At 35.7% G+C, this 262,140-nt stretch overlaps 8 protein-coding genes across 9 annotated transcripts; 4 read left to right on the forward strand and 4 right to left on the reverse strand.

Annotated features, from left to right (window-relative positions):
* Positions 1-6,010: 6,010 nt before the first annotated feature.
* LOC133333314 (uncharacterized) lies at positions 6,011-7,307 on the reverse strand. The gene is made up of 3 exons (XM_061541629.1): positions 6,625-7,307; positions 6,350-6,563; positions 6,011-6,286 (listed from the first exon to the last, which is right to left on the reverse strand). The coding sequence occupies exons 1-3, from the start codon at positions 7,305-7,307 to the stop codon at positions 6,011-6,013; spliced, it is 1,173 nt and encodes a 390-aa protein (XP_061397613.1).
* A 2,075-nt stretch (positions 7,308-9,382) lies between these two features.
* Positions 9,383-182,895, reverse strand: LOC133333316 (titin). Its single transcript, XM_061541630.1, has 34 exons — positions 181,936-182,895; positions 135,913-135,974; positions 126,631-126,903; positions 124,997-125,160; positions 124,660-124,936; positions 121,983-124,589; positions 121,878-121,892; positions 120,544-121,773; positions 108,036-108,189; positions 107,807-107,967; positions 106,596-107,738; positions 105,209-105,391; positions 104,736-104,973; positions 101,808-104,590; positions 93,192-93,497; positions 84,882-85,033; positions 71,661-72,630; positions 71,350-71,562; positions 70,963-71,223; positions 60,229-67,570; positions 59,711-60,156; positions 57,016-59,593; positions 56,720-56,955; positions 32,570-56,353; positions 29,151-29,261; positions 28,645-28,809; positions 21,119-28,507; positions 18,921-19,226; positions 17,107-17,364; positions 12,884-15,891; positions 11,699-12,325; positions 10,414-10,555; positions 10,051-10,127; positions 9,383-9,658 (listed from the first exon to the last, which is right to left on the reverse strand). Exons 1-34 carry the CDS (start codon positions 182,828-182,830, stop codon positions 9,418-9,420), a joined length of 58,797 nt encoding a protein of 19,598 aa, XP_061397614.1. The 5' UTR covers positions 182,831-182,895; the 3' UTR covers positions 9,383-9,417.
* A 9,142-nt stretch (positions 182,896-192,037) lies between these two features.
* LOC133333317 (E3 ubiquitin-protein ligase msl-2) lies at positions 192,038-194,878 on the forward strand. The gene is made up of 3 exons (XM_061541631.1): positions 192,038-193,420; positions 193,484-194,126; positions 194,193-194,878. Exons 1-3 carry the CDS (start codon positions 192,038-192,040, stop codon positions 194,876-194,878), a joined length of 2,712 nt encoding a protein of 903 aa, XP_061397615.1.
* A 1,759-nt stretch (positions 194,879-196,637) lies between these two features.
* Positions 196,638-198,933, forward strand: LOC133333318 (uncharacterized). The gene is made up of 4 exons (XM_061541632.1): positions 196,638-196,716; positions 196,779-197,089; positions 197,866-197,983; positions 198,059-198,933. The coding sequence occupies exons 1-4, from the start codon at positions 196,638-196,640 to the stop codon at positions 198,931-198,933; spliced, it is 1,383 nt and encodes a 460-aa protein (XP_061397616.1).
* Positions 198,934-199,164: 231 nt separating this feature from the next.
* On the reverse strand, positions 199,165-202,450 carry LOC133333329 (exocyst complex component 2). The gene is made up of 10 exons (XM_061541644.1): positions 202,342-202,450; positions 201,660-202,280; positions 201,393-201,607; positions 201,037-201,319; positions 200,818-200,981; positions 200,316-200,755; positions 199,942-200,256; positions 199,785-199,882; positions 199,389-199,707; positions 199,165-199,327 (listed from the first exon to the last, which is right to left on the reverse strand). The coding sequence occupies exons 1-10, from the start codon at positions 202,448-202,450 to the stop codon at positions 199,189-199,191; spliced, it is 2,703 nt and encodes a 900-aa protein (XP_061397628.1). The 3' UTR covers positions 199,165-199,188.
* Positions 202,451-204,551: 2,101 nt separating this feature from the next.
* LOC133333326 (AN1-type zinc finger protein 2A) lies at positions 204,552-205,804 on the forward strand. Its single transcript, XM_061541640.1, has 3 exons — positions 204,552-204,997; positions 205,413-205,542; positions 205,619-205,804. The coding sequence occupies exons 1-3, from the start codon at positions 204,561-204,563 to the stop codon at positions 205,802-205,804; spliced, it is 753 nt and encodes a 250-aa protein (XP_061397624.1). The 5' UTR covers positions 204,552-204,560.
* Positions 205,805-206,212: 408 nt separating this feature from the next.
* LOC133333319 (conserved oligomeric Golgi complex subunit 3) lies at positions 206,213-209,458 on the reverse strand. Its single transcript, XM_061541634.1, has 9 exons — positions 209,294-209,458; positions 208,701-209,222; positions 208,141-208,634; positions 207,942-208,081; positions 207,728-207,888; positions 207,538-207,670; positions 207,295-207,470; positions 206,644-207,231; positions 206,213-206,587 (listed from the first exon to the last, which is right to left on the reverse strand). The coding sequence occupies exons 1-9, from the start codon at positions 209,447-209,449 to the stop codon at positions 206,213-206,215; spliced, it is 2,745 nt and encodes a 914-aa protein (XP_061397618.1). The 5' UTR covers positions 209,450-209,458.
* A 4,066-nt stretch (positions 209,459-213,524) lies between these two features.
* On the forward strand, positions 213,525-231,322 carry LOC133333328 (lethal(2) giant larvae protein). 2 transcript variants are annotated; one of them, XR_009754447.1, is made up of 11 exons: positions 213,531-213,651; positions 225,764-226,542; positions 226,621-227,169; positions 227,240-227,754; positions 227,820-227,947; positions 228,085-228,193; positions 228,274-228,925; positions 228,999-229,459; positions 230,732-230,862; positions 230,955-231,063; positions 231,124-231,153. XR_009754447.1 is itself a non-coding variant. In XM_061541642.1 (10 exons), exons 1-10 carry the CDS (start codon positions 213,568-213,570, stop codon positions 231,254-231,256), a joined length of 3,519 nt encoding a protein of 1,172 aa, XP_061397626.1. In that variant the 5' UTR covers positions 213,525-213,567; the 3' UTR covers positions 231,257-231,322. The 2 variants fall into 2 exon arrangements, 1 of the variants encoding a protein (XP_061397626.1); XM_061541642.1 differs by lacking the exon at positions 230,732-230,862 and having other exon boundaries at positions 213,525-213,651; positions 231,124-231,322.
* Positions 231,323-262,140: the final 30,818 nt, after the last annotated feature.

Below are 262,140 nucleotides of genomic sequence, written 5' to 3' on the forward strand. Positions count from 1 at the left end.
TCGAAGGCTCTATTTATTTTCCATCAACAAAACTAAAGTGTGTGTTTTTTGTTTTTGGTTTGTTATAGCAGGTTGTTATGGAAATACGAATGGTTTTTAATTTTTGAGTGTCGTAACGCAAAACTCACATCCATGCAGTGGCGCCATCTCTATGCTGTTTCAAGTGATTGCTTAAGAAGGTGTGTTCAGTGAGCATAAAAGGAACACAGAATGCGGTTCCATGTAATTGTACTGCATAACAAATGTCGTTTTTACATAGACTGATGAATATACAAACGTTTCGTCTACACAGATGTCGCTAAAACCGTCTGTATGGTTACCATTTAATTTAAATTTATACAACGCAATAATATAGTACATGCAAAAACGGTTTCTACAAAAATAATTTTATTGTGCAAGAAGTGTCAGCAAGTGATATTATACCTTAGCCTTGTGGCTAACGAAATATTGGATTTAGACCCCACGTATATTTGGACCAAATCCGTTTCAGACAATTTGGAGTCGATTTACAAATGTCCGTCTGTCTAGTCGCACGATAACTCTCGAAGGCAGTAGTCGATTCCATTCAAACTTTGCACATCGTAATATTTATTTCAAACCTAGATTGATTTCGAAGATGAAGAATATCGGTCCACTCCTTCTGGTACTACCCACACAAAATGGTCAACATTTTGCTGAATATAATTTTGTAATATCATGCGAACGAACTATTCGAATTGCACCAAACTTATCGGCGCATACCCTTTAGTACCACCCCAACGAAAGGTCAAAATGTTGAAAATGTTTTTATCCAACAACAGTCATATGAAATGTCCGATTTGATATCGGATAAGAAACTCAAAAAAAGCTGGAGTTTTATTTTTTGTATGCGTTCTTTCTTATATGGAATTATCGGATAAAAGAAAGAAAGTACCAGTTAGTAAACATTAATATAAATTGCCATAACTTCCAATGGAAATCATGCAATTCAATGGAATTCTTATTATTCATTTTCAGGATTCCAGCACTATCGGTTAACTTTTAATCCAATCTGTACCAAATTTAGTGCCATTTAGTACACATTAGTATACATTTCCAAAACATCCAACATAGCCCAATCCCACACACCAACAGTAATCTTAACTTCAAAATTCAAGATTCTAGCTCTATCGGTTCACTCAAATCCACATTTGGTACTATTTTGTACACATTAGTACAAATTTCCAAAACTTCCTACATAGACCAATCCTACCCCCCAACTGTAACCCTAACTCCAAAATTTCAAGATTCCAGCTCTATCGGTTCACCCAAATCCAAATTTGGTACCAATTAGTACACATTAGTACAAATTTCCAAAACTTTTTACATAACTCAATCTTAAATCCAATTGTATCAAATTTAGTACAAATTTCCCTTATTACCTACATCATGCAATCCAATGGAAATCTTATTAATCAATTTCAGGATTCCAGCTCTATCGATTAACTTTTCATCCAAATTGTACCAAATTTACAGTCATTTAGTAGACATTTCCAAAACTTTCTACATACCCCAATGCAACACATTAGTACGAATTTCCAAAACTTAATACGTACCTGAATCCTACATCCCAACAGTGATCCTAACTTCAAATTTCAAGATTCTAGCTCCATCGGTACACTCAAATACTTATTTGGTACCATTTTGTACACATTGGTACAATTTTCCAAAACTTTCTACATATCCCAATCCTATACCCTAACAGTAACCCTATCTCCAAATTTCAGGATTCCAGCTGTATTGGTTCGCCCAAAATTTAAATTGTACAAAATTATTTTCCAGAACTTCCTACAAAGACCAATCCTACACTCCAACAGAGATTCTAACATCAAATTTAAAGATTCCAGCTCTATCGGTTCACCCAAATATAAGATTTGGTACCATTTAGTACACATTGTTAGTACGAATTTCCAAAACTGTGTACATAGCTCAATACTACATACCAACAAAGGTCGTAACTCCAAATTGCAGGATTCCAGCTCTAACGGTTCACCCAAGTCTACATTGTACCAATTATAGTACGATTTAGTACTTTTCGTACACATAAGTAAAAAAATTCCAAAACTACGTATATATCCCAAACATACACTTCGACGGTAATGTTAATTCAAATTTTTAGGATTCCAACTCGATGTGTACCTCCAAATTAAATTTGTATCGAATATAGTACCATATAGTACTTTTCGTATACATAAGTACACGCTTCCAAAGCCAGTTCCTTATATCGACCCTGCTTCTCAACCATAATTTGCATTCCAAATTTCAAGATTTTAACTCTATCCATCCATGCTACGAAATTGTACTAAATTTAGTACTTTTCGCATACTTATAGTTCGAATGTCCAAAAAACCCGTTGCTATATCTATTCTACACTCCATCAGTGACCCTCGGTTCGCCAAATACAAATTGTATCACATTTAGTACTTTTCGTACCGTTCTAGTAGGGATTTCCTAAAACCAAGCCTTACCTGTCACCTTTGGACCAAGAATGACCCTCACCCAAAATTTCAAGATTCTATCTTCTGCCGTTACGTCTGGGCGTTGATGAATCCTTAAATCAGTCAGTCAATCACTTTAATCATTTATTTAATGCTTATATATATTTTTAATTTGTCTTTTATTTTTCATTTCAGGTTTTTATGAATTATATATGCTCGAATTTCACAATCGAAAGCAATATACAAATTATTTGAAAATATGGCAGGCCCGCCAATATCGATCAATATATATTTTGGAATTATCCTCATCTCTCAATCATAAAATTCCACAAGGAAGGATTGCAATAGAATATAGTCCAAATAAGTGGGCTAAGTTGTTAAGAAAATTATTTCTAAAATTTTATATTTAATATATTTTTAAATGTATGCATATATTTTTTACAAAGAATATTGAATAAAAAATAAAGAATAATAAATTTACTAAAAATACTATTTGTTTTAATTTACGGATACAACATAATTTGTGTGATGACGTCACAATTTTTCATTCACCTGGTTATGTATTTTTTGCGCAAATTTCACAAAAATACCAGGCGCCCAGAAGAAAATAGAAAGTAGCCTGCCAAAAATATTAAAAAATTGCATCTGGCAATGCCGTACAAAGAAATTACTAAATTTGTAGCATACTTTTTTTTAAATTCATTGGGAACCATTATTGTGACATTGGGCGTCATTGTTACTAAGAAACTAATATTGTGAACCCCCACTAAGAGATTTTTTAGACGTCCATAAATAGACACACAATTTTAGTATTTTTTTAAATCTGTTTATTTGTTTTATTTCAATAAACGTAGATGGTACATAAAGAAATAACTCAACTACATACACAATTTACTTAATAGTACATAATACAATGGTAGTGTAGAGGAACAAATTGATGAACGATGTCAGTTTCAGCTGGATATTTTCTTTCAGAAATTGCTCAAACCTACCAGGCATCCAACTGCTGGCTTCTAGCTCCGTAACATGTACCAGCTTTGATAGTAGGAACAACATTTTTGGGCTCATATCAGGAAAAAGATTTCAAAAAATTCAACATAACTGATTTGGTAGTCCTTAAAGAATGATGGCTGCTATAAAAGTACACTAAGACTGTTTATTTAATATTTAAAGAAATGTAAAAAAGGGTGATGGTTCCCATTTTCAACGATAATCTTACCTCGGTTCAATGTTTATTGAACAAAAACATTAAAAAACCACAATTGTACATTAAAAAACACACATTTTTTTAGGAAGCTTTCAAAAGACTTATTTTGTTAAAAATATTATTTTCGGGAATTACATTTAGATTTTAGATAAAAATATATTTTTTAAAGAAATATTTTTTCGAGTAACACATAAAGTCGTAAGTTTTTAAACATGTTTGTTTTTTGGGGACTAGATATGGGCCTGGATTCATTAAAAACTACCAGGAACCACAAATGTACCTATAAGGTATGATAATGAAGTAAAAATTGGTTATCGGTAGGGAAACGGCAAATTTTATTTCGAAAACTTAGTTAAGGTTCTAAATAATTTTTCACATAAAACATTTCATATATTTTTTTTTAAATTTTAATTATAATTAAATCACGAAATAGCCAGACTTCCTTTTATATGGCACAATTTTTTTACAATATCTGCAGTAAAAAAAACACGACATTAAATTTTTCATTTATGATTTTTTCAACTACTGCATCAATAGATGACGCTGTGGTCGCTACATTACCAGGTCGTTAAGGAAATTTAAATCTGTATATATCCATATAAATAAAAGAGTAAGGAATAACCGCTTAAATGGGCATTGAAGAAACGGACTGTGAACCATTTTAACAGAGCACGCATTTTTATAAAAAAAAATCATTGATTTAAAAGGGTTGTTTGTATGACTATTCATCGTTAAATATAGCTCGAACTGAAGATGTTTGGCGGTGGAACAACACACGAAATATATGTAAACTGTTAAAAACAGTGTTTGACAGTGCGTAATAAAACTTCAGAATTTCCTCTAACCATATTTGCAAACTTTGTAAAAATCGGATTAGTAGTTGTCGAGATATTTGTATTTCAATTCAACGATGGTCCGAAATACACCTCCTGCTCGATTCTGGTCGCCTATTACCTGAAAATGAAAAACCACACAAAAATCGATCTTTTAAAAAAGGCAAAAATTGCTTTCATAATATCTGCTGTTGTATGAAAATTATAGCATACTTGTAGGGGCAAAGGGCAGTTCGAGGTGCTATTTCTTGTTGCTTAATATGTAGGTGTGATTGTATGTGATTTATACACATATGCAACGTAAAATATATTTACTTACACATACACACACTGTGGCTATATGAAGAAAAAATTTCCATTTTTGCAAGATCGATTTTTGTGGTGTTTTTCATTTTTTGGTAATAGGCGCCCAGCATCGAACAGAAAGTATATTTCGGAGCATGGTAGAATTGAAATTCGAATAACTCCTGAAATACTTAACCGATTTTTATGAATTTTGCAGCAATGGTTAGAGGGAATTCTGCAGTTTTAGCTTTTATCTTTTTGACAACACTGTTTTTAACAGTTTACACACATCTCGTGTTTTGTTTTTCTGTCATACATCTTCAGTTTGGTCCATAATTTAACGATGAATCGTCATACAAACGATCAACGCTTTCAAATCATTGAATTTCATAACTAAAATGCGTGCTTTGTTAAGAAAGTTCATTGCGCGTTTCTTCAATTTTATGACTGTATAATCGATCCATTGACTGTGGCTATGGCTTATAATCGGCTATTTTTTACTCCATTTCATATAGATATATACCTATTTCAATTTCCTTTACGACCATACAATTTGGCGAACGGAGCGCCATACATAGATGCAGTAACTAGAAATTTCATAAATGTAGAATGCTGAATGTTTTTATGCACAAATATAATGTAACATAGATTTACATACATACACAGCAGCGATTATAAAAAAATATATATATTCGAATTTTGCGTGATTTCGGAATTTTAATTCAAAGGCAAATAACTCAGCGACATTTATAAACTTATTCTATATATCAATTTTTTTGTTAAATCGGTCATGAATGTAGGTACATATCGCTCATTTGCTGCAAGACCGGCATAAATCATAAATCGCGATTTTTGAGTTAATAATGCAGAATTGTTCCCTATATCAGACTTCATATTGTGTAAAAAATTCAGATGATTATATCATACACACTCTAATTGAGAAGCTGTGGAATTGTATGAGGTCCTGTACAATGGGGAGAAGATACAGCTAAGAAAGATATAAATAGATATAATGCTGACAGCTAAAAAAATATTTAGTAGTGTTGGCGGTTTATTTGGTTTATTTTTTATAAAAACAACAAACTGGGATTCAGCCTGACTATTTTGCAAAAACAAAAAAAAATATTATAAATAACAAGTAAAATTATTATTAAATACATATACACGAAATATAAAGATTGATTATAGTATAAAATAAATTACTACTTAAGAACTAACAAAGCGGACTGTTATGGATTGTGATTGATTGGATATTGGCCTACATTGGAACAATCTACACCCATGTCCATGTCGAAAGTACAAATACATGGTTCAACATCTGAGCCAATATTAGCGACGTCAGAATCAATAGAATCCGATTCTTCCAGGGTGACACACCTTACTCTCGGCGGGCATTTAACAACAACCAAAGCATTGCCATCGTCGTCATAAGATGGATCCAATTCGCAGTAACTAGGCACTCGACTATGTAGCATTAAATACTTTGTGAGACAACACATTAATATCTAAAATAAAAATGGAACAAGTCAAATAGGTTGTCGTTTCGACATATACATTTGGTATCTCACGTCAATTAGTACAGCGAGTGAAACCAAAATCAGCAGAACATTTACAGCACACAACAAATATTCTTTGAAAAGAGGCAGACATGCTTTTGTGTTGATTTCTGTGATATTCAATTGGGAAATACTGCCTACACCATCACCGGTTCGTGGTAGATAGTTTTGATAACAGGACAAGCTGTTATATTTACAGCAGGCATAAGGGGCCAAAATTTGGGAACTAAAAACGCAAATTATCAATATCGTGGAATTTTAAGACATATACTCAACCATGTACCAACCCGATATCATCATTATTCAGACTTGCATCGCTCGGATTGACAAATGCAATTGATATGTCCGTAGTTACTTGTGGTACCTTCTGAATGCAGTTGGTTATTACCCTATGCTCTTTGGGGTTATGCTTAAAACGAGGTCTATATTGTGTCCTAGTTTGTCTCGATTCTTTAACATAGCTTTGGGGCATCCATGATGCATGCATCCAATCATCATATCCATTAACTCCACAACATTCATTAGTATACTGTAGTTCATCCCAGAAAAACTTCCATGATGGATTTGAGTAGTACACCTCAATGCCGCGGAACAACATCATCGATACATTAGCAATTAGGAATTGTGGGGTATTAAGTAAGTGCCATATCGTGGCACAACCACCAACAACAATAATAAAACAAAATACCGACCATACAATCACAAGTAATTGAATGCTGCGAGAATATTTACGTGCCCATATATTTCGCCACATCGAAAAGCTGCACAGGTACGTCGCGATCAGTTGGAATCCCATTATATACAAATTGATGAATGTCGATGTTAACAATCGCCTCTCTTGTGGTAACATAAATAAATTCAGAACATGTTGATAGGCCGCGGTGACAGTTATAATTGCAATACCAAGTTTGATTTCAAGAATTAATAAAATATTGAAAATAATGCGGTAATTTCGAAAAGGTTCACGCATTTGTTCATTGTCTCCTTTTTCAAATATATTTTCTATTTAGTATTCGAATTGTGAATGTCGGGTAAAAACAATATCGGAAATTGTAAATAGTTTTTTTACAATAGGTGGAGTCGAAGAATTTTTGCTGCCTAAGGAACAATGCTACTCTTTCAATACCAACATCATATTAAAATGAACTTTTAGTGGTTGACTCATTGTTTGATAGAAGTCTGATCTTCATTCCCTATTCCTAACATCTTTTCTTTGGGATGAAAAAAAAACATATGCAATTATATTTATTTATATATTTTTAATTTTTTATTGCAATTTTTAGAAAATGTGATTATAATTTCTGTATGTTAATTCATGTTTTGTTTTTAATATATATATATGTAGAATATATATTTTAAATAATATAATTGTATTATTAGTTTTATAATTTAGTTGCATATTTCTTATACACTTGTTTCTGTATAAGGAAACTTAAAATGTAATGTTAGATTGTTTTATTTTTATTTGTCATTAAATGATATATAATTATAACAGTAATAATAATAATTATAAGTATAATATTAATTACAAATACAAATAATAAAAGCAATAATAAGGATTGATAGTTTACTATTTAATATATGTTTTCTGTAGTATAGGTACAAGAGTAAGAATAAGACAATCGAGCAAAATGTGATGCAAATTATTAACAAAAAATAGAGAATACAAATGGAAAAAAACGCTTAATATATAAACAAATAAAGTACAAACATTAGTTTGAAGGTAATATAATCAGACAACACAAACTTATAAATGTCGAAAACTAAATAAAATACAGCAAGATGTGTTTTTTGTTTAACTTCAAATGCTTAAAGCAAAAAATAACAACTTAAATATTAAAAAAAATACATTAACAAATAAATCAAAATTTAAAAATAATAATGGAGGGAGTGTTGTTAGTTTATACAAAACTCTTCTTGAGTTTAATTTTTTGCTTAGTTTTCTTTGCATTTACACTTAGTAACATGTTTTTTTCGATTTCATTTTTTTCTTTAATTTTAGAGAACAAATTTTTTATAAATTTTGTTTAATGGTTTAGCACCGGCATAGGACACTTGCTGCTTCGTTTTTTAGGTATATGTGTTTTTCTTGTTTCCAAAGCAATACAAACAGCAGTGGGAAGCAAACGTATTCTATATATAAAATATCACTAAAACGTTTGGTTTTTAAGCAAAAATATAAGGGAATGTTTTTTTTCTTGTGTTGAACAACATTGGTATGTTTTGAGATTTAAAAAATTAATGAAACCTCATGGAGCAGTGTCAATAAATACGGGGAGAGATATGGTATTCATGTGCTCGATGTCTCAATAATTTTTAAATTCCAAAACAAATTTCAATGTTGTTGGAATTTCTGGTGGCCACTTTCATTAGGAATAGATGGCAAAACCTTTGAGAACATTAATATTTGGGAGAGTGTTTAAGGTCTTGTTTTTATTCCCAAAAGAACAGTAGCCAATTCGGGTCATGTGATGTTTGCATTTGGAAATCTGGAGAGAATTTCGAAAAGTTGATTAACTACTTCGGTTGCTTCCCACCAAGATAGACAGAGAAAGTAGGATACAACTGTTTGTATTGCAAAGGAGGTTTTTTTAAGAAATTAACATATCACATATTTCATTTGAAATACACAAATGTTCCACGATAAGTGTATTCAAGTGAAATAGGATTGGATTTTAATAATTCGTTAAATATCAAAAATGTTAATATTTTCCCGTTTTTATGTCGTTTTATGTGCGTTTCGTACATTAAATTTAAATTTCTTATAAAATATTTAACTTTTAAAGTATTTGTTTGTTTGTTTTTTGTTTTTGTTCTGTTAAGGAATTAGAGGAGGGGGACTTGGTTTTGTTCTTACAAAAATTTACAAAATATTGATTCTTCTCAAATACACAGATTCACACAATAATACAGAAATATACTTTTTTTGTCAACATACCGTACAATTAATTACAATTTGATTTTATTTTAATGTTTAACATTGTTCTTCTCTTTGTTGCTTATACGTAAGGGATTTTTATAAAGACATACTAATAGGAAGAGGGACAAGAGTTAAGGGATTGTTAGTTTATATTATTATCTTATGTTGGTGGCGGTCCATGTGGATAGGAGAGCATTGGCTCTAGGCTACGGGCAAATGTGTTTGAGAACATGCAGGTATAATCTTCACCGTGGGGCACAAGTGTGGCAACACCCAACAACAGTAACATGAGCGCTTGTATGGGGAGCGAGGCACGTGCAACACGGCCGAGGAATCTGGCGCCTCTGGCAAGTACGGTGGTATTTATGACATCTCCATCGGCAGCATCGCCATCGGCTTGGCTGTTGAATTTAATTAAATATGAAAAATCCAAAATTAATAAAAATTATAAACAAAAATGTCTGACCAAAACTTAATATAACTCAAAAAATATATGCAGAGTATTTTAATTAGCAATCCGATAAATTTTGCACTCAGATATTAAGTGCATTTTCATACAGCTCATCTATCTCATTCTGCATATATTTCTTTTCTCTTAACAAGCCTTTCTTCTATACATTCGACTTAAAGAATGGGTGTAGTACAGCGTGCGTTTCTAAATTTTTAAAATATTCTACAAAATGTTTTCTTTTTGAATTTCAAAACTTGAATAGTTCTTTTTAAAAAGATACACATTAAATAATAAAAATTAAACAAATTTCTACTCTACAACTACAAAGACAACAATATTTACTTTGCATTTTCAGTGTTTGGTGCGGCAGCCTGCATAGAAGAGGAAGAAGGTAATGTCGTTACAGATTGATCCAAAAGCTGTTATAAGAAAAAAATCATAAAAAAGAAATAAAAATCAAATTAACAACAAATTGAAAATAATAAAAAACAAATACAAATAAAAAATCAATACTGGTTTCATCAACAGTTCAATTTGTTGAACAAAACATTGTTACCAATTTCACTTATTTTCTTTGAATTGATTAAATACAAAAATAAATTTTCTCAAAGTGCTTAAAATTATAGTCGATAAGATATTTCACGTTTGGTTTAATGAAATAAAATTAAAAAAAACAAAAATAAGTATACAAATATGAAGACTTACCTCATTTGATAGCATATGTAACGATACACCCAAGTTGTCACCATCAACGCCGAGAACAGCACCCAATTTTACAATGTAAATGCCGGATAAACGACGCAATGATTGTAGTCTCAGTCTCAGATCGGTCAATCTAGAAAGGGTTCTTTAATTTAGTGTATGAGTTTGAAAGCTCTCGAGGGTTAAGGATAATGAGGGGTTAGCATGGGCGGACGAAAAAATTTCGAGTTCAAACAAAAAATTGCAAATCAAATGAATAACATCGCCGAAAATTTTGGTTGGTTGGTTTTGTTGGTGGGTTGAGGTTGGAGAACAGGGTGAATACAACGTAACGAGCCATGAAGAGTATTAATAAAATTTAATTTTGATAATAAAAAGCATTCCAAATAGAGTTATGAAAGGTTTAGAATTAAAATGGTTTGGATAATTTTGTTTTCGAGCGTTTGGTTTCATGAGAAGCAGTTGAAAGTCAATAGGTTTGGAATTCAACCTAAGATTTTCTATAGGTTTGTGTTAAATTCAAAATGGTAGAAGAATTTCAATGATCTCAGTTCTAAATAAATATAAATAAAGTCAACGATCTCAGTTCTAAACTAGATTTAATCTCAAACATGCACAAGCTGTCAATTTGCCTACAGTGCCCTATTGTGTCTACTTCACGTTTGTACATGGGAAATTTTAAACACTATAAGAGAGTTCAATGTCAACGTATTGTATTTTGTTGACTATTAAAATATGAATTGAAACACTGTCGATTGGTGTGGTAACGGATATCCCCTATTTGGCGCATATAAGGGACAATGGTCAGGGTCAAATAGTGTACAACATAAAAACATGATAAAAAGACAATCACTTGTTATACAGACGTATTACGACATAATTTCGTATTGCAGAAGAAGAAGAATAATAAACCTAAAATTACAAAATAAAATTCGAAAAAATTAGCAGGAAATATCTCGAAATTCTCTCTGGTATCCCATATTTTAGTCATGGAAACAAATTAATTTCAAATCACTACAATATAAACTACAACTACTAACGTGACAGGTGTACGGAATGAAATTAATATGACCCATTGCAAAATCCCAATATTGGACATTGGGTCTAGGCAAATTTCATCACCACACCTGCCCGTACATGAATCTATTTTTACGTAGGTACTCTACAAAGTTCTACGACACATTCACACAAGTAGAACGAAACACAAACATTTACAATTTCTATGCTGAATCCCATTTAGAAAATTTTCATCGTGCCGCCCTAAGGCTCCGGCATATAGATAACTTACCTTGCATACGTATGGCTGGACTCTTGTTCAGAACCTTCAACGGATTTGAGTAATTGATCGGCTGCGTCTTGTAGACTAACCACTCGTGGCTCACAACGTTCCAATTCACCACGTAAATCTTTGAATTTTTCAAATTTGGCTTGCAGAATGGCACGATCTTCGGTTAGGTCGACAGGTTCCGAGGCTTTTATATTGGCTTCGGTTTGCTGCAACCAAGCACAAAGTTCGTCTATGATCGAATGGAATTCACTGTTACCCATTAGAGCCGTTTGTAATTGGCCCTGCCATTTTGTGGCATTGATGCACACATTATTCCAACGTTCGTTATCCTGCTGCAGGCGATCTCTCAACTGACGGGCCTTTTCTGTGTCCAAAGTGTGTGTGGCCAAATGGTCTCCAACCACATTAAGGGAATTCACAATTGATTTGTGACTTTCCAGGTCAAGCAGGAATTCACGATGGTCTTGTACGACATCCTCCAGCAGTTCAATATTGGATGGAGGAGCGGATTGGGCCTTTTGAGTGCCTTCGGCGAATTGCAGCCATTGTTCGAGACGCCAGAGATCGTTGTCGATTTGTTGCCAGTTACGTTGTGTGCAGAGCGGACATGTTAGTCGCCCGATCTCGCTATAATTGCAAAAAATTGGATATTAATAAAACGTTCTATGATAGCTATTTGGGAATTTCTATAAACATATGTATGTATGTCATAAACCAAAAACCAGGACACGAACAAATTAAGCAGACATTTAGTGCCACTAACGATCGATGTTTTGATCCGTTAGTGGCTTAAATGAAATGCCATTTGGACGGATGAATGGATGATTGGTTAGGTGAGTGCTTAAACATGTTGGATAACTTACTGTGTACATTGGTATTTATAAGCAATTGGCAATTTGCTGCAGGTTATTTTATTGAGGCCGTAAAGCATTTGTAAAAGGCATAGATGATGACAATAGATGGTGTTTTTATACAACATATAGACAAGAGGTGGACGAAGGCATTGTGTTGGTGTTGGTCGTGTTATGTTATAATGATTTGTTATTAACAAAAGTGTGTAGTTTATGGAATGATAGGCATTGTTTGAAAAAGAGAACGCAAAGAAGTTAAAGTTAATTTTTTTATTCTAAGTACCAAAACCAATTCTAATTGCAATTTGTCCTTACTGGACTTGAAAGATCTTACCTTGAATTTTGATCGTTTTGCTGTCGCGCCTTCCATTGAGACTGTAGAGTAGCGTAACGTAACATCAACTCTGCCACTGTTTCGGTTTGGGCGTCTTCCTTGCTGGCATTGCATTCACTCAACAGCAGTTGGCTCAAATGTTTGACCAATTCCGTTGACGACTGGGCATTGCCCAATAGTTTAGACATCTTTTGCGGGCCTGGTTTTCTGGTACGATCGCATATTGTCTTCTGCAGATCATTGAGGTTAGTTTGACATTCCACAATGGCAGTTTCCAGTTCCATAATGTAGGCATCTTTGGCAGTAATTGAAGTTTCTCGTGCCATAGGGGCTTTGCGCAGTTTACGTTTGGATAAGGTATCTACTTGGACACCTGCATCTGACTCACCAACTTTTGTGGCAGTTATGGCAGCTTCAGCAGCGGCTGTACCCAGTGAGGCAGCTTTTGTTACCCATTCCATTTTTATGGTAGTTACCTTAGTTTGAATCTCACGCCATAAAGTCGTCAACTGTGTTAGCAATGTTATCATTGTCGTCAGATCTTCTTGCTTCTTTAGTTTACCCTTAGCTTCGGAAGCAAATTTATCAGCATTTTGAATTTGAGCTTCAACTTTTTGCAGTTTTCGCTCAAAGCTATCGATTTTACGCAGGGCTTCCTTGGCTTCTTCGGGAGTGGTTGGAGGCGATTCCATTAATTTTGCAATATCACCTTGAATTACACTCAAACTCTGTACAGCCTCGTCCTGGGCCTTTTTAAAGTCTCGATACAGAGCCAGCTCCTTATTGATGGTATCGGTTATGCCATGACATCTGCTGCTCAATTGTTTCCACTTAGTCAGCATCACTTTAGTTGGCATTGTCAATTTTTGAATGTTTTCAGGATCCACACCCGAACTGGAGGTCAATTTTGCGTATATATGTTCCAATTGCTTTAGGTTCGGTTCTTGACTTTCCAATTGCTTAAGTTTTTGTTCCACCGCCTGCTGTCTTTCCTGTACTTGTTCCTTGGACAATTTACTTAGATCACGTTCCAAGGCGGCAATTTCTGTCTCCTGATTTTGCAGCCAGGCTTTGTGTTCAGTGGTCAATTTGATTAGTTGTTGCAGCATATTCCAAACGGTGAGAATACGTTGTTTTCTCTCGGCCGATTGACTACAAACATGTTTCCAGCGGGTTTCTAGATTTTGTGCGGCTAAGGCAAGGTTGGCTGTATTGAGATGTGCTCTCCAGGTATCTGCATCGTTAAGAAGCATTTCCACCAGATTCAAGACTTCTCCCACATTGCTACTCTTCTGTTCCACAGACCGTTGGATTTTCTCGTGCTCTTTCAATTTGGCTTCAATGACGGGTGGAGTATATGAATCAAATGTCAAAGGTTTACCCAATTCCGATTCAACTTCGAACATCCATGATCGCAGAAGGGCAATGCGTTCCTCGAGACGTTGCAAGGTCATTTTGAGGTCGTTGATCTTGTTTGTACGCTGTTTACACAAGTACTTGATGCGATCCCATCTGTCAATCAATGTGTCAGATTTCTCTTGAACTTCCGAGCGTACTGCTTCGCCATGATGTGTTTGGTCAGCATACAATTGCATTATTTCTCGAGCCGACGACAGAAGCCATTCACGGTCCCTTTCACGAAGAGTTAGTTCGGTATTAATTTGTTTCTCCAATTGTTTGGCAAACTCTTCAGGATTGGCCACAGCCGAAATATCGGATGTGCGTTCCAATCGTTCTTCCAATTTGTCCAACCATTTGGATAGGCGCTCATATCGGTTCTTAAAGTTAGCCAAAAGCATGAGGCGTTCTTCAATCGTAGTGATTAGCGTCGATAGTTCATAGTCAATATCGGAGTGTTGCTGCCACAAAATCCAAATAGATTGGCGTATGGATTTCATATCATGAGGGCTGACGCACTCCTTGAGCTCCTCTTGCAGAACATTGAGACCTTCCAAGGTTGGGGTCAATTGCGACAAGACAACACGTTGATTTCTCAGTTGGCCTAAACAGTCTTGAATGGCTTCTTGGGAGATTGGCAGGTTAACTTCAGTCTTGGTTACCAGTTCCTGAGCGGTGCCCAGTTGATTTTGTACGTCGGCCACCTTTTGCTCATATTGCTTTTCCAAATCCTTAATTTTTGTCAGGAATCCAGACCAGGTCTCCAATGCAGCTTTAAGATTGTTGACCCTCTGCACTACAGATGCTTGCTCCATGCGCACTGACGTGGCCAAAGCATCGTCACAGAATTTTGTAAGTTCCTGTTGTTCATTTTTCAGCTTGGCACATAATTGCTCGCCAACTGGCATTTGATTTATTAAAATCTCCATGCGCTGTTGCAAGCGGTTGAGACGTTTTAGGTGTATATATCTGAGTTGGAGCGCACTTCGTTCTTTTTCCCGTTCCTTTAGCCATTCGAGTAGAACTTGCAAATCCTGTCGGTAACTGTTCCAAACATCCATTCGTCGTTCTAATTCTATATTGCGTTGCATAATACGCGACAAGGTCTCATTGTGCATATTTGTCAGCTGTTTGAACTGTTCACTAACTTCGGGTTCCTGTTGCTGTTCAGCCTCAGTGTGCGAAGCTAGAACATTTTGTTGCGAAACCAACAGATTCTGATGAATTTCACACAGGTGCTGTTGCTCCTTCAGAGCGGTGTAATCTTCTGGTATGGAGCACGACAGGAAGGACTGAACATGTTGTAAATACTGACGCCATAATCGGAAAGCCTCTGTTGAGTTCTGTGATCGCACTAGTCGGGAGGACAGACGATGATATTCCTGGAAGGTATCCTGAAATACCTTTTGCCATAATTCCAGAACCTCAATAATTGAAGTCTGATCACGCAATTGGCCACCATTCTCCAACAAGGGTAACGTATTATCTAGTTCGCGTTCCCTTAATTGTTTTAATTGCTCTTCGGTACGGGCCAATGTTTGCAAATGATTTCTTAAAATATTAAGTTGGTCCTCACTCTCTTTGGGTGTTCGAGATTCTTGACTGATATCCTATATAAGAAAAAATAAGGAAAAGAGTTGTTTTTATTCCACAATTATATTAATCAAACGATACAACTATGTCGGTGCATCAAATACGTTTGGAAATCTAAAAACTTGGGATTTGATTTCGTTGCACGCGTCTTATTGCCCTTCTATGGCTAGGCTACCACCACCACCACTAACATTCTGATAATGACCTCATCCATAATTTTGCACAAAAATCAATAGTGGAACAAACAACTACTTTACACATTCCACACAACATAGTAGGAATTGTGAGAACGTGGCTTGGCCATGTGCGTGTTAGACACCAAAGTTGAAGCGAACGAACATAGCAAAAAATTCATTTGATGTCCTCAGTTAGGAGTGTAGGCTATATACACACGGTCATAATGAGCGATGACCACGCAGCAAACTAAATGACTAACACAGCTAGGGGCTTGGTGGTGTATTTCGCATATTTCGTAATCGCTAGACCAGAAAATATCAAAGTGGATGTTACTGTTTAGGACATTAAGGATTTATTTCATTGAGGATTTACGTGATATACAAAGAATATTTTATCTTCCCACAATTTATTGTTATAACCCTACAAATACACACCTCAATCCGCTCCCACTCCTACAATTATCGATTCTTTTTCATTAAACTGTTAAGAGAATTTTCACGTTTGTTGTTGTTCTTTTCTAATATTTTCGAAATGGAAGTCTATAATAATTAACGAAAATTTGGCCAGGGTTTGCAAACAACCAGATGGCACGCACTAAAAACTAATAATACCTTCTGTTTTAGTTTATGGTCTGCACTGAACATATTCGTTTGTGCTTGAGAGAGAATGAGAATCAGATATGAATCTACAAAAACAAGCGAAACTTCGATAAAATCGATTTAAGATTTATTTCATTTTAAGATTCAATGACGCGTTAGAAGGAAATCTGCTTAGATATTCGATTCGCCTATTTATGTTCATTAGAAATTGTACACTTATATAACAACCATTGTAAGTGTGTAGCCGAACACTGGAAAAGTTCTACTGCGAAAACCTTTGTCGAAAAAACGAAGCCAATTACCGCCATAAAACACGTTTTGAACACTTAAATAATTGGTGTTTGGTTAATCGTTTGGCCTAAACATAGTTAGTTTATTTCCCAGTATATGCCCATTTATTGATAATTAAGACACAGACAATATGATAAATGGTGTATAACGTAGAAACACACATACCTGGCGCACATTGTCGAAGTATTCCTTGGCATCTGTACAATTCTTTTCAATTTCTTTTCGTTCACGCTCCTGGGCCTCGGCAACATTTGCTAATGTTGTAATGGCCTCCTTGCAGTTCTCTAGACGCTGGCCAAGCTCTTCCAATTCACCATGCATAAAGTTCGAGGCGTCCAAACCAATATCCGCTGCTATTTTCGAAACCATTTCGCGCAACTCTAACAGTTTGTCATCCTGGTTGTTTAGGTTGTCTTGACAGGCCTTAAAATAGAAATAGGTAAAAGAAAGTTGAAATAAATGCAAATAAAAATCCAAATCAAATAAGCAAGTGTGTCTTATGGCTATATTTAACAATGCAATCGCATTGCCATAGGGTCTATTTGGGGAACAGCGTTCCTCTTCACATAAGAAGCTATAAATACTTTATTTGCCGAATTTCACAGACAGTGAAAGTGACCGATATTTTGGCATCGCATTTGCAGGCTGATGCAAGTTCTTTTGCTTTATTTAGATTCATGTCATTCACTTGACTTACAATTCCATTGTTGTTGGTTGGTTAGTTGGCCGTTGTCATTTCACTAATATTTAATTCAAATATTATCGATTTTATTTTTACGTGAGTACGCTTATGTGGTCATACCAACTGACCATCTCTTATAAGTCAGTCACCTAACTTAAAACTCAACGCGACAACAGCCAATCGGTGCGGTGTGAATGGAGTAGAATGTTGTTTGGTTTCCGTTCGTCATACATGACATTTTGTAGGTATTTACACATGGGTTATATATTAGTATAAATATACACATGTATGTGTGTGCTTGTATCCTATATATCAATGACCATTTGTTTATAATATATTAATGTGTACGTGTATTTTTGTACTTTTATTATTAATTCTTCATAACATTTTAGATTAATGAATATTAAACACAAAATAAGAGAGATTTGAAAATGTTCAAACACTGAGAATACTCAGATTATTATTTGGATAAACGAAATTGGTTCCAATAAACCAAAAAATATATATTGAACAATACCAAAAGGCGAATTTGTTTTTTTATCGTTTTTTTCTTCTTCAGTGTATTGTGTATTTATGCATTATTGATTACAAAAAATTAAAGAAGGATATAATCAAACAACAATCACTAGCCCAAAAATATCTGACACACTTTTCGAAAATTGGTATTTTCATCGATTAATTGCAGGAATTATGTAAAGATACATAAGGGAAACGCTTAGCATTAAACCAGAAAAAGTGTATTGCAGAAAATCTAGTATAACGAACATGGAGTGTTACAAATCGAAGACGAAATTAACAAAGACCGAAGTTTAATATTTGGAAAATGCTGTTCGTTTGTTCGTATTGTAATCAACTATACTAAATTAACATAAAAGTTCGATATTTCCATATCAATTAGACGGGAAATCTAAAAATTGTATGTATAGTCATCCCTAACATTAATTTCACTTTCAACAGAATTAGATTTAAGAACTTTTATCTTTTTTTAAGAAAATCACTATTTCACTTTCGCTGACTTCGAAATGAGCTAAGAACAAAAAAAATGTAAATGATAAGGCATTTGTTTTACTAGCAGCAAGTGACGGAATTCTTTAAGATTAAAACAATAATTATTTTCTCAACTACAGTGGCAGGCTGGTTGGCTGATAAGAACTCTCTTGAGCTCAAAATAACAACAAAATTCTATGTGTTTTTAACCATTTAACCAAACATTCCTACACCCCTTGTTGTGGTCTGGGAAGTTTGTTGGCATTTTTGTGTTAAAAGTTTTTTTTTTTTTTTGTTTTGTGGAACTTACCTTGGCATGTTGCATTGATTCCATGGGTTGTTTGAAGGTCTTCACCGTATCCATTTGTTGTTCAATATATTCCTTGACTTGAGCTGAGGCGTTATGATATTTATGCCAAAGTTCTACAGCACGCTGGTAACGTGTACATAAGCTCTGTAGGTTATCGGATGTATCATTCCAGGCTACGACAGCTTCTTGGACGGCTGATTCGATTTGCTCAACTATCTGAACATCACAAGTTTCGATTAGAGGTTTTGCCGATGTCTGTAAATCATCTAACAAAGTCTCGCGATTTTGTAAATCACCAGCGAGTCCCTTAATTAGAAATAAATGAAATATTTAGTTATTCAATTTGTTAAAAAACTTTCGATTTCGATCAAAATTTCTCAACATAATAATTTAAATTCGTTTTTAATACACTGCTTTTTCCAACGTTCTTTCGTCGTTTGAGTTACAATATTCGTATCATTTTTGTAGCAACCGATTTATACAATCCGGCCACAACCGAACACGTCTTTATTGTCTTCTAGTTTTGCATTAACTAAACGACGTACAAATACACTAGTCAGCCAGTCAGTCTCTTGAAAAAATGAACACTTATTTTGGTTTGTCACACTCACTCTCCCAGTGGCTTTGGCGCTTTTTTCCCCGAGACAGTTGTAAACGAATTATGTAGCCGGTGGCACTGTTATCAAATTCCCCACAACTGGTGGACGAGTTAAACGTAATAATGATGATGATGTTTTGTTTGTTGTTGTTTTTTCTTGCTGTTTGAGTGTATTTGGATAATCTTTACTAATTTATTATAAATAATTTTAAAGAAAATTGAAGCAAGTGCGTTTGGTGTAACTCCATCTACCGCTGACAACTAATTACTTCATGTTTCTATTTGGTCATAGTAACTTATAGGTCTTCCAACTAACTGACTACCATAACGGCCAATGACCAAACTAAAGTGAATGGTCACTCTGACTACCTAAGTCACATTGTTGTTGTTGTTGTTATATATTTACTGAGTCTCATTCTATTTTCCACCTATGGCCAGGCAGGCGTACATACATATTCCGTCCCAATAGACAGACACTGTGTCTGTCCGGATACGCACATCAACGACATACGAACATATGCCAAAATCCTACAGAAAAACACAGATAGTAGATGTTTATGTTTTACATTATGACGATTTTTCATATTTCGAGTTGGACTTATCGCCACTATTCAATGTGTTTATTACAGTAATATTTGATTTTCCAAATGCAGTAAGTATTTGGAAAAGCACAGTGGGTAGGAAACAAAAAGATTTGTTTTAAATCCTGGGGTTACATTTCCAGGTTTATTTTAAATTTTATAAATTTCCAGAAAATTAGTGTCCATGTGATAATAATACCAAATCAATATTGGACTATTGAAGAGCAGTTGACTGGCTGAAATTTGTCCACATGTGGATAATATTCGTATCATTTGTCAAGGAAATGCTTTTTTGTATGTTACCACTAACTTCAAAGGAGGTAAAGCTCTTCAAATTAATAAAGGAAAAAATTTCGATTAATAAAATATTCTTGCAGGATTTTCCCATAAAACTTCATTACGAATTGCAGTTCTAGGATGCTTAATTTGTATTTATTGGTATTATGAAATATGAATGTAAGTCATGTATTAAATAATTTAAATTTTTTCGATTCGTTACAGTCCAGAATGTATTTGTTGTTTAGAAATAAATGACGCTTATTTTCATACATTCCCGGAACACTGTGACTTATTTTAACTCTTAACCTATGACATGTTTATTTTCAAAATAAATACATATGTGTGTCACTTGTGATACCCATATGGTAATGTTTTTTTGAGTGTGAAAAACAAAAATAAGGTCATTAACAATATTGACACAACAAAACAACAACAAAAGCAAGTAGGCAGGTACCGGATATTATAGGGAAATATTGTTGAGGGTCAAAAGAGTGTGTCTGTCTTTTCGCGAACCATTTCGCCCACATTGTGGATAACTGATAAACACAAACGGAAGTAGGTAAAAATGGTAATCATAACAACCCGAATATATGGAAAATATATTTGTCTTAGGTCAAGTAATTGATTAGAAATACGACGATAAGAACGCTTATTATCGTTGACATCAAATGATGGAATAGTCTATAAATTTCACATATTCATAAAATATAAAAAGTTGGTTAATATTCTCTTCCACTTACCTCTAGACGTTCAGTGGCTTTACGCAAGCGCTCGTAATCGACTTGTCCATGGACCTTCAACAACTCCATCATAAAATCGGTCTCCTGCACAGAATTGTGCACCAGTTCCAATTGCCGTTCGTAACGCATCCACAGAGCTAAGCGATTACGCAATATTGTCATAATATTGGTACATTTGCTCTCAAGGAATGCGTGATCGTCCTGTAATTGTGATATATCACGTTCCAATTTAACCGGCGACACCGACATTTTCAAGCGCATTGGTAGCGTGTGCAACATTTGACGTATACGCATAATTTCCTGCCAGGCTCCAATTAGGTCATCGCCTACCGATTGGCAATCGACAACGGCCTTTTCAATGGCATCGCTTCCCAACTTTTCGGCACTCTCACATTCATCAAGAATAACGGAAAGTTTTGCATGGTGTTTGCGAAGATTTGAGATGCCCTCTTGAATAGCTTGTAGCTGTTGTTTAAGTACTCCAGCGCCCTCTAGTTCCTCTGCAATTTGGGTGGTGATCTTGTGAGAGAGAGCAAATAGTTCGCCCACCTTTTCTGGCTCTATGGCGGGCTCCTGCAGACCAATTCTACCCAATTCGTTGCCTATGAAACCTACACGTGTGCGTAGCACCTGCAAGCGTTCGATGTAAAGGCTCAGTTCTTCGTCATTTTTGATGACTCCCTTCATGCTGGTCATGGTCAAGTAGATTTCTTGCAATTCTCTCTCCACCAATTTCAGTTTATCTTCGGGAGCTACGTCTTCCGAGGACAGAGAGCGGACAATTTGATTTTGTATACGTTCAATGTCTTGGGCGAGAGCATTGCATCTATCCTCCAATTGAGCATGGAACTGTCTCTGTAGCATTTCATCGGCTAGTGGTATAACTTGCAGTGATTTTTCGAAGCTATTGCCGGCCTCCGTGCGAATGTTGTTGTGCATTTCGAATTGAGCCTTGATTTCCCAGAATTGGCGCATATGTTCGATCGGTTGCTCCAATGGATATTCGGGAATTTGTATTTGTTTCAATTCTTTTTCACTGTCGCGCACAAATGTCTCCATTTTATCTGTTTGGTTGACATACTGTGTCCAGATATCCTTGAACACAAGCAAACGATGCAAGTACACTGAGACTTCTTCCCGCAACTTAAGGAGGACTATCAACGCCTCATTGGTTTCCTCTACCAAGTTAGGGGCCTGTATTAAGTCTTGTAACTTATTGGCAATATTTGAAATGTGGGTCATCTTGACGTAGTGGTGTGAAATATCCTGGCTCAACGATTGGTAGAGGGTGGTGTATTGGTCATAGTCGGCGGATGTAACAGCCGACAGGTCGGGTACTCTTTGCTGAGCCACTTGCAACCATTGTAATTCTTCCTTCATGCCTTTCTCCAGGACGGTCCATTTCGAGGCAGCTTGTACTAATTTCGAGGACCTTTCCGATGCCTTCTCCAATAGGATGGTGGCTCTGTTGTACAATTCCTTGTGCAGTTCGGAGTGCTTATCTCTGGTCTCACTATCAATATTCTCTTCAAGGGATTCAAGCATAGCTCGACAGTGACTGAGGTTGACAAAGAATTTACGATGTTTCTGTACCTCATTATTCAGTTGCTCCAAACTATTCGTTACAATCGGACCATCGACCATTTTGTCGGCCAAAACGGTGATATTGGTGAACTCTTTCAATGTTTGCTCATATTCGTCGGCTAAGGCCTGCAATTGCAGGAGGCGATCTCTTTCGGCAATGATGTTGTTGTTAATGTTGCGACAAGCCTCGTGTGCAGTGTATATATCTTGTGGCACCTTTTTGCCAGGGAAATCTCTTTGGAATGCGCGAGCATTCAACATAAGCTGGGCAATTTGGCTTAGGGTAGAGTTATTTTGGGTTTCCAATTCATCCAAGGATGACAATTTTTGTTTCAGAGTTCCGTCTTGGTTAACAATCGTCTCATAGCGTTCCTGCAAATCTTCCAAAAGTCCTGATATGCGATTAACCAACACAACAAAGTTATTCCATTTTTCAAGGTCCTTAATATCTTGATCTTGGTTGTCGTGCGTCTTTTCCTGAACAGCACTGACGTGCATCTTCAACGCATCCACGCACTGCTGAACTTCGGGTTGTTTCAGAGTATCCGATTTGCAGAGTTGACCTTCCAATTGGTCTACACTCTGGCCAATGATACTCAACTCATCATTGAGTTCGTTGTAGTTCTTGACTTTTTCCTCCGAAGGGCCGTCATTGGTCTGTTGGCGTATCAAATACACACGATATTCAATTGTCTCCAACCAGGTGGAAATTTTTTCAATTACTGTAATAACGGTTGTTTGTATTACTTTCTCATTTCCGCCCTCCAAAGCCTTCTCCAAATCAGTCAAGCTATCATTAACCTCTTGAACTCTTTGGTCCAAGGGTACTTCCTTTATTTGCTGCGAGAGTGTGGCCAAATGCAAAACATTGCTTAAAGGAGTTTGCTGAGTTTCAGCGTCTTTTAAGTGTTTCATCCGACCTCCGATCGACTGTTTAGCCTCTTTCCAAGGATCTTGGCGCTCTATAATAATTGTCTGCTGTCCGGGATAATGCAAAAGACTTTCAGACAAAATGAGAGCTTGAGATGCATCCTTAGCGACTGGCTGTTCTTTGGGAATATTTGCAGCCGCATTAATCCATAAACTCTCCTCGTGTCGAATGGTTTCGTCATCGTTATCTGGTCCAGGTGTTATGGGCACAGCAATTTCTTCCATTGGAGAAGTAACTTCTTCAATGGTCACCGTAGATGTGGGTCTGGAACGTGGTTTAGATGTTTGTTGGCCTGCAATACTGACTTTGTTTTGCTCGCTAACATGGACCGGTAAATCGGGAAATTGTTCAATGACTGTGGTTTTGGTGATTTGCAATTGCACCGTCTGCGGCCTCTTGGCATCGCCGGGTTGAACAGAAATCTTGGGTTCAGTATCATGGGCATCATCGAATTCTACATGTACATTTATTTCGGAAACGTCATCACTTGAAGGCACGCCTTCTTCTTCCTTCTGAGATTTCTTATCTTTCTTGGGCAATTCAATAGTTTCGGTGTGTTCGAATACCACAGGTTGAACATCAGAGACATCCGAATCAGGTGGTAAAGTGACTGTGGTTTGTATTTCCAAATTGTATGGTTCGCTTGATGAGAGTGATGAATCTTCCGAGGTTGATCCAACTTCGACCGCCAGAGATGGTTCTTCACGAGGAGATGTTTGACTCTGGCTAGTTGATGTTAGGACAAGCTCCAATGTCGACGTTTGTTGTTCTCTTTGTTGAATAGGAACATTTTCAACCTCTTGAGATTCAGGTGTCAATGTCTGAACATATGACTCATTCATTGGTTTTTGTTCGGTAGCAGTAAATTGTTCACAGGTTTCCATTCTCGGTTCGGGCAGTTCAATAGCGACATCATCAATTAACTCTCTAACCAATGGGTTTATAACATCAGCCGTGGAAACTTCAGGTTGTTGTGGAGAATCTCTGGGTGTTGTTTGCAATTCCTTTTCCAGGGTAGATATAACTACAGTTTGACTGAAAGTATGGCTCGTTTCTGGTTTCATTTCCTGTTCAGTTTGAACTTGCTCTGAGGCAGTTTCAGTCGGCATTTGATCATCTGTTGGTATTATTTTCTCATCATGTTGCTGCATTGTTTCGGTTTGCACCTCTGTTTCGTTGACATCAACAATAAGGGTTTGAGATTCCATTTCTTTGTTTTCCGGCAAAACTTCCAAGCTAGTTTGTTGGGCCATATCTTCCACTGCTGGACGTGGTGAAGTCTGGATTTCTTTAACATCTTTCTCAGTTTCAATTGGTTCCTTTACATGCGGTAGTTCCTCGCGAGGTGTGGTCTGTTGTTGCTCATCTTGGACATATGTCAATTCAACGACATCCACTGGAACTACAATTTCCTTAATGGGCTCACGTGGTGTATCAGATTCGGATGTTATAACGGCTTCTTCAACAACACGCACCGTTGTCTCTGCAGTAATACTGGAAGCTTCACTATCTGGGCTAAGTTCCAAAACGGCCTCTTGATGAATTTTGCCCTCCGATTCCAAACTTTCTGAAGGCAGACTTGTATCATATTCCAATGATGAAAGAGGTACATGGCTATCATCATCAGCTGGGGCTTTGATGGGTTGTTTCTTCTTATTAAACTTTTTCTTTTTATCGTCATCACTTTCTTCGTCGATTGTTGTGGTATCGGGTTCATAGCCAATTTCTGAGACGGTAGATACTTCTTCAGTCTCTGGTACAATTGGTTCTTCAGTTGCGATTTCGGCTACTGGAGATTCTACATTTTCTAATTTTGGTTCTTCCACTTCCGACATCGGCTTCGGCTTCTTCTTTTTCTTTTTACTTCGTTTGGTGTCAGCTTCATCATAATCATCGGAGTCTATTGGGACTTTTCCGGTTTCAATTATGGTCATGGTTACCTTTGGTTGACCAGAAGCTGTTGGGCGTGTGTCTTCAGATTCGGTCATTACAACCTTCAGAACACTAGAACCATTATGTTCAATAGATGGAGCCGTCATGGTGATAGGAGAAGCAGTGGCTTCCCCAGTAATGAATAATTGTGTTGTGGATTTTATATCTAGTTTTGGCTTTTCTTCATTTGGTTTCACCATGAATTGATCTTCGGTAGATATTTCGGATTCTACAATGCTTTCAGTTGATAGAACATCCTCAGTTGGCGCCTGTCCTTCGCGAGTAATAATGTGCGAGATTTCTTCAGCTTCGGAAATGGGTTTCGATACACCAGGCAACGTGGTTTCCACCGTAGTCTTTACAATTGTAATAGTTGCTTTACCCGGCGCGGGCTCGATTTCTTGTGGAATAGAATCTTCTGGGAGAGCTTCAGGCTCTTTAAGTGACATTGGTTGCGGCTTTTCACTTTCAAGGAATTGAGCTGTCACTTCTTGCGGAGTTTCCTTTGCGTCAGTCAATTTATCTGGAATTACATCCATCAATTCCTGTTTTTCGCTCATAAGGAATTTGTCCGTGGCTTCCATAGGTGCATCGGGACTTAATTGCTCATATGCTGCTGTGTGTGGTAGAGAAGTCTGATCTGTTGTAGACATAGGTTCAGTGGGCATTGTTTCCTTTACATCGACTGGAACAGCTGGCGTTGTAGTTGCCTGTGTCTCAATAACATCAATTGGATGACTGTCGATATTTTCTTCAGTTGTGGTGACGGTAGTTGTTACTGTTATTGGCTGAACATGAATTTCCTCGGGCTGAACAGTTCTTTCAAATGCATATCTTTCCAATGACACTGGGTAACCAGTTTCATCATTTAGAGGCCAAATAGGTTCAATGTTTGTGGTAACCTTTGGTGGGCTTACTGGCGTTTCAGTGTGTTGAGAGAATTCAATATCTGTGGGCTGTAGATGGTGTTTAACAGGCCATATGTCATGGATATCTTCCACAACGGGCACCTCCTCGTCCTGCTGCTGCACTAATTGTACTGAAACATTGGAACTAATTGTTGGTTCGACTTCTTTTCGATCTGGTTGTTCTACTATGGTGTCTCTGACAACTTTCTCAACTACTACATTAGGTGCAGGCAAGTCAACAATTTCTACTGGTGCTTCATGGATTGGACTTTCAGGAGTTTCTGTTGTTTTGTTTGTTCTTTCTGTAGTTTCAGCAATGGGCTGTTGTTGTTGTTGTTGTGTTTCGTGTTTTGTGGTTGGAGTCGTTTGGGTGGTTGTGGTGGTAATAGTAGTGGAATCAATATCAAATACCTGTTGTGGTGTAGATGCAGATCCTGCATCAGTCATGTCGGTGGAGATTTCCTGAATAACTACTCCAGGTTCTTGGGTCAAGCGGATGAATTCTTCCTCGGTAACCACTTTGCCATTAACAGTGCGTATAATGTTAACATTTACTTCTGGTGGGATTTCCTCTTCGGTTACCTCAACCTCTTCAGGCTCTTCAACCACTTCCTCGGTAACATGCTCCACACCATCAATGATAACTATACGCTTGATGATCTTTCGCGTCTTACGAACAATTTTCCGTGTAACCTGTTGGACAATGGCTTGAATTGTGCTTTGGTTTACACCTTCCGCCGTAACCAGCTCAATTTGTTTAGGGTCGATTGTCATAGGCGACTCAGTACCTTCACGAACTTCTTCGTATTTCACGATTTCTGGCGGAGTTTCAAATTCTTTAACAACTACAGCCTCGGGATTGGATCCATCAACCAGAGTACCACGGGTTTGTTGGGTAACAACAGTGCTATAGCCCTTCTTATCGTCGCCGCTTGTATCAATAGTTTGTATATTTTCCAAATTGATCTGGTCGGTTGATTGGACTTGAATATTACCATCAGCGTCGGTTACTGTGGCAATGGTACTAACCTGTTGCTGTTGTACAATTTCTTGACGACTGCGGGTGACCTTTTTGAGCAGAAAGTGTTTGGTGCCATCGGGTGCAACCACCACTACGGTGGTGGTTTCATCTGGCTCAACAAATGTTGTTTCAAATGTCGAGGGTACATTTTTCAATACCAATTCAGTAGATCTTTCGATATCACCTTGTGGTTTTTGGTGATAACGAGCTTCAATTTCAACATTTTCCTGTTGCTCGGGAACCTCGACATTCGGTACGGTATCGATTTTAATTGTTTCTTGACCAAATTGTTTTATTTGAGTAATTGTAATATTTTCAGTTGGTTTCACCTCCTTGTGGGTTTGCATTGCCATTTCGGCAGTTTCCACTTCTTTTGGCAGTTCTACCAAAGGCAAACTAGTTTGAGCCTCAACCGTGACACTTTCTTTCAACACCGGCTGGGGTTTCTCCAGACTGGCTGATGTTTGAGTTTCAACATTGTGAACCACAGGTATTACCTCTTCCTCTGGCATGGGACTTGAGCCAACTGTGCTATCATTGGAGGCGAGAGATTCATCAACTTTGCTCACAGGTGGTTGTATGGCCTGATCTTCTAGAATTCTCTTGCGACGTTCATCCTCTTCTTTGGCCCTTCTTAGTTCAACAATCCTGTTTTCAATTGTAAATATGCGTTTGGTGGCAACAGAAATCTGTTCTCTCAAGATTGTAATGACATATTGCAATTGCTCAATGAGACTATTGGCCATGGGCGCTACATCCTCGTGAGCCAATAACAGCTTGGTTCTACCTGTTAAGTCTTCCAATGATTGTTGCCTTTCCTTCAAGGTTCGCAAGAGATTTTGACTCTTTTCAACGTGTAACTTCAATGTGGGTTCATCGGTTGGACTATCAGCGGTCAATTCAAAATCTTTGAGTTCTTGGGTAACTTCACGTATCCAACTTTCGATTGTTGTCAAATCCTGTTGATATTCTTCAAGTTCTTGGGTGCGTTTCTTTTGACCGTGTACTGCGGCCTGTAGATAAAACAAAAACAGAACGAATTAAGTGGCGTCAACTATTAGAATACTTTCTTGAATATGTATGTATATTTAAATTTTGTACAACAGTGATGTAATGTAATTTTAGGCGTTTTTTGTTTAGTTTATCTTACCGCTATCATGGTAATGCCTTGCTGTGTGCGTCTCAATAGCAGGTCAATACGATCGGTTATGTCGTTCAATAAACGTTCAGTGCCAGGATCGGTTGGTAAGGTTTGACTGACTGTTTTCAATCGTTGCGCTTCTTGTTCTTGATATTCCAGATTTTCCTGAATTATCTGCGGAAATATTATATTATTATATTGAAATAAATTATTAAAAAAAAAAATATGTATATATCTCAATTGAACTACATCATTGGAAGATAAAGATAGTCAGAAAAAGTCTTTTTAGGGAAACCCTAAGGGAAAGTGAATACTCCCAAACGGCTTTAAACATGAAATGAAGGTATATGCAAATAAGTGATGTTGATTTTTATCTGCGAATAAGAACAATGCGGTTAATCACTTTGTGTGTTTGCCTTAATAAACACTTTGTATTTGCTCCAGTGAGCTAATCTTCATTTTGTTAGTAAAAATAAAACAATAATATTTCAAAATAGAATAGACGTTGGACTTACCTTTAGACCCTGTAGCATACCATCCAAACTATCCTGTGGTAAATATGCAATGGCGCCCTCTACAGTGGTTAGCGATTGAAGCAATTCATCAACTTCTTGATTTATAACATCCTGTAGTGGTGATTTGATGATTTCATAATTCAATTTGGGCGAGATTGTGTATGGATATTAACAAAACAAACACAAGTTGGAATGTTAAAAAAATTGCAAAGGAATAAACAAGAATTAATATTTTTGCATTTATAATCGAAATAATAATAAAACAATTATGATAACAATTGTAAAACAAAAGCGATTTTTCCAATTGGATATGCAGGACAGAATAACAGTATTTATAAATAAAGAAAAGCTATAAACAGTATATTAATAATTATAGGTATATTATAGGATAGGTAATAAAAAATATCAGCATATATACATTATACAGAATACACCTAAAGGTAGGTATATACATAGGAATAGTTAGTTTCCCACATGCTTCAAGGGAAGAGGTAAAATAACGCTTAAATATAAACATTTGTGAAAACATCATGCTCATAGTTTATATATACATATTATATATATTTATTGACGTAGAGAGAAGCATGGGTTTTCCATTAAACTTCTTAACGCCTAAATGTTCAATAATGTACATCACTCGTTAAAATATTTGGAAAGAGTATTTTTTTATATCCCAATGATCACAATAGCAATTGTTGCTTTTTGATTCTGATAGCAATTCCATAGGAATATTGATACTAAATGTCGAGTTTTAAACGGGTGGATCGGAACAAAATTATTTCCAGCCATGTTCTATTACATATACACATTGGAAATTGAATATTTAAGCAGTATGCTTAAATATGAAAAAGGTGTTTCAACATTTTTACTGATTTTTTTTTACAATGTGCTTTCACGTATAAAATACATTTTCGAACTTTTCAGAAGGAAGTAAAAAATTATTTACTTCAAGTTTCCGGAACCAAACCAAAACTATTTTCCAATTAAAATCTTCTGACGAATAATCGTCTTGGCTTCCTTTCTTAATTTCAATTTCGTTGTAATTTTTATTTGTCTCCAAAAATGTATTAATACTAAAAATTGTTTTGCAGAAAACACTAAAACGAATCCTTACACTTCATCATATGTTCACTTTTGTCACAAAATAAAACAAACTTGACTTGCAAAAATTTATTTTGCAATAAAATTTGTCGCCAGAAATTCGTGCAACAAAAATGATGTAGAAGGAATAGAGACTAAAAACCTCCTAGATGTGGAGCTGTAAAATTCTGCTGCAAGACTGAAAATTAAAAATAACACCACACAATGTCTTATAGTTGTCCGATGCAGCTACAGAGCCAGTGAGCACCGTCACAAATCAAGGCGATGAGAATTCATTCCTTTTTTCTTTCCTCTTTTGGCTATTTTTAAAATAACTACTTGGAGCACATTAAATGCAATTGAATACAAACAACATAATCATTTAATTTGTATCTCGACCGTGGTATCGAAGAAGGAAACTAATTCTTATTTTCTTTCAAAACTGAAAGATAAGGCAATTGCCTTTTTGGCCCTCTTCTAGCCTTCTCTAGAGGTATATCCATATGAGTTCAATAAACTTGTTCATATTTTGTCGGAATATTAAATTTGGCGAAACTAAATGAATACAAACTATTTGGGCAGTTGTGGATTATGGCTAAAATTAAAAAAAAGATAAATTTTAGAAAATAAGAAAAATGTATCATTTGGAATGCAAGAGACATGTTGTTATGTCTATTGGATTGGGTTTTTTTAATAAAAATTTAATTGGTAGAAAAATTTTGAAATTGATATATTTGTTGCAAATCGAATGAAATATAGCTTAAGTGGAAAAATACATTTTTCACTAAAAAGAAAAGTATTTCTTTCCTTCTTCAAAAATTTAATTTGCCATATACCAGATGTTGCTTCTACAAATATATGTTTAATATGTTCTGATTAAAAAAATACCTGTATAACAAATAGACCCTAACATCGCGTTCAATTTTTATTTAATATACAAAAAACATCAGTCCAAAAAGACCAGTATTCAATTTAGAATCACCTCCAAACTAATTCTTGCAAACATCAGCCTTACTAAACCCTACATTATACATAACAGTATAATAAGTATATTTTGATATTTGATCTCGTTGTATCAAAATATTTACCCGCAATAATACCCTAATATTGTGTTTTGGTATTTAGATAAAGTGCTAAAATTGTTGGTGGACAAGTGCTGTGTAGGATATACAGGTTTACTGGTTAGACATATCATGGGTGTTGTGAACATTTGAAGTGTATTTTAAATTCTGTTGTTGTGTTTGGTTATCAACGGTGTACTTGGTTCCTGGTCTTAGTTTCTAGATCACCAAGAATAATACTGTTACGTTACAACAGCTACGGGAATGGATTAATTAAACATGCGTTTATTTTGGTTTTTGGGTTAAATATAATTGTTTAATATATTTTGTTAGTTATTTTTATTAATAAATGTTGTTGTTTTTTTATATTCTACGAACACTAAAACTAATTAAGGAAGTTTTGTTTAATAAAACGTTAAATATTACTCATTGTCATTCCAAAGGTTAATTTCGAGTTAAATTAAAAAACAAACAAATAATAATAGTAAACGAAAATAAGAAAAATAAAATAATGTAAAAAAACTTAAAAGCGAATTAACGAAAAGGCAAAATTAATAAATGAACATAAAAACGATATATGTACTAAAAATAAAAATATATATTCATGTAAATATAAGTAGTGCAAAAAAAAAAACATGATAAGGACAACAATAAGGACGACAATAACATTTAAAATGTTGTCTAATGGCATTTTGATTTAAAATATGTTAAGGAAAAACAACTAAAGCTATTTTCTTATTGCTCTTCGAGAAAGGAAAAAATGCATTAAGGGAATTCATCTGAAATGTCCATGGAGAGATATGGTACATTTCTTTTACCCTTTACCGCCAATTGGTCGTTTTCTTTATAGCACTTTTTCATTTCTCGAATTACACAAGCATACACATTTTGGGCACCGATCACATTTCTGGCAAATCAAATGTGCCATTCAATTCAGTTCGTTGGAAAACATTACGTTGCCAAAATCGTTATACTTGTGTTGTATGTAAGGAAAAATTGATTGATTTTATAGGGAAAACAAAACAATAAATAATATTTATAAATGCAACGATTCAAGTGATATATAAAAAAATATTTTCATCATATTCGTTTCGTTTTGATTTGAAATTTAGCTTAGGAATTAATTGTTGGCAAATACAGTTAGGATTCAAAATGGGCAATCAATCATTCGTTACACCAATCAAAACCGTTTAAAAGCCATAAACATAGACCAAAACCACATATAAAAGCGGTTATTAATAAAATTAGCAGAGTACGTATTCTCAACGTTATTATCACCTTCGCCTGTTGTTGCTGCTGTTGTTGTTGTTGGATGCTGTCTAGACCCAAACCGGTAACTGTGGTTGTGGTCGTGGTTGTTGTGCGCCGAATAACATTGCTGGGATCACTGACAACGATGGGATTGTAAACTTCCTCTGTAACGGTTGTGGTTGTTGTGGTGGTTTGTGTTGTTGTAATGGGTGTTTGAATTGTGGTTAGTGGTGGTAATTGAGTGGACGGTGTTGTTGCTGCAACAATATCTTGTCCGTCAGTTTCCTTTGCAATTTCGGTTCTGGTGACTGTTGTAACGGTGCCGGGTGTGACAACTTGGGCAACATTTGGAGATGATGTTGTCGACTTTTCTTCGGTGAATATTGTTGTTGCTGTTTTCACTTCTGGAACTGCATTGTCTTCTGTGACAACTGCATTTGTTTGATCTGACGATGTTGCAGACTGAGGTTCTAGTTCTCCACTTGTTGTTGTCACAATGATTTCTTCCGTAATGGGTGTTTTGATCTCCTCAGAGGTGTTGGTTACAACCCGTTCCTCTACTGTTGTTGATGGTTGTTGTTCTTGTGATTGGGTTACTGCCGCCACAACGGATGGCGCCAAGGCACCAACCACTTGGGGCAGTAATGATGCTGCTTGTGTCTTAGCAGTTTGGACCGCCATCGTTGCTTGTGCCGCCGCATTTAGTATTGTGGTAGTAGTAGCTTTAGCTAATGGGGTTAGTTTACTAGCAAGACTTACATTTTGTGTGGAATCAGTATGGGTAAGGGTTATGGGGGATATAAGGGATTCAGATTGGAAAGTGGGAGTTGTTACATTAATTTCAGCAGGGCCAGCAGGAATGCTTATTGGCTGAGGAGCAGTAGCAGTCGTTTGTGTTTCTCCCACTTTACTAGTCGAACTGGCATCTACCTTAACCTCTTCTTCTTGTCCATCTAAGGCTAAATAAGTACTCTGGTCACGCCAATGGCCAATACCACCTGGCAAGTCAGTCGACATGTATTGGGACGAGCAGGAGCCATAGCTGCCTCCCTTGCTCATGTCATGTTCGGGTGTGGGGGTTACGTGTCCACTACTATCACTACCAGGTCCACCTCTATGATCGTCGTCGTCCTTGGGTTTACGTATTTCTGGTATGGCATTACCATCACCACCCTCTTCGTCATCGTCGTCGTCATCATCATCTTCGTTATCGCTGTCACCTGCGTCTGCCTTGGATTCGGTCTTCTTTTGTACATGAGCGATATCGTCGTTTTTGTCTGTTTGCGATAGGTCGTCGGATTTCTCCAATTTGTCAGTAGTTTCCACGGTTACACTAGCCAATAAACTGTCAACAGAGTCTGTCTTTAGATCATTGGACACCCAAGAATCCTTAGACAAATTCAAGAGCAGAGTATCGGGGTCGGTAGCTGTGAGTGAAGGTATACCAACATCTTTGAGGGGAATGCTAACGTCGGAGTTTGTTGTAGTCATAACAACAATCTCACTATCAGTCTTATCAGTTGTGTCAGAGGTCAAAGTGGGTTCTTCATCAGTCTTTTGGACAGAATCTGCAAGGGATTCATGTGGTTCAACTAGTTGGACCAAAGAGCCTTCATGCCTGAGTATTTTATAGTAATCTGTAACGATCTTAGAGAAGTTATCGTTGAACAAATTGTTCAATAAGGATTCTTCGCTAATTGGAGCTTCTTCTATTTCTACCGGAGCCTCTGGACAGACACAAATAATAGGCTTAAACGTTTCGGAAGTTGTAGTGGATGTTTCAATTGTAATAACCTGACTTGGCTCCTGACTTTCTTGAACTGGGGCACTTTCCTGGCTAATGGACTTAAACGTTTCGGAAGTTGTAGTGGATTTTTCAATTGTAATAACCTGACTTCCTGTTACCTGACTTGGCTCCTGACTTTCTTGAATTGGAGCACTTTCTTGGGCTTGACTTAATACCCACTTGGTTTCAAACACGTTAAACGAAGGCAATACCTTCGATTGTAAATCAGTGCTTAAATGCACTAACAGTTTATCTGTTGGGGTATCTTCTTCAATTGTTACACCTGGCTGAACACTATCGTCGATAGGAGCAGAATCACAAATGTTAAATTGTTGCCGCTCTGGAGAACTTTCATCTTGTTTTGGATCTTCGATTGGGACAGCATCGTTCTCAGGTTCTTGCGAAGTATGTTTCACTTTGAGAGCATTTTCGAATATTTCATATTTAGTGGTCCAGTACTTATTTATTTCTTGATACAAATTGTAACGCAATTCGTCTTCGTGAATGCGTTTCAATTCATCGGAATCGACCACAGTGCAGAGTTCGGCTTCGGGAACAGCATTCGATTCGGTATGACTTGTAACCACAGTGGAGACATATGTAGCAACTTCTTTCTCACCCTCGGTGGGTGGTGGTGTATGGGTGGTAACAGTTGTGGCAACATAGGAAGAAGGCGATTCTTCTTCGGTTTCTATCGGTAGATCCTTGTGAGTGGTAACAGTAGTCGTCAAATAAATTTGAGATTCATCGGCTTCAACAATTGGTTGAGGTTTAGGATCTTGGTAGTCGGTAGTTTTACTAACCACTACTGAAGACCATGCTACAGGTTCTTCTGCAACAGACTCAATATTTTCTACAGCTGGTTGTTGTTCCTGTGTGAATACCTTTTCTTCAGTCTGTATAATTGCCGCCCAAGACTTGGGTGTTTCTGTTGGTGACTGGACTGGGATTTCAGGTATTTCGATTTCTTCGGTTGCAGGAATTACGATTGAACTTGGTTTAAGAGTTGCAGACCAATAACTAGTCTGGGATACAAATCCTTCCGCAGTTTCATGTTGTTGTTCCGCTTCAATTAATTGTTGGGTCAAAGAGCCACTTGTTGGGGTTTCCATTTTACTTGAATCAGGCTTTGTTTCAACAACGGACACTGTTTCAGTTGGATATGCTACCGGTACCTCAACAGCATCAAGAGCGGGTCCTGATGCATTGTCTGGAACTTCTTCAACTGTAGAATCAGCTTGAGGCTGATCACCGGCTTCTGGAACTTCAATATTCTCCACAATTGTTTCAACGGTTTCAAAAGTTGATAGATTTTTCTTTGTTTCCTCAGAAACCACATCGCTTGTGGCGACTTCTTCCAAATTCGTGTGTTCACTTGTTGTTGTTACAGTAACAATTTCTTCAAGTGTTTCGACTGAAGTTGTCTTCTCCTTGGCAACATCTGCTGCCACCATTGTCGGTTCATTAAATACCTTTTCATCAGTCTTGACAATAGCAGCCCACGATGTAGGAGTTTCAGTGGGAGATTGCACAGGTACTTCAGATGTAGTTTCCGGAATAATGATTTTCTCTGGTTTCAAGGTTGCTGACCAGTAGTGAGTCTGTGCGACGAATGTATCTGGATCTGGAAGAACACAAGTTTGTGATACATCATCCGTTTCTTTATGCTCAATTTCGGCAGGCTTGTCATCACTGACATTTTCTTCCTCTACTCTAGGTTGATCGACTGACTCGCTTGTGGTAACCGTTACATTTTCAGTTGTCGGTTCAACAAACACTTTCTGGTCGGTCTTGACAATAGCAGCCCATGATTTCGGAGTTTCAGTTGGTGACTGCACGGGCACTTCCACAGCCACTTCGCTTGTTTGAGATACATTAATCTTCTCTGGTGTTTTAGATCTGTGTTCCGGTTTCAATGTAGCCGACCAATAATGTGTTTGCGAAACAAAGGTATCAGCCTCAGGTGCGTTTTCGACAGGTGTCGATTGTTTTTCAGTCTGTTCGCCCTTGGGTTTCTTATCCTTCTTCTTCTTTTGGGGTTTCGACGTTTCACCAGATTGCCTTTCGATTTCCAGGAATTGTTCTACCGTAGAAGTGGGTTTATCTGGTTGAGGAATTTCAGTCGAACTTTCAACTTCCAGGAATTGTTCTACCGTAGAAGTGTGTTTATCAGGTTGAGGAATTTCAGTCGAAGTTGGTTTACAAACACCTTGGGTTTCAGCAACAGTTTCGGTTGGTTCTTTGGTCAATGGAATTGGTTCATCGAACACCTTCTCCTCTGTTTTGATTATGGCAGCCCAAGACTTAGGGGTTTCTGTTGGCGATTCGACGGGAACCACGACATCTTCCGCCTTGTCTGGTATTGTTATCTGGCCAGGTTTCAAAGTGGCTGTCCAATATGTGGTTTGTGAAACAAACGTATCAGATTCTGGAGTAGTTTCAATTGTTTCCTTGACTATTTCCGTTACTTGCTTCGTAACCCGTCCGCTGGGTGACACGCTCTTAGACTCAGACTTCTTCTTGGTCTTCTGTTTAGGTTTCTTCTCCTTCTTTTCGGGTTCCAATTTCACACTAATAATTGTCTTAGGAGATTCTGTATCGATAGCGCTCGCTGTTGTCTGTGCAACTGCTTTTTCACTTTCAGTAATAACACGAATCTTTTGAACGGGTTGTGGCACATTCTGAGCGGCAATAGCAGCCCAAGACATTCCAGTTGTTACGGGTACAGGAGCTGGTGTAGCCTGGTCCACAATAACATCGTGAGCACTAACAACTGGCTCAATAAGACTTGATTCCAGCTGTGGTTCGGGTTCCTGTATGGACATAGGTGCAACATCGACATGTGTGATCGCCGTCTGGGCGACTTGTTCCGTGGGTTCTGAGCTACGTGAGGGTCGTGTTTTCTTTGACTTTTTGGTTGATTTTCGTGATTGATTCGAATGTGATCTAGAGCGCGATCTTGGTCTGACTGTCAACCATTCCGATGTAGAATCTGTCTGCACATCATCTTTTGGAACATCGCTAACTTTAATTGTGGGACGTTCCTGTTTACGAGATTTCCTTGTGGTGATTACTGTAGTATGCATTTCTTGACTTTCCACCGTTGTTGTCCATGGTGTTATGGGCACCGGTTGTTCAACTGCCGGGTGCGGTTCAGATTCTGTTTCACGCCAAGTCATTGACGTTGGTTCTTCAGACCAACTGGATTCCTCCAAATCGGTTACGATTCTTTCTATAGCCGCCACCATTTCTGTGGATTCTGATGCGGGCTGAGCGGGTTCAGAATGCATAACATCGTCTTGTGCAGCCAATATGTCTTGAGTTGTTGAACTTTGAGGCAGATGTTCTATTGGTGTATCGGTTCGTCTTATTGGCTGGGGTGAATAACGCACCTTGCCTGGTTCAATCAGACCAGATTTTCTTACAACCTCGGCGTATGTTTCAGATAGTGACCATACAGATTGTTGAGGGACAGATTGCTGAGGTAGGGGTACAATAATATCCGTAACTTCTGCAGTTTTACTTTCTTCTTCAGCGATTTTCGATTTATTGTCCACTGATTTGACATCTAGTCCATGTTCGTGAACTAAAGGAACGTTCACAACTGAATCCTCAACGGTGGGGGTTCCTGTACTTTTAGGCACAGTGTTTTCGGTGGAAGGAAGAGTTTTAACATCATCTTCGGAAACAATCACCCAACTATCTTCATGGACCTCTTCGACGACCTCATCATACCACGAGGCTTCCTTTGCATCGACATTTATTTCACCAACCTCTTCTACACTTGGAACATATTCAGTCTGACTTGGCTTGGCTACTGGTTCTTTTTCAGGTTGTGTCTGTGTGTTTTCCGTTTCCTCTGGGTATTTTTCTTCCAAAATCTCAGAAGACTCCTGAGTTTCTTCGATATGAATAGCTTCCTTAACTATAACCTCGGGCTTTCGCTCCTGTTGAATAAATGTGGACGAAGCTTGTTTCACTGTTTGGGCCTGTGTAGGAATATTCTCCTTTAATACCGCAGACCATGATTTCAGTAGCGGTGGTGGTTGAGGAGATACCGCTCTTTCATTCTTAGGAGTAATTTCAATACTTGGCTTAGTGTCAGGTAGTACCACATTTTCTGATTTATCTTTTGTTTTCATTTCCTTTTTCTCCTTCTTCTTCTTTGAACGCGTTTCAGATGTTACATTAACATCAACAGAAGCTTCAACAGGCATAGTTTCTCTAATGTACTCTGCTTTCTCTACTATCGGATTTTGTTCTGCTTGACCCTCTTGTTCCAAGAAATCGGCCACTGTTTGTTTTACATCCATGGTAATTGCTAACTGCTGGACAACAGTTTCTGTGGGTTTCTCGGGTTGAGAAACCGACAAAGTGGTAACGTCAACAGTGGCTGTATCAGTTGGACTAACTGGATTTACTTCTTCTGATTTCGTTTCAGACACAGATTTATTTTCCTTCAGCAAATCAGACCAAGATTTTGGTGTAGGAGCAACAATTTCTGTGGTAGTTCTAGGTTCTTCGACGACATTTGGAGTTTCAACCTCGGGAGATGTTTTAATTGATTCAACAATAGTTTCTTCAATCGAGGTTACAACAGTATCTACAACTTCAGATTCAACAGGTGTGACGGGTGTAATTGCCTTCTGTTTTTTGTCCTTCTTCTTTTTCGATTTCTTCTCTTTCAGAGCACATTCCTCATCTACTTTTTCTGATTTGTGTTCCGCCTCTGTCAATGGCTTGACGTCTTCAACAATAACTTCAGAAATAGCGGTATTATCAGCCTCATCAATAACAGTGGTTGGATCGATTGGATTAACTGGAGTGACCTCTTCTGGTTTAGTTTCAGATACATGTTTATTATCTTTCAGCAAATCAGACCAAGATTTTGGTGTAGGAGCAACAATCTCTGATGTAGTTCTAAATTCTTCAACGACAACCTTGGGAGATGTTTTAATTGTTTCAATAATAGTTTCTTCAATCGAGGTTACTGCAGTATCAACAACTGTTTTAGGCTTAGCCGAAATTTCCTCAGTAGATGGAACAATTTCAGATTCAACGGGTGTGGCGGAAGTAATTGCCTTTGGTTTTTTGTCATTCTTCTTGGATTCTGATTTGGGTTCTTCCTCTGTCAATGGGTTGACGTCTTCGGGAATAGCTTCAGAAATGTCAACAACAGTGGTTGGATCAGTTGAGCCAACTGGAGTGACTTCTTCTGGTTTCGTTTCAGGTACAGGTTTATTATCCTTCAGCAAATCAGCCCATGATTTTGGTGTAGGAGCAACAATCTCTGATGTAGTTCTGGTTTCTTCAACGACATGTGAAGTTTCAACCTCAGAAGATGTTTTAATTGTTTCAACAATAGATTCTTCAATCGAGGTTACAACAGTATCAACAACTGTTTTAGATTCAACCGAAATTTCCTCAGTAGATGGAACAACTTCAGATTCAACGGGTGTAGCGGGAGTAATTGCCTTCTGTTTTTTGTCCTTCTTCTTTTTCGATTTCTTATCTTTCAGGGCACATTCCTCATCTAACTTTTCGGTTTGGATTTCTGATTTGGGTTCTTCCTCTGTCAATGGCTTGACGTCTTCAACATTAACTTCAGAAATGTCGGTATTAGCAGCCTCGTCAACAACAGTGGTTGAAACAGTTGGGTTAACTGGAGTGACTTCTTCTGGTTTCGTTTCAGGTACAGGTTTATTATCCTTCAGCAAATCAGACCAAGATTTTGGTGTTGAAGGAACAGTCGTTGATATAGTTTTAGGTTCTTCAACGACGTTTGAAGTTTCAACCTCGGAAGATGTTTTAACTGTTTCAACAATTGATTCTTCAATCGAGGTTACAACAGTATCAACAACTGTTTTAGATTCAACCGAAATTTCCTCAGTAGATGGAACAACTTCAGATTCAACGGGTGTAGCGGGAGTAATTGCCTTCTGTTTTTTGTCCTTCTTCTTTTTCGATTTATTCTCCTTTAGAGCACATTCCTCATCTACTTTTTCTGATTTGGGTTCTATTTCTGCCAACGGTTTAACGTCTTCAACAATAACTTCAGAAATCTCAGTATTATCAGCCTCATCAGTAACAGTGGTTGGATCGATTGGACTAATTGGAGTGATTTCTTCAGATACAGGTTTATTATCCTTCAGCAAATCAGACCAAGATTTTGGTGTAGGAGCAAGAATCTCTGATGTAGTTCTAGATTCTTCAACGACAACCTCGGGAGAAGTTTTAATTGTTTCAATAATAGTTTCTTCAATCGAAATTACAGCAGTATCAACAACTGTTTCTGGCTTAGCCGAAATTTTCTCAGTAGATGGAACAATGTCAGATTCAACAGGTGTGGCGGGAGTAATTGCCTTCTGTTTTTTGTCCTTCTTCTTTTTCGATTTCGTCTCTTTCGGTACACATTCCTCATCTACTTTTTCTGATTTGGGTTCTACCTCTGCCGATGGTTTAACGACTTCAACAATAACTTCAGAAATTTCGGTATTAGCAGCCTCGTCAAAAATTGTGGTTGGAACTGTTGGACTAACTGGAGTAAATTCTACTGGTTTCGTTTCAGATACAGGTTTATTATCCTTCAGCAAATCAGCCCATGATTTTGGTGTAGGAGCAACAATCTCTGATGTAGTTCTAGTTTCTTCAACGACATTTGAAGCTTCAACCTCGGAAGATGTTTTAATTGTTTCAACAACAGATTCTTCAATCGAGGTTACTACAGTATCAACAACTGTTTTAGATTCAATCAAAATTTCCTCAGTAGATGGAACAACTTCAGATTCAACGGGTGTGGCGGGAGTAATTGCCTTTTGTTTTTTGTCCTTCTTCTTTTTCGATTTCTTATCTTTCAGGGCACATTCCTCATCTAACTTTTCGGTTTGGATTTCTGATTTGGGTTCTTCCTCTGTCAATGGCTTGACGTCTTCAACATTAACTTCAGAAATGTCGGTATTAGCAGCCTCGTCAACAACAGTGGTTGAAACAGTTGGGTTAACTGGAGTGACTTCTTCTGGTTTCGTTTCAGGTACAGGTTTATTATCCTTCAGCAAATCAGACCAAGATTTTGGTGTTGAAGGAACAGTCGTTGATATAGTTTTAGGTTCTTCAACGACGTTTGAAGTTTCAACCTCGGAAGATGTTTTAACTGTTTCAACAATTGATTCTTCAATCGAGGTTACAACAGTATCAACAACTGTTTTAGATTCAACAGAAATTTCCTCAGTAGATGGAACAACTCCAGATTCAACGGGTGTGGCGGGAGTAATTGGCTTCTGCTTTTTGTCCTTCTTCTTTTTCGATTTCTTATCTTTCAGGGCACATTCCTCATCTACCTTTTCGGTTTGGATTTCTGATTTGGCTTCTTCCTCTGCCAATGGCTTGTCGTCTTCAACAATAAGTTCAGAAATCTCAGTATTTACAGTTTCAATAATTGAAACTTCTTCAGGTGAATCTTTCTTCGTGTCTTTTGTAAGTACAATCTCGGAAGATGTTGGAGCGGTAGTTTCAGAGGCTTTCTCCGATTTAGGCAGTGAACCGGGTTTATCTTCTTTCAACAAATCTGCCCATGATTTTGTCTTCTGATTGTCTTCCTCCAAAATTACACTTTCGGATTTGACATCATCTGTGAATTGTCCAGTAGCCTCCGCAATTACATCTGGCACATTTTCAACAGTTGCAGGTATCACTTCAACCTTTTCTACAATTGGAGTTACTTCGACGTTAGGCTCGGTATTAACTTCAGGTATAGTTTCAATCACTGTATTTGAATCCACTTCTTGCACATTGTCTTCAGATGGTTTATCTGCCTTGTATGTTGGTGCTTCTTCTGTATCGAAATTGTCCGAAGGTTTAACATCTTCAGCAAATTTGAGCTCTTCGACAACAGCAGTTGGTTTCTCTGCTTGAATAGAAGACTCAATTACTTCAACCATTGGAGTTTCTACAATTTCTGTAACGATGGTTTCTACCACAGTCGAAGATTTGTCTAAGACTTCAGAGGTTGGAAGATCATTTGCAGTTGGTTTCTCATCTACAATTTCTAGACCAGGTTGGACTTCCTCAATGTCTTGTTTCTCTGCCTGTACTTCAGTTTCTAAAGATTCTTCGGTAACATGTGAATCGACAACTTGGGACTCTGCTACTGTGGTGGTAACAGTTTCAAATACAACTGTTCCCTGTTCAACATAGACTTCAGTTGGTTTTAAGAGCTCTGAAACTGTTTCAGATTCTCCCTTTTCGTCATCGACTTCTAAATGAGTTTGTCTTTCTTCTTCGATGAAGTCCGTAACTGTTTGTTTTATGTTAAGTGTTTGAGAGAGTTCTTCCACGACATCATATTTAGGCTGTTCCTCCCTTAATATATCTTCGGGGGTTTCTTCAACAAGAGATTCCTTTGCTTCAGTACCTACTTCAAGGACCATATCTCTATCTGGGGTTGATGGAATTATTTCTTTTTGGGCGGTCGATTTGTAATCATCCGCAGTTGTTTGTAAACATACTGGTGAAGCTTCTTTATCAAATTGAGGAGTTTGGATTTGTTGGGCCGGGAACCAGGAGTCTTCAATTTCTTCGACTGGAGTCCAAGGCTTGCTCGTAGAGTCTTTCATTTCAGCGGTCGTTGTAGTATGAGTTTTCGTCTCAGTAAGTGTGGTAATTTCTGATACGATTTCCACTGTCTCGGGAAGAGTGTCAACTGATTCGTTAAGTTCTGCCTGAGCCGGAACATGTTCGGCGACTGTATGCTCAGGTTTGTCGATCACTGTTTCTTCAATCTCTTCAACTGGTGTCCAAGGCTTGTTTATAATTTCCTTTACTTCTTCGGTTGTTGTTGTATCGGCTCTCATCTCAGTGAGAGCGGTGATTTCCGATACAATTTCCACGGTCTCAGGAATTATATCTACTGGTTCGTCGTAATCTACTTGGGTCTGAAGGGGTTCTGTAATATGGTGTTCAGATTTAATTTTCTTTGATTTCTTTTCATTCTTTGCCTTCTTTGTTGTTGACGGTTCAGCATCCAGTGGTGTAATTGGATGTGTCACCTCTGTTACCGGCAATGTCTTTACGTCGTGGGGTTTCTTTTCCTTGGATTTTCTTTCAGGTAGTCTCGAATGCATTTCTTGTTGAATGAACTCCTGGGTCTTCTTCTTCGAGTCAAAGGAAGCCTTCTTTGCGGTATCAAGGAACGGCTGGCTAATATTTTCCTTCAAAATATCTGACCATGACTTCATATGACCACTGGAAGTGTCTGTCTTTGGTTCTGGTTCAGCCTCATCTTCACTTGCGGGAAGAGACCACGAAGTAGTTTGAGGTTCCTTGCATATACTCTTGATTTCAGGAACAACTGTAGTAGTCACAGTCTGAGTAAAATCTGTAGTGGCCGCTGTATGGACAGTAGACGACCAGGATGAATCTTCGATTTGTTCAACTTTATCGACAAACTCCATAACATTTTCCTCGGTTTCAGCCTTTGGAATATGTTCGCTTATTAATTGCTTGTGTTTTGGTCTTCTTGGTTTTGGTGACACTGTTGGACTTTCCTTCTTTGATGTCTTTGGTTCAGAAGTTTCTTCTTCTGCAACGGGTTGACTGACAATAGCAGACCAAGACAATCCTGATGGCTTCGTAACATCCTGCACAACTGATGGAATATGTTCCATGATAACGGACTCCTCGTCCTTATTATCAGCTTGCAGAACTTCTGAAGGAACTTGTGTTGGTTTTATTGTTTCCCTTTTCGGTTGTTTCTCCGTCTTTTTCTTCTTTGTCTTTTCTCGTTTCGACACTTTCACTTCAGATTTTTCGTCAACTGTATCCGAATCGGAGGATGATTTAATCGCTGCCTTCTTTTGAGGAACATCTGTTTGAGGGTGAGCCACTATATCGTCCTTAGGTGGTTCTGGAGCCTTCCTTAGTATTTCGGACCAGGATATTACGCCGCTTGGCTGAGATGTAGGCATTCTAAACGTTTCCTCTTCATTCTCAACAATTGTGTTTATTTCCTTTACCTCCACAACTGTTGTGTCAATTTTGGAAACATCTTCCTGTTCGTTAACAATGTTTTCAGAAATGGGTTTTCTCGTAGCGGGCTTCTTTTCCTTCTTTTCACGTCTTCTCACTGGTTCCACTTTTGTTTTCTCAGATTCGAGGAAGGAAGCAGTTTTTTGTGCAACAGAAGGTTGCTTCTTTACTTCCTCTTTTTGTTGGGGTTTCTTTACTTCCTCTGGTGCAGGTTCTGGAGCTTTTTGAAGTATGGACGACCATGACATAACCGGAGGAGTTGTTACAGACGTTGCTTCCGAAGTTTCTGGGGAAACAATGGTTGTATCCGGTACGATAACATCTTTTTGTTCAGCAATAACAGCCACCTCAATAGGTTCTGTGGTCTTCTCTCGTTTGGGTTCGTCAATAACTTCTGCCTTTTGAGGACTGGCTTTACGGCTGGCGTGTTTCTTGTCCTTCTTTTCACGTTTCTTATGGGGTTCAGCCTTTGCTTTTTCGGTTTCGAGGAAAGTAGCGGTAGCAGCAGAAAGTTTTTTGGTGTCTTCCTTTGGTTCTGGTCTTTTTACTTCCTCGGGAATTGGTTCTGGGGCTTGTTGAAGTATGGACGACCATGACATTGTTGAAGATGTGCCAGTAGTTACCACTGTCTCAGCAGTAGTGGTAATTGTATCAGTAATGGCAATAACCTTTTGCTCAGTAACCACAGTTTCAGAAGATATCTCATCTGTTGGTACGACTATTTCTGATGTTTTCTCTACTTTAGATACCTCTGGAATTTCAGCCTTTTCTGGACTAGTCTTACGAACAGGCTGTTTCTTTTCCTTCTTCTCACGCTTCTTTTGAGGTTCGGCATTTACCTTTTCAATTTCGAGGAAAGTTGCGGTTTTTTGAGCCACAGAAGGTTTCTTGACCACCTCCCTCTCTTCGTGCTTTTTAGCTTCATCTTGAACTGGTTCTGGAGCCTTTTGGAGAACGGATGACCATGACATTTTCGGCGTAGTGGTAGTAGTCTCCAAGGTGTCGGTGGTAGTTCTAAGATTGTCAGTAACCACAATTACATTTTCTTCAGTTGTTACCGTTTCAGTTATTCTGTCTTCCGTTGATGTAACAGCTTCTGATATCTCCTGTTGTTTGGGTTCTTCAACAACTTCAGTCTTTTCTGAGCTAGACTTACGAGCCTTGTATTTCTTATCCTTCTTTTCGCGTTTCTTTTGAGGTTCAGTCTTTATTTTTTCACTTTCGATGTGAGTTGTTGTTTTAGTAGGCACCGTAGATTTCTTGCACTCTTCCATTAATTCTGATTTCTTCAGATCCTCTGGTACGGGCTCAGGAGCTTGTTGAAGTATAGAAGACCATGACATTATTGGAGAAGATACGGTACTATTTAGCGTCTCAGGACTAGTTGGAATTGTCTCAGTACCCCTAATAATTTGTTCTTCGGTTTCAACCGCTTCCACAGTTGTATCCTCCGTGTGAATAACTGGTTCTGGCTTCTTCTCTTGCTTAGGTTCGTCTACAATGTCCATCTTTTCTGGACTACTCTTGCGAGAAGTTTGTTTCTTGTCTTTCTTTTCACGTTTCTTTTGAGACTCACTCTTCACTTTTTCAGTTTCGAGGAAGGTAGCTGTTTTGTGTGCCACAGAAGGTTTCTTTATTTCCTCCTTTGGTTCGGTTTTCTTTGCTTCCTCCGACACTGGTTCTGGAGCTTGTTGGAGTATGGAAGACCATGACATTGTTGACGAAGTTACGACAGAAGATGTTGTTTCCAATGTCTCAGAATTAGTGGTAGTTGTGTCTGCTTTGTCGATGACATCATGTTCAGTAATCGCAGTTTCAGGAGTTGTACCTATGAGAATTTCCTGTTCAGTGACAGGAATTTCTACTTGTTTGGGTTCTACAACAACTTCACACTTTTCTGGGCTTGGTTTACGAGTGGCATTCTTTTTGTCCTTCTTTTCGCGTTTTTTGGTTCTTTCTATCATAACTGTTTCAGTTTCTCTTGGTTCCGGTTTCTTTAGTTCTTCTTTCATTACATCCTCGCCTATTGGTTCAGGAGCTTGTTGAAGTATGGAAGACCATGACATAGTCGGTGCCGTAGTATTAACGGAAGTTGGTTCCATCGTCTCAGGCATAGAAGAAGTTGCAGCAGTAACGTCCACGACTTCTTGTTCAATAGTCACAGTTTCATCTTGTTTGTGCTCTACAATTAGTTCGGTCTTTTCTGGGCTGGCCTTGCGTGGACTTTGTTTTTTGTCCTTCTTCTCACGTTTCTTCTTAGGTTCCGTTTTAGCCTTTTCGGTTTCGATGAACACAGTCGTTTGTTGAGCCAGTGATGGTTTCGGTTGAGATTCATCGCTAGGTTCAGTGGTAATTTTATCCTGCGGAACAGGAGCTTCTGGGACTAGTTGAACAATTGAAGACCACGACAATTTGTTTGTTTGTGAGGGTAATTCAACTGTTGTTGTGCCTGTGAATTCTTCCGCAGGCTGTTCTTCAACAGTTGGTTCTTCAACGATGGCTGATTTAGATTGTTCTTCAGCTTCACGTTGTTTGTCGGCAACGTCAACGGTTACCTTTGATTTCTTGTCCTTCTTTTCGTGCTTCGCCTTAAGATCTTCTTTAGGTTTATCTGATTTAGGCTGTTCGGGAATAATTTCAGGCAACGTCGATTTTTCAGGGGTTGATTCTGGAACTTGTTGTACTATCGATGACCATGACATTTTGTTAGTTGTAGTAGTATCCACAGTGGTGGTTCCACATTCCACAATTTCTTCGGATTGAACAATATTCGATTCCTGTGGTGCTTCCTGAATGTTCTCAACCGCAACTGGCTTCAAATCATCAACGGTTTTAACCTTCTTTTCCTTCTTACGTTTTTCAGCCTTCTTTGGTTTTTCCTCCTTGACAACAGGTACATCCGTATCCTCCTTAGTTTCTGCAGGCTTTACTATTGCTGGATGTTTGTGAATGTGTTTCTTCTCCAAGTCAATGAATTCTGTAGTTTGTTTCAACATATCGGCATAAGTGGAAGACGGCTTAATTTCTTTTATATCCGGAGTCTCTGTAGCTTCTTCGGCTTCTTCGATCAATCCAACCTTGGTATCATCCTTCCATGAAACATCCAATTGTGGCAAATCAAATACATTACTGATTGGAGCAGGCTCGGTTGTTGTTTTCATCTCGATGATTTCTTCGACTTCAGTTGCATTTTCTTCCTTAGGGTCCTGGGAAATTACTTCAGTTGTATCTATATTTTCTTTGACAGTGTCAACGCTCTTGTTTTTGGAAAATGGCTGCAATGGGGCCGTGAATGGTTTTTCAGATACTTCGACCTCATCGTCAGAGAATTGCATGGGTTCATCCATTACACTCATCCAAGCATTTGACGTATCATCGACTGGCAAACCAGCATAAGCAGGCTTCTTGATTTCTTCTGATACCTTAGATGGCTTTTCGGCAGAGGGTTTAGCTTCTTCTGGAACTTGTTGTGTTTCTGGAAGGACTGGCTTAGATTCTTCGGTATTCGATTCTATGTATTCAGGTTTCTGTATAGCTTCCTCCTGAACATGTTCTCCGATCTTCTTTAATACATCTGTATCCTTAGCAACTTCATCGGATGAACTCTCCTCTATCAACTTCTGTGCAACATCTGTCATAATGACCTCTGTCGAAGTTTGTTGCACATCTTCAGTAACAGTCTGGACCACAGTTTCGCATGATCTTTCAACTTCAGTAAATTCTTCCGTTTTCTGTATTTCTTCTGACACCTTAACGATTTCATCTTCCTCGTCAGAGAATGTCATTGGTTCATCTAGAACTTCCATCCAAATATTTGTAGAATCGTCTACTGGCAAACCAGCATAAGCGGGTTTATTAGGCTTCTCTTCGACATGTATAGGTTCTGGCTTAGTTTTCTCAGATACTTCTTGCTTATGATCTTCCACATGTTCATCGATTGACTTCACCACTGTAACCTCAGTCTCGGTAATAATTTCTTTAATATCCACAGACATTTGCTTGAGTTCCTCGCCAACAGACTGGGGATCTTCACTGTCTGTAATCTCAGTGGTGTCCTTTACTACGATAGTAGTACTCTCTTCAATTTGTTCCAAAGGAGCAACATATGGTGGTGTCTGAATTTCGACCTCCTCGTCATCAGATAATGTCATTGGTTCATCCAGTACTTCCATCCAAGTATTTGTAGAATCATCTACTGGTAAACCAGCATAAGCAGGCTTATTAGGCTCCTTTTCCATTGACTTGACTTCTGTAACTACAGTTTCAGTAGATGTTTCTATAATATCCACAGACACTTGCTTGAGTTCCTCGACAGTGGACTGAGGTTGTTCAATGGTTTCAGTGGCCTCAATAGGTTCCGAAGGAGCAACATATGGCGTCTCGATTTCCACCTCCTCGTCATCAGAGAATGTCATTGGTTCATCCAGTACATCCATCCAAGTATTTGTAGAGTCATCGACGGGTAAACCAGCATAAGCAGGCTTTGTTGGTTCAACTGCCACTTTAACGGGTTCTTCAACAGATGGCTTCGGTTCTTCGGGAAGTTTGTGTACTATTTCCGTAACCATGTCCATGCCATTAACATCTTCTGGAACGGTTTCAGACAAATCTGTTGTTTTTGCAAATTGTGATGCTTGTTCAGTAATGCTTGTTTCGATCGAAGTTTCATCGTCATTTTCAGCCATTTGAATTGGTTCTAAAGGCGCTGCGAATGGAGTATCGCTTTCGTTTTCATCTTCAGAGAATGTCATTGGTTCATCCATAACATCCATCCAAGCGTTGGTAGAGTCATCAACAGGTAAACCAGCATAGGCTGCCTTTTTGGGTTCCTCGACAACCGTTGCTGGCGCTTCTGATATTTTTGGTTCAGCAGGCTGTTCGTTTGGTTTCTCAGCAACTTGTTGCTTGGACTCTTCCACGGTTTGTGAATCCTCTGATATTTTTTCAGATGCGATGATTTCAGTTGTTAATTCTCCACTCACAGGCTGATCTACGGTTGGACTTGGTTGTACATTATCATCCTCTTCGTCAGAGAATGTCATTGGTTCATCTAAAACATTCATCCAAGTATTTGTAGAATCATCAACCGGCAAACCAGCATATGCAGGCTTATTTGCTTGTGCCGTTGTAATTTCTTCTGGCTCTTTAGCTTCGTCAGGAACTTGTTGCTTGGGCTCTTCTGTGACTTTTGGAGCTTCTGTTATCGTTTCGGTGACAATAGTTTCAACATTAACTTCTACAGTTGCAGCAGTAGCTTCTTGTTGGTCATCTTCATCATCGGAGAATGCCACTGGTTCGTCCATAACATTCATCCAAGCATTGCTTGATTCATCAACTGGCAATCCAGCATATGCCGGTTTAGTAGGTTCAACCGGGACATCAATTTGTTCTTCAACTATATCCTTAGGTTCATCAAGAACTGTCTCAACTATTTCCGTATCTTGTTTGGTTTCATCGATAGCTTGCTTAGGTTCTTCAACAGACTTGATGTCAGGTTGGACGGTTGTTTCTTTTAACTGGTCTGTTACTGTTTCCACCACAGTTTGGATCGGCTCCAATGGAGCCTTGTAAGGTGTTTCGCCTTCTGTTTCATCGTCGGAGAATGTCATTGGTTCATCCATAACATCCATCCAAGTATTTGTGGAGTCATCAACTGGTAAACCAGCATACACTGATTTCTTTGGCTCTTCCACACTTTTAGATGAATCCTCAACAGTGTGCTTTGGCTTTTCAACATCAATGGGAATTATTTCAGGTTCTTCTGTGGCTACCAATGCTTCTTCAATGATTTCAACATCTTTGGGAACTTCTTTAGGTTCAGCGACATTTTGTTTAGATTCTTCTGTAGTTTTCTTGGATTCAACTGTAACCTCTGAAGTGATCTCTACTATTTCTGTAGTTTCTTCAGTAGACTTCTCGGTAACCACGGTTTCATTCACATTCGCCTCTATCACAGTTTGTTCAATTTCTTCTAATGGTGATGTGAATGGTTTTTCACTATCGTCTTCGTCGTCCGAAAGAGTCATTGGTTCATCCATAACATTCATCCAAGCATTTGTAGATTCGTCAACTGGTAAGCCAGCATATGCGGGTTTCGTGGAGTGTTCCGTTACTTTAGTTGGTTCTTTCGACACCTTAGGTTTTTGTTCAGGTTCTTTAAGAGCCTGCTTGATTTTTTCAGGCATTTCTTTCACTCCATCGTCAGGTTTAGTCACTTGAGAAAGTTCTTCTGTCTTGGTTTCTTCCTCAATAACCGTTTCTATCGATGTTTCCTTCGTGTCTTTGGTAACTACAGGTTTATTGGGCTCTTCTGTCGTTTCAGGGGATTCTTGACGAACATCTTTAAGCTCTTCAGTAACTGTCTCAGATTCTTCGACAATTTGTTGAGTCTCTTCAATGACCACACTGGATTCTTTCACCCAAATTTGAGATCGTTCATCAATTACTGTTTTCGTAAGTTCGGTTTCGGTCGAAATGTCTTCTGTCGTTTCAGGGGATTCTTGACGAACATATTTGAGCTCTTCAGTAACTGTCTCAGATTCTTCGACCATTTCTTGAGACTCTTCAATGACCACACTGGATTCTTCCACCCAACTTTGAGATCGTTCATCAATTACTGTTTTTATAAGTTCGGTTTCGGTCGAAATGTCTTCAACAGTATCTGCAGGTACCTCGTCATTGGCGACATCTTGGGGTAATTCGCTAACCTCTTCAGTTACTGGTTCTTCCACCGGTTGCAATGGCGCTGTAAATGGCGTTGCTTCTTCCACCTTGCTTGTTTGAGATTCATCAATACGTGGTTGGCTAGTGGACACTACATTATCCACCTGCTGCTCTTCGCTCACTTCATCTTCGAACATTGCCGTCCACGAGGTGGTGTCAATCTTTTTCTTACCAACAGTTGTATGTTTCTCTTCGACAACTTCATCTTCGAACATTGCCGTCCAGGAGGTGGTGTCAATATTTTTCTTTCCTGAAGTTGCTAGTTTCTCGGCTTCAAGGAAACTGGTGGTGCTTTCGCTTACAATGTTAGCCCATGAGGGAGCAGTGGCTGCAAACGGATCGTCGGAGAATGTCATTGGTTCATCCATAACATCCATCCAAGTATTTGTGGAGTCATCAACTGGTAAACCAGCATACACTGATTTCTTTGGCTCTTCCACACTTTTAGATGAATCCTCAACAGTGTGCTTTGGCTTTTCAACATCAATGGGAATTATTTCAGGTTCTTCTGTGGCTACCAATGCTTCTTCAATGATTTCAACATCTTTGGGAACTTCTTTAGGTTCAGCGACATTTTGTTTAGATTCTTCTGTAGTTTTCTTGGATTCAACTGTAACCTCTGAAGTGATCTCTACTATTTCTGTAGTTTCTTCAGTAGACTTCTCGGTAACCACGGTTTCATTCACATTCGCCTCTATCACAGTTTGTTCAATTTCTTCTAATGGTGATGTGAATGGTTTTTCACTATCGTCTTCGTCGTCCGAAAGAGTCATTGGTTCATCCATAACATTCATCCAAGCATTTGTAGATTCGTCAACTGGTAAGCCAGCATATGCGGGTTTCGTGGAGTGTTCCGTTACTTTAGTTGGTTCTTTCGACACCTTAGGTTTTTGTTCAGGTTCTTTAAGAGCCTGCTTGATTTTTTCAGGCATTTCTTTCACTCCATCGTCAGGTTTAGTCACTTGAGAAAGTTCTTCTGTCTTGGTTTCTTCCTCAATAACCGTTTCTATCGATGTTTCCTTCGTGTCTTTGGTAACTACAGGTTTATTGGGCTCTTCTGTCGTTTCAGGGGATTCTTGACGAACATCTTTAAGCTCTTCAGTAACTGTCTCAGATTCTTCGACAATTTGTTGAGTCTCTTCAATGACCACACTGGATTCTTTCACCCAAATTTGAGATCGTTCATCAATTACTGTTTTCGTAAGTTCGGTTTCGGTCGAAATGTCTTCTGTCGTTTCAGGGGATTCTTGACGAACATATTTGAACTCTTCAGTAACTGTCTCAGATTCTTCGACCATTTGTTGAGACTCTTCAATGACCACACTGGATTCTTCCACCCAACTTTGAGATCGTTCATCAATTACTGTTTTTATAAGTTCGGTTTCGGTCGAAATGTCTTCAACAGTATCTGCAGGTACCTCGTCATTGGCGACATCTTGGGGTAATTCGCTAACCTCTTCAGTTACTGGTTCTTCCACCGGTTGCAATGGCGCTGTAAATGGCGTTGCTTCTTCCACCTTGCTTGTTTGAGATTCATCAATACGTGGTTGGCTAGTGGACACTACATTATCCACCTGCTGCTCTTCGCTCACTTCATCTTCGAACATTGCCGTCCACGAGGTGGTGTCAATCTTTTTCTTACCAACAGTTGTATGTTTCTCTTCGACAACTTCATCTTCGAACATTGCCGTCCAGGAGGTGGTGTCAATATTTTTCTTTCCTGAAGTTGCTAGTTTCTCGGCTTCAAGGAAACTGGTGGTGCTTTCGCTTACAATGTTAGCCCATGAGGGAGCAGTGGCTGCAAACGGATCACTCTGAGGAACGGATTTTTCTAGTTCTTCGACACGAAGCGGTACCTGTTCTTTCTTGGGCGTATCTTTTTTGTTCTTCTTTTTGGGAGTTTCCACGGGTTCCGGTTTAACCAGTTTTATTTCTTTGACAGGTTTGGGTTTGGGAATATCTTCCATACGATCAATTTGACTGGCAATCTTGGCCCAGGTGATGGTGCTGGTATTTTGGGTTGGTTCGACTGTTTGGACTTCCATGACAGTTTCTTCTAGAACCTTTGAAGGTGATTCGGGATGTTGTGGAATTTCGACATAGTCATCATCGTTGAAACGAACTGGTTTATCTTGTTTCCGCTTTGGTTCAGTTTTAACTTTCGGAGCTTTCTCCGGTTTCTTTGGCATTTGAACCTTTGGCATATCAGATTGGCGGACAGGTGACTTCTTGCGTTGACTGATGTCATCAATCCATTCGCCAGGTTTTTTAACCAATGACGCCCAAGAGAAGCCATTATTTTGTGGTTCAGGTTGTTGCTGTGGAATATGCTCTTGTTCATCTACTGCCATAACTTCCTCAACAGCCTTGGCTTCTACCAATGACTCTTTCTCTGCCGGTTTAACTAAGGGTTCTTCTTTCTTCGGTTTCTTATCCTTACGCTTTCTTGATGATTTATCGCTGTCGTCTGAATCAGTTTGCTTCGACTTCGATTGATCACGCTTCTGTTTTGATTTCTTGTCCTTCACCTTTGACGGTTCTTCTTTCTTTTCGGATACTGGTTCTTCAGACTTCTTTGACTTGGATGTAATTGTGTCGATCCATTCACCAGGGCGCTTCACTAAAGCCGCCCATGTGGAGGTGTTCTCCTGAACGTCCTTTTGTTCCGTGATGACTTGCTCTTCTTGTACTTTTACAACACATTCGGATTCTTCAGATGACAGTGGCTGTTGTTGGAATTCCTCAGCTGGTTTAGGGACCTCGACAACTTCATCTTCTTCTGATGTAGTTTGGGCAGGAGTGGAAACAGGCGTTCGTTTGTCTTCCTTGCGAGATTTAGGCTTCTTGGTTTTATCTTTCTTTGCTTTAGGCGACTCTTTAGGCTTCTCGACAGCTGCTGGCTCAGGCTTTTGTTTTTTGTTCAGAGTGTCATCAATCCATTCGCCTGGTTTTTGAACCAAAGCGGCCCATGAGAACTCTGACTTAGTTGTGGTGGTTGTACTTTCAACATTTTCCTCCACGAAAGGCACTGCTGCTTGGGGCTTATCGGTATCCGATTCAGATGATGTCGGTGGTTCCGATTTAACAGTGGATTCTTCAACTGATTGTGTTTGCGGTGATTTCTTTGTCTTTTTGTCCTTTCGCTCCTTCTTTGGTTTCTCTTTCTTCTGTTTCTCTGTATTATCTTTTGTTTGAGGTTTGGTGACCACTTCAGTTTGTTCTACATGTTGTTTAGATGCTTCTTGAGGCAATGATTGCGATATACCTGATTTCGATTCCAACAGAATGTCAGCGTAAGTTTTTCCATTGGCGGCAGACTGTTGCCAGACATTAGGCGTTTGTTCTGGAACATTCTCGGCAACCAAAGGTTCAAACACTTCCACAGTCTTTTGTTGTTGCTGTGTTTGGATGGATTGGAAGACATCCGAGAATTTTTCAACTTTTTCGGGTTTGGGTACCTTGTCTTGACGTTTTGGCGATTTCGGGTGCTTCTTAGACGTTTTTCCAGGAGTCTGAGGTTTCTCTTGAGGTCTGCGTGATTGCCTATTTCTTGGTACAAACTCATTATAAATTCTCTCGTTGGCCAAGAACGTGTGTGTCTGATCGGAGTAGGCATGTCGCAAATAAGAGGGTTTGAATTCTGGAGCATCTGCGGACAGCTTCGATGTCATAGCTATAGATGCAATGTTAGGTGTAGTGTCTTCCAGAACGCTAGACCAAGTATCAATAATTGCCTTTTCGTCCTGCTGCACAATAGGTTCATCGGGAGTGTCCGTCCACTGTTGTTGGGGTAGATCTGTGCCGAGTTCGACAAACACAGGATGCATTTGCTCCGACGATGGTCTCGGAACAAATTCTTTGATTTCGCTTATGTCTTGAGGTATAGGAAGATTTCCAATTGTTGTGGGCTGGGGTGATGCCGCAACTATTGGAGAAGATTCTTCAGATGTCAATGAATCAGTTACAATCTCACTGACTTCCTCAGTTGTCGTTGTAATTGAAATTTCCTTAATTTCTTCAGTTTCAGTGATTGTGAGGGGTTCCAATGGTGCTTTGAATGACTTTTCTGTCACGGAGTCAACAGAAACATTTTCTTCAACAGGTATCACATCATCTACGGTGGATGCAACCTTAGCTTCCTTCGAGGTGGATTTCTCTTGAGCAGATGGAAGTGTTGACGTCTCTTCAGTTGTTTGCTCATCATCAGAAAGTACAATAGGCTCATCAATGACATCCATCCAAATGTTGGTGGAATCGTCGATTGGCAAACCAGCATAAACAGGTTTCATGGGTTCTTCCGATTTCTTTTCGATTTCGGTTGCTTCAACCGTTACAATGGTAGTGGTTTCCGTAGTTGTAGAAACAATTTGTTCAGACTTCTGTTCGACAAGAGGTTCAATTGGTGTTTCAAAAGGTTTTTCAGACACAATTTCCTCTTCTTTGGCTATTTCTTGGTCCAATGTTTCTTCAAGTAACACTGTTTGCGGTTCCTTTGGTGCAACGGGTTCGGTTTGCTTCTGCACTGAAGTTGTCTCTGGTTCATCATCGTCAGAAAATACCATAGGCTCGTCAATGACATCCATCCACGTGTTGGTGGATTCATCGATTGGCAAACCGGCATAGGCTGGTTTCTTAGGTTCCTCTGATTTATTCTCGGCTTGAGTTGTTTCAACACTGGTCGTGGTTTCAGTAATTGAGGAAACAATTTCTTCAACCTTATGTTCGACAAGAGGTTCAATTGGAGTTTCAAAAGGTTTTTCGGAAACAATTTCCTCTTGTTTGGATAATTCTTTGTCCAATGTTTCGATTTCGGTTGCTTCAACCGTTACAATGGTAGTGGTTTCCGTAGTTGTAGAAACAATTTGTTCAGACTTCTGTTCGACAAGAGGTTCAATTGGTGTTTCAAAAGGTTTTTTAGAAACAATTTCCTCTTCTTTGTCTACTTCTTGGCCCAATGTTTCTTCAAGTAACACTGTTTGCGGTTCCTTTGTTGCAGCTGGTTCGGCTTGCTTCTGCACTGAAGTTGTCTCTGGTTCATCATCATCAGAGAATACCATAGGCTCATCAATGACATCCATCCAAGTGTTGGTGGATTCATCGATTGGCAAACCGGCATACGCAGATTTCTTGGGCTCTTCAGGTTTCTTTTCAACCTCCGATGTTTCAACAGTGACTGTGATAGTCGTTTCTGTAGTTGTGGAAACACTTTCTTCGGTTTTGTGTTCGACTAGTGGTTCAATTGGGGCTTCAAATGGTTTTTCTGGCACTATCTCCTCTTGCTTAGGAGTTTCGGGAATCAATGTTTCTTCAACGGTATCTTGTTTCTTTGGCATTGTCCTGTCAGTTTGTTCTTGTACCGAAGTATTCTCTGGTTCGTCTTCATCAGAAAGCACTATAGGTTCATCAATGACATTCATCCAGGTATTAGTGGATTCATCGATTGGCAAACCGGCATAAGCAGGCTTCTTAGATTCCTCTGATTGCTTCTCGATTTCAGTTGTTTCAACGTTGACTATGGTAGATGTTTCTGTGGCTATTGTGGTAATAATACCATCAGTCTTCTGTTCGACATGTGGTTCAATTTGTTTTTCGTTCCCAATTTCCTTTACATTGGATGTTTCTTGAACTAGGATTTCATCAGTTGCCACTGTTTCAGTTTGTCCCTTTACTGGTGTAGACTCCGATTCGTCATCATCTGAAAGTACAATCGGCTCATCAATGACATCCATCCATGTGTTGGTGGACTCATCGATTGGTAAACCGGCATAAGCTGGTTTTTTGGGTTCCTCCAATTTACTTTCGATTTCAATTGTCTCAACAGCCACTGATTCAGATGTCTCTGTTGAAACAATTTCTTCGGCCTTTTGCTCGACAAGTGGTGCTTCAAATGGTTTTTCACATAATTCAACCTTGTCCTTGGAAGTTTCATGAACCAATGTACCTTCGTCAACTGTAATCGTTTCTGGTTCGTTTGGTACTACTGTTTCAATTTGTTCTCTTACTGGAGTTACCTCCGGTTCCTCGTCATCGGAAAGCACCATAGGCTCATCAATGACATCCATCCATGTGGTGGTGGTCTCATCGATTGGCAAACCGGCATAGGCGGGTTTCTTGGGTTCCTCTGATTTCTTCTCGGGTTGAGTTGTTTCAACACTGGTCGTGGTTTCAATAATTGTGGAAACAATTTCGTCGACCTTATGTTCGACGAGTGGTTCAATTGGTGTTTCAAATGGTTTTTCGGGAACGATTTCCTTTTCTGTTGGTGTTTCTTGGGATAATGTAATGGGTTCGTTTTGTTTCTGCACTGGAGATGTTTCTTGTTCAACATCATCGTCAGAAAGCACCATAGGCTCATCCATCACATCCATCCAAGTGTTAGAGGATTCATCAATTGGCAAACCGGCATAAGCTGGTTTCTTAGGCTCCAGCGGAATATTACCGCTCGATTCATCGACCGGAGTAGTTGCAGGTGTTTTTGGTTCCTCGTGTTTTATGGTTTCTCCAACTACGAGTTCGATCTTTTCTATTTGGGCTTCATTAACCGTTGATGTTGTTTCGGTTACTTGAGTAATGTCAGATTTAGCTTCTTCTTGTTTAACTGGTTCATGTGGCTCTTCAACAGAAATGTCCTTGATAGATTCCTCTGCCTCGGGTTTATTAAAGCTTTGTGCCAATTTAGATTCGGCATCATTGAAATCTGCCACGTTGTATTTAGGAATTTCAAAGTTAACATAGTTCACTTCATTTGATTCTGAAATTTGTTCAGCAAATGGCTGCAGTGGGGCTGAGAATGGTTTTTCAGCAATTGTTTCATCGGCATGCTTCCTTTCAGGTTCTTTTTCCTCCGCTGGTTCAACTTCAACTTGTTCTGCGATATCTTCGGATTTCTCCTTTACTAACGTTGTAAGTACCAATTGTTTTTCAGCAACATTGAAGACACTAACATTAAATCTGGGGACTTCGAAGTTGTAGAAATTCGGCTCAGCTTCAGGTTGTACTTCAGCCACAACTAATGTCTCCTTTTCTACAACAGACTCCTGTATTTTTTCATCTGTTATTTTGTCCGAACTTTCGATTTGTTGAATTGCAGATGTAACCTGCTTCTCTTCAATCTCCGAAGTCTTATCTGTTTTCGCAATTGCCATTTGTTTTTCTGCAACATTAAAAGCTCCCAAATTATATTTGGGAATTTCAAAGTTGTAGATATTCTCTGTTTCGGAAATGTGCGATTCAGTTGCCGTTTCGCTCTCACATGCTTCTGTTGCTGGCTTTTCGGGCACAACAGCCATATCCACGACCTTTTTAGTCGTTTCTACTGTAGTTGTTGTTACTTGCTCCTGTACTATTTGGTTTTCAGAAGTTATTGCTACTTCGGATTCCTTCAGATCTTTGGTCTCTGCTGTGATATCTTCTGATTCTGGTTTGGTTAGTTGAGCAGTTAATACCATTTGTTTTTCAGCAACATTGAATGCCCCGAAATTATATTTCGGAATCTCAAAGTTATAGAAATTGTCTTGTTTAGTATTAATCTCAGGCTCTGATTGGACTGATGTAATCTCCTGTTCGACGACACTTTGTTGTTCCACTGTTTCAGTAGATGACTCGGTAATTTCATGCTGCTGCGATTCTGTAGTTTTCAACGTAGTAATTAACATTTGTGATTCTGCTACATTCAAAGCTCCAACATTATATTTGGGAATTTCAAAGTTCTGATAGTTCTCGGGTTGAGATTCAGTTGATTCAGGGACAACTTGAACCTCTGATTTTTCAACTATTGTTTCCGTGCGTGGGAATGGTTGCAAAGGTGCCTCAAATGGTTTTTCCATCGATGATTCCTTTTCAACCTTACCTGTTACCTGTTCATCAATTGTTGTTGTTTCTGTTGTTGCACTTTGCTCCTCATCCGTGTTAACCTGTTGTTGTTGTTCACTTGATCTTAATAGATAATAGCTGCTTTCAGCCAAGAGCATTTGCGGCAAATAGTATTTGGGAATTTCAAAGAGTAAAGCGGACGGACTTACGATGCTATGTAGGTTAGTTGCAAGCTCAGTAGCTTTCAGTGTGGTGCTTACCAGACTAGTAGTATTTTTAGCAATTGTATCGTCTGCTTTAGAAACATCAACAACAACAAGATTAGTATTAGAAACGAGTGTAGTTTGCTCTTCTTCTTTGGGACTAATGGTGGTGGTTGAAATTTCATCGACCACATTAACATCTGGAGTTAGTTCAGCCAATTTAGTGGGCTCGGGTGATTCCCTAACACTTTCGGACTTTATGAATTCTTCGGGTAGAGCGGGACGCTTCTTCTTATCTTTCTTAGCTAATTGTCTTTGAATTTCCTTGAATAGACTTTCTTCTTCAGGGGTCATTTCCGACAATTCGGGTATGCTATCCTGTTCCCTAACCTGAGTATCCTTGACAACCTCTACGTTTTCAACTATCTGAGAGACGTCGACTATTTCTGGTTGTGATTTGTCAACCACATCTTCTAAAACTTCCTGAACAACTTGGGTCAATACCTCTGTCTTGCCTACAACAACCTCAGCGGGTATTTCGACATCATCGTCGATTTCATGAATGAATTCCTTGTTGTCCACCAGAGGTTGCGATACCTGTTCTGGTAGTTTCTCAATTACCTGTTCCTTCTCTTCGCTAACATTAAGACCTGCCTCTAAGTTTTCGGTTACAGTTTCGGTGACTCGAAGGCTGACTTCGGGGAAATCTAAATGCATCTTAACTATGGGTGTCTTGTGTTTCTCCTCATGCGTGATGAGGGAAATTTTCTGTACGCTACCGGGTGGATACTTGCCATCGATGCCATCACCTACATAGACTACATTTTTACCATCTTCTGATTCAAAGCTACATCTTTGAGCCATTGAAAGAGCGGTGTGTTTCGAGGTAATTTTGGTGGTGGTGGTTGTGGTAGTGATAGTGGACCTGTCTTGACTGTCTGTGTTTAGTGATTGATGTGTTTGAGTTGTGGTTGAGGTCGGTTTGGATGTCATGGGCAAAGCTACTGTCTCTATTCCTACAACGCGTACACCAGTGGCAGAGTTGTCGGAAGACTTGGCGACTTCCTCTAAGCCACTTAGAACTATTTCCTGCGGTTGGGTACTGGTTGCTTCTAACAACTTAGTATTGCTACTAATACTGCTACTGCGTGAAATAGACGTTGATGAGGATACTGTCTTGTCAGTCTCGGTGCTGGTGGCACTAATGTCGGGCATTTCAATGGTCGACTTGACAACTACGTTATCTTCGGGAGTTTCGTCCGTTTCTTCCATAACAACACGACCGTCCTGTGAAATTTTCTTGACAATACGCATCGTACGTATTGTGGTGGTTTTGATAATCGCACCATCCAACTGATTGGTGGTTACGCTCATTGTTTCACTTGGTTCTTCTATAATGGTAGGGGCGGTGGTTTCAGACTCTTGAGAGGAAACTGACATGTCTTCTGAAGTCTCTGTGTCTTGTGATTTACGTTTGACAATCTTGGTTGTGCGGATAGTTGTAGTTTTGACCACACCACCAGCTTCCTCCGGTTGCAAGGCTTGAACAGATTCAAGGGCCGTTTTAGTTGGTTCTTGCTCCGTTCCGGTTACTACAACTGGGAATTCGTTGCTGCCTGATACATTATCCTCAAAGGATGCCAACTCGCTTTCCGAATTCTGTGTAATCTTCTTAACTATCTTCGTAGTGCGTACAATTGTTTTCTTAATGACTTCGCCATCAACGTCCAGTGGCTCGCCGGGAACTTCTTGACTGGGCTCAGTTTCCACCAATTTTTCAACAACGCTTTCCGGTTCATTCTCAGTTGCAACTTCAGACTTCGGTGCCTCAACTACGTCAACTGGAGTAACTACAGCAGATTGAGCTGTTGTGGTGACATCCTCTGTTTCGCGATTTTCGTCGTTCTTAATTTTCTTGATCTTTTTGGTGGTGCGGATAATTGTGGTCTTTACCACACCGCCTTCATTTTGGGGTTCGTCCGTGGTTGGGAATATTGCACTTGTTTCGGTCAGGGGCTCTGTTACTTTTGGTGGTTGTTCTTCAACATCCGTCTGCTCAGACAGGGGTTGCAGAGGTGCTTCGAAGAGCTTTTCGGCCATTGGTTCTTCTGCCTTATCGGTGATACGCTTAGTAATACGTTTCGTGGTTGTTTTGGTGGTTTTAGTCACGGTCTGATCTCCGGTCACGGGGCTATCTTCCTCCACTTCTTTGGGGGAATCAGTTGCAGGTTTTGTTATCACTGTTGTTTCCGTCTTAGTTGGCAACTCAGTGACTTCCTGTTTAACTATGGGTTCTTCATCGACAACTTCTTCGGTTATTTCTTCACCATGTTCATTGATTCTCTTGATTATGCGCTTGGTGATGGTGGTCAATGTTCTGGTTATTGTTCCACCTTGAATTTTCTGTGAAGTAGTAGTGGTAACAGGCTCTGACATTATTGTCGTAGTAGTCTGGTGCTCCGGTTCTTCCGATGGGTCCTCATAAACGATTGTGGTTTGAGTGGTAGTTGGCAGTTCTGAAACTTCTTGGGTAACTACAGGCTCCTCATCAAACACTTCTTCAACAACTTCCTCGCCATTTTCATTGATGCGCTTAACAATGCGTTTCGTAATGGTTGTAAGTGTTCGAGTTATGGTACCACCTTGCACAATCTGGGCTGTAGCGCCAGTGGGTGGAGTCTGTTTATCATGAATATCCACCTTCGGTTTGTTGTTGTCTTCTGAAGGTTCGGAAGACGAGACATACATTTCAGTTTTTGTAGGCAATTCCATTACTTCTTGCTTGACCACTGGCTCCTCATCGAAAATTTCCTCGATGATTTCTTCACCATTTTCATTGATGCGCTTAACAATACGTTTGGTGATTGTGGTTAGGGTTCGCGTAACGGAACCACCGCGTATAATTTGGGATGTCATTGTGGAAGTCGAGTCCGAATCAGCGACCTGTTCAAATGGAACTGGCGACACTGAAGTTTGAACAGTAACGGGCAACTCAGTTACATCTTGTACCACTTGTGGTTCATCGTCGGAAACTTCTTCGATAATTTCTTCACCATCTTCAGTAATACGTTTGATGACGCGTTTGGTAATGGTTGTCAAGGTTCTAGTAATGGTGCCACCTTGTACCACCTGTGTAACAGTGGTGGTAGTAGGTACATCGATAGTCTCCAAAGTAACAGGCTGTGTAGCTCTTTGTTCCGCTAGATGCTCAGATGCAATGCTGATTTCTTGAGGTTCAGTGACAACACGAGAATCTACTTGAATTTGCGTTCCTTCGTTGGCAGGTTGCGGTTGTTGAGGGAATTCTGTGGATTGTTCCATAGCAGCCTCCAGTGTTCTCTTGAGTGTATCAACAATGACTTCTGTTGATACAACTTCTGGTTCCGAAATTATTTCTACAACTTGTATAATTTGAGCGGAATCATCAATTGGTTGCAATGGAACAGAGTAAGGCGATTTTGGAATATCTGATGTTTGTTTTGATTCCAAATTGCATTCTCTTGTTTCCGGCAGTGAGGTTTCTTGAGGCTCAATTGGAGTTGTATCACTTTCCGTGACGTGTTCGTCTACAGATTGCTCTATAATATCTGAAATTTGAGCCACAGTCGTTTCATCCGATTCAATAGTAGTCGTATTAGTAGTTAGTATCGTTTCAGATACAACTTCCTTCTTTGTAACGGTCTCGTCCACAATCGATTTGCTAACAGTTTCCCTTAGGGGTTCTTCCACGAGTTCTACTTTGTTCTCATCAGCAGTTTCCGAAACTAGCTTTTCTTCATAAGTAGTGGTAATGGTGGTTGAAGTTATTTCTGATACACTTTCATTGGTTTCGATCTGATGATCGACGAAATCTGTTTCCTTTGTCACTTCTACAGAAACTTCTTCCTTTGGTGTAAGAGGTTCCTCTGTGATCAATTCTTGAATTTCTGGTTGCTGTTTGTCTTCGATAGATGGCATGGGCTGCAGAGGAACAGAATATATGTCTTGAGGTTTGTCCTGCGACTCAACAACTGTAGGTGTTTCACTTTCAGTGGGTTTCTGAGAATCAACAACATTCTGTTGTTCATCTGGAATCGTAACATTTCCAGCTACGGTTTGCCTTTCTGTGGTTTCTTTGGATTTCTTTTTATCCTTCCTAGACTTTTTCTGCTTTACGTCATCTTGATCTGTGAGAGTTACAACAAATGCTGGTTCCTTTGTTTCGGAAATATTGATTTCTTCAATATCGGTTGTTGTTGTTCTCTCCTCTACGAATTCAGCAGTTTGAGATTCTGTGGATATTTCAGATTTCTCTTCAGTAGGTTCGGAACGTTCCTTCTCCGTTATTTCGTTATTCGAAGTAAATGTAGTCGTTACAGTGGTCACGACTTCAGTAGCTGCAGTAGAGCTAACCGATTCTTTAACATTTGTTTCAACAGAGGACTTTTTGTCTTTCTTTGATTTCTTGTTCTTTGACTTCGATGATTTTGTTTCTTCAGCTACGGGAATATCATTGACCTTCTCCTGTGTTTGTACATCGGCCACACTCGTAATGACAGTTTCCTCTATTTTTGGTTTTATTTCACTTTCGGGAACGTCTTTAACTGGTTCTGAGACTTTAGGTTCTTCTAAGATTTTCTTATCCTTCTTGGATTTTTTACCCTTCGGCTTTTCGAGTGTTTCCATCTTATCTGAATTACCAATTGTTTCCTCGGATTTTATATTCGTCTCAGTTTCTTTTCCTACTAATTCCGACTGGATCTCCACTATGGCTTCCTGAACAGTTTCAATCTTTTCTTTTTGGTCGAATGGTTGTAGCGGTGCCTCAAAAGGTTTTTCCGTTGTCCTACTCTGCTTTGTAACAATTGTGGTTTCCTCAGTGCTGGGCAATTGTACAACTTCCCGATGAATTTCTGGTTCATCCTCATCGATTTCCTGAACCAATTCTTCGCCGTTCTCCGTTATAGTCTTAACGATTCTCTTGGTTTTCTTGATGACGGTCTTGGTAACAGTGCCATCCGTTTTCAAGGTGGTCTTTGAAACATCAAAATTGGGAAGATTTTCACCGTGGCTTGGCAAGTCGATCTGTTCGACAACTATATTTTCCTGTGGAGCCTCATCTACAACTTCTTCTTCTACTATTTGTTCTTTGCCATCCACAATTATTTTAACAATTCTCTTAGTAATGCATTTGGTTACAGTTGTGGTTGTGAGAATGCCTCCGGATTCCAGAGTGGTTGTCTTTGAGGTCACATTCTCGGTAATCTGAGGTTCGCTTTCGTAGGTTGCAATTTGTGGCGCAGCAACTTCCATAGTTTCTGTCGTGGTTGTATCTACGGTTTCTGTGGAAGTTTTGGATTGCTCGGAAGATTTCTTTCCCTTCTTCGATTTCTTGGAAAGCTGTTCTTTAACCTGATGTTTCTCTTCTTCGGGTTTATCCTTTACTGGTTCAGCTTTCACTTCTTCTTTAAGCTCTGCTTCCTTTGGCTCCTGTACACTTGGCTTCTTCTTCGGTTTTTTGTCTTTTTTGTTGTTGCTTACGTTGTGCTTTTGTTCGGAATCAATAAATTGGACATTTGTGTTTGAAGTTTCGATCACCTCAACAATTGGGGGTTTCTTATTGCCGTCTTCCGGCTTTTTCGGTTCCTGCGACTTAACGGGTTTGTCTTTCTGTGCTGGAAGTTCTTTCTCGTGCTTTACTTCAGATACTTCCTTCTTAGTTTTTATGTCTTTTGCCGGTTTTTGTTCTCTAACAATGTCAGCCAATAGTGGCTTCTTCTCACTGGGGGGAGATTTTTCTTCTTTGGATTTCTTCTTGGTGGGGAGTACTTCCTTTTTGTCTTTTTTGGGTTCTGAGTTAGGTTTCGTCGTTGTCGTCGTACTCGTCGAGTGTTGTTTCTCAAAATTGATAAAGTCTTGCAAGGAGACGGGTTTTTCTTCTCGAGATCTTCTTGTTTTCCTCACAGGCTGTTGTTTGGGTGCATCAAATGTTTCCACACTGGCTGGAGCTGCAGCATGACGCTGCGTAGTCTTTTGTGGCTTGAGACTAGCTTCAGCTGTTGTGGTCTCTCCGTAAACATTTACTGCCCCGATCTGTGGTTCTTCCATTAGTTTTTGTCTCTTGGTGCGACTTTCGTCGCGTGGAGACTTGAATCTCTGATCTTTGAATTTGTTTGCTTGCGGTTTCGTTAGAGTCGTCGTCTTTGTCGTTGTTGTCGTCGTAGTTTCCGTTTTGGTTGTCTGATTATTTACAGGGGTTTGTACGCTTACACTGGATGGTGCAGCGGTAACTTTGACATGGGCGGGTTGATGACTGGATGGCTGGAAATTCTGACCATGTCTTAGGCCGAATAAAACTTCGGCATATGTGGTTCCGGCCACTTGCGGTTTTGTTGCTTCCACAACTTGAGCTTGTTGTTGTTGTGGCAATGTTGTCTCATGGACATATGTGATGTACTCTTCACGGCGAGTAGTAGCCGTTGGCAATTGCGCTGCTGGAGCAGCTGTTTCATGGCTGATCTCTTCAGCTGGCTGAGCAGTCTCAGCTACTGGTGTTGGCGGCTGTGCGGGTATACTTTCTTGCGGTATACTTTCAATTTCATTTATATCGAACTGACCGAAAGTCAGGTCGGGTATGGGTTCTTCAACCTGAATTTCTTGAGGTTCCAACAGTGTGGGTGCCGTTTGTTCCGGCTGTTGGTTAGTTTGTATGGTTGTGGTTTGTATTGTTGTGGTGGAGGTAACAGTGGTCTGTTGTTGCTGCTGTATCATTGAGGCTAGTGTGGTAGCGACACTGGACAGGGTGTCCATCGTGCTGTATTGGACAGTTTGTTGCTGTTGTTGAGGCTGGCTTTGTTGGGGTTCTGACAGTTGCTGGGCAACTGGTGCTTCATACATGTATTGCTGGTAGTCCTGTGTGCCCGGCTGTTGGTAGTAGAGCTGTTCACTGGTATTGTACAAGTTCTGATAGGTCTGGTCAGATGGTTGTTGTGCTGGCTGATAATAGCCGGCAGTAACCAACTGATATTGTGTGGCCTGTGTGGGGTATTGGTAGCCGGTGTAGGCTGTCTGTATGGTTGCAGGTTGGGTATATTGCACTTGCATCATTTGTTCGTAGAAGGCATCTGTGGTTGATGGCTGTTGCACTGGCGCGGTTTGGGCCACATATCCCCATTGTTCGCTGTCCTGTAGGTTTTCATACATGGACTGATATAGTTGGGGATCCGGTTGTAAATATGTAGCCTGAATCTCCTCAGCCGTCATGGGAATGTTGGCGTTGTAAGTACTTACGTAGCTAACAGAGTTTGTGGTTTGTTGCGGCTCGGGTTGCGTAGCTACAGCCTCCTGAGTGTGGGCGTAATTAGATGTTTCGTTGATATTCTCTGTGTAATATGTGTTGTCCGGAGCAACAACCTCGCTAACCTGTTGAATTGGGGGTTGCGTTTCTTGAGGTGGCGCCTGCACCACTTCCGGAACCGCTTGAATAGGAACCATGATGGTTTCCGAGGTTGTTGTGGTCGTGGTAGTAGTGGCGTGATTTTGATCACTAGTCTGGGAAACCGTCTGACTTTGCTCGTTCACTCTGTTCAATTTTCTTTGCTGCTGAGCTGCCTTCAGAGATGCCTGTCTTTGTCTTTCCAATTCAATGCCCCGTAGTACCTCTGCATATGATGTTGAGCCTGGTGTCCACATGGGACTTTTTGAACGAGTTCTATCTTCGGCCGGGGGCAAGGTCAATTGAGCAGTGGTCATAGTGGTGGTGGTGGTAGTCGAATGGAAAGTTCGGTGTTCCTCAGGGGTTTCTTGGTGTTGCAATTGTGGTTCAACACCACTTGTTTCTGAGGCATGCTGTTGTCTTCTTCTAGGAGAACGCCCTCTTCGTTGTTCTCTGGGTGGACGCAGTTGTGGCTTACCGACCTGCGGTTGAGTTCTACTACGTTCGTGGTGCAAAAATTCCTCAGACTTTACAGAAGTGGTGGTGCTAGGAACTGTTTCAGTTACCGATAACTCAACCTGCTCTTCAGGTTCTCTAATCGCAACTGTTTGAGGTTGTGGCACATTGTCGGTTGTATCGGTGGTGGTGATTGTAGTTAAAGCGTTATGTTTACCTCTATTATCACGAGCCTTTTTTCGATCTTGTCTTGATGAGGATAAGCTGGTGGTCGTTCTAGTGGTCTTCGTCGTGGTGGTGGTTATTCTATGCTTAATGCCCTGTTCGTCGACATATTCTTCCGTTGTGGTGTCCACATTTGTCTCGGGTGTTTCTCTTACAATTTGTACGGGCGTTTTTGACAGGGACACAGGGCTAATATGACTTTTATCTGATTCGGGCGAAGATTGACCGGTAAGTACCTCGGCATAAGTCAGACCTATCTTTGAGGGTTTCAACATCATGGAAACGGACGATGATGTTGCGACCACCGAATGTGGGTCCAGTTTATATGACAAAGCGGCAACCCCATCATATCTTTCTTGCATATCTTCAATGGATGCACGTAGAGCCTGGTCAGTTGCAATAAAAAACAATATGGGAGAAATTTGCCAAAAACGTTAGGTTTTGTGGAAAATAGTTATGTTGGGGTATACAAAGAAACCTAACCTAACAAAAACATAAATGCCTACAAAGACACCTTGCGACACGTCTGCAGAATATTTGGGTTTGTGAAAGAAAACTATTTTATTAAAAATTAAAATTCTTTTTTTATTTTTTATGATTTGTTTTGCTTCTTAGATTTTCTGAGGGTCATGTTCCTTTTAATAAATTATATATAAACTATAATAAATAAGCTATATAAGGTATAGAGGGAGCGGGGAGAGGGCAATCAATGGAATGTTTTTGTTGTAAATAAATGTATGGGAGAAAAGTACAAAAACACTCAACACTTTTTGCCCTTCTCACGGCTCCTCTCTAGTGTGGCGGTGGCTGCTTAATCATATGAGTGACTTAAACCTATGTTGCGGATAAGGGTAGGACAAGGTAAACAATTACAAAATTTTATAATTCTAAGAGGGTCTCATCTGGAGTACCGCGATGTATCATTAGTTTAATACGCTCATTTCGGGAGGTTATTTTCGAGTGGAGATTTTTGACACGTTCTCGACACGCCTATTCGGTGGGACAAGAGTTTCGAGACAAGTGGGGTTGTGTGTAAATGCATGTGTGTGTATGTTTATGTGTTATGGATGTGTGTGTATGTTTGATATTTATATAGGAGAATAAAAGCAAATATTCAAAAGGTATACCCGACAAAGAAGAAGGCAATCATTTCAGTAATATTATTTTTTGAAATACACAAGTTATATATGAGAGTGGAGGAGAGCATTAGAGAGTTAAAATAAAGCACAAAAATGTTGAAAATGAGCGGGACGGGTTATGTTAGAAGTTAAGAAGTCCACAAGATCAGACAGATTATTAGCAAAATTAAGTTGTGTAATTTGTAATTAGTGAGCGACAGAGTGTGTGACAATATATCATGTAAGAGAGCGCGAGCAAGAGCAAAAATATTATGTTGTTTATACCAATACCGTTTAAGAGCAGAGTAGAGCAACAACACCGGAATTTGTTTAAATGTGGATGGAATTTGATTTTGGAATGTAGTTTTTTGTTTGTTTTTTTTATGATAATGTCGATAAAAGAAAAAAGAGAAAATTTTTATGTCAAATAAAAACCAAATACCAACAAAAATAATGTACAATTTTAAAACAAGAGATAGAGATAGATAGAGTAACCATAAAACCCATACAAATGACAAATAAAATAAAAGAGAGACATTGTGAAATCATATTATTATGTATTATTATAATACCATATTTCCAAAATAATAAACAAATTAAGCTAATGATAAATGTTATTGTAGTGGAATGTGACTATGTGTCCGTTCATTGCAGATGACAAACTACCAACAATTCGAATAATTACCAAAGCCACGAGTAATGATATGGAACGGTGAGAAGGTGAGATACATATGCGAAAGAAAGACCCGGACTCGAATCCCAGAACAACAACCAAAAAATAGGTTAATAGTTGTCATACTGAAATGCCGGCAATCCAAGACCTTCTTTGAAAACAAATATTATATGATAGACAAATCAGTTCTAATACGAAATGGTGATTTGTGTGTATGATTTTTGCTGGGTAACGGGGTGACGGGGTGAAATGTTTGTGGGTGAGCGTTTTTCTTTTTATTCTCGAAATTTATTTTCCTTTCTTCTTCTTTCAAATCTAATCATATTGATTCTTTTTAAAATTACTAGAGTTAATTATTTTGTCATAAGAAACAAAAAAAAAAAACAACTGGAAATGACTTACCCTTCAATTGCAAAATTCTTGCAATAATAGTATATATAAATACAAATATAACTTAAACTAATATTTTAAATAGAATAACTAAAAATACTGTAGGCAGTTGAACATGGTTATAGTGTATTTAATGAGATCATTTATTTATTATTATTATTTTTTTAATTTTGAATATGTTATATATTGTAATATTTGTTTTCCAATATTACAATATATACAACTGTACGTATTACGAAATTTCGCTATTCATTATAACCAGGTTCAACTGTAAAATACAATAAATACAAATACAAGTCATTTCATAGATTTTCTTTCATAGCAAATCAGAAAATGGTTCCTCATTTCGATTTTTTCTAACTCAACCTAAATAAAGTTAAATGTACATATCTATATCTATATATATGTATGTAGTCGGACTGAGTGTTTGTATAAAAATATACACAAATTGTATTTCTGGCACTATGGCTATTAAAAATATGTATGTGTGTATACACATATACACATTTGTGTACATGTAGTTTTGTTGGAGGTTAAATTATATTTTTAAACTAAACAAAAAGGCACACTCATCAATAAGAAATCCTAAATATTACTTCATGGCCTTACAAGAACAACAAAAAACTTGCAACTTGTTGTCACGGGATATTTCTGGATACACATGAGGAAAATGGTCTAGTTTTCTTAAAGACGAATTGTGCCACGTGACAACAACATTTTTGAAGGTATATCAATTCCAGTCAATTCTAAAGTTTTTTTCTTTCTTTTTTGTTTCAAATGTATGGAGGTAGTTGTGAACATTGTGTGAGTGAATGAGTGTGTGTGTGTTTTCGATGACAATGATTCTGGATGATTTGTTAGATATTCACATGAAAAATGTTGTAATATATTATGACAATGATCGCATATGTATGTATGAATGCTTATGAGTCTGAGTTTTTGTTGCTGTGAATAGCAAAAGAGATGTTTAGGTTCATGACCATGATCGGGGCGCACAAAATCTTTTGTCATGATTTTAAATGACAAAATATTAGTGAAATTATGAATACGAAGGCTGCTGATGAAGACGCAACTCAACAAAACAAAAAAAAAAAACTAACACATAGCAAACTCAAAATTGAAACTAAAATTAAAATTAAAGGAAAAAAAAGAAAACGAAAAATATTTTTTTATTAACGAACAAAATCTAACAAATTGTTCTTCTGCTTCATTTCAAGGCAGCCACCGTGCAACGAACTGTTCTCTTTTAGGTGTCACTTTAGTATTCGTTGTTATAACTGTAATACTGTTTGCTGGGTTATTTAGATTTCTGAGCGTTTCATCATTAAATGTTAGTTTAGTAACAAAGAGCCATAACTCATTGCCATTAGGGTTGAGAGCTCCAAACTAAACTAAAACATTAAATGCAAATGTAACACAGATGGATGTCTGTTGATAAATTGTAATGAGTATGATGATTATCCCTAAATACCTAGGAGATTTTTAACTTTTTTTGTGGTTTCATTTGTTTCCTTTTCATGGGGGAAATTGCGCCTAAATTTGCCTAACTTTCTTCTAATACAAAAGGAAAAATGGTAGCAAATAAAACGGTACGTACCTGTTGCTCGGCCAGTGCACGCTCACGATCATGTGGCAGATATGTGGGTGCCATGACCAGCCTCAACTGTTGTTCCTCTTGAATGATCTTTTGCCTCAATGTTTGCATTTGTTGTTGATATACATCGATTTGTTGCAGGGTTTCTTCCAAGCCAGAACTGGTGGTTTTCACCAGACCAGCCAAGCTATCCAGAACCTTTAACAAATCATCAACATTTTCGCTCAGACGTGGATCTCCACCCATACCGTTTTTAAAGTGGACCTAAAAGAAATCAGACAAGCAAAGAAAAGACAGGCAAAGGGAAAACGGGGAAGATTTTGAGATGAGTCAAATGTTACATTTCCAAATACGTGGTAGCTGTTCGAGGATCATTTGTCCACAACCTACCTCCAATTTTTCAATAGACAGTCTTAATTTCGTCTTCTGTACATTAATATCGGCCATTGTCTTCTCGCAATAGCCCAACTGATCCCTAAGGGGTTTCTTTTTGTGTTGTGGCGATTCCAAAGACTGTTTGGTTTTTTCTATCCAGCTGCGTATATCCTTAATTTTACGTTCACATTGATCCCATTCTTCGCAGGCTTCTTGTAGCAATGAGTTCTGCAATGAAATATGAAAAAGACGTTGTTGACGTTAAATTATCCCGCCAATAGGTTGAACCAAGTTTGTGTGTGTGTGTGTTTGTTGCAACAGCCTACCCTCTCTAGCAATACTGCTTCCACAGCAACCTTCGCATCCTCGGCTTCTTGCAGTTTATCCTTGAGATCGCCAACTGTTGTCACCTGACCAATGTGTTCCAATTCCTTGTCCATTTCACTTAAATGTTTGACAATGGGTTTAATACTCTTCACAGCCGTCACATAATCGTTGAGTTTACTACGAGCCTCCGACAGGGTCTTCAGTTCAATACTTTGTTCCAGGAATACACGTTTTTCGGCCACCCAGGCCATAACTATCTGATACAGATTCATAAAGCGGGTCCAGGCATCTAAACTATCACCAACTTGTTGTTTCTTTTCATCCAACCAGGAACGGACTTGTCCCAGCTGTTGGGCCAGCTGATCGATTGTGGTCTGTACCAGCAATTTTTCATCACTGCTGCGACAGTTGTCGATGATCAATTGGCCGTTGGTCTTTACCATTGTGAAGCGTTCGTAAATGCCGGTGATTTCTTGATTAATGCGATGCAACAATTCCTTCATTTGTGCCGGTGCCAGGGTGCGGTCTTGCACCTCTATTTCCGCCTGCATTAGCCATTTCTGTATTTCGTCGACACCGGCCAGATAGTCTGTGCGTACGGTTTTGGCACGTTTGAATTCCTTCTGTTTCGACTCCATGTTGCCTTGAACTCGTTCCGATAGCAGTTCGAGGGCGGTAAACTCTTGATCGATATCACTGGGTACGAGATTTTGTTTCTTCAAGTACAACTCCTTTGTTGTACTGACTAGGTCCTGGCTTTCTTTAACGGTCTTCTTGACTTCACTATCCAAATTCTCCAATTGTTTTTCGATTTTGGCAATATTCTCGTCAAATGCATGAACACCCTGGATTTCCTCCAACAAGGTATTGAATTTGTCTTGTAGTGTAGAGATTTTATGGAAGATGGTCTCGATTTCTTCTAAGTCACGACCAACCTGACGATCCTTATCGTGCAAAGAGTCGTTCAATCTGAAAATTAGTTAACAAAAAATATTGAAATAAATGCAAATATTAAATGACACAATTGATAGAATTTCTATTTTGCTTGGCTGTAGTATCCAAGCACGCGGTTCTGCTATACTCAAAGCAAGAACAACAACGACAACAAATATAATGGTATTTCCAAATGGCTTCCAAATCTATATTCTTTTTGTAGTCAATGACGTAGTCATCACCGCTGCCCGTTTGGTGAAGAATATCAGCTTGGCGGTTTTTTGTTCCTACTTTGTAGACAACTCGTCGATGAGGAGGGGCGGAGGTGGCTGGTGTGGCGGTTATATTATTTTAGCCGCAGCACACTATAGGCCCAAGCAATGTGGTGTTCTTATTGTTTGGTTTATTTCTTGAACTGTTGAAATTTTGACGTGTTTATTTCGTTCGGCTGTTGTATTATTAAGTATTATTCGCTGTTTGCTACACATATATGTGTATACTATATATTGCATATATGTAAAACAATTGCTATTGCTTGTTTTTGTTATTATTTATTATTATTGTATTTTTTTTTTTTTTTGGTTTTCAATAAAATTCTGTTTTTCTTTTGTATCCACACAAGAGAGCTCTCAAAAAGGCTGGGAAGATTGCCGTGGAAAAAGTAAATGCGGCTGTTTAGCTACAAGTTTTTACTCAAAGTGAACAACGCAATATTTCGCACACAAGGGCCAAGCAGCAGGCCGCCAGCCATCAGATCATCATCCACAAAAAGAATATTCGAATTCGAAAATTCGAACATTGAATTGATTCATTCATCACGGTCAATAGAGAAGAGAGGGAGAGAGCACGACAGACACATGCGCCAATGGCTAACGTTGTTGGCCATGTTAGGGCGAACAAATGAATGGTGGTGGCATGGCATATGATGTTCGGTCGGAACTCTTATACCGAATTAATTCGAAGAGCCTTCAATGTCTTTTGTTTTGCCAATGGCGCACCGATAGATCGGTCTCTTGATCATGTGGAGGAGGGAGATCAGCCTTCGAATTGTTGAATGTATTTCGGGTAGAATAATAATTCATAAATATTCCATGAAAAGCGTATTCTCTTCTTTATCATTGAATCGTGGAGAATAGAGATGAGAATATCTTAACAGGTTGACACTAATGTGGAACAATTAGTCTGTTTATTTTAATTTCCAAATGGATTAGGTGAGAGGAATGTTGTTTGCGAATCACAAGGGTATTCGAAAATGTAGATGTGGTTTACAAATCAAATTATAATTGTTTACTAATATGAAGTAGCGGAAGTGATTATTGTTTATATTTTTGTACGATATTATTTGATTTTAAATTTGGCGACGGAGGATACTTCGCCATAAACGCATCGTCTTTCTCTTAGTAGCTGCTATACAGAGTATATTTGACAACGGGAAATGTGTTTGAGAAAATGTTTCTCATCTGATATTCTCTTAAGTTTTCCGAAGAAATATTCAGCGGTTGAGAAAACAGCCTTTTTTTGTATAAAAGAGATTCCCATTTCTGTGACTGACAAGGTGTTTTGAAATCTCTTGTTGCTTTGATATTCATTTGTTTCTATTGGGAAAATGCTTGAATGAAAACAACAACAAAATTATAGCAACAAAAATGCCGGCCTCATTTTCTAACGCCATGCCCCAACATAATTGTGTGTGCGTGTGTGTATGTGTTTAAATGTGTAGTGTGCTTTTACGATTATTTTTAGATAATTTCGGTATTTTTTTATTTTAATTTGTTTCACTGTTGTGTTTTTATTTTGATATGCGTTTTATGAGAATTGTTAAATTTGAAAACGTACCAAAAAAACGAACATACACACTCTACATAGTTTTAAAAAAATGTTTTTTTTTTTAATTTTAGGAGTGACGTCACTGCCAAAAATGTCTTAAAGGCGTTATGAATAAAATAAAAAAGGTTACTTTGCAAATGATAAATGAAACAAAAAATGCAAATTTGGCAAACATTGTTTTCTGCTATGAATCAATGGGTTCGAAAAACCAAATAAAATTTGAATATTGGAATTTTTGAAAGGCAAGAATCATCATCATTTAATGTCATTCTATTTTGAGTTTCAGTTGATTTGCTGCCTTTTTAATTGACTAGCTGACACACCTTGTTTGGACAAGTTAGCAAAAAAAAATAAATAAATGAATAAACAAAATTGTATATAAAAAAAATATCAGAAGAAAGTGAAATTAATTTCGTAGTATTTATATACAGTGGTAGCTGAATGATGCATATACAAATACGTATATATATTTTTAAGATGAAAATATTAATGTCACGTTGCCTCGCCGATGATGATGTCTTGTGACGTGTGTTTGTCCTGAGGCCAGGCACCATGATGAAATTAGCCAAATATGAAACAAAATTTAGTTATGAAGAAATTTTCCAATTGGAAAGAAGCCAAAAATCTATTGTTATTGTATTTTTTTTAATTCTCATAATACAAATACAAATCAAAAACAAAAACACACAACTCAATCTAGATTAATAACAATAAAACAGCGTAATATGTCTGCACACATGATTTCGTTGAGAAGAAAAATTTGGAAACCAGAAAGGATTAGCACTATTGAATATTTGTGTTAATTTAGTGTGAAGAGAATTTATGACAATTGTTTTTGTTTGAGTGTTTTACTGGTTCCCCTTTGAATATTTAAAAATAAATGTTTGGAATTTCAAACCTTGAAAGGGGAAACTAAACAAAAACATTTTCCTCTGGTGAAAAGTGATCTTTTGGCTGTCATTATTTGTCAAGCAATTTGATAAATTATTTTTCTGCATTCAAAAGAAATAGTTTTGGTAAAAATTTTTACAGTAAGCACAACTATAATTTATGGTGCAATCAATTATGTATACATTTCTATACATTGCATATTAACATTTCAAAAAAAAAATGACTAATATTTTACAAAGTTTTGATTTTTTCTGTCATTTTTATAATCATAAAGAAAATTAAATTTTAATTTAACTTTCACAAGCGGCCATTAACATGTCGTTCATGTTAGAAAATTAAAAGATTTATTAGCATGTTGCTTGCAAACATTTTAGCCATGGTTGGTTTTTTGAAGTCTTCAAGACTATTAACCAAAAAAAAAAAACGAAAGGTTCATTTTAAATATTTGATAAATTGCATTATTGCAAACAGATTATTAGCAATGAAAGTTTCTTTAGTTGGGTTTCGAAACTCAACGAATTTTGGGCTACTTCGTTTGACTCCTTCATTCACAAACCGGCAGGCGGCAGACATCATTTTTTTCACATTTTGTTTGATTTTATGACTTTTGCGCAGTTTGCATATAGCCAACCAGACAGCCATTTCGATAGGCAACTACACAAGAAAGCAATGCCAGGCAACCAAATCTGTAGTCGTTGTTTTTATTTTGTAAGTGAATGGCACCTAAATGGCAAAAAAAAAAAAGAAATGCCGAAAAGAAATATATCTGCGGCAACAAATTTAGGTCAATTGTTGTGTTATTTGACTTACGACTAGGCGACAACCAGCCAGCCAAACCGCTTCGAACGAAACTACACAAAACTCTTTTGAGAAGGAAAACTCTTGAAGGGGGGACGGACTTGGGATTTAAGAATTTTCTTAAACCAAAATAACAACAACTGAAAATGCAAAGGCAAAACAGCTACAGCCAAAGTCAGGCGAATTGACTTCGTTTCATTTAGCATTAATGCTTAAAATATTTTTTCTTTTTTTTGGCATTGCCAGAAAGTAAATGACCGACCGACCGACCTCCTCTCAAATAAATAGTCAGGCATACATATTCAGTTGTTGTAGAGTTATTTTGTCTTGTTTTTGCATTTAGTTTTCAACTCGTTTTTATAATTTTGTTAATCACTTGCTGTTAACATAGCCGCCGCGGCCGCTATTGTTTTGTGTGACGCCGCTTGTGCTTCTTGCGAACGAATTATAAATATTAAATGAAGTCAGACCCGATATTCACAAAACGAGCGAGCGTAGAAAATAAAAGATGACTTAATGCGATTTTCTAGAAAGCCAGCTTCGCAGCTGGTCTCTCTACGGTTCTGCGACATTACGCAGTGGAACCCACCTTTTTCTATAGACGTCTTTTGGCTTAATAAATTCCTTGCGACAAGGATTTTACAATAAAAAACGTAGGTTGTATGTGTGGTTGAAATGGAGACGCCTGAGTTTGGTTTAGCTCAGCTTCGGCACAACTACTCAACCTTCTTTTGAATGAATAAAAGGCTGGAGTGTGCTCTGGGATTATAGCCAACAAAAATGCTACAAGTATGCCTCTAAACGTAAGACAGTAGTTCCGCTTGTTCCGCCTTGAATAATAGAACAAATCAATCATACGCCTTGGTAATCCACAAAGCAGGCGAGTATGATTGATATCACAGCCGTTGTTCTAAGGATTTAAAAATCCCAACTTTCTTCTGTTCCGTCTCGTTTGTTTTTCTCCTTTGGTTTGGTTCTCTGTGTCGATGGTGGTAAAAGAAAGTTATGTGAAAAGATTAGCAAGACAAAAGGTCAAAGATTTTATACTTGTTGTTTTCGTAACAAAAATGTTTCCAAAAATAAGGCAAGCAAGCGTCTCCTTGCTTGCCTGGTGTCCGCTGCTGCTTCTTATCACGCACAAAAATCTATAGTTTTTTTATCTTTCTGGTATTATTTTTTCACACAAAAATTCTTTTAGAAAATTCCTCCTTCTTTTTTCAACAAAATAAAAAATTATTCAATCTCTTTTATTTTCTTTCTTTGCTATGCGTGCGCGTTGTATGAATTTTTGCTTGCTTGCTTTCAATTTCCAGCCATCCAGTAAAAACACGTCTGCTTATCTCTAAGACTATATTAACACTGAATGCGGCAGCCAGCAAAAAGTACGGAAATAACGATCGCATACATTTTTTGGCAAAAAAATAACTTGAAATGTGTTAAGCCAACAGCAACAATAACAACGAGACGTTAAGAAACGAAGAAATTCACCACACTCAACGGAGCAAAAAGAGCTTTTGGTTTAATGTCTTGCAGAGAATTAATGCCAATAGCATGGGCAAACACACACACGCACACTAAACTATTCTCTCACTCTCAATTTCAATTAGAATGCGATATGAATGAGTGTTACCCTCACAACAATGGCTTATTACATTTCGACGATTTTCTATTTGTAAAAAAATCTTTAGATTTGAATACAAGAATATTTATTATGAAATCTGACATATTTGTACATATGATGTACATGTACTTAAGTTAAATCTCATACGCCAAAAAATCGTGAACATGCAGGGTTTTAAAGATATTTATAATTCATATGTCAGAAGAAATGCAACATGTTATTATATTTTTATGCAGGTTTTAGTAAATCTCAGAAAAAGATTTCCTACAAAAGTTGTAAAATGAATCAGTTATTATAAATGAATTTGAAAATGTTTGTTTAAACAATAATTACTAATAATATAATAATTTACTTAGAAAAAAGCTATGGCCTACCACTACTTAAAACGTCATTGATTGATGACATATTTTTTGGGGGGTTTAATTCTTCTTCGCAGTACTATTTTTATTATTTAAAAAATTAAAAAAACGAAAAAGATCTGAACATCTCTAATATAAAAACTACTAAAAATACAATTTAGGAATTATTACAGAACAATTTATTTATTTATTTTAATTTTGGCGATTTCTAATTTTTTTTGTTATTTTTTTTTTTATTTTAATTTCTCTGTTTTGCTCTTTATTTAGTTGTGCTCTCACATATTTGTATCAATTACATTGGTGTGTGCGTATATGGATATCTAGAAATCGGTAAATAGTGTATATTTCGAATAGATTTGTCATTTTGTTCACGAAAAACGTGTTGCCGTCCATGAAGTCCACTAACATTTATCATTTCTTGAGATAAGAATGCAATTTATTAAAGCGATAACATGCAAAAAAAAGCCGGCAATTTTTTTATAAACCGGAGAGAATTGCTTGGGGATCAAGAGAATTCGAAAAGCTTTGTGGTGAGTTTTTCCAACCGGTCTCTATAATGGCAAAATGCTCACTCTCAATATCTGAACTGCTACATCATCATCATCAGTGATGTCAATATTATGATTCATTGTAAAAAAAGTGAAACTATCTCCAATTAAAAACAAACAAAAAAGAAACAATTAATCTTAAATATTCACAGCACGTCGAATGGACACGAGGGTGTTCAAATATGGTACACCCACTAATTAATCTGCAATAAAATTGTTTGGTTGCATTTGGTTTCGCAATTATACATTTTGTGGAAACTAACTATTTTTGTTCGTTAATTATGAGCAAGATAATCAATAAAAATTATTTTATATAAATATTTACACATTCATATTTGTATATTTTTTATTTATTTTTTTTTTTATTAATTTATTATTGCTATCGAGAATACAATTTTTGCGTCGTATGAGTAACAATCACCTGCATTAATCATACGCCTCTCTTAAGTCAGAGAATAAATGCATAACAAAAATGCAAATAATTATATTTTTGTTGACAAATTATTTTTCTTTTTCTAGAAATGTTTTAGAAATTCGAAATTCGTCTTCTTAATTCGTCCCTTTAAATCGCCAAGTTGATGCACTGTTCCGAATTGGTGAGTGACAAATACAATACAAGTCTATCTCCCAAATACATTCCCCCTCTTTCTCTCTTAGAGTACTGACAAGTGAAACCAGAAGTAGTAGTAATAACAACAAAAACAATAACAAATAATAACAAAAACAAAACTCTTTTTTGATGCTAGAGAACAAATTGTTTAAAAATAATTTATAATTATGTGATTACCTCATTGCCTTTAATAGAAAAAAATACACAGAAACCAAAAACATTGAATTTTTTTGCTTGCGTTTGTTTTTTTTTCTTTCGTTTGCCTCCTCGTTCGTTCGAATACAAAATAACGTGAGAATATCCCCACACAATAAATACAATAACAACAAATACATAGCAACGAATCGAAATGCAAACCAAACATGTGTTTGATTTGTTAGCTAAGGGAATGTCGGCAAATCGTAAAATGGGGTGGGTCAGGGGGGGTGGGGGATGTTGTGGATAGACAATAGGCTCCAACTCGACCACAAAAAACTTAGTACCGTACAACTGTTCAATGCTAGTCGTAAACAAATATCTACATGTATGTCTATTAGTCGTCTAAGAACTTTTGCACACACACACACACTCACACCCATACATGGAGGGTTTGTGTGTGTATAAATGTGTTTTCTGTTTCGCTCACTGCAGATAAAATATTGAATGATGAATTGTATATACATACATACATCCATATATTGTATATTTGTTTCTATTTTTTTATTATTGTTTTTGTTGTTATTATTATTGTTTACAATATGCACCTCTCGTAGAAACCCCAATACACATACTTATACAAATCGCATTCATGCCATAGTATGCGAATAATAATTGTATTTTGCCGGCAAATGTGAATGAATTTCTACGAAAATGATTTCACACTTTCTGCTGCTGTTAATAAAATGTGATTGTGGTGGCGCTGTCATAATGTTTATGATGAAGGTGATCATGACAGCCACCTTTCGTTTAAGAGGGCATATGCAGAATATTTAATTCGCCTCCCATCTTTTATAGTTAAGATTTTTTTTCTTTTGGTGGGTCAAGGGAAATTGTGAAATATACAAAATTAGATAAGATTCCTAATGTAATACAGGAGAAACTGTAAGGCAAAAAAAAAATAATTTATAGAGTGGTAACGAACAACCGTTAGTCTTACAGAGTTAAATTCTTATTTCAGACAAAACCCCTTTGTAGTTTTGGTTGGTATACCTCTTCCCCACTTTAGTATACCGCCATCAAAACTTAGTATTTTTTCTGTTAACCTTGTTAACCCGTCGTTCACAACAAAAGTCGTGATCTTAACTTAAACAATAACCTAGACAGTTGTATTGACTTTAATTAATAACTCAATACATATATAAATTTGAGAAATAAATCAAATTGAAATACAATTTAAATATGCAAACCCGCAAACATCGAATATGCGGAAAAGATGTTCGATCGAATGCAATACAAAAACGAAAAAACTTGTTAGCTTGGAGCAAAAACTACAAACACAAGCAGACACACATTTCAATGTCAATAATAAACTTAAGGCAGCACAATAAACAATTAACTCAAGAATCGAGAAAATAGAGTTGTTGAAATATAATTCTAAACTAAACTTAACAAAAAATTGATTAAATGACATTTAAATAAAAAAAAAAACAATTATTTGACAATAATTAAAAAAACAATTATTATCATTAGCTGAGATCACAGAGTCGCAATATTCTGAACAAGCATATTTTGAATGTAGCAATTTATATAAATAGTATTATAACATTGCCAGAGGCTGACCGGGTAGGCTATGGCTAAAAGATGACATCATATCCATCAACGGAATCTGTTTGTATATTTATTTATTTATCTGGCATGGCTGTGTGCATACAAAACGCAAATGAAAAATACACAAAATATAGCAGCTACAACAAATTAAACAAATAATGAAAAAAAAAAATGGGGAGACACAGTTGCCGAAAAAATAAAACAATAAAGATCAGATCGAAGTAATCACGTACTTAAAAGATCTGTTTTAAATTTTGTCGAGATATTTCAAGTTTTACACTTCAAACCCAAAAATGCAATCTGACCTAGAAACGTTGTGTGTAATTTTTATCAGTTATGGCCTTTGTAAAGAGCATTTCTAAAAATGACACCAAACCAACTTGAATTTCCATTTGTGCTGACAGTTCTGACAATCACAATGATAATATTTATTTTCCATTAGGAGAATGTTAAAAACAAACATCTGTTTTTTGAATACAACAGCACATTGTATCGATCCGAAATGCAATTGTCTTCAGTCTGGCGGGTATTCCCCATTCTGACTTCTTGAATATCAGCCAGGCATTCGAAACAAAAATGACTTTCATATGTTTTTGTAATTTCAACACACAGGCTCCCATTAAAGAGATTCTGTACTTCAGACATATGCATGCAGACACGCGTGACTGAAAAATAAATGGCTTGTAGTTGGAAATGATTGAATTGGTCGCAGAACTTTTATTCCACACAAATGCAATATAAGTGACTCAAGCGTGATTCACTCATCATCTAGTTTATGTATTCAAATCAGGCAGAATTCAGAATTGTAACTATGTATAAATAATTACACAAGTTCTCAAGTTTGCGCCATCTGTCGGATGAACTTCAAACTACACAGAAACACTCCTCACGCCCCATAGTGCCAGTACATACAACTTGGTCAAAATCGGTGCAATAGTTTTTGAGTTTAGCGAACACGAACATACACGTATTTTTATATATATAGAGATTCAATCAATACATTTCAAGACAGACAGAAGACAATTTTCTACAAAGACATATAAAGACATTCCTGAGATATATGACATTGCTAACCGATCGGTCAATTTTCTTCATAGACTGCATGCTAAACTATGCATTTCCCAACGGATATTAATATATTAGGATGGAGAAAAATAAATCCAGTAGGCCGGTCGTTGAAAATGTCGATAAAATCGGAGAAATGATCGAAGTTGACCGGCATGGTAGCAGTCGTAACATCACCCAGGAGCTAAAAGCGACCATAAAACTGTATTAAATCATTTACACAAAGCAGGATTCAAAAAGAAACTCGATGTTTGGGTGCCACACCAATTAACAGAAAAAAAATAGGATGGATCGAATTACCATCTGCGAAGCCTTGGCCAAACGGAATAAGGTATACCCATTTCTTAAACAGATGGTGACTGGAGATGAGAAATTAATCACATAAGATAACCCTGTGCGAAAACGAGCGTGGTCAAAGAGCGGTGAAACACCTCAAACGGTGTCCAAACCAGGACTAACGGCCGGGAAGGTTCTGCTATGCATTTGGGACTAGAATGAGATTATTTATCATGAGTTGCTTCCATATGGCCAACCGCTAAATTCCCATCACTACTGGCAACAATTGGCTAATAGGAAAGGTGTCGTGTTCCACCAGGACAACGCTAGGTCATACACAGCTGCAGTGACTCACCAGAAACTTCGGGAGCTTGGTTGGGAAGTTTTAAGGCATCCACCGTACATTCTGGAATATCATATTTTTCTTGCATTTCAAAATTTCTATAATGATAAAAAAATTGGTATCTAGGGAGTTTTTTTGCAAATAGAAAGCAGGACTTCTATGAGAGAGGGATTGTGAAGTAACCTTTAAAATGGCAACAAATCATACAAAAAAAGGAAACATAATTGGCCCAAATCGAACATTCCGAAGCATGTTATATAAAGTCCTATAGTTCATATAAAAATAATGGATTTCTTTTTCCCCAACCTAATACCATTTTTGCGCTACGTGTTCCGAAATTTGTAGATTCTCTCAAAGCAAATTAGATGCTTTGAGAGAATATAGCAGATTTATGGATGGATTATAAGCCCCCTGCTAAAAAATTAAACACAAACGCACAACGCTTTTGGGGTCTAATACATTAAACACATTCTCCAGAGCAGATTTGACTAAAGGAATTTGAAATCAAGTAAAACGAACTGTTTTGGATTTGGAGCGAAACATACTAAAAAAATGTAGTACAACTTTTTAACAATCTTTTTTATTTAGTTTAATTATTTTAATGTGTTAAAAAATAATGCAGATATATTTTTATGTTTTCCACAAGGTCACTGATCCGTTGCTTTCAAACGCATTGTTAACTGAGAATGTTTCCGCCACATGATCTTGTTGGGGGCTTTCATGAAGTCATATTAACATTACGAGTGAGTGCACAATGCTTGGATGCACTACGAGAAGGTAAAACACTTTATAACGGTGATAATCTTAATGACTGGCAATAAAGTGATTTCTTTTGTATGCACCAACACAGAGAGAGAAGGAAATTAACAGTAAACAGGGTGTTCGGTAAATGGTGGCGAAAAAGAAATTATTTCGTTTTAAATAGTAATGTATATTTAAATTACAACAATTACATACAGCTTATGTAAAATCCAAGAAAAAATAAATATAAAAATTTCGGAATCTTTATTTCTAAAAATTTTGAAATTTGTTCGAAATTGGACATAAACAGAAGAAAAAAACATTTAATTATCGGTAAAATCCTATATTTTCTACTAGATGCTGAAGTCAAATTATAACGAAGTACTGCCAGTCATTATAACAAGACCTTTTTTAATAAATCCGATCCGTTCGTCTTTTTGTACAGCAGACACTGGATATAAATAAGTAGTATAGCCTACTGCCACCAAACGTAAAAAACACATTCAACGTTTAATGCCAACCTTGTCGTTGAAAAAAATACGCGCCTGGCTTCTTTCTTGCAATTGCTTTCAACAGTAAAATTCGAATACAGAAAATGCAATTAAACACAAAAGAAAATTAACAACAATGACGACGATGAGCAATGAATTTTCAGTGTAAAGCAAAATAAAAAAAAACTCAAAGACGAAAAATCAGTCAGACGAACGAATGAACAAAATGACAGACATATGAAAATTAAAACGCTTGTAAATGGTTAAAACCACATGTGTGCTCATATTACAAAATCTGTTCCAGAAAAAATGACACAAACTATTTCCGGAAATTTCAGAAAGTAACTGAATGTCTACATGGCAATAAAACGGCCACACAGACCGAACAACAAACAAAGCGCACATCTAGCGTCTAGCCGGTATAAAGACAAATCTCCGGATGGTAATTCAAGTATTTGAATTTCTATTTTTAATTAGACCATTGCAGTGGCCAATTGTTGTGGCATTCAGTGGCCAGCTAGCTAGCCAAACCAATCTGGGCAATAATCAGCCTGCAGATGACACTGTCAACACACATAGCCATGGGCCAATGGCGGGACAATGTACTTTACAAATTCTTTAATTAAACTCCATTTTGGCAAAAATCAATTTCCGGTACATAAAAATAATTACCCAAAGAACAAAAATCAATTGTAAAATCGAATGTAAACTATTTGTTGAGCATGAAAATGTTATGCCCAGTTAAGAATAACAATACAAAAAGATGTTGTTGATAGTTTCCAAAAAAAACAAAAACTTCACCACGCACAGAATTTCAATCAACCAAAAAACACACCAGACATTGATAACCATTGTCATTGACTCGTCGATTTTGTTCAATGTAAACCATTTCAATTATATCACCATATCATGAATACAATTACAACAATTTATAGCATAGATAAAATGTAATTTATTGTAGTTGTACTCACTCTTGCTGCTGCTTCACTAAGTTATCCAATTTGGCCTGTAGGGCCTCTGCCGAGGGTTTGTGTACTTCCCCAAGGAATGTGACGATTGATTTTGAGAGCGCCTCAATATCTTTATGTGATGATTTAAGTTCTTCCGATTCGCTGAGTATTTCCTGTTTACAGAAATTAAAAAAATAAAATTAGAAACTTATCAAAGGCATCGAAATAGACATTAATTTAAAATTTGTTGTTATCATAAAACCACAAATGATAACAGTCATACCTTTCACAAAACCACAGCAAAGATATTTTGTTCTTTGGTGGTGTGAATTTTGATTTTCTATACATTATTCATAACGTGACGTTATTTGTTTGTATATATAAAAACCAGTTGTAGCTGAAATTGTTCTATTGAAATTTAAAAATAACAACTATACAGAAATATATTTGAATATTTTTTATAAAATATAAACTAATTGAGATAAATGCGAAAATGAAAAAAAAACTTCAAAAATAAATAGAAAATATTTTAAACTAAAACTTCGAATCTGAAAACTACATTTATTTTGGACTAGGAATTGACAAATGGATTATTTGCAATAAAAAAATATTTCTCTCACTTCCAATACGAAAGATAATCAATTTTAGTTTACATAAATACCCTTTTTAGGCAATATGCTTCGAATGAAAACGTAACCGTACATATACTTTTTCTTTAGAAGTTGGGTTTGTCCATGACGAAAGAACGAAAATATGTAATTCCCTCGTTCACTTATGGATACGAAAAGCACTAAATGGTACTAAATATGGTACAATTAGTTTTTTGTGTGTGGAATCCTAAAATCTGAAATTAAAATTACTGTTGGAGTGTAGGATTGAGACATGAAGGTAGTTTTGAAAGTTCATAACTATGTGTACTAAATGGTACTAATTTGTTTACAATTTGGATTTTAGTGAATGGGTAAAGATGAAGAACTTATATAGAACATTACTGTTAGAGTACAGGATTGAGGTAGTGTTGGTTTTTGGTGAACAGACAGATCTGGAATTCTTAAATTTGTGCTTACGAGTACTAATTGAACGCATGATTGAGGTTCTTTTGGAATGTGTTCGAAAAGTTCTGAATGAAACTAAATGTGGAACCTGTATTTGCTAAAATCTATAATTGGAAATAAATGGCAATAAACTAGATATTAGGTGTATGAATAGAGGTGGAATTCAGAATTATAGTACAACAAATTATATGGGATTCACGATTTCCATATGAAATATTTATTTGTTTTGTATGAATATAATCACTAACCCCATTATTACGAATACATTTAACATTTGAACTTTTCCAATATGATTTCCATTACACCCTAATAACGGTTTCTGTACATATTTACGTACGCCTGTATTTCTACCCAAATATGTCACCAAGAAGAGCACTAAAATAACAACAACAACAACAAAATCTGACAACTACTAAATATTCTCGACCAGACTTTCGAAGGTCAACAACGAAAAATGTGTGTATAATTTTAGTGCGATCATTGATCGCCATCAACACCGCCCAAAGAGCGCCACATTCGTAACAGAAAAAAAAAAATAAAACACAAAAAAAAACTACAAAAACAAATTAATTGAAAAAAAAACAAACGAACTAACAACAACAAACATTTTATAAAAGCTTAGCTTAGCACTGACAAAACCTCTCAATTTGAATTCAATAGAATTCAACATGAGCACAACAAAAACAGAGACGCAATTGGGGAGCGTACAAAGAGGGTGGTAGGCTATAGCACATTTATAACTTGATGAGACTGGTGTATATTCACCATATATGTAGATGTATGGAGAGGTAGGACAACAGTCCGCGATGATGGTGTCATAACAAAAATCAAGAAAGAAAAAAGCTCAGTAAATATTTTTGTGATTATTTGTTATTGTCATTTTGTCATTGCTATTGTAAGTTTGTATCTTTTTTCCCCCCTATTCCCCATACAAGCCAGTTTGACAGTTTAGTTCATTTGTTTGTTGTTTATGACCATTGGAATTTAAAATTGAAAAAAGCAAACAACAACATTGAAAAAGAGAACCAACGAACGTACGAACGAATCGTTTTATTTAAAGTATGACACCATCCAAGAAGAAACCAAAAGAAAAAAAAACAGCAACAACAATACTAATGATAACAACAACAACATATACGTTGTAGTGGTAACAACAAAAATCACATTGCTGTAATATCTAGCAATTGAGCAGTAGAGAGAATTGTTAAGAATAATATGCGGGAATGCCGCTTGAAATGGTAGCTGGTCTAGGCCACAAAAGCGGTCAATGTCTTAAGAGTGTTGTTTACGCTAATTATTAATAACACAAATTGTGAATGAAAAAAATGTGTAAATAACAGAACAGTATATGTATGTATATTCGTATGTATTTGTAAACCAGTGATGATAACTTAAATTTTTATTTAATATAGTCTTAACCTTTTTAACATATCTATTTTAAAATTTGTATGAAACTCTACTGTAATTCAATACCGTACTAGAGTTTCTGTTCTTAATACATTCCTAACATGGTCGGAATCGCGATCATAACAGGATACCAATTGTATCCTACAAAATTAAAATAAATCACCCTGTTCCAATGTATCAAATTTTCAACCAAAATGCTTAATTTTTTTTATAACATTTAATTTTATATATTTATTTATTAAAAAAAAAAAAACAGCAATAATTTAGGGAATTACAAATAAATGTTCTTGATAAACCGAACACAAATACACACACGCACACAAAATGCAATGTATTAATTTGCATTATCGAAAGTGAGTTAATTACATTGGAATGTTGAAAACAAAATATTTGCTGCTGATATTACGATACGAAAAATGTTGTTAATTATTTCAAAACATAGAACGAGCACGATCAACTCGCAGCCATCAGTTTCAAAATGAAGTCATACTAATATATAGACACACATTTGTACATACGAAAATATGCATATCATTACGGTTTTGTGTAAACAACCGGTTGAAATAAAAAAATATATTTATAACCACAAAATACCGGATAAAATATTTTGTATACAAAAATTCTACCGAAATGTTGATAATCAACTCAAAATAAAAAAAAATGAAATAAAAACAAAAGTAAAAAAGAACGATATTGATAATTATTCAAAAAAAAACATAAAAGATAAAAGTTAAATAAAGCTTCAGATAAAAAGAACATTAACTTGAGAAGTAAGATGTTGTCATTTTAGAAAAAAACTAATATTTTTATTGTAAATAAAAATATTATTGTATATAAAAATATGTCTTTGGACCTCCCATACAGATGTTTGTTCCCCACTTTCAATAAACATTTCCACTGGCATCTCTAATCTCCTCTTTAACGCATGCGTAGTTCATAACTATTGTAAAAAACATAACTAATATTATATCCACTCTCAAAAACAAAACAAACAAAAAATGAGAGAGCCATGACGACAACAAAAACAATCAAGTTCACGGTCAAACATTGTACTCATACTCATATTCATCAAAGAGGTCGTCGTAAACAAATTCGTACGGCACGAAGGGAATTTAAAAACAAAATGTTCGTAATTTTATTCAACTAACATTTTGTTATGAAAACTTAAATGCGTTTAAATATATTTCATAAAAAAATACGAGGCACAAAACGATAATGTTGGTCCAATGCAACAGATATATATACATACTTATTTATATGGTCAAATAAGATAAAAATATTATTTTGGGTCAGGGGATGGGTTTAATTTTATAAAAAAGGCTTTTTAGCTAACGATTTTAGCTAAATGTGAATGTGAATCAATTGTAATTTGATTCACTGATTCAAATAACTATTGCTTCAATTTCAAGAGCTTTGAGGTCTCTGATTTCCCTTCAAAAACCAACCAAACTAACAGCAAGGTGGAAATGGGATTCTCTTATTAATCGGTTCAACAAATAATTGTAATTTCCTAAGAGACGACTCCATACCATCAATTATAAAATACTATTTTGTATAGAAATACTGTATAATTGAACAAAATATAAGTGAATACTGTATAATTTGTTGTACTATAATTCTGAATTCCAGTTTATTACCATTTAGTACTCTTCATACACATAAACTACCTAAACACTAAAAAATACCTCCATACAATAATCTCAGTTTCAAATTTCAGGGTCTCAGCCTTACAGTTATTTTAATTCCAAAATTCTAGAGTCCAGCTCTATCCCCGTTCATACATAATCAAGATGTACCAAATATAGTACCATTTAGTACACATAACCATCATACTTCCATATCTCTATTCTACACTCCAACTGCAGCCATTATTCCAAAATTTATGTTTCCAGCTCTCTCTCTGTCTCTCTCTGTTCACCCAAATCCAAATTGTACCTAATCTAGTGCCGTTTGGTACTTTTCGTACACGAATAAATACGAATTTCCAGATCTGCCTCTATAGCTCAATCCTCAACAGTAATCTTAATTTCAAGCTTTCAGCTCTATCCGTTCACCCAAAAATTCAAGTTGTACTAATTTTAGTACAATTTAATACTTTTCGTACCCATAAGAACGAATTTCGTAAATTACCTCAATCATACGCCCCAACAGTCATTTTAATTTCAATTTTAACTCCCAATTTCAAGACTCCAGCTCTATCTGTTCCCCAAAATCCAATTTGTACAAAATGTTGTACCATTTAGTACTTTTCATACACATAAGTACCAATTTCTAAAACTATTTCCATTTACGTTTAGTAATAATTTTAAATACGTCATCTACCTCACAAAAGTCCATATATAATGATCTCGCCCATTATCACCGTTCAATACATCCCAGTGTTGTTGAAAAGTTAGTTGAAAAAAATATCGCTACTTTAGAAATTTTGCTGGCCAATGGGTTACATCCTTGCAAAGCATTGTCGACAAACTACCACTTAATTGTTTTATTCCTTAAATAAATATCCCTCTCGTTTTAAAGTACATTTGTTGGGAATCTGCCCAACCCCTTCGATATGAATTCGAGATGGATCTTATCGACCTCGATAAATAAATAATCGATGAGGTCCCATCAATACAAAAAATGCTACTCTTTTTCTTGGTGTTGAAAAAAGTGGATCGCCTGATCAAGAAATTAAAAATTCAATGTAATATTTCAACAATAAAAAAGTCCGACAGAGTCAGATTTTTGAATTAAATTGTTTTGAAGTGTGTTTAATTTGCTGACAACAAAAGGTAAGTACCGTCTGAATACTCCTTGTATTGTTGTAGTTTGCAAATTTTCAACAATAAATAATTTAAATTTGTTCAACAATAAATTTCGGCTCTATAGATTTAGAACCCATACAAGTCCTTTCGACTATATCGGAACTTGTACAACATTGAACGTTTCACCCCTCTTTCCCAAATTATTGAACTTCATTTCAAGCCCCTGTCAGTACACCTATGATGGAGGATGTAAAAAGTTTGGCCCAGCCGAACATAACGCATTTTTTTAATTTCTAATATTAACATTGTAACATCCACAGGAAATAAATCCACCTCCTATGTAATTTCCATAATGAAATAAAATAAGAAAATAAAAATTAAAAAAAAACTACAATTTGTTGAATTCTCGATACGCAAATTAGAACAGCCACCACTTGACAAATTAACCTAATTAGACGTTTATAGATAATGGTCATCATAATACTGCTTCTAATTAATATAGACATATCAATTCAGTTTAGTTTACTTTTTTTAGTTTTGGGCTATTTTATGAGTCACTTCATCATGATGTTTGCTTATCAGTTTATTTTCTATTTTTTAAAGAGGCATGCTTGAGGCATAACTATACTTGTAGTATATTTGTGAAGGCAGTAGTCACTGGGCTTGTCGATCAGTGGAACATTAGTTTCAGTTGTATTTTCCATTTGGTTGTTACGATGATCACGTTTAATTGAAAGCTTAATTATCTGAAATGATTAAGAAAATTTATAGCTGTGGCGGTAGCTATGGCCAGTAGAGTAAGCTAAATTGTTCGTTATTTTGTTTTATTTTTCTTCTTCTTCTTACGCTCACTTCTATTTGAATCAATGAATGTTGGCGTTTCATGCTTTCATTATTTATTTGCTAAAAATAGCCTAATCGCTTTTATAATTGAAATTTGTTAACAAAAAAAAACAATCGGAATGGGGAATTTCATACAATTTTTGTAGTTAATAAATATTATTATATAATAATTTTTCAATTACAAAAGCTAACCATGCAACCAACTGCCGGCATGCATCTATTAGCCGTTTATTTTATTTAATTAAGTTTTTTTTTGTTTTCAAACCTTCGCGTCTGTCTATACGGCGACCGACCATGAGCCACAATGACTTTTTTATGAAAATGAAATGTAGAATTTATAAAAAATAAAATGAAACATTTAGTACAATGACAGCTACATATTATTTTTAGAATAATGTCTATTCGCACAAATCACGAGAATAAAATTTGCATAACAAATTGCTAAAGTCAATTATTGAGTTATATGGAAGTAATATTAGGTTGGGGAAAAAGAAATCCATTATTTTTTCGGCAGATGGCTGTAATGATAGATTTCTCGTAAAGTATCGATGAAACAATTTCAGATTTATGCTCGTTGGAAGTAAAAAACATTATGTACAATTTTTGTTTCGTAGATTTCGTTCAGGCATTTTAGATCTTAAAGATAAACCTCGCACAGGTAGGCCGGTCGTCGAAAATGTCGATAAAATCAGAGAAATGATCGAGGAATACCTTTAAAATAGCAACAAATCATACAACAAAATGGTGCATATTTGGCTCAAATCGGAAATTCCGAAGCCTGTTACATAAAGTCCTATAGTTCATATCAAAATAAAATACGAGGGCAGTTCGGAAAGTTCTTAGCCTAGCATAAAAATCGTGGAATAAAATGTTAAGTGTTTTGGACACTTCCATCTCTTTTATGAACACATATTAAATATTTTCGATCTGGCAACTTCTTCATATAGAAACATGTGTCCAAAAAAGACGCATCCGCAAATTTTACAATGGAAAAATTGGAAATGCGTGATTTCATTGCAGATGCATCTTTTTTGAACATCTGTTTCTAGTTTCTATATGAAGGAGTTGCCAGATCGAAACAAAATTCAACATGAGTTCATAACAGAGATGGAAGTTTCCAAAAAACTTAACTTTTTCCTGTTTAACCGGGCTTTTTGTGCTAGGCTAAGAACTTTCCGAACTGCCCTCATACGTACACCTTTGTTTCTTATGTTTGATGAAAATATAACTAAAGAATGGAACTAAATGAACTAAATCGACATTCGATATAAGTAATAAGGTGTGTAAAAATCGGATTCTTTTGTTGATTTTTAACGTTGAACTTTGTCAGGGAGGTACGTGGACCGATAGACAACATCTTCGGACTTTATGCAGGTTTGTTAATAATATTACGATATGAAACATTTATATAAAAATTATATAAAAATGGATCGAATCACTTTGTATCGTGAAGGAAGTACTAGAAGTAATGTCCAGATAGACTTCACAAATTACCGTTTATCCACAAAAAGTTTTACATTTCGTGGTGAAAGTTATCAAAAGGAGTGCACCAATGAGCTCCATCATCGAACTTTATATAAGCGTGGACCACGTCGGTTAAAATTTAAGTAACTGACCGATCAGTGGGCATTTCTATTTTACAAAATTTAAAGACTTCTAATTTTTTTATTTTCAAATCATTTATTTTTTACGAAAATTGAAATCATATTATTTCCAATCTGACCTAAGTAATACCTGAAAATATTGATTTACTGTAATATTTGATTTTACATTTCCACAATGATACTTCAATGAACCTTTACAACAAGAATGCTGTTGTTTCTACCAAACCAGTTGCTTTTCTATATAAAAAACAAGTCGAGCGGAAGTAATTCAAAAACACCCATTCTGTTCGGCCTCCCAATACTATGTGTTTAACTCAAAAAAAAACAATATCTTGGTTTGTGTGTAGTCGAACCAACATTAGCTACAACAACAAGGAACCACCAAAATTTATGGTTTGGCAGTTTTGCAAAGACGAAACTTGATTGTTGCTGCCCACGCTATTTAGGCTGTTAAAATTACTTCTTTGGTGTTAGGTTAAGCCTAAAAACCTGATTGGAATTGATAAACTGTGAATAAATGCCCAAAATAGATGACGAAGGGCGTTTGTCCGTCGTCGCAAGGGTTTCAACTGGTTTTATTGTACACAAACAACAAATCACGTTACACACATTGAAATTGCATTTTGTAATATAATTTTTAAAAAAAAATAGTAGTGAATTAAAAACTGAACTTACCTGGATGGCATGCTTTGTATCTTCCAAGTGACGACGAGATCTTACCACTGGGTCGACATTGCGGAATTTATCCGTCAAACGTCCAATGGCTTTTTCCCAGCTTAATAGACGATTCTCGAATTCGTCCCACTTATCGGCGACAGATTGCAAATTATCACGTCTCTTCTCCAATGAGGCGATAAGGTCTTGCCACAAACGATTCAATTCTAAATTGTCCTGCTCAATCAGCTGGCGATTGCGAGCATCAGCTTGACGCAAAAGTCCTTGGGCTTGTTGATTTGCTAGAGTGATGTCACTTGTTTGACTCTGTGGGAGGGTAGAAAAAAAAAACAACAGAGAAAGAGAGAATAAAATTAGACACAATAAATACATGTAATAGAATATTTAACATCTCAACCCTCATACAACTTAAGAGATAAACAGAAAGAGAAATCCATTTCAAAAGGATGAGTTGCTGTGAACATACATACACATACATATGTATATTTTTCGGATTCCGTTATATGGCCTAATCAGAAGCAATCCAAATGAGAAATTCGATGTTCTTATAAGACGGTAACACCATATCTATGATAACCCCCCAAAAACAAAGAGCATCAATGAGATGTTCTCTCCCTTTTGCTCTTTTTAGCATATCCTATTTTTCTCCAATTTTTTTTTTTTTTTTTTTGTATTTTTTTCTTTAAGGGATAATTCAAGGGTAAAAGAGGTCATCATCTATTTCACAATTCAAGTAAATGTCTCTTCTCCGCTCACTTCACACCTCGCTTGCTCACCTTTACAAAATTACGTTGGACAAATTCTTATATTCAAATTAAACTAAAAAAAATGACGTCGTTTTGTGTTTTGTTATTTTATTTTCTTTTGTTTGTTAAACAAACAACTTAAAGTTGTTTTATTTTTAATTTTTCCACGATTTGTCAATTCTTCTTGTTTTTTTCTTATCTGACACGACTAGGCCTATATTTTTTACAATATGTTTTTTTATTTCCTCTTTTCAATCATCGATAATTCACTTTGCTGTTGTTGTTGTGTGTCGTGGTGTTGTTAATAGTATTATATACAAAAATAAAATTCACACAATTTGTTTCTTTTAAATTGATACACTTTGAAATGAAAAAAATATATTTCTTTTTCACACCAAATAGAAAATAACACCGGATTCTGATTGATTTAAAAACAACGTGGACTCATGTCTCGTAACAAAATTTCACACAAATGCGACGTCCATTAAAGCTCACTTTGAAATGAAACCTAAACTCTGGCCATGCCAAAGCAAAAGCTGCTGCTGCTTCTGCTATTGCTGATGTTGTTGTTGTTGTTGTTGTCACAGAATACCCACAGATACTCACAGTAATATAGTTTGTGTTCACACTACACCACTAACATGTGAACAAGTGTTTCCACTCTTTACGAAAAAGAGAGTTAGTTATTTTCGTCGTCTCGTTCGACTACATGTGCCGGCTGGCTGTAGCATAAAAACAAAACAACGACAATCGCCAGCAGCAGCAATTAGAGCTGCCATCATGTTTTTGGAATGGATGGGTTAGCTTGACCCAAAAATCTGTAATGGTGCGTTTATTTATCGTGATAGTATGCATTATCTCGATTAAATTGCTCGATCGAGCTGAATTTACCTCGATTTACCAACACAAAAATATATCTAATTAATATTTATTTTGCTACATCGAGATAATTTCAAATACAACCCTGCGTTTGCACCAAACATAAAGTATTACTTCTCCTTCAAATGTCATCAAGCCTTACGCTTCAAAATATGTATATAGCTGACAGCAGCGAAAAAATTAAAAATGTGTGTTCAATTTATTATGAGTATAACTACAATTTGAAACAACATATATTTTTAAGTATTTTTGAACTTGTGGAGAGAAATTCCTATTAGAATTATAAGAAAATATATAAATTGTCGATTGGAGAGTCGATGGTAGTTTGGGGTCATATGACATTATTAACAGGAAAAAATTTTACATCGATTTTAAAAATATAACCACATCACTAAAATAAAGGGTCATTAATTTCGTGATTGTATGGGACATCGAATTCGACATCAGTCAAACTAAGTTCTTAAACCATTTTTTTTTCTTTTCAGTTAAAAAATTTGACCTTGGCGAAAAAGGATCGGTTAACTATTTCACAACGCATACAAATTTTCAAAAACTAATACAAAAATTATGATTAGTGCTTTAACAGGATATTAAACAACATTATCATAGGGGAGAGTGGGGGCACCTTTGGTAATGGCGTTTTCGATATGAAGCTCTCATTGTACGTCACTAAATTTAATCCATAGGTATCGGATATCAAAATAAATAGCTGTCGCAAAGTTTGTAATCTCAAGCTAATAAGCTTATTTAGATGCACGATTTTTTTACTTTTACAGCTGTTTTTGTAATATCTCCATTCCACTGAGTCGCATATTAAAACAAAATATAACTTTTAAAGGATTTGAATTCCAATCAGACTGATAGCAATGATAATACCAGTCTATACTTATGGGTGCCGAATGTGCCCCATCAAATGTCGATAGGGGCACCTTCGACCAATTTGATTTTTTTATTATATGTTTTTGGTACTTGTTTTTAAAATTAAGTATCAGAGGATATAACCAGCCATAAAATTGTTATATCTGTTGAATAAGTACTAAGATAAAGAACTCTAAACAAAAGTGCAAAAGGGATTCTGAGAATCATCAAGCAATTGAAGAGAGGTCATTACATCCGGAAGAAGTCACTGTGTGGTGACCTCTTTGCACCCAAGGTTTTTGGACCTCAATTCTTCGAAAACAACGATGGCCTTATTTGTCTGCTATTGAAGAATACTACTTGAAGAATATATGGTTTCAACAAGACGGTGTCACATGTCACACAACACGAACGAATATGGCTTTATTGCAAAATATATGATGTATTTGTATACTGTGTTTTTCCAATCGGCATTTGAAATCCAAACCTTTAACTCTCCCAATTTAATTTTTACTCAAGTTAAGAACTCCATTACAAATGGCAACCCTTAACACTACTCAATCTCCAATTTCTGCGAGAGTAAAAATATGAAGAGAAACTGAAAACTCGAATAGACACACACACAAAAGCAGTATCTCAATAAATGTTCGACCGACCTTTTATGGGGGGTAACCATGAAAAACACGTTTTACTTGATGTTCTCAATTGTTGTGTTGCTGTGCTACGCTAACGTCATCAACAGGGCTGCCAGATTTGACGATTTATCGTCATTTTGACGATTTTTTGGTCAAAAATTGAAAAATGACGATTTGACGATTTTTGCCCAAAAAATGACGATTTTTGGTCATTTTAGTAATATTGCAATATTTGGGTTCTTTTTGTTCTGGCAACATCAAAAATGTATAAAGCGAAAGAAAAAGTAAAAAGAATTTGAATATTTGGCATATGTGTGTGTGCATATGTGACTGTTACAAAGCCAACAACAGTTTACTTTTACCCAGATAGATGAAAAACTACCAATCAGCTGTGCCGTTCTCTGGGTAGGCAGCAACAAAACAAATAAAAGTTAACGGTTGTTGGTTTTTGACACGGGCAAATTGAAGAAAATTGGTGAACGGAAACGTTGTTATATTAAATTTAAGTTTCAATTTATACAAAGTTATTACAATTTTAAAAAGATTCGATTTGAAAGCATTTATAAAATTGTATCTATGATAAGTCCCACGTATATTAGTAATGAAAAGAATAATTCATTTTTTTCAAACTACGGTTGTTTGATTTTGATAACATTTGTGAAAATGATGAAACCGATTTATTTCGTTTTTGGAATGCAATATTTGATTTGAAACGTGGTGATGGTTCATATGTTTTTCCTATAACTAAATTTTTACGGAAGGTACTGGTATTACCCCATTCCTCAGCAAATGTTGAGCGTGTTCAGCCAAGTAAATCTTAATAAAACGAAAAGTCGAAATTCAATGGAGAAATTTATACCAAAGATTATTTAAAAGTTAACAAAAAAAATTGTTATGATACATTAATTAAAACCGACTTGTTGAAAATGATTACCACAAATATTTCTTTTCAAAATGAATGACTTTATTAAAGTCGAAATGACTATTCAAATATTTATAAAATAAATGAATTTCTTGATTAGCTTTAAAAAACGTGTTTAATAAATTGAATACCTCTTTTATGTTCATTTTAATAAAAAAATATATTTAAATATATCTAAATGTGCGTATTTAAATTTTTGACGATTTTTGATAAAAAAAATCGTCATTTTGGCGATTTTTCCAAAAAAAAAATCGTCATTTTGGCGATTTTTCCAAAAAAAAATCTGGCAGCCCTGGTCATCAATTACATTGTTTTTGCATTGCCATCCAGCCAAAGAGATTCTCTATCACAAAACTCACACACACAGAGAGACACGCACAAACTTATATGAGACGATTTTAAGGTGGAGTCCGCAATAAGCCGGTCTACGAAAAGGGCCAAAACAAAAAGAACAACAAATGCTTAGACGGACTGCATGCATCGAAGAGATGCTTTGTCTTGTTTGGTGGGGGGACATCTATTGTTAGCAGTGTGTTTTTTGTTGTTGTAGAATCCGTTGTTATGGCCAAAGAACACGGAAGAGACAGTATTTAATAATGTCTGGTCATTGCAGACAGTTTTGAAATTCTATATAACACATTGTAAGTACATGTTTGTGTGGTTGTTGTTCTTATTGCATTCCAAGAATGACTTTTGTATTTTTTACAATTGACGATTTCTCCATGGCCCACCACAGCAAGTGGAAGCACATCCTCACCATGCAGTATATCTATCTTTTGTCGGATTATGAAACATTTTGATCAGTCATTGTTGTTATTAATAAAAAAATGGAAGTTTCACTTACTTAAATCAATAAATGTTTCTTATGGATTTAATTTTTCCAATTTTTTTTAAAAAGAGAAAGAATTCGGTGGAGATTTTCTCAAACCTACCTTGCCCATAGAACATACATACATATGTATAATTTTGAAGCTAATATTAAAATTTTGCTTAATTGATGTGCTTTCTTGGGAAGTTCCAGCAAGAGGTGTTATATTGAACCACCCGGTATTTCGGTAGTTGTCATTTTTAATACTTGTATTCTTTGACATTTCGCAAATAGAAACAACGCCATTGACATGGAACGAACATTTATCTATAAATATGGAATGTTTCTTTGGCTATCAAAGTAACACCTCCCGTTGAAAAACCTGGAATTATGCTTTACTTCCCACTAATCTTGATGTGAGATTATTAAATAAAAATCGTTGTTATTCTATTAATCAACATCCTAATTTAAGAAATTAGGCTCAGAATTGACATAAACCAATTGAACATTCGTTATTTAGAAATAATTCATTAGCCATATTTAAAAATACAATTCAAATGACACTACTTTGTTTTATGTGGACAAGGACTTGTTTGTTGGAATGTTTATGGACTTGTTTGACTTGTTCGCTTTCTTTTTCCTGACATATGCCGGTTAAACACCGGTAAAAGTTGGTAAAACTTCAACAGAATTGCGGACCATATGACCATTTAACCGGCTCTCTTTCTCAGCCGTGTATCTTAAACATTGGTTTCTCCATACCTAAAGAAGTTCTCCAATAAAATGAGCTTTACAAACAGAGCACGACGAAGTCAGGGCACGTTGTATGGCCATTACAATTAACAATGACATCATCATTTGCCGGTACTAAAACAACAACAATTTGCACATGTATATTAAGAGAAAGGGAGCTATACCATTATTAAAAAAATAAAAAGTTACTATTAAAGAGAACACTTTGGTATTCCATCGACTGTCGTTGTGCATGTATTAAATGTCTTCTATGTATTTCGTTCTCATCCACCACTACTTTGGTAAGAAACATTCAACATCCATCTATCAAACTCAGCTGGTTTTTTTTTTTTGGCCAAAAAGAGACTAACAATTCGTGCAACGGCTGGCTGGATTGCAGTAAGTTTAAGAAGTTACCTACTTGTATTCGAAATGTATAGCTTGACGGCCAAAAAATATACATAAAAGTGTAGCCACACATGGATAATAAACCCGAAAAACGTTGTCTGTCGTTTGTCACAGCCAGACAAACTGCGTGCCTGAGTGATGTTGTTTTTGTTTTTAAGTGAAGTAAAACATATATGGAAGTCCATATATTACAGAATTGCGTGTATGAGTGTTGGCATATTTTATTCAATAGGGATGTCGATTGTAGAAAATTTGGATATGAGATGTATATTTCTGTATTTCCAAATACTTTGTATTTCCAAATACATAATATTGAGACGAACACCTTATATTCTATTCTTGGTGAATTTAGAATTTTCGCAGAATAGGCTTTGCTACATTATCGATTTATCGGCAAAATTCGTCGTCGGGAATTTTCAGGACAACACATTAAGTTCAGATGGATTTTGAAAATCGAATCGAGACCGGAAAAATGGTTGCTCACACCTTCGTTATAACATATGTCTCATTATTACTGATTACAATTATTTTAATAATTAAAAGGGCATAAAATTTGTGCGACTCAAATTGCGGATGCGTCTTTTTTGAACATCTGTTTCTATATGAAGGAGTTGTCAGATCGAATCAAAATTTAATATATGCTCATAACAGAGATGAAAGTTTCCAAAACACTTAACTTTTTTCTGAGAACTTTCTAAGAAGTTTCCGAACTGTCCTCGTAGGCTCCAAATTCTAAATTATCCAAAAGTGTTAACTGTCTTTTCCAACCAACGCAAATTATTAGGTTGGGGAAAAAGAAATCCATTATTTTTTTCGGCATATGGGTTTACTGATAGATTTCCCGTAAAGGATCGATCAAATAATTTCAGATTTATGCTTGTTGGAAGGGTGAAATTTCGCAGTAAAAAAAAATATTTTTCTGTTTGGTGCATTTAGTTTCGTAGATTCCGTTCAGGAATTTTGGATGTTAAAGATGCACCTCGCACAGGTAGGCCGGTCGTTGGAAATTTCGATAAAATCGGAGAAATGATCGAAGTTAAGCGGGATGTTAGCATCGCCCAGGAGCTAAAAATCGATCATAACTGTGTGTGTATGTCAATAGGTATTGAATGAAAGAAACAAATTTTGTAATTTCCAAGCTCTTCTTCATAGACTTTACCACACAAGTACAATAAATCTGTAAAGACTTCAACAACAAGGAGGGAAAATAATTCCCCCTAACACACACACACATTCGTCTTATTGGCGACAAGCATGTGGGTTTACCTTTAAAGGAGTTTTAAGTATGTAGACCAATCTAAAGTGTGACTTTTTAAAGTAATGTTAGGAGAAGGAAAAAAAACTTTAAACATAACAGACATGTAATGGATTACCATTTTGTTTTGTATGGAAACACACACACGAAAGATTTTCAATTTGCCAATTTTACATAAAGGCCTATGATGTCATGAAAACCTGTATTGAGCAATTGAAAATACCTTGGACCAAATTCTTTTTGCAATAACTCACTTTGCTAATCGTATTAAAAAATTGATTTAAATTGTTTTACAATTGAGTCGTTTATTTTGAAAGTGGTTTAAGGGGACCCCCCCCCCATTCTCGCGGTCAACAATTTTGTTGATATAATTCGAATCTACACTAATTAATAAATGTCCCTACAAAATTTCAAGTGAAAGTCTCAAGAACTCTTGAAGATGTTGCCGATTTATTGTGTCAGCATCAGGTGACGGCTGAACTGCTTCTCAAACTTGAAACGCGATTTTTCTAAATATTTTTTGTGAATGGCGGGCACGATAACTCAAAAACTAATAACCCAATCGATTTCAAATTTTTACACGTTTCTCTGTGAGTGTATAGCTATCGTATGAACTAGGATAAAGCCAATCGGTGAAGATCTTCCTTATTTTTTAACTTGGTTTTTGGTCAAAAATCGGCGATTTTCCACAAATATTTTTTTCAAAGGTCCACCATTTTGTTAATTTTAGAGAGAAGTCAATAATCTTAGTTCATACGAGAGCCAGACATGTACTCTTTCTAACACCGTTGGAATTTTCGGATTCCGATGTTCCAGTGAGGAGTTATCATGCCCGCCATCAAAAATAAGGACTTTTCTTTAATTACAAAAAACAACAACAAAACAATAACAAAAATTTTTTGTAAATTATTTTTCTTCTCTTTTACATCTTCAAATATATATGTGCAAAGTTACAAACCTTAACAAGCATTGGTATTGATTTACCAGCCCATTGAAAATCTTGAAAAATTAAAATCGAGAATGGGTGGGTTTCCCTTAAGTCCATTTTAGGTTGTGATACAAATCTTGGTTTATTACGTTATATATTCTATCAATTGGAAATCTTTTTTAAACCGTTCTGTAACATGCCAGCTAAGTAAGTAAGAATTCTATCATGTTTAAGGGCACAAACAAAATTAATAAGAAAAAATTAATAATAATTAACAACAATATTTTTGAAACAAACCAAACACAAACCATTAAATATTTCAATATAAAATAAAATTGACTTTACCCACTTTCAAAATAAACGACTCAATTATAATATATATCATTCCCCTAAGCTATCAAAGGTTACAAAATATCAAACAATTTTTGCTTTTCGTTTGACTCACCTGAACATTGCCAATGGCATGGGTCAATTTTTGTATATTGAAATGTACGCCAGCCAAATTTTGGACCGGTTCATCAGAGAATTTCGAACGATCGATGGTGGCCTTTACACGTTCCACAGATTGTTGATATTCACGCCACAATTCATTTTCTTTCTCAAGTTCGCCCTGTTGGGTCTTGGCCTGAGCCAATATGTTGGTCAGCTTAGTTTGGAATTGTGATAGTTCGGCCGAGAGTTCAGTTTGTTCAAAGTTGTTCAGTGATGGCCATATCTTGTCGGCAGCATCTTGAATTTGTTTGTGTACCAAATTGCGTATGGGCTGTTCATTGCCAAAGAACACTTTGTGTTCTTCCAAGTCACGTGTCAGATTTTCATAGTCTATGCCATGTTTGCCAACTTGCAGACGATCTTCCGCCTCATGTAACCAATCCTTGAATTGTGAGACCAGTTTCATGTAGTCGAGACGAGAATTGCGGTTGTTAATCAGATATTTTTCACGTTCTTCCAATTCATGTGGCAAAGATGATACCAAGGAACGTCCTTCGGATAACATCTCGACCAAGGAGCTAGGCATACCAACTTCGGATTTGATGCCGCTATTGATTTTATTGAATTTGTCAAGATATTCCTGTACCTCTGAGCTGAGATCCTTATGTTTCTGCAGCTCACGTTCCACAGAATCGGGATCGCGATCGAGCAATGGTCTAGACTTGACAGTGCCTTCATTGTTATGCAACCAGTCGAGGATTTCGGATAATTCGGCAGCCATTTTCTTGTGGTGTTCCAATTGAATTTGATGCTTCTGTCTTTGTTGTTCGACCGCCTTGCGCAGGTTGCCCAATTGGTTCTTCAGCGATTGCAGTTGCTCAGTGATTGAGTTCTTATCGGCAGCAGTACCTTCGGAGGCAATCTTCTGACCCTTGTCAGTGGCTGAGGCCAAAACACCTTCACATTCTTGGATCTTGGCAATAACATCATCGTATTTGTTGATCTTTTCCTCCAAGCTGTCGGGAGCATTCTCAATGTCGATAATTACATCAGTGTATTTCATGATGAAGGCAATAATTTCATTGATCAGGGCAATGAATTGTTCGCGCAACAATAGCAATTGTCTCAAATGGGCCAATTGGTCTTCGATGAGTTTAATCATGTCATCCTGCTGAGCCAAAATGCTCTGCAATTCAGGCAAGTCATCGACCTTCATGTCACCCATTTTCTGTTTGCTGTCCTTCAATTCCTTAAGGATGCCTTCGTAGGCTCCCAACAATTCCTGGACATCTTCAATCTTTGAGCCAACTGGTTTGTTGAGTTCACGCAAACGCTGTTGTACGGTGTTCAAGAAGTCCATGCATTCGGTAAGCTTGGACTTAGCGTCCTTATATTTCTTGATATGATCACCCAGGGTATTCACACGGTCGGCCAAACATTGTTTGATCTTGCCATAGCGATCCTTCATGTTCTTCATTTCTTCGTTCAGTTTAAGCTTGTCGGGATTGCTTAGTGTTGGCACGATACTCTTGCCCTGTTCATTGATGTCATTCATAAGACCACCCATGCCATCGGCATTGTCCATAAGTTTCTTGTAATGGGCCAGCTGTTCTTCCAATACAGGGAGGCTAGATGTTCTCAATTCACCTTCGGTGGCAGTCTCCATTTCATTCAGCCAATCGCCCATTTTCTTCTTGGCGTCTTCAAAGGCTTTGCGACCTTGCAAGAGGTCTCCCAAGGCCTTGCCTCTCTTGGCACTTTCATCCTTGAGAGTCTTGTAGTCAGCATCGATTTCATCTAAAATCTTTTGCAGGGCAGCCTTGTCGGCATCCGAACAATCCTTCATAATATTTGCAGCTTGACGTTGGACATCGCTCAACACGCTGTCGCTGAATTGTTTAGCATCATCGTCATATTTCTTGTTCTCTTGCAGTTTCACTTCGATTTCGGCAGAGGTCAAAGGATGGTAGACAGGCAATTTCCTAACTTCGGATATCTTGGATTTCAACCAGGCACGAGCCTTCTCCAAATCGTTCTCCAAAGCTTTGCGAGCCTTACCTGCATCCAAAGCCTTCTCCATTTCTGATTTCAAAACGCCAGACAAATTCTTTTGCTCGCTATTCAAATTACGCAAAGCAGATTCCAGTTGAGCATATTCTGCTGGTTCCAATTCGGGCTGCATATTGGCTATTCTCTTTTCCAAAGCATCTGCCAATGATTGTTTACCTTCGGCATCCTTCATTAGAGCCTTAATGGCTTGTTGTCTAGCTTCGGCAGCCTTAGGTTCATAGCCCAAGGTGGTGGGTGCTTGAAGTTCTTGGATTTTATCCTTGACCCAGTTTTGAAGTTGATCAATTTCACCCTTGACACCACCGACGCTCTTATTGGTAACATCCAACAGTTGGGCCTTACGGTCCAAACGCTTGCCCAGATCGGCATAACGACGATCCAAAGATTTCATTTGTTCCTCAACTTGTTGGCCGTCCAAGTTGCTGATGACTTCGCCCACTTGGGCAGCCTTGTTCTTAAGTTCTTGCAACTTTTGAGGACCTTGTTGTTGATATTCGTTCTTTATTTCCGAGATGGCAGCCATTTTTTGTGCACAGTTCAAACCAGAACCCTTGTCCAGGACATCCATACGCTTGATTAAACCGTCAATCCAGTTTTGCATATCCTGCACACCTTGACGATAGTCGTCGATAACATTTTGACCAGCCTGTTTCTTGGCAATGGCATCCATCAGAGCTGATTCTAGTTTGTCAATGTTGTCATCAAGATCTGTATCATCTTCGGCAACTAAACGTAGGGGAGAGAACAAAATTAATATTAGAAGCTAGGCTATATATTTCGAGGACGATGATGATGATTTTTTTGATTGTTTAAGTATTATAAAGGAAAAGTGCTGGTATTATTAAATTTTAGATATTTTCATTCCACTTACGTGATCCAGTCATTTCCAACATCAATTGTGAACGCTTATCTCCGATGGAATTCAACAAATCATTCATGGCAACCAGTTCCTGTTTGGCAGCTTCTGGACGCAATTTGCATGGCCTGGTTAACCAATCGGTTACGGAGCTCTGCTGCTTCTTAATCCAATCACCCAATTCGGCGCGTTGTTTCTGCTGTTGCTCCAATTCACTAACGGAAGCAATCAATCCACCCAAGTGAGATTGAACCTGAATGTAGGAATAAAAACAACAACAAATGTGACGGATATTAGAAATATAATTTAGCATGTAATACAGTAAAGTAAACAAATAGCCAATTAAGAAGAAGCGTTTTGAAAAGATTTTGCCAACACCATAAGTACCATACCAATTACCAATATTCCCAATTTTATTTTTAGTCTTTTGATGGACATCTTTCGGGACATCACACGCACACACACAACAGTATTGGAGTTCATCTTACCTTAGTGTTTAGAGCATATAGTGTATGGACAATATACATTTGGGATCGTATAATGGTTTTGAATCTCTGAATACGTTCATGAGAAACGGCGTCCAGTAAAGTATCACTAACTTCAGAAATCTCAACGTCTAGCAGATCATCTTCGTTGTCTTGCGTTGAGTTTTGAGTTTGTTTACTGGGAATCTGTTCGATGATGTTGGCAATTTTTGTTTGGTTGTTGGTGTTGCATTTATGTTGTGGTTGTTGTTGGTTAGATTAAAGTAGGGGAGAAGCATTGTTGTTGTTTTGTTTGTTGGGTGGGTTGTTTTTGGCATTTAAAGGTGTTAGGGCACAACAAAGTAAAATTAAGGATTTTGCGGGGAATTCGAATTGCAAAACACAAACATATGGATACAAAGAGTGCATTAAATAGTGCAGCAAATAAGAGAAGAAATAAAAAAACAAAATTTATGTATGGTTATTAGTAAAAAATAAAAAAAAACACAAGAAAAATATTTTTAATTAAGCTGAGTTTGCAAAGATATTCTACGTAGAATTTAATTAAACTAATAAAAATACAACCCAATAATCGATCATTCGCGCAATACCTATAATTACATTCATATAAAATAAATTATACATATAGAAATTCCTATATTCAAAAAATATGATAGTATTACTATAATATAGTAGAATCAATACCAATCAAATTATGGAAGGACCCAATAGATTTTATATAAAAAACCTCCCACATATCCTATGCATATAAAATACTCAAAAATAATTATTTAAATAAAATTTTATATAAAAAACCTCCCACATATCCTATGCACATAAAATACTCAAAAATAATTATTTAAATAAAATATGATATAGATCTATCCCCCATATTTATTATCTTGTTTATTTGTTGACAAACTAGAAATGGAGGCAGAATCTTATAGTTTTACGATTTTAGTCCTAGGGGACAACATAGTAATACTTCGCATACGTATGCGGCCTCAAAAAATATTTGGTATTTTATTATGCCGATTTTGAAAGGGCTAAATATTAAGATGTTATAAAAAATATACATACACTTGATTATTTACTATTAGTATTTGAAAATTTTGAATATAACCTTATTGAAATTTAATATTGTTAAACCAATTCCTATTTCTTATAACCTTATGTTGTAGTCGCATGCAAAAAGTACTTCTCTAAGTGTATTTATAAATGCTACATGTCGGTTAAACTGACACATTATTGATATTCTTCTACCCTTGTACAAATTAATTTGCAGACTCTTAAAGCTAAATAAAAAATGTTAAAAAACGATATTAAACTACAATAATTTCAAACTACATCAATATCAAACAATACATTACATAATATATTAAACACAAACTTCAATATATTTTGCACATACCTGATCCAGCAGATCTTCCAATTTAGCGCGCACAATTAATTCACGTTCTGGAATAACTTGCATAGCTGTTTCCAGAGGTGAACTTGGGCGACTGATAGAAGCGGTGGCGGCTTCACATGCCTGCACAGCACTGGCCAAACGCGACTTTTCATGATTCAATTTGTTTTGCATGTTCTGGGCACATTTCAATTGGTTCTGAGCCATTTCCAAAGTGGTGGCTGGTGCGTCCAATTCCGTTTGAATGACTGGTTCGTATTCTTCCAAATTACGCATAATGCTATCCAAGGTATCCTCATATTCTTGGAATTTAGCCAACGACTCTTGCAGACGATTGCGTATCTGTACAGAAGTTTGGAGCAAGGAATTGTAACTGTCTTGAATGTTCTTCAGTTGGGATTCGACGGTTTCGCGAATGGCCGGAGTTGTGGCTTCGTAGCGTTTAATTTGATTTTGACCCTTGGCATTGAGATCATCAATATTGGCTTGATACTTCTGGATTTCATCCAATAATGCCTCGTGCTGTTTAATTTGTTCTTGGGTCTGTTGACGATTCGATATGAAGAGCGAGTTGTGAGCCATGAGTTGGAAGGAAATTTGCAACAACCATTTCTCGACATCCTGCAAAGCTTGATGATAGGAGGTGTAATCGTTGATTTCCGATTCCAATTCCTTGATGTGGTTATTGCAATCGTTTTTAACCTTATCCCATCGGCCTTGCAGGCGGTGGACATCATCCAAATCAACACCTAGTTCCTTGGCTTCGGACATCAGGTTGTCCAGTTCGGCTCCCTTCAATTTAATGTCGTTTTGCAAGGCCTTGTACCGTTCCAATTGTGTTTTCATTTCACCCAGTTCGCCCTTAGTATCAGGCATAGTCTTGAGGGTGTTCTCCATATCACTCAACCATTTGTCGAGTTTCTCTTTGTTGGCGGAGAAGTCTGACCAGCGATTTTGGGCTTGTTTCAAGTCGATTAACTTTTGCTTAACAGCCAAGCCCAATGTGTCCCAATCCTCGCGCACCTTTGTCATTAAATCACGTAATTTTTCTTGTTTATCTTCGGGCAAGACATTCGATGCTTTGGTATAGGCATCTTGGACCATACCCAAAAGATGTTGACCTTCGGGCAGGCGTGATGACAAAGACTACATTGAAAAAAAATATGTTAAATAAGAGTAAACAATGATCATGATTACCAATCAACAAAACTTACATTAACAGTTTCAATTTGCTGAGTGATCTGTTGAATATCACCTTCGCCAGTACAGCCATCCAAGATGTGTTGGGCCTTTTCAATCCAGGCATCCATTTCATTCTTATAATTCAAGAATTCAGTGTGATCGGACAAGTTCTTTTCGATCTTGGCCACCAAACCTAGATAAGTAATATCGAACCCATTAGACGTGAATGATTGTGTATAACTTCCCCAAGAAATGACGTACCTTGAGCAGATGTCAACAATTTTGTGTAATTGGCTTGGGTATCAACAGTTTGATCTCTAACTCTGGAACAGGCACTGTGCTCCATCAGCAACTCACAAGAATCGTTTAGTTCCTCGACATTATCCTTTTCGGCCACAACTTCTTCCAAAAGTTTCTAGAGAACAAAAAATGAGAGAGAACAAAAATGGATGAGCATTTGTTCGTGTTAGCATGGGACGTTCGTTAGTGGTTAGCTACAGTAGAAGAAGGAGGCAAGCTATTAGTTAGATTGGGTTAATTGATTTTACAAGGATAGATTTGTTTGCAGGTTTGGCTTAGATATTACAGAGGTGCTGAAATCTTACATACTAAAGGTTAGAATACGAATTCAAATGATTTCACGAATGGTTTTTGTGAAGGTGTTGTTCTTTCTGCTATTGGAAGTGGCTTAGATAGAGAGGTTAGTAGTGCCGTAAGATTTTGAGTTTTCATTTCTACGAAAGCGTGTGGTAGTCACAGTACACTTAGTTATGCCACCTGGTGGCTGACGGGTGGCACTTACCTTAGCGTTCACCAAATCTTCGGGGGTCTTATTTTCCGATTCGCTGGCTTGATTGACTCTCTTGGTCATATCTTCGATCCATTTGTTGATCTTGTTGAATTTTTGCAAGAAGCCTGACCATACATTCAAGCAGGTCTCCAAGTTGGAGCGGGCATCGCGTGACATAACTTGAATGGCTTCCCATTCAGAGTTCAGATGTTTGATTTCTTGTTGCACAGTGTCTTGGCCTTCGCTGCCACTGGTGTTGATGACAGCCTGTGAAAGTTCTTGACAGGCCTCTAATAAAGACTTGCCTTCCAGCATTGTGGCTTCGATTTCGCCCAATTTGTTGATGCGATCTTCGACCTGTTGCTTCTCACCGTGGCAGTCGGAGCATTGCTCGATGTCCATGCGAGTCTTACGCAACCATTCTTGAGTCTCGTTGAAGGCTTGCTTGTATTTGTCGTGGTTATTGACTTGATTCTCGAGCGATTCGATTATTGAATTGACCTTGGCTTGCAGTTCATCGAACTTGTCCATGCCAAGCTTGAAGTCATTGCGATCCAAGGAATTGTCTTCATTCAGACGTTTGTTGATCTTCTCGATGATGTCGCTGTGACCATTGAAGTCTCTTTGGATGGCTCTGAATTTCTCCAAGGCTGCTCTCTTTTCACTCAAATCGTTAAGGAATTCACCAGTGGTCTTAAGACTGGGTTCAACATCCTCCAACCATTCTTGCAAGAGTTTGTACAATTTGAAGATTTCTTCTAGCTGAGCCAGGCGGTTCATCAACTTCTGCTTGACATCGTTCATTTGTGTCAGCAGGTCATCATAGTCTTGTTTCAAGGCATCGGTGTCCTCTTGGACCTTTGCGGCTCCAGTCGGTTCGGTGTTCATAATAACCTTTTCCTTTAATTCCATCAGGTAACGGAGTTTATTCTGACCCGATTCGAAACCTTGACGCAAGTTCTTCACAGTATTTAATTTGGCTTGAACCTCACTCAGAGTACCCGGAATAACCTCGCATTTCTGTAATTTCTCGCGGGTCTGTTCAATCCAGGACTGGCACTCTTCGTAAAGTGTGTGATGTTGTTGATGTTCCTGGTAGTGCATTTCGAGGCGACGCATTACTTCCTTGGCCAATGTCAGCAGGGCATTGTATTTGGTGGTCAGCTGCATAATGGCATTACTGATGCGTGTGTCAGAGCAGGTCTCCAACAGCATTTGGGCCTTCATATTCAAGTGATCCAAAGTTTTCTGCCAATCGAATAGAGTTTGCAAATGTCCCTGGAATTCCTCCAATACGACCTTCTTTTGAATGAGATTTTCTTGCAACTTATTGTACGATTGGACCAAAGCTTCGGTTTTCGTTAACCAATCCAACGCTTCGGTATACTGATCTTGGTAGTCGGACCACTTGACAATACCCATTTCCAAATAGTCTTTGGTCTTCTTCAGATTATCAACGTAGGCATCGAATTCTTCCTGCAACAGAGCCACCTCCTGTTCAATGATCTCACGATCTTCGGGCTCAGCGTTGCGACAAGCGATTTCACCTTGTGCCAAGGCAGCCTCCAATTTCTTTTGGCCTTCGGGAACTTCACCTTGCAAAATCTTGAGTTGATGAGTTTTCTCGGCCAAGGCTTGTTTGTCGCCAGTGGGTTCAGAGCACTTGCTGAGGCGCTCCTTGGCATTACGCAACCATGTGGCAAAGTCATTACCAGCATCGATAAGAGCTTGATATTGATCGATGGTATTCTTCTGCTTTTCGTACAGATCCTTGGCTTGTTTAGTAAGGGTTTCATATTTAGTAGAAATTTCCGAAGCTGGGGCGCCCTGTTGTAAATCGGAAGCCTTGCATGTGACAGATTGTATCATGGGTTCGAAGGAGACAATGTCTTGGACGATGTTGTTGGTCTGTCTCAAATTGGCCTTACGTTCACTCAATCCACTGCTCAAGCGTGGTTGGCCCTTGGATTTGCTGATCTTCTGTTCGCAGGCCTGCTGCAACTTAGCCTCGCGATCTTGGATCCATTGTTGTAGCTGAGAATAGCTTGAACTATAATCGGCCCATTGCAGGAGGTTTGTTTCCAATTGCACCTTGGCCGTAGACATTTTCTTAACCAGGCGGTCCCAATCGTTTTGCAATTCCTTCATTTCATTGTTAATGGCATCGCGGCCATCGGAGCGAGTGTTACGCACAACCTTTTCGCCATTATTAATGGCGGTGTGCACAAGATTCTGGCCCACTTCACGGTTCCGGATAAGTTCCTGAATTTTTTCCAAGCGTTTCTCCAACAGTTCCTTGGAACCGGCACTCGATGACTCGCTACACTCACGAATCACTTCCTTGGCGTTTTCAATCCAGGCATGAGCCGCTTCCATATTTCCGTTGAATTCACGATGTTGATCGCAATTGGTTTCGACCTTCTTAAGAACATCCTTGGCCAAATTGACCTGCACTTGGTAGACTGAGTTCAAATGTCTCAACTGGTTGTTGACATAAGTATCAAGATGGGACTTGAGCAGACCTGCTGCTGATTTGTTGAATTTCTCAATGTCATCCTTGCCCTTTTCAAGACGTTTCATGACGTCGCGCATATCGGCAACCTGTTTCTCCTTTTCTGGCAAATTAGGCATAAGGTTCAGTTTATGGTTCTTAACCAAAACGTCGATCTGTTGCAGCCATTCAATGAGGCGTTCGTATTCCTCCTTATAGGTACGCCACTGCGACATTGTTTCTTCGAGGTTCTCCTTTTGGGAATTAATGTCGCGGAACAGACTCTCGAAGCTCTCGCGCAAGGAGCGAATGTCATTGCGTATGATTTCTTGACCTTGTGGAGATGTGCTGGCCAAGACGACTTCGCCGGTATGCGTCAAGTGTTCGACTAAGAGTTCACCTTGGGCCTGCTTGTTGAGCATATTTTCTGTGGCCTGCACAGCATTTTCGATGGCCAATTTATCGCTCAACGAACTTTGCTTCAATGAAGGGAACTTCTCGCGAGCCCTGCTAATCCAGCTAACCAAATCGTCATAGGCTTCCTTGTATAGTCTATGGTCACGGTACTGATCCTGTCTTTCGGACAACAATTTCTGAGACTTAGCCGCCAATTCATCGAATCTATCCAAAACCTTTTGGGCCTGGAAGGCTGACTGACTTTGCTGGCCGCTGGCAATCATATCCTTGGCTTGTGACTTAAGGGCATCGACGTCGATCTTTTCTACACGTACCTTTTCCTCAGTTGTCTTGACACGATCCAGCTGGGCTCTCTTCTCAGGCATGGTGGCCTGCAGTTCGGAGAGTTCCTTCAAAGTGTTGTCCAGCCAATCGTTGAATTTCGAAACATTTTGGACCTGTTCCAGGAATCCAGACCATTGTGTTATGGAGTCGTCCAATTGTGCCTTCACGTCGACGATGCGCAAAGCAATGCCAGACCAAAGTTCTTGCAAATCAGCCAATTCCTTATTGATGGCATCGTGTCCATTGGGTGCTGTGTTGGCCAACACGTTTTGGGCCATCTCCACAATGCTGAGTACCTTGGCGGAACCTTCGTCTTTCATGAGAATAATATCTTGAATAGTGGCCAATTTCTTGTCCAATTCCTTTTGGCTCATCGAGCTCATGTCCGAACAGTAGTCAAGCTTTTCTTTGATGCCATTTATCCAGGAGGTGCACTCTGAAATGCTGTTCTCAAAGTCTTGATGGGTGGTGACATATTGTTGCCAACGGTTGTTAAGTTCCTTAACTTTGTGGAAGAGTTGTTGGTATTTGGTGACCAGTTCAGGTCCAGAGCTGCGTGATGCCGAGGGGCCCTTCATCAACATTTGAGCTTTCTCGGACACATTGTCAATTTCCAATTCCTTGGCTCTGACCTCACCTTGCAAATTCTTCAACTCCTCCAACTGCGATTTCTTTTCACCCAAGTTGGGTTTCAAGTCAATGGAGTGCAACTTATTGTCACAATCTCTAATCCAGGCCAAGCATTGGTCGCGCAATTGTTCATAGTCAGACCATTGTTGGAGACGTAATTCGATTGCTTCAATCGTTGTATTGAGTTCTGCAATCAATCCCTCCCACTCTTGTTGGGTATTGTCGATTTGGGTCTTAATATTCACTTGACCGGCGTCAACGGTGCCGGGGATCACCTTCTCACCCAAAGTTCTAACTTGATCGACACGGGGGAACTCGTCGGCCAAACTGGATTTCAAATTCTTCAAACGATCTAAATTGGTGTGTAGAGAAACCTGCTCCAAGTCCAAATCTCCCCAATAGTCGATGGTGGAATGGGTTGACTCGATAAATTCTTGGGCATCCATGACGGCCTTGCAGTACTGTTGGTGGGCACTGACAATGCGTTCGTAGTTCTCAACATATTGTTGGACCCTCTTTTGGACCTTGTTATAGCGATCGACAATGTCCTTCGTGGCCGATTCAACATGCTCTGTCTTCTCTGGCAAATTGGCGGCAATTTCTTGTAGATTGCCAATTTCCGCTTGGTGGTTTTGGATATCGTTGAGGGAGTCGCGGTAATTTTGCAACTTGGCGCGTTTTTCGTCCAAGGTGGTCTTGAGTTCAATTTCGGCAGGAACGGCCTTTTCAATTTCGGCCAACCAATTCTTGAGTTTTTCAGCGATTTCATCAAAACCGGACCACTTAGACATTTTGTCTTGGATCTTTCGGCTGTTGCTGGTGATATTGTCGAAGAGCTGGTCGAAGGTTTGTTGTAATTCCTCCAATTGCGAACGTATGGCTTCACGTCCCTCCGTGGCAGTTGAGGGATAGCATTTCTCACCGCACTCAATAGTATTGTTTAGCAGCAGGGTAGCTGAGGGTTGTTGGGCCAACAGTTCCTGAACAGCAATTTGTTTTTTGAGCAAATCATCGCGGGAGCCCACTTGGCTCAAATCACTGCTATCATCGTATTTAGCTTGGGCACTGGCCAACCAATCCGAGCACTGCTTGTATTTCTCGTTAAACATTTGGTGGTCTTGAACAGCCTGTTCGCATTTCTTCAAAATCTCCTTTGTGGTGGCCTGTATGGACTGGAAGCGTGATGTAACCTGTTGTACATTCACGGCAATGCGTGTTTCTCCTGAACTTTGAATGAGCTCAGACGAATCGTCCTTGATTTTCTCAAATTCGACTTCCTTTTGGCGCAAATTGTGGTTTAGGCTTTGGAATTTATTCAGTTGCTCCTCCTTCTCTTCCAAGGTGGCCTTGGGATTGTAGTTCTTTAGGGCATTTTCCGATTCACCCAACCACGAGATTAGTTCATCCAAATTGACTTCATAGTCATTCCATTGTTGGAGACGGCTTTCGAGGCCGCTCTTAACATCGGTCAGAGCAGCTGAGAACTTCTCGAAGTCAGCACGCAAGTTACCGAGGTCACGGGTCATTGCCTCCTTGGAACGAGCTGGCAAGACCTTGGTGTTATTCTCAATGTGATCGGATAAGTTTTGAAGTTTCTGCAAGCCTTCGGGTAGTGAATCCATAATCTCGCTGACCTTGTTCAAACGGGCCTGCAATGCTGGTTTGTTACCCGAATAGTCGGAGTAGCCGGTCAAACGATCCCACAGGTTCTTTTGGTAATCCTGTTGGGCTTTTTGCAATTCACTGAATTGTTGGTAGACTTCGAAGGCTTCGTCCAATTGTTGCAACAGATTGTTGCAGTCGTTGGATACCTTTTCGTACCTCTGGTTCACCTTTTCAACAGCCTGTTTAATTTCAGCGGCATTGGCGGGCAATGCTGAATTTTGCAACAAAGCTGCCTTCTCATTTACAGCCTCAACGATACGCTTGTGCGAATTAATATCTTGTTGGGTGGCCTTGAACTTGTACAGTTTCGATCGGATCTCCTGGGCACTGGTCCAGGTTGAGGGATTTTCATTTTGTACTGCCTTCTCTACTTGATCCAACCAATTGACCACTTGGCCTAGTATATCTTGGTAACTGGACAGCTGTACGGTCTGGGCTTCCTGTTTCTTTTGCAAGTTGCGAATACCCTCATCCAGTTTGTCCCATCTATCCCGAATGTCACGCATTTCTTTGCGCAATTTCTCGCGCCCTTGGGTAGAAGTTTCGGGCAATGCCTTTTCACCAGCAGCATTAAGAGCGGCAAACAAGGTGTCGGCTTGCTCCCTTTCCGACAATAGAATGGGGAGAATATTCGAGACTTGAGAAGCATCTTCCTTTTCGGCGTTTTGCAGTTGTTTTTCGATGGGTTCCAACCAAAGGTCAACTTCGTTATATTTGTCCTGGTAGAACTGATGGTCATCGACGAGATTGGACCACCGGTTTACGACTTCCTTGCTGAGGACTTGCAACAACTGATAGCGATTGGTGATTTGAGAAGTCAAGGTCTTCAGGCGCTCAGCGCCACAATTGTTCAACAATGCATGGGCTGCATCAGCAAAGGCATCGATCTCCTTCTCCTTTTGCAAAATCAGATCACGCTGGATTTTATATTTCTCCAATTGCTCGACTTTTTCGTGCAGGGTGGATTGCAGCTGTTGTTCGCGGAACACAGCCTCGGCAGCGCGACACCATTTCGTAAGATCTTCCAACTTTTCTTCAAAGTTCTGCCATTGCTGTAGGACATCCTTTTGTTTGCCTTCAATACCCTCGATATCATCGAAGTGAGACTTAATAGTGACCTCCAATTCGTTGATTTCCTTGTCGAGAACATCAACACCCTTCTCGGAAGTAGCAGGTTTCACCTTTTCGAATTGCTCTCTAATGTCCGATACCAGCTTCATAGCCTGCGGCTTATTCTGAGACAAACTCTGTAGGGTTTCAATTTTGCGCTTAATGTCTGACTTTTCGCCGTAGGCATCATCGCATTCCAAAAGTTTGGCCTTTTCACCGGAAATCCATGACTTGGCAGCGGCAATTTGGTTGTTCAGGTCGTTGTGTTTTTGCACACAGTCGTCTAGGTTATTTAGAATCTCTTCCGACTTTTGGACAATGTTGTTGAAGAGCTGCTTGATCGATTGCAAGTAAACATTGAGCGAATTGTCCTTGATCTGGTCGACCAGAACTTGGGCCTTGTCGCACACATTGTCCACCAGGACATTGTGGGTGGTGATTTCTTGATGCAACAATTTGTGGTTCTGCAATTGAGCTCTCTTCTCCTGCAAGGTAGTCTTGGGTTCGGTGTGCGATTGCATGGCCTTGTCAACATCCTTGAGCCATTTGGTCAACTGGTCTTGGGCAATGGAGAAGTCGTTGAATTGCAATAGGCAGTGGTCAATCTTTTGTGAGGCTTGATTCAAGTCATCGGTGTAATTGTCCCACATGGTGCGTAGATTTCTGAGTTGTTGTCTAATGATTTCACGACCATCGGGGCTGGTGTGACCATAGAGTTTCTCACCACGGTCAATGAGATTCTCAAAGGCTGTACTATCGTTGATTCTCTTGTCGGACATGTCGCGCAACTTATTTTGGCGCTCTTGCAGTATGGCTTGGTCGCCCACAATGTCCTTGTTCTTCTCCAATTCATCAATACAGGATTGCAAATCAGTTTTGAATTTCTCATAATCTTGATCGAAGGCTTCGTGGTCCTTAACATAGTTCTGGTATTTGGCAACCGATTCCTTGCACAGATTTTTCAATGTTTGATACCTTGTATTGAGGCGGGACAATTTCAGGTTCAAGTCGGTATCTCCTTCAATTTCGCGACCTTGGTCCATCAAGTCATTAATGGATTTAGCCCGCTTCTCAATGTCCTGAGAAATGTTGAGAAGTTGTTGAAGATGTGCCTTCTTGGCTTCGGCAGTGTTCTTCAGTGCCTGATTCTTAACAATGGCCTCAACATTCTTCATCCAGTTGTCCAGCTCATCGATCACAGTCTCGAATTCATCCCACTTAGAGCAAAGTTGTCTAAGCTTGACTTGTGAGTCTTGGCACAGCATCATGAAATCATCCCAGGCCTGTTTGGGTTCCTGGAAGCTCTTCAGGAGGGCTGGATGGCCGGATGGATGTGTCTGGGAAAGCACTGTATTCAGGAGTTGTTGGCAGGTTTCGAAAATTGTATCGCCTTCAGGTTTGTGCTGCAATAGATTCTCTACAACCAACAGTTTCTCCTCGGCTCCCTCCTTTTCGAAGGTAGTCTCGTTCAATATGTCTATGGCTTCCGATTTGATGGTGTTCAGCCAATCTTGTGCCTTCTCCAAGACCTGGTCGTAAGCTTCATGTTTGGCTACTTGGTTGGTGACAACATTAATGCGGTCTGTGATTTTCTTGGCCAAATCGGTATATTCATTGATTGACTCTTCCGTCTTACGTTCGGATTCATCATCGCAAAGGGCCACTGCACGTTCCTGCAATTGTTTCAAAGCATTCCTATGCAGGGTGGCTTCTTGCAATTGGATCTTGTAATTTTGTAGAGCCGCTTTCTTGGCAGCCAATGTGGGATAGAGTTCATCAGCCTTCAAGACCTTGGCCTTGGACTCGTTGAGGTAATGCGAGACTTGGGCGTAACTTTCCTCGATTGTGGTCTTTTGAATGAGGACACCCTCCACCTGTTGCAGGAGAGCATTGGCTTCGTCTCTCAAGTAGTCGAAGTTTTCTCTAAGGTTTCGCAATTGGGCGCGGATCTTTTCTCTGTTTTCGGGTGTCACAGTGGGATACAACGACTCACCCAGATCGACCACATTGTTAAGGATGGCTTGGCCATTGTCGAAGGTATTCAAGTAATTTTTAATGGTTTGCAATTGTTGGGCAGTGGCTGATGAAGAACCGGGCGAACCCATTCGGGCTAGTTCTTGGAATTCAATCTTAGCCTCGCCCAACCATTCTGTGGCTTCGTTGAGAGCACGATTATATTCGTCGTTGGCCTTTGAGGCGTCCCTCAACTTATCCATGTACTGTTGCAGACCCTTGCCCACTGTCTGGTAACGCTGTACCAAATGTGTTACAAATTGGCCAATGCGAGCTTCAGGGTTCTTATTAATCAACTGCTGAGAGGTCTTTTCCAAGTTATTAATCACGGGTTCGTGATTGTCAACGTCCTGTTTCAGCAGCATGAGTTCTTCAATCTTCTGTGGAATATTATTCAAGTCGATCTGATTGCTTGTCTCGGCTTTAATGCGACCTTCAATGTCTCGCAACCATGTGTTGAGCTCTTCATTGGATTTTTCGTATTGGGTCCACAGATCAACATTTTCGTCGAGAATGTCTTTAATTTGATCGAAGGCTTTTTGCAGATCGCCCATTTCAGCATTCAGAAGTTCGGAGTCCTTGACGAGCTCAGCCATGTTCTGTGGCGTCTCAATGGCCTTCAACATTTCCAGGGAATTAGCAATGTCCGCCTGGCGTTTTTTGCAATCATCCAAAGCTTTGCCGACTTCTTGGAGTGACGATTTCTTGACATCCAAGTTGTACTTGTCAGAAGTGCTCTCGGGTTGGCACCAATTGACCTTCTCCTTTTGGGTTTGGATGATACGCTTCAACATGTTGACGCGATCGGCATGGAACTTCTTAAGAAACTGCAACAGAGAGTTTTCAATTTTCTTGGCATAGACTTCTACGCCTTCGTATCTCTTCTGGACGTTGTTGAGTTCTTTGGGAATTATGGATTCACTGAAAGTGGGATAGAGGATGCGCAGCTCTTCGACCTTTTGTTTAATATTGTCAATATCGTTGCCAGTTTGACTTAGCTGACTTTGTAAAGCTCTGCACTGTTGTAGGCGTTCCAAGATCTTGGCATTATCGCCGGACATATCATCGCATTTGATCAGTTGTTCCCTGAGTTTGGCTACATTTTCACCGGCTTGTTTGATATTCTTGCGCAGCTCTTGTTCCTGATCGTTAAATTGAGCCGTAATGTTGTTTAGACGTTCTGCGTTCGACTCGACTTCCTGGAACTGAGCATCCAATAGCTCATTGAGTGCAGTTAAGGCGGGTATTTCGACATTATTGTTGATCTTCAGAAGTTCGGTGGATTTCTCAGCAATGGTATCCTTCAATGCCTGGTACGAGGGCAATTCAGAACGATATTTCGTGAGACGCATGGGAGCAAATTCAATTTCCATACTATTATCGGCGGCGTCACACAATCCCTGGTTGGTTTCTGTCAACCACGGGACGAGGTCCTTTTTGGCATCCTCAATTTGAGACCAAATAATAGCTTCGGTTTCATACATGTGGGCATTCTTAACGGTCTTGTCATGCAATTCTTGCCACTTCTGTTTGGCCTCGGCAAAGTCCTTGGGTATGTCCTGAGGCATAACCTCACCAATGTTGTCAAACAATTTTCCAACATTGGCCACCTTACGGTCCAGTTCATCTAGAACCACCTTGGTCTTGCGTACCTGATCCATGGTTTTGCGTGTCTTTTCAGAGGCTTGGTGCAATTCCACTTCGTCTCTGGGTTGTTGGGGAATCGAGTGATAGAGATCTTGAGCCTTCTTCAGTTCTTGGCTGAACTTATTCTTGCAATCGGCGAATTCCCTCAAGGCCTGCGAGATCAATTGGTATTTCTGTATGCGCTCGGCAATTTCTCCTTGCAGGGAGTCGTAGTCTTTGTCCAAATGCAAGAGAGTCTCTTGAATGGCAGGCATACTGGCAATGTCCTCACGCATTAGTTGACTACCCTCGTCATGAATGCGATTCTTCAGATCTGATTGGACCTTGAGGGCATCATTCAGAGCTACCAAGTCACAAATGATTTGATCGATATTCTCCAAGTTCGGCTTACGATTCAGTATATCAGCCAACTTGGCTCGGTTCTCCTGCAAGGCTTGGCCCAAATTGTTCTCCAACGTATGGAATTTATCCTTGCGGACTTGCATTTGTTCGATTTGTTGCTTTTGGTTTTGGGTGCGCAACTGTAAATTCTCCAATTTGTTTTCTATGTCATTCACAATCTGGGTGGCAATGTACGGTTTGCGGGTCAGAGCATCTTTGAGATGGATGACAGGATTCTCATCGATTTCCTTGGCTTGAGTCTTCCAATAAGGCACTGTTTTGGCAATAGTTTCTATTTCGGACATTATCTTGTTCAGGTCCTGTGATTGAGGAGCATCGGGCTTCTCAATCTGGTGTTTGAGGTAGTTCAAGTGGTTCTCCGACTCATGTTTCCAGTTCAACAATTCCGTCCATTTCTCCAAGCTGGACTTCTTTTGTTGCATATTTGTTTCGAGATTCTGATAATTAACCACCAATGCGGAATAGGCTTCATTGAGGCTCTTGCTTTCCTCCGGAGAGGCAGCCAACGACAATTGCTTGACTTCGTCGTAGATGGCATTAAATGCAGGCTTCTTGTCATTGTGTTCTTGCAGCAGGGCGTGGATGACATGCAAACTAGTTTCTACACGTTCTGGATTGATTTCTTCTACTTGGGCCACCTGGGACCTCAGAGAATCCATCCAATTGGAGAAGTTAACCATTTTTGCATTGAAATCTTGACGGGCAATGATGGCATCAGAGATTTCATTGATGTTGGCGCGAGTAGCTTCGGAAAGCTTTTGCAGCTTACCCTTTAAACCACTTACACGGTCTTTAACGGCTACAGCACCCTCAGGAGCTAAATGTATACTGATCTGGTCGGCAGCTTGGCCTAAGGCAACCAGTTTGGCTTGTTGTTCGGAAATTTCATTATTGAAAGACTTTAGACGTACCAATTCATTCTCCAACTTGTCAATGTGCGGCGTATTGAGGATACTGGGCTTACGGGCCACCATTTGTTCGCCCTTCTCCACCCAGTCCTCCAATTTGCCAGCTTCGTTTTCGAAGGACTTCCAGTTGGCGACGAGTTTTTCTAACTTAGCGCTAGCCTGTTTGGCATTTTCATGCACGGACGTCCAACGGGAATGCATGGCATCTACTTCATCGGGGGCATTGGTTTTGCATAACATTTTGTGTGTAATGTTCGAAATGCCTTGGAGACGGTCTAATTGCTCCAAGCAATGATTTTCAAATTGTAAGGCATTCTGTTGCAGAGCAACAGCTTCCTCAAGGGACAATGGCTTAGGGACTATGTTATTTACCTTGATTTCGCATTCCTCGACGATGGGCTTCAGGTGTTGCAGGCCAGTCTGGAATTGTTGCCAATTGACAAGGTCTTCCTTGACAGCCTGGGCTTGGTGATCCACGTTGCGGTTAATGGCACTGAGAACTTCTTGCAGTTTGGTGATTTCTCCCTTGAGACGTTTGGCCTCGGCAATGTTGCCCTCCTTGGGCGCCAATTCGGAAGCATCAGCGGCCAAGATGTCCAGCTCTTTCATGCGATCGCCCAAAACGGCCTTGAAGGCGTTGACCTTCATTACACGTTCCTCGGGTGTCAAATCCTCAGAGTGCAAAGCTTCGATGGCCTTGGGGGCTACCTTGTTGGCCCATTCTTGCAAAGCAGCCAAACGGGACTTGTAGTTATTCCATTTAGCACTATAATCCTCCAAGTAGCCGACGCGGTCCTTAACATGTTCCATTGTATTGAAGAACATCTTTTCGACTTCGGTGACTTCCTTCTCCAGGATTGGTCTCTTTTCGGCGGCAGCCAAAGGAGCCAGCTCAGCCTTGAGGGCGTGCAACTTTGGCAACAATTGATGGGAAGCTTGTTGCAATTGGGCATTCAATTCACGTTTAGCCTTCAAATCTTGACTAACGTTCTTGGGATCCGTTTGCAGAGGAGTGAGGGCACGCAATTCGGTCTCAGCCATTTGCAAGAGGTGGCAAATTTCTGCCTTCTGATCGGAAAAGTCATTCCAAACAGCTTGTGTACCTTTCAATGCCTGCAACTTATCAGAAGTTTCTGTGTAAGCTTCATTCCAGCCGGTTTCCAAGTTCTTAACTTCGACCTGGACAAAGGATGGGGCATGGACATCTTTGCTCAAATCACGACCTCTCTGTAGCATGGACATAATGTGAGGACGTTGATGATCCAATTGGTTAATGGCATATTGTTGTTCTTCAATGAGTTTGTTGACACGTTCCAAGCTGTCGGGTGGTGGTATACTGGCAGCCTGCTCCTTGACCTTGCTGAGAAGACATACGACTTCATGGACCTCACGTCTATATGTGTAGCATTTGGAGAACACCTCTGTCTTGACCATGGTGATCTCAATGGTTGGTATGAGGTTCTTGTAACGGGCGATAAGGTCTTCCAATTTCTTTTGTTCGGCATTGGCCTCATCCTCAGTGGCATAGCTAAGGAGGTGATCTAAAGTCTTGACCAACCACTTCATATCCTCACGTTTATTGTCGGCTTCTTGGCATATTTTCTAAAGAACGAAAGGGAAGATTGTTAATAAAAATAACAACAATGTGTACAACAATTTATGACAACGAAATATGATATTGAATTTAAAAGCTTTTCATCATTTACCACAAGTTCCCTGAGCTGCATGTGTTAATTAAATGGAAATGTGAGTATTAGTTATGGGAGCTTAAGACGTCTGCTTAATATTATTTCATTATTAGCGGAACTTACCTGGAAAACAACTTTTTCCTTTTCGAATTCTTCCATACTGTTCACCTCGTTGACAATGTTCTTCAAACTCCTGTCCACGGTGTCCATCCATTCGACCATTTCGGTGAACTTGTCATGGTAGGATTCCCATTGAGCGGGAATTTGCTGTAAGGTCTCACGCATTGAGGCGATTTTGTTGGTGAGGTGGGTGTATTGAGAGTGAGCATTCTTGTAGGCATTCTCGAGACTGCTGTCTCCCGGTTTCTGCTGCTTGTAGGCCTGGCCCAAGCGATGCATATTTTGTAAGGATTTCTCCAAACGGGGTAGGCAGCCAGACTGCAGGAAGTATTGCTGATTGCGCTTCAAAATTGAATCGACATCCTCATTACGATTGAGGGCTTGTTCTTCCAAATGCAATTCTTTTTCGACCTCCTGCATGGTCTGCTGGAAAGCTTGTTCATCCGAACGGAATTCCAGTTTCATGAGATGCAATGGAGCCTGGCCCAAAACATTTTGCCAGCGGTTCTGTAGTTGTTCAACAGAATCAACCACAGGTTTTTGTTCCTGAGTTGGCAGTGTTTTCAACAAGTCTTGTGCGGAGTCTACCAAATCAGGCATCCATCTTTGGTTAACATTTTCAAAGAAGTACTTCTGGGTCTCAATTGTGGTCTTGGTCTCAATGTGCTTTTCAATGAGTATAGTTTCGGCCTGGGTCAACCATTCCGTAACGACTCTCTCGTTGTCTTTGTAGCGATTCCATGAGTTGAGGGAATCCGTCAATCGCTGCTCCCATTGTTGGGAATTGTTGATGACGTAGTTGAAACGATCGTTCAACTGTTGCATGTTGTGTTGGGCTTGAGTGGTATCGATGTTCTCATCCTGGACAACATTCCTCAAAAGATTCTGGAAGACTTTGTTCTTGCTCTCCAACATCGAACGATAGTAGACGGTGCGTGAGAAGAAGGTCTTATGTTTTGTCAACTCTTCGTTGATCTTGTCACGGCCACCGGCCAAGGTGTGGGTGCCAAGCAACGATTCTGCTTCGTTTAGCCACTGATGGATTTCCTTTTGACCAGCTTCCAAAGATTCTTGCTGGATAAGCAGTTGATGGATCAAATGAAGCTTGCTGGGAATTTGGGCCCTAATGCGTACCAGAGCCTCCTTCTCTTGCTTCAAGGTCTTCATCATACTGTCGACTTCTTCACGTGACAGATCTTGGATCATGCCTTGGATGTTGCGACTAATCGTCTTGAACAACTCCTCATTGTCATCGATTTCTGAGGCGAGTTTTTGCAACTCATCGCCATATTTGCGAATGGCCTCACTGTCTCCCAATTGTTGTTTTTGGTTCAAGACACTTTCAGCATAGCGCAACCATTGCGACAACTTTTCAATGCCGGACTTATATTCCTGGCGGGCTCTGATGATGTCACCAGCATGCATGTATTTCTTGGTATTGGCAAAGAGCCGTTCGAAACGGTCGGCTAACATGCCATGGTGCTGTCTCAGATTTTGGGCAATGGGCTCTTCGCAAGAAGCTATCAAGTAGTTGGCGGCATTGGCAAGAGCATCGAATTTATCCTTCCACACGGAAATGTCTTGGAAGAATTCCAATTTTTCATCTTCTGATTGCATAGCCTTTTGCTCGGCCAAACGAAGCCACTCCTCACACTGAGGAGCCAATTGATGCCATGTCTTCCAGCAATTGACCACTTCTTCCAATGAGTTCTGACAACATTTCAATTCCATGGAGACACGCTTCCATCTCTCCTCGGTCTCGTACATGAAACGGTCAATGTCAATGGTTTCCTTGCGAGACACATTGCCGTCACGTTTGTATTCGTCAACCACCTGTTGCATATCGACGAAAGCCTTTTGGAACTCTTGGAAAATCTTGTTGCGCGATACGAAGTTCTTGTACTGTTCAAGTTGTTGCGCGACCTTATCTTCGGTGCCGTATTTACCGGTCCATCCCTTCATCTTATTCTCGACCAAGTTCAAGAAGGCCACCAGGCAGCACTTGTGCTCCAAGAATTTCAATCTAATTCTACGTTCACTAGCTCTGGGTCCTACATCCTGCAAACGTTTCTCCATGTTGCGCAGCTGCTCCAAAGGTACTTGCTGGGCCAACGGTGAACGTTTGGCATTGTCGAACATGGCAATGATACGGGGCAAATCGGCAAAGAAGAGTTTGTGCTCCTCCAATTTGCGAGATATTATGGCGGCGGTTTCCTCATTCATGGAATTGGGAATGTCATTGTCCATGAGAATTTTCTCAGCCTCGGCCAGCCATTTGCCTACTTCGCCGAAGTCACCGGGCAGTTCAGAATCCAGAAGCCACAACCAGTACATCATTTGATATTGTACACGTTGCCACAGGCTGTTGATATCTTCCCAGGTGTGTTTGGGTACCTGTAGGAAACCACTCTGTGATTCCACTAATTGTTTCAAGCGATTGTAGGTTGGTATGTGGGCGTCAACCTCGGAGCGAGCAATAAGATACTCGGCAAAATCACGCGGGAAAGAATTGCCCAAGACCATGGGCTCATATTCAGTTGTTTTCTCCACCAAGAAACGTCTCAGTTCATCCAATTCTTGATGGATATGTGACAGATCCTTGTTAGCACCCTATAAAAATGGAAATATATTTTAGATTATTTGGCGAATGAGAAATTTTATCGAAAATCCATTATATTACCTTTGGTTCGGGATACTTGTGCAAGAATTGAGCCACATAGGTCATAATACTCTTTTCATCGGGTTTTGGTACATCCACATCCTCAGCATCAAGCAGTTTCGCAATGCCCAACTTGCTTTCGGCCACATCGAAAGCAGTTTCGAGACGTTGACGATTGCTTGTCTTCTTCAATTCAGCCAAGTTAACCAAATTGGCCTTAATGGCATCGATGAGGGCCAGGAAGGCGACACCATCTCTCCAACTGGCGCCGAAATCCTTAACCTCTACACCGCTTTCTCTGCAAGGTAAAATAAGATTATATATCATCGGCCACGTGACAATTGACTTCAATACTCACTTTGGTAAGGCATTGGTTACCCAGTTAAGTAAAGTCTTACGGGCACCCTGCTTCCATTTCTCAGCCTTGACATCGCTGGCATTCTTGCCAACACTGTCCAGAGAACTAACCGAACCACTGATACCATGACCCAAATATTCAAGGTTGCGGCTATTCTCTTCGATCTGTAAAAGGTAAGTAGAGAACAAGTTTTAGGTTAGTTCGTAAGGCTTCCCGCAAGCATTTGACTGGCTAAATATGTGACATTCATTTTCTAAAATGTTGTAAAAGAAAACCAAAGTACACTTTGTGCTGCTGTCGCATTAAACAAAAGAAAAAAGGCACACAAATAAAAATGATGAAAAATATTTAAAAAAAATAGAATGAAAATTAAAATTAGGCAGAAACACATGTGTGATGTTCAATAAAAATAGTAATCTAATGTTCGTGTTAAAAACCGAGAAAGAATTACCCCCTAGAGAAGAATATCAGGGAAGTTGATAGGGAAATAAAATATATTTCCCCTAATTAACATAAGGCATGGATAATTTTCAAACTTGATTATCGAATAAAAATTAAAAATTAGTGCATTTTTCAAAATGGTGGACATGGGTTATCCACATATTACCCTAACAAAGGATATGTGCAAATTGTTGGACCTTATCGACAGAATAAAAAACATGAAAATGGGATCGCATTAGGTCGCAATACTTTTCCAATCTTGAACGCGGTCTGGATGTGCTATGGATTAATTGAATGAATGTTGCAAGGGGTGTTAATGCTACACCCCAAATATAAGAGAAATATGCCGTTTCAGAAAGAAGCCAATCCCATATTGGTAATTTAGCCAACTACTTAATATTTCAATAGATAATGTACTCTGACCAGTGCAGTTATTGAGATAAACCCAACATATTTATATTAATTTTTGTTCACCTCTACACAGACCCCTCCGATAACCTTGGCATACTGGGAATGCAGTTGAATTAAAAAAAGTTCAACTCAATGACAAATGAGATGTAATCAAAATCATAAAAATAAATCAAAATAACAACAACAAAACTAAAAATAAAGAGAAATGTGCATTTCATACAAAACAATAATTTGCACACACGCATACACACGACTACAATTCTACACTGAAATAAAAAAAATAAAAATCGTATCTCAGGAAACTAAATGACTACAAACTAGGGTTACTACGGGTTTTTCTTGTTGTTGTACTTGTTCAAAATTACCTGTGGCTTATAATTAATAACTACTAATAGATTTTTCCGTCTCTTTTTACGAATCTATTTTGGTATTTAGCAATAAAAATTATTACGACAATAAACAAAATAATACAAAAAAATAAATAATAATAACGAGAAGAGAAGAAGAAAAATACATCGATACAAGATTAACAACAATGACATTAAATATTTCATTATTTAGTTTCAATTTTTTTTTTGTTTGTTATGTGAACGATGTCATCAACTGTGAAAAGCCATTCTAGAATGAGAAAAATCTATTTATGAGGGGTGTCCTTCAATGATAGGTGATTTATTCAAGGTGTACTTTTTCTCTATAGGTGAACTATTTTGTGCATTGTTTTTTTTTCTTCGAGTGCATTTGTTTAATAGGGTTTTGGTTTGGTTTTGTTTTTGCGAACTTACCTGGAAGTACAAAATGATTGTCCATATCAAACCCAAGACAACTGGTGGTCTCCCATCCACCAAATCGGCTGGATTGATATTAACCAACTTGATACGTTTGCTGGCCAAGAATTGCAGGGCTGTGTTGGCATTACTGAGGAAATGTGGACGTCTCAGAACACGACCCTTTTCAACGGGCAATTTCTCACCGGATAGCACTTCTAAAAGTGCAATCAACTTGGTGCCATCGCGCAGATCATTGATTAAATCATCGACTCGAAGCGGTGGAACACGCTATAATGGAAAATAAAAGAAAAAAAATACAGAAAATTACATAATTAGTTAATAATGTGTTTTTAAATTTAAAATATTTAGAAATAAGTATTAAAAAATGTGCTAATTCGTTACAAACAAACTTTAAAAAAAAATTGTATTGTGGGCAATGTCAAAACATGGACCTGTATTGAAAATTTTCTGCGGTGAATTCTTCACGCAGAAAAAAACACAAAAGTCAAAGTATAGCCGATTCCGTTCTAAAATATGTCTATGTTAATGCCTAAAATCTTAAAAACTCCAAAATTGAGAGTGTACGGTTATATAAGAGCGAAATCAGAACGTTATCCAAAACATCCCATTTTCCATATGAACATTCTTGGGGAAGTGGCAACATTTTTTAAGGCGGAATTTTCAAAGATTCGAATTGATCAATTCTTACCACCAATCTTCTTCAGATGATTAGGAATATATGGCATGAAGTCGACAAGTGTACTGTTCAAAGGGTATTCCTAAACATAACCTACAAATAAGGTAAAAATATCCGAACGTTATTACCGATGATTTATATAATAACAACACAATAATGACGACATATTTATTAACACTGCCATTACAACACCTCTCACACACACAAACACATCGATCGTAATGACCGCAGTGCAGTAGTATGCATTGGAATAATTGGATTTAAGCCATATATTCTCCGTCCGGCCGAACAACCTTAATCATGATTACAACGAACGAGTGTAATATTCAAGGTCCAGCAGAGCTAATGGCACAAACTATATTTTTTCTCATATAAAATTGCCATTAATTGAACAAGTTAGACAGACGATAAATGTTGGACAGCCATGGCATGGTCGATACTTTCTAAAACTTTGATTTATATTCAAATCATTAACAGACACGGTCGTTATCAATGTATCAATGCTATGGAGGGGACATTAAAGGAGATTTTTATTATTGTAAAATGCGTCGGAGTGAAAAAACTGTCACACACACACACAGATTCCAAACAATAAACGTGACCAAAATGCAACAACAGAACCAAAAAAAGAAAAAAATATGAGAGGTGGCAAATCTGTTGGAATCCATCCACTCTACTCCTTATAAATAATTTCAGTGAGAGGTCGCAATGTTTTTATGCCTATCTATCTCTCGGCATTATGTACGACAAGATACGAAATTAAAAGAAACACAAAACCCACACAAATGCCTGGCTAGGCTATCGGCTGACTGCCGCAATATACTTGGAAGTCCATTGAAGTGCCATGACTGGCTGTTGTGCATTTCATGCCGGCCGGCCGGCGGTCGACGCATTAGACAAAATCCCATGAAACGATGGAATCTCAAATCTCTCATACAAAACACAACAAAAATCGAATGAACAAACGAACGATTGCACGTTGTAGCCAAGTTCCAAGTGCTGCTGCTGCAGCTATCTGTCAGATATGTATAAAAAAATATGCAAGTCAGCCACTCATATTGGAAAAGAAAAACGACAACAAGCTTAACATTCACTGCTGTTCTGCTATTCTGTGGACTGTTGTAACAGCACTAAACGAGTTGCAGAATTGTTCACGGCAATTGTTGTCGATGTTGTTGTTGGTGGTGCTGTGGTTTGCATGCATCGGGCAATTGGAGTTAAAGATATGACGCGAAACTTTGTTTCTGCTGCAGTGTTACCATGGCTGATAACGTGCCACCGATTAAAGAAATAAGAAAATATTCTACTAAAGGAATGATATGAACGAAAACGTTGGGAGAGCCGAATTATTGGTAGCCCAAAAATGATAGGTCGATATATGGAATATAAAAGTATTTTCAAGATCCAAATGACATGTTTAACAGAATTGTCGGTTATTTGGCATGGTTTCGTAACAAATGCCAATGTAGGACACTGTAAAGCTTCTACATAATTGTGTCCCACTTTTTAGTTAGTTTAAAAGTCGAATTCATTAAAAAGAAAAATAGACTAATACCATTATTGAACCATGCTTCCGTCTTTAGTTTTTTGGCCATCTCACTGTATTTTTTGTCTGGTCTTTAATATTTATCCCTGAACCGGTTTCCAATGAATATGAGCTTCTGCGAAAGCAAATCTGGCCTTCCGATTTTTTCCAAAAATAAAAGGGTTTTCTTGATAGTATTCGGGCAAGTAGAGCTGCTACCATAGCTTGTCCAGGCTCTGTTCTTGATGTTATATTCAACGATAATCTTACAATGAAATACTACCATCGATTATTTGGCAACACTGCTCACATGCTAACTATTAAAAGAGAGTGTTAAATAAAAGTTTGTGGCAAATAAAATCCCAACAACAACAACTACAACAAACAAATGAAATTCATACATCAAATATTGAAACAAGTTTTTTATTTGGCTTCATTTGGAAAACACGAAGATAAAAACATAACCCAACAAACAATGCAGCAAACAATACAAACGAAAGGCCAATAATCCTGGATAATGGCATGACACGCCAAGAGGATGAATGTGACCACCAAGACAAACATGCCACTCGTTCAGTAACACAGGCTGGTCAATTGGCAATCATGCCCGACCGGCAAACGACAAGCATGGAGGCTAAAACATCTACAACGCCTCCTCTTCATTTCTGACCGGCTGGCTGGCTGCCTTCTTAGTTGCCACTCTGGCGTGTGAGTGATATTTTGCATGTGGCAGCAAATAAAATTGGCAAAGATCACAAAATGTGAACAACAACAACAAAATAAAAGAAAAATTGGATTTTAAAAGAAATTTAACATCTTTCTCCTTCCTTTTGCATTTTTGCGAGAGACAGCAGATATTGAATTTGTTTTACAGCGGAACGAGTCGATTGCGTGGGTTCTGTTTTGTGTGTACAAAAAAAAAACTTTACAAAAAGTGATTGTTGTACATAGTTATGGCTACAACTTCATCATCGTGTCATCTGTATCCGTTTATCTGCAACTTCTCCCATACCAAACCGACTCTTGACAATATCAATCCTTTATGGGAATGCTGTTGGGTTTTCTTGTGTTACATTCTCCATGTAGACAAATGGTTCTGTTATGTGGAACGGTCAATGGCCACAGTCAAATGGGCTTTTAGGATTTCTTTACAGAGTTTGGAGATTTAAAATAAGAATACATTTTTGGAAAAAAAATAACAAAGTAAAAAAGTATCTGACACTCTGACAAATAATGTCTGTTGTCTGAAGGCGATGATCAAAACGTTGTCATTTTGAAAGACATCGAAGACATTGTGGAATGTTGACCCACATCTAAGGATATGCTAAAAACACTTAAGAAATAAAGTAATAAAAAATGTAGGCTATACGATGTTTTGAATGGGATCTCGATAAGTTACCCAGTTTTTTTTTTTAATTAATAAAAATGTTCAGTCTACAGGGAAATTTTTTGAAATAATCGAAATTAGGCCTACATTTGCATTGGGCTCTCCTTGACTCGTTGCAGAAAATTCGAAATATAGGTTTATGTTTGGTGTCATGGCAAAATTTTCACCGCTGATGTATGAGTGGTGTTTTCAATTTTTGTACATAATATTGAAATACCAATACCAATCACAGTTCAAAAAATGAACGCTGGATATTATGAAAAATTCGAACCGGTCGAACATAGCGCCATTGTTTACTTATCAATTATTGTTACTTAGATACCGGTTCAACTTCACCTAGAAATTGAAAGTCAATGTGCAACATTCTCCTAGCAATTCAATGGCAGTTATGCACCGATACAAAATACACAAACATTTTTTTGCGGTCACAACAAAAAAAAAACAAAAGATAGAAGAAAAAACCTGCAAAATCATTAAGCAGAACACGAAACTCCAATAACAATACTCGGAATACTTTATTAGCATTTTTTATAGTTTTTATTTAAATTACAAATTTGACAAATCTGTTGTTGTTTTTTGTTTCTTTTTAAATCTCAAAGCAAAAAAACACATCGTTAAATCACTACAATCTAATGTTTTATTTAACGTTTGAATATGCGATTGATTGTTGATGTGTTTTTTTCTTATTTTTTGTCGTCATTCCCTTTTTAACAATTGACGTTTATTGTCTCCGAACGGCGGCTAATTTTTAATCAAAAATTTATATAATTCAGGTTTTCAAGGTAATCACGTTCACTGTGTGTCTCTTGAAACTGGACATGTAGCACACACACATGTCCGAGACAAGACGACAATTATCATCACCTGGGACTTAAAAAATAGAATTTGTGTTCTTTTTTTAAATAAATTGATTTAGATGCTTTTTCGCTCACCATGTGACATTAGAGGGCATTAGAGCTGTCATCTAGATGATTTATTTATTAGCAATCAGCTTCAATGGAAAATGAGGAGGATATGCACAAAATACATTTACAAATGCAACAATTTTCACATTGGAAATGTGGAAATGGTTACCCATTAAAAATTGATAATAAAAATAAATAAATAAAAAAATTGTAAGCTTGTCTTAAAAATAATATTGTAAGTAAAAATAATTATTTGCTAAAAATTGTGTACAGTGGAATTTGTCCTTGAAATTAGTCCTAATTGCTTCATCGTTATTGAGGATATTATTTCGAAAATTGACTGAATTGCTGTGTGATTAGAGCTTCATAAGTAAACTTAAAAAAGTTAAACATTATCTCGTTCCCTTTTTGGGTTATAAAAAGTGAAAACGTTTATTCGCTGAGCAGATATTTTTGCCACAAGAAGATACACCTGTTTATCGTAAAATAATTCACATAATTGCAATGACACATTTAACAATTTTATTATCTATGCAAACACACAGTTTTTTTATTTGGTACTCTCAATAAAAAGATAACAAAACACACAAATATATATATACATATATATATAGGGGTAACGACGCCGTTTATATAAATTCACAAAAAACAGATTGCACAAAATATTTAAGTAATTTGTTGAGTGCAATTAACACCACACATACAAGTGTCATTTTTGTTTGTATACAACACCGCAATCATGTGATAAGAATATCGAAAATCCTTTTTGGTATGTTCATATCTTATATAATAGATAAACATTTCGTTTGTTGATTCCAACCCCAACATTTTATCACAGACAACTTTGAAGGAATACGAATTGCATTTTTGAAAGAAAGACCCCGCACTTTTGATTTGGCATCCGCATTTTTTTAATGACATTCGTTTAGCCGACCGTAACCATCAATGTCATGACAATGATATACGAAAGACAAACCATTTTAATAAAATTAATTACCGATTTCTTCATTAGAAAAACAAGACATAATTTATATAAAAAAATATATCTGCAGACATGCATACAAACATAAATATATATGAAAACGGTGAAAAGTGAAAGCATTTAAATTCAGATATATATTTTTAATTTGTATATTTTATAATGAAAATAATGACATTTTAAACTCTTTGCAAATATTGAAAAAAATATTTGGCAAACAGTCGCTCAATGTCACTCTTCAAAAGAAAAAATAAAAGTATCGTTAAATTCGACCAGCCGAACATTTTATACCCTACACCATACGGTGGGAACCCCCCTAAAAACTCGATACGAAACCTAGGGGTCTGTGCCGAAAAATGGAAATTATATGTTTTAAGTATTAAGTTTGTTTCTATTCCCAAGAAAACGACATTTTTCAATAAGAGGCACTTTGGTTGGATTTGGACCTTAAACATAGTGAAAATTGCAAAGTTTTTATTCACCAAGATCCATTAAATGGGGTATAACGTTTAAGGGAAAATATTGACCAATATTGACGATTTTTTTCATCATCCAATAGCGCTGAGTGCAAAAGTGACAGCCTCTCCAGTTTTTAACAAAATAAAAAAAATCGGAAGATTCTACATTAAAAACGTGCACCAATACACTGATGGTCAAAACTAAAGCAACTGAAATTACAAACTGAATAAATGACTTGTAGCCTTTTTAAAAATAAAGTTTAAGTGAACGTTTTTTTCAGAAATATATAGGTAATTTATAAACTTAAAAATAAAACAAAAAATACAAAAGCAAAAATATTCTATGGAAAACTAGATTAACCCGATTTTTGATTGGTCAAAACTAAAGCAACTTTTTGATTTTTTTTTCTTATAAAAAAGCAAATTTTTTATTACGGCAGCACAACTACGACGTACTGAATCAATAAAATGCTCTATTTGATCCTTGGCTATACTACTCCTTGCATCCTGAACCTTTGGAAAGAGGTTATGTATATTTGTTTATGAAACTTTTTTTTTGCTTTTTATGCTATCTATGATGCTCCAAAGATGTTTCTATAGGGTAAAGATCTGATGATTGTGTTGGCCATTATAAAACCCCGATTTTTTGACATGTTTGGTTACTGTCAAGCTGAAACACCCAAACAAGCGATATATTTTTGTCATCGAAGGGAACCATAGCTTTTTCCAACACATTTGTATAAACAATCCGAGCCATTAATTCATATATATGGTATAAATATATATATATATATATATATCGTTAATAAAAAATAGGTCAATACCATTATTGATCCAGCTACATACTTGCAAGTACCCTTGCAATACTGTGACACGAGTAATTTTTTCATGTCTGAGTCCGTTAAAAGTTAATGTTATTAAACTTTAATTCACCCGAGAAAATAATATGTCTCCTCTGAGTCGGATTCCAATTAATATGAGCTTTTGGGTAAGGCAATCTTGCTTTTCGATTCTTTACAGAAATAAATGGGCTTTCTTGATGGTTTCCGGGCATGTATGCCTCAAAAATTCCGTTGAACTCTTAAATGGGTATTTTTAACTTCTCCGACAATTTGTTGATCAGTACGAACTGATGTTCTTTTGCAGTCTTCCTCCGTGCTGAACTGTCGCTACTGATATAGTTGCATAACATCAACTTATAATTCGAGAAATCACTGACTTATTCATGGAATATTTCTCCGAAATCATTTTCAGTGATAAATTATTTTTACTGGTAATTAGCTGTTTTATCGGAGTACTGTATTTTTCTTTAGCGATTTTATATTTTTTTGGCAGTAAGTCAATAATAATAACGGTAAAAATAACAAACATTTCAGAGTTCAGCTGTTTTTACTTTAGAGTTGCTTTAGTTTTGTCCAAGCAAAAATTTCCTTATCCTTAAATTATTATTTATTTCATAATGAATTTTGCATTAATGCTTTTGTTTTTCTAAAAGCGAAGAAAGTATCCGAATTAAAACTGAAAAAACCAACATGAAAAAACCATCTTTGGTTTTGAAAAAGTTATGCGGCATTTATTAGCCTTGAAATTTATGTTGCTTAAGTTTTGGCCACCAGTCTCCGACGCATATTTTGAGGCATGATAAACATAATGTCAAATACACTTCAAAAAATGGTGTATCATCACACTGCAGATGTCTCAGCTGTCATGGACAGTTCATCTTCAAAACACCGAAAAATATTATGACCATTTCCCTTCTAAATGTTAAAAAATGTTATTTAATGATTATTAACATTTCAAATACATTTCTAACAAACAATGTACCTGATACAAATTAGAACATAAACAATATCGCACCTCATTTCCAACCGACGATATAATTATTTTGACGCAATGCAAATCATAATGCTATAGCCGCGCCATGAACAGGAAAATAACCGAAGGGGCCATTAATCATTCCGTCTGTTATGTCATTGACTTATCACACCATTTTCTAAAGATAACAAATTATAAATATTTACCAAAACAAAAAAAGAAAAGAAAATCGCATCTGTTGAGACAAATTCTTGACATTTTCCTCATCTCTAGATTTAGGTCTGACGCAAGTCTTTTGAAATAGAACTGAGAAAAAATTTTGATTTCACAAATAACCATAATAATAAACAATATTTGTTTTGCTATTTTTAAATTCAAAAAATGTCTATTTTTGCTGAATTGCAATACATGTTTATTGAGGTGTTTTGTTATGATCAAAATTAATTAAGTAACTCATAGGTAATGGGAAATATAATATAAATTTTCAAAACCCCATATATTAAAATATGGAAATTTCTTATAAACATTTTTAATGCTGCTACTTTAGTAATTTTTCCATTAATCAATTTGAACATTCATGGTCCCCATATCTAAAAATATATTATATATATGGTTAAATGTATTAACAATTTTTTATTTATTTATAATCTTTCAACGAAATTATTCCCCAAAAACAAAAAATACTTTCATCAATATTCCTTTGAGTACAAAATACACATATACCAAATAAATATTATGTTAAGGATGAAATAATTCATCTGAATCACAACGTCATTTTCAGCATTGAGTATATCCATCACTTTGCAGACGTCTAAGTTATGAGTTACGACCCCCCGTAGTCTCCATCGGCTATATTCGTATATTCTATGTAAACAATGTGAATAATATTTCACTTCCTACGAAATCTGAACAAAATTGGCAACACAGATTTATTATTAACAGAATGTTTACACGAAATGGCAAATGCCAGAATTTTCAAACTATTTTTAGATGCGCAGCAACAACAACAACAATACGAGTATGATGAGTAACATATGATCGAAAGGAAAAATAAAAAGTTATCACATTCAATGATGTGATGAATTTTGGAAAATCAACCAAAAAAAAACATATGGCTATGAAGAAATGATCCATAAAAAATGGACATAAAATGTTATGGCTAATTATTCAGACAATGCATGTTAAAGATACTGGGAAAAAATCGAAATTAATTGGAAATCCAATTATATAAGGATTTTTATATCAATTGGAATGGTATTTTTTGCTTAGAATATTGAATTATATTAAAATCATACGACTATGTTTTTTATGCAGCTTAGATAGATAGTCTGAATTATTTATACTAAGAGAAATCTTCAAACCAAGATAACCTATGAAATTATTGTTATTAAAAATACGACTCAAAACAGTCGAGACCTTAAATTATTTTATATGAAAAACAAAGCTATACTACCCTGACGACATAGATGTGTAGGGTATAAATATTATTTTTTTGGTTTGGTTTTTAAATAATAAATCTTGTTTTACTTACCTTCAAGAGGTATGAATTAATCCAATTAGTGAATGTTTTCTTTTGGACACGTTCTTGTTCCTCTGTAAAGAAAATGAATAACAAAATTAAATTTCAATTTACAAAATACGTTATATATGTAATATATATTTCTTAAGTAATTATTTTTTAGGAAAACGTTTTTATATCTACACTTAATCTAACGTACATATATTAAAAGAAGTAAAAATTGGAAGTAAAGCTCGGCAACGCCGAACTCTTTATATCCTTCATCTTGAAGTCTGCATTCAAAATTGCTTAAAAGTTCGACCAAACTGTGTGGAAATATATTTTCACCCTCCAAGAACCTGTAATACCAAATTAAATTGTAGAAAATGCAGCTTATCTCTTGGAAATGCGGACAGTTTGACGTGCTATTTCAAAATATATGCCAGCCAGCATTTAATAAAAAGTCTAACATCGATCGCAAATCGAATATAAATTATAAGTGAATTACAATTAGTTGACCTAAATTTACATTATATTAAAGAAGTCCCCTGCTCTCTTCACTATATGTCTCTAGGGCACATATCTTAATATGATTTGAATTGAATCAAATCACGATTTGAATTGAATCATTATTAAAAAGCTTTCGAATTTAATTGTTTATTCAATTCGCTTTAAACAAGTTTGGGGGAGGTACTAGAAGAGAGGGCAGACGGGCCCCACATTCGGACTTGATCTAGGCACAGTAATGGCATATTAGGCATATTAGTGTGTATATACCATAATTTGCCACAAGGCTGAAGGTATAAAAATATTACATTTTCTGAAACTGAGAAGGGAGGGCATCCCTTTAATGGCGAAAACGACAAAAATCCCTATCTAAATGGATCTTGCTACATAGCAATACATTATATTTCGATTGGATATATATTCGTTTATATGAACTATAGGACTTTATTTAACATGCTTCGGAATGTCCGATTTGTGCCAAATATGCACCGTTTTGTTGTATTGTGTTTAAAATTGCAACAAATTGCCATTTTAAAAGTAACTTCATAATGCCCACTCACAGAAGTCCTGCTCTCTATTTGCAAAAAAACTCTAGTAGTCGATACCAAGTCGATACCCTAGATACCAATTTTTTATCATTAAAGAAATTTTGCAATGCAGGATAAAATGGTAATCGCTTGTTTGTTGACAGTAGAGATCAGAATTTACCGTTTAACCATATGGAAGCAACACATAATAAATAATCCCCTTCCAGTCCCACCAAATGCATAGCAGAACCTTCCTGGCCGTTAGTCCTGATTTGGCCACCGTTTGAGTTGCTTCACCGATCTACGACCACGATCGTTTTCGCACAGGGTTATATCGTATGTGATCCATTTCTCATCTCCAGTCACCATCCGTTTGGCCTAGGCTTCGCAGATAAAAATTCGATCCATCCTATTTTTTCTGTTAATTGGTGTGGCAACCAAACATAGAGCTTATTTTTGAATCCAGCTTTGTGTAAACGGTTTAAAACAGGTTTATGGCCAATGTTTAGCTCCTGGGCGATGTTACGATTGCTAAGATGTCGGTCAACTTCGATCATTTCTCCGATTTTATCGACATTTTCCACGAACGTCCTAATGAATTTATTATTTTTATCAGATGCCAATGTCTGCTCAATATGATTTTGTTTTACAATTATTTTCAACTTTGTTTACAATTACAAAAACATACTCATAATACTCAAATACTCAAAAATACTCCTCTATTGGGATAGTAGGTCTTGAAAGCTAACGTAAATATTATATTATTTTTTTATTTATTTATTTATTTTTTTAATTCTTAAAACCCAAGCCGAAATGACATTATAGCCAGTTTTATTAAATTCTCACATGAGGCTTAACAAATTATCATTAATATGCCTTTATTATAACCAACGGTGAAAATCCAATAGAAAATAATTTAATAGGCCACCGCTGTCTTTTTTTATAGGGTTAACGTTTAATGATCGTGATCACTATTTAAGAGCTGTTATTCTTCATGTGATGCTTTTTTAATGGTTCACATAATACAGTTATGAACTTAAATAAATACAACAATAAATTATTACATTAGACAAAAAAAAATAAAAAACATTTTCACAATTATCGTAATACCCGTGGATCTGTGTTGAGATTCATTCACAAAGGAAATGCATTTTAATGGGGTGTGAAAAATCCACTTAAGGGGACCCCCCCCATTCTCGGTGTCAAAATTTTTTTTGATTTAATTCGAATCTACTCTAATTCTAGAATGTTCCTACAAAATTTCAAGTGAAAATCTCAAGAACTCTTGAAGATATAGCCGATTTATTGTGCAGCATCAAGTGACGGCTAAAGGACTTCTCAAAATTTAAACGCGTTTTTCTCAAAACGAATGGCGGGCACGATAACTCAAAAACTAATAATCCAATCGGTTTCAAATTTTGTCACGTTTCTCTGGGAGTGTGTAGCTCTCGTATGAACTAGGATAAAGCCAATCGGTGAAGATCTTCCTTATTTTTTAAATTAGTTTGTGGTAAAAAATAGGCGATTTTCCATAAAAAAATTTTCAAAGTTCCGCCATTTTGTTAATTGTTGTGCGAAGTCAATAATCCTAGTTCATACGAGAGCCAGACATGTCCTCTTTCTAACACAGTTGGAATTTTCGGATTCCGATGTTCCAGTGAGGAGTTATCATGCCCGCCATCGAAAATATGGACTTTTCTTTGAACCCCAAAAACAACAACAACAAATTTTGGTAAATTATTTTTCTTCCTTTTTAAATCTTCAAATATATATGTGCCAAGTTACAAACCTTAACAAGCCCATTTAAAATCTTAAAAATAAAAAATCGAGAATGGGGGGGGGTTCCCTTAAAAAGCATTGAGGTGTTTAAATTAAAAACCAACGAAAAACATCATTAGCAATGTTTAAATAAAATATAGATAAAATTATAAATATAAATGTACACACATATGTACAGACATGAATTAAATGAGTTATATGTTAAGAGTCCACCTAAGGTGGCCATTAATTATAATTTAATTTCATCATTGTTAAGATCACTATTTAAAAAAATATACATCTTTTGAACAATATGTTACATTAACGATTCAAATACAGTTTCTTATACCTACAATTTCGAATATATTTCATTGTTAATTGACCTGCTGATATCAATGAAATTCTATTTCTAATGGCTTACGTTTTCGATTTATGATTATTTCCCTACTTCTTGGAATTTCGAAAAATTATGCCATATTAATGTTTATTAGCACACATTCGCACTACACGTTCCATAATTAACACAAAAGAGTATGCAAAAAAGAAAACCAAGAACAACAATAACAACAACATCAAAAATATACACACTTCTTATCACAGCCAAGAATGCTTTGCTATCTAAGAATTGCTAATTCCTAATTTTAGACCGCAGACATTTCCTGCACAGAACGTCCAACCATGCAACCCGGGTGAAAACAAACAACACCAACAACAAAGTAGGGAAATAATTCCAACCCAAGGCGTACACAGAAATACCAAAGAGCCAAACAACGAACCAAACCTATATTTAATATGTACAAGAAGGCTATCTTAACGGGGTTTTTGTTTTTGTAGAAAAGTCATCAAGTTATGCGGCCAATTAGAAAGGTCTGTCTGTGGAGAAACAACTTTCTTGCAATCGAAGAACCCTGCATTTTTTCTTCAAATATAATTATGTCAAGTAGAGTTAATGTAGAAAATAGATAACATCATTTGTTATTTTTAGTAAAGCACCCGTATTTATTTATGTTTACAATATAGTTAAGATTTGTCGAAAGAAAACTTCCCAGTTTAAAATTGATATAATACCGTTTATTAGTGAAATAATCGGGGAGATTATTTTTAAAAAAATCGAAAGGCATCAGTATCTCCTATTAAAGGTACACAAATTCCGAACTATATTTCTGGGTTGCCTTATTGGCATATATATTAGGTTGAGAAACAAGAAATCCATTAGGCAGGTCATCGAAAATGTCGATAAAATCGGAAAAATTACCGAAGTTAACCGGCATGTTAGCAGTCGTAACATCGCCCAGGAGCTAAAAATGGACTAAAAAACTGTTTTGATCCATTTACACAAATCTGAATTAAAAACGATGCTCGATGTTTGGGTGCCACATCAAATAACAGAAAAACGGAATGAGATGACCCATTTCTTAAATAATTGGTGACTGGAGATGAGAAATGGATCATATACGATATAACCCTGTGCGAAAACGATCGTGATCAAAGAGCGGTGAAGCACCTCAAACGGTGGTCAAACCAGGACTTACGGCCAGAATGGTTCTGCTATGCATTTGGTGGGACTGGAAGGGGATTATTTATTGTGAGTTGCTTCCATATGGACCGTTTGACTTCGGACTTGGCACCAAGCGATTATCATATTTTTCTTGCATTGCAAAATTTTTTTAACAATAAAAAAATTATTTTTGCAAGTAGAGAGCAGGACTTCTATGAGAGAGGCATTATGAACTTTAAAATGACAACAAATCATACATATTTGGCCCAAATCGGACATTAAATAAAGTCCTATAGTTCATATAAAAATAATGGATTTTTTTCTCCCTTTCTTTTCTGTAAGTAAGGCATTTATCCATTCATAATCTGAAATGGTATTTCTCATAATATTGGCCCGTCGAACCTGACCTGCAAAGTTGGAACCAATTCGGGGACTCATTTTGAGCTTTATAAACTTTATTATTTTTAAAAATTTTATTGGGATATGGTAAAAATATTACAAAATTCTGATGAATTGGTATAGGAGTGAGGGGACATTTTTTCGACCCGCAACCATTTTTATAACTTTCACCACTCTGTGGTACAGGATATTATGTCTTTGTGCATATGTTTGTAACAGTCAAAATAAATCTGAAATTTGCGGACCAATTGGCTGATCTAAAGTCACGCATAAAATAAAACAATAACAATTTAGGTAATCGATCCCTCTGAATTAGAAATTTTACTAGCCTACTAAATATTAAATAATATTCATTTTATTTATTTATTTATTATTTTTTTTTTCAAAAAAACATCAAATTTATGTCATCAATATTGCCTTAAAATCCGTCGCCTATTACTTGACGTAATCAACGTTATTAATGATGAATACAACCCACGTACGTCACACGCACCACAAAAACACCTCGCGTCCCAAACAGAAATACGACTCACCTCATGGCGGTGGTCATTAAGAAGAAATATTTTTCAAGAAATCGAAAAGAAAAACTGGGCAAATTTCCAAAACGTCTAACGCACACACACAAATATTTGCATCTATGTATTTACACACATTTTAAATATTGAATTCAAATCGTATTGAAACACCTAGAAGAAGAAGAAGGAAACTAAAATACAATGAGGCGTGTGGCCGGCAATTTAGAAGGCAAAAGTGTAAACAAAAAATCATTGTAACGAAAATGTAATTGGCCAAAGATAAGATACAGAGATACAACAACAACAAGACAAGATATAGACGGATATATATTTGTGTAATTGTTCCCATGTACATACAAAAGGCGTGCATAAATTAATTATGTACTTTAGTGTATGCAATATTTATTTGTTTTTTTTTCTGATTACAACATTTTGTACTTGTAATTCTTGTAGTTGTTGCAACATCAATAAACAAATGAAATTCCTCAAAAATATACATAGAATAGAATTAATTGCGATAATAATCTAAATTAGTGGTAATTTTTGTTGTTATTAGAAACATGTGTAGCCGCAACGAGAACTGTCATTAAGACACATATTTTTTGTTGTTGTTGTTACTTTAACATTGAATTATTTTCATTTTCCCAAAGACCAAAAATACAAAAAAAAAGTAACATTAAAATATGTATTTTGTTGGTGGTGGTTTTGAAATTTCTATAGAAATGAACACACATTTCTATTAACGAATCTGTCATTTTCACTTTTTTGCTTATTTCATCTATTTATTTGTGTTTTCAATTTCTTGTCGTTCTTTGCGAAAAGAAAAAACAAGTTAACTGGTTCAAGGTTTTGAGTGCAAAATATCTGACCGACAGAATGAAAGAAAAACATTTTTGACAGTTTTAGATCATTTAAAAAAAAAGAATATTTTGAAATGTTTGTTGTGTTTGGTGTTGCTATATTTTTAAATATATTTGCTACTTATAAAACTATTTTCAATGTCAATTTTAATGAAGCATCAGGCAGGCTAATGGTGCAGAACTTGAAATCGTCTTTTGCAAATTGGTAATGGGTGGTAGTGAAATGAAATAAAGAAATATCTGTTTTTATTGATATATAGCGCCATTGAAGGTCATTCGCGAACGCATTTGATTAGGTAATGATTTCTCTTTTCTTTTTTGCATATTTAAATATGTTAGGAATTTTTTAATGGACTCTATGGAAAAGTTTTCAAGAATTTTCTGGAGAGTATACAATATTGTCATATCAATCAATAATCGATATTATTTGTTCTGTGTATGTAAACACGTTTCAAATTAAGTTGTTCGGGAACAATTAATAAAGAAATTATTATATTTGAAATCAAATCGTTTCAAATCGATATAAAACTATAGATATAGATGCTGATATTCGAAATATTTCAGTTATAATTTTAAATATAATTTTCTATTTGAAGGTTCAAACAATGTATTAGAATTATCTTGAAATTCAAATTATTTCACATAAAATTAAAAATATTTCATTTAGATTTCATAGAAGTCCAAATTAATTTTAAAACTGTTTTATTATGTGTTAAACTTAAATTTTAATAATCACATATGAATGTTATAAATATTATGTTATGCGAAAAATATTGAAAGAATTGAGGAAAAATACGATGTGAAAAGTTTAGACCATAAAATATTCCATTTTTAACACCTCTATATTATTCGTCGAAGAATAAAATTGTATGCTGATTTAGTCATATCTATTGAGATCGCAATATAAAGATATTTGGAATTGAAAATGGGAATTATTGGTCTGTGGTTTGGTAACACTATTGTCTACATTTGAAGGTTTTATTTAAATTTAGTATTACTATTTCTGGTAGACACAGCTCCCATATAAAAATCCCGGCTGTTTTATATTTTTGTGAATGTCTTTGGAAAAAAATTTGTATTTGAAAATAAAATCGAATTTGAATCCGATAAAGATGACTAGAGTAGTTTCTATATGCAAAATTCAAAAATAAGCTGTCATTTCTTTAGACAAACTATAAAAAACAAATATGTAGCCCCTGGAGTTTGTAACGCCGCGAAATATTGGTCCTAAACCAACCTTTCAGTATACCGATCGTCATATTTCGACGAGCTTAGCATATCTAGACATGTGTGTCCGTCCGTTTGGCCATTATAATTTGTAAACCCGACAAAGCCCACAGTTATGGACCAATCGCCACGAAATGTTGAACGGGTTCTGGTCAAAAAAGACCACTATTGTTTTTGGTAATGATCAGTTTTGGTAATGATTATTAATGAGATGAGATGTACCAAAACTATAAATTTTGTCTGTTTTTCTTGTCGCTAATAAATTCCACAATTATGACCCGAAAAACACGAAATTTTACACAGAGAAAGAGGTCTGACCATGGAATAAGCATACATGTTTTAATGCAGATCGATCAATATTTGCGGGTCAAATGTACTCAGACAAAATTGTGTGAAAAATGACAAAATTTCTATGGTGTATATATCTACTCCAGAAGGAAATAGACCCGATAATTTGATAGTATATCCAAGTATAGTATAGTATATGTAGTATATGGTTGGCCATTAAAATGATACGAATTAAAATGATATAGCTACTCGGATATGGGAGTTGTACTTAAATATTAACAGGTGTCTACGTATTCTGATATTGTTCGGTAATCCATTACCATACTAGAGGGTGGAAATATAGCGCTGATCGCTGGTGGAATTTCACATGAAGTTCCGGTGCCAAGGATAACACTTATTGTTTTCGGTATTGATCAGATGATATATAGGGGATGAAATGGGACGAAAAAATTATGTTTGTCAGGGTTTCTAATGTTTCTAGAGGACATAATTATAAGCCGAACATCACAAATTTAAAACGAGGCAGGGGATCTGGTCTACTATTCGCTGCCAAGAAACTTGCGTGTAAAATAAGAAAATTTGAATCGTATGATTTAAATGTTCAAGAGAGTGCAAATATTGACAAATATTGTACAGTCTCGGAATATAGATCCACATAAAGCTAGACTCGTCCCCGTCTGACTACACTGCTTCGCATAATGATTTTATTTATGATAAACATATTCACTCTCCCAAAACAATTTTTAACCATTTCTAATTCGATACATTTAGTTAACGATTGTACTATTCCAACACTTGAGAATTGTTAATTTTTCTTGCAAATCCAATTCAAATTTGTTCCATTGATCATCATCATCACTAATAATCCCAAGAATTTAATGACCAATATATGTTACCCTTAAACCTAATGATCGTAAAAAATTGTTTTCATTGTTTCCGACCGCCCCGTTTTTATTGTCTTAATGAAAAGCCAAAAAACGTTGTTTATAAAAATATATTTGACACCCACACATACCGACACTACGTGCGTACGTATATTTAAAAAAGAAAACCGGCAGGCCAAACAAAAAAAAACAACAAGAGCAACAACCATGTGCACACAGAACATTATGGACTTTCTCCAAAAAATAAAAATGATGTCCATTCTTTGGTGAGATGGAAGATAAAACACCAAAGATGAATGGAACCACATGAAAACCATCCACCACGAACGAAGCCAGAAATCTCATTTCTTTCCCCAGCAATTTCGACCCACTCAAGAATTTCTTTTTCTCGTTTGGAAAAATCAAATATTTCAGATCATCAACCATTTTTTTTGTATTTTTAGGAAAAACATGTGGGCGAAATACGTGTGCCGCTGTTAGAAATCATATTTTACGAGTATTCCAACACTTTGGATGTTCTGGAAAGAACCAAAAAAAAAAAAACTAAACTAGTCTGTTAACAGTTCTTGTTAACACAGAAAAATATGACAATTTAAACCAAAAAAAAAACAGGATGATTGAAATTGTCTGTCAATAATAATTACTTTAAGATTGTAAGATATTTATCTTTCTTCCTCACTCAATATTACAAATATTTCAACAAAATATTTTCTTACAACAAAATGGAATATCTGAATATGATCCCAGAAAAAAACACACACACATATCCAGATATCATTAATTTGTTTTACAGTCCACAAGTTTGCTCGCTAATGTTGCTGTCAATTAAATTTTGAATTTGAAAGATTTATTAGAAAATTGTTCCACTTAAATGTGTCAGAATGGCGACCAACACCTTTGCCTTGTACAAAAAAATAAATAAAAATATATATTAATAAATGTTTAAAAATAAACACATTTCCTATATAAAAAAGATCTTGTCATTCGTATACCTGAGGTTCATTGGAAGCAATATATTCTGCACGGATAATAAATACATCAACATATAGTTTAAACATCAAAAGAAATAAAACGAATATTTTCTATAATGACACTATTAAGGGGGGAGGGAATTAATGTTTTTTTTTACAATGAAAATATTCTTCTCCTGTTTTTGGGTGGGTGAATTTTTTTATTGGGCCGCCAAACATCAAAGAAAAAAGTGACAGTTTACACAAAAGTTAATTTTGTTTTTTCATTAAAGTTAGCATCATAATCATAAAAATGCTTACATATCTGTCAGAGAGGATTTTTTTAGTAATATTTATGGATTCTTAATAGACGAATGTTACGAGATCTTCATAGAAAAGTCCATTCAAGGTCTACCAAAAAGGGCCGCCATATTTAATAGGGTTTAACTGAATAGTTTTTCGGCATATGTCAGAAGATACGAATATTTTATTGACGGCTAATAATAAATAGTCAAACGAACTGCCGTAAAACCCAACTTTTTTCGGGCAAGAATGAATGAACAAAGAATGAAATGAATCACTACAGCAAATGTTGATCGCCAATATTACGTGAATCGATTAAAACATTCCAAAATTTCAAAAAAAAAAATATTTAAACAATTCTAAAATACCAAACCTTTATATTATTTTAATTTCTGGAAATTCGGAATCTATCGAAACGAAATTATATACGAAACGACCATACGATACCCTGCACAATTACCACAGAGCTCTAACTTTCTGCTGATTTTTATTCCGAGCTTGGGCATTGGTATTTCGTGATAGTTGCACCCTCTTGTCCGATTAGAGGTCAACAGAGCCTCTTCCATACACTGACATATTTTCCTAATATTATTAATACTCTGTACAGTCCTTCTAAATACTTGTCCATATTCCCTTCCCCGTGGATTGTGTTTTGATGTTCGGCTTATAATTGTGATTGACTCAAAAAAACAAAAACGCACACAAAAATAAAGTTTTCGGACCACTTTATCCCAAAATGACAATCTGATCATCACCGAAAATTATAGACGTTGTCCTTGACCATAACTGGAACCTCATGGAAAATTTAGAAGCGATCAACGCTATATTTCCGCCCTCTAGTGTGGTGACGGGTGACTAAATAATATCTGAATATGTAAGCACCTGTAAATATTTAAGTTTAACTCCTACATCCGAGTACATATGACAATATAATTTAAAGGTCTACAACTCCTCTTTGATATATTATCAACTTCTCGGGTCTACGTTCTTCAGGGGTAAATATATACGTAATTTTTCACACAAAAGTCAGGGTCCATTTGACCCTCTAAATATTGACCAATCTTTACCAAAACAGTCATGCTTATTCTTTGGCCCAATTCCCTTCTCCATGTAAAATTTCGCGATGTTCGGGCCATGATTGCGGCCTGTGGAGCGACCAGAAACCCCAACAAAAATTAAGTAGTTTGTCCATTTCATCCCCTAAATTTTAACCGATCTTTCCCAAAAACAGTAGGGGTCTTCATTGGGCCTTCCTACATGCAAAATTTCGTGAGGATTGGTTCATAATTGTGGCCTGCATCGTGATTACCACTTATAATGGACAGGCGGACGGACACACATGTCTAGATTGACTCAGCTAGTCGAGATATGACGAGATATGTCGGTATACTTAAAGGTGGGTCTGGGTGGACCAATATTTCGCGGCGTTGCAAACTCTTGGGGCTACACAAAGCTATAATACCCTGACGACATTGTTGTGTAGGGTATAATAATTAAAATATCTCGTCTTTCCCAAATTGTATTTTCAATATTGAACATTTTTAAGAAACAAGAGAAGATCTGTGAGTTTTATGCCTCTTTATGGCGAAAGATTATTCATGTAAATCTGCCGATCTGTCATTGACCAAATAAAATCGTCATTATTATTTGCATATGAAATGATCATATCAATTTGTTTTTATTGAAGCGAACGAACCCATAAAATATCATAGATTAACATGTGTTATGAAATTATTTTACACTATTCCCATAAAAGAAAGATGTCAACAATATCTCTAAGAAACATATCGAATCGAAATACGACCATAAGAATATCAAAAACAAAACAAACCACAAACTCGAAACGTTAAAATTTAAAAATAAAAAACAACAAAAGGCTGGCGTCTGTTTGATGTGGAATTTGGTTAACCAAACCGACATGTGTTCGATATTATTTTTAATGATCGGCGGTCAGCTTTTGAAAGATTCTAACATTTGACAAGCCAGTTGACAATTTCTACAACAATCTAAAACGAATGTACTGAAAGTGATAATTGTGGTACTCAATACAAGACCACATTTCACCTGAAAGGTGTTGAAAGCGTTGTTGCTTCTTCGAATTCGAATTTCGCCCGGTTGCCACTTTGCTAAGTTATTGATTACAACGGAGCCGGCAATCGTTTGTAATTGTAAGCCATTTGAAATGCTTCGAAATTTGCAAAAAAAAAAAAACTGAAATTGTATGCAGTAAACTATGTGATATTAGGTATTGGAATTGTAATTGACAAGACCAAAATAGACAACAATGTATGAGGTAGTGCCATTGTATGGGAAATTACGTTATTTCAATTCCATTGAAAACTGATCTTAAGAAAATTGCTAACACGCTTTAATGGGATTTCATTTGAAATGGATAATAATAATGACAATTGTTTAGTTAGTAAATATTTGTTGAATGATGTCAAAATATTAGAGAACGTGCTGCTAACAGTTCCAATTGTTAGCAGTCGAAGACAGTTGGATTTGATCACGTGGAGCGGTTGTTATGGGGACGGTAGCTATCAGAGGCGAGTATTAATAACGAGTTAATAAATTAAAAAAAAATATTCGAAATGAACATTGAAATTTTTAGATATTTATACACAACACAACTATGTTGTCAGGGTATTATAACTTTTTGTAGCCCCAAGAATTTGTAATGCCGTGAAATACTGGTCCTAAACCCACCTTTAATTTTACCGATCGGCATACCTCGACTAGCTGAGTCGATCTAGATATGCGTGTCCGTAGACTTTATTTCTGGTTCCTCTAGAGGCCACTATTATGACCCGAACACCACGAAATTTTTCACTAAGAGAAGGGACTGACTATAGAATAAGCATGACAGTTTTGGTGAAGATCGGCCCATATTAATCGGGTCAAATTAACCCAGATTTTTGTGTGAAAAATTTTAAAATTTTATTCTGGGGCGAATATATTTATATTCCGTAAAAGTTAATATACGAATTAATATATTCCATTTGACCACAAAACAAAAACGTATTCATCACCATGACAGATATGATATGATTTATTGAAATTGATGCGGTAGCAACGTCTCATTCACAATCACATTTCCTGCTACTACTACTATGATGTATTCAATTTATTCAAATTTCCCTTTTGATTCTCACCTTGTTCAAGGTCTAAATTTTGACATAATCAGATAACGCAAACAATCACTTGTTTTAGAGACTTGTGATTTTGGATGTTCGTTTTTGAATTTTCGGTGTTTTGTTTTTTAACACACACACACAAAAAAAAAACTAATAGAGGGGCAAAATCCATTAGTTGGGTTTGCCGCATCACGATCCCATAATGTGCGGAAGAATTCATTGAAGCATGTGGTTTGCTTAGTCTATTGCTTCGAATAACATAAATACACATGTAAATATGTGTAGGAATTTAACAAAAGCCATTGTATAAAACATTAGGGTGTTTCCATAATAGTGTAATGAAAACTATTGTGGAACATAACCAACTACAAAATAAAAATTCCACTAATCATTGCTGAAAACCCATTCGCTTAGTACACATAATTTATTTTCGAGATAAAGCAAATTTTTTGTCACAATCAAAAATCCAAAAAATGTGCGTAAAGGAATTTAATTTTAATTACACCTAGTTTCAAATATTTTTTAAATGTTCGACTATATTCATTTTACATCTCTATTGGTTTGAGTATTTTTATGTAAATTTAATTTAAACCCCCACCTCTACATGCCAAAATCACCTGACGTGATTGTTGGTTATTTTTGAGTGCGTGTGTGTGTGAGTTTTACAACATCAAAGGTATTCAAATTTATGTTCAACGCCTCACTTAGAGGCGTTCATGTAGAACACAATTTTCGAAATATTGAACGATTATCTTTTATGAAGTAAAAGTCAGATTTGGTGTTATTTTTTTATTTTATTTTTTTTTTTTAATCACTGCATTTGAATACTGGAGTTTACTGGATCGATGGATGAACGAACACCTAATAACAAAACAAACAAAAAAACTCAAATCAAATGTGGGTCAAATCAAATTCCAAAACCACATAGCACAAGATGAATGATTTGATAATGATTCCATATTGGTTTAGTTCGGTTCGCATTTCATATTCTCACCAAGCATAACAACAACACATCGGTGAATCAATCAACGAATGAATGAATGAATGACTGCGAAACCATGGAATCATGTCACAGCAATGGCAAACACCGTGAATTAAAAAGATGTTCAACTAAAAGAAAATGACAAGTGAAGGTGAATTCGATTTTTTAGTTCAACTGAAGAATCTAATGTAAATTAATTGGTGGTAGAAAAAACACGACAAAACAGATTGACATGGAGATTTTTTTTACAAAATATGATATTTATATATTATAATATGAAAAGTCGTATAATAGCTGAACAATTATTTGTAAGTCCGGAACCACAAATGTCAATTTGTTGTAAAATTTATTATAATCATAAAACACAGCACCTACTATTGGGTTTTAGCATTTTATTACAAAAGGTCAAGGAACAGACACACACAACACCTAATACCTAAGGTGATATATGGGTGATATGAGACATTTCAATGATTGTGTCATATATTAGTTTGGGGAAAAAGAAATCCATTATTTTTTCGTCGGATGGCTGTACTGATAGATTTCTCGTAAAGTATCGATCAAACAATTTCAAATTTGTGCTCCTTGGAAAGGTGAAATTTCGAAGTAAAAAAATATTTTGCTGTTTTAGGAAGTGAACAAAGATAAAATTCGGTACATTTTACAAATTTTTCTTTGACAAGGGCGAAAATGCAAGCCAAGCGACTAAAATTGTGAATGGTTTCGATACTGTAATAGTCAATTGAGTGCAATTTTGATTTCGTAGATTCCGTTTAGGAATTTTTGATGTTAAAGATGCACCTCGCACAGGTAGGCCGGTCATCGAAAATGTCGATGAAATCGGAGAAATGGTCGATGTTGATCGGCATGTTAGCAGTCGTAACATCGCCCAGGAGCTAAAAATCGACCATAAAACTGTTTTAAACCATTTACACAAAGCTGGTTTCAATGCTCGATGTTAGGTGCCACACCAAATGACAGAAAAAATAGAATGGACCGAATTTCCATCTGCAAAGCCTTGACCAAAGGGAATGAGATAGACACATTTCTTAAACAGATGATGACTGGAGATGAGAAATGGTTCACATACGATAACCCTGTGCGAAAACGAACGTGGTCAAACGGTGGCCAAACCAGGACTAACGGCCATTATTATTATATTATTTATTATGATTTGCTTCCATATGGCCAAACTCTAAATTCTGATCTCTACTGTCAACAACTGGACCGTTTGAATATAGCAATTGACCAGAAACAGTCAGAATTGGCGCACAGGAGAGGTGTCGTGTCCCACCAGGACAACGCTAGGCCACACACATCTACAGTGACACCAGAATCTTCGGGAGCTGGGTTGGGAAGTTTTATTGCATCCACCATACAGTCCGGACTTGACAACAAGCGATTATCATCTTTTTCGTTCATTTCAAAATTTCTTTAATGATAAAAAATCGTATCTAGGGAGGATTGTGAAAATCGATTACAAGAGTTTCTTGCAAATATAGAGCGGGGCTTCTATGAGAGAGGCAAAAAATATTACCTTTAAAATGGCTACAAATCCTACAACAAAATGGTGTATATTTGGCCCAAACCGGACATGTTTAATATAGTCCTATAGTTCATATAAAAATAATGGATTTATTTTTCCCCAACCTATTATATTAATATTTTTAATTGAAAAAATTCGACTTTTCGATCTGTTGATTTATCAAATCGGCTCAAAAATCCATTTTCTACTTCTTCGATCATAATGTGGACTCAATTGTTGATTTTTAATTTAACAGTTTTCAATGCATGTCTTCTTTATGTGGCTTGACTATTATCGTGAACTAGGTCTCTCAGTCTGGGATAGATATGGAACTCCCCAAATATTATAATAAAAAATAAAAGTAATTGGACAATCAGCAGAATTTAAGATGTTCTTATTTGGCTAAATAGTAAAAAATGTGTATTTGATTATCTCTAGAAAATACTCCATATCCTTTGGTATTATTATATGGATCCGACGTCTAATATACAGTGAATCAAATAAAAATATTTTGCCTCTATACAAGTTTGTCAAAATTTCAATATATGCGCCTAAAGTCAGCATATCAAAGAAGTCAAAAAATTATGTATCATGGAATATGCTCGTTGGTATATTCTGGTTCCATTTCAGGTTCCAAGAATAACCTATTGGGTTTCAAGATATCTGCTAAAACATATTACCTTTTTTTTAGAAAAAATGACAAATATCTTTGAATCTGACTTCATTACTGATAATGTTATCGCATATATTGGTTCCTAGATCGATATTCATGGACCATACAATTTTCGATGTGATAAAAATGGAGATTCGCGATTTTTTTTAATAATTACTTGTCGTATATTAGATGATGGTATATACCCACAAACATATTCCATGATATTTTGGAATTTTATCAACTTGTATAGGTCAAAACTAGAACCAGTGTTTGAATATTTGTAACTCTATATTGATTTTTTAAACGCACGTATATAATTTCAATCCGACTATTGAGGGAAATGTCTAAAGACATTCCTGCATATTCCTACAGGTTTCGTTTAAGACATTCTTTGTGACTTTTGTCATAAGAGTATTTTTGTATCACAATGTTATTATTACTGCGACAAATATTATTTTCAACAACAATACAACAACAAATCGACCCATTAATGTCGATATTCATTGTCTATACACACCTATTGCCACTTTGGTCCTACGGTTTCATGGCAGCAGCAAACAACGACAAAGAACATAACCACATTTTGTACTACAAAAAAATGAATTCCTCTATTCAAGGTATCCCAAGCCAAAACATCGAACATGATTTCATTTTAAAAAATCAAATCTATTTTTAGATCACTAACCAACAAAACCAGGAGACAATAATCTTAACCGCAACACAAATGCTACAAAACACACACACAACAACAAACAACCGAACGGCAGCAGTATATCAACAGCATTACCGCGATCATAGAGAAATCGATTGTTAAATGTAATACAATATACACGGAGAGAAAAAAATCAATGTCAAAAAAAAATTAAGGTCTGGGGATTTTCTTCACCCCACATCTTCAATAGACAGCAGGAAATGAAAAAAATACATACATATATATGTTTTCAAAAAATCGTGACATAAAATATAGGCAAAATTGAATTGAAATCGAATAATGATTTGTTAAAAATTGTTTAGTAATTTAATTGAAATGCTAGCTATGCCAAAAATGTTTGGAAATTATTATAAATTTATTATTTTCGCGTTTGTTATATTTTTATTACGCATGATTACTTTGGAGATTGTTATTATTTCTTGTAGATAACTATAGATAACTTACAGTACAAATAGCAATATCTATAAGTCCAAGAAAATTGTACAAACCTGCAAAGACAAAATGAAAGTTATTCATGAGTATGTTGTTATAACGCCTATTTCTTTATATATATATTTGTATCAATATAGGAAATATAAATAAAATGGTAAAATTCAAAGATAAAACCAAATAAAATTATCCATGAACGTCGCCCTAACAGACAAAAAACTCATAAAATATAAAAAAATGTTCTCATTCCATTGCATCGACCAATTTTTTCTTTAAGTGTTGAGTTTTTATTTTTTTTTAGTTTGATTGCAAAATGAGGCCTTAAAATCCAACGACGCCAGTAAAGGGCGATAGTTAAAATGTAATTTGATCGTTATTTTTCAAAGCAGTTAATTGGAAAAAATCTCACCAAGGTAGGGTAATTATGTTAAGGGAATTTTTTCATTAAGAGTTAAAAAAATAATAGAAATATAATAATGTGTCTTATTAAATTAATTGTGATTTCGAAAAATTCGAAAAATTGGTCGACAATCAATGGAAATACGAAAGAAAACGAAGAATAAAGAATCATAATTATTTTTAAGTTGTAATTTTAATTTTTTATATAAACATCTCATATACTATTATACCGTTTGGATAAAAGGTTGAGCTGGCCAATCACAGCACTCTTTCCTTTTCAATGATTGACTTCTATTCCTATTTTGACTTTAAAATGCTACAAATAGCAAAACAAGGTATTTTTGAAAAATAAAAATTATCGAGAGGTACTTAAAATATAATAAATGGAAATAAACCAAAACGTATATGCATAGGTAAAATATTTATTTTAAAATAAAAACAATTCTATGGAGTACTAAATTGACCCAATTTTTGCTTGGTCAGAACTAAACCAACTTTTTGATTTGTTCTTATAAATAAACAAATCGACAGCATAACCATTATTTTAAATTATGGCAGCACACCTACGAGACATTGAATCAATAAAATGCTCAATTTGACCGTTGGGTGTACTATTCCTTGCATCCTGAATCTTTAGGAAGAGATTATGACTGTTTGTTTGTTTGTTTGCGAAACTCATTTGATTTTGCTATCTATGACGCGCTAAAGACTTTTCTATAGGATAAAGATCTGAGGATTGTGTTGGCCATTATAAAACTCTGATTTTTGACTCCCACGACCAATTTCGGTGTATGTTTGAGGTAATTTTTAAGCGGAAACAAGCAAACAAGCTGTATATTTTCTTCACCAAAGAGAACCATGGCGTTTTCAAACACAACCCGATCCATAACTCCATAAATGTCATAAATATATTGAACTTCATACAAAGAAAAAACAGCCCAATACAATTATTGGCCATCCATGGTTTCCAGTAGCCTTGTAATAATGTGGCATGAGCCTTTCATTTTTGAAATTGCTCACGGTATTTTTTTCAGGTCTGAGTTTTTCATATTTAACCTTAATTCATCCGAGAGCATAATGTTGAGCATAGTATGAACTTTTGCGAAACGCAATCTGTTTTTCCGATTCATTTCAGAAATTCAAGAACTTTCTTGATTGTTTCCGGGCATGTAGGCCTGCAACCAAGGCTTGTCCACGCTCTGGTCTTGAGGTTATATCCAATAATAAGCGTCTCACAAATTCCGTTGAACTCTTAAATGTTTATTTTTTACTGATATGACAATTTGTACGAACTGATGTTTCTTTGAAGCCTTCCTCCGTGCTTAACTGTCACTACTTATCTAGTTGCATAAAATCAACCTATAATTCGAGAAATCACTGACTTATTCATGGTATATTTCTCCGAAATCACTTTCTGTGAATCGAAATATGTGTAGAAAACAAAAAATAGTAATTACAACGGTAAAAATCACAATAATTTAGAGCTCATTTGGTTGTACTGTAGAGTTTTGTCCAAGCAAAAAATAAGACAATTTCCTTATCCATAAATTATAATTTATTTCATGATGATTTTTGCATTACTGATTTTTATTAAATAATTAAAGTACCCAATTTAAAATTGAAAACCCCAACACGACATCTTCATTTTTGAAAAAGTTCTGCAACATTTATTATCTTTGCAATTTTAGTTGCTTTAGTTTTGGCCACCAGTGTGTATTCAAAACAGTGTTCGCAAAAAAACGGTACACTATCGTAGTGTACCGTACCAGGAACACAAACACTAAAAAATTTTTAGCGTTAGTGTTCCGGTACACAAACATTAAAAAATATTTTAGTGTTACTGTTCCGGAGCACAACGAAATTCGTAGTGTACCGCGGTCGGAGCACTAAAAATCGTAGTGTACCGCTGTCGGAACACTAAAAAACCGTAGCGTACCGCGGTCGGAACACTAAAAATCGTAGTGTTCCACTTGCCGGAACACTAAAAATCGTAGTGTTCCACTGGCCGGAACACTAAAAATCGTAGTGTTCTATTTGGCGGAACACTAAAAATCGTAGTGTTCCACTTGGCGGAACACTTAAAATCGTAGTGTTCCATTTGTCGGAACACAAAAAGATGTATTAATTATATTTTATTTTTTGTATGAATAAAATTTATATATTTTTTTCAATAGATTTAATAAATAGAAAACTTGTTAAATTTGTATTTGTTTATATTTTATTAGCATCTACAGTTTAACATAATAAATATTTTATAACTAAAAAAGGTCGTCGAGTGAAAATTCAATCTGATGCCAACTCGCAACTGAAAATTCCATTGGATTACATTTTCGCTGATAATCGATTGCGCTGATCGGAAAAATGTATTGCATAAGACTACCTGTGCAAAAATCATAAAGAATATGTGGTTTTGCAACATTTATCCCAAAATCATAAAAATATTTTTTTCATACCCGTACAATCACCAAATTTTGAATATTTTTGCTAAAATTTCCTAAAAGTATGAATCATAGCAGGTATAATTGTTTTAAGAAAAAAATTTCGTACTAGCATTTTACAAGGAGATCTCCCAATATTATGGAAAATATGTTCGTTGTGTAAATTAATGAAAATGTTATCCTAAGCTGTATAATTTTGTCACAAAAACTGGCCAAAATACCTATTTCAAATTGACATTTTCACTTTTTTTATTGCAAGTAAACTTATATTCAGTATTATTTTTTTTATTATTTGATCTCATTTTACCTCAAAAAAAAAAAAAAAACAGACGTGGAACGCTACGATTTGTATTGTTCCGACCAGTGGAACACTACGATTTTTGGTGTACCACTGCCGGAACACTACGATTTTTAGTGTTCCGGCAAGTGGAACACTAAGATTTTTAGAGTTCCGATAAGCGGAACACTAACATGTTTAGTGTTCCGTCCAGAGGAACACAACGATTTTTAATGAACCGCAGTCGGTACACTACGATTTTTAGTGTACCGCTGTCGGTACACTACGATTTTTTAGTGTACCGCAGCAGGTACGCTAAGATTTTCGTTGTGCTCCGGAACAGTAACGCTAAAAATATTTTTAGTGTTTGTGTACCGGTACAGTACGTTATTTTAGTGTACCTATCCACCTTGGTACGGTACAGAACACAATGGAACGGTACCATAATGTTTATTTTCGAACGCTGATTCAAAATATACATCCACTTATTTTTTGTAATGAATACATTATCTCTAACTTCCACTCCAAATCGTCCCACATTATAGTCATATCCAAAATAGCTTACTTGTTGTTTTATAATAAATTTTCACAAAATTTCCCAAAAAAAAAACTCATATACGCCTAAATAACACAGTCAGGCTAATTTGCAACTTCCTTAAGTGGTAGGTAGCCATTTGACGTTGAGTGCTTAGAAAGATGTCTCAAAGTAGACAACAAATAGAAACCACACAGCTTCATTAATAAATTAAAAATATTTAGACAAAATAGACATTTAAAAGCGTTAATTATGAAGATAAATAGAGAGAGATGGTGAAACAGTATAATTAAATGTGTGTGTGTGTGTGTTTTTTGCTATTAGACAGTGGACCTTCAGATAATAATCTATGGAAATTTAAGAGTACGAGTACGCCATCTGCTAAACACCAAAGAGCAATGTACATCCATCGTGCCAAGATAAGATAATTAAATGGAAGCCAAAATTGTTCTCCAAAAAATAAATAACATTTCCATTCATAATTATGAATATGATAGTAAATAATATAAACAAAATAATTTGTCTATTGATTCCGAAATTCCGCAAAATAATTACCGGCCTTTGAACTCTAAAATGTTTTTTTTACTTTCAGCCAACTATCCATGAAGAGCAAATAGTTTCTGTATCTAACTCATGCATAATCATTTAGGCAAATTGTTCAACAATTATCGGCAATAATTACTTATCGTCTACTACTATTTTCCGTTTAATGAGGTGGGGTTTTTTATGTATGCGGGACGATGAGGCGACCACGGAGTTGGGGTTGTTGGTTGACGTGTTAAAAAGAAACAAACACACGAATAATGAGAGTAGACAATTTGGTCTAGACCAACTACCATTTTGCACTTTATTTGCCTTTTATGTTGGTAAATATTTACACAAACAAAAAAACTACTTTAATCTTTTCTCTATTTTTTTGCTTGGTTGTTGTTATTGTTGCTCTATTCGTTGGTAAGCTTTAAACGTAATGCCAGACATATAAACTTTATCGTTTGAAATTTCTTTCGTTAACTTTGCTTTGCATTTTTTGCAAAATGAATTAATTTGTTTGGTAAAACCTTAAAAGAAAATTAAAATTCACACGCAAATGTCAGTGAGACGATTTACAACAGACAAACACACACACCAACCAGGCTGTTTGCTATCTTTGTCTATGATGGCTGACTTTCGTCTTCAGCCAACAGAAAATACAGCAACAACAGCAATAATAATGACACAACCATCCATCGATATTAATATAAAAAATACAACCTAAAATTGATATGTATGTAAGTATTAACAACAATAAAAATGTTAATTTCGTTAAGTGATCCGACACATGCAAACCTAAAAAAACACAACATTTTCATACTTCGAACGAACTTTGAATATTGATGAGAAAGAAATCATCTGAGACTAAAGAGAAAAAAATAAAATTGTATTCTCCAGTGCAAAAAACAAATATTTTAGGTAAGTAATCACTAGACCTCGGATTTTTGCATATTTTTTATGCTTTATCCAATTGGACTCAAATTTTGTATTTAGGCGTTTCATGCTTTAATTGATCGATATTTGGGGTCATGTCAAAAATATGCAAAAAATATGCAAAAAATATGCAAAATATATGCAAAAAATATGCAAAATATATGCAAAAAATATGCAAAATATGCAAAAAATATGCAAAATATGCAAAAAATATGCAAAATATGCAAAAAATATGCAAAATATGCAAAAAATATGCAAAATATGCAAAAAATATGCAAAATATGCAAAAATATGCAAAATATGCAAAAAATATGCACGGTATGCTAGGTCGATATGCGATAAATATATGCAAAAAATATACAAAATATGCATTGTCGATATGCAAAATATGCAAAAATATACAAAATATGCATTGTCGATATGCAAAATATGCAAAAATATGCAAACTATGCAAAAATATGCAAAATATGCAAACATATGCAAAATATGCAAAAATATGCAAAAATATGCAAAATATGCAAAAATATGCAAAATATGCAAACATATGCAAAATATGCAAAAATATGCAAAATATGCAAAATATATGCAAACATATGCAAAATATGCAAAAATATGCAAAATATGCAAACATATGCAAAATATGCAAAAATATGCAAAATATGCAAACATATGCAAAATATGCAAAAATATGCAAAATATGCAAAAATATGCAAACATATGCAAAATATGCAAAATATGCAAACATATGCAAAATATGGAAAAATAGGCAAAAATATGCAAAATATGCAAAATATGCAAAAATATGCAAAATATGCAAACATATGCAAAATATGCAAAAATATGCAAACATATGCAAACATATGCAAAATATGCAAAAATATGCAAAATATGCAAAAATATGCAAAATATGCAAAAATATGCAAAATATGCAAAAATATGCAAACATATGCAAAATATGCAAAAATATGCAAAATATGCAAACATATGCAAAATATGCAAAAATATGCAAAAATATGCAAAATATGCAAACATATGCAAACATATGCAAAATATGCAAAAATATGCAAAAATATGCAAAATATGCAAAAATATGCAAAATATGCAAAAATATGCAAAATATGCAAAATATGCAAGAATATGCAAAATATGCAAACATATGCAAAATATGCAAAAATATGCAAAAATATGCAAAAATATGCAAAATATGCAAAAATATGCAAAATATGCAAAAATATGCAAAATATGCAAACATATGCAAAATATGCAAAAATATGCAAACATATGCAAACATATGCAAAATATGTTTGCATGTTTTATACATATATTTAGCAAATTTTTCATAATGCCCCAAAAATCTAACAGTTGAACCATGAAACGCATACATACACAATTAGATTTCTATAGGTTAAAAATAAAGAAAGCACACAAATTCGAAAACTACCCTGAATTTTTTTTTTTTTTTTTGATATTTTTTATATTTTGCATATTTTTGCATATGTTTGCATATTTTGCATATGTTTGCATATTTTGCATATGTTTGCATCAGGGACGTACGCAGGGGGGCGGCCCGGGGGGCCCGGGCCCCCCCCGAAATGATTTTTTTTCACAGTAAATTTATGTTTGCAACAGCGAATTTTTTCATTTTGTACTACCGGGCCCCCCCCGAAATGAAATCCTGTGTACGTTGCTGGTTTGCATATTTTGCATATGTTTGCATATTTTGCATATGTTTGCATATTTTGCATATATTTTGCATATTTTTGCATATTTTTGCATATTTTGCATATGTTTGCATATTTTGCATATTTTTGCATATTTTGCATATGTTTGCATATTTTTGCATATTTTGCATATGTTTGCATATTTTGCATATTTTTGCATATTTTGCATATTTTTGCATATTTTTGCATATTTTGCATATGTTTGCATATGTTTGCATATTTTGCATATTTTTGCATATTTTGCATATATTTTGCATATTTTTGCATATTTTGCATATGTTTGCATATTTTGCATATTTTTGCATATTTTGCATATGTTTGCATATTTTTGCATATTTTGCATATTTTTGCATATTTTGCATAGTTTTGCATATTCTGCATATTTTTGCATATTTTCCATATTTTTGCATATTTATCGCATATCGACCTAGCATACCGTGCATATTTTTTGCATATTTGCATATTTTAGCATATATTTTGCATATTTTATGCATATAGTTTGCATTTTTATTGCATATCGACCTAGCATATTTTGCATATATTTTGCATATTTTTTGCATATTTTGCATATATTTTGCATATTTTTTGCATATTTTGCATATTTTTGCATATTTTAGCATATATTTTGCATATTTTATGCATATATTTTGCATATTTATTGCATATCGACCTAGCATATTTTGCATATATTTTGCATATATTTTGCATATTTTGCATATTTTTTGCATATCTTGTGCATATGCAAAATATGCAAATATGCAAAAAATTAAAAAATATGAACCCTTCAAATAATTCTAAATCCTTTGAAACGAATTTGTGTCCAATCAGAATTTCGATATCTTCATTATTAAAAAATATGCAAATATGCAAAATCCGAGGTCTAGTAATCACCGATCTTAAAGTGAGTTGCTTTCATACTTTCAAATTTATTTTTTTGGTAATTATAGAGAAGTTATTCCGCTACCAACTAATACATACACTACAACATTTGTTCTAATATAATTATAAAATATAATAAAGGCTTCCGCTTCCTATTTGGCATGTATATTCTTACAATACACACCATTACTATATTGCTGGTAATTTTTGGTTAATCAGTAAAGACTTTTTTCTCAGCTTAAGCTATCGGGAGAAAAACTGGCTTCATCTATTTCGATTCTTATAGATCATTTCTAAATGGATTTTATAACATTAAAAAAGTGTCAGTCGGTGTTGCCAACAGATATATACCCTCACCCTGTGGTTAGCGGAGTAGATTTAGACCATCTTCGGACTTGATCTAGGCTTGGCAAAGAAAATAAGTTGTACGTTACGTTAATTTTAGCGTAATTTTAACCCTCTGTGGGAGAGGTACCAGAAGGAGTGGACCAACGGGTCCCGTCTTCCTACCTGATCTAGGCTTGGTAAAGATAAAATGTTTTGCAAAATTTCGTTCTAATCGGACATTCCATTCGCCAGATTTTGAATTCATAAATATTAAAAATTGTTACTCTTTGTGGGGGAGTTAACAGAAGGAGTGGACTAATAGAACCCATCTTCAAACTTGATCTAGGCTTGGTAAAGGTAATAGGTTGTGCAAAGTTTGGTTCAAATCAGACTTTCCATTAGCCTAATATTAGATTTGTAAATATTGAAATTTTTGACTCTCTGTGGGGGAGGTACCAGAAGGAGTGGACCAATGGGTTCCATCTTCCTACTAGATCTAGGCTTGGTTATACAAAGTTTCGTTCAAATGGGATAGTCCGTTTGCCGTTATCCGTTATTATAAAATTATCTGAAACGGATTTGGTCCAAAGATGGGGTCTAAAAGCAATATTTCTATGAAGCTTAATTTCACCGTATCAAAGTGTATATACACTCATTAGCCTAAAGGCTGAGGGTATAAAAATGGCTGGAAACAAATACAGTACTCCGATAAAATAGATAATTCCATGTGTAAGTCAGCGGAATTTGTGAGGTATGACCTCATGTACAGGGCGTTACATGTCCGAAATCTATCAAGAAAGTTTTTTCTGAAATGATTCAGAAAGCCAAGTTGCCTTTCACTAAAGCTCATACTAATGGGAATCCAACTAAGTGGAGAAATATGATGCTCTCGGATGAGTTAAAGTTATATATTAAAGACTCATACATGAAAAAATTACCGTGAGAAAGTCCAAAAATGAAAGGCTCATGCCACAAGAGTACTGAGAAGCATGAATGAGGGTCAATAATGGCATAGGTCTGTTCTATGGAGTTCGATATATTTACGAGATTAATGAAATAATGGATTGGATTGTTTATACAAATGTATTGGAAACCGCTATGGTTCTCTTCGCTGAAGAAAATATACTGCTTGTTTGGGTTTTCAGCTTGACTATAACCTCCAACCACACAAAGATTGGTTGCGGGAGTCAAAACATAATCATCCGATCTTTACGCTATAGACAAATCTTTGGATCATCATAGATAGCAAAATCAAAAGAGTTTCAGAAACAAACAGACATAGTATCTTCCCACAGGTTTAGGATGCAATGAATAGTATACCCAAGGATAAAATTGAACAATTCAATCAATAAAATGATTGAATGCCTCGTAGGTGTGCTGCGTAATGAAAAAAATAGCTTATTTCTAAGAACAAAATCAAAAAGTCGCTTTAGTTTTCATTTAAAAATACATATAGCGTTTATATTTTTTGTGTGTTTTAAAAATGAATACATTACCAATTTATATCTGAAAAACGTTCGCTATAACTTCCTTTTCAAAAAAGTTACAGGTCATTTATTCAGTTTGTAATTTCAGTTGCTGATCATGATTGTTAATATCAGCAAACGGAGTATATGATTTCTTTCAAACATTGTGCATCGTAATATTTTTTCACACATTCTAATGATTAAAAAAAACTTGATCGAGTCAAAAAATAATGCATCTAGTTATACTTCTACTGACACCTCCCTCACAAAGAAAAATCATTTTGTTTTTATATTTTCAGGATAAAAGTCAATTGAAGGATATGAAACATAAAGTAACAAATATAAAATATGAGTTTTCGCTATGAAACCTGAAAACCCACACCATGCGAAATATATACGTCCATACATATTAAATACCTAAAGCTTATCTTATTTTCGGACAATAAATTATAGAAATTCATTAACCACAACAACAACGACAAAAACAGAGAGTATGTGAACATTTTATATCGCTCCCAATTAAATTGTACACATATTCAAGTGCCAATAAACACATAAAATAACGCAATGAATTTAGCAAATTATTTGTTATAGGGTGACCCATTTTGAACAATTCATTCAGCAGTCCATCACTCAGTTATTCGCTCACTCATCCGTCCGTTCGTTCGTTTCAGTCTTTCATTCATCCGATTTGTTTGCAACTTTTTTATATAGCCAGCCATTCAAATGGGAGCCAAATCAACTGAGTTGACTTGCAGCACTATTTTTTGTTTTATGAAAAAACAAAAAATTACAAATATCCCAACAATAAAAACAAAATAATTTATTCATTCCGTTTGTTATTTTAATGAGGGGGAGTCTGGGCAGCAAAGCCAAGCAAACAAACAAATAAACCAACAACCATTAAACAAAACTAGTCCATTTAACATATTTTATGTTGTTTTATTGTTTCTTTCGTGTTGTTGCCGTAGTTGTTATTGTGGATCCAAGGCTTTAAAGAGTCGTCGGGTGTTGGAGTGGTGTTTGTGGCATTACTGGTGGCGAGGGTGTAGTGCGTGTATCGGTTCGGCGCAGTCAGGTAAATTGTGGCCGCTGCCGGTGGCTGGTGGTTGAATATTGTTAAGAATAATTCTTTTTCCATTTCATGTCTGGAGAACAAAAGCAACAACAACAAAAATAAAAATAACAGCCAACGTCTAAATAACAAAACTAACCCAAATTCATTTCGTCTGACATAGGTGTGGTCCGGGTTTGGCCTTCTTTTTTCTGTTTGATGGCTGTTGGCGGGTTGCTTGTCCGTTTTTTCTTATGTCAGGCTTAATGCCGTGTGTGTGTTTGTATGCGTTAAGTCGTGTTAACTTAAAATCAGCGTTCGAAAATAAACATTATGGTACCGTTCCATAGTGTTCTGTACCGTACCAAGGTGGATAGGTACACTAAAATAACGTACTGTACCGGTACACAAACACTAAAAATATTTTTAGCGTTACTGTTCCGGAGCACAACGAAAATCTTAGCGTACCAACTGCGGTACACTAAAAAATCGTAGTGTACCGACAGCGGTACACTAAAAATCGTAGTGTACCGGCAGTGGTACACTAAAAAATCGTAGTGTACCGACTGCGGTACATTAAAAATCGTTGTGTTCCACTGGTCGGAACACTAAAAATGTTAGTGTTCCACTGTTCGGAACACTAAAAATGTTAGTGTTCCACTGTTCGGAACACTAAAAATCGTAGTGTTCCACTGGTCGGAACAATACAAATCGTAGCGTTTCACTTACTTGAACTGTACTGGTAGTGTACCATACACGTCTGTTTTGTTTTTTGAGGTAAAATGAGATCAAATAATAAAAAAAAAAATAAAAATGAATATAACTTTATTTGCAATTACAAAATTTAGGTATTTTGGCCAGTTTTTGTGACAAAATTATACAGCTTTGGATAAAATTTTCATCAATTTACAGAACGAACACGATTTTTCCCATAAAATTAGGAGATCTCCTTGTAAAATGTTGGTGTGAAAATTTTTTTCTTAAAAAAAATATACCTGCATCTATGATTCATACTTTTAGGAAATTTTATCAAAAATATTCAAAATTTGATGATTGGCACACAATCAACATATTTATTACCTGCTTATTCATGAAAAGAAGTGCACAAGTTACGCGGATATGAAAAAAGTAGTTTTATGATTTTGGGATAAATATTACAAGACCACATGCAGGTACCATATAAAAGCCGAATTTCATATTTCCGATGAGCGCAATCGATTATAACCCAAAATGCAATTCAATGGAATTTTCAGTTATGAGTTGGCCGTCACTAGACGCCCTTTTTTAGTTACAAAATAGTTATTATGTTAAACTGTTGATGTTAATATAATATTACTATTTTTTAATAAAATATAAACAAATACAAATATAAAAAGATATTGTATTTATTAAATATATTGAAGAGCAATAAAAATATAAATTTTATTCATACTAAAATAAAAGATAAATACATCATTTTGTTTTTCGACAAATGGAACACTATTATTTTAAGTGTTCCGCCAAGTGGATCACTACGATTTTTAGTGTTCCGCCAAATGGAACACTACGATTTTTAGTGTTCCGACCGCGGTACGCTACAATTTTTTAGTGTTCCGACCGCGGTACACTACGATTTTTTAGTGTTCCGACTGCGGTACACTACGATTTTTAGTGCTCCGACAGCTGTACACTACGAATTTCGTTGTGCTCCGGAACAGTAACACTAAAATATTTTTTAATGTTTGTGTACCGGAACACTAACGCTAAAATTTTTTTAGTGTTTGTGTTCCTGGTACGGTACACTACGATAGTGTACCGTTTTTTTGCGAACACTGCTTAAAATATTTCATTGCTAATATGATTTATACCGACAACAAAAGTTTCCTTTTCCAAGGAATAAGTTGGCGTCATTGTGTGGATGCCAGTCTATTGTTTCTTTGCGAAGTCTCTTTTTTTAAGGAGTGACATCAACTATATTGATTTTTTGTACATTATGTTTATCGATTGGCATTGCAATAAATAAGACACTCTTCCATTCGAAACTTTGAAAAGAAAATGTATTTCTTTGATTGGATTTGCTCGTGAATTGCTAAATGAAGTTTTGAACTAATTTTAAATTCAAAACGGTATAAAATACCAATTTCACACTTATTCAGAATACAAGTAGCTTTCTAATATTTTGAACATTACATTTCGTAGTACAGAATGAAAGGCTTTCCAATTGTTATTCCTTTGACTGCTGAGGATCATTCGCGAAATCAGAAATTTTAGTTTTCACTGCTTAAGCCCTTGGATAACAATGTCACAATTTTCGCTTTAATAAATGTTTTTTTAATTATTTATGGATGGATCCCATCTTCCGACTTAATGTAGGTTCGGTAAAGACATCACCATGTTCAAAGTTCGGAACAAGTCGGACACTTCTTCGCTTGAAATTGGAATTTTCAAAATGTTGACCCTTTGTGGTGTAGGAACTTCATAAAGGCTGGGTTCAAAAAAATAGGTTGAGCAATGTTTGGTTCAAATTGGATACTCGTTCGCATAACATTTTTAAATAACAAAATATAATTTGAAATAAAAACGTCAACATTATAATAATTATTAATATCAAAATATTCTATAATTAGAATTTTAGTTTGATTCCAGCCAAAATCGGCATAGAACACAACCTCAAGATAAGAAGTAAATGATATCATCGTCATTGGCCAAAAATAAAACAGTAAACATTTAAATGTGGCAAATAGAAACAAACAAATAAACAATTAATGTTGATAAAAAAAGCTCATAGGCATTCTACTGGAATATCGATTTAAAGAGAGAGACTCCCCCGGGATTGTTAAACATTGGAACTGGGGAGATGAGAAACAACAACAAATGACAATAGTATTTGGAACGAAATTCATTAACGCCACTTGGGATGAGATTCTGTGGAATCAACAACACAACAACTGTAAGCAAATGTCAAAAAAAAACAACAACATTGTATACTAAATGTTAAATAAATATTCAAATATTTATTCTAGGTGTTGTTATTTTTTACTCGTTCCCATAGTTTGTTTTTTGTTTTTTGTTTTTTTTTTTTTTTTTGAATTCATTAATACAAAAAATGCATAACTCAAAATTAACCAAACACCAAATACACGAATTCAAATCAAGCCGAGGACGGCGTTTTATCGTTAACAACGAACAAAATATATTCAGTCGAACTTTGAAAGCGGGAATGGGGCAAATAGCCGCCGACACAAAAAATGATGTCATTTTTTCGTTAGAGTATTTAGCCAAGAAAATTGTTGCTGTTGTTTTTATATTGCCTTGATTCTCTTGACATACGACGTAGATTATCGATTGAGTTACAATGACATAGCAGTAATTCGATAGGTTAGAGATGGCAGGCGTCGGACACTGGCAGTTAATGTAAAAAACAAAACTTAGATCATCCTTAAGGTTAAAGTTGAGTTCAGTTAATTTAGAGAAAAGTGAATTTTATTTTGTTGATTTATAAATAATTACATATAATAGGATATGACATTGACTTTAAGATATTAAACATTTTCGTTGGGAATTTTAGCCATGTGACTGCAATTTAGCTGATTTAATTGGATTTGTACTTCTTCTACTTCTGGGCATAATAGAAACGAATCCTAACCAGAGCTTGAAAGGAGCCGTAGACCATCTTAATTGGAATAATTTTTAATCCTAAATTGAAATTTTTTGAAAATTTTTATTATTACCTTTTTTCGGCAGTTCGGAAAATTCTTAGCCTAGCACAGAAAGCGCCGTATAACAGGAAAAAGTGTTTTGAAAACTTCCAGCTTTGTTAGGAATACATGTTAAATTTTGTTTCGATCTGGCAAATTCCTTCATATAGAAAAACCTTTTCAAAAAAGCGCATCCGCAATTTTTACAATGGAAAAATTAGAAATGCATGCATTCATTGTAAATTTTTTTAAAAAATTGCGTACTCTCAAAGTGTATAATCGATTTCATCCAAACTTTGCAAAGCGTAATATTTCTTCCAAAGTTCGAAGATGAGGAATATCGGTCCACTCCACAAAATGGTCCAAATTGTGTAAAAAATCCGATTTGAACCAAACTTTGTAAAACCTATTATCTTTACTAAGCCTAGATCAAGTCCGAAGATGTTACCCATTGGTCAACTCCTTCTGGTACTTCCCCCACAAAGGGTCAAAATTTGCAATATTTATAAATCCAATATCAGTCGAATGGAATGTCCGAGTTGAAACAAACTTTGCACAAACTTTTATTTTTACAAATCCAAGATTAAGTAGGAAGATCGGACCCATTGGTCCACTCCATCTGGTATCTCCCTCACAAATGATCAACATTTTCAATATTTATACATCCAATTTCAGGCGACTGAAATAATCGATTTGAACTAAACCCTGCTCAATGTATTATCTTTACCAAACCTAAATCAAGTCCGAAGATCGGAGCCATTGGCCCACTCCTTCTGGTACCTCGCCCACAAAGGATCAACATTTCCAATATCTATAAATCCAATTTCAGGCGACTGAAATGTTCGATTTGAACCAAACCATGCAAAACCTATTAGCTTTACAAAGATCAAGTAGGAAGATTGGACCCATTGGTCCACTTCTTCTGGTAACTCCCCCACAAAGGATAGAAATTGTCCGATTTGAACAAAACTTTGCACAATCTATTATTATATTTACATAGTCTAAATCAAGTTCTTCCCCCAGAAAAGGTGAATATTTTATAAACTTGTAATTTTTTACAAATTGAAGCAAATCGAATTACCGATTTCTTCAACATGAAATCTGAAACCTTTTTGATAAAAACAAACCTTATATAAAGCGAATAATATAACATGTGTGTAATTCTGAAGACCTCCCCAAACCATAGGCTGAGGGTATATATCTGCCGGCAACACGGACTGACACGTTTTCATAGATCGTCCATTTCCTCTGAGAGAGTAAAATCGCTGGTTTGATTTGTTGGTTTTTAAGGGGCCTTGATTTTTAATGTGTTAAATTAGGAAGTTCGAATTACGAAAAGCAGAACGAAAGGACTAATGGGGATAAATACTCCATACTGAATTAATTTTAAAAATACTTTTCAGCCAATAACATGATTAACTAAATTTGCAATACCACTTCAGATATACCATAGCAACAAAAATCGAAAATGAAAAAAAAAAAACAATAAATATAGAAGTGTTAATTATTTCCATTCGGGTACAAACAACTACTTAGAGGTGAGGAATCTTTGAATAGCATTAAATTTCAATTAGCAACGTTTAAATCATAAAAAATACAGTAGAACATCGATTATTCGCTGAAACGAACGATTTATAACCAGTTCGATAAAAGTGATTCGAATTGATCTGAATGATCTGAGAGTATTTTACGAATTGCTCAGAATTTCAGAATTTATCGTGTAAATGGAACGTAGAACCCCTGCATATTTTTTTAGTTTAAATGTGGGTTCTTCCAACCCAAGGTTATTATATATCGAATATAACAACTTTAATTTCATAGTTCTATAGCCTTATATTTATAATGTCTTCCCATATAATCTAAATTATATTTCATGGAAACTTATCAAAGACCACAAACATCGCAACAGTCTTTACCATGTTTTGACACTTTCTGTATACAGTCGTTTACATGTCTAGCTATTAAACCTTCTAATATTATCAGCAATTTCATTCATAAGGAAACCTATTGAATACTTTACCCCATCTCTCCCATTATAAAAAAATATCAAATTTAGAAACAATACAATACATATACACTAAATCAGAAGGGGGCGAAGAGGTGAAAAAAGAATTCGAAATATTTACCTCGTTTCTCTTTAATATGTGAATCATATTGTGAATTACTACGGGCAAAATTAATCGCTGCCATAGTGGATTGGAATTCCTGATATTCGTTTGTGGAATGTGGTGTTGTTAATGTTGCTGATGCGGACGTATTATGACCGGTACTTTGATAATGTTGAGTCTGCGGCAGGGGCAGACTCTTGGACAAAGTACCCTGGCTAGGGACACTAGCCGTTGTGGAATGCGTTAGTTGGGAATGGACAGTTGTCGTTATGGCACTTGATTCCAAATTAGAGGCGACGGCGGCGTCGGATCGTGCTGGCACTATAACAATACTGCTGGCCGCAGCACCTTCGGTATCCGAATCGTCCGATATTTCCGCCGACTGATGATGGTACGAAGTTTTATGGGCTAGTTCCCCGCTACCGTGACCGAGACCGTCGCGACCGTAATTTAGGAGTTCTAAACGTTTCTTAACTAAATCGCCACCCACGGCTGTACTACTCGAAGTGTGCGCACTCTGACGTTCAACGTCCAATGTCTCTCCAAAGAAATATTTGTGCGGTTTTTTCTGCTGTTGGTGGTGCTGGTGCAGTGGTTGATGTTGTTGTCGGGGTGAGGGTGGGGAATAACCAATCCTTGATGGGTCGGATGCAGGTGCAGATGTTGTTGCTTGGGTGAAAATTTCTTTTTTTACAAATCCCCGTTGAGGTTCTTCTGAGGACGAAGAACCTTGCGATTGTATCGTTTTCGTAAGACTAGTCGCCGTTCTGCCCGGAAAAGTCTCAAAGGATTCGTATTGTGATTCACTGCGACGACTACTACTGCTGCTGCTCTGGTGTTTGTGGGAAGTAGTTGTTATTTTTGTCGTAGTCTTGGTAGTAATGGTCGAGGGGCTAGAAGGGTGTTGCTGTTGTTGTTGCGTTTGCCATGGCATTTGTTCTGTTTGCTTGGTGGTTTCCACGTTGAATTGCTGCTGCAGCTGTTGGGGGTGGCTCAGACTGCTTTTGCCCACAATAATGTCAATGTTAGCAGGTGTTTCCACAGAAACCGTTTCAGAACGCATGGAAGGCTCGAATAGACGTCGTTTGGCCGACAGTGAGTCAGTTTGATCAAAGGATTCTCCATGCGTGCTTGCCATTTCCGTTTGCTGTTCCTCCTCCTGTTCCAATTTTATGCAGATACGACGACCTCCGGCCATCATATCCACCGACCGAGATGGAGTAGTGGATCTAACCTCGCGATGTGGTGAATTGCGTGGTGACAAATAACCTTCACCGTGACGGAAGATTTTTTCCTCATGCTTGCGACCATCCGATGTCATGGACGAAGTAACAATTGTGGTAACGCCGTCTGCAGACTTGACTTCACGAACCGTTCGTTCACCCTCTAAAAATCTAGCCGATGCCAACTTGCCATCTGGACTAAGGGGACTCAACGAGGTGGAGGAGGCAGAGGAAGGAGGCGTCATCGAGGAGTGGTGTCTAGTCGTAGTGCGTAGCGTAACATTGAAGGGGCTCTCGAGGGGTTCCATTGGCGGTGGGGGATGGCGTCGATATCTTTGAGTTGTGCGTAGCGTGACATTGAAAGGGCTCGAGGAACTGGAGTGTTCCTCCAATTCGATGCGACCAGTTACCGCGCCAGGCGTAATCTTACTGGTTGTCTTTAGGGTGACATTGAATGGAGTTGCCAGTTGATCCTCTTGTACTTCTACTTTGCGTGGCTTAGGCTGTGGCGTGGAACGTAGCTGTATCTGCTGGAAGGCCTGCTTGGCAGCTTCGGCTTCAGCCAAACCCCGCTTGCGTTCCTCACGTAAACGTTTTTCAATTTCGAACACATCAATTTCAAAGGGATTCTCATCGCATAGGGGCACATCATGGCCACTGGGGTCCGATGTATCCATAGGAAGGTTTAATTCCGTGCCACTGCCGCTTCCTGAAGACCATACTTTCTCATAAAGAGCTACCTTTTTCTTCAGTCGTTGAGGCGTCGTTGGCGGTGTGGTCAATCTCTCGGAAGCCTCCTCAACCAAATACTCTCTCGAACTGGAGGTTGAATGCACAAATTCCTGCGATTGTTTTATTGTCTTCTTAAAGGTCCTGGTAATGGTAGATGATTCGTGCAATTCCGATTCGAACACCTGATCACCGGCAGCAACATTTGAGACATCGACAGTGGTGTCCTCAACATCCTGTTGGCCTTGGCTGCTAACATGTGGTTGTCCGGATGATGTGCTGCTGCAGCTAGTAGTGGTGGTAGATGACTCAACAGCTGTTCGTACTATACGACGTTTGCGCTTTGCTGGCACGGGAGCATGTTGCGTATTGGCCCCAGGTGATGATGGTGGTGGTGGGTTGCCGGCATTTACTCCAGCAGCCGTAGGTGGTGGTGGGTCTTGCTCGTGTTTTTTATCTTTGCTACTATCCATTGTCGACAAGCATTTAAGTCGCACGCCAATTTATCATAAACTGTTCTTAAGTACTTGGGCTCTCTCGCTCTCTCTTTCCAGCTCTCTTCTGGTGGCTTTTGTTTTTTTTTATGAAAACGTTTACAACTTGAAATTTACGGTAAGTACGAACACATTACAACGAAAACAAAACGAACGTAAATTGTACGACAACTCGAATTGATTTTTCTCACACGGGTCACGCCGAATGTGTACGGCACACATCCATCCACCAGCACTTCGTGAAGGTGGGGTGCAAAGCCGAGCAAATGCCGGTAAATGGGTTAAAACTTTTACACACAATCACTTTTTTCGCAGACTTTTTAGTATTTTTCTTTTAAATTTCCCTTTTGTTTAGAATTTTTTTTTTTTTTTTTTTTTTGACAAGCAAACTTAGAAAACTGATAACAAAACAATAAAACACACAATCTTACAAAAATTAAATAACAAATTGTTAATGTAAGTTTGTTTCTATTTTGTTTTGAAACGATAATCTTTCATTCATAAATATAAATGATGATGATTTTCTTTTTAATCTCTTCTTCGTCCTCCCAACGTGAGTCGAACACAGAGCAGCTTGGCTACTTGCCGTCTGTGGGAATCTTTTCTAACTTCAACCACTTCTTCTTCTCTTTAGCCGTCGTTAATACACCGATGGATGAAAGGGCGTTTTTGATTGGGTTTTTTCACAATTTTCTTCCTTTTCACTGTATTTTTTTTTCTTTCTTATTTTGATTTATTATCTAATTTTTTGTATTATCGAACAACTCTCACTGGTTTATAACGACGTTATTTAGTTATTTCTTTTCTTGGTTTCTTCTTAACACAAATATTCTAACTCATCTTCTTGCACAAAATGATTCTTCATTATTTTTTGCTTTAACACAGGGGTTTCTTCTCTCTTTCTTCTTCTATCAAAAAACAAATTCAAACGAAATAAAAATTCCAATCCGTAGCGGCTGATGGCCGTTTCGTTACTGATTTTTGAAACGGCAAGTCAAACTTAACATACCTTTGCTGAGTGCGCAGTTATTTGACGAAGGAACGAAAACAAAAACTTGAATTGTAGTTAAGAGAAACTAACTAAGAGAACGCACACCGGAGAGTGTTAATCAGTGTTGGTAAAAATGGAACGAGGGTACTTTATTAGATAAAGACTGTAGGTATTGTATTGAAAGGTGTGTTTGATGTTAATTTTGTAATTAAAAATTAAAATAAATACAAGATGAATTTATAGGAATTTTATGAATATAAACGATTTTTAATAACAATAACTCTATTGTTATTAAACATTATAATAGAACACAGGTTTTTTATTCGTTTTATCACAAGTTTATAAATTATTGATCCTTTGTGGGCGAGGTACCAGAAGGAGTTGACCAATGGATCTCATATTCGGAATTGGTGACGGCCTGGTAAAGATAAAAATTTGTGCAAAGTCGGGTTCAAATTGGCATTCGCCTCATATTGAATTTATAAATTTTGAATAAAAAGTTTGGTTGAAATCAGTTACCCTCTTTGAAAGTAATCGTGCGCACAAGCCGGCCAGACATTTCTAAACCGACTCCGAATTGTCGGATTTGGCCCAAAGAAACTTGGGGTCAAACACCAAAATTCGGCACATTTTTGCCGTATCAAAATATATACACATTGAAACAGAATTGTATTGTAGTCAACTGCTCAACACTGATTCCAAAACACAAACAACACACTTCGATGTGATGGAATTTCAAGAAACCAATTAAGAGACACAATAAACATTTTTTACGACAGTGACTCTCTTAAATATTCATATAAGCCACATATAAGAGTATACGAATTAAAAAAAAAATTGTTTGTTGCCATCTATGCCGGCTTATGAGAATTATGACCGGTTTATCGAGGGGTAGAAATATTTTCTTGTATTTGTAACAGCTTTGGCGAAACGTACATTTATTATGGGGTGGCGTTCACACTCGTCTCTAATTGTAATTGGTGGCGCTAAAAGTAATGTGTGTGTTTATGATTGTTCGTTTGTGTATATGCGTCAATGTAAGTATGTAAAAAGCTGGGTATTCAATGAGAAACAAGTCACATGCCTCTAAGTAGGTATTAATTTTATAGTGACTGTCATTAACGTGACATTTCTAGAGTGAGACTAATTTGCGAGCAAAATAATATATCAAAAAATTATTTTTTATGGTTATTTACGTTAAAAAATACATGTCTCGAAAAGACAAAGCTAATGTCACAATATGGACCGTTATTACACATTGAATTTTATTTTTGGATGAATTGTTATTCAAATATTGTCCTAGGATTTGTAAATCGAATATATTTTAATGCAAAGGAATATATTTATATAACCAAGCTAAATAATCTTTTGTTTAATTGTACGCAATTTAATACAATTGGAAATACACTCGAAATCAATAAATCACTGCACATTAAAAAATTGGCTATCTATCTAACTGCACTGACGTAACCCGAACTTCGTAATTTAGCTGATGTAATTTTTTGTTGTTGTAATGAAAACTAAGTGAAAAAAATTAAAAATTTTTAATAAACTCGTTTCAAATGCATTATTTTTTTGTTTTATTTTCAATTGCCGACTGAAATAGATGCAATAGTGATCGGTTCTAAAAGGTGTTCACCTCAAAACAGTGAATGACATCGCAAATAAATATTGTTTTCATGTCACTGGCGCGTAGAAAATCTATACTTATATAACCTTCACATTGCAGATCAAATACATAAATCAAAACAAAAAACATATTAAACATACAGATAGATATGGTGTAAACGATCAATAACTAGAAAACAAAAACGTATCCGACTACGTACATATATAAATTGAAATATGTTTTTAAAACTAGGTTTCAATTGCAATATTGGGAAAATATAATATTACGATACAAGGCATAAACGTTATCTTACAGTGTATGATCCGTTTCATAACTTATGGCTCACAATTGTACCATGCTAGAACCAACAATAATCTTCTATAAATAGAAATAATTTTGACTTTTCCTTTGAAAAGTTGTGCTAGTTTTATAGCAATTTTTATAAATTTTACTAAATGTTAAAGGGGAGTGAATTGAGAGAGCTATTTTGAATTTTGTATTACTGAGTATTGAAAAATCTTACTAATTCATGTATTTATCAACAAATTTCAACATTTGTACAAAAAGTTTGTCTTTTTTACTTTTTGTAATTTCATTATTTAAAAAAGAAAAATCTACCTAACTATCACAAAAGAACTTACTGAGTAATTAATTACTAAAAGTACGCCGGCGTACCTACTGTTAATATATTATGACATTATTTGCAGAGACTAAAAGTTAGCTAAAATACTCTACATAAAACTCAAAATACTATACATAATTTGAAAATAAATCACTGGCTTAACATGAAAGGGCAATAACACCACTTTTTATAGAAATTGAGATTATGATACGGACATGTCCAATAAGTAAAGTATTACGATTTAATAAAAACTCTGCATCCAATTTATCACATGTCGCTGTCTGTTTTTAATCTCCTGTAAAACTGTAAAATGTGGACTTATAACCAGCGAAATATTTTATTAATTATTTAAAATTGTTGAATAATTTTTACAAAAGAAATTCGGCATTTTAAAAGGCAGATTTTAATTAATTTTAAATTATTCATCATAATGCACATACACACAAAATATGTTTTTTTTTAATACAACAGGTCACTATGAGAAACAAATTATAATCAGTCGAAAGCTACACATTATGAGCAGTCATGTGACGCATTCTGCCCTCTAACAATTAGTACCACATTTCGTTGAGATTTCATTGTAAACGTCCTATTCCTAGAATTTATAAAAAAATACGTCAAAATATCTAAGGAGTATTAGTTGTGTCTGTTTACTCCATATTTGGTACAAATTGTTAAATGTCTGTTTACCCAAAAATCCAGTTAAAGAGGGTAAAGTGAGAGAGCAAGTCTGACAATTCAGCAACAAAAAACTTACTGGAGTTTATTTTGAATCAGCTGTCAGTAATTTTTGAATCAACTGTTTTATGACCAAACAACAAAAAAAGGAATCTACTAATTTTACAAGTTTTGCAACTTATTATTCTTTGTAAACTTTGTACTCGAAAAATTTGACCAAGTAATAATACGTGGCATAATTACACAAGGTAGTCTCATGCAGACATATGATTCCAATTTTTTCATAATTTTAATTTTGACAACATTCAGCTTTCAAAATTTAAATGAAAATATCCTCCTTCGAAATGTACGCACAACACGTGTTCAGTGGCAATAAGTAAGAAAATTCGCGAATCTGCAGATTATTTGCTGAATCTTATCTTCTATCAAGAAGATTAATTGCACCAAAATTATTTGTTGGTTCATTTTGTTTATAAATGTCAAAAATATATATGTACATTGTAGTTAACGCTTTCCTTAAAAAAAATCCGCAAAAACAAAAATCAATTAAATTAACCGTGGCCATGAACAAAGTCATCGTTATTTTTAAAATTCATTCATTTCGTATATCTGTCTGATTTCGTATTTTTGTTGTTGCTGTTCTTGTTTTAAGTTCAAATTTTCCTTTTTTCCTCTTGTTTTGTAGGAGTTTATTTTAAACGATGTTCCAATTGCAGATACCACAAATGATGCCATTTCTTATTCATGTTCTTGTTTTTTTTTTTTATTTTTGTCTGAGGTAAAATATCAACAATTTTGAAATTGTTTTTGTTTCAGACTTTCTCTAGTTAGCATTCTGTAATTACATTTTCGGGAAATTGCCTTTTTCTCCCCTCCCAAGTCTGTCGATAATGAAAAGTTCATGACTAACGGGGAATTTCAATAAAAATGTAGTGCAGCATTTTTGTTGAAACGGCTAAGAATTTTATTCAAACCATGCCAACCTAGCCGCAAATGTGAATGCCAAATTCGCGCAAATGTTAATCACCAATTTTGTATTTGAAAATAGGTAGAATTTTATTTATAGTGGGATGCCGTCTAGTGGAAGACCTTTACAGACTGAAGAATTTAAAGGGGAAATGTTATTTTTTACAAAAAACAAACGCAGCCAGCCATTTAGGCCAATTTTGTTATTAGCTTTTTCGATGGCTAATAAGCTTTGTTTGACTAATGTGAAATTTCACTCTGGATTATTATTTAAAAGTAGAAGAAAGGTTTATTCAATATTAATTTACCATTCCAAATCTTAGCATTCCTATTAGCCCATAAAGATTTATATGGATTATAAAATTAAACCAAAATGTATCCGGAATGTGTTGGCAAATCAGTTGACACCGTGAAATAAATGCACAATATCTTCTCAAAATCTGTCAGAATTTTTGGTGAATATTTTTGGCACTGTGTCAAGAATCAGTCGTTCTTAAAGCAAAAGTTACGATTACTTTTACTATTGATTGTCAAAATCATTATGACTAATAAAACTTAATTCAATAAATTCATGAGCAAGCTAAAAATTTTCATTTCAATGGAAATTTGTTATTGGGTGTTTAAAAGATCTCCTGCACTGCACTTAAAATCCCATAAAATACTTAAATGTTATTTTTACATCGTAGACCGAGAAATAGACAAATAGGCTAGCTGGCTGTGGATCTGTCTGTCCGATCGGCCTGTCGTTTGGTTGCTTGCTTGGTTAACGTGGAGTAGTAGAGAATAGCCTCGGTACTGCACACACACACTCGAACAATACATTAAGATAAAAATAATCATCGGCTCTCACTTGAAACGTTTTCCAAGTGGAAAGAGAAAGAGAGTGGAAGAATCCCCACATATCCCATCCAATTGTGTTCAACAGGAAAAAGAAAATTGGAAAACTTATTTTTGGATATGAAAATATACAACCAAGAGGATGGAAACAAAGAAAATGAGGCAATCCCACCAAATATCTAGCAGAGAATATACGAGTAGACCCATCGCTAAGAACCACACATCATTAATCTTACCAAAGATCCCCAATATGAAAATAAACAAATTCAACAACAACTAAAAATCTTGGCCACTTTTATCAAAATGTCTATTCGTTCGTACGTTTCTCGATCCGCACCATCGCTTTTAACAACAACGTGTTACAATACCAAAATACATTTGTTCTTTATAAATAATTCCCTCTTCCTTCGTTTGGATAACAGATTAAGAGGGCACGTATGTTTGTATTTCAGGGGGAAATGTTTCCCTACACAAAACTAAATAAATAAATAAAACTTCATCACCAATGATGTCACACTTCATTCAAAGTTATAAATTATACCGGATAAGGAAATTTGAAATATTTTCTTTCATTTTGAGAACAATAAATCTGAAAACTCTTCAAGATACATACAATTTTGAAGAGATTTGCTTACAATGGTACATAGGTTAAAAATTTACTAATATTGTCCTTATAGATATTTCATTGCATATAGGATCGAAAAACTAAATCCTACTATTTTTGACTAGTATTAATATATATGATTTAGCAAAAAATCGAGATTACAACGATATAGTTTTATTGTCTAATATTAGTTATGTCTGGTCACCGTATATATATAAAAAAATTTTTGACTTTGGTCAAAATTTAAATAACGGCTGATTGAAATACATCGAATTGTCCTGAATAAATCTTACTAGAAGAAATTTATCCAGTAACATTCAGTAAGTTCTCAGCGTTGAACTGTCAAAGTAGCACTCTCTCTCTTCGCTCTTACCCAGTGGGGAAAGTTAGAACGTATTACATTGAAAATCTTTACATTATATAATGTATCCATAAGAATCGAGAAAAAAATATAATTGAACAAAAATTTAAATTAATTAAGACATGATAGAAGATACATATATAATATATCCCGAAGGTAACGGGAAGGTAATTTCAATTGACAAAAAATACATACTAATTACCATGGCATAATTATGGAAGGCAGTCTCATTTGAGAAATTTATAACGGCAACCCTTTTTAACTCATCTATCAATTTCAAGAGAATTTGTCAGTTTGTATGTATGGTGCACCAATAAAGACGTAATTTTGTTAAAGTCGTTGGAAAATTATTAGCGAAAAAGATTAATTTGAAAAGTTCGGGAACGCAAATCTAGTAAATATGCCAAAATTAGGTGGCAATACTTCAAAATCAACATAACAGCCAATCAGAAGTTTACCATTTTTTCTCGGACAAATTTTTCGAGTAAAAAGTTTACAAAGAGAACGCCATTTCGTTTTGTGTTCTCTTAAATTTGGTTCAATGTTTTACCCATTTTGTGGTTCAGGAACGGGCTTCGAGTAAAAAGTTGCAAATATATATGTAAAATCGTTAAATTTGTAATTATAAATATATGAATAATTTAATGCAACCCGGAAAATAAAATATTTAACATATTACTAAGGACCTATAAAAGAATATATTACCACTCATTGATTACATTATGCATAATATGGATAGTATAGAGGAATATATTATTTTCGCAGGACATGCAGCGGATAATGCATACTGTAATCAATAAATTATTGTGGCTTTGCATTACCCCCCGTTCGTTTACCATCGATTACATTTTCCCACTGGGTATTTATTGGACTTTGGAGTAAACAGACACCATCCTGTAACATTTGGTAAAATTTTTTAGCAAATATCGTGTAAACAACCATTACAATATACAAGAAAATATAGTAAAATTCCGATTAAATAAATTTCTTCATTGATTGTGAATTTTTTATTTAGTTTTTTTCAATGATTTAGTTTTTTTCTATTCTAAATAGTTCACAATTTGGTCATGTCAAATATAAAAGAGCTACTATTGTTCGATTTTAAATGAAGTGAGGTGATCTCAATTTTTAAACAATAATATCGGCGATAAAACAATTTGCATTAATTAAAAAAATTACAATCAGACAATAACTCAATACTGTCGGCAAATTTTAATTGAATTTCGAAAAATAAATGCAAACATTTTCGCCTTGATCGAAGTGAAAATGAGATGTGATCATCAGCAACAACAACAACATCCATAAAACTAACAGCAACGCCAGCATCAGCTGAACGTCAAATGTAAACAGCATCACTGACATCATTGCTGTCTCTCAAATACTTTCATTCATTCAAATTATTTGAGAGCAAAGGCAAGCAATGAAAGCGTTGCAACAAACATGATGAAAAACGAAAGGAAAATCGAATAAGAACCAACGGAAACAATGTAAATGAAAACGAATAAAAATTGTTATTGTTGTCGGTGTTGTCGCTGTCGTCGTCGGTGTGACATGTGCCCCTACCATCCAATCAAACTATTAATCATCGTTTGAATGCAATTGTCGACCATCAAAACAGAATGCTATTCTTTGTATTTTTTTAATTAACATTTTATTAGAAATAAGTCAAAAGGTTACAAATACGGTCTATTGTAGGCTACACCTGTAGCGGAACAAATTCGTACAATATGTAGTTAGAAGTAGTTAATAGATTTAAAGAGAGATTATTTCACACAATTGTTTGTTCTCAAAATAGAAAATAAAATACATAGACAACAAGATCCGAATTAATCTCAAATCTAGTTAATTGAGAACAAATTTAAAATGTGCAATATACTATCAAAACCCAACGGAGGAAGGGGAAATATTTATATAATAAAGGGGAATTTCATTCCAATCTTGTTAATAGGGAACAAATTTAAAATTTGAAATATTATAATATCAAGACTCAACTTTTAAGGAACGGGGAATATTTATATAACAAATGGGACTATGCACTATGATTGGGATACAAGCATTTGTTCGAATTTATATATTTGTTACCAAAGTGATTCATTTGGCCAAAACAAAAATATCTTCGATTTGTTTCTTGACAAATTATGCCATTTGGCAATTGTTTGTTATTCAATTATTATGCCAAACATGAGGCTGTTTATTTAATTCGTTAACATTTTTCAACACATCTACAAAATAATGTCATTATGTCATTTCTATTTTATATGTGATTTGTTTAAACAAACAATAAATAATATTTAATACAACACACGTCCAGATGCACACCAAGGAAAGAAAACACAAATTTTAACGTTTAACAAAATCTGTTTTTAATTATTCATATTTTGGTTTTCCAAAAAAAAAACATACAAATTTTTATGAGTTCTCATTTCTTATTTTTTTAATGCAATTTGCATTTCATAATTTTTAATGTGTTTCTTTTTTGCATTTAATGAAAAGTGAATTCAGCAAAGTGTATCTGAAAATATATGTATTTTATTTTTCAATTTTATTGTTTTTTTTTCTTCTCATAATTGTGAAATTTTGAAATGCTTTTTTTTTTTTTGCACCAAAACCCAACATTTAAATGACTTGGTAATAAATTACACTACACGACATATATTTGTGTTTGTCTGCGTATAGTATATATAGTTAATTGTTCTTCTACCTACATCTGTGTTTTTCATGTAATTAATTTTATTTTAAATTTATGTAAGAATGTTTATGTCGCCAATGCAATTTCCTCTTTCTCTCTATCTACCTCTCTCTTTCTTTTGTATTGTTGTTTAAAAACAATTTGATTTACAAATTGGGAAATTCACATTGAAATGAAAATTTTTGAAACTTACTGAATGTTACGGGAAAATTTATTCTAATAACATTTACCCATCACAATTCGACGTTTTCTAATTATAGTTTAATTCTAAATGTTGGCCAAAGCCAAGAAACTTTTTTACTTTATGAATTTTATTCTTTAAAAATTAAAAAAATTAAATTCCAAACATTTTAAGTGAAATTACGAAATATTTTGCAAAATCTTACAGGATGTAGTCTGTTTACTGTTCTCAGTATTATTGCAAAAGAGAATAAAACGACTTACTCTCTGAAATAAAATTTACTTAGTAAATGTAACCAGTCAAAGCTAATATGCAAAACTAATCTTGCCAACGTTGACAGAACAGAAACTGTATTCCAAAACCTCTATAATACGGTACTATTTTTGCTCTAAAAACAATTTCTCGCTCCGAAATCTAAAAAAATGTGTAGCTAAATTTATGATATTGGAAAAATAAAATCTTTTTCTTATTTTTTTTTATCTAGCAAAAATAGTGCATGTGTAGTACTATAGACCTATAGGTTTGATTTTTTAACTCAACATCCGTATATTAACAAAATTTTTTGAAAACTTACCTTGTAATTGCAGAATTGTCATTTGATATTCTGCCAACTTCTCATCGACATAGTCTTGCGATTGATTCGCTATAATTTCTGCTGTTGATGGACCATATTCCTCTTCATCATCGTAAATCACATAGGATTTAGGTTGTGGAGGCTCGAGCGGTACACCAACATAGTCGTATTGGTTTTGTGATTGAGGACGTTGCTGTGGTGATTGACCTATGGATGATGATGGATGATATTGTGGTTGTTGTTGTTGCTGTTGTCTCATATACTGCTGTTGCTGTGTTTCGTAGGCATGAGACATTGGAGTTTGACGATTACTGCCAAAGGTGAAATCCGAATTAGGCGTTTGACAGACAATCGGCGACGGAGTAGGAGACAATTGAAATGAACTGGCAGCAGCAGCACCGCCACCAACGCCATATGAGTTTTGTAACTGCAACGGACGGAAAGGTTTGGGGCCATTACTTTGGCCTACGCCGTATGGGGTTGGAGAGGCAGCCACCTTAGGGGGCAACTGTGGCGTAGTTGGCTGCGAATTGGCATAGAACGATGGCTGCATGAAGGGGGCCGGTGACTGATTGCCAGCCAAGGGCGATTGTTGCGGCCACTGTGGTCTCGGGTGAGGTATATTATTTGTGCCACGTGTTCCTCGAAGATTATTTGGTCCCGGTGACATGGCATGACCAAATGGCGTGGGACTCATAGGTGCTGGCGAGGGCATGGACGGACGTCGTGGGCCCGATATAATTGGTGGAGGGCTTGGAGCTACCGGAGTCCAAGGCGAAGGGGGCCTGTACATAAACGAAGAGGGTGACGGCGATGGTGGATTAGGTCCACGAGGATTCCAGCCACGTGGTCCACCGAAGGGTGGTTGATTTGGCGGCGGTTGCTGCCCGGACATTTTGTTGCTTTACTTTACGATTTGTAAGACGGGATAGTTTCTTGTTATAGCTTGCACAGTATATCTAAAAAAATCTTTCTTTTTTGCACTTTTGATTTCAAACACTTTTCTCTGTTAACACTTGCAATTTCCTTTAAATAATATTTATATATATTTTTTCTTTTTTGTTATCTTTTTTTTTTTTTTGAATTAAATTCTGGACACTTGTTTATTGAAACATTTTACACTGAAAGAAATTTAAGAAAAAAATCATTGATGAGTATTTGTTATTATTTTTTATTTTGAGTATTTGTTGGTAGAGAAATATTATTTCGATTTCAAAGGCTACAACCAAAAAATAAAGCAAATGGCGGCAGCTCCCCTAGTTAAATATGGACGCACCTGTCTGGCCCATATATTTATTGTGATGATTGTTTATGACAGGAAATTTAGAAAAAAAATTAAAAAAAAACGATGTCATCCACAACTGTCAAATAATGCGAAATGATCGAAAACATCCGATGTCACATTTATTTTAAACATTTATGTCATTATTCTGGGTCATTGGGTATATATGTATATATACCCAAAAACAATGTATATTAGACTGTGCCAAATTTCAAAATTTATAAAAAATGGATTGGATTTCATTTTATTCGTCAAGTAAAAAAGTACTTTGAGAGTGAACAGTGAACAAGCCTAAATATTTCTCAAATTCCGGAATGAGATTATAATATATTTTCTGCCAACTGCTGACGAAAATTTGATGTTTTTGTTTTTTCTGACAAAACCACCCCCACACTGACCTTGTATATTGAGATTATACAAACTAATAAAAATCAAATTATGATATTTGTTGTCGATATGTCCAAACGCGGTGGCCAAACATTTAAAATTATGATTGGCTCTATATTTTTTTATGAAAAGACTGAAGTCACCTGCATGCTTCCTCCTTCTTCGGCAAAATAATATCTATGAGATTAAGATAATTTATTATACAATATCTTTGCCAAAAATATGAGAATATTTTTCAATATTAAGTAATATTGAAAATATTTTCCTTGATGAATAGACAAACGGAACAGTTCTTATTTCCAATGGATATTGGTCGTATTTTATTGTCTTTTAAATGTTAGCCTAATAAAATTATAAAAAAATATAAAACGCTGATATTAGCTGAATCTGTTTAATCTACATTTGTACCTGGTGGAGTGTATATTAAAATGTACATTTCAGCATTTCACCTCAAAATAATCGCCTGATAACCTATAAAGTGAATTAAGCCAGGTCAGTCGGCTGAAAGCAATATTTTGTAGAGCTATACCCACTAATTACAAATGTGAAATCACATTTTGAAAATTATATGTAACTAATCTAAAATGGCGGATCAAATTTAAGAATAAAAAATCATTTCTTTTCTTGGCAGTATTTAAAATAAGAAAGTCATTAAATAGTATTTTTATGTAGTTTTATCTTAAAATTATGCAGCCGATATCTAGCAAAGGTTTGGAACGTAATAAAAGTTAAAAACAGTGGAGTAATTTTATAAACATATTGTTCATACACAATTGGTAGTCTTATAGCGAACTACAGATGAAGCGAAACTTCACGAATGATAAAATTTCGCTGCAATCCTCGTCGATTTGTTCGTTCGCTAGCATTTGTTGCTGAAGAACATTCTTTTGTAAAACTCAAAAAACAAATGTTCGCGAATGCTCCCAGACCTGAAGTCAGTTTTTCAAAATTCAAAATATGGATATTGGTTCCACCATTTTGAATTTTGAAAAACTGACTCCAGATAGGCAATCAGCGACCCCAAAACCCACCGAGTGACAAGATTCAAGCGAATCTGGTTAATATTTCATAAAAATTTTGGTCACTCCGTTCTAAAAACTTCAAATGCGTTTTTCTCGAAATTACATTTTTCAAGAAGTATTCATGTGGTGGACAAGATTTCTCATAAACTACTGAACCGTTAAGCTTCGAATTTGTAGAGCCTATTTTACACATAAATGACTAGTTCGTGAACGAAGGACTTTTTATTTTAATAAAAACTTTTATTTCTATTAATCTTAAATTTGTTGCTTACAAAAGCATATTTTTCAAAAAAAAAAAATTACGGCAATTTTGTCAATATTGAACATTTTTTAAACCCTTCGTTCACGAATTGTGTATAGATTCGCACAAACAGAAAAGATTTGGATTTTTGATTTTAAGTGATCTGTTTTCGAAAACCTTGCAATAGATCCAGTATTTTGAAATATTTTTTGGTTTTTTAATTATTTTTAAACATTCAATTATATCTAATTAAAGAAAAAAATTGCTAAAAATTAAATTTTTTGACCATATTAGTCATTGATCAAAATACTCCTGTACGTACTGTCATGTTTAACAATTATTAAAAAAGAAAAACTAATTTTCATCCAAACTTTTTTCTATGTATTTTTTTTATTTCCGTTGGGCACTCGGTATGTGGCGGCGCTAAAAAATACAAATTTCCTTACAACCACTACAAAATCAAAAACATAAATTATTGAGTAGTGGGGGTATTCTAAAATGGAACGGCACAGTGGTTCATTTGTTTGTAGATATTTTTTTGAACTCTTTTGAAAACTCCATAGGTTGTGTATATGAAAAAAATTGCTAGTGGGAGAGCCATACAGGACTCGTTCTTTTTTCACCTCACGATAAAGAGAAAGAACATGACGAAATAAAATAAAAAAAATGTACCGCCACACTGTAGCTAAAACGTTTGGACGAACTATGGCGCGATGATTTTTTTTTTCTTTTTCAATATCGTGTTGTTTTTTGATGTTTGCTCCCGCCGACTGCCCGGCAATGCTTTGGCCGATGATTTTGAAAATTCAAAAATAGAAATGAACTCAGTTCGTTAAACTGTGTGCAGCAGCAACATCGCCATTGGCGTCTTCAACACGAAACCACAAAATTCTGGCCACGAAAGGTACTACCAGCAAAAGAGTGCCACTCATTGATGTCCCTCCCGTCGTCGTCTGTTTCATCATTGTCTGGCTATGTGTAAATTTGTATTATAATTTGTTTTTTTTTTCAATTTTGTGATTTAATTTTTTTCATAAATTTAAGAATCTTTCTATTAAATTTTGCATATTTTTATTTTTTTCGGTTGCTTTGCTTTCGTTTATTTGAAATCGAAACATTATTTCTCTTTTTTTCACTTAAAATCTTAATATTTAATGGAAATTCTTGAAACCACATCGAAAGTGGCTGTGCGAGGACACGCCATTTTGTGTGTGAGAATGTATCGAACAAAAAATCCCACTTCGATTATGTAATTTCAGAAAATGCTGTCACTGTCACTTTTATTTGCTTCGCTCTGCGACACTAACCAGTAAAATTACCACGTTTTTTCGCACGCTTGCTACGCGTTTTAACGACTTTATCCCGTTCGTTACGATTTCAAAATTGTAACAGACTTTTAGTATCTCTCCTCCGCACTAGGCACATATACCACGATATGCTTTGTAAATGTAGATGAGGGGGGACGACGAATGTGTGTTGGTGTGTGAGTGTATTCTATGTTAGAGATGAGGAAGATTTACTATTTGTATGTGGAACAACGAATCCTCTCGAGAAGAAAAACCGAGAACAACACTCGACGAGTACGAAACACTAACTGATCGACCAAATGAAAATTCCAATTAGAATTTTCACAAAATTCGAATCCCCACGCAGATTTTCACAAACACACACGAATTGTGGCAAACGAAGAGAAGATCTTTTCCTTCGTGTAAATACGAAGAAGCACCCAAGATGTGATCTAGTCAAGCGAGCAACACAAGAAATGAGCATATGTGTGTCGATCGTCTGTCTGATGATGCCGATTGTGGCGTGCATCTTCACACATACTTACCGCTTTGGTAAGTATCTTCTGAGAGGGTTGACGTCGACCGACCACTGCAAATATTAAACATTAAAATCACATTGTGTGTGTAGAACATACATTTTAATTTGATTTGGTATACAGATAAAATTGATTGATTACAAGGAGATTGATTCGGATGAGATGTTTAATTTCAATTCGATCAAATATCGATTGGTTCTCCCAATATATACAATTACAACAGATATCGGGAGAAGTAGCCCTACTGACTACATCTTTGGATCTTATATATGTAGGCTTGGTAAAATATTACGATGTGCAATCATAGGATCAAATCGGATACTCCATCCCCTTTATATGAAATTTACAAGTTTTTTTAATGATGACCCTTTATGGGAAAGGAAGAAGAAGTGAACCATTGGGCCCAATCTACGGGCTCGATTTAGGTTAGGTAAGTATATTACGACGTGCAAAGTTTTGATAAAATTGGATATTCCATTTATATTAACTGTAAAATTTTTCAAAATATTGACTCTTTTCTTTCATTTGACTTCATTCACAGTGTTTTTTTTTTTTAATTTAGATGAAACTGACACTCAAGAATGCGTCAGGTAATAGTCGTAACTTTTTTGTACGTTTTGTTATTAAAACCATATCTTATTAAAACCGCAATAGTTATAAACTATTTTGGCTGTTAAACAAATCCATATGTATTTATACTGTTTTATGTATCAAATATAACACTTTCCCGACTCTCAATATTAGTCATTCACATTAAATGAAAGACAAAATCTGTTCTACGTCCAAAAGCGAATTGTTGCGAATTGCTCGAAAGCCAACTTTTATTTCATTTCTTTTTCTTTCTATTTTTACGAAATTGTAAACATAAACAATACTGCATTTATATTCGATGTTCGTAAATAAGAATGGTTCAACAAATGAACATTTTTTATTTATTTATTTCAATTATATATTAAGTTTGTCTGCGTACTTTTCCAGTAATAATTACTCAGTATATTCTTTTCTGAGAGTTAGAACGAACAAAACAATAAGTAAAAAAATATAATATCATGGCCTATTAATAAAATCTACCGGAAGGCGAATTCATACCAAAGTTTTGTCTTGCTTTCAACTTGTTAATTTCGAAATACCAAATGTCAATACAAAATGGGTATCATTTTAGACGTTATAAAAATACCTTTCTATTGATTGGTATATATATAACTGGATTTCCTATTTTCCGGCACGTTAGAAAAGTTTTCAATCATTTTCCCAGTTTCATAACTGATAACCACGAAGATAATATCCTTGGATAAGACGGACGTCCTACAAACTTTATAACGATGAGAATATGGGTACTTTGGTATACTTTAAACGAAGTAACGGTTAACCTTATAAAACATGGACTATATTTTATTTATTTATTAAAACAAATTTTCCCGTAATGCCGGCATGTACCAATTGTCGGCATCTGTTGTATATAACTTCAAATAACTAACCAAATATGAAAAATACCTTGCATAATATTGGAACCTATCTTTGTGTAAAATTTCGAGCTAAGTACATTTATTCAGCCAAAATTTTAATCCTAAATTCATTTAACCTCTGAAATGATTAATTTAGCCATGCCGAGAATGGAATTACAGGTTCCCAAAGTCGGCACCATGTTTTACAATTGTAATATTTTAATAAATAAAATTTTTTCATATAACTTTTTAATACAACACTGATGGGTACGTCCGATAATAATAATTTATTAATACAAATAGCAGAAAAATCGATTAAATATATCATTTTTGTTTAACTAAAATGCGACGTGCCGAATATTGGCAAAAAGGCGCTATTTTACCTAATTATCAATTTACTCAACTTTAATACAAATTATTTCAACAAATTTTTATTGCATCGGGGAGTAAACTAATTTTCAAAACAGATGAACCTGAATACAATATAGTAAAAAAGGCACTCGGAATGGGGAAATTTTTAAAATGCGAAAATATATGATTTTTCCCTTTGCTGCGGCTTACACACACATTTAATGGACATCTTTAACTGTCATTTTTTCATCATTCCTTACACTTTATGCCATTCTTCTCTCTTCGGAATAATAATGCTTAGTTCTACTCCTAAATCAAAAAATCTTTATTACTATTATTCTTCTATTTTTTTCTGTTTAATAATTTTAGTTAACAGTTGAATTACTGGCCAAACTTTATAGGTAAATATGAAAAAAAGTAATTGTACTTATTTTGTTGGTCAGCCAAATTTAGAATTTTTCATAAAAGTAGCACCATAATATTGTTAATTTTTTCATTTTTTAACTTGTTATGTCAATGAAACATTATGCAACTGAAATTAAACATTTTCCAAATTAAACGAAACCCTTATTTTTGTACACACACTATGTGTCATGCTGTCATGCCTATGAACTCCTTTTTTATTCATTATTTCAAAAATGTTTTTTGTCCCAAAAATTTTGAGTCGTATATTTCACCCTTTTTTATTTCGTCGCAGTTTTATGATTAAGAAACATGTTTTAATTTCAAATTTTCATAGAACAAAAATGTATTCCTAGTTATGCAAATGGTATAAATATTACAATGTGGGGCATAGCTGTCCATCTGATTGCAATTTTTTCTCATGGTTTGCCTTATTCTAACAAATCAAAATACAAATTTTGTCTATGTGTGTTTATTTTTTTAATACCATGTCAAATAAGTTGAATTATAATAAAATTTATTTGAAATTATACTGATTTTTTACAGCGTTGTTCTGGAAGTAATTACTTTGGTGTGGGTAAAACAAAAACGTCATTGAATTTTTCTACTGGATTTGGGAATAAATCATAACAGTTCATTCAATTTTACCGTTACAATTGGAAAAGGTTTCGTTTAATTTGCAAAACGTTTTAATTTAATTTGGAAAATGTTTTCTTTAATTTGGAAAAAAGTTTCATTTAATTTAGAATAGGCTTCATTTAATCTGTAAAATATTGTTTAAAAGAATTATACTACTTCAGTATTGAGTATAATGAATTTTAAACATCAATTTCCAGGATCTAGGGAGGTGATTGACTACTAAATTCACAAATTCTAGATTTTGGAACAGGACAATTTTATCGAAGAAGTGAATTTACATACAATTTGTCATAAACGGCTTAATAAAAACAGCGGATAGCATTTAACTTAAGGGAACCCCCCCCCCCCCCCCCCCCCCCCCCCCCATTCCCGATTTTAATTTTTCAAGATTTTCAATGGGCTGGTAAATGCTTTTTAAGGTTTGTAAGTCTCAATTTAGATTGGACGAGTTTACTTGCGGCAAGTCTTTGTTTGCCGGAGAGACGGGCAAGGGGTATAGAAATTGAAAAAAATTGCCCGTACCTACAATTTTCTGGCAATTCGTTTTGTGCATTTCGTATTTGTTGACATTTTATATATTTAAATGTGAAAAAACAATAAATAAAAAAATATTTTGGAAACCGAATTGCCTAGTATAGACGCATGAAGCAAGTTCAAAAGAGAACGATAAAAATTGCCGCAACTAAACTCGCCTAATATAAATCAGGATTAACTTTGCACATATATAATTGAAGATTTAAAAGAGAAGAAATATAATTTACAAAAAATTTTTGTTATTGTTTTGTTGTTGTTTTTTGTAATTAAAGAAAAGTCCTTATTTTTGATGGCGGGCATGATAACTCCTCACTGGAACATCGGAATCCGAAAATTCCAACGGTGCTAGACAGAGTACATGTCTGGCTCTCGTATGAACTAGGATTATTGACTTCGCTCTAAAATTAACAAAATGGTGGACATTTGAAAAAATTTTTTGGAAAATCGGCGATTTTTTACCAAAAACCAAGGTAAAAAATAAGGAAGATGTTCACCGATTGGCTTAATCCTAGTTCATACGAGAGCTATACACTCCCAGAGAAAAGTTGCAAAATTTGGAACCGATTTGATTATTCGTTTTTGAGTTATCGTGCCCGCCATTCACAAAAAATGTTTAGAGAAAAACGTGTTTAAAGTTTGAGAAGTCCTTCAGCCGTCACTTGATGCTGGCACAATAAATCGGATATATCTTCAGGGACATTCTTTAATTAGTGTAGATTCGAATTATACCAACAAAAATTTTGACCCCGAGAATGTGGGGGGTCCCCTTAAATTATTTAACTAGCAAATGAAATAATAGCTAATATGTACACAAATATGGTTGTGATTGATTGATGCACCTCGCTTCAAATGGTCAAGCGGGCTTATTAAAAAATCACCAAGAAGTGGTCTGGGCGATGTCCAGTTCTTGAGAACGCAGCGGAATTCGGATCGTTTGCTACAGACACTCCAACACCACACAGCAACTCGATTTGTTGTTGCCCGTCTACATAGGCGAGAATTACGATCAAAATTGTTAATCAACGTTCTTCCGCCACCGACAACTGATTTCGGTAGAAATATTTTGAAATTTGCAGACATCGTTCATTCACGTACTTCACTATTATCCAAATATTGAGATGAAGTATTGTTTTCCACTTTATGTACCGACTGTGCGTGTATTATGGCGCCACCGCCAAGTTGACTACATTTAATAAATTGACACTGACAGTTCGATATTTAGTGCAAGTATGCGTTCACAATTCGAATACAAAGGTGTAAAGTTTATATTGGAAAACCCTACACGTATTCTGACAAAAAATATTAAGTATAATATTTAGTAGAAATATAAATATTATACTTAATATTTTTCTGGTTTTGGAATCTAGTAATATGTTCATATATTGGAAAACATGCCTGTTCCAACATGCATACACCACATTACGTATTAGCTCTTAACTGTCATGAACGTATAGCGTAAATTATTTATTGTACGCTCTCATTTAATTGCCGAGTAGCATCGGTGGTTATTTAATTATCAAATAACCGTGGAATTTGCAACACTATAGAAGTAGAAGAAGAAAAACAATAAAAAATCGGCAAATATATAAATTTATTTATATTTTTAAGTATTTATCAAGTATTTTTCTGCAAAAAAAAAACCGAATAGTAGCAAAAAATTTGTGCTACTGCCGATGGGAATTGTGCTAAACTACAATATTCGACAAAGCTCAATAGACTGTGCGCGGAAAACAAATTCTTATTGGAAATAAAACAATTCATTTTCTTTGGTATACGGAAAACAATACAAACAATGAGCGGAGTGACGGAATAACCAGAACTAGACAGTATTTACACTTGAAACGGGCATTTATCCACAGAGCCAAAACTTAGTAAGGTCCTGTGGGTTTTTGGATGTATTTCACGGGGACTTTGGTCATGTGCTAATTATATGTCCTTTAACCACCACCAAACTGACCAATCATACCTTCTGTTGCTATGAACGCTGTAAGTGTTTATGTAAACGCAGCGAAATTGGTGCTCCAGACAACGGAACAATCAACGGCCAATGCCAGTACCAATAATGAATTGCCACGGCAATTGTTGAGTCTGCGGCAGCTGCTGTCCTGTGTGGTTTGTTGTCGTTTGGCAACAGATCCCTTCTCGCCCAGTCATGGACACTGCAACCACAGCGTGTGTCGCCTTTGTATACGCGGTCAAAAGAATTTGAATCCTTCGTGTTTGCATTGTCGCGATAATCGCGATTATAAGACCTATGAGGAAAACAAGCAGTTGCGCTGTCTGTTGGTGTGCTACAAAAGCCTATGCGAACATTTACGTAGCAGTCCTGTGTTTCCTCAATTAGCAGGACGAAAGCTACTGCAGTACAACGTAATGTCGCCAATGTTAAGTATGCCGCAGATGTCTTTGCAAGATTTGATCGTTGAAGGAGCCAGCTATGACGACATTATGTCGAGCTTCACAAAAGACTTGCCCAAGTCTCAACTTTCCTATACACCTAACACCCCTCTTCCAAAGCAGCAACCGCAAATGCCGGCATTAGTGGTGCCACTCTCAACTACAGCCGCCACACCTTTAGCACCGCTGCAACAAAACATCAAATGCTCAGGAATTACACAGTCAACTGCACCGAAGGCCTCGACGCCACCCATGTCTGTCAGTGGACCAATTTCTAATTTAGCCCAGACACATGCACCAAAAATTAAAGTCGAAACAACTTCGCCAACATTTAAGCCTTTTTCGCATGCGGCGGCGTCTGCGCCCACAAACCACAATCAAACGCCCGCTCCACAACAAAGTTCCAATACAACATACAACCAGCCACAGTTAATACAGCTTAACCAACTAAAAAATGCTGGTAACATTACATACATCGGTCCTAACACCAGGGGTATTGTAGTGCCCATAGTTTCTTCTTCCGGTACAACTGCAGTACCACTGTCAATTGCATCGGCTAGACTACAGACACTGAATAGGCAGCTTGCGCAAGCAAGAGCTTTACAGGTAGTTTCTTCGGCAGCTACTCCCACTGCAACTAGCACCCAGCACACATCAATGTCGTCTTCTGCGGTAGACGTAAAGCCACAATTGGCTACGTTTAAGGTATCCTTGGCGCCAACTCAATTGGCAAAAACAGTTCCTTCACTGAATACGTCCCCTATGCGCACATCCGTAACAACCGCTACCACTACTTTAACCAATGCATTTACAACTGCTACCGTAACATCGCAAATACGTAATCCACCTGCCATAAAAACTGTATCTAATGGCTCTGCCATGTATTCCGTATTATATACAGGCATTGGCAATAAGATTACCATAAAAAGGAAAACAGATGGTGATGAGGATGCCAATCAAAAGGTTTGTATTTAAAAAAAAAAATTATATAACTGCAAAAACTAATAATCAACTTTTTCGTTGCAGAAAAATATAACCACGTCTGCATCCAACGCCACGATTGTACGACCCATATCGAAGACCATTAATAAGAAGAGAGGATGCCGTTGTGGCAATACCACATCCACTCCCGGAAAATTGACTTGTTGCGGTCAACGTTGTCCTTGTTACGTGGACTCAAAATCATGCATCGGTTGTAAATGCCGTGGTTGCCGTAATCCCCACAGACCAGATGGCATGAAAGTACGACCTGTGATACCAGAACTTGCCTGTTATGAAATACAAATGGCCGATGATCATGGCAATGTGAATGAATTACCAATAGCAACTAGTTCGAATAGATTGGCGCCTGTAAATGGCGAAGGCAATGAAACAGTTTTATCCTCACCAGCAGCAGCTACAACGCTCAATCTGAAGCCAACGTTTGAAGGTGCAGCCACCCTGGTTGCCAGGAATTTACATTTAACTCCTCGAAGCAGCCCCCTGCCCAGTCCTTCAGCAAATACTGTGTCGGTACAACAAACGTCGAATATAACGCAGGCGTCCTTGAGCACATCTTCCACAACGTCGGCAGCACCGACAATATCAACTGCACCGGGTAATATTGTCCAATTAGACCAAATGCAACGGGAATCTCTTTTAATACAAAATGCTGAAGGAAAATTCCAAGGTAAATTAGTAATTTCACGACATCACTGTCAATTTGCCACTAAATTAAATATATATATTTTTTTAGTTGTTAACTTGTTTACTACCGGCTCAGCACAGTCCACAACTCAAGTTCCCGGGCTACAAATGCTTCAAACACTACCTCAGACTGTGGTTTCAGTTTCAGGAAGCAGCAATTTTATTTTGCCCTCAACAATGAGTACAACTGCCCAACATTCGAGTTCGCCAGTAGCTACCGCATCATTGCCGCTCCTATTACATACGCAGCAACAGCAACAAATATTACAACAACAACAGCAGCACCAAACGATGACTTCCCAAAGAATTTCCACTGGCACGACCATACCACTGCAGTTGCAACAACAATTAAAACAAAATATTATAACTGTCCATACAATAGGATCCAATGCAAATGCCAATACATCCCCCGCCTCAGCATCAGTACTAACTCCATCGTCATCCCCCGCCCCTACCACAGCCACTCTTACCTTAGCTCCAATGATGATCAACAACCCACACACGCAGACCACCAATAGCACAACAACAACTGACATTCTGGAGAACTGTGCTGATATTAGTCAGCGTTATACCAATCTCGTTGTAACCTCTTCACCCTCGCTTACTTCTAGTGCAGCATCGGTAGCACGAGATGTCGCAACCACATTGCCTGTTGTCTCATTGAGTGGAGGTGGAACAATAACCCATCGCAATGCAACAATAAATCTAAAATCACTAGGTAGTCCCAATACTTGAGCCAATATTTAGGCATTTGCTCGACTAGGTCCCAATCAAACGAACATTTTCATTTTAGCAACAACTTAACTTGTTGTTAACATATCAAAATCGCCGTCTAACAAGTAACAGTGATTTTTTCTGTTTTAAAGAAAACACAAACTAAGTGAAGAACACTCACTTCAAATCAACACACATGCGTATACCATACCAGATCAGCATTTCAATAATTGTCAACTAAACACATGTCCCACACATGAAAATGTTTTGTGACTGCGGAGAGAATTGGAAGGATTTTTGTAAGTTAAATCCAACAGTAACACATACGTACGTTTATTATTTACATAGAGAAGGCACAGGCAAACATGTGTAAAATATCAATGTTAGGTATTAGTTTTCCTTTAAAGGCCCTTTACAGTTTTCGACATATTCTGTACGAATATACAATAGATAATAGTTCAACCTGTTGTTTATTATAGTGTCAGAATTTATCCAATGTTAGATATCACAATGAAATATATATGTACATATATGTTTGATTTGAAGTATTTGAATACAGGAGACATTTTGTACAGATTAGAACTGAAAATATTCGTAATTCGAATGCATTGTGTTGCATACAGGTTGAAATGTGTCTGTTGATGCAAAACTGATCATGCTGTACGACACAATTGTATATTTTTCTATATTATAATATAAAAACAATAGAACTCTATAGCTAGTGGTGAGTGTATTCAACACATGCAAAAAATATACATTTTCCCCATTATTTAATCTCAATAAAAAAATTCATAGAATCTAGCATTAAATTTAGGTTTAATAGTAGTTTTAAATGTTTTCTTAAAGAGAATTTATTTATCTGGATATTAGCTTGCGTTTTTACAATGTTTTTTTATATTATTTTTACTTGAACTTAAGGCCTGGTCTTAAGAGTCGATCTGTTTTATTATAATTTTTTTTTTAATTTTCGCTTTAATTATTTTACGAACATATATTTCCAAACTACATATGTAAGTGTTGCTTATTATATTTAAGTATTTATAAATTACACCTAGAACGGTAAAGAAACAATTTATATGAAATTTTTTCATAATAAAACGAAATATTTATTAAAGTAATGAAAACAAAAACAAACAAAAAACAACAACTATGTATATTTGAATAGTGTTCAGTTTACTATTAAGACATTACGTACGAATGCAATAAAAACAAATTATTTCCATTAGAACCAATATTTAACAACAACAATGATAATAATAATAAATTTTAGCAAAAAAACATCTACACCACCTTTTCTGTATAATTTCTCCATGATTTGTCTTGATCAAAATCGAATGTCGTCCGCCAGAAACAAGCCACTGTGCGATCTATGAGCATGGACACTTCATTATCAGCTGTCGCATCTTTCTGAATAGCTAACTCTCTGAATTTGTTTCTCAAACGATTCGCCCTATCTCCGAATGTCTGTCCCAGACAAAACATCGCATCCGTATCATCCGCATTTGTAGTGTGATCGCCAAGGAAAGCGTTTGTATTTTTTCACTCACCCCAACTGAGCGCAGTAGCACAGAATTTGGAAGAAATAAAACACAAATTAAAGGCTCATTGACAACACACAGACAAAGACCCCAGCCAAGAAACGAGCGACTCAAAATTATCTTCAGTGCTATGTGTGGTGTATTTTCGAGTATTAAGTGTAGCGTGTGTGTGCACTGATTTGCTTACTTACAACTGATAACTCAGCTTAACTAAGCCGTAGAATATATTGAAAACACGGAAAATGAGAATACAAAGATCGTGGTTAATTTTACTTGGCACTCTGGTTTTAATAATAAGCCAAGCCAAATCACAGGAAATCGGTAAATGTTTTTAGAATATATTAATACTACATGGGTATTGACATGTGTTTAACGATCTCTAGACGCAACGCAAGAACAGGAAACGACAACCAACAACACATCTAACGGCAATGGAGACAGCACCGATTCTGTAGATGAGCACAATGTCAAAGTAAGTGAAAATCGGTTGGCGGCTCAGCTTTATGCTGTCTTGGAACACTACAAACAAGAAGATCCTGTAGGATTCCCTGGAGCTCCCGTACCCGATCCCATGGATGTACCCGATATGAAGAAAAGTCTTGGCATGGCTACGTTGAGTATGTACGATGTCAAATCGTATGGCTTATCAAAATTTCGCATTGTCAGTATAAAGGCCGATTTAAATGCTATGACGGTATGTGTACAAGTTCAAAATATTGAAACTATTTGCAAACTATTATCTGTGAATCTCTGTTCTCCAACAGAACGAACTTTTTTCTAAATTTACATACATATATTTAAAGTTGTTATCAATGGAATCGATCTCGGAATACGGCATTCGAACAAATCTCGGTAGTGATTTTAATATTAAAGACAACATAATTATGCGGTTGAGCGTGTTAAGGCTATTGCGTATCTCGAAAAAATGCGTAAATTGCAGCGAAATGAAGGAGTGAAAATTTTGCTTTTAAAACATCAATTGACTATAAACAAAAAACGTTCGCACTTAATATATATTCTTCCTAAATTTATGAATGAAGTTGATACTAGCCATTGCAAGAAAAAATAACGCTTTCCAAATGATTTGCATCAGAAGAAATTGAAAAAAATGGAAGACGATATAAGATTGTATTATTTTATTGTACGAGCATTTCAAGCCCACATCTTTAAAACGAGGGGGTATATTTGTCTAATAATATTCTGAAAATGAATATTATTTAATTCACTAAAACAGCTTTATACAACATATCAGTATTGACATATAAATTCTGCAGCTTTTTGTATATAAGATCAATTTTTTTTTCAACTTTATCTCCTCGGGTTCCATGCATATTCATCGAAGTCCTAATTTGGCAATGAACTACGAAATAATTTTCATACATAAGTACTTTAGAAAATTTTCATAAAAATATTCTTTCCCCCATGAAATACAAATATAAAGCAATGTGCTTTCTTCTTTTACTAAAACAGGTCAAATGTGCGGTTGAGCTGGATGAAATGATTACTAAGGGAATGTATACACTGACATCTTTCTTTTCCAAGGCAAATGGTCCCTTTATTGTCATTCTGAAAAAGGTTTTAATTACAGGTATTTGTCAAAATCTACCCACCAAATCATTAGGATGCCTGAGAAGCTGATTCTTACGTTTATATATTTTTTCAGGAGTCGCAACATTAGCTGTCCAACGAGACGGCCATTTACTCACCGATCACATTAAAATGGATGTAACATTCTCCGACATGTCTATGGATTTCCAAAATCTAGGATTTTTGGGTACAGTGTTCCAGGGCATTGTTAATTCGGCACCTAATCTGGTATTTGATGCCATGAAACCCTTCATGTTGCAGGAAGCTGATTCGAAATTGAGAGAGGATATCGACAAAAACATTGCCAAATTAATGGGCGACAAGTTATTACCAAATTCCATAAGTCCTTTGGATATGGCTATTGCTGAGGGGCGCAAACAAGTGCGTGAAATGGGTTACGATCCTTTCCGCTTGCCTGACTACAATCGCACGATGGGTGTATTCGGCATGCAATTGTCGAATACATGGATTCACGGATTATCGACATTCTACAGACATGGCGATGTTATTGCTTCCATGGAAAACAATACTATCTTCCTAGAGGTCACAGTTGGAACTCAACAAATAGCTGGCGGTGGCCAATGGGAAGTAAATGGCGGCCTTGTTTCACGAGTTGGTCACATTCAATTCACTTTGCAATACATTCGACTGACTGTCGATGTGAGTCAACCATTGGATACCAGAAAACGTCCACAAATAAATGATTTGCAAATCGATATGGGCAACATTCAAGTTAGATGCGATGGTGCTGGTACGTTGGACTATGTCATGGAATTTGTGGTCAATATTTTGCCAAACTTGTTGCGTTACCAAATCATGGATGCTTTGGAGAATCCTATTAAGATGCGTATCCAAGAGAAATTCAATTCAATTGACGTGGAGCAAACAATTAAGGATAACTTTGAAAAATACCAGAATGGAGAGAAGATTTCCTTCGATTTTAAATTGTAAATGTGTCTTTTATTATTTTTATTTTTTAAATACAAATTTAGGCAAATTAATATCTTTATTCTTTCAAAATAATTTAAGGGATTTGCAAAAGGAATTTAAACATTGGTAATTTTACGATTATTTAAAAACATAATTGATAAATAAATTAACTGTTTCCATTTCAATAAATACAATATATTATTTGGGAGAAATGTATAAGAGTGCCGTAAATGGAATATATGTAAGATTGCACAAAACTGGTGTAACCACAGTTCATTATGGTTCATTTACAAAGAAACACATCAATTGTAATTTCATTCGTTCCTTCACGCGTTCCAATATTTCATCAGCTTGTTTTATTTGTTCAGCGTTTAATGGAGGATTGATGGCCTCCAGAGCTTCTAGGAAATAATTTCTGGAAAGCACATACATTGCACGTTGTATAAAGAAGTTTTGAATTAGATTCGCATACGTACCTTCCTGTTTCGTTCGTATAAATACGCAAAGTATCTCTCAACAAACGTATATCAACATTTGCCTGTATTGCCCCCGAGTAACTAAATTGTGGAACACAACTCATAAGCCGTGCTAATTCTTCCGATATCGTCAAAACAATAGGTTCCAAAATAGATCTTAGCAACGCCGGCGATATGGTAAATATCTCGGAATAAACAGCCACTAAATTATCGCAACATTCATGGGCGTAGGGTCGCAAGTTTCCAATTGGCATTTCAATATCCCATTGGAAGCCACCCAAGTACATTGAAGGCTCAATTGTACCAACCAGGGGATCACCTGAAAAAGTGACGTTATACAATAAAACGATTGAAAGTTTTGCTTTTCTCTTTTAACTGGACGATGCCAATGTTTACCTTTATGCTCCACATATGCATCCAAAATGTTGGAGAACAATTTATTTACTGAATATCTCGCTGTTTCAATTGCCAGGGATGGTAACGGATAACCATACCTAGAATGGAAGATATTTTAAAAGATATTTCTCTCACGATGTTAATGCTAAACACTTACCTCTCAAAAAGTTTACCCACGCGATGGAAAAAACTCTTATTGCAATAAGCACAATTTGCTAAACAACACAACATTCGCTGCTCCCATGTCACGACAGTTGATGGCGAAAGACTTGCAAATCTTCCCGAGGCAGGACCACTGCTTTGATTATTAGGATAACCTAACAACTGTGACACGTTATGCGTAGGTGTTTCTTCCTTGTGTGAATTAAATGCCAAATCTTGAATAACATCACAAAAACATAGTAACATTTTTTGTAAACGTAACGAAACTTCGCGTTGTCCATCGGATTCGGACTCCAACAGATTACCCTCTCTAAGACAAATTCAAGAATAAACTATTTGCGTCATGATTAGTAACATCGTGAGACTAACCTTATTTCGGGATTAATACAAGCCTGCTGGGCTTCGTCCAAAGTCTCTATCAGTAAATCTTCCAACCGTTGTGGCAGCAGAGTTGCGCCGGGAAAATCTTCTACTCCCATTTCCCAGCTTTCCAATTCAGTCAGTTTGCTGCACTTCTGCGTAGCTCTTTCGAATATGTTGGAAAAACAGTGTAACCGTGTTTCATCGATGAATTTCTGCACAATGTCTAAGGCGGCAGACGGTAAGTCTAAGCTAATAAGTGTGGCGTAGGTTATGCGAGTATAACGTAAACATTGCGGAAGCCAAGCTTTAAATATATCGTGTGAACCGTGGGTTATTGGCCATATGAGACCTACACTTTGGCGCAGGGCCCGTGCTTCTGCGTCAGTGGTGCACATAGCAATTTTTAGATAAATGCAGAACTTTTCAATGGCATTTAGAATCATTCTCTGAAAATAAAATCAGGCATATATATTCATGTTTTATGTATGTTATTCCGTTCAATATGTACCTTAAAGTCCCCAGGACGTGGGTCGTTTGGTCCCCGCAGTTCACCTGTAAAGTACATTTGACCCAGACGCCATAGGTCGGGTAATTGTGAAGCAGCAATTTCACAAATTTCCTCACAAAATGCAACCCTATTGGGAGGTTGCGAAAGATCTCGATTTTTACTTTCTGCAAGGGAAATACAAATAAACAAAAATGGTTTTAAAATCGAGTATCAACGTACTTTCTGCTCCTTGGGCATCTTTAGAGGCATATTGTTCAAATGTGTGTTTAAATGTTTGTTCCAGGTATTTTGCTCTTGCGTCTATTGCATCCCAGGCAGGATCTGTATTCCGTATTTTGTCATTGATAGCAGATCCAGATTGTTGAACTTCCAAACTTATCAATGCTTTAATAAGTTTGCGTTGTTGTTCCACACTCTGTGGCATTTTTATGACTTTTTCATGAAGTTGTTTACGAATTTGCAAAATGCGATGATCCACTTCTTCCATTACTGTACGGAAAATCTAAAACAAAACGCAACAAGAAGACATCGTTAACGAATCGAGTATAATTATTTCCAATCAATGCTTGTTTTACAGGAATCTCCGTTTTTCCAAAACGACTTTTAGCTCTGGCATAGTCGTTAACAACGATATCGTATTCCCCAGCTGCAGCTCTCTTTTCCACGGAGTTCGGTAAGCAGAACAAAAATTTATGACGTGACAAGGCCAATAAAACAGCTCGTGTGGAGTCAGCCTTTTCCTTTCGCACGAGAACATCGGTAAAAATGTCCTCCGATTTTGAAATGGAATCTAAAAAAAACTATTAGCACATTTCACAGAAGATTGAAAAAAGTGAACATACTTTCAATTTGTTGTTCCAAAACGTTGAGTGGTTCAGGTCCATATTGTTTCAGATCTTCTTGTAGCTTATCGCGGATATTCATCATAGTGTCGAGCTGATCAATCACCGAACCAGCATTCGATTTCAAGAATGACAATTGACCCTCTTTTTGGCTCTCCACTTTCCGGTTTAAATGTTTCAGACCGGCTTTCAAATCAGCAAATGTCGTTGCTGAGTGCTTCTCCAGTAAAAATAGTGCTGGCGAAAAGTTCTCTTGTAGTAGATCTCCACTGGCATTTGGAAACAATTCCCGTAAATTATCAACATGTTTCTGTTCATTCCCCTCTGTGGACAAGCCCAGCGGGTCCTCTTGCGTCAGCACCGATTGCACCAAGGTCCTGCGACCCCAGGCAAAATTTTGTGTCGGTGCCTCCTCAATCCAAACCGCCGATTCTTTAAGGGGGCCAATTATCTCATGATTACCTATGGCACGGAACTGTACCGAAGATGTGCCTTCACCTCCACTGCGAGTTGTTACAATGATATCCCCCAGACCTTTAGCCGGACCCGTACGAGCTATAATTTTATTTGGTGAAACCCATTCGGCAGAGAGCAAGCAATCCGATCCACATATTTTCAGACCTTTAAATATAAACTTTTTAGTACTTTTTCATTTTCCGACTTCTTTGCCTGGATTACTCACCGATTAAATCAGTAGCTTTAGTTCCCAAAAATTCGCCGCGTATGATTACTCGAGTGCCGGGAGGACCTTCTTTGGGAGATAAGCCAGTGACCACAGGTTGTGGAGCCATTCTTAAAGTACGCGATGTTAAATGCTTCCGTCCAGAGGCGTATAATCCCTAATAAACAAACGCCCATTTAATCAGAAAACATTTCTGCGAAACATATTTAATCAGGTGGATGCATAAGAACAGCTGTTGTTACATTAAGTTGTCAAAACGACAATAGTTTGAACCCCAAAAAAATAAAACATTAAAAATAAATGAATATGTTGAATCTCTGATCTACGTAGTTTTATCTTCAATATTATTCTGAATATATATATATATATATATTATATACAATTGTGTGAATTGGTCAATTTTTTGGTATTCCCAATAAACTTGAGAGGCAGCTGATATCCAGCTGGTCTCCCTGGATGACCTTAATTATAGGCCTTGCCATTGTGTATGTATTCATCTATTAAGAAGATAGTCAGCTGTTTTTCTCAAGTCTACGTACTGGAAGTCAATTCGCAATAATGGGTCTTGATAGCAAACTTGAGAGGCAGTTGATCCAGCTGGCAAATCAACATATATCATTTTTTAATACTATTCTAAACAGCTAGGACCTCGATTATACAAAACAAGACGATTTGGAATACATAGTCTAACAGCCTGTTTTTGTAAAATTCCAAACGAACGAATTCGAGTGTCTTACGACCAAACTCATTGGTTTTGAAAAATATGTCATTTATTTTTGTTTTGAATCAGAAAACCTTTATAAACATAAATAAAGGTTTTGTCGTAAGTCACTCGAATTCGTTCGTTTGGAATTTTACAAAAACAGGCTGTAAATCCTTCCTCATGGTATAATAATAGAAGGTAACAGCAAGTGTTGTTGTACAAAAAACGATACAACAACCACATGGAAATTTGTTGTAAGTTCTACTAGTGTCAATTCATTTGACAGAAAAATGTAAACAAACAAACAAATTATCATCAAATTATTTTTATTTTGAAAATGAAATATTTTCGAATCCTCAAAATAAAAATTGAAAAACATGAATGAAAATCTATCAAATTTATATTTCTATCTACTCCACATCTTTCCTATAATTGAGCCATTGCCATATATATGTGTAACAATATGAACATGCTGGGAATAGCGAGTTATTCCTTGAAGAAAGATTTGCTTCCTCAAACTTTCCCAGCAGGCAGATTGAGTAAATTGAATACAGGAGCACATTTAATAAAGAACAATTTTAAATTGTATGCGTTCCCAATTTTCCTGTTGGGTGATTTTTAAAAACATAATTTGTCAAATTCATATTGACACTAGTATAACGTCGGAATCAAATCAGCTGGGATTTGCTGTTACCTTTTATAATTGTACCATGATCCTTCCTAAGAAAACAGATTATTTAAAAATGGATGGTTCTCTGTAAGGATTTGTTGAACATTTTCAAAGTCAACATTAAATGTGAGTAAATGGTGTTTTAGTTGATTAATTGCACAATGTAATATATACAACTAAAAGTTTTCCTACAACATTAAATGTGAGTAAATGGTGTTTTAGTTGATTAATTGTACAATGTAATATATACAACTAAAAGTTTTCCTAAAATTGTTTTTGCTTTTTAGCTGAGGATATTTAAGTAAAATTGTACAAAAATAAGCTTAACAGATGGCTGACAAAAGAAGCCACAAGGTAAAACGGTATTTTGTCTTCATTTCCCAACAATTTATACCTTGTAGTACTGTACCATACTGTGCACCCCAAGGTATATTTAATAAGGTAGCCGCATCGGCCCAGCTGTTGGACAAATAAATGTCAAAAATGTTGTTGTAATGTTGAACCAAAAAATTAAAAAACAAAATTATAAATGAAAATCTCTGAATTTCGAAGAACTTTTTTGGCAATAATAACATTTTCTACAAGAATTTGTGTATCTTGTCAACATTTTCTACAAGTATAATTTGCACCCCATATAAAAACAAAATGGAGGCATAGACATATTACCAGGCTATCATTCCGCAGTGTAAGTCGAATACAAAGAAGAAGACCGTTGTCATTGTGTTTAGTCATCATATCACCGCGGACGTAAACAAGTCAATCGGGTCAATTGTGAAATTATTTAATATTTTTTCGTAATAAGAATACACCTTTGTTGCTAATTTTTGTAAATATTTAAATAATACTATGGAGTTTCCACATTTGGGTCAACATTGTTCAGAAAAATCGTGTAACAGACTGGACTTTTTGCCAATGAAATGTGACGCTTGCAAAGAGGTATTTTGCTCGTCGCACTTCAATTACGACCATCATAATTGCAAACACGGAAGAAAAGATCACCAAGTGCCTTTGTGTCCCTTATGTGGAGAACCTGTACCCACAGCACCTGGTGTCGAACCGGATCTAACTGTAGGCCAACATATCGATCAACAATGTAAATCAGATTCTCGAAAGATTTTCACCAACCGATGTTCATACAAGTCATGCAAACGAAAAGAACTAATACCAGTGAATTGTTCACAGTGCAAAAGAAACTTTTGTTTACGCCATCGTCATACAGCAGACCATGAATGCGAAGCTGGAAAGGCTGGAACTAGCAGTAACGAACCAAAGACACTGGCAGGGTAAGTCACAAACTAAAGTTACCCAGCATTTCCCCGTAACATTTTGCTATAATAGGTCGAAAATAAAAGTTGTCACCGGTCAGTTGTTGTGATCTGCTCATAAAATGACTCATAATGGATCTTTCTGGTCTAAAAAATATAATATAATGCAAACACTCTCAGTTTTGTATCAGTCAAACTATTTAAATCCAGATTGCATACCAATTTTTGAACTTAACGATTTAGACTAATCCAGAATTATGTATGCTTCTTGTGGTTTCCAATACCCAATTTAAAAATGTTAATAATTGAATAAGTATGCTATATATTAATTAAATTATGGAATACGTAAACGCATCGCTAATTAAATTATTGAATATTAAAAACGAAATATTAATAACTTCATCGTTTACCTTGCCGTTTGTCTATCTTGCAGTAAAGCTGCTGAATTACGTAGAACCCAAAAACCACCAAACACACTATTTGATGTCGCCCCAAAACCTACCACTGCTGCTGTAAGGGAAACCGCTGCTCAAAGATTAACTCAAAACATACAGGGAAATATGGTAAGAGATTATATTTAAATAGGATATTTTAAACATACATAAATTGTCTACAATAAATCGACATCCTCTCTTTTAGTCTGAAGATGAAGCTCTGGCCCGTGCTATAGCCTTATCGATTATGGAATTGGATGAAAGTAATGATCGAAATCGACGTAATGAGGCTGCAGCCAATAGTACCCAAAGACGAAACAATGCAACTGTACCAGTGGGTGGACGCGATACCCAACAAGGAAATGGAAAAGACAAGTGTTCACTGTCATAGTTAATTACAAAAAAACGGTCACACTAATCATAATCTAAGGCATAGAGTTTAAAATTCGTAGTTGTTATAATAAATTGTTACCAAATTATGACATTTAAGCTGCGCTCAAGTAGTCAAGACACTTCAAACATTCTGACCGAAAATACCGGCTCTGTACCAATTTTCGTATCTATAGACATGTATGCAAAAATTACAACTAGAAAACTACACTATTTTGACAAGTACATTTGGTAGAAATATGGATTTGTTATTACATACGTTTATTATTGTTTTGTTTACTATGCATATTTTAATAATAATAAAAAAAGGAAATTACATATTTAAAATTTACAAATAAAACTTGGTTTTTACAGCTTGTTATTTATCAAGATAATGCATCGACATCGTCTTCGTCCGGTATCCCAACGATTATTGAGGTGGGGGCACTGGTGATTGGGCCGTTGGCGAAGTCACATTGCTATTATTCCCAGAGGATTCCGATACTTCTGTCAAATTTTCCATGTGACTCGACACGTTGGTGGATCCCCCCTCGAAACTGACTTTCTTGTCCAGAGATATTTTCCTGGGAGGAGTGGGACAACCAGCATCACTAGAAGAAGCACTAATTTTGCGCTGAGAAGCTGAGAAATTTACAATTGCCTCCGTTGCAAGAATACTGGCGCTAGAAAGTAATATAGAGACCTGCTCTGCTGATGGACAACTAGTTATGATCATGTCGTCTGCACTGTAGCCATTTGTCGTCAATAGTTGTTCCAGTTTTACAAATGATTGTATAACATTATTCTGAAAGAAGATCGGTTGAACAATGCACATTGTGAATCGATGTCAAAACTACTTACTCTAATAGGCCTGAATATTATGAACTCAGTATCACGATTACTCAAATACAATTGCATGGATCTTTGCAAAGCAGGTAATTTGGTCTTGATCAGACGTTGGGTTTCTTGTATGACACTGCTAATTTGTTGTGGACTTGCCCAAGAACTTTGCCTCAATGTATAGTTGACTTTCGTAACGGCAGGATGCGGCTGCGGTTGGTCCTTGCTAGTCGAAGCAATTTTAGCATCACTGTTGACCACGGCTTGTGCTTTGTCAAGGAATAACATTAGTGGTGCAGCTAATGTATGCACCGCATCCTTAATAAACTGTTCGCAGCTTAATTTTAGCTGTCTATCGACCTCTTTTCGAGAGTCCAATAGGTGTTCTTTAATTTGCGGGGTACCTTCGAGCAGGAATTCCAGCAAGGCATTATTACTACCCATCGAAAAGAGCTGCTTTCTTTTCTGTAAAAGACCGAATGCAGCCGTCTTTACTTTGCTAAAATCCAACGAAGTCTCTTTAGCTGTAAAGTCCACTCGGAATGGTGCAATTTGCTCCCGCAATATAAGCAAATGCTTAATCTCGAATAATTCACCATCAATGGGAGTCTTAAATGAAAAGCAATTTGAATCAGATTTTAAACATGTTAATCAAACTCGAATATACCACACCTTAGCTTGGGCTATCTTAGTAGCAGCTGATGAAACACTCTGTATACACAACTTTAAGGCCTCCTGTGACAATCCTTGAAATATTGGTCTATCGACACAGCGATACAAACGAGATAAACATACTAGGGTACGCCTTACAGTTGGATACCACATACCATGTAAATCGGCTGGCGAATCTAAAATGCATAGAACAATCTTAGAACACACCTTATGTATTTGTTGCATAAATATTCTGCTACTCACTCATACTTCGAACACGGCTTACGCTTGTGTCAACACTTTCGGCCTCAGTAATGTTTGAATTTGTAGATATCAACGATGATCTGGAGTCAAAGCGTTTCAACTGTGCCGGTTCTTGTAATGATAAAGCAATGCTCTAAAGAACAAATTCGAAAGTGAGCCACAAAAATTAATTAATATAAAATTTCATTACCTCCATCATTTCCAATTTGTCTGGATAAGCCAGATCACCAGCAGATGGATTATAATTTAATATATCTGATTGCAAATACAAATGGGCTCTAAATACCAAACGTTCTTGGGCATCTTGTAGTAACTGGTTGGCAACGGAAGCAAACGCTTCAAGAGGCGTGGCTGTGAACAGATTCTCATGTAAATCAATGTATAAGTGGCCAAACAAAACTTACGATTTTGCTGAACATGTTCTTCCAACATTTCTATTCTCAAAATAGAGCAAATTTCTGCTAGTGTTTCCAAATGATTTATATGAATAATAAATGGACGCATTGTGTCATACAAAATATTACATAAACTTTCCAAATATGTCCTGTAAAGAAATAATTTCTTAAATTTCTAACCTTAATCACAGCCCGCCCAACAACTTACGTCAGCACTTCACTTTCTGTTGCAAAGAATTGATAATACAGACGATGTTCGTCTTGACAGATGTGCACCAAAAATGAACAGGAGCTACGCATCAACGTACAGTGGTCTCCCTTGTGTTGAGCCTTTATGTCCTTGATGGCTTTATCCACTGATGGCGTCATTATTGTGGATCTTTCATTCAAATAGTTTTGCTGCATTTCCGCCAATAGGTTGGCATATTCTGGGCAAACATCGACTCGAGATTCAATCATTTGCGAAACTCTTTTCACCTTTGCCGCTGACGTTTGATACTTTCCATAATATAGTGCGAATGCGGCATCAGGCGAAGTAGGAGCAATGTCTCCACTACCACTAGGTGTAATATTTCTAGGTCGTAGAGTGGCTTCTGTCGCTTGAGACATAACATTATTGACGTAATTCTTGATCAATGTGACTGCTTTGGCCAAACAATGTTTATATTTAACAGTGTATGCATGGGAATCTTTGAATGTCGGCTAAAATGTAACATTATAGCGATTCTGTAATTTCAGTGTGCGTTAAAAAGTAACTTGTTTACTTACATGCTCCTTTAAGTAGGTAAGGCAGTCATCGATTTTATTCAAACATTCTCGGAATGATTCTGAAGCTACCGACAGCGTAGGGCTATGTAAGCGCTGATTAAGCAATTCTACCTGACTAAAATAGTGCAAACGTTTGTGTATATCTTCGCCCAATTTCTGAAGTTTTTCCTGTTCTTCGATTAACTGTTCGCTTGCGGTGTTCAGCGCTTCAGTTTTGTCTGAAACGAATGCATATTCCTCTCTTAGGGTCTTCAGTCGAGCCATGGCTTGTTCAATCTGATCCAATATATGAGCACATTCATTACTCCTTGTCATCAATTGGTGCAGATAGCGGTGCGATGCGATGTCAGTATTTTCTTGAATTTCGGCATGAACCCGATCGTACCACACCAAAAAATCATGGGTAGTATCAATACCCGATACCGTAGTCAATTTCAAATCGTTAAGTGAAGGCACTAACCCATTTTCTTCAATGTTGTTCTTCACTTCAGTGTCCTTACTACAGTCATCTGGATCGGCATTCTGAAATGTAGGTAAAACATAAAGGGTATTATGATCACAACAAGAATGGGGCATATCTATTTTACATCCACGTCCTGTGACCACACAAGGTTGATTTGCTCCAAACATTCCTCTTGGACCACGTTCAACGCTGCTAGTCCATTACTTTTTGTTTCCCATTGCAGCAATCTGGACCTTATTTTCCGTAAATTTTCATTTTCCAATTGAACACTTGCGACGTCATCCATTCTGCCTGCATCGTCGTCCAAAACCAAATGAGCCATTCATATAAAAATGATAACATTCTGAAGCAGCTGTTTAAAAATCAAATGCAGGCTTCCTGTTTTTAAGGTGAAAACATCGATTCAACGATGTTGGATAACCTGTGGGCAACTGCCCGTACATTTTTAATATTAAATGAAGTAAAGAGAAACATATCAAATGTCGCATAGAGTACAAATTAATAGAATACAAAGTAATAGTACGTTTATATTTAACCGGATTTCGTTAACCCAGTGGGTTTCAATTGTCAATTCCTTTGCATATATGTCAAATAAATCCTCATAAAGTAGGTTAACCCAGTAAAAAGTTCTAATGTAAATGCCGTTTAACAGTAATACCGGATATCGTAAACCCAGTGGGTTTAAGTAGTCAATTCCATTGATTATACCTCAAATAAAACTTAACCCGTTAAAAATTCTATATAATAGAACGTAAAACTAATATTTATATTATTCTATTGTCAGTAACAGAGCTATCTAATCGGCTACATCCAACATTGAATCAATTATTGTAAACAGACTAAACTGCTACCTATGTTGATAGGCGATTGAAGATTTTAATTCGTCGGTTCGGATTAATAAGCCTAATCCGAACCGACTGAATTAAAATCTTCTAGAAACGGGCATTTACAAACGATATTTTTTATAAAAATTATCAGAGGTATTAACCGAGACGAGTGCGTGTTCAAATATCTGATCAGCAGCAAATATATAATGTTAAAGGGCTCCGCACAATGATCGCGTTACGCATTTTTTCTTATCGCGTTAATGCGCACAAAAAGTTAAAATATATTTAAAGGGCTAAGCTGAATGCTCGCGTTAAACCATCCGTCGCGTAATATGTTATCGAAAATACAACAACCACATAACACAAACGCATATCGTTTCCTTCTCGTTGTTGTATTTTCGATAACATATAACGCGACGGATGGCTCAACGCGAGCATTCTGCTTAGCCCTTAACTTTGAAGCGCAACGTTTCCTTGTGGTCCTTGTATTTTCGATAACAAATAACGCGACATTAACTACAAGCATTAAAGTTTGCAAGGCGATAGCACGCCTTTGGACGGTGTCAAGGGCTAAGTAGAATGTCCGCGTTGTGTGTTTTTTCTTATCGCGTTAACGCGCACAAACAGTTAAGGGCTAAGCAGAATGCTCGCTATTTGTGCGCGTTAACGCGATAAGAAAAAACGCGCAACGCGGACATTCTGCTTAGCCTTTGACACCGTCCAAAGGCGTGCTATCGCTTTGCAGTGATTTGCATTATTTAGATGTCGCCACAATATCGAAATGATATTGGGCAAGCAATGTGTTGTCACTGACTTTGAAGTCTTGCCAGAATTTTGATCGGCTTTCCAGAAATTGAGTAGTCTTCGATAACTACTTGTTTTGATTTGAAATACGAGGAACACGGACGTGTTTGCGCGGACAAAATTGCCGTTCGCAGTTGCATTTTTGTTGCTAGTTTACATAAAAAAGAACGTTTCATGTGTTGTTTGGCAATAAACAAAAACAGTGTTAAGAAATTTATGGTAAATTATTGAAACAAATTGCAATTAAGTCTTGTGATGTGTATTTAACTGTGACGCTAAATGCTGGGACACATAAACCAGTTTTCGAAGAGTAAAATGCAAATTAAAAACAAAAATGAAATAAAAAACGCGCATAACTACTTGCACTACAATTTTTATGTGCTTTAAACAATAATTATAATCAAAAATATGTATTTATTTGGAAAGAATTCAGAAAATTTGCAAAGCTTCCCATAACACAGTGACTCACAAGCGTCACCTTAAAATATTAAAAAATCAACAACAACAACAAGAAACGTCATCGACCGAATCAAAAGATGATATGGGATTAACCAAATGAGAGAATAAGAAATTGTGTTATTCAGACAATAGATATATGTACATATACATATATTTTTTGTTGTTTAATTCTAGAAAAATTTCTAAATTTATGTTTATATGAATTTGAATATAAATATATGTCCGGTTAATAATAATGTGGGTGAATATAAAACATATTTATGTCCAGTTTTGGCGTCCCTTTCAAGAATGCGTTTTACTCATTCCATTACATGTCGTTTCGGTTGTCTGTGAAAAACGCAATCAACATTACCGAACGAAACGACGCTAAAGACATTCAGATATTCGAAAATATTTATTTTGTTATTGTCATGAATTGTTTGATTAAATAAAGTGTTCGGGTGTGGCTTTACCTTTTCTTTTTTTGTTTTAGTCACCTTTTACTTTATGCCATCTCCAATAACAACAGAAGACTTTTCGAATTTAACCATTTAAATATTATTCAGAAGTGGGGTAAGTTTGGTTGTCTCTAAAGTGTACACAGTACATAGCGATATGCACTTATATATTGTGTTGTTGTTTTACCGTATTTATTTGGTGTATGTATGTGCATTTGTACGGGCCGGTATTTTTGTTTTCATTATTTATTAGAATAGACACCTGTTAGGCAATTGTTTGGCGGCAGTTACTTTTTCTTTTGTTTCAATGCAAGATTGCTCTTTTCATGAATCTCCTTGTACTTGCACATCCTTGTTTTTGTTTGAGAGGACGTGAGAGAGGTATACAAATTCATTTATTAGTGTCTTCTCTCAAGGTCAGTAAAATTAGTCACGCATTTAAAGTGTATTTTGGTACGAACAATTTTAGATTTGAAAAAATACGTTAAAGAAAATCAATCTGTATATTGAAATGTGACAATTGAATAGACTTAGAAATAAAATATTCCTTAGGTTCAATATGTCCCTTTGATATCATATAATTTTTGTTACACTTTTTTGTATGGTTAAGAAATTTGATAGTTTGAATGCAATAAAAGCTGAACGTTTGTTTCTCTTCCCTCCCCTGTGTATTTTACTATACAGTCGTTTGTTTCAGATTATACAGTCGTTTGTTTCATATAATGAAAATACTACTATTTTTCAGAAGGAAAATGTAGGGTTATTAATTCTCAGTAAAACTTTTTTAATCCTTTTGTTTTTAGAGTAATTTTTTACCATTTTTCATGTAAATCATTCTTAGGCGTATATTGAACTTGTAATATAATATTGGCCATGAAGGCTTTCTTATTACTGAATGAATAAATAAAAAAATTGGCTCGCGAGCAGAAAAAAAATTGTAGATTCTGCACATGGGACGTCTACAGGAAAACTCCAATTCGTTTTGTTCTTACATAAATCATCAAATACAATTACACATCTTTTCAAATCGAATCTTAGAAACAAACAAAATTTAATTTTAACTTAATAATTTGCCACCTTATTTTAATCAAATTTGACACAAAATTATTAGACCTCGAGTTACTTTTAATCTTTTTTGTATATTTTGCGTTAAATATAAAATAATACCTACTAATGCAAATTTAAATTTTTTCTGGTTATAATATTCTCTTATTGTTGCATACGACCATTATAAATTATTTAAAAATTAGGAGAAAAGTGAGGAACATAAACATGACCTATTAGAGTTTGTTTTCAGTATTCTATTCCTTCTATTCCGACAAATTATTCATAAACCCATTTTTCTAAATTCTTAATTTAAAATTCAACATCACCAACAAATGATAACCAAGAGTTTTGTTTTCGTCACATACAAATGTAGGAACACAACAACCAGTTTGCATTAAAACAAGTTTTGTAATTTGGTGCTGTAAATGTTACATGAGAAGGAAGCCGATGCCAAGATGAAAAAGTTCACCAATGCCTTGTTTTTTTTTACAATAAAGTTTGCAATTTTTGGTAAAGATTGGGATTGTGATTTTCCAAGCTGAACTCCAATTGCACAGGCAATGTGGGTTTTGTTGTAAAAAGAAAAAAAAAACAATTGTATTATTAACGCCTCCTTATAAAGTATTCCAGTTTCTTTGCTCTCGTATTAGAGGAAACCCACATACATGTGTACCTATAAATAACATTTTCTTGTCTGCTTTAAATTGATTGTATTTCCTTGTGTCTTTTTAACTCTGTTTTGTTTATTGCAGATTTTCGTATTCGCCTGAATAAATAATATATATATTGACTAATATATCTTTTAATACATTAAAACTGGACTTGACAACATGTTGAAATTTATACGTGGCAAAGGACAACAGCCTACAGCTGAAAGGCAACGTTTACAAAAGGAATTATTTTCATATAGAAAGGTAAGTGGAGTTTTTTTGGTAATTAGTATATTCAGTTTTCTTGGATGTTTACAACACTAAATCATGTAACTAGCTGCTGGATTACGCTACCTGAAATTCGGTGAAAATTTTCTAATGAAAATTGTAATTTCCATGGAAATAGAAAATGTTATGGAAATAACAGAAAATGTTATGCATGACCAAACCTTTATTTATGTTTATAAAAGTTTTATTCAAAACAAAAATAAAACAACAAAACTATGTTCGTTTGGAATTTTACAAAAACAGGCTGTAACAGCAATACTTAAACATTTTAATAATAAATAAAATAAATAATTGTTTCTTGTCAAGGAAAGCCCGATGGAATTATTTTCGACATTCCTTTCAAAACCATCTTTTGGAAAATTCCATTCGAGTAAATGTGTACATTTAATTAAATGAAATAAGAATGCAATTAACACGTTTTATGGTGTCAAATGATGGCTTCTGCTGATCTACATCTATCAAACATCTCAATCCCTATAGTGTTGATGAATATATTTGAAAGTAACAGAAAACAGACAATTGACTCATTTGTTATTTCATCTCTTTCTTCACACCCAAATATGTTCTCATATGAGAATGTAGAACATGTAGACTATTACCCTGTTTGTATTTTTCCCAAAAGAAGTATGATGTCATTACAATTGAATTTATGTTGAACTCTGTCCTACCTACCCCTCTTTCTAATGCAATGGTTTTATATGGGATTGAGTATTTTTTTAAATACGTTTGTGGATTGTTAATGGTTATGTTCATTCATCATCGATCGATCGTTCCATTTATGTATTTGTCATATATAAATCTTTGAATAATATGAATAATTTTATTTGATGTGATGATGATAGCTCAAGTATTTATTTATTGTTGTGGATTATTGTAGGAATAAATCATAACTCATTTTTTCATTTATAAATTAAAAACATTATCTTTGGTCCAAAGCTAAATTAATTGGTTTGTACATTTTTTTTATTGGAATGTATAGTTTGTAAAAGTAGTTGATGTTACTTGCACTACTTCTACAAAAACACACAAACATTTATTCTGTTAATTACTTATGAACAGATTCTTGACATAACAAATTATATTCTACTTGTGAATGACTTCATTTTGGGTAGAAAATGACTGTGTAGCCATCGCAATATCGTTCTTGGTTTATAAATTCAATCAAAAAGTGTTGAAGTAGCGTTAATATATAAAACTTTTAAGAATTTCATTACGCCCATTTACTTTACTCTATTTCTTTTTGTTCCACATTTTTTTGTCTGTTTGTTATCGATACGTAAGTCTTTAATGTGATACCTATACCGTTTTTTTCATTGAATGGTGGTTATTGGTAGACTAAGGGAACGATGGGAGGAAGAAGCTTACAAGTAATTCTAAACAAACGTGACAACCCGTAAGTAAAACGATAAAAAATGCATGTTAAAGTGTTACATTTTACCTGTTTTGTGGACAACATTAATGGACGGTGATATGAATGGGGCCAATTCAATGTGCAAACACTATCGACTGGCTTAACAAACAAGTTTTGCAACAATTCTGTCTCTAAAACAGAGTTACATCAACTGATACGAATAAATACTTGTACTTATGCTGCTGATATTCAATTTCATACCATGGCTGTAGGTAGATTTGTGTAGCGTGTCTCAGTCCTTACCATTACAAGTGAAAAAATGGGTGGGCGGGTGTTAGCGGCACATAGGCATATGACACTTTCGCTCGTCGTTTTATTATGGCATTACTGCAACAGACCAATAAAGTAAAGACTAACAATTCATTCTTTTCTATTGAAAAGTGATTAACGTTGGGTCTTTGTTATGTGTATATCCATTGGTAGGAAAATAAAAATCTATTTATGTACGTACAAAAGGTGTGGTCGGCCATTGCAGTGTGTTGTTATATATGTTTTCGCCAAAGTTTACTTTCGATAAGAAAAGGTATTAAACGTTCGCGTGTAAAATGCCCATATGTATATACCTATACAGTGGTTAGTTTTTTTAAGGAGCCACACCAAACCGGTCCACTTAAATATGCATATGTAGTGGCAGGTATGTACATTTATGCCGGTTATTTCTATTCTTTCTGCATGTGCTGATTGTTTTCTTTTTTTCGTTTTCTTTTCTAATCAATTCTTGGGTAAAATTTCTGATTTTTTCTGTTCGGTATGTGTGTGTGGTTGTCAATTGGAAAACCGGCATAATATTTTTAATAATATCGTCATTACTGAATCATCACAGCTGTATGAGGTGCGGTTTGAAAATGCTGGTTACACCCGTATATAAATAGATATTTTATGCGGGTAAAAATCCTATTTGTTGCTAATTGTTACAAAAGAATAGAATACAAATTATGTAATTCCCAAATTCGACTTAAACTCACAAGAATTGATCGAATTATTTCAGATTCTAGTATACAACAAAAAATAACCTTTGGAGAATCAATTACATATATTGTTATATTATTCTATAATTAAATAATAAACAGAGACAATCAAAGGAAATATTTAATTAGGAACAAATGATTCCATTTAAATATTCATAGAGGATCTATTCGATAACGACATGAGTGGTCAAATCTCTTAAAATATCAATAAAAGTTGATTCGCCTCAATTGGTATCGAATGTTAAAAAAAATCAGATGGCGACTACTCAATCTTAATAAACTAGCCTCCAAAAAATATATATTCGGTTTTTAAACACATGTTTATTCGTATATGTGCGACAGCGTGTATACAAAAGGTATGTAAATTTTATGTTCTTTATAAAAAGGTTAGTCCCATTTCCTATTGAACACCTAACTCATACATACCCATAAAATGATTAATATAAAAAAAGACACGTAAAAGAGGCGACATAAAACATTTTAAGAAAATCAATTAATTAACCCAAATATCGTTGTCATTCGGACTTTCCTTCGGTTTCCTAATAATGGCGAGATTTTACCTACTACTCAAAATTATATGAATTCTTTTACATTTGATATGAATTCGTTCACATTTGCAAGTGATGTCCTATGACATCATTATGTCGTTTGTTTGTATTCATCGTATAACGGAATCGAATCGAAAATAAACATTAAAATGTTTTTAATTAAAGAGGTGTAACAGTCGCACTGTGTGGAATAGGTAAGGAGGCCGGCCGTTGAGTTTGTGTAGAAGGAAATGAGATCTGCATGTATATCAATGGAGGGTTAACCTTTTTACTTTTCGATACTTGGGAATGTTTATGTTACCGATTTGAATTTTCCGGATGTTGTAACGTTATGCATTTCCGTTTTATATGTTCTCAGCCGAAATTGAGCTGCTTGTTTATACATAATTTTACCTCAAGAGTTACTGCTGACATTTCTAATGTGTGTTTTGGGGATGGTGAACGGTTTATGTTATGCCCGTCCATTCCTCTGTTTTGTTTTGAAGTGTTTCGATGTTATGGTAATTCATTTTTAATTACTTTTCTATGTTAAATAAATGGGAAAGTGTCATTTTGTTATTGGTCCGCGACAAACTGATTACTTGGCATTTTTGTTAATGTGCTACGTTACTACTGGAACGTATCTCAATTTTGTTATTGTAAATTTGTGTATGTGTCGTTGTAGTACACAGCTTACTTGTGGACAGAACTTCAATTGGTGTGTCATTAATAAATTTATTGAGAAACTTGCATTTATTCTGATTTTATTTAATATCTAACCGGCCGTTGTTCGTTGAATATATCATCTCATTTTAAATTCCATTTCATTCATTTTTGTAACAATAATGAGAGCTTTAATTTAATGAAGAAATTAAAAAAAAATATGTATCCATGATTTTTATTTTCACCTATTAATAGATAATGAAATTTTAGGTCGTGATGTCATATCATTAAAACAGTTTGCAACAGTTAACCCTAAGGATAAATAATGTTGCCAATAGCAATATTGTTAAAATATGGTTTATACCCTCCAAGAAATGTAAGCCATTTATGTCGACAAAAAAAAATGAAATTAGAATGAAATCCATTGGATTAGAAACACCTATAATCCGCGATCTATAACATTGTATGAAAGAATATCATTATGGCTAACTAACATTTTTTTTTTTGAATTTTCTTAACTAAATATTTTATTTCCTAACTCAAGATCCATCATCTAGTATAAGATATAAATTTTAATTTTACATTACTTTATTTGATTTGATGACACCTGTTGTTTTTAATGTCGTTTGTGTTTCAAGCAATACATTAACAATAAACACCTTCGATTTCTTTAAGTTTATTTACTCGAATGTTGTATACATATTTCGATTTCTTGCACAATATTATCGTGTTTATTTCACATTCGATATGTGTAACTTACATTTTTTGTTATCAAGGATTGTAATTATTTTCAGATAAGTTTTGTATGTGCAGGTATTAATCATAATTTTATGTTTCACCCATATTTCTTGCTTATAGTGCGATCGATATATACTGCGTTGTTATTGTATTGGGTCCGAATGTGTTCCTCCTTATCATGCTATCAATTGATAACACATAAACAATGCTTTGTTTCCGATGCCTTGACATGTTCGTAGCCTGTGGAGCTCACCTAACATTAGAATCCGCTTTCAGTTTACAAGATAAGATAATATTGGCGGCAATTCGTTCCGATATGAAAACAGTGGGCATCGGTGTATTTTGTGATTGAACAATTTCTTTTATATAAAAAAGCTAAAGCTAAATCATTTATATGGGCATTTCAGTGGTCATATACACGACGTTCATTGGCAAAATAAAAATTTAAATGTTAAATAAATCAAACACAATTTACTTTTTACAATTCTGCAATATATTTAATAGGAAAAAAATTTCTGTTGATAAATTAAAACAGATTTGAATATTGATAGACAAATTAGCGGCATATTTCATTTTATATTTAATAGGAAAAAAATTTTATTAAACGTAGTATTATTCTTAAAATCTGCTAAAGTTCAGATTAACAAAAGAATACTTTAAAGAAAGCGTATAAGGCTGTTAAACTAAATTAATAGGTTAATTTATACCATTGTTGCCTACTGTAGTACTTTGACGAAGAAGGTGGGGGGTATTTATGAATTACAACACCGCTACACTTGCTAATGCAATTCTGAGTTTGCCAGGTTCTTAAAAAGCACTCAGATAAGGCAGCACTATGTAGGTCTTTTTTTTTGTGGCTCGGTATCGTTGATGGCAATGGTTGGGAGCAACGTTACTGATGACGGTATTGTGCAAATAAACAAACATTACGGTTGGTAAATTGATAAGAAAATAAAACGCCGATTGAGTCATGTTTTGTATGTGAACAATAAATATATTTATACACAAATAATTTCTATTACCGTCGTACAAAAAAAATTAAATCAATTTCCACGTAAACAATTTAGGTTTTGTTGGCCATGAATATGCAGCATCTCTTCGATACATAGGTATAAAACATAACATGTTGGTGACTGCCCAATAAAACTAACAAATTATTTAAGTGCGTAGCAGTAACCCAACTAATAGGTATGTAATTTTATAAATAAAAAAACTATAACCCAGAGGAATTTAGAAAATAATTCAAAACTTTCAACTGAAAACGCGTAATATAAGTGGTAAGAAATTCTAACACTGCAAAACCTGGGAATAATTATCTGAGGGTTTCTCGGGGAAAGTAAGAAAGCTAATATTCGCCATAAGGCAGAAGATCTGTATCGATTTTTACATGTATCGATTTTTACATACATTTCGAATGAACACATCCAAAATCCCTCAGAAATTTTTTCAAATAAATACGTATCTGAGCAATCATATTGCATGGTGTCATATTAAAATTATGAATAAAGTATAACACTTGATTTCTGCACTATTTAACAAAATATGATATAAAATAAAAATAACAATTAGTACACCAAAACCGAGAAAACGAAACCAAAAATTACCACTTCAGCTGCAAAGCGTTTAATTAAGGAATACTGTCGTCATTTTTGGACGAATGTTTTGAATATTTGATTAGTAAAGTACTTTTTCCTTACTCTCTCCACTGGGAAACGCACACGAGTACATACATTCATATGTATTAAGAACCCAATTTCACGACTGATTCATCGAATTGAAACTGTTAGCAAGACGATGACAACGTATTAAAAATATTCAAGAGTTTAGCAACTACTACTCCAGCTACCCTTCAGATGACTGGCTGACTGCTTGTCGGCATTCAAATGCACAAATATAAACATATTTTCTTTACGAGAGCCAGACATGTACTCCAACACCACTCGCTGCATGCCCGCCATCAAAAATAAGACTTTTCTTTAATTACAAAAAACAACAACAAAACAATAACAAAATTTTTTTGTAAATGAATAATTGTTTAAAATTGTTTTGAAGCATAAAGCAGCAAATCATTTAAATCAAAGTTTAGTAGTTTCAAGTGCTGCTTCAACTCTGCCAAGAATAAGAAAAAAGAAAGCTCTACATAAATCCATTGAAAATTAAGGTCAATGATTGTTGTTTGTAAATGGCCTTTGGAGAATTGTAGGATCATTAATAAAAGTACTGATAAACCTCGAATGAACAAGAACATTTAGAGTCAAGAAAGTAAATTGAATGGATAAAAATGTCTTTATGTGCTGCAGCGATGCAGGGACGCTAAGTGGGAATGCAGACTTGAGACTGTTTCTTACATATCTCACAAATGCATCTATCAATAGCAATGGCGGAGAGGCCAATAGCAACAGCATCTATGTGAACCACTTGTACAGTGGAAGTATGTTTTCTTCGGTTTAATTTAGTTCTTAATTGGCATATTAATAAAAATACCAGTCCACTTTAAAAACGTATATACATGTAGTTGATCATGACTTTTTTATGAAGGCTCTGAACAAGTAATTGTTTCCTACGAGTAATGCAGACATGGCTTGACATGACATGATTCGTTAAAGTCCCGAAGAATACATTACATTAATACATTTAAAAAAATAATACATTACATTTTATTTAGAAATGTTATTTGGTTGTTACTTTCGACTTGACGATAAATTTGCTCAATGTCCTGAAGTAGTATTAAACTGTAAATAATGCTGTACATTAACTAAATCAACGTAAACAAAAAATATTACATAATAATTATCTTAGATTACACAGGAAACCAAGGGAGCTAAAACAAAGCTAGACGACAAAAGGTAACACCAATAAACAGACACCACAAAAATGTACACCACCAGTGGATGCCACAAACTCTTCTCTAACTGTGTCGAATCTCAACTTAATGCCAACAACAATGCTGTCATACCACCGACAATAAATTATTAACTGAAAACCAATTCGATTCCAACCAAACTTAGCTAACTTGCAGATCATATAACAACATCAACATCAAAGGAGTGAGTAGCGACATTCCATTGCGAATTTGCGTCACGTCATAGTTTCAGAGATCCATCACCAACAACATTTGTCGGTTTCATTATAATAATAAAACAAATTTAATATAATTCGGCCTAAATAATAAGTGTAGCACAACATATTTTATTTTGATCTCGATGACGCGACACTAGCTTACAAAAATGCGTAGTAGAGCCAAAGTTCTGTGAAATCAGAGAATTATTTATTTAAATCAATTTTAAGATTTTCAGCCTGTTACATTTTAATGTTAAATAATAAATGTCAATAATAGATATAGTAGCTTAATTGTAGAAACTGAGAGATATATGAGTTTCCAAAATATTAATTACTATGTATAAAAATTTGATTATGACTACTCCAGAATGGAGTGGGGTGGGGGTTAAACTACTCAAACCCCAAATTAATATATATCTACGAATAAGACTGTGATATATATCTACGAATAAGACTGTGAATTGTTAAGGGAAAATAAAAACCTGATTTATTCTGCGGAATTTAATTAATTTAATATTTTTAAAACATAAATAACATCCCAGTAAATGTAAAATATAAATTAATTAAAAAATTGCGGAAATTTTTCCATTAATGTTTGTTTTAACATCAACAAATGTTAAGAGAACGCATCAACGCTGGTGTGCAAGGCTGCCCAACTATGATATAAATACAAGAAAACAATTATAAAAGCCTTTTTTCATTAAAGTTTATTTGGGAAATATTTTTTAATTATTTTAAAATTTATATTTTTTTTTTTCAAAAAATGTTTTAGTAACGAAACGTTTTGAACGGACTTTTTTTTAGAATTTGATAAGAAACTCCAAGTTTAGGTTTCTTTGATATTGTTGAGACGCCCCGAATTGTAATGAACCTGGTATCATTTTTTTATATTTTTATATAAACAACTAATATTTATATTTGAACCAAAATATGGGAGCATAATTCTATCCTGAGGCATGAATTCGCCACCTGTTATAGCTTATTTAATAGACCATGGTCTCTACATTTGAACAATGTTTACCTTTTTGCTACTACAATTTTGTAAACATGTGTAATCAACTTTTCTGAGACTCCATTTGCCACCTACCACAAGCTAATCGTTCAACAAACCAAGCAACCAACTATCCCAGCCATGTATCAACTCATTACAAATTTGTGTTGGTTAGCATTAACAATTGCTAACTCCCCCTCCATTGAAAGAAATGTTGTATGCACGTGTGATTATTATTGTAATAAATTTAAATAATATATGTATATTTTCCATTCATTCATTCATACTTTCATTTCCTCTTCAAAAACAGTACAACGCCATCACCAATAACAATAACATATAAAAATATATACATATGAGATTTATGGATAGGTAATAGCCATTAAGTTCTGCATTTTCTCTATGAAAAAAAAAATAATATGGTTTTACAGTCACCGGATACTGGATAAAAAATACATTTTTATTTCACATCAACTGTTTTTAGTGTCACCTGTTTTTAATTGTATTTTCATATTTATGCATATATCGTCAGAAATTCATAAACAAACTGTGCCTTCAAGTCTTATTACGCATTTCCGTAGAAGTAGCATTCAATCCGTTAGTCAGTCGATATTCTTTTCTGCTAAAAATCATATCGAAAATAGTTTCAGAAACATAAATTCTTATTATATAAAAAATGTGGTATTTTTCATGTGTAATTCTAATAATTTCAATACAAAAATCATTTCTAATTCCATTTTGAAATTATATTTTCAAATATGTTGAAAATCTTATTAAAAAGGAGAAAAAGAGTTCATCATTAAATTAACTGTATTTAAAAGTCATTTCTAATATATAATATTCGGTAGAAAAACACGTGCTCCAAAAAGATTGCGATATTTAGCAAATTTCGTTACATTTTATCATTTACCAAAACACCAATCAATTATAAATGACCTAAACATTTCGATTCGTGCAATGCAATTGCGCCAAAAACAATGACCGTTAATAGCTTGATTGATATGTATATGTCATATGGATAATTGTTTATCATAGTGTTATGTTTTATCAACATTACTTATCCTATAAAATGCAAGTTGCAAAATAAAACAAGTAAAAACGCTAAATTGTTCGGGATGCATTTTTATGCACTCTAACATGGGGAACACAACTGTACAAATATGATTTTTAAATCTCTAGATCATTTCGTTCGGAATGTAAAATTATTACACTAAACGGATAGTTGTCTTATCGATTTAGATTTTAAAGTCATATAAACTTTATTTATTTTTTTTTTTTATAAAAAACAATGTTCAATTAAATCTTATTTGAGGGCAAACAAAATAAAATTTAACTCTATAGTTGCACAAAAAGTTCGCTTGTCGTTACTTATTAAGTTTTTAAGATTCTACAAATTGTATTTTAATTTGAAATTTAATTATATTTGGACCTTCGTTACGTTTGCTTGTCTTCTTCCATCTCAGTATAAGAGTTAGTTACTTTATAGTATAAGAGAACAAATATCAAATTATATCTCTATTTGGTGGCAATTCGATGTTTTTTATTTCACAACCTAAATATGTAAACTACTGAGCATAGTCTCCCCACTTTATACACAAGCATATTTTGTTTTATTTTCGTTTCTTTGTTTCAATTAACCTTGTTCTTACCAAATTGGTCCGTATAACAAAAGTTGGCTACAAAGCAAATGAATAGAAGATAACAATTGGATACATGTGTTGACAAGCAATGCCACAACTTTCTGGAGAGACTCAGCATTGAGCAGAGCTGAGTGTGGAGGTAAAACGAAACAATTGGTTTCAAATTTTCTATTCCATAAGTCGAGCAAATTAACCAAACAGCCAAACAACAACTCACCTCCACTATTGACCAAACAACAGCCAAAACAGTTTGTGCTCTATGAGTGAGAAGTGATCGTTGGTAGATTGATTGTCTGTGTGGTGTTTAAAACTTTTGCTAACAAAGCAAACATCTCCAAGTTCAAAACTAAAAACACACACACATATATATTATTGAGAAAGAATACAAAAATAAACCGCAAACATTAAAACTCTCTGAGCTAACTTAACTATACCATGAGAAGGACCGACTGACTGACAAACTGACGCTTGGATAGACTAACATACAGACCAGCCAACCATAATTTTGGGTAAAAGCATTTTATTGCTTTTTCCTCTGCTTCTTCGTCGTCTTCTTTGGCTAAGTCTTCTCAATGCTCTGGAGTTATATTGTCTGAACTTTGCTACAATTTTCGATCTATCTATCTATACAGCACCGTGTGTGTCTTTTGGCTTTTTAGTTGTTCGTCTCGAACAATGCGAATCAGTTAAACAATGCTATTTTATACAGAAGGTTTCCGTAAAGGTTTACGTTTGGACAGCGGTGGTGGAGCTGATGCTAACGGCAACGATGATGGTGGTGGCGGTCACGAAGTTCAAATGGTACTCGAAACGAAAAAAAAAAACTTAATTTACGGTTATAAATATATATTTGTGTTGCTATTATGTGTAGATATGTCTGCAGATATTCAATTGGATTTAAGCAAAAATATTGTGAAGTGATCATTAAAAATTAAATCGAAAAAAGTGAAAATATTAATAAATTTTAAATCATCTAACGTTTGAAAACGGGAGATACGAATATTAGTAGTTATAGATTAAAAATTCCACGATATAATATATTTCTTAACGTGTTTCACATTTTTATAACAACAATGACAAATTGCTTATTATTGAAATCTTATAAAAATAGTGTTTTATAGAATGAACTAAATATTTATAAATTTTTGATGATATATATTTTGTTCGCTAACATCTTACACGCCATTTGTAAATCGTTATTATATTTTGGTCAACGAGGATATTTATAGATAATATTATATTTTCCTATTTGGATTAATACGGCCCAAGGACATCTGTGGATATATCTCGAAATATTGTCCCTTTGAGTTTATAACTATTGACAATTTTTCTGGATTACCTACTTTTTTATTTATTATTCAAAACAAAGGAGTATTTTAGAAAGTGATTTTTTTAATTCAAATTAAGGAAATTCAAACGATTCAATAAGAAGGAAATATTTCCAAACTTAATCGTATGTATTTTACAAAAACTGGTCATAAGCAATTTCAACAGAGGATACAATGCAAATTAAATGAATTTTCCTAAACAAAAACTTTACGAATTTTTAATGTCATTTCATATAAGGAAGTCAAATAAACTTTATGATTTCATTTTGTACATAATTTAAGTTCAAGCTAAGACTTCCCATTCCACTTCTTCATTTTATTTTGAATTCATAAATTCTGAGTTGAGTTTCATTCATAACTAGTGCAGAACGAAAAAAAGTTGTTAGTTCATATTTTTTGCTGATTTTTTTGTTTTGTTTTATTTCTGTTATTTTTCTATCCGAAGAGTGGTTTTACATTTTCATAAATCAAAGCGAAAGGAAACTTTACTGCGCCAAAGAAAACCTGTATAATCCGTCTAGTTACATAGACATAGTATGTAACACAATGGAGTTGTGTTACATACGTACATACAAACAAAACAAATGAATTTGGTTATTGTAGCTATTTCTTTTCCATATCTTTGTAGTTGTAATTTTGTTTCAGGTTTGATGTATGTTAGTGTTATTTAAAATGTAATTTGCTTAACCATCTAGCCAAGCGAGCAAACGGTAACTAATTTCGCTTTTTCCTCCCTTCTTTCCTACGTTTTCTTCTTTGTAGACCGCTCAACATGGATTTCCACACAAGCCATCGGCAATGGCCTATGACCCCATATCCAAATTAATGGCCATTGGTACACAAACTGGAGCTATAAAAGTATTTGGCCAACCTGGTGTAGAGTTTTATGGACAGCACGCATTGGTCAACAATCTGGGCTCAGAATTAAATGTTCAACTGATTGAATGGGTATACGGAACGGGTCGTCTGTTGTCGTTGACTGCTGCGAATCAACTGATTTTGTGGGAACCAGCTGGTGCTACTCTGGTAGCTGTTAAAACCTTACCATTCGATGGCAAACTAAAGAAAGTGTCATCCCTATGCTGCTCCTTGGGTAAAGACGTCGTTTGGATTGGTACTGAGAACGGTGATGTGTATCAGTTCGATTTACAAACATTTGCGTTACGTGAACCGGTAATTTATCATGATGTTGTACTGGAGCAAGTACCTTCCACATATAAATTAAATCCTGGTGCAATTGAGTCTATTCGCCAACTGCCGAATGACCACAACAAACTATTGATTGCCTACAACAGAGGGCTATGTGTTTTATGGGATTTAGAAACGTCATCGGTTGTAAGGGCTTACATTGCCCCTGGCCATGGACAAAGTGTTGGCCTTTTCGTCGATTCCACAGGATCGCAATTTACTTGGTATCATGCTGATGGCTCATTTGCCACCTGGAACATTGGCAGTGGCGATCCACCTAAAAATGTTAACTATGTGCCTTATGGACCCGACCCATGTAAAAGTATTAACCGTTTGTACAAAGGCAAGAGGGGGTAAGTAGACAAACTTAATGTTCATAAATATTTTTGTTATTTAATACAAAATACGTTTGCCTACATCTTCCTTCATAGATCAAGCGAAATGTCCATTTTCTCCGGTGGTATGCCACGTTCGGCATACGGGGATCATCATTGCGTCTCTGTACATGATTCAGATGGCAATAAAATATGTTTGGATTTTACATCCAAAGTCATTGACTTCTTTGTAACGTTTGCCGAAGACTCTCCTGACTCAGCGGAGGTGTTGATTGTTTTACTTGAAGAAGAATTGTGTGCCTATGATTTGACAGATCCAAAGATTCCACCCATAAAAGCTCCTTATTTACACTCTGTTCATACTTCAGCTGTTACCTGCAATTACTTGGCTTCTCAAGTAAGCCACGAAGTATACGAGAAAATTGTCAAAGCTGGAGAAGAGCAGGATAAACATTATAGTAACATGGAATGGCCGATAAAAGGAGGCGAATTGGCAGAGGCCGACGACGACGAGAGTGGCGATGAAGGTGAAAAGTTTTATGAAATTCTGCTGACGGGCCATGAGGACGGCTCTGTGAAATTTTGGGATTGTACAGGAGTAGTGTTGAAACCTATATACAACTTTAAGACCGCATTATTATTTGGGTAAACTATACGAAGAGTGTATAAACGATTGTATACCAAATAAAAACTATTGAAATATTTACAATTGCAGACATGAAAATCAAGATGATTTGCCAGCTGCCGAGAGTTCTGAAATAATTGATGAAGGTGATCCTCCATTCCGCAAGGCTGGCCTTTTCGATCCGTATTCCGATGATCCACGTTTAGCTGTAAAGAAAGTTGCCTTGTGTCCCAAAACAGGACGCTTGATTGTTGGTGGAACAGCTGGCCAAATTGTTATTGCCCACTTTGAAAGTGATGAATCTAAGAAAACCCCCCTACAGGTTAGCTACATGAATTTGGTCAGTGATCGTGACGGCTTTGTATGGAAGGGTCATGACCAATTGAATGTACGCGAAAATTTACTTGCGTCGGATGCCGAACCGGTAGGGGACGAAGGTGTTCATATTACGGGTGTTTTACAAGTATCACCACCGGCCAGCATAACCTGCTTAGCCTTGGAAGCTAATTGGGGTTTAGTAGCAGGCGGTACTGCCCACGGTTTGGTATTGTTTGATTTTAAGAATTTCCTTCCCGTATTCAATCGTTGCACGTTAAATCCAAATGGTAGGGAATTTGTATTTCAAAATTTTTCCTTTTTCGTAATACTATTTATAATTGATTCAATACAGATCTCACTGGAGCTGGTGAGCAGTTGCCGCGTCGCAAATCATTTAAGAAATCGTTGCGTGAATCTTTCCGTAAACTGCGTAAAGGCAGATCTACCCGCAACAATCCTTCAAATCAAGTACCAACAACTGTAAGTTGCAATAAATATTTATTTTTACAATGATATCAATTCGATACAAATATCACCACGTTGCGAATTAATATTTTGAAATTATACGTGAAGGTAACTGATTAGTTTTAATTTTAATAAATTATTTTCGTCAATAGCTGGAAGCTCGTCCTGTAGAACGTCAAGTAGAAGCACGTTCCACCAGTGATGACGGCATGGGCTCTATGGTGCGTTGTCTGCTTTTTGCAAAGACTTACATAACAAATGGTATGTCGCATAATGGTCTTCATTTGAAACGCCACCACTGTCAATCTAAAACTGAACTTGTATTTATTTTTTTTTTGTAGTAAACATAACATCGCCTACACTGTGGTCGGCTACCAATTCCAGTACAATCTCAGTATTCTTGTTACATTTACCGCCGGCACAAACTGCTGCCACATCGGTCCCACCTACAGGCGTTGATGCTAATGCTTCGGCACCGCTGCCACAAACACGTCGGGTATCGGCCCAAATTGCAAAAGAAATACAACTTAAACATCGTGCTCCCGTGGTGGGCATTACAGTATTCGATGCATCTGGCTGTCCTGTAGATCAGTTGGGTGGTGGCAATGGAACTGCTCCCCATCGTGTTCTAATTGCTTCCGAAGAACAGTTTAAAATATTTTCACTGCCGCAATTAAAGCCAATCAATAAATACAAATTAACTGCCAATGAAGGTGCTCGTGTTCGTCGTATACAGTTGGCTTCGTTCTCATGCCGTGTCCCCGCCGAATATTTGCAAGGCGCCCAATCTGGTAGTTCCCCAACAAAGTCCACACGTTCTCAGGATCAAAATGAGGGTGGAGCCAACGCCAGCATGACATCGGCCAGCAATTTGGAAAATTATCATGAAATGGCGTTGGTTTGTTTGACTAATTTGGGTGATTTAATGGTATTATCGGTGCCTGAATTGAAAAGACAACTGAATGCAGCCGCTGTAAGAAGAGAAGATATAAAGTAAGTTCATGAGTCCAGATGAGCTCTATATTGAACGTCTTATGTATTTTAACTGATTGAAACTTCTTTTTAGTGGAATTTCCTCACTTTGCTTTACCAATTATGGCGAAGCATTGTATATGATGTCCTCTTCCGAGATACAACGCATTGCTTTGGGTACGTCTAAGGCGGTGACACCACAAGGTACCATTGCTGTCGACCAACTACAAATAAATGAATCAGTGCAAAATGATGATAAGGAATCTGTAAAGGAAGAGTATGAATCGAATGCAGCCTCCTCTCCAACTCATGCACCGGCTGCTGCTAAACGTACCGCCGCTGCCACTAGTATTACAACAACCACCACTTCCAGCAAAACAGTTGGAGTTGAACATTCCGGCGGATTAACAAATGGCATTGGTGAAGGTAATTCACCAAATAAAGCCAATGAAACCATTAGCAGTTCAATTGGCGATATAACTGTAGATTCTGTTAGAGACCATTTGAATGCCACAACAACCACTTTGTGTTCCACAACAACAGAGGAAACAGTTGGTAAGTAAATACGTCTTTGGGCTGAATTGATGTGTGTTCTGTTATGTCTATTTTGTTGTAATATGTTTAATATTGTATTTGTTATTTATCGTTGTGTGTGGGTAGAAATGGTATGTCGCTGTTCTTTGGTTAGCACTAACAAAGTAGTTCATATTTTGTTTAACATATTTATGACATATGCTAATAAATATATAACATTAACATTGAAACTTGTTTGCCATAAAAGCCAATTATCTAACAAAATCATCACATCATTATGGACATTTTTCATCGGAAACAAATAAAAAGTTCGACATACGTTAGAATGCGATGGATACAATACAAAATTTATGTTATTATGTTTATATCTTATTTGTTGACGTTATTTCAGATTTGAATGTTTTCTGACTTGAAAACCACACAAAATTATAACTGAATTACAACGGCTTGATACATATAAGTTTATGTATTGAGTTTTTTGTATAGACACAGTTGAAACAAAATGTCCTGGCAGATGTGTTAAAAATACGTGGAATATAAGTACGTGTGATAGGGAATAGTTGTAAATGTATGCATTTTCTTTGTACTGGAACGTACAAACCACAATCACGTTACTGCACTCCATTGCGTCCATCCTAGATATCTGGCAGAGACAGTTCTTTATACAGTGGTAAAATACAGGCAATATGTTTATAACTATATTTAATTTCTATTATTTGTTCCATGTAAAAATAACGATTTTATCACTAAAACCGCAATAAAACATAATTTTATTTAGAAAAACAGGAAATTGAAATAGGGATAATATTTCCTTAAAAGACGCCTTTCCATTCCGCCATAAATGCATTAAAATTACTTTATTATTCCTCTCAGATTTTGCAATTCCACTTTTATGCTGCTTCCAGTGATTAGAGCACATTCTATGTGTTTTCCTCCACGCGTAACGACAGTAGTCAACGCCGCGGTGATCCTCGTTTGTCAAGATAGAGAATAGCTTTTATTGCGTGTACTACAGATAATACATTTTATTTATGTATGTGTTTTAAACGTGGTTAATACATTCTTCATATTCCACAAAAAGCTACTGTAAATGTGTTTTGTATAAATTGTTTTCTACCTAGTGAAAAGAAAAGAAAAAGCAACAAGAATAATTTCACATTAGATCATTAAATTTCACTAATATTTTACATACCTCAGGCTCATATCATCATTAGCATTAGCATTTCGGTTTGTGTTCATTTTTAATGTTACCTTATATTTTCTTTACTGATATGCTTAACGTTTGCTTTACAGGCGGAACAAGATGAATGATTTGATTATGTTTGGTTGTATATTGACATATTTACATACATACTCTCCTCTGCATGCACATTAATCTATAGAGTTTTTAAGTTCTTTTACTTTTCATTAATAATATAATTAAGGTAAATGGTTAATTTAGCTTATGGGCTTGTGAGATAAATGTTAAAAATTGAAATTCACCTAAACATACATTTGATTTATTGTCTTCTGCTAGGACGTTTGTCTGTCATGAGCACTCAAACAAATCAGACATTAACGAGTGTGAATATGAAGGATATACCCGATATAAATATACCCAATTTAATGGATTTGGCACCCCTGAGGTAGGTTGAGTATTATCCAAACGAGTTGTATTCGAATACATAATCCAATTTATTTTTTAGCAATACCACCGAAACCAGCACCAGTTCTGTGGTAATCAAATCTGTAATAACAAGTATTTCTCACGAGAAGACAAATGGAGAATCCGAAACGATAACTACGAAAACAACAACACACGAAGAAAGCCAATTCTAGATTACAAAATAAAAAATGCTGCTTCATCACCCCATATATCAACACCACCACTACATTGCAGAGTAATCAAGCATCTTTATGAGAATGAAAATTAAGTACACCATGCATGTATTTACACCCTGTATTTTTTATGTTATCCTCGTTTTTCTTAGTTTTAATAGTTTTTCTTTCTTCCTGTTTACTGTCTACCGTAATTTAGTTATTTTAAGTTATACATCTTTGACTATCTATCCTTAATCATTCACTAGATCATATCAATCCTGCGATTTGGGATCCTTTGCTTCCTCTCAATGGATATACAAGTATGTCTAAAAATTCGTAAATGTTTAAATATTCAAATTAATATATTCGATTTGAAATACATAGTATTAAAAATACCGTTATAAAATTGTTGACCACAAAATATCATTTGAACTTTTTATATACAAACAAACATACATAAATACCATCGTTTTTTTAGTATTTAAATTTATCTTAACTATAAATAAAATCGATTTATACAATCATTTTTAAACGGAAACTAAATGCCAAGTCATTCCTATTGTTGAGCTAATTTCAATCGATAAACTCAAGACTTTCCAGGTTTAAAAAACCACTTGACAATTGTTTGTTGACCCGATATTTCAAACGCGATATAACACTCATCATATTAACACAGTCCCAGAAATATTGCTACAGTTTTTGATTTGGCAATACGGCTATAAAATTCGATGAATCCTTTCATAGCAGTATAAAACCCAAAATTTTAATACATTCGTAAATATCACTTAGGAACTGACATTTGTTGGGATGTAGTGTTATTCATTCGATACCTCAAATTGGTGTATTTGATGTTGAATGAAACATAAAAGTAAAAATCAAAAGCATTTATTATCATATACGATAATTTTATAAAATACGACAACACAAAGTACAACTCCGTAATGAATTGCCTTAAAATTAAAAAAACGAAAATCTGTTTTGATTCGATACACTTTGTTTCCATTTTTTGCATTTTTCTGTTTTCTTACACTGAAGTCTCATGAACCGTTTGTTTTCCACGTTTTATCGGTACTACTTTTTCATGTGTTATTTTATACATACTACATTAATTTTCCGATTTATTTTTTACATGTTTTCAATATTAATTATAAAAAAATACATATATAGAAATTGAAATAAGACGTCACATCAAAATTTTTTATAATTATATGTGGAATACTATTTTTGGACTTTTTTTATGTATTTAAAATAATATTTTTTAATATTTATAATAAAAAGAATATTTTAATAAAAACCTATTTTTGTCGTTTTATTTTTATAATCCAAATCTATATATGCAGTTGCGAACATTCGATAATTTGGAAGCGTTAAAAACTGTCGACCAAATGTTTTATTTGAGCCCCCCTCTTTTGAAATCGAAGACATTTAAATGCAGTTTACTATACACGCCAAAATGCTCATAGATCATCGGTATTAGTGGTATTGTTCCGTTTGTAGATATTGGTAGTCAGTAGTGTATAAAACTCATGTTTTTTTTGGAAAAAATCATATTTATTAGTTTTAAATATGAAATTTTTGGAGGTTATCTTTAAATTTCTAATAGTTATAATTCTCATTATAATTACCAGTTTCTCTCTGGCTTTCCTTTTCATTGCAACATCGATCATATAGGTCATCCCGAAAGAGAAATTAATAAAAACTTAATCTTATTTTCAATGTGTTCTTGAGATTATTGAAGTCATCACGACGACTAGTTACAGAAATAAAAATGTCATTTTCATCTGTTTACCTCAGAAGAAAAAAGGTCGTGGGGAAAAAGTATGGTACTGAATTTTCCATCCCTGGCTGGTACACACGTCTCCTGTACCGTTTACTACATAACGAGTCACAAACGTAACCCTTTGAAAATTTGAAATTTTACAGGAGAAGTTTTTTTTAATAAATTCAATAATGCTATTATTTTGAAATTTAGAACAATAGTTTTGTTATAAACTAGTTTTGTTTTAAACTATAGTTCTAAATTTCAAAATAATAGCTTTATTAAATCAGAATTAATAAAACAAACTTCTCCTGTAAATTTCAAATTTGAGCGTTACGTTTTTTTTGGCGAATATGACTCGATGTATCCAGTGCAAGATTAAGATATTTCTCTACATTTATCTTTGGAAATTACAATTCTCAAAGTTTGCGAGAATACAGAAACAATGTGTCTGATGGCTATGAACTAAAAAAAAACAGGATTTTACTAAGTTTTTTAATTATAAAATCATAATTATAGTAATTTTCAATAACCAATTTTAAAATATAAAATACATTAGGTATGTTCGATTAATTTTCCAGTAAAATGTACACATTAAGTATTGTCCATGTAAAAATAGGTTTGGTTTTCAGTAAAAAATATTTATTTAGATTATTGAACGAACATCTGAAAGCAATTGACATTTGACAACAAAACAAAAATTTGAAAATCCCTACGGAGTAACAATAGGTGTGTCTGGTTACTTTTCCAGTAACATTTATTCAATAAGTTCTAGTTTAGAGAGTAAGCCTTTTTTACTCTATTTTTGATAATACTGAGATTTAGCAAATAAACAGCTGATTCAAGAAAACATTTGATTTGCGCCAAAATAAACAAACAAAGGACAAACACAATTATTTGTATTACATTTAATATTAAAAATAAAATGAACAATAAAAGAAAATTTGATTTGGTATGTTCCCCGGGAACATTTAAGCTTCCCGCATCAATACATTGCCCTCTATCAGGAACTTGCCTAAAAATATATAATGAATTAGTTTCTAATTTAATGAAACTTTGAATTACTTAAGAATTTTCTGTAATTTTTATACAACTTAGCTTCAAATTGAACTTTGCAAATAAAATGAATGTTTTGAATAATTTTTGTGTTTGGTCATAAAACAGCTGATCTCAAAATGGCCTAGTTTGCAAAATCTTACTGAATAAAATTCTTTCAGTAAACTCCAGTATGTTTGTTGTTGTTGAACTGTCAAACTTGCTCTCTCACTTGACCCTCTTTTACTAGATTTATGGGTAAACAGACAACATTTAGTAACATTTGGTAACAATTGTTACAAAATATCGAGTAAACAGAATCGATCAAACAATTTCATATTTATGCTCGTTTAAAGGATGACATTTCGCAGTAAAAAAAACATTATTTTGCCGTTTTTTGTTTGGTGCATTCAGTTGTGAGTTACAGGGTATTAATAATGGAAGTAAACAAAGAGAAAATTCGGTACATTTTACAGATTTTCTTTGACAAAGGCGAAAAAGCAAGGTGCATATTGGCCAAAATCGACCCATTTCGAAGCATGTTAAATAAAGTCCTATAGTTCATATTAAAATAATGGATTTCTTTTAAATTATTTCATCTTATTAGTGTATTAGAAGATGAATCCGAAGAACACATTAATATACCCAATTTAACCGCAAATAAATTTTGGATAAAAAAATTGATTGTGGTACATTTTGGAAAATACGATCTGCATGGCTCGGAATGTTTTAAATTCAAACTGAAAACTATTTAAAAAAAAATAAAAGTCGGCTTGGAATGTTTTTTAATCCAAAAATCGAAAAATTCAAACTTCAAAAAATAAAAGTCGTTACATTATCCAACCCTCCAATCAGTATCCGACAATCTGGCAACATTTTGTATCTGACGAATTTGTAATCTCACCAATGGTGAGCATAGCTTCTTCAGCCACCATTCTTCAACACGTTCAGTTAACTCTCAGACGCTGGTCGTGTACGTTGAGTTCGCGCATAGACACTGTTCGTTCCGATCTTCGGTGTTATTTAAAACGAAGTAAATATTCGGTTACAAAAAAAAAAATAAATAAATAAATAAATAAATAAAAGCAAGAATGCAAAAACAAAAAGAATGAAAAAGAGCATTTTATTTTGACGAAATGTGCGTGTAAAAGGCGGATGAAGAAAAATATTGAGAAGGAGCTGAAATAGTGTGGTGAACAAGATCCTAACAGCAAAACAAAACAAAAACTACGAAGAACAGCTACGACGGTCAATGCAAAAAAAATTCAAACTGAAAACATAACGAGCAAAATTGCGGCGGCGACAGCAACGACCGAGATGTTGCTGAATTAAAGTAGTTAAAGCAAAGAAAAAAATCCAATAGGTACACACCATACCATCATTCCAGGCATAATACCATAAACAGAGAAAGAAGTATCTATAAGATACTGATACCGACCAGCAAACAAACAACAAAACAAGAAACGTTTTGCAAAAAAGCAGACTCGAAGGAAGAACAAATGAATATTTAATAAAAACAAAAAATAGCAATAAAAAAGTTTGACGGGATTGTTGAAAGTCGTTCAAGCGTTTATTTCAAACGACGCTGCCGCGCAGGGTGCAAATTCTATCCAAACAGAACGCCAGAACAGCCACCATTTACAACAAAATTGCCATTACAACAAAAACAAACATCATCGATGATCTTGAAGATCGTTCTTTGTTGTTGTTGTGTTGATCGGGTAAATGCGTAGTGCGCAGCCTTTCGTGAGTATCGAATGTGTGTGTTCGGAGGAGGGGCATTGTGTACAATTAAAACAAATTCCACATGAATTAAAAGTGCGTTTCATTTACATTTGGCGTTTAGTCAATACGGTGTGTCAATCATTAGATTTGCGTAAATGCTGAGTCCATGAACGAATGTGGTAAACATATATTATAAAACATACATACGTGAATGTTAGTGCGGGTGTTGAAAGTGTTTCCTCAGTTCGAATGTTTATGTGTGTCAAATAGTTCGCGGGGGATAAGCGAAAAAGTTGATCTTGTTTGTGGAATTCAATCGCACTTGAAACCAAAATATTTTATTTGTTTGTTTAGTTCCACAACGCGACAAAAGAAACCTTGAAAAAAAAAAACGAAAAACGCCTCCTTTCTTCTACATAGCCACTGTGAACAGGACTATATTCGAACCAGCCGCATATTGTACGTGCCAAGCTAGTTTAGCACGAATTGTACGAGGAGAGTAAGGAGCACGGTAGAAGCCACAGACATTACAAGTTACTTGTTACACAAGAAGTCAAAAGAAGGAATTCTTTATGAATGTTTTTTTGCTGTTCTTGTATTTCTTCCATTTTCCATTAAATTCTACTGAGACTACCAACAACTAACCATCCAACCAACCAGCCAGCCATTCAGCTATTAAGTCTGTGTGGACGCCAAAAAATAACACTGCCGCATTTCAAGCAACACTTAGTTGCACTTGAGGGACACAGGATTCTATATTTAAACCTGATACAGGTAAGTTTGACTGTGGGCATTGCAATTTCAATTGCTTTGTTTGCACTGAACATTTGGCGCCCTTTTTTCAGAAATTTGTGAAAAGACAAAAAAAAAAAAAAAAATTGAGCAAAACATTAAGTAAAAATGTACATACATACATACATATGTATAGTCGTGATAAGTCAATGTTGTGATATGCTCACGTTTTGGTATTACGGTCACCGTTTTATTTAATTTCGATGCAAATTCGAATTTTTAGTTTTTTTGGTAGAAAGTAAGGGAAATGTAACTAAATAAAAACCAATCCAGCAATAACAAATAAATGGCAAAACTTTTTTCGGAACTTTTGGATACCTTCGTTATAACCGACATGCCATTAACTCGGTAGAATATATTGAGGTGAATAGGAAAACTCAGTTCTGCATGAAGAGTATTCTTCTGCCGGATATGAAATAAATATACGCAGTAGTTGTTGTGTTTATTTTAAATTTTTGATTACCTAATAGAGTTGGGAATATTTCTTGAAGGTATATCCGATATATGGTGTGAGCATCATTTTTTGACATTTTTTCCCAGAAACAGCGCATTTATACTTTATATATATAGGGGAGACTGGGGCACCTTCGGCACTTTTTTTTTAGAGCTCTATATCTCAGTACTTATTTAACATATATAACAACTTTATGGCTGATTATTGTCCTCTGACACTTAATTATAAAAAATAGTACCAAAAAGATATAAAAAAATAGTATTAGTTAAAAAATTTTACAGTTTTGTAAAAAAAGTCAAATTCGCCGAATGTGCCCCAACCCGGGGTAGCTTCGGCATTTGATGGGGCACATTCGGCACCATAGTCATAGCCGCGTAATTGTCATCGCTATCAGTCTGGTTGAAATTCTGATCCTCTAAAGGCTCTATTTGGTTTTAATACGTCACACAATGTTTGAATTTTAGGGCTATATTTTCTAGCGGCGGACGTTTACATCTCAAGGTCGCACACACCATCAGAAATAGGGGGTTTCTATCGCATTTTCGTCAATAAAATCACGTTTGATCTTATATATGCAATTTCGAGCCATATTAAAGGATTAGTTTTAAAGACAAACTCAAAAATATTTTAAGGAAATAATATTGCACAATCTGTATATGGCCGAATGTGCCCCACTTTAAAATGCCGAATGTACCCCGAATGTACTTTTTATAGTTTTTTTTCATATTTTTCGATCAGATTTTTAAAAATATTATATTTTTAAATATGTTTATAATAATACACATCGTAGTTAACCACTTTTTAATAATATTGTCTTAAACAATTTAAAAGTTTTATCACGAAATACTTACGAAATGGAATTGAAATATTACAGAAACATCTATAAAAATACAAAAACCTATGTATCTACATAAGCTTATTAGCTAGAAGTTTCAAAATTTGTGTCAGTTATTTATTTCGATATTAGATGCCAATGTATCGAAACTAGTGATGTACGATGAGAGCTTCATATCGAAAACGCGATTGCCGAAGGTGCCCCAGTCTCCCCTATATATATATATATATATATATTAGGGCGGGCCAATTTGTATTGAGCCGAAAAATTCGATTAAATCCAGGATGATTCTATGGACAAATCAAGGCAACTTTGGTGAAGGAATATTAGGCCTATCTCTATTTTCGAGTCTCTCACTTTTGGAAAAATGATTTTTTTCCCCTATAACAGCATTTCGATTCAATATTCGATTTTTTATCAATGTTACCGAAAAACTTGTAATTTTTCTCAGAAAATAGACGAAAAATAGTTAATATATGTATGAAACGTCCTCTGGCGGTGGCCATAGTTAAAAATAAAGAAATAAATTTCTCGACCCCAAAAACCCCCATATACACATAAAAAGATAATATAAAGATGAATAAAAAATCAAATTTTCATTTTCATCATTTTGTTTGAAAAATGGGAGACATGAAAATCGAGATAGACCTATGGTTCCACCAAAGTTGCTTAGAATTTCCATAGAATCATCCTAGGGGCTGGATTTAATCGAGAAAAAAACTTGGCCCGCCATCGGCTAGAAGGACCTTTCTTTAAACACAACATTTTAAATCGAAAATAAGGCGTTCAATGGAGTTATTACTTCATTCTTTATATTTTGGATCAGGATACCAACTAAAATCCTACTTACTAAAATCAGTGGGTACATGGGTTTCTCCCTTGATAAAAATGGCGTTCTATATAATGCTCCATGTAACCACTATATACTTATACAGCAATTTCATAATTGATATTTCTATGTACATATGCTCTGTCGTATCATAGATTTATTGAGAATTGTAGTTTCTTTGTGTTATGGAAATATGTATATATGATCCTGATATAAATTTCTTATTTTTCGAATGGTAAATTTATTAAAATTTATATTTTTCCAAGCTTCAGTTGACACCCACCCCATGTGTGTGAAATATGATAGTCCTTTAAATATTTACAAGATGTTAGTATTAAATATATGTATTTGAATCGATTTCTGCTGTGGTTGCGTTTTCTTGGTAGTGACCTATCTTACGCAGGTATTCCATTTTCACTTACAAGTCAGACAACAAACCCGTTCTGGCTGTCACTGATAGCATCCAATTACAGCTTACAACATTAAATTATGTTTATGTGACTGACTGATAATGAAGTGAATGATCAAACAAAAATTGAATTGTGAAGCCGCAACGTAACAACAACTACCACAATAAATTTGGTAACTGAAATCAGAAAACACCATAAATGCCACAAAAGTCAACAATGCCGCTATTCCTACCATCCTAAAAGAAAAAACAAATAAATACTACACGACTGACAACAGCATCAGTAAAAGACCCATAATCGTCACCCAACCGTCATCATTCGATATCTTGACTTGTATCATTTATGTCTTAACATATTTAATAATATTGGCGGAAAATTAAAAAAAACGAATAAAAAGTGAATCGTTTACCATATTTGAAACTGGGGATGTTCAATGTTCAATTGCAGTGTGAAGTTAGCTTTAATTGTCTATGAAAATATTAATTTTTCAAAGCGTAAAGTAAAGGCCAAATGAAACCATCCCAATTCCACGGATTGAGTTTTATTAATAAGTTATCGATATAATTAAAATAATTTCGTTATTTTATTCCTTGTGCACCAAGTTAGTTTCATTGGATCTATACAGATGGATTCAGAGATTATATTCCATTCTGAAATTGCCATGTCTTAATGGAGTTGCAACGGCTATATATGTATGTATCTATAAATAGTTCTACTAGCCTTCAACAGTTATTCCTAAAATTGACAATTTTCTTAATGCTTATTTAAAAGATTTATTCTTACGAGATGGTCATCTTCATGAAACAATTATTACACGATAGATTAACGATTAATTAACTCAGATTTGTTATTCGCAAACATATTAGTAAAGATTTACAATGTCGTCGTTACATTTTCTCAACGATTTCCGTCGTTATTGTCTTTCATCTTCATTTCATTAGTATTTTGTTGTTGCTGTTGTTGCCGTTGGATATCTCATTCCAAAGCAAAAGCAACAAGTGTATGGTTTCCGTTCCGAAAACAAAACGAATATCCGTGCAGCCATGAACTGCATTCCCAAAACAACGACCATCTTTCTTTATCGTCGCGGCCAGCGGGTTTATCGCCGAGAAGAAAGAAAGCCAAAACAAAAACAAAAAAGGAATGGAATGGAAAATGACATTCATCTGTGTATCTGCATTCACAAATTGTTAGATTGGGTGTTTGTTTTGTAGTTGTTGTTGTTGGCGTTTGGTGGTTATGCCGTATCATTTCATTTCTTTTTTATTTATCATCTCTGTTTTAAACTGCAACCTGTTGGAAGAGGTTGGACAGACGACTTGGCTTGGACAGACATACAAAAGAGCGAATGTTTTGCATCTGTTCAGTTTAGAGCAGCCGCAGCCGAAGAATGCTACTTCTTGATGCAGAAGCTGAAAGCCACAGCCATAGCTCTCCACACCGAACATGTGTCATGACTGGCGATACTAAATCACAGCCCTTTCTCTTTGTCTGCCTGCACTGGTTCGAACTGTTTACGTTACTCAACAGGTCTTGGCCGCGATGAAGAAACTTTAAACCGAATCAAAGCCAAAAAGACCCGGCATTTTAAACATCATTAAGTTTGGCTTTATTGCCACGCCAAAATGAAAACATTGGCCCCAACCACACGATAATGACGATCAGCCAAAAAAACATCATCGTCATCATTACAATCAGCTCCCATCACCAGCCGAATGTCGTTGTTTTATTCAGTGGATTTCATTGTTGTTGGAGCTATTCCATGCATATGCAAAGTTCGTTGCCGTTTCCATGTGATCAGTCATGGTGACGATATTTATATTTGGGATTTTGGGGCTTGGTTAACAATTCGTAGCCGTAGCCGCGGTTGTAGTTGGAATTGTTGACTGTTCCCTCGCCACAATTTGTGCTGGTCGATTGTTATTATTTCACTTTTATGCCGAGTTGGATTTGTCAATGAAATAGTAAATGGATATCGCCACTCTCAGCAGTATCACTTAAACTATGCTGCGGTGTGGTTAAGCCTAAATGCTGCCCGAAAACAGTGAAGCCGAGAAAAAAACTTTCTTTTTTTTTCTTGTAAAGCCACTTCCAGAGTCAAAGAAATACACTCAACTACAGAGTAAATATGTCGGTCAGTTTGTTTGTCTGTCGCTGTTAACGGTGGCAGTATGATGTTTGTTAATAAAAAAAGGTTAAATGTAAATCGAAAAAAATACAGTTGGGGAAAATAAAGGAAGCAAATTTAAAAATAATAAAAATCATTTAACAAAATTGCAAAATAAAATAATTTTAAAAAAATCGTAAATAAATTTGAAAATAATTTTGAATAAATAAAACATTATTAATTATAAATATGAAGATACGTCTTAGCGGTATTCTCGAAGACATAACAATTTTCATGAAATCGGATGAAATCATAAGGGATAATTTTCTGCTATTTTTTTTTTTGCCAATATTGGTTTAAATAGCTCACGTAAGTTTTGTGTGTTGTTTCACTCTCAAACATTTTCAGTTTGGTCTATAATTTAACCATAAATTGTCTCAGAAACGAACAACGCTTGCAAATCATTGAATTGTATCATCAAATTGCGTGCTCTGTTATGTTAATGATGACCATCAAATATCGATTCGTCACTGTTGGGCCTGCAATTGGGCCTCTTTTACTCAACAACGTGGAAAAAACTGATGCAAGAATTGAAGCCGAACGACCTGCCTCATCGCAGAATTTTTGTTGAATGGGGTGCCGTCGCGATCTACATTTGCATGAAATAATATTCAAACATTTTTGGAAACTCTTTTCTATAGCTCATAAAAATCACCCTATATCTAAAACTGAACATATTTCAACAAAACTCAAGACACGACATTCTGACACTGAATTAAGTCGATACTTCAATTTTTAAGCCAGCGATATTATACTTTCATAATGTTTATGTTTATTTTGAAGGAATTCATTTGAGGCTTAGGGAGCCCGACCAAATTTTGACGACATATTTAGTTATATGGCTTGCCGATTACGCCACCTCAATTATCCGGAACCGAGTTATTTTGATTCTCAATATTAATCTAATTCGAATGTCTTACACTGCAATGGTTACTGAAAAACAGAACAGAACAAGACAGATCTCCCGTTAATAAGGTATTCGTGTAAAAGACCTTAACATTTGTCAGCTGCCGATTTTACATGTCCATTTTCATAGTTCATTTGTCCATTGATTGAAACATAAATGCACTCTGTACATAATGGGGCAACTGTTGCACAAGTCCATTCTGATGGAGAGAGCCAGAGAGAACCTTTGTCGGTTGGGTTGATACGGCAATCATGCCCACATTCATGGAACATTCCAGGAACAGCAATGGGGCGATACTGCCAATGTTGTGGACCAACTGACATTGAAATGTGTGTGTGTGTGCGGATGTATGTGTGAGTGTTTTAATGATGATTGAGTCGTCACTCTAGCGGACACTGCAATTCCGTTGTGGCACAACAATACTTGTTGCAACACGAACATTACTGTAACCTATTTTAATTCTATCCCGGACTGGGTTTATTTTTCCGTTGTTGTTCTTTCTCTTCTGGCGTTAACATCTAGCCGGTATGAAAAATGGTGTGCGTGTGTGTGTGTTTGTAAGAATATTTACAGACTATAATTACATGGAAAGAATTTCAAGGTGTTTGTTTGTCAGTCAACAGCATTCGATAATTGAATTGTTATACCGAGCACAATTACTTGATCCAAATGAATGACTGAATGCCTGACTGGCTGATTGACCGACCGGCCGACGGACTGCATTATGGCCGTGTTATATGGCGGTATATCAAAGATAAAAAATCTGTCAGAAAAAGATATGTTCAATGTCAGAACAATGATCGTGAAATACAGTTGTGAAAATCGACAACAACTGGAATTGTGGGTATTAACAATGAAAATAACATTTGATAAGGTGCGAAAATGCTGTTGCTTCTCCTCAAATAAAAGAATTAAAAATTAATGTATTTCGGGGGGCGGGAGGAGAAACAAATTGGACGCCTATATGTATAAAACGTCGGACTGTAATGTGCTATTTTTGGGTGTTATGATAGTTCTTATGGCGAGGGGTTTAGGGCCGACCTGGGCTGTAATACTAGTCGTATCTATTATACATTTCCGATAGTCTATGTATTGACGTGGCCTATTTATATGGTCCAAGAACGAAAGTATTGAAATGTGTGTTATTATGTCCACATTTTTGAATATTTTACACATGTATTGAGTTAAGTATATAAGTATTAGTTCAGATTTAGATATAGTCATATATAATTTCGACATTTTCTGATCATCACATTAAAAAAGGTCAACATTCGAAGATGGAGAGAGAACTTACTCTTGATTACTTCAAGACAAACATATAAGAGTGTTCCAATGTAGCAATATGTCTTGCATTTCTATTCTGTCACTGCTGGTATTTTTTTTTTACAAATATGTCATTTGTTTGTTTTGTAACAGAATTGTGTTGCCAGTTGCCACTTACGATTAAGTAATAAGTATTTATTTAGTTACGGAACACAATTTGTTTTCATATTCACAATTTATTTCTGTCGTTGTTGCTTATTTTAATTTCAATATTGCAATTGAACCAAATTTAAGTTAACATTGCCAAAAATAACTGCTTTGTTCGATTTACAACATGTTTGCAGAATTGTATACTCGTATATATGCATTCACTGTGTGTTGTGAATGTGTGCTGTGAAGAGTGAAAGATAATGATAGTAAAATGTCATGAAAATAAAGGCCAAAGTAACACAGAGCCAACAACCAACTTGGACAGACATAAACACAACCAGTCAGAGAGTTGGCGAACCAGCCATCTAGACAATTACATTTGGCAGCTATTAACGAGTGTAAATAGTTTTTGAAATACAATTCAGAGTCGTCATAATGTCTGGGAGGGTAGCATACTGTAATATGTGGAGATTTCCATCCCATCACCCAATGAGACATTTCATTAGTAATTATGGAATATCTAGCAATTCGTTTGCTTGTAAACACATTCCAAATAGTCGCCACACCCATCATGATCCCAGGTTTAGTAGCTACCACGACCCTGATATACCAATAAAATCTGACAAATCCTACCAAAAAAAGTTTTAAAATTGCAATTTGCGAACATAAAACATAAAATAAAACCAAAAATGGAAAATAATTTGATGGCATGATATGGTATGTTGCATAGGGAACTACAACTCATACATAAATGTATACATATTTACATACGAAATTTGTTGTACATGTATAGAGAGGAGAATATGTGTATTTTGATTTAAGAGCACTTAATTTTTTCGGAAAAAAGCTTCAATCATTGTCAAAAAGCAAAATAAAATTACAAAATGGCTTGGAGTGAAGTTCGTTGTCGTCGTTGGTGGCGGGCGGTAATGGGCAAAGGTAATGTTGGCAGCAGAGCAACCATCAGCATCTTTGGCAATCAACATACGGCGGCATCCGTGGCAGCAGCAGCAACAGTTAATGGCAAATAACAAAAAAAAAGCTCCAAACCCACAATTTCCGCCACTTATGACAGACGAGGCAAGTAACCGACCGAGTAAACCAAATAACATGTACTTTCTAATTTCTAAACATCTTTTTTGTTTTGGTTGCTGTTGTTGTTGTTGTTATTGCTGTTGGTTGTGGAGTGTTGTTTTAGACATTTCTTCAAAGCTTTGTTTAAAAACAAGTTCTGCCGTTAAGTGAAAAAACAAACATGAAACGAAGTAGTTTAGCCGAACCAAAACAAAATAACAAACATTGTGCTTCATAACGACAACAACAAATTATTTATATAATAACACACACACTTTTTGTTTTTGCTTATGGCACACTCTAAAATAAAAACAAATATTAAATCAATTTTATATCAAGGAATGAACTAAAAAATTCAAGGCTTAGTCAGTCATTTAAAGAGGGTGAGATAATAGGTCTGTTCAATAGCTTTTCCAGTAACATATTTTGATTGAAAATACAATTAGCCATCACTGAATGCACTACACTTTGTGCTGGAGACGATAAGGTGAAGTCATTCCATTTGTAACACATCGAAATAATCCTAGGAGACCCTTAATACTGATTAGTTTCAAATGTTTTTTTCGATTTAGCCATGTCCGTCTGTTAAAATCACGATAGAGCTCTCAATATTTAAGATAAGGTTTTGAAATGTTGCGCATACATTGCTACTAATCATAGTTTTGGTATCGAAATAAGATATGCACATCGGTCCAACTTTGGTATTTTAAAACGATCAATATTAAAATAAATTTTGGGGTAACCCCATATAACTTCCCAAATTTCGGTAGTCTTTCAATATAATTGGCTATATTTCATAATTTAGTGTTTATTTTTTTACATATAAAAATCCCTTTTGTTTATAAATTTAAAAATCGCGTATGTGGTATGTTTTTGTTTTGATCCAATGTACAGCTGTTTAGGAATCTGAATCTGGTAACCTTAGAATATACTCTTGCGGGTACATTTGCTCATTTTCGTAGTACAGTCGAAATCGCTGATAACGATGATGAAGAGCACGGGGAAATAGTTCCCTATATGCGATAGTCATTAATGGCGATGACGGTGCCGTTATAAACGATTCCGACGGTATATGTAATTTTGTTTAATTTTTGGTATTTTGTGGGTGGACATTTTTTCTTCATTATTTTTCTAAGTATAGTTCCATATTTGAAAATAAAAGGTTCTTTCCATGTTTTAAGGTCTTGTAAAATGCAGATCTGTGCTGCAGCCATGTTTCGTTGGTTCGCGTTCATAGTCGCTCCGCATTACAAAAAAAAAAAAAACTAGTAAAGTATAAAAATCTATAAAATCTCTTGTCCGTCATATGAATGTTGGATGCACACATTCAAAGTCATTCATGCCATAATGGCTAAACGACAATCAATAGTGAAATATGTATGTATATCTATGTTAGTACTCCTGTTCTCCGATCCACCTCAAGCTTTGCCCTCTCCATAACTGTGTATTGTTGTCATAGATTCCGTAGCAGACAAGATCAATAGCCAAGACAACTGAAACAAAAAAACAAAAAAAAAAAGAAACAGCTAACAAGAGAACAGTAGCTGTAGCTGTTTGTTAAATGCGTTCCATGGCATTTCCCGCTGCAGATAGAATGCTCTAGTTGGAGGTCGTAATATCAACAATCTTTATTACCGATATTATGCCGCACACACCGTAGCCGTTTGTGTGCATGTGTATGTGTGTGTCATGCGTCATTATGACCATGATGATGGTGGCCATCATGCGGTCGGTGTCCATTAAGCGGTACCCGCTTGGAGTTCTTATTCTTTTGTTTCTTTCCCATTGCTTTTGCAACATCCGCTTGCTTCTTTCTGCTTCAGAAGATTAACTTGTTGCAAAATAAGGCTTGAAGACGACGTGTTAGTGTTGGTGTAACAACTGTTGTTGCTGACAAAAGACATTTCTTTTCTGTCGCTGTTGCGGATGCTACCGTTTATTGTGACAAAGTTACAAATAATCTCCGCAACGGTAGTGGTCATGTGACCTCACAATGGACGGTTATTTGAACTTTAAGTAAGCGTATGATGTCTTCGATTAAATGAGCTGGATGACACATTTGCATCAATACTAATCCAATAGTAATGTTTGTAAAATATGAATTTTGAAGATGTTGTAATTAAAATGTAATGTTGCGTAATTAAAATTTAAATCTCATCGAGTGATTATTATAACATCTACAGTGTTGAGTGTCGTATTAAATATTTGGATAGCGAATACGAATGTTGATATTTTTAATAAAAAAATGGATGGTGTTGAATTGAATAATCATGCCAATCTCCTTGTTGTTCCAGTAGTGTTTTGTCGTTGTTGTTGTTACATTTTCGCAAATGCTTTTGGACCGGTTTAATCCAAATCAAATCTCTTCGGCTTGTATAGGACTGTGTAATTAAGTTAAGTGTGTTATTTACGGTTTTACACGAGTGTGAAAAAGTCTATTAACAAATCACATTTATCAAATTTGACTTTTGATAAATTAAAAGCGGCATTTTTAATTAAAATAAATTAGCTTCCACCAATTGGTTGTTGAGCATGCCATAGCATGTATAACTCTTGTTAGCGGATATTACATTGTATATATGATTCCTTTCACTAATTTGATTATTTTGCAGATATGATTCAATCCGATTTTTTGGTGGATATTATTGAAGGTAAATATTCATATTAATTGACACATCTGTGTTATATGTGATATGTTTTCCAAAATTGTCCAATTTCTGAATTTTCGAAAAGTGAACGAACTAGTTAAAAAATAAAAACAATTTTCTTTTTATATGGTATGGCTTGAGATCAGAAATAAAAACACATGTTTTCAATTTTACTTATTATTTTTCTCCTAAAAAATAAAAACAATTTCAGAATTTTCTTTTTGGAAATTTCCCCGTGAGAATAAAATTCTCATAGACATTCCAACAATATGTGTCAAAAAATGACAAATGTCAATCATAAAATAAACAAATGTAATAATCTTGGACCGGTAATTAGTTGGCTGTCCAAATGTTAAACGCTTTAAACGAATAACAATTTGTCTTACTTAACACGATTTGCGATGACAATGATGATGTAGTTGTCCGTCGTCTTCGCTGGGTCACCGTCACCGGTTTTGTAGCAAAACATTTGCTTACATTGTAACTGGACAGTTGTTGTTTGACATTTGTCTTACAAGTCGGCTGAGCACAGGCGCATAACCCCTTTTTTGATAAGTGAAACGAAATGGCCCTAACAAGTAATTCCATATTTCGAATGAGTTACTTTATTTTGCCTTTGCTCTGAACAAATGTGTGGGTATAAAATCCGGAAGTGCTTAGTAACATGTGCTGCATGCTCACTGACTGTGGGGACTGTTCTTTTTCTTGGCTGTTTTCGTACGGAGGGTGTTTGTGCGCCACGAACTTATACATACGTATTCGAATATGTGGTCGGTTGAGTAACTACAATTTTGACATTAAAACAATTGAGCCGGTATTATTTAATCACGTTAACACCGGTTTGATTCGTGTCAAACATATGGCTGTATTCAATGCCTTATTAGCCGGCAAATTTCTTTAGATTTCATTTTCTTATTTCATACTTTCGTCTTAAGGTTGGTTGGTCGACAAAAAGCAGAAGAATTATTGGCATTTTTTTAAACGTCATCTCGATTGAACAAACTAAAGCAGGATAGATAGAGGTCAGATGATGTAGTCTTATTCATTTCCGTTGATTGTCATAGGTGATTTATCGTGTTGTCATTTTTACATCCTACATTTGTGGGGAACATATGTTTTCGAATTAAAACAGATCTAATAGATCAATACTTCCGTTGTGAAAAAGAAATATGATTGTTGGAACACGATATTTCACTGAACTCTTAAGCCCTGTTCGAAGAAGATAGCTTTTGAATGATTTTATTGTGTATCTTAGATGATGAAAAATTAGGTCATTGATCGATTTGTATTTCGAACCCAATTTCATCACGCTTTGTGTTTGAATGTATTTTATCTTGAAATGTCGGGTATATTAAGTTTGTCATAATATTGGTAAAAATGAAACGATTCAATGCTGGAGTTGAAGAATTGCTAAAAATATTAATTTGGGAATAAAATATCTCTAGCATAAATATGAAATTAAAAATTAAGGGTGTGTACGATTCGACGAGACTTAACTGATAGCAATTCTATTTTTTCTTATAACATTTTTGAACCCCAAAGACGGCAAATTAATTCAATTCTTACTCTTAAAACCCAATAAAACCACCAATACATTGACATAATTAATTTCTTTATAATTAATACCAAATACACAAACAATACAAAACACAAACGCCTTTAGGAACAATGCAGACGCCTCAACGAAAATTCATTCAAACTGGAATGGATAACCATCAACGTTATGGCTTTTGATCGTGTCGGTTAAAACTGAAGCATTCTTAGCCATTTGAAAGAACTGTATGGATTTCCATAGGCCACCAACACCACCACTTAAAATAACAACAACACCATATGATTAAAATCGTTTACAACAACAACAGCAACAACATATGAATCTAATCGGCACGTTGGCGAGCAGCTTAGCACCTAAAGATTTGTTTCTGTCGGAAAGTTATTTAAATCGAATGTATTCTAATAGGCACGGGGAGTAAATAAACTGAAACTTAGACATACACCCGGAGAAAATGTTGAGAAAAAATATATAACAAAGATCGACCACCTTTAATTTATATAATGGATTTTCTTTATTGTGTCATTCAGATATAAACGTATTTGGGGGCGGGTATTAAATGCATTCAATTGACATCGAACTATACATTAATTAATTTATTTTTAACGGCTTAACTGACTATTTATACCCTTCACCACACTGTGGTACAGGGTATTATGTCTTTGTGCATATGTTTATAGCAGGCAAAAGGAAACGAGATAGGCACATGGTTCCTTTTGAGATTTATGTATGTCCGTCCGTCTGTCTGTCCATGTTAAATTGTAAACAAAGAAAGTATAGGTCGCATTTATGATCCGAATCGGATGAAATTTGCCACAGCTCGTTTATTTGGCCCGAGGACGAACCCTATTGAAATTGGAAAAATCGGTTTTTATTTCGATATTGCTCCCATATATATTTTCATCCAATTTTAAGTAAATGGTGCACCATTTATCCGAAGATAGTCCGATTGACAAAAAATTTTGCACAACGTACTGAAGTGCGATAACATAACGTGTGTAAAGTTTTGTTGATATCTGTTCGGATTTAGATATAGCTCCCATGTATAGTTTCATCCGATTTTAAGTAAATGGTTCACCAAAGACCCAAATGTAGTTTCGTCCAATTCTAAGTAAATTTTGCATCAAATATCCAAAGTTAGTCCGATTGCCGCAAAATTTTGCACAACGTACTAAAGTTAGAATAGCCCAATGTGTGTCAAGTTTTGTTAAAATCGGTTCAGATTTAGATATAGCTACCATATATAGTCTAATCCGATTTTAAGTAAATGGTGCAGCAAAGACCCAAAGTTAGGGAAATTGATACAACTTTTTGCACAATGTACTAAAGTTAGTGTAGTCTAATGTGTGCCAAGTTCTGTTGAAATCACTTTTGTTGAACAGCTCCCATATATATTTTGGTCCGATAATAATAATATTGTATAATTTTCATAGTTTTATCAATTTCAGTATATTCTATATGAAGCCAGAAATTGCGGTAGTATAATTTATATAAACAAAATTACAATTTTAAAAATTCTCTGAGTGTTGTCATATTTACATCCGTACTTTAACATATGAGAGGGCGTGTGTTTCGACCTTATATGGCCCCTGTATTTATGGCATTGCAATACTTAAGCTGTGTGGTAACTTTCGATTTTGTTATAGCCAGAAGACTTAAATGGTCTTAAGATGCATATACATACATATATATGTGTGTGTGTTCATGTGTGGCGAGAATGTCTGTTTTAGAAGAAGTATTACAGATGTGTTAGCGATCGTTGTTTTGTTGCTGGGTGTAAATACTGTGATACAAATTTGCATATGTACGAATATACGTGATGAGGAGAGTTTGCGAGGAGGCCCTGTGAATTTGTTGCAGTCTATTTGCTGGTAACGTTTCTGTAAATTTGTTCAGTTTATGCATTTTGGAATTGTGTAAATGATTAATTGTTGGGGTTTGTTTTTTTGGCAATGCAAATGGGTATTCCAGAGACCAGAATGAGCCAACAAATACAAAGTAGCCTTTCAGCATCTTTTCAACACATTGTGGTTGTCTAATAGCAAAAAACAAAAATGAGTACAAACACCACGGCATTCGAATAGGCCTATTTGAAATATGTCTGCTCCGTTTGTTCCTATCTTGGCTGCTGATCAGTTCATTTGCTTAGATGTGTGGCGTTGCGTGCAGTTGTTTCTCTAACAAATGATCTGTTTTGAAATGTTTTTTGGGGTTTTGTTTTCTTAAACTGTTTCAAGTAAAGAAGAACACATAACAGATATATTTATTTATTTATTTGAATATATGTATATGTACTGTTTTATATAACAGTTAACAATTGTTTTGGGATGTCACGTGCGTTTATATCAATTTGTCAATCTTATTTGGTTTTAAATTCGTGGGAAATGCCTTTTTATTTCTTTTAAATGTTTGTAAAACTCTGTAATATTTCGCAACTAGTGACAATTAAAAGTTTGTAATGTTTTTTTTTATACCGAAATTAATATTATGCCAAAATTTTTTATTTAGAATAACACCTGGCTGATTTAAAAGTCTTTACTCGCTTACGAGTCGCCCTCGATAATAAGACAATTCCAGCAGGTTTAATAACATTTTCAACTTTTGTGGAGAGGGTATTACAAGGATGGACCCATATTATCGAATTTGATTACAAAGAATGTGCGTGCTTGAACTAATTGTTTTCTATGACAATATCTGTTATATATGGAAAATAATTTTAGATTTATGCTCGTTGGAAGGGTGACATTTCGCAGTAAAAAAATTATTTTGGTGTTTTTTGTTTGGTGCATTCAGTTGTGAGTTACAGGGTTTTAAAAATCGAAGTGAACAAATAGAAAATTCGGTACATTTTACAGTTTTTCATTGACAAAAGCGAAAATACAAGCCAAGCGGCTAAAATTGCGAAAGGGTTTTTTTTGGTTCCGATACTTTAACAACCAATTGTGTGCAATTTTGGTTTCGTAGATTCCGTTCAGGAATTTTTGATGTTAAAAATGCACGTTGTCGATAAAATCCTTTAAAATGTCTACAAATCATACAACAAAACATATTTGGCCCAAATCGGACATTCAGAAGCATGTTGAATAAAGTCCTATAATTCATATAAAAATAATGGATTTATTTTTCCCCAACTAATATATATATATATATATATATATATATATGTAAAATGTTCAATACGAAACTTTATACATTATCCGCCATAATGAAATCGACACGCAGTGCGAAGGCGCATTCTGAATGAATGCTCAGATGCTGATTTCTTCTTACGAATATGAACACATTTTTTGCGTTTTAAACTGAATCATCGTCTAGGGAGGCAACCATCCAGCCAACTAGCGAGCGAACAGCATTGTCACACAACAAGTCAACATCATCTGGTGTATCATTTGTCATTTGATCGAAGCATGAAGGCAACATCATCAACTCAGGAACCTTGTTTTGGTGGAAGACTTTTGTTTCTCCTTCAATGAGTGTGATTTGGCTGACTGACTGAATGGGTGAATTGTGAGTGACGTGTGTTGTTGTGTGGACGAGCAGTTAAGCGAAACGTTTGACTGACTTTACTCCCAATGTGATTTTTTTATTGCTAACTGACTGGCTTTTTTTCTTTTTTCATTTACCAAGCCTCATTCATCGGTTGCTGTGACTGTTCCACCTTCCTTCCACCCTCTAGCCCACCAGTCACAACTGTTGGTGCTACATAATCTGGAGAACAACACCAATCACACATTCGCAGATATGTTTCTTCGTTCACAAATTCGTTGTGGATACTCTGAAACTGGTTAATGGAGCGTTAAGGAAAGCCGATCAGTTTTCGAACATCACCTCCTCGCCTCCATCCCAACTTAACTAGTTGGCATCGTTAATGTCTCTCCAACGCCAAAGCGCCTTTGTGTCAGGCGACATAAAAACCCACCGAACAGAGTAAGTGAGCGAGCCGTGAGTGAATGAAAATCATTGTGTGTGGGTGAGCAGACTTAGTGTCACATTTCCGGCGCGTTGGTGGGAGTATTTGTATCCCCATTATGTCTGTTTGCCTGTCCGTCCGTCCCCCCAATCATCTATTCATACAAAGTTTTTAGTTTTCTTTACAGTTTTCATATCACTTTTCAAATGCCATAGTCTTCATTGCGTTCAGTTCAGATCGTCACTCTTTCAACTGCTTTCATATGCAAATCATAAAAGATCTACATTTTACGATCACTCCTAAGCATCTGTCAATTTATGAAGGGGAACCCGACAAAATGCATTTATCAAATGCAGAGAGCGTTCATAGTTAATGGGACAAATTGAGCAAAGATTTATAATTAAAAATGGTAAATTTTATGTACCCGTATACAACACACCTACAGGAAATTTTTGATATTTATAGAGTGAAAATAAATTTTAGAATTTTAAAAAATCGTTTTTTAATAGTACGTTTACATTGTACTGGATTTCGTTAAATATGTGGATTTAAATTGCTAATTCCTTTGATTATTTGCCATATAAATACCGGTAAAAAGTTCTGGTCCGTTTTAGATCATATTTATTAATGCATATATTGAAGATTAACACGGTAGAATGTATTCAATTGACCTGTGCTTATTTAGTGCTTGACGCAGAGGGGTTGCAACATACATTAGAAGATTAGCTCTAAATTTAACATTTCCATTTTTTCCTTTTGGAAAGGTTTTAATATTTTTTAGAAGTTGATGTTTTTTTCCTGATACACGGAATTACATCATGTTATATTTATTCTGTTTAAATTTTAAATCCAATTTCAATTATTTTTCAAAGTTCACCAATACCATCTGACCCTCTTTTTAAAACCCTAAAAGGGCTTCTTAAGCAGGTCATAGCGGTAATTGATCTTTCAATTGGAGAAAGTAAATGAATGGCTAGATCATTCGTCATGTCTCGTTCAAAACAATTGGGCGTCTGCCACTGATGAAGAAAAATAGTGTTCGGACAGCAGAAGCGGCAATAAATTGTTAACTTTGTAAACAGCTAATTATGCTGGACACATTCACACAAATCAATTAACATCGTTAAAGGTAATATTAATTACTTTGTTTCAATTTATGTAAGAACTTCAAGTTGAACCTATAATAAATTTCAATGTATTAGAACGTTAGGGCAGAGACGAGCCCAGGGGTGGTAATCACACTTTTTTTTATGATATTTCCAAATTTGAATGTAATTTCTTTTTTTTTTTCGAAAAAAAACTATTTATTTCTTTGAGTGTATTGTACGCAAGTAAATGTCAAAACATGCGTACAGACTTTGTATATTTTGTTGTTGTTTCTTTTCCTCAGACTGATATCTGAATGAACGCTGTTTGTTTTTGTGCGTTGAACAAAAATCAACACCATTCGAACCATGAAATGAGTGTTTAATTAAGGAAAACGCCATGAAACCCTCACGTCTATGCGCAACATCAAATACAAACAAACTGGAAATCTTATGGACCTTTGGAGGTAAATTAATTGTGGAACTTGCTATATGCTGTAAGAGAACAAGGGAGACCGATGAAGATTTTTTTATTGCAATTTGATTATTTTATTGATTTTGTAATTTCTACTATGACTGTAATCCAAGGTTGGCGATGTATCTAAGTGTTAAGTTGATTTGATTAAATGGTATGGAAGGGGATGGGATGTAAACAAACAAATTATGGATAATTTTTATGAATTTTCATGTTTTAACGAAAAATTAATTAGGAATAGACATGGTGTTTACCGGGTAAATACCCAAGGGGTGGATAAATACCCATTTGTGGTTGTTTATTTGGATATTTACTATATTGAATCGGTAATACAACATCTTACACCCTATTTCCGGGTTTCCGGAAATAGCATTTACCTAAAAATAGGCAGCCGAAATTTGGCCTTGGGCCAAGTATATAAAATATTTTCAAAACTACTAAAAAACATTTGATTTTAGAATTTTTAGCATAACACACACATTCCAGCATAGGTTATAATTTAATGAAATATCTACTGTTTCCTGAAAGTCATACATTTGTTTTTATCACTGTTCAATCTTGAAGAAGAGATCTAATGCCTAAAATTATGTATAATGTTTACTTACGATACAATATTTGATTGTTTATATGACTTTTTGGAAGTGGTGTTTGTAAAACAACAATCAACACCCTATATCATTCATAAATACGATTTTGAATATTGACCAAAGAACGATGGGACAGTCAGTATTACCATCAAAGATAAATATTTTTGTTTGTATTTCACTTCAACCATAAGAAATAACACAAACAAATGATAAGTGATATTCGATATTTGAATGTCAATATAAACTAGACAGAAAATCGGCCATTGACAAGAATAAAGATTGAGCCGAACGATTTTAAATGGCCACACACCACATTTAACTACGGAAATTCTGTCAAAGAATTTTTAATGACCAATACAATTATATTTGTGGGAAATGTGTTTAAATAAGAACCTCTTCAATCGGGACCTTATTAATGTTCCCTATATTAATTACTAATACCTCTACACTTTTCAAAATTTGCGATGTATAACAAACGCTTTGACTTTGCGAACCAATTCATTGCGAGCTGATTTTAGAAATGAGCATACTTAAACCTATTCAATGACAGGAACTCTGGGCTCTGGGAACCACTTCATATACTTGAAATCAGTTCAAATTATGCTATGAAGGCCATTCACCGAACACAAACACACACTTACATAAATATCTGTACACGAGTATGTATCGATCAACAATTGTCAGTACCATCTCTACAGAGATTAAGTTTCATTTCGTCCCTCTTTATTTCATTTGAAAGAAGTCTAAAACGATAATGGCCATGGTTGTTTGCGGATGATTTCCCCCTAGCGTGAGATCGCCAAAAATGAAAAGGCAAAGACAACAACACCAACAACGACAACAACGGCCGATGATATAAAACTATAAAAAGCTATCAATCAGCATTATTATGATCTCCCCCCCCCCACATTTGCCTGGCCGGCCCAGACCACCTTCGCTTAGCAGAATATTCCCCCTGATTCAATTGCCGGCCAAGCCAAAGAAGTACACACAAACAAACAGATGGTTTCCAACGTCAATCTTCGACGGACATAAATAACAACAAAATATCCAACATCAATGTAAGGCAACATATTTTAAATTCTGTGGTGAACAGAGTAAAGGGTAGGATGGATGGGATTGTTTGGGTGTCCACAGCTAGCAATGGGAGACATTACAATGAAGAAGACGTCAGATGACTACATTTTTGCAAAATTTAAGTAATGTCTGTGTTCAAAATTTTGGCGTTGTGTGAAAAAAATGTTGTTGTTTTTGGGAGCGTTTTTTTTTATAATTTCCTTACATTTCCGCCGTCAGAGTGTCGACGAATGAATGATTTGTAATGGAATGTCTGCTAGTCGGTCATATCTGACCGAAACAGACTGGCGAAGCAGTCGGCCGGGTGGGTAATCAATGTGGCATTACTGCTCATTAACCGTAACTGCTGAGACCCCCGATGATGTTATTTTTATTGTTTTCTTTCTCTGCTTTGAGTTTTTTGGCGATTAACTTTTTGTTGCCATTTTTATTTTGTTTTCTGTCTTTGGTATTCGCGATTTGTTGCGATCTCCTGACAGATTTAGAGTTCCTTGTTTATGGCAATGATAATGTTGTACAGATGGAAAGGTAATAAGGCTACTAATGCCAAGTCGCAACACAAGGGTTTGGAATGTAACCTTTTTCAGAGACCTATCATACATATGGGGTTTTTATTATGAGGAAATAGGAGTCTGTAAGCGATTTCAGGTAATTTAACGTCCATAAATAGTGTGGATTTAATATTCGTTAAATCCTCATTTAATAAAATAATTAAAAAAAAATCATTTACAAAGTGTTTGAACCCCTTTTTTGAAGATTCATTATATGTGTACCCTGACATGTTCGTTGTCATGACAGTGGTTTTGGTGATGACAATGATTTGGACATAAAACATGACAGAGGTTTCTCACATTTCATTTTTTTGGTTACTTTTGTCTTCAACTGTCAGCTTACCATTCACAGTGTTTCGAAACAAAACAAATTTAGTTTTATCTATGAACAGATATTATTAGTCTACTAGAATATAATAAAAAACTGTAAGTTCTAAGAAGTTAACAACAAATTTTAAATTTTGTAAAATTGGAAAAATTGTGTCAATTTAGAACAGATTTTCTAATTAAATATATTAACAACAATGTTGGATGTGGGATGTAGTAATATTTTGAAGATGTCATAATATTGCCACTGGAGTGTCAATATATATTAACCTCTGCTGATACAAACTACTGGAATAGAATTGACAATATTTTTGGAACTTTGAAAGTGTAACGACTTTTTCCAGCCCCGGTATACAAAATCAATCATTTTATATAGGTTCCGATCGATAATTGAGTAGACATTTCGTATAAACTACATTATATAATTAACCGTGCCCTGTAGTCGAATAAAATATCGGCATTCTACTACCTCTTATATATCCGCCGAATTTGACTTCACTCTACTGTAGAATTAACCAATTCGTGTCTGATGCTTTGAATTGCAACAACAATAACAAGTATCTGTTACACATTGTTCCGATTGCAAGCATGTCGGCTGTAATCTACTTTTATTGTTTCTCAACAAACAACAAAAACAACACCAACAAATCAGTCTTGTCTTATTTAAAGCCCTAAACAATGTTGCCTCTTTGCAATTTTGATCTTCTTTTATGTACAGCCAAATATGGGTTCAGTGTTTTTCTTTTTCTTTTTGGTTTGAATTATAAAAAGGGCCACATAGCCAAGTACTTACTTGGCTCGTTCGTTGGGGTTATATATGTATATATATTTTTTTGAAATTCAGAAAATGATCTATACTGTTTTGCCTTTCGTTTTCATCTTAGCTTTGTTGGGGTGATCATGACAAATTCGATGATGATGTTGATGATGATATTGTTGGTGGCGTAGTGGTGGTGGTGCTGCTGGTGGTAATTCCCCAGACCAATGCCTAGCTAGCATTTGGAGATCTTTTGGCCCCTATTTACCATTACAGACAGAGTTGATGTTGGTATTGAAGAATGTTTTTGTTGTTGGCTGGTCGGTTTGTATGGTTAGTCTGGGCCATGTTTTATCAAATACATGAGTAATTCGATGATTTACAACACAATTGTTCGAAATACGTTGCAAAGATTTTTTTGGTTTTGTTTGGAGGTGGATATATTCATCCAACAAGCAGACCAGTGCACAATATAAACTTTACTCTTATGCTTGAGGTTGATGTTGTTTAGCATTGTTGTTTGTTTTTTTTCTTGTATGTTTTTGTGGCGTTGTCATGGCTGTCGTTGTTGTTCTTTACAGAGGAAATAGCCAATAAAATGATACAATATGTAGTACCACTCTAAAGAAATGGAAAGGCAAAAACAAAACCTTCATTCATGTGGAGCTACCATAAAAGACCGAGGAAGAGAAGCCAACTTCAAGCAACATGAAAAACGGATGTATTTCCCATAAATTATTTTTAGCCGAACCAGGGTTACCAATGTGGATCTTCAGAATCGAATGCAAATATTGTTCTATAAAATTTGACACACGGAGGATCCTACAATGTATAAACTTGGAGTCATGGCCCAAATATCAGATCATCCAGAAGGCGAATTTCAGGAAATATACAACCCTGTATCTACATTTTCTGTCAAAAACTGTTGTTGTGGCGAAAATATCTTTGAAAAAAATTTTAATTTATTTTGCATTTTTTTAACGCGCACAACCTATTTTTAACACAACACTCCTCCACCAAAGTTGCTTAGAATGGTACATAGAATCATCCTAGGGGCTGGGTTTGATTGAATTTTTTTGCTCCATACAATGTATAGGTTACAAAATATGATTTGACAGCAAACTTTATACTCAGCTGTGCTTACTGCCCGACCTTATATGGGCCCTGCTTGGAGTTGTTGCACAAAATTTGACAATAATTTTAATTTCAATAATGCTAGAGTTGAAATAACGCATTGATAACTCTGTCCACTTTTAGGCATTTCTTATTTTCTGTTTATTGGGTAAACTGGGTTTAGTTGTTGCCATTGCCGTCTCACCTCGCTTCTCTTTAATAGTACAACGCTTGCGTAGTTAGTCAACAGTATTTGTAGGCATATCGTTTGCCAAAATCTGCATCAAACCATGCAAAACTGCACTGAAATTGTTACTTTCAAAGTTGTCCCAGCTCTTCAGTTCTTTTCGCTTGCTGAATAACATCATTACGTAAACTCTATTATAACGAAATATATGCCGTTAAGTAGTTCCCAAATTTAAATAAAGATTTACCGAAAAATAAACAATTTTTATTTCGTTTTTGGAAGTGGGTCGATGGGGAAACATATCGAAGCCTTTTGAAGATGTTTTGAGATTATTGAGATATTTTGTTTTAATTTGTTAAATTTACTTGCATGTTTTTGCACCATTAAAAGCATATTTTCTTGAAATGATTTGCAACGCCAACGTTGTGCGTTTATTGTAAATGGTCGCATGATTCCGAGAAGCCATCATAAGATATTTTCATTGATCAGTAATTATGAAATAAATTGAATCTCACAATATTTCCGACAAATAAAATGTTGCACGTCATTTGATTGATGCATGAAAAGGAAATGTCACATTACGACAAGAACAAGAAACTAATCTGTATGTCTGACCTGGACACAACGCTTGCATGCTGCAGTATCGATTATTGTAGAGCAGAGGAAATTAATAATCAATTCAATTTGTTTGAAATGTTTGAATTTCCATGAATTTCCATTTGCAGGAAAATAATATCGGCACAGCTAACTGATATCCAGGGTTCGTAACTAATATGTTTTTATTTCGGTGTTGAAGTATCTTTTATAAAACATTAGTCCCTCTACGCCAATGTGATAAAAAGTCATAAATATTAAAACTAATACTATTTTGAAAGAAAAAGAAAACACTCAATCGACATCCTACATGCTGAGTGCCTCTACCTGAAAGCCATTTCCATTTTGTTTGTAGCAAAACTAAAAAACAAATAATTATAATCGCATTTCACTTTCTACAGTCGTTGAGCGACAAAGTAAATGTTGATGACAATTTAATTACAACATTTGCTGCACAACAACTAAAAAAGTTAGCAAGCAGCAACTGATATAAAATGCAAGCAAGCAAAAAATTATCAGCTATGGCGCCATAAATACTGCCACATGAGCGAGTTTCATGCCATAATCGTTGTATTTAGTCACCCACTGACTTAAATGGAAAGATTAGACGACATAGTCCCAAATTAGATATGTATTTGTTTTGGGAAACTTAACCCATATATGCACATACACGTGTTCATAGCGACTTCGTTTATGAAATCAGGACGGAAAATTCCGGATAGTAAACACATCGTTTTGACTTTTATTTACATCGTCTTTGGTATATATGTCGATTATTTTGAAAGTGGTTTAAGTCCATTTTTTCCATATATTTAAATGTTTCAAATCGATGTGTGCACTGAGCGGCTTAATTATTAGATGAAACATTAATTGCCTTTGTGCAATATTAGTTGCAAGTACTTCATTACCTTTTAAATATCACCAAAAAGTGAGCCAACAATTCATAAAGTTGTTTGCCGTTCGAACTGGAAACATTTTCAAAGATAATAAATAAATAAAATGAAAAACAAATACATATATATATATATATATATATTCCTATATTTAACACCGACCCCTGATTAAAAATTAGACAATATATAAAATAGTATATGCCTTTGCTATTTCTCAGCGAACATTTTCAAATTCCCGAACATACGAATACAACCGACAATTAGTAACATTTTTTAACAAATGCTGCCAAATATCGAGCAAGGAGACAGAACTATTCAAATTATCTACAATGTTTTTGTAATTACCGTGGGTCACTACTGTCTCTGTCACTCGTATACGTCAGTCTTGGCCACGTAATGGTATGAATTCTTTTAATGTATGTCCAAAAAAATACGTGTGTTTAAAAGCCTGTCATCAAGTATTTGCGTTGCACTCACAAAATTGCGTGACTACTTGCATGAGAATTCATTTTTTGGAAGACCACGCGATAGGTCAGTTGTTGATTTTTAAAACGTGTTACAAACTTGAATAAAAGGAAAACGTACATGACTGTGAAAAATCCGATATAAATTGACGAACATTTAAAGAAATAGGTGGTAAGATTTTATTATCTGCAACTAAGTCATTTCTGCAAAAGCACAAAAAGGTTGTCGATGGTAAATTTTTTTTCGAAAAATAGTTTGGGGGTCCATACTTAATTTAAATAATTGAAATTCTCTTTGGAAAAGAAAGTGTTCTATGTTCATATTCTAAAATATAATTAGTAAACCAGTAAGGAAAGTAGTAAAGTCGGACGGGGCCGACTATATGATACCCTTCACCACTATGGGTATATTAAACAGGACTATTAGCATGAAATTGGATGAAATAAAATATGTGATATTTATCTAAATGTGAATCTACGTAGATCTATCCATAAAGTATGTAAATCGACTTCAAACAAATATAAATGGGTCATCCGTTGGGCTATGTCTGTACTTCTAGAAAACGCAACTAAATAATTCTATGCTCAATTTTGTACGTTGTGCAAAATTTGATGTCAAACTGACTAACATGAGGAGTTTGATGCCCAATTTACTTGAAATCGGTCGAAAATATATATGGAAGCTCTATCCAAATATTAAGCGATTTCAAACAAACTTGTGACAGGATAGGTTATACTAATTTCAGAACGTTTTGTTGCTATTGGTTCTTGGTGCGTCAACTACTTAAAATCAATCTATAATAAAAGGGAGCTATATCTAAATCTGGACCGATTTTCACGAAACAACGCAGACATCACTCTAGGCTCAATTCTGTACGTTATGCCAAATTTTGTGCAAAACGAAAGATATATAGGGACTTTGGTGCAACATTTACATGAAATCGGACGAAACTATATGTGGGAGCTATATAGAAATCTGGACTGATTTTCTCGAAACTTGGCAGACATCATTATAGACTCAATTCAGTACGTTATGCAAAATTTCGTGCAAATCGAAGGATATATAGGGGCTTTGGTGCACCATTTACATGTAATCGGACGAAGCTATATATGTCAAAATCAAAAGATATATAGGTACTTTGGGGCACCATTTACATGTAATCGGACGAAACTATATATGGGAGCTATATCTAAATCTGGACCGATTTTCTCGAAACTTGGCAGACATCATTCTGGGCTCAATTAAGTACGTTATGCCAAATTTCGTGCAAATCGAAGGATA

This window comes from Musca vetustissima, unplaced genomic scaffold, assembly GCF_032173495.1.
Source record: "Musca vetustissima isolate MV318-11 ecotype Yass unplaced genomic scaffold, APGP_CSIRO_Mvet_v1 utg13749, whole genome shotgun sequence".
NCBI classification, from domain to species: Eukaryota; Metazoa; Arthropoda; class Insecta; order Diptera; family Muscidae; genus Musca; species Musca vetustissima.

Coding starts and splice junctions, on each gene's coding strand:
- LOC133333314 (XM_061541629.1), bottom strand. CDS start 7,307: ATGCGTGAACCTTTTCGAAATTACCGCATTATTTTCAATATTTTATTA. Junction 6,564..6,624: donor CTGAATAATGATGATATCGG/GTTGGTACATGG, acceptor TTGCGTTTTTAG/TTCCCAAATTTTGGCCCCTT. Junction 6,287..6,349: donor CACTCGCTGTACTAATTGAC/GTGAGATACCAA, acceptor TTTTTATTTTAG/ATATTAATGTGTTGTCTCAC.
- LOC133333316 (XM_061541630.1), bottom strand. CDS start 182,830: ATGTCCGGGCAGCAACCGCCGCCAAATCAACCACCCTTCGGTGGACCA. Junction 126,904..135,912: donor TTAATTCATACCTCTTGAAG/GTAAGTAAAACA, acceptor TTTCCATTATAG/CGTGTTCCACCGCTTCGAGT. Junction 108,190..120,543: donor TCGAGGAATGCGAAATCAAG/GTAAATAACATA, acceptor TTTGTTCTCTAG/AAACTTTTGGAAGAAGTTGT.
- LOC133333317 (XM_061541631.1), top strand. CDS start 192,038: ATGAACGCTGTAAGTGTTTATGTAAACGCAGCGAAATTGGTGCTCCAG. Junction 193,421..193,483: donor ATGAGGATGCCAATCAAAAG/GTTTGTATTTAA, acceptor TTTTCGTTGCAG/AAAAATATAACCACGTCTGC. Junction 194,127..194,192: donor TGCTGAAGGAAAATTCCAAG/GTAAATTAGTAA, acceptor ATATTTTTTTAG/TTGTTAACTTGTTTACTACC.
- LOC133333318 (XM_061541632.1), top strand. CDS start 196,638: ATGAGAATACAAAGATCGTGGTTAATTTTACTTGGCACTCTGGTTTTA. Junction 196,717..196,778: donor AGCCAAATCACAGGAAATCG/GTAAATGTTTTT, acceptor AACGATCTCTAG/ACGCAACGCAAGAACAGGAA. Junction 197,090..197,865: donor CCGATTTAAATGCTATGACG/GTATGTGTACAA, acceptor TTACTAAAACAG/GTCAAATGTGCGGTTGAGCT.
- LOC133333329 (XM_061541644.1), bottom strand. CDS start 202,450: ATGGCTCCACAACCTGTGGTCACTGGCTTATCTCCCAAAGAAGGTCCT. Junction 199,708..199,784: donor TGCATATGTGGAGCATAAAG/GTAAACATTGGC, acceptor TCACTTTTTCAG/GTGATCCCCTGGTTGGTACA. Junction 199,328..199,388: donor TATACGAACGAAACAGGAAG/GTACGTATGCGA, acceptor TGTGCTTTCCAG/AAATTATTTCCTAGAAGCTC.
- LOC133333326 (XM_061541640.1), top strand. CDS start 204,561: ATGGAGTTTCCACATTTGGGTCAACATTGTTCAGAAAAATCGTGTAAC. Junction 204,998..205,412: donor GAACCAAAGACACTGGCAGG/GTAAGTCACAAA, acceptor TCTATCTTGCAG/TAAAGCTGCTGAATTACGTA. Junction 205,543..205,618: donor AAAACATACAGGGAAATATG/GTAAGAGATTAT, acceptor CCTCTCTTTTAG/TCTGAAGATGAAGCTCTGGC.
- LOC133333319 (XM_061541634.1), bottom strand. CDS start 209,449: ATGGATGACGTCGCAAGTGTTCAATTGGAAAATGAAAATTTACGGAAA. Junction 209,223..209,293: donor ACCTTGTGTGGTCACAGGAC/GTGGATGTAAAA, acceptor CCTACATTTCAG/AATGCCGATCCAGATGACTG. Junction 207,232..207,294: donor CTAAGATAGCCCAAGCTAAG/GTGTGGTATATT, acceptor TTTTCATTTAAG/ACTCCCATTGATGGTGAATT.
- LOC133333328 (XM_061541642.1), top strand. CDS start 213,568: ATGTTGAAATTTATACGTGGCAAAGGACAACAGCCTACAGCTGAAAGG. Junction 213,652..225,763: donor AATTATTTTCATATAGAAAG/GTAAGTGGAGTT, acceptor TCTTCTTTGTAG/ACCGCTCAACATGGATTTCC. Junction 227,948..228,084: donor CAAATCAAGTACCAACAACT/GTAAGTTGCAAT, acceptor TTTCGTCAATAG/CTGGAAGCTCGTCCTGTAGA.